The sequence below is a fragment of the Anabrus simplex genome, chromosome 2 (assembly GCF_040414725.1).
Source record: "Anabrus simplex isolate iqAnaSimp1 chromosome 2, ASM4041472v1, whole genome shotgun sequence".
In the NCBI taxonomy this organism is placed as follows: domain Eukaryota; kingdom Metazoa; phylum Arthropoda; class Insecta; order Orthoptera; family Tettigoniidae; genus Anabrus; species Anabrus simplex.
In genome coordinates, this window is record NC_090266.1 from 1,184,452,675 (window position 1) to 1,184,741,032 (window position 288,358).

General features: G+C 39.4%; 1 protein-coding gene across 2 annotated transcripts; it reads left to right on the forward strand.

Annotated features, from left to right (window-relative positions):
* The first annotated feature begins 1,109 nt into the window (after positions 1-1,109).
* On the forward strand, positions 1,110-209,316 carry LOC136864780 (actin-binding protein IPP). 2 transcript variants are annotated; one of them, XM_067142160.2, is made up of 9 exons: positions 1,110-1,537; positions 51,068-51,190; positions 98,093-98,341; positions 101,542-101,686; positions 111,157-111,295; positions 143,884-144,049; positions 178,615-179,305; positions 199,262-199,482; positions 207,853-209,316. In XM_067142160.2, the coding sequence occupies exons 3-9, from the start codon at positions 98,120-98,122 to the stop codon at positions 208,081-208,083; spliced, it is 1,815 nt and encodes a 604-aa protein (XP_066998261.1). In that variant the 5' UTR covers positions 1,110-1,537; positions 51,068-51,190; positions 98,093-98,119; the 3' UTR covers positions 208,084-209,316. The 2 variants fall into 2 exon arrangements, 1 of the variants encoding a protein (XP_066998261.1); XR_010859367.2 differs by lacking the exons at positions 98,093-98,341; positions 101,542-101,686; positions 111,157-111,295; ... (2 more) ...; positions 199,262-199,482; positions 207,853-209,316 and adding an exon at positions 52,822-56,622.
* The last annotated feature ends 79,042 nt before the right edge of the window (positions 209,317-288,358 follow it).

Here is a 288,358-nt window from a genome sequence, read left to right on the forward strand (position 1 = left end):
AGGAATTGTGCCGGCTGGCGAAGTCTGTCGCACCCCTCCGGGGCAATGATTAATGAGTGACAGATGAAGTGAAATGATATTCGAGTGTGTTTCTGGAATTAAATATGACAGGGAAAATCGGAGTATCCGGAGAAAAACCTGTCCCGCCTCCGCTTTGTCCAGCACAAATCTCACATGGAGTGACCGGGATTTGAACCACAGAACCCAGCGGTGAGAGGCCGGCGTCTTCCGCCTGAGCCGCGGAGGCTCCATCAAATTCTGAAATAAGGTGTAAAGGCATAGATGCGAGAGTAATCTGAGGATATCCAATTACTTCTTTCATTAGGTCCTTGCCTAGACAAAGCCGACAGCCGCTTTTCTCTCAATTCTCTTCTAGACGATATTTCATGGAGTCGTATATTTTCAGGCTGCGAACAACCTTGCCGAGATTGACAAAATGGTATACAACAGTTGAATATTTCGGGGAAAGAATCTGAAGTTTCAATTCTACGAAAAATGTACCTTGCACGAACGGAAAGAATCAAGTACCAACACCTTAAAATCACTTTTGAAATATTTATAAACATAACATAATTAATTCATTTCACAGTTCTATTCAAAATACATCTTGTACGAACGAAAGTGACCAGACACGTTTACTCATTATACAAAATAACTCAGGTTTTCACACACATTCATGCACCAATAATACAGTGCTACACCCACACTGACAGCGAAGATTGTGCGTCTACTGCTGCACTCTTACGGCGATGTGGAGAACTATTGGTAGTCGCGCCTTCCTGTGTTAAACTAGTGGCATAGAGCAGGCAGTATAAGAGGATCGAGACGGCGGTGATGATTACCAAATCGTTACCGATTTCTTCCGCTAGAGGCTCTAAGAGCGGCCCTGCACGGTCCCTATAAAAGCGGAAATCAATCCCAAATGTAGACCTGAACGTAATTCTTAAAACCCAACGTTCTATTACATTATTTTGGCTTTGATATGCATGCACTACTACTTGTAAGAAATCTGTGGGTAGTTGTTCAGTACATCCCATTTTGTTTTGTTCATTCTATCTTCTTTGGTACAATTTATGTATTCTTTGTACACCCTCTTTGTCCCGATCGGTGGTCGAATGTTGTGAAAGTTGACATGAATGTTATTGACAGGAAAAATGATTTTCCGACCTCAGAGTTTTAACCTGTGCATTTGTAACAGTGATAAATATTGACCTTTAGATTATTACGCAAGAAATGTCGATGTTCTACGGCTTGACGTATGGAATGAGTTACTTAAAATTGTTTACTTTTCTTTTGGTTTGTGTCTGGCAGTAATAATAATAATAATAATGATGATGAAGCTTGTTTTTTAAAGGGGCCTAACATCTAAGGTCATCGGCCCCAATAATGATGTGGGCCTGAACAATGTCATAGTAAGGATAAACTTTATTAATCATGATTATTGTACGGGAGTTTTTTCGATGGTCGTCACTGTTCATGACAAGATTACCGCGAGTGTTCGTTCACCTGTGGGCAGATTAAAATCCAAAAGCTGAAGGTAAGTTCATTACAAAACTTTCAGGGATTGACAGGAATGCTGTCTTTAATTTAGGAAGCTTCCTTTCCCACATTCTTATTTTTTTGTACTTATAGAAGAAGAATACAGTGCGTTTTTATCACTTAGAATGTTAAGTTTTTATCTTCATTCTGTTAACTACCATGTCCATTCTTTGTATGGTCAAAATCAAATACCTAGCTAAATATGATAATAGTGGACACTTCTGCGAGAAACTGGCGACGGTGCTTCTGCATGCCACCTAGTGGTTCGGGGAGATAACTAAAGTTTCTACTGTAGTCAGCTCTGTAGTTGGAAGTGTCACATTTGTAATTCAATAGTTTTGTGCTTGTTATATATCACTATTTTGGAAATGGCAGGAAGAGGAGTTATTTGTGCTATGTAGCCTACAGGGTGTTTTCCCCTGTGTTTTCATTCCCTGCCTGAAAGGTGGGGCGGGCTCCCTAGATCGTTACGCGATCTCTCGAGCCAAGAGATGGGAGCGGGCCGAGGAGACGTGAGGGAGAAGGAAAGGTGGTGGATGAAGTGAGAAATGACGGGAGATGTGTGTATGTGATAGGAGAAGATTAGAAGGAAACGTCAGGGGAAAATGCATGAAAAGCAGGTGGAGAGTAGTGGTGATATTATTAAGAGGTTTGGTGAGAAGGCAGATTATATCTAATGTTGAAAGGGGTAGGAGGAAGTGACTAAATTGGGGAGGGGTTGGAAGAGGAGAGGGGCCCAGGGGCGAACGATGTGTATTGTTGTGGCGAACTGTTGAGAGTGGGGAGCGAGAAGGCTCCATTCTGTAACGATGTCCAAGGATTCGGGCGCCGGCTAATAAGGCGGTGGATGTCAGCTGGAGTGTGAAGATAGAGTCGCACCATATATGTGGGGCCGTTGACGTGGATCTGGAATGCGCGTTGAGCTGGAACACCTTCTGCTTGGAGTGCCTGTATGATGTCCCGTTTTGAGATGTCCAGGGCTATCCCACGGAGGACACAACTTGACATGGCATGGAAGGATGGTGGCGGCGGTGGCGGTTGAAGTCGAAGTCAGTAAGGTGGTAGGGGGTTGATGGGCTGCAGTAGTCGAGGAAATTGGCAGGGAAGATGACATTACGGGCAAAGGGTGACGGGTCATGACAGTAGTAACTGGAGGTTGGGAACGGGTGTAGGCGGACGTTGTAGTGGTTGTGGTGGTTGTAGTTGTAGAGAAGGAAGGCGATGATTGTGGATGCGATGTCCGGTGTTGAGACACGTTGGTGAAGGGAACAATAGAGGGGTTTGCGGATATCTGGGCTAGGATGTACGAAGGAGTTGGCACCACTGCATAGGTTCCATGGTTAATAGTCGCACCGGAGGCTTGCAGTCATCGCAGGTTGTCCTCGTTGGCTAGATATACTAGAATCTGTGATGAAGGTGTGGAAGTTGCACCATCCTCCAGTCTGTACTGTCCGCACACTTTATCTTGATGCATTTGTGTACGGGGTGAGGAGTAAGGAGCGAGCTGTCCCGGTATCGATAGTGCTGCCTGGTGCTGCTAAATGAATGAAAATGAAATCTGAATTGAATCGAGAATATGATCGATATGAAATGAAATTTCTAAACCGTTATCATCTTAAGCCAACAACTATGTCACATACACATTATATAACATTATAAAACATATCTCTCGATGCGAATCTTGTTCCTAGCATGAATTCTATACTTTGACTTTGATGTGTAAACAACAACAGTACCAGTACCTAAAGTTTACGCCAGATGTCGCACAACGATGCTTAAGCGATTCATAGTTTGTGTTTCAAAGGTTGCCAGTATGAATCTCGAAGATCGCCGAGGTAGACCGATTCAGCACTAGGATGTAAATGCACCAAGATAAAGTGTGCGGATAGTAGATGTTGTTAACTGGAATGCCGGATGTGCAGAGGTCGATGAAAATGTCGTCTTCAGAGACGTCCAGATCAACATCGGGGATGAGACAGGTGGGCATCATTGTCTGGGAGACTGACTTCCTACTCAGTGTCAGGCCGATATGTGTTATTAAGTCGGCTAGGTAGCTAGATAAAGATGATCGCCACCTGGCCAAGCAAAAATATTTGTATCTGCTGTGGAGTTTCATAGTCCTTAATGAAGGATGTGGCAGAACTGGAGGGTGTATCGTAGAGATAGGATAGGAATGGTAGGAGGGGGAGTATTCATTCTTGTGAAAGAATAATTTGTAAGCTACGGAAAAGTTAAAGATGACAAACATGAAATTATAGGGGTAAGGCTCATCTCTAAAGATAATAGACAACTTGATGTCTTTGGAGTGTACAGACCAGGAAAGGGTAGCGCAGATGCTGTTTCAGAATTATTTGATAAGATGATCAGCTATGTGGGAAATGATAAGGAAGGAAACGTGATTGTAGCGGGTGATCTCAATTTACCAAATACCGGGCGAGTTGGCCGTGCGCGTAGAGGCACGCGGCTGTGAGCTTGCATCCGGGAGATAGTAGGTTCGAATCCCACTATCGGCAGCCCTGAAGATGGTTTTCCGTGGTTTCCCATTTTCACACCAGGCAAATGCTGGGGCTGTACCTTAATTAAGGCCACGGCCGCTTCCTTCCAACTCCTAGGCCTTTCCTATCCCATCGTCGCCATAAGACCTATCTGTGTCGGTGCGTCGTAAAGCCCCTAGCAAAAAAAAAAACAAAAAAAAAAAATTACCAAATGTCAGTTGGGAAGGTAATCCGAACGACAGAAAGCATGACCGACAAATGGCAAATAAGTTAATATGGGAAGGGCAGCTGATTCAGAAAGTGATGGAACCAACTAGAGGGAAGAATATTCTGGATATGCTGCTGGTAAAACCAGATGAGCTCTATAGAGAAACCAAAGTAATAGATGGTATTAGTGATCACGAAGCTGTTTTTGTTGTAATTAAAAATAAATGTGAAAGAAAGGAAGAGATTAAAATTAGGACTGTTAGGCAGTACCATATGGCTGATAAAACAGGCATGAGGGAGTTTTTAATAAGTAACTATGATCGGTGGGAAACGGTAAATAAAAATGTAAACAGACTCTGGGATGGTTTTAAAGCAATTGTTGAGGATTGTGAAAATAGGTTTGTACCTTTAAAAGTGGTAAGGAATGGTAAAGATCCACTATATTATAAGAGGGAAGTAAAGAGACTAAGAAGGAGGTGCAGGTTGGAAAGAAAGAGTTAGAAATGGCTGTGGAAGTAAGGAGAAATTGAAGGAACTTACTAGGAAATTGAATCTACCAAAGAAGTCGGCTAAGGATAACATGATGGCAAGCATAATTGGTGGCCATACTAATTTTAGTGAAATATGGAAGAGTATGTACAGGTACTTTAAGGCAGAAACAGGTTCCAAGAAGGACATTCCAGGAATCATTAATGAACAAGGGGAGTGTGTATGCGAGGATCTTCAAAAGGCAGAAGTATTCAGCCAGCATTATGTAAAGATTGTTGGTTACAAGGATAATATCCAGATAGAGGAGGTGACTAATACTAAAGAAGTATTAAAATTTACCTGTGACAGCAATGACATTACTATATCTATTCATTGAATTGAGACGAAGCTCCCTTCCCAAAAATTGACCAGCAGTCAGCTTCAAAGTTCCGCATTAGACTCAATTCAGGGCACTTTAAGCAAGCTCATAATAAATAACAGCTTACCTGGAAGGAGTGAAAAACATTCAACAATAATTTGAACAGTGTCATGAAGTCAATCATTTTTAAAACCTTTTAACCGGAAGACAGACAGACATTTTTAATGTAACAAAGTGAAACTTTTAACAACTATTCCAATGAATAGATATAGTTTTTAAGCTGACCCAGTATGTAATCATCCAGTCTCATTTCATTAACCCATTAACCCCCATATTGTTTTAACATAATTTTAATTTAAGTTGTATTCTAGTAGTCTTTAAGAGAATCAATGTACTTGCAAATAACATGTTAAAAAACTTAGCGATTCACTTAAGCTTAACAACAGCTGAAGATGTTCCCAGGTGAGAACGAAGCATGTACTGTTTACAAATAAAAATTTGCTAAAAGGCAAATAAAAAGTATCAAAAAGGTGGAAGATTTTAAATTATTGTAACTCTCTGTAAGTGGTATGTTCCGAGCTGTCCGTGGAGAGATGGCGTGGGAGGACATCAGGTGATGAATAAGTTTGGATGGTGTCTTTAAAAGTAGGGAAGATAACAATATGAAGATAAAGTTGGAATTCAAGAGGACAAATTGGGGCTAATATTCGTTTATAGGAAGGGGAGTTAGGGATTGGAATAACTTACCAAGGGAGATGTTCAATAAATTTCCATTTTCTTTGCAATCATTTAAGAAAGGGCTAGGCAACAACAGATAGGGAATCTGCTACCTGGGTGACTGCCCTAAATGCAGATCAGTAGTGATTGATTGATTGATTGATTGATTGATTGAAATTATACAGATGTTCAAATTTCACAGTTAATGTGGGGCTGTTATCACTTCAATCAATCAATCATCAATCAATACTGATCTGCATTTAGGGCAGTCGCCCAGGTGGCAGATTCCCTATCTGTTGCTTTCCTAGCCTTTTCCGAAATGATTTCAAAGAAATTGGAAATTTATTGAACATCTCCCTTGGTAAGTTATTCCAATCCCTAACTCCCCTTCCTATAAATGAATATTTGCCCCAGTTTGTCCTCTTGAATTCCAACTTTATCTTCATATTGTGATCTTTTCTACTTTTATAGACGCCATTCAAACCTATTCGTCTACTAATGTCATTCCACGCCATCTCTCCGCTGACAGCTCGGAACATACCACTTAGTCGAGCAGCTCTTCTTCTTTCTCTCAATTCTTCCCAACCCAAACATTGCAACATTTTTGTAACGCTACTCTTTTGTCGGAAATCACCCAGAACAAATCGAGCTGCTTTTCTTTGGATTTTTTCCAGTTCTTGAATCAGGTAATCCTGGTGAGGGTCCCATACACTGGAACCATACTCTAGTTGGGGTCTTACCAGAGACTTATATGCACTCTCCTTTACATCCTTACTACAACCCCTAAACACCCTCATAACCATGTGCAGAGATCGGTACCCTTTATTTACAATCCCATTTATGTGATTACCCCAGTGAAGATCTTTCCTTATATTAACACCTAGATACTTACAATGATCCCCAAAAGGAACTTTCACCCCATCAACGCAGTAATTAAAACTGAGAGGACATTTCCAATTTGTGAAACTCACAACCTGACTTTTAGCCCCGTTTATCAACATACCATTGCCTGCTGTCCATCTCACAATATTTTCGAGGTCACGTTGCAGTTGCTCACAATCTTGTAACTTATTTATCACTCTATAGAGAATAACATCATCCGCAAAAAGCCTTGCCTCCGATTCCACTTCTTTACTCATATCATTTATATATATAAGAAAACATAAAGGTCCGATAACACTGTCCTGAGGAACTCCCCTCTCAGCTATTACAGGGTCAGACAAAGCTTAACCTACTCTAATTCTCTGAGATCTATTTTCTAGAAATATAGCAACCCATTCAGTCACTCTTTTGTCTGGTCCAATTGCACTCACTTTTGCCAGTAGTCTCCCATGATCCACCCTATCAAATGCTTTAGACAGGTCAATTGCGATACAGTCCATTTGACCTCCTGAATCCAAGATATCTGCTATATCTTGCTGGAATCCTACAAGTTGAGCTTCAGTGGAATAACCTTTCCTAAAACCGAATTGCCTTCTATTGAACCAGTTATTAATTTCGCAAACGTGTAATACAATCAGAAAGAATGCCTTCCCAAAGCTTACATACAATGCATGTCAAACTTACTGGCCTGTAATTTTCAGCTTTATGTCTATCACCCTTTCCTTTATACACAGGGGCTACTATAGCAACTCTCCATTCATCTGGTATAGCTCCTTCGGCCAAACAATAATCAAATAAGTACTTCAGATATGGTACTAAATCCCAACCCATTGTCTTTAGTATATCCCCAGAAATCTGATCAATTCTAGCCGCTTTTCTAGTTTTCAACTTTTGTATCTTATTGTAAATGTCATTGTTATCATACGTAAATTTTATTACTTCTTTGGCCTTAGTCTCTTCCTCTATCTCGACATTATCCTTGTAACCAACAATCTTTACATACTGCTGACTGAATACTTCTGCCTTTTGAAGATCCTCACATACACACTCCCCTTGTTCATTAATTATTCCTGGAATGTCCTTCTTGGAACCTGTTTCTGCCTTAAAATACCTATACATACCCTTCCATTTTTCACTAAAATTTGTATGACTGCCAATTATGCTTGCCATCATGTTATCCTTAGCTGCCTTCTTTGCTAGATTCAATTTTCTAGTAAGTTCCTTCAATTTCTCCTTACTTCCACAGCCATTTCTAACTCTATTTCTTTCCAGTCTGCACCTCCTTCTTAGTCTCTTTGTTTGTCTATTATAATAAGGTGGGTCTTTACCATTCCTTACCACCCTTAAAGGTACAAACCTGTTTTCGCATTCCTCAACAATTTCTTTAAACCCATCCCAGAGTCTGTTTACATTTTTATTTACCGTTTTCCACCGATCATAGTTACTTTTTAGAAACTGCCTCATACCTGCTTTATCAGCCATATGGTACTGCCTAACAGTCCTACTTTTAAGACCTTCCTTTCTATCACATTTATTTTTAACTACCACAAAACAGCTTCATGATCACTAATACCATCTATTACTTCAGTTTCCCTATAGAGCTCATCTGGTTTTATCAGCACCACATCCAAAATATTTTTCCCTCTGGTTGGTTCCATCACTTTCTGAATCAGCTGTCCTTCCCATATTAACTTATTTGCCATTTGTTGGTCATGCTTCCTGTTGTTCGCATTTCCTTCCCAATTGACATCTGGCAAATTCAGATCTCCCGCTACAATCACATTTCTTTCCATGTCGTTTCCCACATAGCTGACTATCCTATCAAATAATTCCGAATCCGCATCAGTGCTACCCTTTCCCGATCTGTACACTCCAAATATATCAAGTTGCCTATTATCTTTAGAAATGAGCCTTACACCTAGAATTTCATGTGTCTCATCTTTAACTTTTTCGTAGCTTACAAATTCTTCTTTCACGAGAATGAAAACTCCCCCTCCCACCTTTCCTATCCTATCTCTACGATACACACTCCAGTGCCGTGAGAAAATTTCTGCATCCATTATATCATTTCTCAGCCATGATTCAACTCCTATTACAATATCTGGTAAATATATATCTATTAAATTACTTAATTCTATTCCGTTCTTTACAATACTTCTACAGTTCAACACTAACAATTTTATGTCATCCCTACTTGATTTCCAGTTCCCTGTTCACCGGGCGAGTTGGCCGTGCGCGTAGAGGCGCGCGGCTGTGGGCTTGCATCCGGGAGATAGTAGGTTCGAATCCCATTATCGGCAGCCCTGAAGATGGTTTTCCGTGGTTTCCCATTTTCACACCAGGCAAATGCTGGGGCTGTACCTTAATTAAGGCCACGGCCGCTTCCTTCCAACTCCTAGGCCTTTCCTATCCCATCGTCGCCATAAGACCTATCTGTGTCGGTGCGACGTAAAGCCGCTAGCAAAAAAAAAAAGTTCCCTGTTCCCTTATCACCGCTCCCTAGGCCATCCCGTTTCCCTGAATGTACCTCCCTATTACCCTTCCAAACAAATTTCCTAACTTATACGTACCACTGCGGTTTAAATGAAGGCCATCCGAGCGCAGATCCCTTTCTCCTACCCACCCATTAGGATCTAGAAATTTCACTCCCAGTTTCCCACATACCCACTCCATAGTCTCATTTAAATCCCCAATCACCCTCCAGTCAGTATCCCACCTACACAGTATTCCACTAATAACAATCTCTGCTTTCTTAAACTTCACCCGTGCTGCATTTACCAGATCCCACACATCTCCAACTATGTTGGTACTTATATCAGCTTGCCTTACGTTGTTGGTACCAACGTGAAACACTACCACCTTCTCCTTCCCCTCCTCCCTCTCTTCTACTTTCCTCAACATCTGCCTCAACCTAATTCCTGGATAACATTCTACCCTGGTTCCCTTTCCTCCACACACTTTCCCCACGTGTCTAACGATGGAATCCCCCATGACCAGAGCCTCAACCCTACCCACCTCATTTGATCCCCTCCCCTCCTGGTCAGCCCTATCTTTCCTGATAGCTGCAGAAGCTACTTCCTCCTCCCTTTTCTCCTTCCCATGACCCTGTTCCACCTGTCTTTTCCTATCCTCTACTCTACATTTCCCTTTCCTACCTTTTCCCTTCCTCCTACTTCCACGCATCTCAGCAACAGTTCCCTGTCCCTCATCTTCCCTCTGTTGTTCTACCTGGAGTGACTCGTACCGATTTCGCACAGACACCTGTCCTGAATTCTGATCCTGAATAGAGCCCTTGGCCTGCAATCTCCTTCCCCTTAGAACATTAGTCCACCTGTCTTCTACAACTCCTCCCTTTCCTTCCCCTCCCTCTTGTACACCTACTGTAACCTGTACATTGTTTGAGGGAGTCCTATCTTCCTTCCCGTCTTCTGTGAGAATCCTAATTATCTCCCTCAAACTTTCCAACTCCTCCCTCATACCCCTCAATGCCTCACCACACCCACAATAAGTACACTCGCGCTCCTTAGCCATTCTTTACGGGGGAAAAATTTTAAATTAAAAAATAAAATAACTTATTTGCAAAAAAATAAATGAACGGAGGGATAGGCTATATTGTCTGGGATAGTACACAACAATAAGGTAATTAATATACGACTACACTACAATACTACTTAGTCGTGCTCTATTTTTTTTTTTTTTTTAATCCTACAACCCCTAACAGGATAAAAGCTGCTGTTAATTACTGAATATCGAAAGTAATACACAAGAACTACACAATTCCAAACTGCAATTAAGCCTATCCTAATTTCAACAATATTTTAGTAAGAGTTTCTACGGATACCTCTACCACACCAGTACTACACAAATATTTTACAATAATAAAATAAGAACACTAAATTCTAATAGGATATTACTCGTATACTACTGTACAGTACACTACAGTAATTTTTAAACTACTTTCAGAGGTATCCTAATTACGATACCGGTACCGTACCGTATGTCACTACTAAGCACAACAGAAATGAAATTTGCAAGAACTACTGTACTCAAAGATTACCAACGAAGCTAAATGCTTAGACAAATTATTATTAGTATTACGGTCTAATAGATATATTAATACACGAAAGATAACACACGAATATAGCACGCAAGATATGGCACTATCTAAATGTACTGTATCTATACTACAATGTATCTACACTACACTACACTGCGTTTGGTTAAATGCTTAAGTATCAAAAGGATTGCTGTACACGAAGAAAAACACGAATATAACTGGCAAGATACTATCTAATATCTTCACTACAATTCTACTGAAATGTGGTTATGTGATTATTACAGCTGGTGGATTACTATTATTTTCCCTACTCCACGGGACGGAGAAAAAAAAAGTGTCCATAATTAGGCCTACCGAAAAATACGAGGTTGTCTACAATAATTTCTCAAATATTTCTATCAAAACTACTACTACTACTACTACTACTACTACTACTACTACTACTACTACTACTACTCCAGGGACTTGAACTGCAATTAGTGGGATATATGAACTTTATTATTATTAGCTAACCGCTCATAAATACTGAAAAATCGAGGGAGAGAAATATAAATTACGGATACTACCTACTTGCCTCAGCAGGAAGGATAAGATAATTATGAGCGACAGGCATTTGAAAGGATGACAAGAGCAGGTAAGGACATCCGTGAAGCTGTTTTTTTTTCCGAAGGTCCCAGTTGGCTGCATTAAACACTTTTATTTTAATACTATGCACTATGTGCCAGTCTACATCTTTCATCCATATTAGGGTTAATTACTTTTAAACTAGCCACTAGCCACTTGTATCATTTGTGACCTTTTTCATACTTACAAACTTCCATATCTATTCTAAAAGCTTTCTTCTTTTGAAATGTTTCAGCTAGGTTTTAATTTCTTTTAAACAGTTGAAGAATATAGTTCATGATCAATTATTTTCTCTAGAGACAATATGGCACCAGTTGCAACGTCGCTGGCTTCAAAGTTAAAATCGCGGATTGTATTTGACGAGTCCTTTACAACTGATGGCAAAGTAGTGATTTGTCAAGCATGCAGCAAACGTATCGGATGTTCCATGAAATCCCAGCTTGAACAACATGCGCTAAGATTTCTGCATAGAAGGACCCAATAATTAGGTCTACAGAAGAAACAAATACTTTTAGCACAGATGCAGCCTTCACCTTCAGGTAGCCCTCTGAACATCCCTCTCAGTTTCTCCCCAGATGGCAATATGATAAGCAAAAAAAAAAATGTATTAGGATCTTCTTTACCTATTACTTTGAGTTCCTTTATAATAGTATCCATAAGTGAAATTAAACTTTTGTTTGACTGCTTTCTTATTAGTTTTCCCCCCATTATGGTGGGGGCATAGTATACACCCATGGTATCCCGCCTGTCATATGAGGCAACTAAAAAGGGGTGACCTTGGTGCGGAATTGGATTATGGTCTTGGAATTTTTAATTGAACCCTCTTGTGGGTTGAAGGGTATGGATACATCTACAGGTAATCTCTGCGTATCGTAGAAGGCGACTAAAAGGGTCATGTGGCCATCTGTCTCCTCTCGGGGGTTTGTTGTAGACAGATCGAAAATTTAATGTGTGTGCTGCTTGGGGAATGGCCTCTTACTTGTGCAACTATGCTGTAGTCAAGCAGTATCTATAACCCCTCAGGTGGGAGAGTCATATATCCTGCAGTAGTTTTCCACCTAAAAACACCCCCTGCGGGTGGGGGACGCACATGTAGAATACACTCGTGGTATCCCCTGCCTGTCGTAAGAGGCGACTAAAAGGGGCGACCAAGGGCTGACTGAATTAGAACCATGAAACTAATTTTGAATCGTACCATCACGCGGGGAACACCATGGGTTGCCTGTACTTGCGAGTAGTACCACTATATTAGGTATGAAATAAGTTTGTGATTAGTAGCAGCTGGAGGGGGTTCTCCTGTGGGTTTCCAGTACCCGTGCGTCGTACCCATGTGAGCAACACCGCGGGTCTGGGCGTTGCCTGTGAGTTGTACCACTATATGAGCGACACCGTGGGTCTGCGTTGCCTGTGATTGGTACCCACTCTGTGAGGAACACCACGGGATGTGTGGTTAGTACACCTAGGTGAGGAACCTTATCGGCCTGCGTTGGCTATGAGTGGCGCCATTGTGTGAGAAACACCATAGGTCTGCGTTCCCTGTATGAAGTGCAAACCTTGTGAGTAGTACCTTCTTGTGTTGAACACCGTGAGTCTTCGCTACTTTTGATTAGTACCCCGACATGACATATACCATGGTTCTACTTTACTCTCTACATGTACCATTCTGTGGGGCCTTAGACGTGGATTTTGCACCCCTTTAAACATCAAGCATCCTTGTGCTTTATAAGTGGTCCCTTGGTCAGTAATACTATTATTTTTGATCTTGTTTTAGTCTGATCCACAGTTTTTTGTTTGTTTGGTTGCTTTTTGTTGGGTTCATGTCCGTCAAATCATTCTTCATGACAATTTTTATTTTATTTTGGTCAGTGGATGTATTTGACCTTTTTGTTATTTCATTTCGTACCATTAGGGGCCGATGACCTCGATGTTAGGCCCCTTTAAACAACAAACATCATCATCATCATACCACCTAAAAACATAGGTCCCTGCACAGCTGGATGTCTGAGCTAGAACCCCACTGTTAACGCGCCTAAACGACATTGTTTAACATCAAATCCTGGGCAGTAACTTAAAAGCCAGGCAGGTATTGCCTTGCCTGCATGGTGGCTACAGAGTCTGCCCACTATTGGAGTTGGTGCCATTAAGCAGATGTGCCAACTCCCCTGATTTAAGTGGGAGATTCCCGATTTTTGGTCTTTTCTCCCGCTGTCCTGATCGCAGAGACTTATCTCTGGATTTTGAGAGTAGACTTCTTATTGTTTGAAAATGCCATTTTTTTCCTCATTCTTTAAGTAGCCGAAGAGAATTGATTTTCAGTGGGCACTGTCAGGGCAAATGCAATCCGCTCCTGGTGATCTTGAATATGACAGAATCTGTAACGTAAATGTAATGCTTTATATTCTATCATTTCCACATAGCAGTGCCGACTGTGAGACACTTCTAGCAGGTTTACATGGACAGAAGCACAGTTCAGATCAATATATCCTGAAAAAGAATTCTATATAACAAATTAAAAAAACTCCACTTAAAATCTATTCGTCAAGGCAAGTGCTTTGAGCAAATAACTTAGTTCAGAATTTTTTAAGAGGTCTAAGGCAGTTGCGATGAAGAATCATACATGTTCAATCAATGATCTGCATTTAGGGCAGTCGCCCAGGTGGCAGAGTCCCTATTAATTGTTTACCTCATATTTACATTTATTTATAACTAGCTGACCTGATAGGCCGGCCCCGTGGTGTAGGAGTAGTGTGCCTGCTTCTTACCCGGATGCCCCAGGTTCGATTTCTGGCCAGGTCAGGGATTTTTACCTGCATCTGAGGGCTGGTTCAAGGTCCACTCAGCCTACGTGATTAAAAGTGAGGAGCTGTCTGACGGTGAGATGGCGGCCCCTGTCTTGAAAGCCAAGAATAAAGGCCGAGAGGATCCGTCGTGCTGACCACACAACACCTCGTAATCTGCAGGCCTTTGGGTTGAGCATGGTCGCTTGGTAGGCCATCGCCCTTTGGGGCTGTTGCGCCATGGGGTTTTTTGTTTTAGCTGACCCAATAGACGTCGTTCCATAAAAAATAAATGACAATTGAACGAACTTCAATTGAGTCTGTACTGCACGCAAAAATCAGAAGAATGCAAATCACTACATTATCAACATCAAATGAGTTAAGTTTGTACTGCTACCAAAAGTTAGTAACAAACAGCTGAATGAGAAATGTGTTTTCAGTATCAGCAATATTAAAATCTTCATAGTGATTAAGGAAATGCTGGGAAAGGTCCCAGCACATTACTGCCCAGAAATAACCCTGATAGTTGCATAGATGGGAACTGTTTTTAGCAGGTCTTCAAATCCCTTACTGAGCCATAATTTTCCCCCGGTGCATATCAAGTAATTTGATAAGATGCTGCGAAGACAATGTGGGAAAACGTAATCTTCTTTTTTCGTAGTAAATAATTATCATAGAAAACACTGATTCCAATCAACACTATGAAGATATAATTTCATCAAAAATACTGCTGTTTTCTCTGGCATGAAAGTGTTCCTCACATGATCACAACTGTGAAATGGAACTGAGAAATGACATACGTGCCAAAATAAAAAAATTGTGGGAATTAAAGAAAATTATATTACGTTCAAACTAATATGTTTTACTACATTTTGACAATTTCCAGGTATCATTTAGGTTAAAAGAAAGATGATGATATAGAACAGTGTAGTACAGTCTTGCTCATTGAGACACAGAAGTACAACATATGTACAGTTTTCAGGAAAGATATAAGTGCCATGTGAAATGTCTTTAGAAAGTGATACAAGTGTGAGGAGCAGGGAGCATGATATCGACAATAGCAATACTATTATGTTTGAATGGCATTTATTAAAGAAGAGCATACTATACTATGCAACCGATGACAAAAATATGAGACAGCAAAGTAGGTCTAATATCGTTCATTCATAACATTTTATAACAAAGGTTTCCAGCATTTTTCACTGACGAAGTTCTTTATGCAAGTCATGATACTTTGGATCCATATATTCCAGCATTGCCAGAAGATCTTGGTTTTTTTTTTTTTGCTGTCAGAATTGGAAGACGTGAACTTAAAAGTCAAAATGTCTTGCACTTTCTTCCCTTTTTTAGAACCTGGTGTGTTGTCCACTCTTCCATAGCATTGAATGTGTGCCTAGTTTTGATAGTCATGGGAATAGTGGAGGAAACCTGAATCCATGAAACCTCACTTATTTGTACCTTCACCGGGCGAGTTGGCCGTGCGCGTAGAGGCGCGCGGCTGTGAGCTTGCATCCGGGAGATAGTAGGTTCGAATCCCACTATCGGCAGCCCTGAAGATGGTTTTCCGTGGTTTCCCATTTTCACACCAGGCAAATGCTGGGGCTGTAACTTAATTAAGGCCACAGCCGCTTCCTTCCAACTCCTAGGCCTTTCCTATCCCATCGTCGCCATAAGACCTATCTGTGTCGGTGCGACGTAAAGCCCCTAGCAAAAAAAAAAAATTTGTACCTTCGTAGTATTCCGGAACTCATCGGCCTTAGGAGCAAAATCGAGGAAGTCGCTTCTTTGCATAGCTATTACCTTGAAAGGTTTCTTAATCCTGGCCAACCTAACAATGTTATGGAGGTTCTCTGGTACCTTTACATTCTTATGTTTCTCGATCACACCGAAATCCCGATCACATGGCATGTAACTGTGACTGCTGACAAGAAATTTCATATCTATGTACTCAAACTGCTTTTGTGTTGCTCGGTACACCAGTAAAATTAAAATCGTTCGATTTTTTGTTTTGTCCGGCGCAGTTATCACACTACAGTTTCAGTCTCATCTCAGTAGTGTTATGGGATGTGAGAACACGGAAGAGACATGAAGCAATTTCGTTGCCTCAGCGACCTGCCATACCCTCGTGCCACATGTGCATGTAGCTATCACCAATATCGTCAATATTAACACACAAATTAAAATTTTAGAGCTGCCTTGAATAGAACATAGCACTATGTGTTAAGGTTGGTGTGAAAAGAACTTGCTGCAGGTCCATGGATACACATAACGTGTCACTTAAAGGCATCTGTGATGCATGTCTATCTTGGCTTAGTAAAGAATGTGCTTTCTCAGCCTTACATTGATGCAATTCAAGTTGCTTTTCTGTTGCAGTCTTTGTAGCTAGAGAAGCTTTAAGTTGAATATGCACATGATCACAGGTACGACGTGTCAGTTATAGGCTTACCAAATGACACATTCGGAAAATCGTTCTTTAAAACTCCTTGATAATACTTGTACTGCACATGGGATTCAGGGTATTTGAGCTGGAATGCATGATACTGTACCATTGTATTTAACCGCGAGAATGGATATTTAACGCAGTAAAAATTTTGCAGTAGGACGCCGCTTGTGAGGGCGTGATGCTATAAGGAGAGCGGGAATCGGGAAGGTGATATCCCGAGGCAAGGCGTGGTCATGTGTGACGAAGAAAGAATATGTGAGGAAGAGAGAAAGAGAGATGGGATTCTGTCTGGGGGAGAGACCTGCCATCTTAACAGAGATTTTTAGCAGGAGCAGACAGGCCCACCACATTACGGAAATTGAGTTGTAATGCCCGTAATTGAAGGTTGGCCAGAATTTTATGAAGCTATAGATACCTCTAGGTTTATTAACATAGAATTAGATCAATAAATATGTACCAAGCAGAACCACCGTGGGAAGCTCTGTAGTGGCCACATTCCAGACTCAAGTTGTTTCTCGGGACTTTCCCTGGCGTCCTTTGGTGTGTTGCCTCATATAAAAGCTGAGTGATGTGGGGGGAGATCATCCAGTCGACGATCATATTGCTGCCAGTACGCGTCGCACGTCTGCCTAGATTGCGCCAGAAACCTTTTGTTTAGAACAAAGACAGTGTGTAATTATTGCAGTGCGATAACTTTGATCCAGTGGATCGGTGACTTACAGAGTTACAGGTGGTGGATTTATAGATGGCGCGATGTTCAGATACCTATCAATGAGATCGCGTGTGGTTAATTGTATCAGCAACAAAGAACGCCGTACTTGTAGACTCGCATAAATAGCGGTAGGGGCGAAGCTCCCGAGGTGCCGAGGAAGTGTGGACAATAGGCTAAGGAGGTCTATATTTATCCTCTGATAGACTGTTGGATCCAAATTAAGCGGGCACAAAAACACAATAACCGAGTGGGTAGTCTCTAGAGCAGAAAATAGTTTGTGGCATAGTGCACCAGTTAGCGAGTATGCAATTATACGAGAATGGAGGACGAGGAATGTATATTGCAAAGTGTTAGCGCTGTGTGCTAGCTCAACCTAAATGAAGTCCAGAATGTTGCGTTGTGTTTAAAGTGAATATTTCATTGTAGTAAGAAGTCGAGATATTCCGAGGGAAGTGAGGTGCAAGAACATTAGAACGTGGCTTCGAAGACGCTACCTTTAACGAGGCATCCCTCAAGAAGAAGACAGCACCATGGACCAGCGGGGCGGGAAGACCGGACTCCAAGAATCGACCCTGGCTGAGACCTCTACCACGATGGGCTAAATCATGATAGCCTACCCGGAGGGAGAGGGGAGGAGATCCTCATAATGAGATAAGTGGACCATGAGATACTAGGCATGTGGTAGAGTTAAGGTGTCACGCAGAGATAGTGGAATTAAACTTGTAAATATTAATATAGGATTTGATTGTGGCCCATCAGGCTGCATATTAAGATTGTTTTGATATATCTAAGGGTAAGAGTAGTTAGATTTGTTTTTTCATCTTTATGTAAAGCAGACAATGATGTAATCTTGATAACACGGCAAGATGATGTGTGCCATGCGGTTATAAGTTGCTTAGTGGTAGACGGGATATGTCTTTGTGTCGGTCGTTGGATACGTTTTCTTTTCTCTTGTATGATTAGGGTACTTGTATAATCATCCTTTCATCTTATGGGGAAGGGCAGACATATCTGCGTGATGTTAGGGGTGCATGCTAATCGTATTTTGATCATATGCATGGCTCTATTTATGCAACTTAAATGAACGTGATCTGTAACCCTGGTGGAGACATTAGTATTATTGGACTCTGTGCGACTCTGCCAGACAGGGCTTGAACCACAGACCTTAGGTGACTGTGACCTCGTCTTAAATTTGACGATATTTGATTTATCGGGGTGTAGTACGATCGTAGACTTTTTATGTTATAATTGGGGCCCGTGGTTGTTTGTCAGTGAAATCGGATACATAGTGTAAGATGTATTTCCTCACTTATTTGTGGCTATTTTGCTTTGTCAAGCGTAGATAAATAAAAGCCCCTTTGTGAAGTTAGCTCTGGGAGCACGAGAACCAGGATACTGGGTCACAGCCGGTCGGTGTGTTTACAAATTTTTTGCTTAGGGCGAGTCCCTCATGGCTAGACGAAGCAGGTCAATGCACGGCCCGCACTCTGGGGGTGGCACAGCCATCTTGGTGTAGCCCGCGGGAAGGTCATCTTTCCTTTGAAACAGAGATGTTTTCTGGGGACACTGTTACCTCATTCATTCGAACGTTTATCTCCTTTCCTTTATTTTTTGTTGTTTCTGCATTTCTTATGGTTGCATATTTACCCTTAAGTTATCTTGCACGATATAATTATTGTGAGAGTCCATCTGTTGACACGAAGTTTCTGCCTGGGGGGCGTGGGTTCACGTCCATGTAAATATGAAATTGAGGGCGCTAGAGTAGGTTATCGGAGATTATTTTTATTACTTATTGTGCTGCTATTTTTGTGTATATAAATATCCCAGTATGGGAGGAAACTTTCATAATAGCGGTAATCTCTGCGGGTATCCTTATTTCTACCATCATATCATTTTATGTCGCAGGCATAGGGATGCGTTTTCCATGTGGGGGAACACATCCGGTCTTTCTTGGTTCACAGATCGACAAACTTCAGCATAACGTCATCATCCAGATTGTATTTTCTTTGTTTTCCTTTTAAACTGTAGATGTGAGCCTTTGGGGCATTTATTTGGGCACTCCAGGTGCAGTCATTGTAAATAATTTGAGTTATGAATACAAACTTATGCTCAAAAATTCTGATCGCTGCGCAAGTGTTCCTCATTTCGTAGTTTAATGTAATTGTATGAGTTTCCCATGATCCTCTCGTCATAAGAACCCAACTATCGACCATTTCTGCCGACTGCAGCTGAGCTGGTGCCCGTATGCAAGAACAGATGAGCAGGTAGGTATGATCCTGCAGCGTTGATGTGCCCTGTAGGGTACAAAAGAGTGTCGCCCAATAGCGCGTGGCGAGAGTGTCCATGGGGAAGCATAATAATATCCATCATAATGTAGTAATTTTGCCTTTAATTGTGTATGACGAGAGTATAGATGCAGACGCTATGAATATCCAAGGTAGGATACAAAACGTGTCTGAATGAAGGTGGATTATTAGTTAGGAGTTTTCTTTGATAAATGAGGAACTGAAACAGAGAAGCCAGTAGTTTGGCATTGAATCTGTTCAAATTTTAGTGCGTTGTTTTTAATAGTGAATATTGTACATGTCTTGGTGTCGATATTCTGTCTTATATTTCGTAATCATGGTGAGGATTATTTTCTTTCAGGACTGTGATCTGGTAATAAACCATTGCTAGGCAACACACTGCTATTTAGATTTAAACTATAGTGTGTTATGTCATTTTGGTCAAAATTTCTGATGTTTGTGGTTCATATATGATCAGACAGAGCATAAGTGGATAGGTAGAAATTTAACGAAATCTAGGGTGATGACGGTGTGCGGGTAAGACCTCTAAGTCTCTCTTGACGGGTTGGCGTATTCACAGGATAATAAAATGTCGTTGACATTAGAGGAGATAAGCGAGCTATTGAAGGCAGGATTAGAGACACAGATGTCCGAAATCAGGGCGCAGATAGCTGCTGTAAAGTCACAGGTTATTGATGTGAGTGAAAAACAGATGAGTAAAACTGAGGAACAGTTAGTAGGATTAGAGGCCCGTACGAAAGAACAATTAACGGCTTTAGAAGAACACACTAAGGCTAAATTAGATCGGTTGATGGCGGACAATCAGCAGACGCAGACGCGGCTCGGAAAATTGAATGAGAAATTAGAGAATGTGAGCATTTGCTGTCGGAAAAATACAGAGGAGTTGAAGAGGCAAGTGTCAAACTTGAAAGAGGAAACAGGAGAGCAAGTCGTTACACTAAAGAAGGCAGTTGAAGTGTTAGAAGAAAGGACGATGAATAATGAGATTATAATTGAAGGGACTAAGGCCGAGATGGCCAGTTTGAAAGCTCAGGTCGAACGAAATGAGATGAAGATAACTGCCAGGACGTCAGGATTAGAACTACAAGCAGGTCAGAAAGTTGAAAATACACACCCCAGCGACATGGCTAGTTTGGAGAACGTAGAGAATATAGTTGAGAGGGAAAGGCAAGGCGACCCTAGCTTCTCAGATAAACAACGAGGAGGAGAACAGCTCCGGTATGTCTGAGGCGACTAATGCTGCAACGATGACAGATGAAGGTAACAGCCTCCAAGGAGCGGAATTGGAAGGGAAGTTGAAGGCCAACAGAGTTGATTTAAGGCGTGAAAGAAGTCCAGCTGAACAGCGTACCCAAGAGATGACGGCAGGCTTTAAAGCGAATCCAAAACAACCCACACTACACAAAAATGCTAGACGGCGGAAGAAAAGGAAGGAAGTTCTGCAATTTACGTTGAAATAATGCTACTCTAAATTGTACCGAGGATCAAGTAAGAAGAGGAGACGACAAAGAAGAGAAAAGTGGCTGTATGGAAGAAGGATGAGATGGCTACTGGTACCGCGCGCGAGGCGTAAGAACAAATTACGGTACGAAAAGGACCGGTATTATTATGGGAAGTCCGGTAGAAAGCGGAAGAAGAAAAGGGGAACTTTGAACTCTGAGCTCAAGAAAACGGAGCTAGAGATAGTAAAGTGTATCTCTCATTATGGACCACCATTGCCACAAGTTGAATCGGAGACAGATTAGACTGAGAGTGCGGGCGTCGAAACTAAATTGTATCATATGTAACTAAATTTTTCTTAGATATAATTTCCTGTAAGTACTATATAATTGTATGCAAGAAACTCCAGAGAAAGAAAACCCAATAACGTATCTCTCCTTCATAAGCCGAAAATTACGGTCTCATGAAGTTAAATATACTACGACTGAATTCGAGATGTTGTCGATAGTCGCTGCTCTGAATTATTGGAGGAAATATGTTTATGGTTTTCCTGTCATAATCCGAACAGACCATAAGGCTCTCACTTTTGTATTAAAGACAAATCTGGCGAGTGGGCGTGTTACTAGATGGGCGCTATATGTCCAGCAATTCGACTTAACCTTTGAGCACTGCCCGGGGAAAATGAATGTACTGGCAGATGCGTTGAGCCGTAATCCAAATCCGGAAGAAGTCTCAATAAACTTGACAACACTGGGACAGGAAGATCAGGAAGTCTTAGACCAGCTGCGAAACATAGGGCATGAGCAATTAGAAGACCCTGTCACTAGTCTCATGGTGAAGTATTTTAAGAAAGAATTTTTTTTTTTTTTTTGCTATGGGCTTTACGTCGCACCGACACAGAAAGGTCTTATAGCGACGATGGGATAGGAAAGGCCTAGGAGTTGGAAGGAAGTGGCCGTGGCCTTAATTAAGGTACAGCCCCAGCATTTGCCTGGTGTGAAAATGGGAAACCACGGAAAACCATTTTCAGGGCTGCCGATAGTGGGATTCGAACCTACTATCTCCCGGATGCAAGCTCACAGCCGCGCGCCTCTACGCGCACGGCCAACACGCCCGGTAAGAAAGAATTACAACAAGGAACCCCAGAATACAATGAGGCAGAGAAAAAGGCTGCATCCTACCATTTCTTTAATGGCATGTTACACAAATTTGTGGACGAAGAACACACCCGGTTATGGATAGTGGTACCTTCTAATTTACAGACAGTATTAATTTGGCTTACACATCATGCTACAGGACATGCCGGTATTGATAAGGTTACTGCGACGCTACAAGAAACTTTCGTTTGGCCTAAGTTGAGAACTACAGTTCAGCAGTTACTTATGACCTGCGATATATGCCAGCAGGTGAAACCAAACCCCTACCTATTAAAGCAAAAACCGAAACCGTTACTCCCTACGGAGCCAAGAAAACTTTTCGCAATAGATTGGTATGGGCCAATTCCCGCAGCGAGTAGAGGCTTGAAATACATATTAGTATGCATGGATGTTTTCAGTAAATATGTAACACTGTGTCCAGTACGGAAGGCAAATACCCGGACGGCGCTAAATCAGTTGAAAAACAAGATAATTCCTTCCATGGGGAAACCTGAGAGTTTATTATCGGACCACGGTGCGCAGTTCTCTTCTGAGACTTTTAAAAGGGAATTGGAACGCTTGGGAATCAAACACGTGCTATCCAGCATACGGCATCCTGAAGCAAATCCAAGTGAAAGAATAATGCGAGAGATCGCTAAGTACTGTCGTATCTACTGTCCACGAGAACATTATAAGTGGTTGAGGGTGATACCTATTATCACCGAGTCCATCAATTCAACACGACACGAATCCACGTCACAAATTCCTTCAGTTTTACACAACAACATCTACCCCTGTCGACCGTGGCAAGATGTTATTCCGTGCCCCACCGACACAAGAATGTCACAAGAGATATGCGTGAGGAGGGCGGCCGAACAGCTGAGGGCGCAGGCGGAACGTAGAATGAGGAGAACCAGAAAGAGGCGTTTTCACCGCCCATTACGAGTGAATGAATTAGTGCTCATTCGTCGCCCTGCTCCCAGTCAACCGTCAGCTAGATTTTACCACAAGTTTGCCGAATTATACGTGGGACCTTATCGTATAATTCAGTGTTATGATAATAACGCCTACCGGGTGAGGAGCTTGGACGGTAGGACTGAGAAGGTATTCAATGCAGCCAACCTCAAAATTTATATTCCCAGAGGACAAATGCCAATCGAGGACAATATCGAGAATGAAGAGATGGAGGGAGAAGAGGACGATGAAGTAGAAGAGGAAGAAGAGGAAGAAGACGTAGTAGGCGCAGACGAAGGACCGGAAACGGTGAAAATGAAACCCTTGACCACAATCCGAATGAAGTATCCCTCAATGTAGGAAAGGTAGGAGAAGTTTCGCCGCAGAGCAGCGCAATAATAGGAATGACTGCTGTGGAGTGCAATGAATGTTCGGGGAATCATAGAAAATTCTTGGCTTTGTTGGATGCATACTACGAAATTAGGAGAGAACGTGAGGAACTACTGGAGCAAGTTCCGGAAAAACCACAGGATGGCTCGGAATTAAAGAAAGGGCCACATGAGCGTTAAATATCACACGCAAAGAAAAATAAAAAAAATAATTTTTTTTCATATTTTTCTTTGGTGTGTAGGGAGGCAAATGTACCATTATATTTAACCGCGAGAATGGATATTTAACGCAGTAAAAATTTTGCAGTAGGACGCCGCTTGTGAGGGCGTGATGCTATATAGAGAGCGGGAATCGAGAAGGTGATTTCCCGAGGCAAGGCGTGGTCATGTGTGACGAAGAAAGAGTATGTGAGGAAGAGAGAAAGAGAGATGGGATTCTGTCTGGGGGAGAGACCTGCCATCTTAACAGAGATTTTTAGCAGGAGCAGACAGGCCCACCACATTACGGAAATTGAGTTGTAATGCCCGTAATTGAAGGTTGGCCAGAATTTTACGAAGCTATAGATACCTCTAGGTTTATTAACATAGAATTAGATCAATAAATATGTACCAAGCAGAACCACCGTGGGAAGCTCTGTAGTGGCCACATTCCAGACTCAAGTTGTTTCTCGGGACTTTCCCTGGCGTCCTTTGGTGTGTTGCCTCATATAAAAGCTGAGTGATGTGGGGGGAGATCATCCAGTCGACGATCATATTGCTGCCAGTACGCGTCGCACGTCTGCCTAGATTGCGCCAGAAACCTTTTGTTTAGAACAAAGACAGTGTGTAATTATTGCAGTGCGATAACTTTGATCCAGTGGATCGGTGACTTACAGAGTTACAGGTGGTGGATTTATAGATGGCGCGATGTTCAGATACCTATCAATGAGATCGCGTGTGGTTAATTGTATCAGCAACAAAGAACGCCGTACTTGTAGACTCGCATAAATAGCGGTAGGGGCGAAGCTCCCGAGGTGCCGAGGAAGTGTGGATAATAGGCTAAGGAGGTCTATATTTATCCTCTGATAGACTGTTGGATCCAAATTAAGCGGGCACAAAAACACAATAACCGAGTGGGTAGTCTCTAGAGCAGAAAATAGTTTGTGGCATAGTGCACCAGTTAGCGAGTATGCAATTATACGAGAATGGAGGACGAGGAATGTATATTGCAAAGTGTTAGCGCTGTGTGCTAGCTCAACCTAAATGAAGTCCAGAATGTTGCGTTGTGTTTAAAGTGAATATTTCATTGTAGTAAGAAGTCGAGATATTCCGAGGGAAGTGAGGTGCAAGAACATTAGAACGTGGCTTCGAAGACGCTACCTTGAACGAGGCATCCCTCAAGAAGAAGACAGCACCATTTACCAGCGGGGCGGGAAGACCGGACTCCAAGAATCGACCCTGGCTGAGACCTCTACCACGATGGGCTAAATCATGATAGCCTACCCGGAGGGAGAGGGGAGGAGATCCTCATAATGAGATAAGTGGACCATGAGATACTAGGCATGTGGTAGAGTTAAGGTGTCACGCAGAGATAGTAGAAATAAACTTGTAAATATTAATATATGATTTGATTGTGGCCCATCAGGCTGCATATTAAGATTGTTTTGATATATCTAAGGGTAAGAGTAGTTAGATTTGTTTTTTAATCTTTACGTAAAGCAGACAATGATGTAATCTTGATAACACGGCAAGATGATGTGTGCCATGCGGTTATAAGTTGCTTAGTGGTAGACGGGATATGTCTTTGTGTCGGTCGTTGGATACGTTTTCTTTTCTCTTGTATGATTAGGGTACTTGTATAATCATCCTTTCATCTTATGGGGAAGGGCAGACATATCTGCGTGATGTTAGGGGTGCATGCTAATCGTATTTTGATCATATGCATGGCTCTATTTATGCAACTTAAATGAACGTGATCTGTAACGCTGGTGGAGACATTAGTATTATTGGACTCTGTGCGACTCTGCCAGACAGGGCTTGAACCACAGACCTTAGGTGACTGTGACCTCGTCTTAAATTCGACGATATTTGATTTATCGGGGTGTAGTACGATCGTAGACTTTTTAGGTTATAATTGGGGCCCGTGGTTGTTTGTCAGTGAAATCGGATACATAGTGTAAGATGTATTTCCTCACTTATTTGTGGCTATTTTGCTTTGTCAAGCGTAGATAAATAAAAGCCCCTTTGTGAAGTTAGCTCTGGGAGCACGAGAACCAGGATACTGGGTCACAGCCGGTCGGTGTGTTTACAAATTTTTTGCTTAGGGCGAGTCCCTCATGGCTAGACGAAGCAGGTCAATGCACGGCCCGCACTCTGGGGGTGGCACAGCCATCTTGGTGTAGCCCGCGGGAAGGTCATCTTTCCTTTGAAACAGAGATGTTTTCTGGGGACACTGTTACCTCATTCATTCGAACGTTTATCTCCTTTCCTTTATTTTTTGTTGTTTCTGCATTTCTTATGGTTGCATATTTACCCTTAAGTTATCTTGCACAATATAATTATTGTGAGAGTCCATCGGTTGACACGAAGTTTCTGCCTGGGGGACGTGGGTTCACGTCCATGTAAATATGAAATTGAGGGCGCTAGAGTAGGTTATCTGAGATTATTTTTATTACTTATTGTGCTGCTATTTTTGTGTATATAAATATCCCGGTATGGGAGGAACTTTCATAATGGCGGTAATCTCTGCGGGTATCCTTATTTCTACCATCATATCATTTTATGTCGCAGGCATAGGGATGCGTTTTCCATGTGGGGGAACACATCCGGTCTTTCTTGGTTCACAGATCGACAAACTTCAGCATAACGTCATCATCCAGATTGTATTTTCTTTGTTTTCCTTTTAAACTGTAGATTTGAGCCTTTGGGGCATTTATTTGGGCACTCCAGGTGCAGTCATTGTAAATAATTTGAGTTATGAATACAAACTTATGCTCAAAAATTCTGATCGCTGCGCAAGTGTTCCTCATTTCGTAGTTTAATGTAATTGTATGAGTTTCCCATGATCCTCTCGTCATAAGAACCCAACTATCGACCATTTCTGCCGACTGCAGCTGAGCTGGTGCCCGTATGCAAGAACAGATGAGCAGGTAGGTATGATCCTGCAGCGTTGATGTGCCCTGTAGGGTACAATACATTTGATTGACTTTTAAATCAGCACACAGACACAGCTTGCTACAACCATTCCTTCCATAATGGCTCTCTTCTTTTGGAAATGACTGTATGTGCTCGTGAACGAAGTTATGGTCCTCCTCAGTATACTTCAGCTTATGGATATGTGACAAAGGGTTTCTTCCTCTTTGATCATTGTAGGCACTGTTGCCCAATTTCTTCTTCATATTCAATGTTTGTAGTCTTCTGTTGGACACACCAAACATTTCTTTAAATTTTTTCGCACGTACCTGGACAAGACCGTTTCCACTCGGAACTGAATGACACATCGTAATCTATAATCTTCATTTCCGTATTGACGAACTACACAATTAGAAATAGGAAAGGATTTCCACCTATCAATACTTGTTTATTGCGCTTATTATGCTACAGGACTGGTTTCGACCCTTTACATAAGGTCATCCTCTGCTGAACCATGCATACATATCTATATGTATATCTATGTATATATCTATACATTGATGTTATGCATTTCAAGGAACTCCACAAATGTCTCACGATCAGCGAAGGTTACAGCGGGTGCTCGTCGTGCATCATTGTCAATATTTACAAAGGCTCCAAGTCCTGATTCCGGTGGATCTAAATCTTCATAATATGCTGAATTTTCTCTTAGGAAATTGTGCAGAATGCACATTGTTCTAATGATTAGCTTAGCTGTGTCCACATGAACTTCCATGGGTCTGTAATAAATTCTCCATTTCTTTGCTAATATGCCAAAGGCAATTTCTACTACCCTTCATGCTCTACGCAGTCGATGGTTGTAATTTTATTTGTGCTTGCCTCCTTTTGCTTGCCTGTACAGAAATGTTCTCATTAAATAACTTTTCAGAGGAAGCGCTTTGTCGCCGATTATGGCATAAGGTGCAGCCACGTTCTGTCCAGGATGATTTTTGTCTTTCGGAACACCTAGAGCGCCCACTTCTAACCGTTGTCCCATTGAAGAGTTCTGGAAAATACCACCATCGCCGTTTCTTCCGTACCCTCCGATATCCACACATAGGAACTTGTAATCTGGACCAACAATTGATAGAAGTACAATAGAGAATTTCTTCAGGTAACAAATAATTTGATCCACTGTTCCTTGGACATTTTTTTAGTAACGTGCTGCCAATCGATAATACCAATACAGTTTGGGAATTGCCACATTCTGTAATATCCTTGATCTGATTCCATCCATGTTTCGGTAGATGGTTCTAGCTTGTATATTCTTTGCATTCTGTCACAAATTGCTTGGCAAACATCTCGCACAATAGCACCAACTGTTGTGAATCCAACCCAGAAACTGTGACCAGTTGTAGAATGGGAATCTCCAGTAGCCAGAAATCTGCAAGAAAATTACATAGAGTGGAGTAGATTCTCGCAAATCCAAACGTTATTTGAATTTTTATTTTTGTAACTTTAAAATGAATTTTCTACAGCATTTCATTCTTGCGTATTTCAGCTGTGTCATCGTACTGTGGGTCCCCTCTACTGAGACCAAGTCTGCCTAGTGAAGCAGTTTTATTGCTGGGCAAGACAGGGGCCACATCCAGATGAACATGAACCGTACGTGATGGAATTCGTGCTTTATTTTTTGGCCCCTAACGTAACAAGTTTGATACAACCTATGGATCAGGCTGTTTTGGAATGTCTAAAAAAGTATCGGCACCGCCTGCTACCTTCACTCCTGGAAGCAACAGAACTTGAGGAAACCATCACGAACTTCCTCAAACAGATAGGCATGAGGGACGTAATGTATTGGTTAGTAGAATCATGTCTGCTGACATTAAGTCCTATGACACCAATGATGATAACATACAAAATTTGTCAGATCTAAACTCACAGATACTCGAATGTAAAGATGCTAGTGAAATCGAAGTTACAGAATAGATAAAGAGTGAAGAACAGCATGAACTTATAAATGCATCAATCATTGAAATGTTGAATGAACCAACAGAAGATAGCGAGGCAGAAGTTTTAGTAGAGGCAGCACCAAATATGTCACATAGCGAGGGTCTCACACCGTTGGAGGCGGCACTAGACTATGTAGATCAACCATCCGAGGCAATTCCCAGCGATGGCATGACATTGCTGCACAGAAACGATGCAACATTCAGAAACAGATGTCAGTTTAGGACTTCTTCAACAAATAACCGTAATCCATGTCATAACACTGTGAGAAATGACGGTAAGCTTATGTTCCACAATTTTCCCTGTGTTGCTCAGTCTAGTCCCAAGTTATTCCAGATCCAAGGTACCGTTCCCCCAAACCCCAATGACCTCGGATTATCAATACTCTACTGTATGTAAAATATGCAGTATATAGAATCAGCCATCACATACATATAATACATATACAGCAAATTTTCTCTTTCCTTTCTGGAGATCACTTGAAGAAGTGGAGAAATCTTAGATACTTCAGATTTCATAAAACTATTAAAAATACTTCAGGCCAAAGTGCATAAAACAACTATAAAAACTGATAATGGGCGAAACATGTGGACTAATTTAAACCTTTTCTAGCCTGCGCTAAAACAGACACGGACATTGCACCTCTACAAGTACGAGAGGCAGAATATGACCTGGATTAAAACGAAGAATTGAGTGCAGAGCCTCATTCAGATACTGAAGATGAGGGCAAAGGAAACATGTCTAGAGCATTTGAAAGCATTCCGTCAACTTCAACTCAGCAAACCGCTACTTGATTTGTACGGAGTTCTAGAAAAAAGGGAAAGTGTCTGATCGCACTTCTATCGACAAAATAAACGTAGAACCCCGCACATCGTTGCTATTGAACTTCTTTTCCTGAGTTACGCGAAGGCTCTTAAAACATTTACACCACGGAGGCAGGTGACAACAAAAATGAAAATTACTCAGATTTCATGGAGCAGGAAATTGAACACGTAGAAGAAGCAGCAGCTCAAGAATGCCAGTCAACAGCTTCAGCACCTTCGTCTACGGCTACCAGCTTCCAGAGTCCAGTAAACGCCTTCCATTTCACATAGCGATAGCCCTGTAACTATGTATGTCTCTGAAGTACCTGCGTCACTTTCACAGAATATGGTGCATGACAACATCACGACAAAATCTCTATATTCTGTGTTCACACCCCTATGAAGGAACAATGCTATAGTGAGACATAAACAATACCTAGGAGAGATAAATAATGGTTTTAGTCATACCGTAGGGCAATAGCAAGACGTTCTTCTGGTGAGATGGCCTCTCTGTTGTTTGTATTCATTTTCCTTACCGGGCAAGTTGGCCATGCGGTTAGGGGTGCGCCGCTGTGAGCTTGCATCCGGGAGATAGTGGGTTCGAATCCCACTGTCAGCAGCCCTGAAGATGGTTTTCCATGGTTTCCCATTTTCACACTAGCCAAATGCTGGGGCTGTACCGTAATTAATGCCATGGCTGCTTCCTTCCAACTCCTAGCCCTTTCCTATCCCATCATTGCCATAAGACCTATCTGTGTCGGTGACGTAAAGCCACTAGCAAAATAAAAATAAAATTTTTCTTACGCTGTCTTTGGTCATACTTAATATCTCATCAAACTTACCTGTAGTCATCCAAAAATAAATGTAAAGTATCTTTTTGTCTATTCTAAGCTGTTCCACTAATGTATGGTATTCTCTACTATGATGATGCTGAAGATTTGTGTCATGAACCCATTTCTTCTTTTTGTTCCTGAAATTAAATTTTGTATTAAATTGTTTTTATAAGATTTTCTTTTTCTATTTCTATTCTATTTCTAATAGTAAACATACAGTGCCGTGCATCCGCTCTTACAACCCCGGCCAAACCCAGAATGAGCCTGGATAACTCCAGCAACCGCAGAAATAACTGGAATAAGCTAAAGAAGGTAGTCCTAATTATTAATAATAATAATAATAATAATAATAATAATACGAACCTGCGGTCATCATCTTCAGCAACTACTAGAAGCAGAAGCACTTCCTCATCGGACAAATCCATTTCGGCTACTGTTTGCCGCTCCGATGAGAAGATAAAGACGAACTTCGCAGCGACCGCGGAATTGTAGGTTTCGCTCGCGCTCCTGCTTCCTGTGTTGGTGTGTGCAGAAAGACTAGCTTCGCAACGACCACAGGATTGTAGGTTTTGCTCTCGCTTGTGTGTGTGCAGACACCTATACGATCGCGTTGTTCAGTAATTTTTCACTGCTAGCCGCATGGCGTTACAAAGACGTGGCTGGTTGATATTTCGCAACATTATGACCACCGATCTGACCTTCAGTTGAAGATTGTGGGGTGGCAGTCCTTGCAAATCCAGCAAGTTCAAAAATTCAGGTGGATAGTTGACGACATCATCTTGGTTAGTAGCGGAATCAACTGATTTGTTTGTCCTCAGATCACCGTCAATTTCATTTTGAAATTTAATTCATTTACATCCATATTTTTGGCAGCCAATTTAGCTCATTCGCTCAATCAAATATGATCTCTGTAATTTTGAGCAACGTTTGGGAACACCTTGTATGAGTTCAGTTTTGGATTCAGGAAACTGACAAAAATTGTCAGAAAAAGTAATGCAGCCAGTCAGAATGTCTAATGGGAATTTGCCATTGCCAATGTCAATAAGTTGTTCTGAAAATATTTCTCCAGATTGATCATTTTGGAATTCAACATGCATATTCTTGCTTAAATTTAGTATCTTGATATGATTCCACAAAATTGATGACTTCAAACATGCGGTGACCCTGAAATCACTGACAATGTTGGACGAAAATCTCTTGCTAACAAAATCATCGCTCCACCAAATCAGTTTTGATTGCTCCGCAGATCTTGGGTGGTTCGATCTAATGCCTCCAAAGACTTTTTATGTGCCATCATGCATTCATCCCACACTATCAATTTACATTGCTGTAAAACCTTTGCTATTGTGGAGTTTGGTCAACGTTTCTTTGCTTTGCATATTTAACGGCAATTTTAGCATTGAATGTGCTGTTCGACCGCATTCCAACAATGTAGTTGCAATGCCTGATAATGCAAGTGTAAGTGCAATTTCATTGTATGAGCAAATTGTTGCTAAAATCAATGAAGTTAAAGTTTTTCCTGAAACAACCCCCCCCCCCCCCCCCCCCTTGGAAGCATCCAAGAAGTAAATCTCTCCAGTTCCATCATTTAGAACTTTCATAAGCCTATCAAATACATACTTTTTTGTTGCATGTTCAACAGTTGAAAATTTAACTGATTCTCTTAAAGCATCAAAATTGTGCAGTTTCAACTTAAGTTATAAATCTCATTTTTTTATCCCGTATTGGCATCAACTCAACTAAGGTTAGGTTGAATGGAGAATCCCACCTTCCAATAATTGTTTGTTTTTTTATTGCTAGTCTATGTGATTATGTAACATAATCCAGCTTAAAATCTAATTTCAATATTAAAAAGTACATGTTTCATTCCTAATGTGGAACATCTTCACCTAAAAAAAAAGATTCAGGGATTGGCATAAACAAAATAAAAACACTTATGATGATGATGATGATGATGATGATGATGATGATGATAATAATAATAAGATAAAATGTTCCTTAATGTTGGGTTAAAACTTCAGCAAGTCAGTGTTCGAGTTTGAGGTAAAAAATCTGATGTAAGGGATCTTCTTTCTTGAAAAGCTGGAGAGATCTATACAAATACTTCTTATGTCATTCTAGATAAATCAGCCCTTACTCCAAAGAACATTTCTACTTCTTATGCACCTGTTACTTCATTGTGCAATAGTGATGGGACATTCGATTCGTTTTACTGAATCGATTCATTTGATTCCGTTCACGTTACTGAATCGATACAGTGATGCGATTCACGGCTCATTGGTCACCGCTCCTACTGCACCTCTGTAGTATGTACTGGTAAGACAGCAGCAACAGCATTCAGTGCTCGCAGCTGCCATCTGGTCTTCATACTATGAACTCCTTTCTTAGAAAAAATGCTAGTTACTCTAATACATCGAAGGTTTCCGGTGACGCAGGGTGGGAAAGGTTAGGATTAGGAAGGTTGCAGCCATGACCTGAATTAAGGTACAGTCCCAGCATTTCCTGGTGTGAAAATGGAGAAACTACGGAAAAACCATCTTAACGGCTGCCGACGGTGGGATTCGAACCCACCATCCCCCGAATGCAAGCGCATAGCCATGCGATATTAACCGCACGACAACTCGCTCAGTCATTTTTAAAAAAAAGTATTTTTCTATCAGCTGAGGATTTTTTTAATAGTCATATTTTGTATAGGCCACCCGAGATGTACAGCAGCCCGCTGGTTTTCTGATTCAACATACTGTTATTGCGTCTGTCCACATAATTATGATTGAAGTCTTGTGCAACGATGTGACATATGAACTGAGAGAATACTGAGCCGTTCTTCCCAATATAAAACAGGTACTTTTGAGTGGTCATGAGCATGACTCATAGTCATAGGGCAGGCTAGAGTCGAGTTTAATTGTCAAATGTCAACTAAGTTATAATACTAAGATTCATTAAACTAATGAATAGTATAACCTAATAGCCTACCTACTTACTAGCTACTTCAGAATTATGTTGTGACTACCTTTTTAACACTGCAAATAAATCCATCTATTATTTAAACCTCCATGTAAGAAGAGGACAGTGAATGCAAATGGGTATTATTTTCAAATGAGCTGAGCTCGAGAGTCCATTATAGCATACGATTCTTTCAGTGTAGCATGGCTCACTGTATGTCTCGCTGCAGTGAGCCGATAAGGAGCCGTGCGTATCTTGTGTCTCACTGAGCCGCGCTCGTTCACGATTCTTTCGATGTGCCATGGCTCACTGTATGTCTCGCTGCAGCGGAAGCTCGGCTCTCCGCGTGTCCAGTGAGCCGATAAGGAGCCGTGTGTATCATGTGTCTCACTGAGCCGCACTCGTTCACGATTCTTTCGATGTGCCATGATTCACTGATTCACTGTCTCGCTGCAGTGGAAGCTCGGCTCCCCGTCAACGTCCAGCGAGTGCGCCACTCAGCACTGTCCGCTGGGAGTAAGCTGAATCGTGTGCCGTGAGCTCGCCGTTCCTGTGAATCGATTCACTCGGACACTTGAATGAATCGATACACTGCTTCGAATCATACATTCAGTAGCCAACACTATTGTGCAATGCCACAAAGGATAGGCTTAAAATGTCGAATTTTAAAATACGATGATTGGGGAACTCCTAAAGAATAACCGAAGTTGAGATTGATTTTTGTTTTAAAGTTTTAAGATGTTGAAGGGAGTTGTCCAGCCAGTCCTGCTATGTTTACTTCTTCCCTTGCGCTGTCCGCAAACTAGCATTAAGAAATAAACAGGTATTGGAAGGTGGGATTCTCCATTCAACCTAACCTTAATCGTTTAGTTTTCATGTTGCAACTCTTGATTAAAAGCGTTGCGCATCGAGCAATTGGGCACGGCCATGCCTAATTGACATGTTTGACATCATCAAGCACATGTTCACAATTGCCTCGTACATTTCTTCACTGATTTGTAAATTTGGATTTCCTGTTGTAATGCGCGTTTGATGCAAGATATCGTCACACATATCATCTTTGTATATGATCCATAAATCAATTGGTTTTGATGTTCAGATACATGCAGTATAAATAAATAAATAAATAAAAAGGCCCTAAATAAATAAACAAACAAGCAAATAAATAAGAGAAATTATGAAATAGAGCAGTATAATGTGTTTAATATTCTTCAATTGTTGCAAGTTGCATCATCAATGATGGGTTGTAACAAATAGCGATATGCCTTAGTCTCCTAATTTATGACTTTTGAAAGTTGGCACATCTGCATTAAGGGAGGATTCTTTCAGGCATTGTCTCCAAACTTTGAAACCTGTCCTGGGAGGTCCGCAACCCAATTCTTTAAATTGGTATTCCCTAAGGGGCATACCCCTTGGGAGCAAGAACAAAGGAACAAAACAGCTGCTGATTTCCTCAAGTTTCTGCTTGGCACCAGGACTGAGGGAGATGAGTTCAAGCTTGTGAAGTGCATCATGTTCTCCAATCATATTGAAGGACTTGAGGGAATTCAGAAAATGAGAAATAGTAGCTTGTTGCTTAAGACCCTTGGTGCATCCCAAGTGGAGGTGCTGCTGAAGTGTGACCACTTTGTTCCTGTCAGAGTGGAAAAACACACATTTCTGAACCATATCTGTGCATTATTTTCCACCGGGATGTTGTATTGAACACTGATGGAAAGATTGAGTAAGGTGTGAAGAACCATGGCGTAGTTAAAGTCTGGTGCATTATGCGCAGAGTCATCATTAAAGATTTCCTTCAAGCTTCCTGTGAAGTATAAGGTCACAAGCTGCTGCTGTGATGTGAGGCCATACATCCCATCTCCCACATGGTGTTATAAATCATTGTTTTGGGCAAATCATCATATCCAGGTGCTCAAACAAGTTTATTTGAGCTGATTGCAGATGTGATGCCCACAAAGTGGACAGATGCACACCTCCACATTAATGCACTAATTGTCATGAAATCCATCCTCGTCACAACAGAAACTGTCCTGTACACCTGAGAGAGACGAAGATCCAGGAAATTAAAACCCTGGGCGGCCTTTTGTATCAGAAAGCCTGCAAAAAGTACATGATGAACACACCATTGCAACAAATGCTTCTTATATCATTCTAGATAAATCAGCCCCTACTCCAAAGAACATTTCTACTTCTTATGCACCTGTTGCTTCATTGTGCAATGCCACAAAGTGTAAAAGCCCTTGACTTCTTCTTTGGTCAACAAGAAGACTATGCATGGTTGCCCGGCAGGTGGTTCCCGTGTCGTAGAATGAAGTTACGTAATGCTTCCATGTTGTATTCGGTCTCTAAATTCTCAATTTCTAGCGGGGAGATTGTGGCCGATGTTTCCCCTCCATCCTCAAACAGAGGGGGAAGTAGTGTTTAGGGAACTAAGCAGACTTCTGCTGCAGCCCTAGCACTTCCATGAGGGCTATATTTAGTGAATTGATACCTTTGATAACTGGAAGCAGTTACTGCCATCCATGTAGAATTGCTTGTTATGACTACAGTTTGAAATGTACAACCTGTGACAATAAAGTTCGGTGAATGAAGTCGGAACGATCGATCCGGCAACACTGGCGACGCACAATGCTGCACCTGCGTAGCAGCAGGTTTTGACCACCAGCTCCCAACGTTGTTCAGTTGAGCATCACGTGTTTGACACAGTGCATGTTTAGTACGTTGGTTCTGAACTGTGAACAGGAACATGAATGACCAAAAGATCAATGTACTTTTGTTTTAAGCTTGGCAAGACACCGAAAGAAACGCATGCGATGCTGGTACTTGTTTATGAAGATCAAGCACTGTCCTTGAAGTGTGTGTATGAGTGGTCACCTGTTTTCGAGGAGGCCGGGATAGTCAAGGCATTAGCCATAAGGAATTTCTACCTGAGGGAACGACGTTGAATGCTGCACGGTACATTGAAATTTTGACCCGTTTCATGAAACGTCTACGCAGGGTACAACCCCAGTATGCACAACAAGGTTCATGGTGTTCTTTCCATGACAATGCTCGCCCACACACAGCCAATATCTTCAAAGAGTTCATGGCAAAAAAGGGGGTGGTGCAACTTGAACATCCCCCATACTCGCCAGATCTCAATCCTCCAGACTTCTTCCTATTCCCACAACTCAAACTCGCTTTGAAATTAAAGAGATTTGATGATATTCCTGACATCCGACGAAATGTGATGAGGCTTTTGAACACCATCCCAAAGGAAGCCTTCTTGCAAAGTTTCCAGGACATGTATCGCCAATCTCAGCAGTGCATAGCTATGGGAAGGCACTATTTTGAAGGAGAGTAAGGTCACTGTTGTGTATTGTTCATCTATTTTGATAGTACAGGACTATTTGCCGAACTTTGTCACAGGTTGTGTATCCCCTGCCAAACCAGCCTCTCAACATCAATGATGTGATTTCATTAATAGATCAGTTCCCCCAGTCTTTTCTGATCCTGGATGATTTTATTGCCCATCATCCTTTATGGGGAGTCAAGTGGAGAAGCTGATACAAATACAGGTGAACCGACACATTTCAGTACTGCACATGAGACCTACTCCAGCATAGCAATGCGCTTGTTCCCTTGTTTTGGTGGGATGTACATAATGATCTATGTGACAGTAACCATTTCCCTATCATGCTTGCTTTGTTTAATCAGAGAAACTCCTCATTGGTGGATTTCTGGATGTGCTGTTTGGCCAAAGTTTACATCACTTGCTTTCTTTAATGACTCTGGTGTTCGAAGCATACATCATTCTCACTGCTACCAAGGAGTCCATTCCATCCTTTTCTGGGACTCTGCAATATAAACTCAACCCATGGTGGAACAAAGATATATTGTCAGGTATTAGAGACAGACATTACTCAACTCTGAAAAGTGGTGGCAAAAGGGGCTCTGGTTAAGACGCAGCAGGTCGTTATGCTACTTAGGATCCAGAACGGGTAAAAAAAAAAAAAAAATAGTAAATAAATAAATGCAATGTAAATATTAATGTTATACCAGTTTTATAGTATCATTTGAAGCAATTCCACATACTGTATATCAGTTGACTATATTTGTAAGTAGGACAGGATATATTATAAGTAGAATTTTGTAAACAATATAAATTTATTAAGGATGAGCTGTGTGTTTAATAGAAAACATTGTTAGCGTAAATTGTATAATATTGTATTATAGGAAAAATTTTCTTCTCTTGTTAATTTAATATTTAGTGCTTGACAATAATGTATTTTAGTGTACCATTTGCCACCGAGGTAGACACCTCATTTGCAAATAAAGAGATTTTGATTTGATTTGATTTGAACTGCTACTGAAGGCAGCTTACTATGGCCAGTTAGTCACTTTTAAAAAGCTATGTCCTAAGGTGCGTTATCTTATTCTACAGGCGTGGGTCATCTTCCCTTCATCTAAATTGTGGGCAAAATTATGAGTGATTTCTGGAGTTCAGACACCTAATCATTTACTGCAGATTTTTTTTTGCAGGTGGTATTGGCATGGACCCACCATCAGTTGCTATCCTCTTAATGGTACATTCTGGTTCTGGGAACTATAATCTGGCATTTATTGTGCTCAGACGCGAGGCAGAACAAAACAATTTGTGTTTTGTCACTTGCACCTCAGAGGATTACAACGTGCCCTTTATCAAGTGAAACTCCGTAGCACCTTAGTGCTTTTGTAAGGACACAATCCACAGACCAGATAATGTCTATAACTAAATGTTGAATCACATTAGCAAGGAGAGCTTACACTATCTTGGAGGGGGGGTGATGATATTTTTCTAAGCCTGACAAGCACTCTAGGTGTGGAGGGAGTTACAGACTAATTTGCCTTACAAATTGCCTATGTAAGATGTTTGAGAGTGTGGTAAATCGGAGACTGGTATGGTGTCTGGAGAAGCGTGGTCTTTTATCTGAATACCAGTGTAGTTTCCGGTCATCTGATGCACCTGGGAAGTGTGATCCAAGACGTCTTTCTCCAGAAGCAGCATCATGTCTCTATACTTTTGCTATTCAGAAAGCTTATGACACCACATGGCATCTTGCATCCTCTTAACCCTGTATCAGTGGAAATTCCAAGGAAATATACTGGTATTTGTTGCAAATTTTTTGTGTCTGTGACCAAATAGGTGGTACACATTTGCAATATCATGTACAAGAGAATGGATTTCCACAGGGATCAGTACTGAACTGAGTGTTGCTTTGTTTGCAATAGCTGTCAGCAGTATCTTTGCTTCTTCTTCATCTTCTTCTTCTCCTCCTTTATTATTATTATTATTATTATTATTATTATTATTATTATTATTATTATTATTATTATTATTACAGTTACAACAAGCTATAAGGGGGATAACTTATAAATATAATTGTTTTGATTTTGTATTGGCATAAAATCATACCCAGGTGACTGGAGTGGGACATTGATGATGATGATGATGATGATGATGATGATGATGACTGGCATAACTCAACTAAGGTTAAAAGTGAATCACACCTTCCAATACTTAATGTTTTTAGAGCTAGTTCATGAAAATACATACATAATCCCAGTTTAAAGTCTAACTACGTAAGTAAAAGATTAGTACATGTTTCGTTTCTAAAACTTGGAGCATCTTCAGCTAAAAAATGTAAATGCAAAAATTGACACATATAGTTAAAACACTTACAGTGAGAATGAGATTGGAAATGTTTCTTATGTTATGCTAAAACACACAAAATATGTCGGAAGTTCAAGTTCATTATAAAATCTACGTCCATGAGTGAGATGTGCTTGTACAAAGTGGTCTTCTGTTCTTCAAAAATACTGGAACTGTTACTGCTTTACATAACTAAAAGCTGACATTAGTAGACTAAAAATTTTAAAATGTTTTATATGAGAACCAGGGCATTCTTTGAGAAACGAAAGTTGAAGTTAGGCCTGGAGTAAACTTGTTGGTAAGGTGTTGTAAAGGAGCCTGTAATGGATAGGAAAGAAAATTTAAAAAAAAGAGAAAACCTTGTGAATGCGCAATGGGTATCGAAAAAACATTCAAACTGCTTACCTCCCGGCCGGTCCCACTGTGCTTACTTTCCTTGGGCTGTCAGCTGACTGAGTGTGCGTTTCACTTGGTTGACCTGAGCCATCTCAAACTTTAAATACCATACAAAAAAATCACACCAACCTGAGGCACATAAAAGAAGTTATCTTCTAAGCATGCTGAATAGAGCCTATAATATCTTCTTATCCTAAGAATGACTTTCAGAAAGATATCGTCATATACAGAATATCAATAAGTAATGGGTACAAAAAAAACTACATTGATAGATTAATAAATGAAATAAACAGTAAACCTCAAACAGCGCTTGAAAGAGAACAAAATAATAAGAAAAAATTTGCTACCTTTACCTACAACAACAGAAATATATACCAAATTACAAACATTTTCAAGGGACTCAATTTTAACATAGCTTTTCGCACAAATAATACTAACCAACGACTACTGTTCAATCACCATAGTGTTGCAGATAATAACAGATTTTTAAATTCGGGGATATAAGTTATAGACTCAAATGTGCAGATTGTAATACTTTTTATATTGGGCAAACAGGGAGGAATTTTTCAGTAAGTTACCAAGAACATATCAGTGCGGAGAAGTGCAGTAGATATTCAGGCATGAGCTTGCTTACTTACATATGACTGAGCATAATCATAGTTTCACTACAATAGAAAAAGACTTGACCATCCTGTGCACTCTGAACCAAAGGAAATAAATGAATATCCTGGAAATCACTTATTTTGAGATAAACCAAAAACAGAATCCTAATCCGAATATAAATGAGATTACTGAAAACATAAATGTACTATCGAAGGAGGTTTCTATTCTGGATTTACAAAGAAAAGTTTCAAAAAAAGGGTCTGGATAAACATTATGTACGTCTCCCTCCCATTGGTTTCACTCCCTATTTCCCTCTCTGTCTCCCCTCTTCCACCTCCCACCCCTCCCACTGGTCATCTGCATGCTACACACAGTCAGTCAGCTGATGGCATAATGAAAGTAAGCACAGTGGGATCAGCAAGTAGGTAAGTGGTTTCGATGTTTTTTGACACCCATCACGGATCCACAAGGTTTTCTCTTTTTTTAAATTTTCTTTCCTTTCCATTACAGACTCCTTTACAACACCTTACCAACAAGTTTACTCAAGACCTAACATCAGCTTTGGTTTCTCAAGGAATTTCTCTGGTCCTCGTATAAAAGTTTCTAAATTTTAAGTCTACTAATGTCAGCTTTAAGTTATGTAAAGTTTATGTAAAGCAACAACAGTAAGAGTTCCAGCATTTTTTATGAAAGGAAGAGCACTTTGTACAAACACGTCTCAATCAAGGACATAGATTTATTATGAACTTGAACACCCGACATATTTTGTGTGTTTTAGCATAACATAAAAAGCATCTCCAACCTCATTCTCACCATAAGTGTTTTAATTATGTGTCAATTCTTGCATTTTCATTTTTTTAGCTGAAGATGTTCCATATTTTAGGAATGAAATGTGTACTAATCTTTTATTAGTTAGACTTTCAGCTCGATTATGTTTGTATTTTCATGAACTAGTTGTAAAAACATTTAGTATTTTAAGGTGGAATTCTTCTTTCGACCTTAATTGAGCTTTAAGGGGAGTTGTGCAATGGACGTTAGAACACGGTTTTCCATTTTCAATCACAAAGGCCTCAGTCATTCTCTTTTCCTATAAACGTACTGTCCATCCACATTCTGAACTGTTCGGGATGAATGTTGCTTTATCAGTAGTGGATACCTACAGATTCTTCGGACTCTTATTTCAAAGTAAATTAACATGGAACTGCTTATATGGCAATTGGAGGCCACGTCTGCTAAGAAATTAAGTACTGTACTGTATGTTAAAAGTTCTTAGTGGCATGACGTGGGGGCTGAGCATACAGTGCTCATACATTTCTATAGGGCACATGCTTTATCAAGGTTAGATTACGGCAATGTTCTGCATATGGATCAGGGAGAAAATCAATCCGTGAAAAGATGAACATTGTTCATCACAGTGGAGTGCAGCTGGCAACAAACTTGCTGTATCTGGTGTGTTGCCTTTACATCTAAGGCACCAGCAAATGTTGTTGTCCTATGTGAATTTATGACAGATGGCATTGCAACCAAGCTATCTCTGCGTAATGCATAACAAAAGCCATCGGCTGTATGCTGCTTATCCACGAGCAATGCAGACAGTTGGTGGTATACGCTTGGATAGCAGTATTGTATTGTTTGATCTTCTTTCAGATCCTTGTCTTGTTAGAGGGTCAAGAAAGATACCTTTGTTATTAAAACGTACTAATACATAGACTTGAAATCGTCATGGATCTGCACACCAGCCCAAAAGTAAAAAACACGGACCCCTCCATTTATCGGAGGCTGTTCATATCCAGGGTCAGTAGTTATACATATGGATAGTTCGAGCGCTGGAGCAAAAGTAGGTCATGTGTTCATTGTCGATAATAAGAGGTTTTCTTTTCCTCTGTCTGAAAGCTGTAGCATGTACACAGCAGGGTTCTATGCTATCGTGGAAGCTCTGCAGTAGGCGCTGTCCAGTGAATGTTGTGCACTGACTGTTTGAGCTTGTTATACTCTATTGGTACATGTTTCCTGTGACACCTTCTGGTGCAACAAACCTAGGACCTTTTGGCTGGGTTGTGGAGGGTAAGGACCAGAATTATGTTTCTTGTAGCTCTGAAGCCACATTGGTGTAGTGGGAAACAAATTGGCTGATAAAGCTGCCAGGGAGGCAGTCACATTGCTCCCATTGCCTTACAAGGTTCCAGCCAGTGATATTCATTCTCAGCTAAGACATTTGGTAATGCCCCACTGGGAGAAGGAATGGCAGGCATCCCTCCAATAGGCTGAGAACAATTAAAGCAGTCCTCTGCAAAATTTGTATGTCACCACCCTTCTGGAGCATAAAATTTCTTGTGCCCCCTTTCACTCTTCCTTCCTTCCTTCCTTCCTACTCACTAATCATTATATTGCATAAAAATCCAACTCACAAAAACTTTTGTTGATAGTAATGATGATAATAATTAGTGGGCTTTGAGTATGTCTGGACGGTCCAGTCTACTAGAGTAATAGAGTAGACCGTACAGCCAGCAACTCTGCACTGAGTGCCGGGTGGCAAGAAATAACTCATCCCCTAAGAGGACCAGCGGTTTCAGGTGAACGAGTTCACTTAGGTGCGGGTGACGATCCCCTCAGTGTAGATAATGAGACTGGAACCCATCAAGCAGTGTCTGTCTCCATTTAGGGTTGGCTGCAGAAGGCATCTGTACTGCATGATAGGAGCGGCCTCATCACCTCTAAAATGCCTTTTGGAGTGGCGAACCCATCATAACAACGGCCTAAACTTGAGGACAAATATGGTGCAGCCTTGGAAAATGCTAGGGGTTCCTTGCAGGCAATGCTCGGTTCCTCAGGTACTTGGGGACCTGTGAGAAGCGGGTGACTAGTATCACATTATATCCGAATTGGAACAGTCAACATCCTAACCCTGACTGAAGAGCTGATATAGTTCATGAAAAAAAAAAAAAGGACATATCCATCCTTGGAATTAGTGAAACAAAGTGGAGCAGAAGAGGGGGGGGGGGGGGAGAGGGAGGGCATCTGAAGGAAGAGTACAGGCTGTTTTACAAGGGAGGTGTGAAGAAGATCAAGGACAGAATTATCATAGCGAGGATACAATTTCAGACAGGAACAAGTGATCTGTTCCAGGTATATGCGCACAAACTGGAGATAAAGAAAACAATGAAGAACATTTCCTTGAAGAAGTGGAGAAATACATAGAAGACATGGAAGTAATCATAATGGGAGATCTGAACCCACAACTGGGAAGAGAAAGAATTTTGGGGCTATATGGATATTGCAACAAGAATCAAGAAGGGGATATGTTAATGGACTTTTGCCAGAGGAAACACATGGTTCAGGAAGAAAAAAAAAATAGCCAGAAGATTACCAGGTATAGATTGGGAGATAGAGGAACAAAAGCGTAGACCAAATGCATATTAGTGGAAAAAAGGACATCAGAAAGATCTTATGGATGTTACAGCTATGCCTGAGGAAGCCTTTCGGGGTGACAATAGAGTATTGATAGCAAAGTTGAAACTAGGCAAGGGCACAAAACTACAAGAAAAGTGAGAAAGAAAGATTAGGGTCTGCAGATTGAAGATAAAGGAGGTTCAGGAAAAAATTACAAAAACTGAAACCAAGGACAAATATTAGTCATGCTGAACAGGAATGGAATATTTTTAAGAGTGCATTTGTAAGTTGTGCAGAGAAAACAGGTGGCAGAACATGAGGAAAGGTAAGAGAGAAGGAATGGTATAGAGTGAAAGATAAAGTAAAGGAAAAGAAGAAAACTTGGAAGGAATGGAAAACAAGAGAGACTGAAGAGAGTAGAACGAGGTACATAGAAATGAAAAGGGTTTGAAAAAATGAAGTAAACAAAGAAATTAAGAAAATTTGGGAAACATTCACCCAGGAAGTAATGGAAGATTTGAACTGGGGGGGGGGGGGGGGGGTATTATTAGGAATTATAAGGAACTGCAGGAACGAAATGGTGAACACAGGTTTTGTCAAAAATAAATTAGTAATAGTGACAAAATCAGAAGAGGTAGTGAACAGATGGAAAGAATGTTTTAGTGAACTGCTGAATGTAAGAAACCAGACATGTGGAGAAGGTATCCAGGCAGCAGGAATAGAAGAAGTAACAGAGAAGGAATCAGATATTACAGTGACAAATGTGGAATTTGTAGTTAAAAAGACAAAGATGGGAAAAGCTATGGCAAAACACTGAGTGGCCAAAAGACACAGGAAGGGGTGTCCCAATAGAAAATGTGCCGTGTATGACCTATGAACGTTGCGGCTAGCTGCGATGTAGCTAAGCATTCTGTCACAGACACCAGTGTCATGAAGATGGCAACACGTCGCGAGTAACCGACTTTTGTACGTGGGATGATCATTAGCACACGGCGCATGGGTCATAGCATTGCGGAGATTACACGTGAATTCAGGTTTACGAGGTCAACAGTGTTGAGGGTGGATCTTCAATATCGCAGAGAGAATGCTACCACCCACGTAAAGTGCTGCATGGTAAGACCACAGATGTTTAACGAACGTACATCACGTCACCTCTGCAGAACAATACTGGGCACTTGATGGGCTGCTGCTAGTCAGATCACCGCCGAGTTGAATGTTGGGAGTCAGGAACACATTTCTACCAAGACTGTAAGGAGGTAGCTGCACCACATATGCTTCCCCAGCCGACGACAAATTCGTGTCCCTTTGCTGACTCCTCAACACAGAGCTGCATGGGCCTGCGAACATCGGCAATGGACCATGGAATAGTGGCGATGTGTGGTATGGTCCGATGAATCCCGGTTCCAGTAGTATCGAGCTGATGGGTGCGAGAGTGTGGCGTATGCCCCACGAAGCTATGGATCCTGCGTGTCAACCAGGTTGTGCCCATGTGGGAGGTGGCTCAGTTCTGGTCTGGGCAGCATTCTTGTGGTTGCAATTAGACCTCATTGTCCGACTGCAGGGAGCGCTGACAGGTGCATGTTACGTGAACGTTCTTTCAGATCCCTTTCTGGCCCTAGAGTACCCTGATGGAGTTGCCATGTTTCAGCAGGACAATGATCCGTGTCACCGCTCTGTGGTGGCACGCAGGTGGTTCTAAGAGCACTCCAGTGAAGTTATGATCATGGATTGGCCCTCCAGATCACCATTCTTAATCCAGTCGAGCATTTATGGCATGGTGTCAATGCTGGTGTACGCCCCATGAACCGCGCACCAACTACACAAAACCAGTTGTGGGTAGCAGTGCAAGTTGCTTGGTTTTAGATCCCTTCAGAACGATTCTCCAACACCTTGTAGATTCGATGCCTCGCCATATTGCTGCCATTTTGAAGGATCACGGAGGAGCAACTCCTTATTAACATCACATTCAGAGTCTTCCTATGACTTTTGGACACTCAGTGTACATGAACAAGCCATAGAAATGATCTAGACTGCAGGACCAACACGACTCCAGTTGACATGTTGAATACTCAATACAACTGTAACCAGGATTCATCGGACCACACCACACGTCGCCACTGTTCCATGGTCCATTGCCGATGTTCGCAGGCCCATGCAGCTCTGTGTCGAGGTGTCAGCAAAGGGACACGAATTGGTCGTCGGCTGGGGAAGCATGTGGTGCAGCTGCCTCGTTGCAGTCTTGGTAGAAATGGGTTCCTGACTCCCAACATTCAACTCGGCGGTGATCTGACTCACAGCAGCCCATCGAATGCCCAGTATTCATGAAAGAAGATAAGATGCATGCAGACGTGAGCTTGCATCCAGGAGGTAGTGGGTTTCAACCCCACTGTTGGCAGTCCTGAAGATGGTTTTCCCTGGTTTCCCATTTTTATACCGGGCAAATGCTGTGGTTGTACCTTAATTAAGGCCACGTCCAAATCCTTCTTACTCCTAGCCCTTTCCTAGTCTATATCATCGCCATAAGATCTATCTATGTCGGTGCAACGTAAAACAAATTCTAAAAATAAAAATAAAGTTATGTACAAGGGATGTTACCTGTAATGACATATGCACCAAAATCCTGGACAATGACTCAGAGATGAGAGTAGAGTACAGGCATTTGAAATGAAATTCCTGAGAAGTATGGTGCGAAAGACAAAGAGGGATAGACTTAGAAATGCAGAGGTACAAAAAGAGCTAAATATGCAAAAACTAAAGGACAAACTGGAATAGAACAGATTGGAGTGGATTGGACATGTCAAGCATGTGAAAGAGAAAGACTGCCTAGCCTAGTACTGGAAAGACATGGCAGTGAGGATAGGACGAGGGAGACCAAGATTACGATGGATGGACTCTTTGAAGAACAGCATAGGACAACGGAACCTGGATTGGAACACAGTGTTGTATGAGGAATGATGAAGAGACAGGTTGAAATGGAGAACCACCATACAGTATATGCCCCCACCTGGTGTCAGTTGGAAAAAGAGAAATTATGATGATGATGATGATGATGATGATGATGATGATGATGATGAGGGGACTTTGACAGCCAATTATTCTAATGAAAATTTTTGAAAAAATTAATAAATGGTAATAATAAACTGATAGAGCCTCCGTTTTTCAGGCAGCAGCACGCCGGTCTGTCATCGCTGGATACCATGGTTCAAATCCTGGTTACTCCATGTGAGATTTGTGCTGGACAAAGCAGAGGTGGGACAGGTTTTTCTTCAGGTAGGCTACTCCGGTTTTCCCTGTCATTTTTCGTTCCAGCAACACACTCCACTATCATTTCATTTCATCTGTCAGTCAATAATCATTGCCCCGGAGTGCGACAGGCCTTGGCAGCCGGCACTATTCATATCCTCGCTGCAAGTTGGGGGCTTCATTTATCCCACCTCTGACCAGGACATTGACTGGAAAACAGGTTGTAGGTTTTCATTTACAATAATAAATTGATAACCAATATATTTAATGTAACTTAAAAAGTGCATGTTTATGTGTGATAATAAAATGAAATAATATAACGCACTTCTCAAAGAAAAGTGCAAATTCAGAAACTTCACTTACATTAAAACAAAAAGGACATAGAGGAAAGTGATCCTGTGTTATTATTACTTAAATTTGGCACTGAAGGTTTAATATTACAACTATTTAATCAAAATCTTTCGGGCTATTCTGCTATAGTTCACTCCTCTCATTCCTGCCAGAAAGTTCGACTACTCCTGCTTACTCTGGCCGTGAAAGCCTTCATACTTTGATGACAACTATTGTAATTTGGGATGAAAGACTGGCTCATTTCACTTCAGAAACAGTAACTAATTAGTTCTTCACCAACCCACATCTGTGTTTCCTTTAGTACTTGTTCATCTATATATATAAAATAAGAGTTTTGTCTGTACATTGCTCAGAATTTAAAAAGGATGGTATTTCTGTATTAGTCTCGTGCCCACAGTAACAAGGAAATCCCCTTTTTACTTTACCATAATTTCTGTATGTATGTATGTATGTATGTATGTATGTATGTACTGTATTTATATGCATCACAAGAAAATGGCTGAAGAGAATTTAATGAAAAGTCGGGGAATAAGTCGCTACAATCTAGGCAATAAATAATTTTATTCATGCTGACTGAAATGGTAGAGTTGCTTTACGTCGCACTGACACAGATAGGTCTTATGGCGGCGATGGGACAGGAAAGGGCTAGGAGTGGGAAGGAAGCGGCCGTGGCCTTAATTAAGGTACAGCCCCAGCATTTGCCTGGTGTGAAAGTGGGAAACCACGGAAAACCATTTTCAGGGCTGCCGACAGTGGGGTTCGAACCTACTATCTCCCGAATACTGGATACTGGCCACACTTAAGCGACTGCAGCTATCGAGCTCGGTGCCTAAAATTTAATTCTCAAATATTTATGCTATTAGTGGCCGTACCTTAATGAAAACGGTACGCAAAGTCGGGGAATAAATCTCTATAATCCAGGCCATAAATAATTTTACTGACGCTGAGTGAAATGGTAGATTAGGGGAAGGCCTAAAATTTAGTTCTCAAATATTTGTTACTAGCAATTACTCGCGGCTTCGCTTGCGTGGATTTCGTAATTTGATCAAAGTAATTGTTCCTCGGCATTGTACCAAGACATTATCTGAAAATTCCTAAAGTATAAAAACTCAGCCAAAAATTGAGTTTCATTTACCCCAGAAATTCTTTGTAAACCACGTTTTTGGTATTACCTTTTGGGGCTAAGACGACCATGCGACGTAGAACAGTACATGTGAGAAACAGTCTTCTCTCAAGTCGAAAAAATCAATACATGTTTCTTTATTTTTAAAGGAGATTCCAAATACGTATTTTCACGTCTGTAACATCTTCAGTTTTTGAGATATAAGTACACTCATAAAAGCAATTCAACTCCTTTTTTTTTTTTTACCCCCCTTCCTACCCCTTAAGTTGATTCCCCCATTCCCAAAAGTGCATGTTTCTTTATTTTTAAAGGAGATTCCAAATACCAATTTTCAAGTCTTTAACATCTTTAGTTTTTGAGATATAATTATCCTCACACAAAGAATTCAACTAATTTTTCAATTCATTCATCCCCCTTAAGTGGATTTTCCAAAGACAAAAGAAAATGTGTTTCTTTACTACGAAAGAATATTCCAAACACAAATGTTCATGCCTCTAACATATTCAGTTCTAAGATATAATTATCCTCATAAAAATAATTCAACTATTTTCACTCCTTTTCAGCCCCTGCTAAGTGAGTAAGAGGCAGGCACGCTACCCCTACACCACGGGCCCGGCTTAAAAATTCACCCGCTTTTCCAATTCTTTTCAGCCCCTTAACTGGATTTTCCGAAAAAAAAATAATACGTGTTTCATTATTTTTAAAGGAGATTCCAAATACCAGTTTTCATGCCTGTACGTCTGTAACACCTTCAGTTTTTGAGATAAATGTACTCATAAGAATAATTTAACTTCTTCACTTCATTCCACCTCTCTCCCGCCTTAAATGGACTTTCCAAAAACAAAAAGTATGTTTTTCTTTGTTTTGAAAGGAAATTCAAAATACCAACTATCACGTTTGTAACAGCTTCAGTTTTTAAGATAAAGTATCCGGATAAACATATTTCAACTCCTTGTTTACTTATTATCTACCCCCACACCCCTTAGTCGAATTTCCGAGGGAAAAAAAATGCATGTTTCTTCATTTTTAAAGGAGATTCCAAATACTAATTTACACATCTTTGACATCTACAGTTTTTCGGGTATAAGTATCCTCATAAAAAGAATTCAACTCCTTTTTCACTTCAGCCCGTTAAGTTGATTCCCCCCCCCCCCCCCCCCCTCCAAAAGGTGCGTGTTTCTTTTTTTTAAAGTGATTCCAAATACAAATTTCCACGTGTGTAACCGTAAGTTTTTGAGTTATAAGTTTCTCCATAAGAAGAATTACATTTTTTCACTTCCTTTCACCCTCCCCCCTTAAGTGAATTTTCCGAAAACTGGAAGAACTTGTTTCTTTATTTATAAAGAAGCTTCCAAATGCCAATTATCATGACTGTAACATCTTCAGTTTTGAGATATATGTATCCTCATTAAAAGGAATTAAACTCCTTTCACACCACCCCCTCCTCCAAACTGATCCCCCCCTCTCCCCAAATGCATGTTTCTTTATTTTTAAAGGAGATTCCGAATACTAATTTTCACGTCTGCAACATGTCAAGTTTTAGAGATATAAATATCCTCATACAAAGTATTCAAATAATTTTTCAATTAATTCACCCCCTTAAGTGGATATTGCAAAGACAAATGATTTGGTGTTTTTTTTACTTTGAAAGAAAATTCCAAACACAAATTTTCATGTCTGTAACAACTTCAGTTTTTGAGATATATGTATCCTCGTGAAAATTATTCAACTACTTTTTCACTCCACTTCCGCCCGTTGGTTTCCCCCACCCAAAAAATGTGTGTTTTTTTATTTGTAAAGTAGATTCCAAATACCAATTTCCATGTCTGTAACCTGCAGTTTTGAGACTCACTGTTATGATGCAAATCCATCTCTGCATTGATTTTGGTTGGGGGGAATGAACAAATACGTCCCTCTACGAATTGTCTTCCATTGCCTTTTTGGCCCTGAGTCAATGTCATGTTTGACTAGATACACTTCGAGAAGGATTGTGCTTGCCAGGGACTACCTCCTACCATTACGTGAAACTTGTTATGTCTGTCATGCACAATCTATTCCTATACCAGGACACCTCGATCACCAAATCAATCAATCCTTTCGATGATACATGCAGTGCAGTACCTTGATCCAACCTCTCACCAGATTGACTGACATCCATAATGTTTTCCAAGACTAAATGTGCATCTGTCAATCAAGAATCCCTTTCTCCATTGCTCCTTTGTCCAGTGCTTATATTTTTCAGACCACTCTGAACTATGTCTCTAATGAGCAGGCGGAGCACGTTGTGATGACCATTAGACAGTAAAATGAAATGGCGTATGGCTTTTAGTGCCAGGAGTGTCCGAGGACATGTTCGGCTCGCCAGGTGCAGGTCTTTCGATTTGACACCTGTAGGTGACCTGCGCGTCGTGATGAGGATGAAATGATGATGAAGACAACACATACACCCAGCCCCAGTGCCAGTGAAATTAACCAATGATGTTAAAATTCCCGACCCTGTCGGGAATCGAACCCGAGACCCCTGTGACCAAAGGCCAGCACGCTAGCCATTTAGCTATGGAGCCGGACATTAGACAGTATACCGTTATGTATAGGAAACGATGATATTGTGTGTCTTATGCTTCCATAGACTTGTTGAGCAATGCTTCTCACTGTCTGGTGCCTGTTCCTTTTGGCTTGTTGGAGCTGCCTGGCATTAGCTTATTTTAGCCTGTAGGAGTAGTGGTCCTCATTTTGCATGGATTAAAACATTTACTTTCACAAGTCTTCCTCTTGTATAGTGCTCTCACATTTTACAAATCACATGTTCTTATGTTTATGGTATTGTTCTTGTTTTGCAGGAAATTTTCTAAGTGGGTTTGTGTTTCCTTTTTAATGAGTGTTCACTTTTATATTTCACCATGAAGTTATGTATATTAATGTACTTCACTGTTTGTAAGATAATTACCACTTATTACCTTCACAGTGATGGGTCAGATGTCATGAAGTATCTGTAACATGTTTTCTGAAATTGTAATGGCCTACTCATGGAATGTTCACTTTAGATCCATTTATAATGTATATTGGTGTATTTTGTTTGATTACAGAGTAGATTTGATACCAACTAGCATCTGGCTTCTGAGGTGACCTGAAGCCTTTCCTATGATGCTCCTATCATTACAAACCTTTGTGATTATTGGATGCTCTCAGAGAACAGGTAGAAATCACAGGTATGGAAATATATATATTTTTGGCCATTGTTTTAACATCACACTAACACATGGAAGCTTTTCAGAATGCTGGGATGGGAAAGGGCTAGTATCGGGAAGATCAGGACCTTGGTCTTCAGATTCCTCAGTACCTGTCTGCATCTTATATCCATACCATGGCTAACATCTAAGTATTATAATATCTGACAGATTTTTCAGTATTCTGTTGTGTTGGTTTGGGAATAGTTTGTTATAGGTGAGTAAATACTGTATAATTTAATTCTGCATGTTGGGCCCTTAATTGTTAGATTACACATGTTCTGCATTTTCCAAATATCTTTTGTCTTGAGGCCTTTGTAAAGAGAGCCAAGCAGTACAGCTGACAAAGTTGTTGCTCTGGGTTTCCCGACTGTTTGTGCCGTGTAGCTTGTCGCGTGACAGTTCATCCCAAAGAAAATATTTGTTCCACAACATTTCATACCAGGAGACAGATTCTTTTTGCGAAAAATTGTACTGGTCAATTTGTCATTTTGATAAAGGTATCTCTATAACTGAAGTTTTTCAGTTTGTTGACAGACTGATAACCCTCACAATTAAAGATTAATTAAGCCGAAACTGAAGAGAAATGGCTTCTGTTATAACAAAAAGGAAAACAATCATAATCTAAGTGCTAACAATTCACCTTTTTCTATGGATACGTGCATTCTATGTGGGTTGCCTAAATGAAAATGAGACTTTAGTTGGTTTCTGTAATGGTTTGTTGTTTGGAATACATAAACATCCAGGAAGTAAAGAGTGATGTATGGGTGATATATCTACCTAAATAGAGTCAATTTGTTAGTTCAAACAAGTGTCCCAGCTGTCTACTTGATGATGGATACACCAAGTGAGCAACATCCATTGTTGGCTGCGGAATCATTCTTCATTGGTGTCTCAGACTCGTCATCGCTTGCAAACTGGTATCCTCAATTTTTTTTTTCTCACCAGGCTGCCTTCTGTGCCTGGCCTAGTTTTGCTACATCCTTACTCGTCCATGATGAAATTCCCGGTACTATCAGAACACTGTACAGTGTGAAGCACACTCATTTCGATACACGTCCTCCATATGATGGTAAATGTTGACAACTCTGCTAACACTATCTGCCAACATTAACTGAATAACAAACACTGTATAATTCTGGGCAAATTGTTGGCAGAACCATACCTACAGGGTTCCCAGCGACCTGGAAAGTGAGGGGAAGTCAGGGATTGTCAGGGAATTACAAAATTTACAGGGAAAGTCAGGGAAGTCTTTTAAAAATTGGCATATGTCAGGGAAAGTCAAAGAAGTTGACTCAGATGTGTTATGTGTCAGGTAATTCATACTGATGACAAACTGCAACCTGTGAATCCTTTGAAGTGAGGAGAAGTGATCAGTTGATGAGGTAAGTTGAATTTTAAAAAAAATTAAAATTGTACATGTTTTGGGCTATGGCAGCATTAAAACAAGATGAGTTTGTTGAAATGCTGAACAGTGTGTGGTGGCTCTGGCCCTACCAAGCTGTACAAGTATATTTTTATCCCAACAAGGTATCTTTACATTGCTGAGATAAATGTATTTCCGCTTTGATATAGTGTTTGTGTACAATTAACATGATTTTCTTTTGTTTCAGATTAGGCCTATGCATTTAGATAAGATGGCAAGGAAAACAACTTTCAGCTATGAGTGGGTGGATTCAACCTTTAATCCAGAGTTTGTAGATTGGCTCAGTGATATACCGGACAATAAATTTGAAGCCGACTGTAATGCGTGGACATAGAAGTTTAAACTCTGCCAGGCAATTCGTTCACATAGAATGGGACCAAAAAACACTCAGCTTAGAATATTAAATCAAGACAGCCATCATTGTAATAATTTTTTGTCAAACCTAGCACTAGTTCAATAAAATTAAGAAGTGTAGCTACTAGTTCAACAGAAACAAGAAGTGTAGACATTGGACATGGATCTCTTGATAATGCCGCTGTCACACCGTGTGTTAGTTCAACAAAAACAGTGAAGACTGAGGCAGGGGTAGAAAGTGGAAAGTCGGTACACTGTGCTGCTGCTTATTTTAATAAAGATGAAGTAGCCAAAGCAGAAATTTTATGGGCGTTAAAAGTTGTTGCTAGTAAATACAAGAGGAGTTCATGTGTAGATATCCGTTGTATATTTAAACTTAGGTTCCCAAATAGTGTAAGTGCATCGAAATTCACCTTTTGTGAAAGTAAGTGTTCCTGCATTATTTATCATGCTATTGCACCACATTTCAGTGAGTTATTAACAAACAAATTTGTGAGGACTATATAGTTTCTTTTGATGAGTCACTAAGATAACACAACAAGGACAAATGGATCTCATTGTCAGATTTTTTGATATCAACGCTCATAAAGTGGTTTCTAGATATTGGAACAGTGTTTTTCTGGGTTGTGCTACTGGCCAAGATCCGCAGCAGTAATTTAATCACGGACTGCAACCTCTTTAAAGAAAAAACTTGTGCAGGTTCAAGTGGGAGGGACTAATGTGAACTTGAGCTTCCTCAGGAAGCTTGAATTGGAAATGGAGACAGAAAATCCCGTGGAAAAAAGTTATTGAACCTGGAAGTGTGTGGTTTGCATGTTATGTCATCGATGGCACTGTTAAAACAGGTTTCATGACTCTGGGAGCTTAACTCATTCCAGCGTAACATGTACTATTTATTCAAAGACTCACCAGCTCGCCAGGTCCAATTCACTTCATTGACTGGTAGTACAGTGTTCCACCGGGCGAGTTGGCCCTGCGCGTAGAGTCGCGCGGCTGTGAGCTTGCATCCGGGAGATAGTAGGTTCGAATCCCACTATCGGCAGCCCTGAAGATGGTTTTCCGTGGTTTCCCATTTTCACACCAGGCAAATGCTGGGGCTGTACCTTAATTAAGGCCACGGCCGCTTCCTTCCAACTCCTAGGCCTTTCCTATCCCATCGTTGCCATAAGACCTATCTGTGTCGGTGCGACGTAAAGCCCCTAGCAAAAACAAAAAAAAAGTACAGTGTTCCCACTGAAGTATGGTACAGTACAATGGCTTGAAAATGTTCATTGTCTGGAATGAGCCTTAGAAGTATTTCACCATATCAAGGCATATGTTACAAATGCTAAGTTGCCAGAAAAGTCCTGTAAAAATATTAAAGAATAAATCAAAGACCCTTTAATAACGTATGCAAACGAGCGTTTTTCAAAATCAAATCTTTGGAATGTGAGCCTTTTATCAGGTGATTTCAAAGTAACAAACCGCTTGCTCCATTTTTGTACTCCCATCTGAATGAACTATTCAGAAGTTTGATGAATCAAGCATAGTAAAATGGCAAATGCCATTGATATTAGGAGTTTGATTTTGTTTGATCTACAGGACCCAGCAAACTTAATTGAGGTAGGTAAAGTTGATGTTGGATTTGGTACAATAAAAGTACTTAAAGAACTAAAGCCAGGCGAGTTGGCCGTGTGGTTAAGGCGTGCGGCTGTGAGTTTCCATCCAGGAGATAGTGGGTTCGAACCCCACTGTCGGCAGCCCTGAAGATGGTTTTCCGTTGTTCCCCATTTTAACACCAGGCAAATGCTGGGGTTGTACCTTAATTAAGGCCATGGCTGCTTCCTTCCCACTCCTACCCCTTCCCTATCCCACCGTCGTCATAAGATCTATCTGTGTCGGTGTGTCGTAAAGCCAATTGCAAAAGAAAAAAACTAAAATTGTCAGAGAGAGAAATTCTTGGTTTTAAACACAAATGTCAGAAAATATTAGTGGCAGTTGTGAAAAAACTGTTGGATAAGAATCCTTTAAAGTATAGATTAGTGAAAGGTCTTACGAGTTTGAACCCACATATAATATATCAGCAACCAAGTCTTGGTCAGATCCATATGGAATGTCTCGGAAGTTTTGCATAAAGCAAACAGAATAACTGAAAATTTGGCTAAAGCACAATACATTTCTCTGTGTTGTGAATCAAAGGAAGCTTTGGAAATTAAATTCAAAGAATATATCTGAATATCTGATGATAGTATGGGTTTAGACATTTTCTTTTCTGACATTTTGGCAGAAAACAAATGGTATAGTTTCTGGCCTCATGAGACATGGCTGGTCATGGCATCCCAGGGAAGGGTGGCAGTAGTTCCTCACCACGGGGTGATTCCAGCGTAAAGATTTAATGTAGTTAAGTAGTTAGTTTAGTTAGATGTAGAGGTAGCATCTTGCATGTCGAGCTTGCTATCCGCCCATGTGTGAGATGCTACGTAGTAGATTTAGTATGAAATTAGTTATAGATTTAGTGGTAGTTAAGTAGTTAGTCGTGTCATGAACTAGTTCTTCTTTGTTACGTTATACCGATGGTGTGTACTATGGTGGGGCAATAAAGATGTAATGTAATTTGCCAAATGGTATAGTGAACTTTGGCAAGTAATAAAGCTTTGCATTATACTGTCTCATGGAAATGCTGCAGTGGAGAGTGGCTTTTCTATAAATAAATCAGTGTTGGTAGAAAACATGCATGAGGAGTCAATTATTGCACAAAGACAAGTATATGATTCCATTTTGTACTATAGAGGTGCCAGATGCGTACCAGTTAAGCATAGAATGTTGTTATCATAAAAAATACCAGGATTACTTGTAGAACACACACCTGAAGGTCAAAGAAGAGGACAGAAAAAAGCTGTGAAACGAAGAATAAGTGATGAAATAAGAAAGTTGGAGGATGAAATAAAGTCACAAGACTGTGAAGCCAGAATTGAAGATAAAATAATGCCTATTTGAAACCAGAAAAAATTGTATGTAATTTTGTTGTTGTGCTGCATTTTGTTCTTGTTTTACATTATTACCAACATTGTGTGTTCATTACTAATTTTAATGGTAATCCTTTCATTATACAGCCGGGCTGAGTGGCTCAAGACGGTTAAGACGCTGGCCTTCTAACCCCAACTTGGCAGGTTCGATCCTGGCTCAGTCCGGTGGTATTTGAAGGTGCTCAGATATGACAGCCCTGTGTCGGTAGATTTACTGGCACGTAAAAGAACTCCTGCGGGACTAAATTCCGGCACCTCGGCGTCTCCGAAGACCTTAAAAAGTAGTTAGTGGGACGTAAAACAAATAACATTATTATTAACTTTCATTATACATGTATAAATAAAATGTATTAACATTTATTATTATCTGGAAGATCATTATTGAATTGTATGTACTTTACTGTTCAAAATCTTGTATTTCCTGTTTGAGTAATAAATATTGTGTACAAGTGTGTGTTGGACTGATAATGGGGGTGGAGGAAGCTGTTAAATATTACGCAAATGCCAAATTTTTTTGTCAGGGAAATGTAAGGGAAATTAGTTTCACTTTCTGGCTGGGAACCCTGAGCTAGTAACTTCGCTTCCACATATACAAACAGCACACTTTCCAAGGATACCTGATTTCTTCCTAACATGCATGTGCAGTGTTCTCATTTTTTTCTTAAATAACTATGCTCGTACGAAAGTCTGGGTTTCATTTGGACAACCCTTATGTTTTATAAAAATTATGGACTGTCCAGGCCTTACCACAATGGACAGGGACACTCCAAAATTAATCTGGAAAGGTTTCTTGTACAATAAAAGCAGATTCACTGAAGCTATGACTGAATGGCATTGTGAGAAGAGATGGGAGTGCTGTGCCCCGAATGTATTTAACAGTAGGTATGTTAACAATATTACCTCTTGGCTCCTGTAGGATTTCAAACATGTCAGTATGTTGACATGTTCAGAACTAAGAGCCACCCTTCTCGTAGTAACAATATTTACAGCATCACTGAACACTCTCTCACAGGGAACTGAAGTAGCTGGAATGTAAAGCATTTTTTCATTATGCATGTGAGCTGTGGATGCTGGACTGTATGTATTTTCCACCTTTTCAGAGCGTTTGCAAAGTCATCTTCTAGTTCCACCAATGACTTGTAGATGTACAATCCTCATCACAAGTGGCACCGAACTCGAAACTGAAATGGCATGACCAGAATCCTGTTATTTTTTGTCGATTTTAAAACTCTCTTCCACTTCTTGCTGCATGGTTTTACTAGAACTTGTACTCCCTCCATGTCTTTCTCTGAAATTCTTTTCCACGTGGATTCCTGGTCTATTTTCTTTTTTTTTTCAGTACATCTAGGATCAAGAGCAGTAGCTTCTTGGTATGTATTCATATTACACCAATCATTTATCCTAGCCATTAAATCTTCTACAAAAGTCCCTTTAAATCTAGCTATGGACCCAAGATCACACCAGAGCAATGAAAATTTAATTTCAAGTGTGTTACTGCAGGCAGTACAACAATACCTGGCACATATTGCTACCACCAAGGTGGTCTGGTATTTCTAAACATGGCTGAAGAAATATTTTCTACCATCTCCCATTCAATTGTTGTTAGAGGTTTGATATTAGAAGAGTGGGTCAATAGGACGTCTGCAATATCGTGACACAATCAAATCTGTCAAGAAAGATGTGCTATGCCTTTTCCACACTGTATGAAATGTAGAGTGATCACACTGCACTCATGGCACGGCTGTTGACGTCGGCTGACGTCATTGTGACGTTGTATCTGGTGATAGCGATCTTCACGCGGAGCACAGTTTTCTGCTCTAGCACATATCTGGCGACGTGAAGTGTGAATAGAAGCCGTTTCTTTTAGCGATATGGAAGAAATGTTAATTGAATTGGTGCGGGTGCATGAGAATCTGTATGACATGTGTTCGATTAACTATAGAAATCAGCAAGTGTGGCACGAGGCATGGTACAAAATAGGAAAGCAGTCAAAGATGACACCTACTAGTTTTAATAGGCATTCAGTTGTTGAAAACAGTCCACATTTGTGCTTATGACTATTATCCCAATAATAATAATAATAATAATAATAATAATAATAATAAATGAAATGGCGTATGGCTGTTAGTGCCGGGAGTGTCCGAGGACAAGTTCGCCTCGCCAGGTGCAAGTCTTTTGATTTCACGCCTGTAAGCGACCTGCGCATTGTGATGGGGATGAAATTATGATGCACACACATACACCCAGCCCCCGTGCCAGCAAAATTAACCAGTGATGGTTAAAATTCTCGACCCTGCCGGGAATCGAACCCGGACCCCTGTGACCAAAGGCCAGCACGCTAACCATTTAGCTACGGAGCCGTACATAATAATAATAAATTAAATCCTACACAAATTACAAATACAAATCATCCTGTTGAATTGGAGATCGGTGAATAAATATTTATAGTATGATCCATTCACTACCGCACAGTTCTTGTCTTCTTTGTTCAATTTATTCTTCCATGACGAACTGTTGGTAATTGCCATGGCACAGAGCCTTCAAGCGAGTTGAAGTAATTTTTGAAATTTTCTCATATCTGTAAAGCTTGTGTAGGATTCCTCCGAATCAGTTGCAAATGCAGAGCGTTCTTCGGCCAACAGTTTCGTCCTTGATGAGATTATGTAAGTAGTTGAATTCAGTTTATTTTTTTTCAGCCTGAAGTACATCTGAAATTTTTCTGGATGCCCATTTAGCTCCCTTACTAAATTGTGGTATTCACCGCAAATTACTTTCATGTACCCACAGTCGTTTGCGACAGAGTAGTACTCATGGCAACAGAAACATCACAGGCAATTAAAAGATCATCAGAATCCGATGAACTGGATGTACTATCGTAGCTTGCCGTCGGACGAAGTATACTGTGATCTGTGAACGCGAGGACAGTGTGTTTCCTGTCTTCACGCCGCATGCAGTGACATCATCAACCTCCCGTCCACACTGACTCAGCTCAGAGATAGTTCACGTGAAGTGACAGCAGTGTGTTTCCTCCTTTAGGCTCTCGAACATGAAATATGTGCTATTCCATCAAGTAACTGTGTCCTGTATTTACATGCATCAAGGCCTTGTTCTTTAAATTTTCGATAGCAGTTGTTAACTCTTAAAAATAAAAGCTGAAGTAAACAATCGCTTAATTTTAATGCTAAATACTGTAATTAAGTAAGAATGGGATATACTTCGAGATATGGCAGAGTGCATCATTGATTTCAGAGGTTAGTTTTATATTTTCTCGCATCTGGTTAAATTTTGGAAAGGCTATTATCATGTAAATTTATAGCCAGAAGGTTATTTCTTTCTCTACTCTCACTTGAAATATGTTTTCATGATACATATAGTACAGTTAAGCTACTGTAGGTTAGGTGACGCTGTTTGAATAAGATAACTGCAACATTTGCCACAAAATGCAGTCAGTCATCTGTGGTTCGGTATAATTTTCTCACTATGTGCACTTGCGAGCTCTGTCATCGACATTCAAAGGCGATGTTGGAGTCGATTAGTAATGGCCATCAACTGCTGTTCCGTAAAGAAAATTAGAAATGGAAGAAAAGAACATGTTTTCGTAACAAAACATAAATGACATGGTCAATAGCAGTTGTTAACTCGTTAGGAAAAAAGGCTAGGTAAACGATCATTTAATTTTAATACTCTACACTGAAATTAAGTAAGAATGAGATACACCTCAAGATATGGCAGAACACCGCTGATTTGAAAGGTTAATTTATATTTTCTCGCATCTGGTTAAATTTCGGAGAGACTATATCCATGTCAATTTATAGCAAGAATGTTATTTCTCTGTTGGCGCTTGGAATATGTTTTCATGATAAATATAATACAGTTAAGTTAGGTTAAGTCACGCTGTTTGAATAAAAAAACTGAAACATTTGCCACAAAATGCGATTGGTTATCTTAGGTACCATATCGTTTTCTCGTCAATGTGCACTTACGAGCTTTCTCCTCGGCATTCGAAGGCGATGTCGGAGTTGATTAGTAAAGCCCGTTGACTGCTATTCTCTAAAAGAAAATTAAAAATGAAAGAGGACAACACATTTTTTGTAATAAATGCGTAAATAACGTGGCAGATAGCACTTCTTGATGCGTTAAACATAAAGGCTGAAGTAAATGATTGCTTAATTTTTAATGTTATATACGGAAATTAACCCCTCAGCACGGTGGATTTTGTAAGGCTTTATTCAGAACAACACAACTTTGGTACTATTTCACGGATTTCAATAAAATTTTCACATACATGATTAGAAAACTCAGTTCTTTTGGAAAATTTGATGCTATTTTACCTTAATACTTGAGTTTGGTGTGGAACGTCTTGAAGCATCCTTCAACGCAGAGACCCGCTTCGCAGTCTGGTTACCAAACCCTGTCTCTCTCCAAATTTTCTGTTTGTAGCCCATGACACATTGTTTGGTTGACCTACTCTTTCCCTCAGTTTGTGGGATTCTCTCAGGAAAATGCCTTTCAGTGAGACAGGGCATATTTTTGTCTGATGAATGACATCCAGGCACTTTTCTTTCATATGAAACTGAATGTTCCACAAGCAGTGCCTGGACGACATCTACCCTGAATTTCAAATGATCTATTCTAGTTTCGGGTGAATTTCTGCGGCAAATGATCATTGGGTTTAGAATTGCAACATTCGTTAACCTTTTGAATAACACTGTAATACTTGGTCATCAATTCTCAATCTAAAAGGTAACCATGAAGGAGCTGATTATTCATATCGATTCTACCCATGTAATCGTTATAGTAGGCAACAGAAATGGGCTTTTCTTCTTCCTGACAACACTTTGTTATCTCTGTGATGGTTTCTTCCCCATAGAATGTAGATATCATAGTGATGTCTTTCTTATCATGCCCCTTTAGAACGGAAATCTGATCAGAATGCCGAGCTATAAGCCCGCCCGCCCTATAGTTTCTTGCTGATCACATGCTTGGCAATTAATTCTTTCTGGTTGACGCTTTCTGTTGAGGCGCAAAGTTCTTACACAGTCAGTTTTCAGTGATTTTAATTTATGGGCCAAAATTGGTGAATTATTAAAATTATCCATCCACAATACGTATGTATCCTTTTTTGAGTAGTGGCTCCACAAGAGATAAAAGAGTATAAATTTTTGTTGTGTCTGTTCATGTATATGTTGTTTTAAATATGGTGTCTTCCCCTGTGTATATTATAAACTAGCAAATGTACCCGTGCTTTACTATGGTATTCTACATTGTATAAGGATATCGAAGTAAATTACTGTACACGCAGTGAATAAGATTTTTAAAAATTGCCTGTCTTTTAGCATTAACCGAGAAACAGCATGGGGAGGCCCCCATACTTTGTTTCCGAATGTAAAGTGCGAGTTGTGGTATTGATAACTGCAGGCTCACTTGCCTACTGCCATTCACAATCGATTTGGGGAGTTTTTGTTGGCAGGCCCCCTTTCCTACTTCCAGACACATTCCAGTTGAGGAGTTTTCATTATAATGGCATGCACCTTCCCTATTGCCAGTCAAAATTGAGTTGTGCTGTTATCATTATAATGACAGGCCCCTTTTCCTAATGCCAGTCACATTCGCACTGGTGAGTTTAGGTTGTAATTGCAGGCCATTTTGCCTAATGCCAGTCATATTTTAGATGGGCAGTTTTTTTATAATTGCAGGCACCCTTGCCTTCTGCCAGTCAAATCGAGAAGGGAATTATTTGTTACAATGGTAGACCCTCCTTATTAATGCCAGTTATACAGGAGTTGGAGAAGGCCCCATTCCTGCTGCCAGTAAAAGTCGATGTGGGGAGTGTTGATTACAATTGCAGTCACTCTCAATTTGTAAAGTATTAATTATAATGGCATACACTCTTTTCTAGATCGCTACAAATTGACTTCAATAAATATATATAGATCGATATACAAAAGTATATGCACGTTTACAATATTGCAGACCTTCATTTACAGATTAACTGTTGCTAAACGGCATGTCATATCAAAAAACGGATTGAACCATAAGATGCCTCATTTAGCGATCTACATGGTTGACCCTATGACATTTTTTCATGTCTCCTCTTTTTATGGGTTAGACTGAGTTAGAAATGTTGAATAGGCTGAAATTTGAGTACAATTTTCACACACTGCATTACTTTTCCTAAAGCTACTCATCCACGATGCAACTAAAATGGCATGCAACTTCGATTTGAGCAAGAAAAGTTGAGTGGCTTCGTGTAAACAGTCATGCAATTCGAAAAGTTGCACGCGCCACTCGAATTCTGCGCAACTTCCAAGTGGCGTGCAAAGTCAAAAGTGGCATCGTGTACACAGCGGAAGAGAGGAAGTTGCGCCATCTGAAAGTGGCGTGAAAAGTTTAGATAATTTTTGTGGCGCAACTTTCTCACGTGGCCATCTGCTGTGACATTATACTGTTGTTTGAGAGGGTCACACTCGGGAATAAATTAACGTAAGTACGTGCCTGTATATATTGTAAATGAAATATAACATGCCTCAAAATAGATACCCATCTTAGTAATAATTGCATAATTTACATAAGTTCTTTTTTTTTTTTTTTGCTAGGGGCTTTACGTCGCACCGACACAGATAGGTCTTATGGCGACGATGGGATGGGAAAGGCCTAGGAGTTGGAAGGAAGCGGCCGTGGCCTTAATTAAGGTACAGCCCCAGCATTTGCCTGGTGTGAAAATGGGAAACCACGGAAAACCATCTTCAGGGCTGCCGATAGTGGGATTCGAACCTACTATCTCCCGGATGCAAGCTCACAGCCGCGCGCCTCTACGCGCACGGCCAACTCGCCCGGTTTACGTAAGTTCATTTACAGGTTACAGTGTCTCAGAACACGAAATGAACGAGGGAGATGACGAGAAAGCTGATATATTTAGTTGAAACACAAGAATGTTTATGGAAGGTTGAGGCAACGGACTACAGAAATAAACAAAAACGGCAGAGAGCGTTCATCACGATGTAAATAGCATCACAAACTTCAGATATTACACGTCAAATAGAGCATGTCAGTATCAATGACTGATAACTGTCACCTGTAACAAAACAAAATGTAGGAAATTACAATAAGCTAAAAAAATGATCCTTATGTGTACTGTATAAAATCCATATTTTTAAAAAATCGGCTTACCTGTTGCTAAATATCTCAAGGCGTTCCGTTGGTGATATTCATTTTCTCATTAGCGTGTCTTTCTTTTGTATCAACCGCGCTGCTCTTCTCAGCAGATATTCAAAATCAGTCGCTGACTTTCGCAGGATATTCTTGCAGAAGACTTGGTCTCCCATGTACAATTCCTGTGGCAAGTTATTAACAACACCACAATGTTCACGAACTAAAATCCGTTTCCTCATCCAACATTTCCGTTTCGCTCTTTCTCGTCTTTATTTTCGTCGCCATAATAAAATCAGCGATAAGAAAGCCACCGATAACACCTCGCCAGAAGGCATGCTTGCTACTATCAACACTCACATCCGCTAGAACAGCTGACTAGGAAAGTTGCATGCGAGAAAACTTGCGCCACTTAAATAGCGTGGTGTAAACACTCGGTGCAACATTTCCTTGGGCACGCAAGTTTTCGTGTTGCGCAACAAGAAAAAAAGGCAAACTTGCGTGCTGTGTGTAAACAGTGCCTGCCATTTTTCTTGCGCACCACAAAAGTGGCATGAAAATTTTGTTGCATCGTGGACGAGTACCTTAATACTTATGTGACAGCTAGAAACATAGAACTTGGCTCACATATGGCCAAATGGCCACTGGGTGGGCCATGGTTCATGCAGAATCTGTTCCTACTATAAGTGTATGAAACTATGAAATATACGTGTAAAACGTACAAAATTTACATACATTTGAGAAATTCAGACAAATCTGATTTATAAGGGATAGAGATACGACAAAAAGTAATAGGACCAAAGTTGTACATCACTCCAAATTAAACTAAGATTGTGCCATCCGTTTTGTGATACGACATATCGTTTAGCCACCAAATACCTTGAAACAAAGGTCATACTGTCATTAAAATTGCCTCCATATTTCAATATTTTTCGAGGGTAAATAGTGAAAAATTTAAACATCTTGGAATTTTTCTGTCGGCTATAATTTTGCCAAATTTCAGTTTTCTAGCTCGTCTGGCAGATTGTGCCGCCATCTTGATTGGGGGGGAGGGGGTTAAAAATGAGGACTTCCGGGAAACTTTCAAGCCCAGATTATCGCTTTGGATAAATATATCCGACTGCGCTCTTATATTGAGCTCCAAATTTACCCCCCCCCCCCCCCCTTGCATGGCTCCCTCAGGAAATTTTGAGAATTTTTTATTTTTCTAGGAATCCCGAGGTCATCAGTTTCTCTGGTACCAAGTTTTAAGATTCTAAGATGCCTGGAAGTGCCTCATTAATTCATGTCTATTTTAATTTTTATACCTTTATATATAGATCACTCCGAACTGACTTCCATTTATTTATATAGATAAGAAGACATATGGGCACGTTTATAAGTGCAGACCTTTATTCCAGAATTACTGCTGCTAAACGGCACGTCATATCGATGAACGGATTGTGCCATTAGACGCTGTTTTTAGTGATCTACATGGTTGGTCCCATGTCAATTTCTTGCATCTCCCATATTTATGTGTTGTATGTCCGGCGCTCCCTTTCTCGCTCCTCCAGCCAGCTGCACGCGCGCCTGTGTATCATTCTGCTAGCTTCGACGCGCAGCCCTCAGTGCGCGTGCCTGACCATCGAGTGTACTATAAATAGGAGCTCCCTGCCTGCTCAATTGCCCACTTGCCCCGGTGTCCAGCTCCAGAATACACCCTACGTCGAGCACGGAGGCTACTCCTCTTGAAAATGTGCTTCGACCAGGTGGACTGAATTTCTGGCAGTACGAGGTTTCACCTCTGGTCACCGCTCCCTTACCTATTTCCGCTGCCTATGTTCCGTAATTCTTTTACAAGCCATTTTCATTCCCTAATTTACGCAAGCTCCCTTAGTTTCGCTAGGTGGAATTTCTTCAATCAATTGAACTTGCTTTTTAGGAATTCAGGCACTTCAACAAACAAGGACTCTCAAGACATTTATGTTAGTGTGCCAGATAGTTCTCGACTATCAACGTGTCAATTCACAAAGACTATCTTTTCAAGATAGAAGTGTATATAAAGACTGTAAACCTGTACATATTGTATAAAGACAGACTTTTCTCAAGATTCAATATTCCTTTTTGCTTCAAAATAAATTTCTGTTATTTATGTAAATATCATAAAGTGAAGCAATAAAAGTTGTGTTTTGTAAACTTCAACCTTGGTTACAACATTATGCATTAAATTTCATTAGAAACTTTGAACACGGTGATATAAGTACACAGTTTTCGCATATTTCTCTGTTTTTTGCATACTTACGTAGCAGCTGGAATCATAAAATTTGTCTGGCATATGGGCACCGGTCGTACCAATGTGTGTGCCGAATTTGATGATTCTATCTTTTGCATAAGTGTGTTAGTCAAACTATAAAATATACCTGTAAAAAGTAACAAATGTACCTAAAATTGAGAAAATCAGATCTGTCTAATGTACAAGGGATCGTGATACGAGAAAAAGTCATAGGACTAATGTTGTAAATCTCACCATGCTGAGTTCGATTGTTGCCATCCGTTTTGTGATGCGACTGCCGTTTACCCACCAAATAGCTCGAAACGAAGGTCTTCACAGTCATTAAAATTGTCTCCACATTTTGATATGTTTTGGGGGTAAAAAGTGAATAATTTGAACATCATGGAATTTTTCCATCGGTTACAGGCTAAAAGCTATAATTTTGCCAAATTTCAATTTTCTAGCTTGTCTGGTAGATTGTGCTGCAATCTTGATTTTCTGGGGAGTCTCTAGAAATGAGTACTGTCAGGAAAACTTTAAGCCCATGAAACCCATGGATAAATATATTCAACTGCGTTCTTATGCTGAGCCCCAAATTTGACCCCGCTCCCCCATGTAGCCCCCTCAGGGGATTTTGAGAATTTTTCTACGGATCCTGAGTTTTGAGTTTCTAAGGTTCCTGTAAGTGCCTAAGTAATTAACGTCTGTTTTCAGTTTGATACCTTTATAGATAGATCTCTCCAAATTGACTTCCATTTTTTTTATGTAGATAGATGACCAACGCTGGAACAGGATTTTTGGTCAGCCTTAAAATAATAAACTCAGTTTAAGAATTCAAATCACAGTCTCCACGACTCTCAACGCTCATCTTAAAGGCATCTAATGAAATCTATACTATAATAAATGCCCATGCTCCCACTAATGAAAAAAACAACTCAAAATACCATGAGGAAACAGAAGAATTTTGGGACCTATTGGACCAGACCATAGATAACATCCCCAAAAACGATGTAAAATTATTAATAGACGACTTCAACGCTCAACTAGGCAGAGAAAGAAAATACCGTGACATCATCGGAAAATGGCCAGCACACAAGAAAACAGATAAAAATGGAGAGACTAGTTGACCTGTGTAGAAACCATAATTTAATCTCAAAATCTACATGTTTTAAGAGGAAACCTCAAAACATGGAAAATCCCTGACTACACTAAAGGAGAATGGCAACTGGATCACATCTGCATGGACAAATACCACCACAAAGAGATCTATAATGTCAAAGTCCTCCGAGGAATAGACACAGGTTCAGATCACTACGTAGTTAAAATTAAAATTAAACTCACTCCCCAGAGGAGACAGCAAAAGCAAGCCCTTAAAACTACCCAGCTAATCAACAACAAAAATTACCAGAAAGCAACTGAAAAAATAAAAATCACAGATAAACTTGAAGACTTAGTACACAACCCGGCTCCAATTAAACCACGTAAAAAACACCAATGGTGGAACAGTGAATGTGATGGAACAGTGGAGAAAAGACATCAGGCATGGCTATTACATCAGTCCCAAAAAACAGAAGTATCCTATCAAAATCTAGTAAAACAGAGAAAAGAAACTACCCAAGTCTTAAGAAGAATAAAAAGACAACATCATAAGGACACACTGCATTTAATTGAAGAACAATTCAGTAAAACTCAATCAAGGGACTACTACAAAACCTTCAGAAAGCAGCTCCAAAAATATGAACCCCCGACCCTACTGATGAAGGGTGAAAATTGTAAGCTGGCTCATAACAATAAAGACAATGCAGAAATTCTGGCTAAATATTTCAACAAGCTTTTAAATTGTGAGGAACCTACAGAACTCCTTCATTTGGACACCAACACCCCGATAAAAACACCACCAGAGAACATCAATCCCCCCCACAATAAAGAAAGTCTGCCAAGCTCTGAATAAATAAAAGAACTACAAAGCGCCAGGAGAAGATCAGACCTTTGCGGAAATTTGGAAATATGCAGGAACATCAGCAAAAGTTGCCCTCCATCAACAACTTGTCTCGATCTGGATTAAAGAACTACCAGATCACTGGACAACAGCCCTCATTCACCCACTGCACAAAAAAGGAGACAAAACCGACCCTAATAATGACAGGGGAATCTCGCTGCTAGACATAACATACAAAATATTTTCAATAATCATCCTTAATAGGATAAGTTTACAACTTGAGAAAGAACTAGGAGAATATCAAGGAGGTTTCAGACCCTGGAGGAGCTGTCCTGATCAGATCATGAGTCTTAAGTTGATAATGGACTATAACAGGAGAAGAAATAGATATATGCTGATAACATTTGTAGATTTCAAGAAAGCTTATGATTGCATCCATAGAGAATCTCTGTTCAAAATTTGACACCTTGGACTACACCCCAAATTAATAAACATGATAAAATTGACTCTCACTAACACCAAATCTAAAGTGAAGTTTAGGGATGAAACATCAGAGACATTTGAAATTAAAACTGGACTATGACAGGGAGATGGGCTCTCACCACTATTATTTAATTGTGCTCTAGAAATGGTAATGAGGGAATGGTTTAGGAAATGTCCTCCCAAAATAAAGATTGGCCGAAAAATCAAAACAAATTGCCTGGGTTTCACTGACGATTTAGCATTACTAGCAGTGGACATAAAAGAAGCAAAATCCCAGATATCGGAACTTCAAAACATTGCAAATAAAATTGGCCTCAAAATATCATTTGAAAAAGCAGAAATTATGCCCCAAAAACCATCACAACTAAAAGAAGTTACCATAAATGGTAATAAAATCAAAATAGTAACTTAATTTAAATATCTTGGAGAAATAATAACACATAACCTAAATGAAAAAGTCTCAATCCAAACAAGAACAAATAGATTAGCTAAAGCACAAAAATTAACGTGGGATATCTACAAAAAGAAATGTCTATCAATAAATGCAAAAATAAAACACTGCAACACAGTTATAAAACCGGAAGCTACATATGCAGCAGAAACACTTTTTCACCTGAATAAACAATCAGACTGACAGACTTCAGAAAATTGAAAGGAGGATTGGAAGAACCTGCATCAACAAAAAATACCAGAAAGATGGACAGTGGTGGTTAATACCTAACAAAGTCGTGTACAAAGAGCTAGAACCCATTACAGATAATATGCGTAAGAGGAGACTGGGATTCTTTGGACATATCACGAGGATGCAGGATTCGAGACTTCTGAAACAACTGTACAACACAATCTCGTCTCAAAAAAAATACCACAACAGGATGTAAATGGATCAGAGAAATAAGAGAGGATCTGAAGGAAATAGGCCTTACAACAGAAGACACCACAAATAAGATAAAATTGAATACAAAACTCAAGAATACAAACCTCCGCTTTACCCTTACACAAAACAAACCAACAACATGCATATTTTCAACTGAGGAAAGGGCACGAAGATTGGAGCATCTGAAGAAGTACTGGGAAGACCGCAAAGCCCGAACAATCCCTTCAAGGAGACCTGAACGACGGACTGACTAAAGTGATCCTATGTGGTCATAAAGGATGACCAATGCTAGCCTGAACTTTCGGCTTACCAAATTCGTATATTTTATGCCAAATTTTGTGGATTTGGGAGGAGTATGTTGCCTAGAAGACAGCCTACCCCACCACAGGATTAGTTGTTCATCAACTGCAATCTTTTGTGCTGGTAAATACAAAGTCTGGAACTTGTTTTTCAGGTATGACATAACTGGATAAATTTTGAAAAGTGTGGAAGGTCCGTGATGTGTATAAACTGCCTCGTTGTTGAAATACATATACTTACTATTAGAAAATCTATCCATTGAAATAATGGACCCAAAAGAAATGGCATAGACAAAAGAGAGTTTTTAGAAAAAAAGCTTTGTGGCATAGGCTTTTGTATAATACCCACAAGCATAAATAGAGCAGTTACAAGATATTTCCCATCCCACTTCCTGGTGGATGCAGCACTTCTGCATCTGTCTGTTAGCACAGCCCGTAATAAAATGTAGCTTCCACCGAAGTCCCAGTCTCATCCATGGCTGTGACAATATGGAAGCTGCTGGGGTATGGGTAGTGCTGAGTAATGATGTTCGGAGCACAATCAGTGTGTCTGATTTTTATGGAAGGTGTTGCTCGTAGGGTGAGTCGTGCTGCAATAGCACTTTTTGGCCCAGTGAGGAAAGCAATGGCAAAGTTCCTCACTCCTCATCTTGCTTAATACACCTCATTTCGATGCTGCCATCTGTCTTTTTTTTTTTGGTCCAACCTTCCCCCTCCCCGCATAAACTTTGGTGGTGCTATTGAGGATCCAACCAGTCTCTGGGCTGATGACCTGACAAACATCCCATCCTTGGTGACTGGTTTCCAGTCTCGCAATTTGGAAATGAAGTGGTTAAAATAAGCCCCTAGCTCGGATTCTTTGTTCAGCATATACCTAGATTATGTTTGCTTCATGAATTATTAGTTCCACATAATTCATCTGCAAAGAACACCTTGTAAACCTTCACACAATCACACTCCCCAGCTTCTTGGTTCTGTGGTCCTTGGTTCCCTATAAATAGTTCTACTTTATCCCTGTATATAGACGTGTTCTCCCATAGCCATGTTATAGCCGTGACATGCACATGGCCATTCTGCGCACCGTCACTCATATCCAATTCCGAACCAAGGACTTTGCGTACAGCTATGTCGTACACATCGCTCAAGTCTCCATCCGAATCTAACAAACTTTCGTTAGATTCACTCAACGGTTCTCCACGTTTGATAACACGCACTTGCTTGTAGAAGCCATCTCCACTCACTACAGAGGGAATGCAAGACAGCGTGTGACAAAGAAAAAAGTCAGGGTTCTCGAGATAGCCCTAAATAGATAGAATTTATGATTATGTTTACAGTCTGGTTCTTCCCCGAGAGGAATGAAAGGTGTAATGTAAGAAGTGTGCATAGTAGTCACTAGATAGTAGACAAATATAGTGATTGCTCCTAGTGGCAATGATAATCATTCCTTGTAACATCACTCGGATTGTAATGAACAAAAGAGTATCACAACAGATATCTAGGTATATCATTCAACAGCTCAAACCTTCAGCTTCAAGAAGAAATGAGTTAAAACACAAACAGCTTCAATCGTAACCGCTAGATCGCAGTTCAACACACATGTACCGTGTGCTCGTCACTCCACCACGCATGATGCTCACTACATGACGAGCACTGCTCGGCTCTCCATGCTGACAGGTAAAGGATATTATGATAATTATCAAAACTTCTTTACAAATTATGACAACCTCATAAATAACACTCCATGTGGGATTTGTGCTGGACAAAGTGGAGTGGGAAGGTTTTTATCTGGATACTCCGGTTTTCCCTGCCTTCTTGCATTCCAGTGACACACTGCAATTTCATATGTCAGTCATTAATCATTGCCTCAGACGAATGAGACAGGTTTTGGCATCAGGCATAATTCCTATCCTCGACGCTAGATGCGGCTTCATTCATTCCATTCCTGACCTGGTTGAATGACTAGAAACAGGCTGAGGATTTTTTCTTCCATAAATAACATTTGTGAGAAGGAATTAATATATAATAACCTCTTGAAACATTACACTTTGACTCTTTTTTTTTTTTTTTTTTTTTTTTTTCTAGGTGCTTTACGTCGCACCGACACAGATAGGTCTTATGGCGACGATGGGACAGGAAAGGGCTAGGAGTGGGAAGGAAGCGGCCGTGGCCTTAATTAAGGTACAGCCCCAGCATTTGCCTGGTGTGAAAATGGGAAACCACGGAAAACCATTTTCAGGGCTGCCGACAGTGGGATTCGAACCTACTATCTCCCGAATACTGGATACTGGCCGCACTTAAGCGACTGCAGCTATCGAGCTCGGTCTTTGACTCATTAATGTAGTGACAGTTTTGAACTGTAATTCGTACTATTTGATTCAACACCTGCTTGAAACTAGAGCCTCCGTGGCTCAGGCGGCAGCGCGCTGGCCTCTCACCGCTGGGTTCCGTGGTTCAAATCCTGGTCACACCATGTGAGATGTGTGTTGGACAATGCGGAGGCGGGACAGGTTTTTCTCCGGGTACTCCGGTTTTCCCTGTCATTTTTCATTCCAGCATCACTCTCCAATATTTCATTTCATTAATCATTCATAAATCATTGCCCCAGAGGAGTGCAACAGGCTTCCGCAGCCGGCACAATTCCCATCCTCGCCGCTAGAAGGGGGCTTCATTCATTCCATTCCTGACCCGGTCAGATGACTGGAAACAGCCTATGGAATTTGATTTGACCTGCTTGAAACTATAATCACACTGTCCCTTAGAGACACTTCCCAGTGATGGGATTTAATACACTGTGTACCCATCCTTTGCTTTTATGACAGCTCTGGCTCTGAATCTAATGAGGTTCCATGAATTTTGTTATGAATATATGTGCCCAGACCACAGATATAGACCCACTTCTGGATCGCAGAAACTGAGGACAGAGTATTTAGTTTATTGCTAATAAGGTATATACCGTCAAAACAAACAAATAACATGCATACATTGAAAGAAATACACTACGAAGTACATATCAATGGAGAGAAATAGTACCAGCTAGAAAATATACAATATACTATGATCAAAACTGACCAAATATTTAAACAGAACAAGATACTAAGATTATAGTTATTATCAACCAGAATCATTATTGCATTAGTCTCTATACATTTCCATATTATTGAATCATAATATTGCGCTGTGTACATGCATGGTTTATGAAACTTAGTTTTTAGTTTCCTACTTTACCCCTTAAGAAATTGATAATTTTCTGTAGATTTATTTTCAATTTAAATATGGCCATTGTTTTACTTTTTTATTTACTGTATAGGTAAATGATCAGTTTTGGAGTCTCTCTCTTCTAACTTCGGTTGACTGAGGCTGGAGAGACGAATCTTGGTTCTTCCAGAAATGTTAGTATACATATCTATATGTACAGTATAGCAATCCTCTATTATATTTAATCATGTTACTCTTGCTTATTCTATTATTTTCTGATGTTACTTGCCAAGGTTAAGTCTCTAATTATTCACATATTTGACTGCATGCACCATTTCCTCATTCATCCCTTTCATTTCCTTCTTCCATAAATTTTTACGATTATCAATAATTTTGAAAATTTTCCTGGTCTTCTCCATTCAGTGTTCATGATTTTAATAATAGTATAATTCCAAACCCCATGGCACTACAGCCCTTGAAGGGCCTTAGCTTACCAAGCGACCGCTGCTAGCCTGAAGGCCTGCAGATTACGAGGTGTAGTGTGGTCAGCACAACGAATCCTCTCGGCCGTTATTCTTGGCTTTCTAGACCGGGGCCGCTATCTCACCGTCAGATAGCTCCTCAATTCTAATCACGTAGGCTGAGTGGACCGCGAACCAGCCCTCAGGTCCAGGTAAAAATCCCTGACCTGGCCGGGAATCGAACCCGGGCACTCCGTGTAAGAAGCAGGCATGCTATCCCTACACTACGGGGCCGGCAATAGTATAATACAATTATTAATTATTATCTTCCTATTTTCTTTTTCTCTTGTGTTTCTAAATATTTAATCTGTAATTCCCTTATACTTTCATACTGTCTCAAGAAATAAGCATTTCCTGTCTCCTCACCAAAAAGCATACATTTTCCTTTCCAACTTTTTAAATGCCTTATATTAATAAACTCCCATTAGCCATATATTACCTTTTTGTTAATTTATCATCTGTTATTCTCATGCATGGATATACCAGGTATCTGAAAAAAGTTTGTGCCACTGGGACGAAAGTTGAAATTCAAACGGCAGGTTTCGGCAACCCTGTCTGGATGACGTGAGATGTTGACATTCCCATCAACCGTCAGTCAGTGCAGAGTTGTGAGGCATATCGGTCGTGTCAAAAGCAGTTCTATAGAAACTACAATCTTGAAGTGAACATGTCAGTGCCAAAGGATGTATTACGGCCATGTTTAATTTACAAGTTCAAATTGGGCAGCAATGCTGCAGAAGCTGCTCGAAAGATATGCTCTGTGTTTGGGTAGGCATCAGTGAGTGCTTGCACAGCGCAGAAGTGGTTCAGTTGATTTACATCGGGAGATGGCCTGGCGCTGGTATTGTGCACCTTGAATTCTTAGTGTGTGGTAAAACCATTACAGCTGAGGTGTATTTGTCCCAGTTGCAATTGGTTGCAGCTGTACTGCGTCAAGAGCAGCCAGAACTAGTCAACAGGAAATGAGTGATCCTTCATCAAGACAACGCTGTACTTCATACGCCATAAGCGACCAAGGAAGTTTGACCTCATCCTCCTTACTTTCTAGACATCGCTCCATCCGACTAACACTTATTTTTGGCTTGATCAACAGTTCCGAAACTGAGATGACGTCATGCAGGTCATCAGACGATTTTTTACTTCTAGGGGCAAGAACTTTTACAAACATGAGATTTATCATATTGTAACTTGTTGGAAACGTGTAATTGAAGCTGAAGGAGATTATTTTACCGAATAAAATGCATTTGCAAGAAATTACCAATTCTTTATATCTCGCTGAAAAATATGGCAAAAACTTTTTTGGGTATCTGGTATATTCATGAATTCCTCTAAAGTTTATCCTAGTTTTATCCTCAGCTCTTACAATTTGTATTTTAATATCTGCTACTCTCTGTGCCAGTTTCTTACAGACTTACCTTTCTTCTAGGTTTCTGTCCCAACAGTTCCCCATTCCAATTCTTTACAGTAATTGTTTTAAGTTACCCGCCCAGTCCCCTTCCTGGTACTTCATTTGGTGTTGTAGGCTATATCAAGAATTTCTCCTTCTCCTCCTCTTTTTAGCCTAAACAAATATTTTATTATCTGATAGTTATATCTACCTTCATACTATTACAAATAAAACTCCATCTGATTCATTACTCTAATTTATTTCAGTATGACCTAATAAATGCCGGCCCTGTGGTGTAGGGGTAGTGTGCCTGCCTCCTACTATCCGGAGGCCCTGGGTTCGATTCCCGGCCAGGTGAGGGATTTTTACCTGGACCTGAGGGCTGATTCGAGGTCCACTCAGCCTACGTGATTAGAATTGAGGATCTATCTGGCGGTGAGATAGCGGCCCCGGTCTAGAAAGCCAAGAATAACGACCAAGAGGATTTGTCTTGCTGACCACATGACACCTCACAATCTGCAGGCCTTCGGGCTGAGCACTGGTCGCTTGGTAGGCCAAGGCCCTTCAAGGGCTGTAGGGCCATGGGGTTAGGTTGGTTATGACCTAATAAATGCACACACACATATATATACACACATATAAACCAGCTGAGAATGGCCACACTTACTAATTACTGTCTATTTACAAATCTCTCTTCTGTACACACACCAAGGAGTCCCAGCCGGTTGGAATTACCTGGGGACGGCTATAATCCTTACTTTCACTTTCCCAAGTCCAGTCAACTCGTACAGCAGCTGTGTGTAGACCGCTTGATTTCAACACAGTGCCACTGGCTACACAACACACGACGACTGTTCGTTGGTTCAGCTCCACAGATAGTCCAGTACTTCACACAGTCACATGCAGTGAACAAGTAAACAGCTCAACAGTATTCAACAGCAGGACGATACTACAGCGAACATTATCACGGGTCCATTTATCCTCGCACTCACGATAGCGGGTTTCTACGCTGGCTCACGGCGATCCTCAGTCCACAGAATTACAAGAACACACGGTACAATCTTCCATTCTGTTGTCTCCAGTTCATGCACTCACTGGTCTCTCCGACACCACAACAACAACCCGCTCGCAGGGGCCTTGTATTTATACCTCGATGTTGGGCCACTAGAATATTCAGGGTTCGGCTGGACAAGGCTGACGGTCGCTTGAGCACGTAACATCGCCCCTCTTCAAGAGCTGATTATTATTTATCCAAATGACAACATGGTAAAGGCCTTCCCACGCCAACTGGAGTTGGGAGACAAACCTCTCTTCCTTATGGGGTTATAAAGCCATACCAGGTCTTCTTCCTGATATGCGGTAGCATCCACTCGTTCACATCGTGCCTTCATTCGGTTGCTCTCTGTTCTCAATCTCTTCCGGATAGCGGCGTGTACACCCTCTAGTTTCCTTGCTAGAGAGAGGCAGTACTGGTCAGTAGGGGTAGGATGATCGTCAGGTCAACCAAACACTAAATCCACCGGGAGGTGCAGTTCTCTGCCAAACAACATTCTTGCTGGTGTGCATCCAGTGGCCTCATGCACTGCAGACCGGTACGCTAAGAGGAACAGGGGAAGATGACGATCCCAGTCTCTCTGATGTTCGCTTATGACTATTTGCTGGTGATTCTCAATGGTCCTATTGAATTGTTCCACCATTCCGTCCGATTGGGGATGTAGAGGTGTGGTCCTGGTCTTTCGGATACCCAAAAAAGGGCACAGATTTTGGAAGACCGCTGACTCAAAGATCCGTCCCTGATCGGAATGCAGCTCCAATGGTACGTCGTATCTACTGACGAACTCGTTCACAAGGGTTTCCGCCACCGTAGTCGCCTCCTGGTTCGGAAGTGCTTTATACCCCCGGCCACTTCGTGAAACAATCAGTGACGACGAGTGTATAACGATTTCATGTGTCACTGGTAGGGAATAGTCCGGCCACATCAATTGCCACTCTCTCTCGAGGGGTGCGCCTACATTGTAAGTCTTCATTCGGCCTTCACGTCTCCGGCTTGGTCCCTTGCTGGCAGCCCATCTGTTGCATCTAGTGCAGAAGTCTTCCCCATCCGATGAGCAACCTTCCCAGTAGAACCTCTCTCGGATCTTTTCCAAGGTCATCTTGACTCCTGGGTGCCCTCCCGAAGCTCCACCGTGAACTCCTTTCAGGGCTTCTGCTACCATACTGCATGGGACAACCACATGCTCCGGGAGAGTCTTCCCATTGCTGCTTTCCCAGTCGTGCTTTAGCAATCCAGCCCTGGTCACCAGTTAGTCCCATTGCGAGCAGTTCGACACAGTTTTGAGGTTGAGGTCACTGACGTTTGTCCATCCAGGCCACAGTATGAGGGCAATTTTCCACTCAGCTGGCAGTCCGATGTCCTAGTCATCCCTTGGCGCATTGATCCAGGCTTCAGGACTGCAGCTTCACTCGAACTCTACTGATGTCCTTCAGCAGGAAATGTCGTGTTCACCTTCCCTCTTGGAGCAGAACTTGCAGTCTTCGGGACAAGGCCTTCGAGACAGAGCGTCGGCGTTGGAATGTAGATGACCCTTGCGGTATTTGATCGTATAATTGTACTGCTGCAGTCTCTCCAGCCATCGTGCAAGCTGCCCTTCTGGGTTCTTGAAATTTAGAAGCCACTTGAGTGATGCATGGTCAGTACTGATTAGGAATTCTTGGCCATACAGGTACTTATGGAAATGCTCGATGGCCTTCACAATGGCCAGCAACTCTTTCTGGGTGATGCAGTAATTTCTTTCTGATTTTGAGAGGGCCTTACAGAAGTATGCAACTACCCGCTCTTCGTTGTCCATGACCTGATACAGGACGCCCCCAATACCAAATTTGCTCATGTCCGCGTCGAGCACAAATTTCACCCCAGGTCTGGGATATACCAATACCGGTGCTGTACATAGTGCGTGCTTCAGGTGGTCAAACGTTTTTTGGCATTCCTCTGTCGTGGTGAACCGTTGGTCATTCTCCGTAAGACGATGCAACGGCTTGGCAGTGCTCGCAAATACCCTGACGAATCGATTGTAGTAGGTGCAGAAGCCCAGGAAGCTTCGAAGCTGAGACTTGCCCTCAGGTACTGGCCACTCCCTCACCGCCATGGATTTCTCAGGATCCTTTCGGACTCCTTCCTCCGAGACGATATGTCCAAGGTACTGCACTTCTTCGGGCTCAACTTCAGCTGGGCTGCTCTCAATTTTCCTAGAATCTCCCTCAAATTCTTCAGATGCTCATCGAAGGTGCTTCCAAGTACGATGACGTCATTCAGGTAAATCAGGCACGTCTTCTAGTGCAGCCCTCTCAACAGAGACTCCATTAGCCTCTTAAACGTTACCGGGGCATTGCATAGCCCGAATGGCACTACCTTGAACTGCCAGAGACCATGTCCAACTGAAAATGTAGTCTTCTCTCGGTCTTCAGGATGAATCGCTACTTGCCAGTACCCACTCTTCAGATCCAGCGTAGAGAACCACTTCGACACTGATATCGTATCCAGAGTGTCATCAATCTGGGGTAGCGGGTAGCTGTCTTTCTTCGTGATGTCATTTACTCTTCTGAAGTCGACACAGAATCCAGTTGAGCCGTCCTTCTTCTTCACCAATACCACCGGGGAGCTCCAAGGGCTTTCTCAGGGTTCTATTACTTTCTGTTCTTTCATTTCTTCGATCATCTGGTCTACTTCATGTTGCTTTGCGAGCAGGACTTGTCGAAACGGAGCCTTGATCGGCGCGCTGCCACCCACATCACTCCGATGTTGTACGAGTTTCGTCTGGCCGAAATTGTTGCTGTCCCGGGAGAAGACGTTTTGATACTCCAGCAGTAGGTCTTCCATCTTCTCTCGTTGCCCGCGTTCTAGATTGTCGGTGGATTTTTCATACACCTTCCGCAGGGCCTTTGGCAAGTTCCGCCCTGCTCTCGCTCCGGTGTCTGGCCAATCTGACTCAATGGCTTCGCAGAGAGCTAACCATACCACGAGCTCACAAACTCCAAGCGTTGTGCCTTGGTGCATGGCGATGTCATAGTAATTCAAGTTGGATTGTCGAATGTAAGGCTGATGAGGGGTTCTGATCAAGGTTTTGGCGATCAGTAATCCCTTTGTATGACTGTTCTGATATTCCGGCTCCACAATGGCCGTCAAACCTCCAGCAGCTCCATCCACGTCCACCTGGGTCCTTGCTGGGATGGACAGGCCCTCTCACAGCTTAACCTGGCATAAAGCAGTGCCTTCCCACGCTGGTCACATGGCAGTTTCTTCATCCCCGTACCGAAGCATGTTGGCGCTCATATCCAGGATGATTTTATGTTTTGGGCCGATGACCTTAGATGTTAGGCCCCTTTAAACGACACGCATCAACGGTTTTATGTTCGTTCAGGAAGTAGAGTCCAATAATTATCTCGTCCACAATGTCTGCAACGAGAACCTGGTGATTCACTGTCCGCCGCCCTATGGAGAATTTCATCACTGTCTTACCATAGACAGGCGTCGTCTCTCCTGTGGCAGTAGCCAGGCTGAGGTTCACTGGAAGGGGATCAAATTCTCCACCGCTGTGCAACTGTTGGCTTCACAATGATCCTCGTTGCACCAGTGTCAATCAGCATGCTCCGCGCTATCCCTTCGCTGACTCCGTCTACCATTAGGCTGCTACTATCTGATTGCAGTCTCGCTGCTGGGGCTTGACAACCTTCCTGAGCCAAACTTCACCCCCCCCAAGGCTGGCTAAGAGTCATTTCCCTGACTGGTATATTTCTTGGCCGTCGGAGCGTCCGATGGAGGCTCCCGTCTGCAGCGGTGTTCGCAGTTCCGGCTTATATGACCCTTGGTACCACAATTCCAACAGGTGACAGGTCTTTGAGGTACCTGATGGCTCGAGCTGTGTTCCGTTGCCACATTCGCTGGTTTCCGCTTGGCTTCATAGAACCTTCCCAGAGCTTCGAGGAAGTCGGTCAGGGACTTATCGTCCTGCAACAGCGGAGTTTCGTCCACTTCCAGGCGGTGCATCCTAGTTTGTAGTCTCTATGCCTGTTTCGTGGCCACGAACACCAACGCGTGGCTGAGAGAGTCTCCTAGGGTCGTATGGTGGGCGAGGTGAAGGGCCTGTTGAGTATCTGGGTCACGTAATCCACCTATGAAGGTCTGTCTACCCAGCTGTTCGATGAATTCTTCTGGTGTTGAAGGATAGGCCAGGCGAACGAGACGAGCGGCATCTGTCTCAGATTCCTGGAGTGTCTCCGTACTCTTCTTAGTTCTGGTTCAAAGCTGGGTCTAGTATGCCTGTTGTAGGTGGCGATCTCCGTAACGGGTGTCCATGTGGGCTACTAGCTTGTTCTGAGCTCCTTCTGGTAATGCCTGTAGTCCATTGAGGGCTTCCCCTCTCAGAGCCACGACGAGGCCTGTAGCTTTGTACCCTTCACTCCAGTGGTTAGCAGAACAGGCCGCCTTGAACTGCCGCAGGTATATACTCCGTGGTCCCTTCCCGTCGAACGTTGGTGGCGTGACCTTGGTCAGACTTGGTACTGCAGACGATGGCCCCTCCACATTGGTCCCGTCTCGTATGTTACCACGTAGCTGGGCGACTTCTTGCTTCAGGTCCTGGCAAATAGTGTTTGGATATTTGATCGACCGTAGATATTTTCTCGTCAAACGTCCCTATCTTTTCTTTGGGTTAGTCTTTCACTTCAGTTATTTCTGCCTGTAGAATATCCTTTATCTCGTGGTGACCCTGCTCGATCTGCCTCTGTACATTTTCTACCTTCTTGTGCCCTTCTTCCATTTTCTCCATCGTCATTTTCTGGCCTTCTTCTGTCATTCTCTCCATCTTTTTTTAAAAATTTTCTTCCATCTTCTCCAACTTCTTGTGATTTTCTTAGATCTTCTTTTGATTTTCTTCGAGCGCATTTAACTGTGGCTCAATTTTCTTGTTCTTGTGGCCTCTGGTCTCAATTGGCATGCAGTAATTAACAAAAGATAAAAGAGATTTATATGAGTGTGCATTCACTGTACACCAACATTCTGGAATGTTCCCAATGGCAGTTGAAACCCAAAATATCTTGTCTGCTATTTCACGCTGATTAAAACGATGTATTACACATGGGGTCTATTCTGACTTCTGACACCATTTTGTTGCGGAACTCCATATGTTCTGTTACTCTAATTTATATCAGTATAACCTAATAAACACACACACACACACACACACACACACACACACACACACACTCTCTCTCTCTCTCTCTCTCTCTCTCTCTCTCTCTCTCTCTCTCTCTCTCTCTCTCTCTCTCTCTCTCGTCCTGGCCGGTTGGAATTGCCTGGGGACTGCTATAATCCTTACTTTCACTTTCCCAATTCCAGTCAACTCATACAGCAGCTGTGTGTAGACCGCTGGATTTACACACAGTGAAAAAGTAAACAGCTCAACAGTATTCAGCACCAGAACGGTACTCACAACAGCGAATATTAACACGGGTCCATTTATCCTCGCACTCACGATACGTCGCCATAAGACCTATCTGTGTCGCGATAGCAGGTTTCCTCGCTGGCTCACGGCAATCCTCGGTCCGCGGAATTACACGAACACACAGTACAGTCTTCTGTTCTGTTGTCTCCAGTTCACGCACTCATCTCCGACACCACAATAACAAGTCGCTCACAGGGGCCTTGTATTATACCTCGATGTTGGGCCACTAGAACATTCAGGGTTCGTTTGGAGATCGAACCTTCCCATCATATCTTCCAGAAATCGCATGGAGAAACTAGATGAAGGAAACAATATAGGAAGGGTGTGGCATGTCCTCAGGCAGGCTGGGAAGTTCCCCGAGCTGGCGTAGTCATCCCCTTTCAGGTAATGTCGAAGGGGCTGCGACAAGGCTGACAGTCGCTTGAGCACGTAACAATACTAATATCAGTACACAGTAATCTTATACCACTATTTGCTGCACATCTTGGTAAACCTCTAATTATTTTAATAATTTTTCTTGTGATTAAATCAAGCATTGCAGTTTCCTTTTCTGTTCCCCATATTTCTGAGCCTTATAATATTTTAGATTTGACCACAGCATTGAATACATTTCTTTGCACTCAAAAATGAATTTTAGGCATTCTCTTGTCTAATACTTGTATACTAGCTAGAGCTGGTGCACCAGTCATTTTTGCCCTCTTAACGTGTTCAACCCATTTTCCGTTTCCTGATGTTATAATTCCTGAATATTCTAGCTTATTAACTATATCCAGATTTACTCCTTTGAGATACCAGTTTTCCTTTTTTGCTAACAATTTTCCCCCTTTTCACATACCATTACTCCGTTTTTCTGTACGTTAATTTTCATATTCCACATCTTACAGTACTTCATGATACCATCAATACTTTTTTTTTCCTCCTGCCTGCATTAATGTGAACAGGAATATGTCATCAGCAAAGACAAGGCCAGGAATATCCAGATTTTCTGAACATGATGGTGCAAACCTCTCCTCTCTTTCAAATTCTAATATATCATTAATAAACAACAGAAATAAAATAGGTGACAATTTACAGCACTCTTTCAGTCCCATTTTAGAAATATCTCCTACAACTACTCCTTCTTTCACTCTCACTGTACATTTTACCTAAGTATATATCTCTTCTATTGCTCTTATCACCCTGCACGATACTCCAACTTGTCTCAACCTAGTAATGACTTCCCCCTTGTACACAGAATCACATGCTTCCTCTAAGTCTATTGATGTTATATAGGATGTTCCTTCTTTTTTTCTTTACATATTTGTCAATGACAGTTCTCACAATAAACACATTATATGGAGATCCCCTCTTCTGAAACCTCTTTGAAATTTTGACAGGACTGAATGTCTCTCTGCCCAGTTCATTAGTCTTTTCGCCATTATACCAAGTGTATACTTTCCCCAATGTACGTAATAAGGTTATTCCACTGTAGTTACCTGGATTCAGTCTGTCCCCTTTATTTTTATGTAGAGGGCATATTATTCCCTCTTTCCAAGCTTTTGGGAATACCCCGTTCTCAAAGATTTTATTCACCGAGCGTGTTGGCCGTGCGGGTAGGGGCAACGCGGCTGTGAGCTTGTATCCGGGAGATAGTGGGTTCGAACCCCACTGTCAGCAGCCCTGAAGATGGTTTTCCATGGTTTCCCATTTTCACACTAGGCAAATGCTGGGGCTGTAGCTTACTTAAGGCCACAGCCGCTTCCTTCCAATTCTTAGGCCTTTCCTATCCCATCTTCGCCACTAGACCTATCTGTGTCGGTGCGATGTAAAGCCACTAGCAAAAAAAAAAAAAAATTTATTGAATATCTTTGTCAGAATTTCTTTCATGACATTTTGCTTTCCCACCTCTTTCCAAAATTCATTTGTGATACCCTTGTAACAGGTCCCTTATTTCTTGAGCCAAAATAGTTTCATCTAATTCTGACAGAGTGACACTCAAAGCACCCAAAACCACAGTCCCCTTGTGATGAGCTCTCCATTTGTATTCTTTGTTCAATAATTTCTTGAAATACCCATGTACTATGACTAACACTGGTCCCCCCAGCACCCATTTTCTTCTGGGTTATCTGATTGTTTTCATCCTGGGGCCGATGACCTTTGATGCTAGGGCCTGAAAACAACAAGCAGCAGCAAGCATGTGTTCATCCTATACATTCTTGCTATTGTTGTCCTTACAAATTTTATTTCTTTCTTTCTGCCATTGCTATTACTGTCCTGGTTAGGACTTCAACTCTATTCTCTTCTATCAGTTTTTTAATACCAATTTTCCAAATCTGAAGTTCTCTCCACTGAAGTACTCTCTGAATTTATTCCATAATTCTTCTTGCCAACGATACCTAGGTATCTTCCTCTACTTTAAGCTATTGTAAACTATCTCCTGCACCCTTATATTTTGGCTCATTATTTTTATAGTTACTGGCAAATGGTTTGCCTGTGCCCAATCCCTAATTTTTTCTCTTTGATACCGGGCGAGTTGGCCATGCGGTTAGGAGCGCGCAGCTGCGAGCTTGCATCCAGGAGATAGTGAGTTGGAACCCCACTTTCGGCAGCCCTGAAGATGGTTTTCTGTGGGGCTCCTCCTTAATTAAGGCCACGGCCGCTTCCTTCCTACTCCTAGCCCTTTCCTATCTCATCGTCGCCATAAGACCTATCTGTGTCGGTGCGATGTAAAGCAAATTGCAATTGTGTCTCTTTGATAACTTGCAGACTATCCCTACAACATACAACTAGGTCAGTTGTACTACCCCCATTTTCTACTACAGTGGACTCTTTTTAATTCAAACTCCAAGGGCAATCAGAAAAATTTGAATTATCCAAAAATCAAATTAACCAAGAATGACTATTTTGGGTATAGTACAGTATTGTATAAATACATAAAATTTAACAATTCATTGTTATAAATAATTATTACAGTATTATGCATTCTACCGTACCTTAACGGCTGCCATGTTTTTTCTTATACTGCAGGTGAAAGTTTTCACACGACTGTATAAACACTCGTAAAACAGCAGCATTTACAGTATTTACGCACAATTTAGTACATGTGACAATACACTGATTCCAATACTCACTTAAAAAGTTAGTGGTTTTTGTTTGTTTGGATTTGTTTAGTTTTACATGATAGACAAAATTGAAGGGCTTAGTGTAAAAAGGGGGTATCCCTCCAAAGTGTACTTTTGAGATATTTAGCATTTTATTAGATTGCCTGTTAATTTTATCAAAACAATAAGAATCAGAAAATGTTTTAAGGATTGAGTGATGTAGGTACTGTATTAACTCCCTGCAAATGTGGGGCAGAATATGTTGATTTTTATTGTAAAAAACGTTCACATGACTACTGACAAGTAGATATTATTGTAGACAAAACACAGATTTTCAAATACAACAGAGAAAAAATAACTCTAAATAACCTCATGAACATTAAACACCCTAAATAACATCAAGCTCATTGGTTTCTTCTATTTCATTTCCATTGTCTGATTTCAAATTCTGATAATAGCCATGGTGTATGGGAGGCACAAACTTCAACATGGACATTATATCACGCAGTTTAGCCGCTTTGATGGGTCTACCATTAGGATACTTTGGTTCTAGAACAGTGTAATTTATTTTCTGTGCCCTTCCCTTACTCTTCTGCAGACTTATGGAAGTATATTGGCCTATATCACTGTATGTGAACTGTACATGCACGTTATGCCCTTCCTGGAACCTCAGAACAGATGCCTCTCGGCAGTCCACGCTTATGCCAGAAGGGGTTTTGTTTCTTTTTGTTAGCTTCTTTGTTAATGGAGTTAAACTAACAAAATCCTCTTTCTCCCCACTGTTGGCAGCCCTGAAGATGATTTTCCATGGTTTCCCATTTTCACACCAGACAAATGCTGTACTCTACCTTAATTAAGACCACAGACATTTCCTTCCCATTCCTAACCCTTTCCTATCCCAATGTCGCCATATGCCCTATCTGTGTCGGTGCGACTTAAAGCAAGTTGCATAATGTAACTTGCGATAAAATCTTGACTTTGAATTATCTTTATTTAAGCTTCGAAAATTTGGTTTAAATATAATTTTTTTGCATTGTTTAGGATAGGAATTTAAAGGGTAATAATCTTTTATTCAAAATATCCAATTTTTGAATTATGCAGTGTCGAATTAACCAGAGTCTACTGTATATAGGTTAACTGTCCACTCTCATCGCCAAACCACCATCCATTCAAAATATAATTCTGACCACACATAATTCTAGTAGATTTTCCTCATCTCTGACACATTCTTTGTCCCAGCTATTTCTGTTTACTACAAATACCTTGTCCTTGTCTTGGTTGTAAACTGTCTTCCTGTCTCGTATTCTTGCGTTAAGATCTCCCACGAGGGTAATGCCCACCTGTTTGTACATACTTCTCATTTGTCTAATTTTTGCTACTAAATTCTCAAAGAAATCATTCTGCGCAAATCGTGAGCGCATAGATGGATTATACATAAAGGCCATACATATTTAATTCCTCCAATTGACCCCGTCTAATATTCTTATCAAAATTTAATTCCTTTAACTCAGATTCTAAGAGCTATATCCTATCTTTTAGCTTATCTTTAATAATCACCAAAATGCCACCCAATGTTCTTCCTCTATTGACTCTCCGTGATACTATTTGAGTTCATACTATAAGTCATGCAGGTCATGTAATCAGACCAAGTTTCTACTAGTCCAAGAATGTCCATTTCTTAAAGTAATTATTTAAAACCTTCATTACCTACTTTATTCCAAAACAAACCAAAACAAAAGCCCATGGCGCATTAGCCTTGAAGGTCCTTGGGCTACCAGGCAACTACTGCTCAGCCCAAAGGCCTGCAGATTATGAGGTGTTGTATAGCACAACAAATCCTCACAGCCCTTATTCTTGGCCTTCTAGACTGGGGCCACTATCTCACCATCAGATAGCTCCTCAGTTGTAATCACGTAGGCTGAGTGGCCCACGAACCAGCCCTAAGATCCAGATAAAAATCCCTGACTTGGCCGGGGCATCCGGGTAAGGTGTGAGCACGCTACCCCTATACCATGGGGCCATTCCTTCAATATTTATATATGCTACTTTTAACTTTAGTTATTTTTTGCCTCTGTGTTTCCCTGAATACCAGCCTTACTCCTAGTCACCCTAGATCTTTCCACTTCCATTATACTCCACTCAGAAAAGCAAATAACTTCCTTCTGAGATAGTTCTTCTGGGAATTTTACTCTACTGCCTGAACTCATACCCTTCTTCTGAACAAAATCCCTTGAACTCACTGTCTTACGCCTTAAAGTATCTTCACTTGCACCATTTGGACCCGCTGACATCTAGCGCACGATGTCACTCCACACCAGGCGCGGCTCCATAATACGATCTGCAGAGCTGCAGAACCACCACTATGAAAGATATACAGTAATATAAATGAGTAATATATAGCGATTAGTGATCCCATCCCTCATACTGAGTGTTTATATCGAGCCAAAGATCGATACCATACAGCTGCTGGTGATCTGGCAACCCTGTTTAGAGCTGTGAACGACAGAACATTAGGAGAGCCTAGAGAGCACACTTAACTACAGCTTTCTTCCGATAGGTGGCTAAGGGTCGCCCATAAGTTTCTGTATGAACTGCAGTATGTCTGACCTATTCCCGTGACCATAGAGTTAGTAAATAATACACTAGATAGCGCCACCGTCCGTGAGAGAATCGCTGCAGCGATATAATCGCAGCTGTTTGGGAAAAGTTCCCTCCATTGTACTCATCAGTGTAAATAGAGAACTTGTAAAGCTGTGTGCATGTTGATATGGTTTAAAATTCTTACATGTCAACATTCTCAGATACTACAGTATAGTTGTGATGCTTCTGTTCAGTAGAAAGAAAGCCCAAATAGCTTAAATACAGGATAAATGCGTGATAAAAGAGGATGGTTGTGATCAAGTAACACAAAATCAATCTACTATCCATGTTAAGTCTTCAAACAACGTGCCTTATGGTTGGGGTATGTATATTTTTCTGTCATTGGTGTAAATGACCAGGACTTCAGCAAAATTCTATCCAACGACCGAAAACATTCTCTCGTACGAAGCGAATGAGCGAGTTCTTAGGACTACAAGTATGTACAGTAATCACGACTGTTTCTCCGTAATGGTAGTGAATTCTTCCGAGTTAGGTAGTCATGAAAATGAAAACGGAAACGCTAGTACCATCAGATGATGTTCCCCCTCCATTAAGAAAGCCGGCTGCCAAAGATGTACGCAGGTCTCGGAATGTTTGTAAATATGAATGTGTCGATAGGTCAGCATTTTTTTACGATAAGCGGAAGAGGGGCTTTATTTTTTCTAACTTTTTAATTGTTGTTTTTTGTACAAGTCAGTTATTTATATTGTCGATGTCCCTCGAAATTGGGGTCTTACAAATTGAGATGAACGTCTACCGGTATTATTTCGGTACATTTTCGAGAACTTCACACTGATAAGACATGGAGTAAACCGTTTCCGCGGGGTTGGAGGACGGATTCACACGAGCTCAGCTGACACTTTACGTATGCAGTACAAATTTATATTTGTCTATAACACTTACTGCAATGGACTGGGCGTCACAGAGCAGAACCACCAACATTATTCAGCATGAGCCACCACTGCTCCACACTAGTTCTTGTCAAAGCTGGAAGATCTTGAGACGTAGACTGTTTCATCTGTCCAGGGTTAGTACTGAGATAAAATTCTGAGAGGTCTTCACCCCTACTCCTTCCAGTCCTGTACAAATCATCTACTGTATTTTTATTTTTACAATTGGTTTTACGTCGCACCAACACAGATAGGTCGTATGGTGACAGTTAATAGGAAAGGGCTAGGAGTTGTAAGGAAGCGGCCGTAAGGTACAGCCCAGCATTTTCCTGATATGAAAATGGGAAACCATGGAAAACCGTCATCAAAGCTGCAGAGTGTGGGATTCAAACCCACTATCTCCCGAATGCAAGTTCACAGCTGTGCACCCCTAACCGCGCGGCCAGCTCGCTCGGTCATCTATATCTCTTTGTATGCAGTCAGTGCCTACGTTTTCTCTCATTAACATTAAAACTGAGTTCATCAATTCCACCGTTGATTCTCTTTCAGTTTCCTCCAGGCCATAAATAATTATGTTCCTTCTCTTCTCCTCCTCCATTCTCCTGCTTTCATGCCATTGAAGTACCTGAACTTGTTCTTCTAGCACCTTAGTCATCTGATTCAGTATAGTTCCTTCTTTGTCTTGTCTCATTTTCTCCTTTATTGCTGTCAGTTCTTCAGCTAAGCAGTCCCTCATTTCCTTAATTTGTTGGGACTGTACTTCCAGCATTTCTTTTGCCTGATCAGTCTGAGAAGCTTCGCGCATGATTTCCTTAACTTTCTCCATGTCCTCCCAGGCTTGAGTCCATCTCATCTCCTCCAATGATTAACAGAGTAGCCACTATAGCTGCCACCATCAACAATTCTGCCAATCCTATCCTTTTGCCATCTTCTGTTTTGCACTCAGTCTTGATCATCTTGACCCGGTTGTGCCATCGTCCTTTCATATTCCTGTACTATTGCACCATTACACCAGCAATGCTTTCCCTGTACTTACGGATCGTTGCCACATACGTCTACTCACTAGCTCAGCTAAGACTGCAGGCTGCAACTATTGTGATAGGTTTTGCCAAGAGCGGTATATTCCAGTGGTATTTGACGTTCTTCTCTTCATTCTAACACAAAAAGCAGATAACAGTAATGTACCCTCAACCACACAGCATAGAAACACTTAATTGTATACATTGTATACATTCTTGAAATGTGAGGATGTTCATAAACTGGTGGCCGAAGAGATGATACTTGGAATCCTACCACCTGCAAAATATGTTCATCCCATTTCATACAAAAGGATTTTAAAACAGTCGTCTTCTGAAATGGCCTTTTTTGTGTGATTCAGTGTACCTATGAATACTGTATCACCATGAATTACTCAACGTCGGGTGTTGAAACCTCTCTGGAGCACTGGCAGAGCTGTAGCCAGAGCAATTCATGATATGGGTTGTTGATGTCTGGAGCAAAGTCGATGTTTTATGGGATTCAAGTCTTCTCCAATTCTGGATCTTACTATCTTCAAACTATATCCTGACAGACCTTGCTTCAGGGCTGGGAGCATTGTCATCCTGATACAGACAATAGTCATCACTAGAGCCCTGATTTCCATGCTCTATCAAATCGCAAAATCTTAACTCTTGATACACTTCAAAAGCTATGCAGTGCTACCTGGGTTTCTCAGCTTCCACCTTAACAATTATCTGCCTGTAGTCTAGCATATTATACTGCAGAATACTGCTGTCCTGTCTGGATGAACGGTCACTACATGATGGTGGTCGATGTCCAACTAAATCAAATCATGCAAATTATAACTGGGATTATAAAATCCACTCCAACATTTTGGCTGTCAGCCTTCAGCCTCATTCCCCCTCTCCACCTAAGAAGGAAAAAGGACCTTGTGAGGGAATATAAGAAAATTTCAAGGAATTAAACAGCTACCAATCTACGAGGACATCAGCGGCATAGAAATCAGATGTCCACCACTGAGAACAGTAAGCAGCCTCATAGAACATAATTTTAATGTTAAACAGGCCTGGATACAAGAATGGTGCAACAATGTACCTCCACAGTTTTCTATGTGCAAGAAACAAGCCTCGGGAATTAGAGCTTCCTCACAAGACATGGTCAACACTGAATAGGTTGTTCGATCATGGCAGGTGTGGTGATCTACTCTTCAAATAGAGAAAAGTCTCTTCAGCAGAATGTAAGTGCGGCTTTCCAAGGCAGACAGTCAAACTCATTGTTGAAAAGTGTCCTCTGAGCTCCTACCCTGGTGACCTCGCAGACTTTCTGAATGCTATACCAGAGACAATAGAGTATATTAATAACATGGCCATAAACTTGTAAATATTTAATTGTGTTCGTTGTTTATGTTTATTGATTTGTAAAGTAATGTCATGCCATACGATTAATAATAATACACTTGTCAAAAAACCCAATTAATCTCCTGAGAATCCAGTTAAACTCATAATTCACTAACTCAGTTTAACCATTTGTCCGACTCCATAGCCGAATAGGCAGCATATTGACCTTCGTTTCAGAGGGCCCTGGGTTCGATTCCCGGCCAGGATGGGGATTTTGATCTTAAATGATTAATTACCTTGCATCAGAGACTGAGTGCTTGTGCTGTCCCCAACATCCCTGCTACTCATACACCACACACAATACTATTCTCCACCACAATAACATACAATACAGCAGATGCCGCCCACCCTCATCAGAGGGTCTGCCGTATAAAGGCTGCACAAGGCTAGCGATAGCCACGCAAAATTATTATTATTATTATTATTATTATTATTATTATTATTATTATTATTATTATTATTATTATTATTATTATTATATATAATTAATTCGCTGGGGCCATCAAGGACCACGTTAAGTCTTGTTGCATTTGACACTGAACTTGGCCTTCTTTAGAGCCCAAATTTCCCTCATTCTTTGTGAGTGGGCTTGCTTACGCTCCTCTGTCCAAGGGGCACCATGTCTTCTCTTCGGTTGCTCGTCTCGGTTTAGCCCGTTCGTCAATATTTTCTTGCGGAAGAGATCTCTGTTAAGGGCGTCTTCAGCTGAGATATGTAGCATTTGCAGGTCTTCTTTGGTATTTCTAAAGCAGGGAATTGTGGTTTTGGGGTTTGAATAAAAAAAGTGAAAGATTTCTTTAGGTAACTTTCTTCCGTCCATTCTTTTCAGATGACCGTAAAATCGTGCCCGTCTTTTTCTGATTGTATAGATAAGAAAAGTGTTTTTCCACCAATCAATACACAATTACGTTTAATCTATTTAAAATAAATTGTGTATTGATTGGTGGAAAAACACTTTTCTTATCTATACTTTGAATCTGTCAATACGGAAAATGAAATTTATAAATAATAATTTTTCTGATTGTGTCGGTAATTTTCTCTATTTTGCTGTAGACTTCCTTGTTGGATCTCTTTTGATGGATTCCATTTCTGTACTTTGATCCCAAGATTCCTCTCACAATTTTGCGTTCTCTTTTCTCCAGTTCTTCAAGGAGTCCTTTGTTGGCTTTTAGAGACAGGGTTTCGGCTGCATATAGAACTACTGGCTTCAGAACTGTTTCATAGTGACGTATCTTGGTGTTTTGGGAAAGGCATTTTTTGTTGTAGATTGTGCAGGATGTTTGGTAGGCTATTTCCAGTTTGCGTACTCGCTCCTGAAGTGCTTCTTTGTTCAGTCCATTTTTCAAGATGATCTCACCCAGGTATTTGAATTTGTCTACTTGGGTGATGTCCCCGTATTTTGTATGGAGGTTTGGTGGAGCCTCTTTGATGTTAGTCATTACTTCTGTTTTCTCAAACGATATCTGCAAACCAGTTTGTTCGGCAATTTCCTTTAAAATTTCAACTTGAGCTCTAGCGGTTTCTATATCGTTTGAGAGAACAGCAATATCATCGGCAAATGCTAAGCAGTCTGTTGCGATCCCCTTGGATTTGGTTCCTATTCTCAATGGACTGTAGTTGGTTTCCTGTAATCTCACCTGCCAGGTTCTGATGATCTTTTCAAGAACACAGTTGAAGAGTATCGGGGATAGCCCATCACCTTGTCGGACTCCTGTTTTGATGTCAAAGGAATGCGAGAGACATCTGTGGAACTTCACCTTGGATTTTGTATCGGTCAGGGTGGCTCTAAGTAATGCCAGCAGTTTCAAATCTACTCCAAATTCATTTAAGATGTTTAGCAGGACTTCCCGTTCAATGGAGTCGTATGCTTTCTTAAAGTCCACAAAGACAGACACATACTGTTTGGACCTTAGTGTACAATATCTGATGATCGTTTTGAGATTTTGAATCTGTTCAGCTGTTGAGCGACCTTTTCTGAACCCTCCTTGGTATTCACCTATTTGATGTTCGATTTGTGCTTCCAAACGCTCCAGGATGGCAAGTGATAGAATTTTGTAAGTCACGGGTAGCAAAGATATTCCTCTGTAGTTGTTGATGTTCTTCATGCTGCCTTTTTTGTGTAATGGATGGATCAAAGCTATTTTCCAATCTTCGGGTAGGGTCTCCTTGTTCCAAATTTCTTCTATTTGCTTTTGCAAGATATCAAGTGATTCCTCTGGGGTATATTTCCATAGTTCTGCTACTACTGAGTCTTCCCCCGGCACTTTGTTATTTTTGAGACGGGCAATGTGGCGCTTGATTTCATCTCTGTCGGGTGGTCTGGAATCTGGGTACCTGAGTAAGGGTTCCTTGGTCTCAATGGCGCTTTGCGGTTTAGAGCAATTAAGTAAATTCTTGAAGTAATCTGCCAGAATGCTGCAATTTTCTTCATATGACGTCGCCAGTGTGCCGTCTTTTCGCTCAAAGCATAGAGATGGTGGTTTATAGCCAGCGAGTTTGCGTTTGAAGGCTGTGTAGTACTCTCTGCTTTCATTCTTCCTAAAGTTTTGTTCTATCTTTCCAATGAGAGATTTTTCATATTTACGTTTCTCAGTTCTGAACACCCTAGCTGCTTGGGCACGTTGGGTTTTGTAGGTTTCCCAATCATTTTCTGATTTCGTAGAGTAGTACTGTTTCCACGCATTGAGTCTTTCTTGGAGGACTGATTCGCAGGTACTATTCCACCAGGCATGCTTTTTGCTTCTCTTGATTTCTGCAACTTCTTTGGCGGCCTCAACAAAGAGACTTTTGGCGTTGTTAAAGTCACAGTCATTTGGTCTAGCCTTCTCCTGGAACTCCTCGACCCTTTGCCGATGTTTATCATTGTCGAAGCGTGTGATCTGTTTGGTTGTCTTCCTTATGTTTGCGGGAATTGGTTTGAATTTGATAAGAGACATATAATGATCTGAGGCCACATTGATGCCTTTCTTTACCTTGACATTCATAATCTCAGGGCTGTTTCTCCTGGAGATTGCAACATGATCAATTTGGAACTCTCCGAGAGCTTGGACGGGAGAACGCCAAGTCATTTGCTTTCTGGGTAGACCTGCAGGACATCTGCAGGTTGTGATTTTCGCAAATGGACACCAGTCTTTTGCCGTTGGGATTGGTTCTTTTGTGAGCAGGGTAATTTCTTATAACTTTCTTGTACTTCTGTTCACGACCTAGTTGGGCATTGAAGTCACCCAAAAGAAGCTTGACATGGTGTTTGGGGATTTTGTTTAATTTTTCATCCAGTAGGTCCCAGAAATTATCAACTTTGTTTGGATCAGACTTGTTCTTATCGTTTGTAGGAGCATGTGCGTTAACTAGGGCGTAGGTTTTGTTCGCGCATTTAATTGTGAGTATAGACAATCTGTCATTCACAGGTTCGAAATTTGCAACCGATTTAAGGATCTTGGTTCTAACAGCAAACGCGGTTCCAAGCATCACAGCTCCATTGAGGATTCCTCTTTGCGCTTTGCTCTTGAAAAATCGGTAGCCTTCGGATTAAAAAATCTCTTCATCTGGGTACCTTGTTTCCTGTAGGGCCATTATGGATATCTGATTTTCGTGAAGAGCTTTGGTGAGGGTTTTCAGCTTGCCAGTTTGTGTAAGTGAATTTATGTTGAAAGTTGCTAGAAAGGTTTTAGATTTTGGCCTGAGTTTTTGGCTCTTCGGGGTACACTGAGACGCTCCGACTCGTCTCTTGCATGATGTCGAGTCTCCCTCAGAATCCGAACGAGACTCGTGCGCCGTGGCGTTCACGACAAGGAATTTATCCGAAGATTTACCCCCTGGGGTATGTTTCTTGAAATGTTGTGCCATCATGCTTTTTGACTTGACTTTGCTTTGGACGGGTACCCATCCTTTTACAACTAGGGTTGTTAGCCCTAGAGGTTGTCTCAAGATGTTTTCTGGCTTCTGGTCATTTACCAGTCTTCGCCGTAACCCTGGCAAGGGACCAGTTTTTTTTTCACGGTGGTATTTTATTTCCCTACTACCCTCTGACTCTGCTGGCGGCAGAGCCAGCGAGCTTCCCCAATTCCAATGGGACGTGCCCGATGGAGGTAACCGGTAAATCCCCGCATGGGTATTATTATTATTATTATTATTATTATTATTATTATTATTATTATTATTATCATCATCATCATCATTAGATAATGAGAATCATGTTAATCTGTCATTTCTTACCCATTCTGTTGGTGCTTTTTATTAATTATTATGACATATGACTTGACTTATTTCCTGTTGCTCCCTCTGGAGCATAGGGCCTTGGTGAAATTTCTCCACACAGTACGGTTCCTCGCCATTCTCTTCACTTCGCTCCAGGTCTTGTCAACATCTGTGATTTCCTTTTCGATCATCCTCTTCCAGGTCTTCTTGGGCTGACCTCGCTTTCTGGAGCCTTGAGGTTTCCAGTCCAGCGCCGCCCTCTCAACAGCTCCATCCGGCTTCCTTAATGTGTGTCTAATCCAGCGCCATTTCCTCTCCTTGATCTGGATGTCAATCGGCTGCTGATTGATCATGGTCCAAAGATCTTCATTCGAGATTATGTCCGGCCACCTCACATTTGTTATGCGACGCAGACATCAATTAATGAACCCTTGTAGCTGGTTATTGATCTGTTTTGTAACTTTCCATGTTTCACAGCGGTATAGAAGAATTGACTTTACATTGCTGTTGAAGAGGCGAAGCTTAGTCTTCCTGGAGATGTTTCTATTCTTCCACACGGGGTAGAGCTGGACAAACGCACAATGTGCCTTCTGGGTACAGCTTCGAACATCTTCCTCTGCTCCCCCATCCATTGTAACTATACTTCTGACGTAGAGGAAGGACTCAACTCGCTCAATTTCCTTTCTGTTTACTGTCAAGCTGGTCATAACATCCAAATTAATCCTCATCTCTTTAGTCTTGCTTGTGTTGATCATGAGACCTACACGTTCTGCTTCCTTCTGCAACCTACTCAGTTTCTCTTCTATGTCCCAGTACCGCTGTGTCATAAGACAAATGTCGTCTGCGAAGTCAAGATCTTCATGTCTGTCTCTCATCCCCCATTGAACACCCTCTTCCGTCCTCCTATTACCTTCTTCATCACACTGTCTAGGACCAGCAGGAACAAAGTGGGAGAAAGAACACACCCCTGTCTCACTCCAGACTTGATGTTTATCTTTTCTGTTAGTTTCCCTTCATGAAGAACCTGACACTCATACCCCTCGTACATCTCTTTCATGATCTTGATAATCTTTGATGGAATTCTGTATTCCTTGAGGGTCTTCCACATGATTCTTTGGTTTACAGCATCGAAGGCTTTCTCGAAGTCCACGAATGCGAGGTAGAGGATATTCCAGCATTCCATACTCTGTTCTATGTTGATTCGGAGTGTATTGACGAGATCCACACGGCTGCGATGTTGCCAAAATCCCACCTGTTCCTTTTGAAGCCTTCTTTCTACTGAATCCTTTATGCGATTCAGGATGACTCGCGACAGCACTTTGCTTGGAATGGAGGGCAAGGTGATACCCCTCCAGTTGTTGCAGTTTGTTGTATCCCCTTTTTTTGGTAACTTGACTATCGGCCCCTTCTTCCAGTCAATCGGTATTTCCTCCTCTTTCCATATCTTCTCCAGCAGTGGGTGCAGCAATTTGATTGTAGTATCAAGGTCTGCTTTCAGTATTTCCGCTTTAATGTCCAGACCAGGTGCCTTCCCATTTTTCATTTGTTTCAACGCTGTCCGTATCTCGTCCTGGGTTAGAGGGTCTAGGCCGATGCCTGGATCCCCTTCTGCTTCTTCTTCATCTTCTCCTTGCTGCTCATTTTCCAGTCCAACATCTCCATCTACTCAGCTGTTGTTCGCACGTGGTGAGGATCTCGCCTGTCTTCCTCTTCACTGGCCTACTTTTATTAAAACTTTTCTTCGAAAGCATCTTTGTGATGCCATAAAGCTCCTTTATATCCCCCCTTTTTGCCGCCTGTTCTGCTTTCTCTGCCTGCTCATCAATCCACTTCCTGTGATCTTTTTGCATACTCCTCTTTACTTCCCTATCTGCTATTGAATACTCAGCTTGTGTTTAAGCATTCTGCTGTCTGGTTTTGCATATATTTAGCTTGGCCTTTATCTCCTTCCTATAATTTATCTTGTCCCAGGTCTGATCAGATATCCATTCCTTCCACAAGTAGTTTTTGTACCCAGGCTGCTTCTCACTTGTTTTCACATAGATGTTTTTTACCTCGTTCCATACAGTCTCCACATCCTTCTCTATCTCAGATTCCAACACCTCGAATCTGTTGCTAAGTTCCAGTTGAAATTGTTCCAATGTCTGCTGATTCTTTAGCTTACTAACATCAAACTTCTTGTGCCGAGTGATGAACTTTTGGTGGACTGCCACGATCTTTATACGGAAGTTGACGACAACAAGATGATGATCACTGCCAATGTCCGTTCCTCTCTTGTTCCTAACATCTTCCAAACTCCTTCTGAACCTCCTGCTCACCGCAATGTGATTCAATTTGGTTTTCCGTGACTTGATCAGGAGACACCCATGTGACCTTATGACACCCCCTGTGCGGGAACACCGTGCCACCTATCACCAAGTCTTGGCTGGCGCAATATTCCGTAAACTTTCCCCCATTTTCATTCATCTTTCCAAGACCATGTATACCCATGATGTGTTACAATCCTTCATTTTTTGAGCCAACCTTCACGTTGAAGTCTCCCATAACTATGAGAATATTCTTCTTACTGTTTTTCATTGTGGCATCTTGCAACATTTGGTAGAATTCTTCCTTTCTTTCCAACTCCGATTGTTCTGTAGGTACATAGCATTGGATAATGGTCACATTCGTGATCTTGGTCTTGAACCTCGCAGTCAGAAGCCTACTGGAAATCGGCTTCCACTCCATGAGACTTCTCATTGCATTTCTACTGAGCAGCAACCCCACTCCATCCCTGTGCTCTTCATCCTCACTACCTTAATATAGAAATGTAATTCCATCTGTTGTTTGTATCTCACCAAATCCTGGCCACCTCACCTTACTCAATCCCAGAATATCCAGCCCAGTTCTTCATTTCCCGTGTCAGTTGTTTCAGTCTGCCTTTCACCCTCAAGGTCCTCACATTCCAGAAACCAATTTTTGTTATCCTCTTCATGCCAAAGGTCGTCATCAGATTATCCGTCCGGTTTTGTAATTTCGCTTCAGTTTCTATAATCAGATTATTTAAGAAGAGCGAGTGATTAACCCACTGCTTCCCAGTGCCTTGACGGGGCTGCCATCTTAAGCCTGAGGCACCAGGCTGATTTTCTCTCGGGGTTTCTTCCCTTGGCCTTTGAAGCTCCCACTTCTACTGCAAGGCAGCAGTTCCTATTCTATTTACCCAGAATAGGAGGGTTGCCCCTTCCTCTAGTTCCGCCGTTCCGAAGTCCCTCTTCTCTGCCTTCACTACCGTTTAGGTCTTCACCACAAACCTGGCAAGGGACCCTTACATGGGACTACCAGCCGGATCAGCTGGACCAAGGTTTTTTAAAGAGGTGTTACTCCTCTATCACTCGCCTTTTGTCCTGACTTGTGACAGGCAGAGCCTGGATTCCCAAACATTGGGTCCAGGTTGGTGGGGTTATTATGACATATAGGGTTCAGTTATCTATTTCAAAGCAATATTATCTTTTTTTTTTTTTTTTTTTTTACATCACACTGATACACATTGGTCTTATGGCGGCGATGGGATAGGGAAGTGCTGGGAGTGGGAAGGAAGCGGCCGTGGCCTTAATTAAGGTACAGCCTTTGCCTGGTGTGAAAATGGGAAACTACGAAAAACCGTCTTCAGGGCTGTCGACAGTGGGGTCAGAGCAATATCTGGGTGCTTTGAATCGGATAGTGCATATCCATCCATATTATCCATTCTGCTCAAAATTTTTGGAAAATGTCCTTGATTAGTGTTTTGCATCCAGTTGTTTGTGTTCCAGTAGTATATGCTTAAATACTCTTACAAAGTTAGTTTTCCATAAATGTTTTATGTTTAATTCTGTGAAATATGTAATAATTTACTCCTGATTCAGGGTGTGTTTGTATTTCTTGCCCTGCAATCATGCTGTATGCAGCTTATTTATTACACGCTGTTTGTTTTGTAAACATGGTTTCCCTTAAAAGTGGAGTTAAGTTGCTTCTGTTTGTTAAGCATAATCATCCACAGCAAGTGTTAAAATGAAGCATATCTACTGGTTTTTGATAATAACTATACCTTAAGAACAACAGTCTGATGTTTATGATTAATCAAGAACCAAACTATTTCTTTCTGATTAATACTGCCTGTAGGCCTGTGATATGATGGGGAAGATGACTGTAAGAAATAGAAAACAGCTAGAGAAAGTGTTCTTACATGTTCTGACATTAGATACAAACAAAATTATGTTACTAACGATGCCATTGTGTGTTACAAATGATGAATGCCATTATATGTTGTTATTTTGTTTCAGACTGGCATTGCCATTCTCCATGATTCGATGGCTAATGTGGACATGCCTCCCTTCAAAAGCAGTGAGTCTGCCCAAAGTGTCTTGACTGAGTTACCACTCGAAAGCAACGAAATACGAAGTGCCTCCTCCACTGAGAGAGAATATTCATGTGATCAGTTTGCTTCGAAGATTCTCCAAAACCTTAACTGCCTCCGTCTGAATTCAAAATTCTGTGATGTTGAAATTGTGGCTGGTGATAAAATTCTTAAGGTATTTATAGACATTTTCTATTCTCTTCACTTCTAAGTTTTCAAGCAAAAAGAAAAAAATGCAGGCATTACAATTAGTATTTACTGTTGTCCATTTCTTTCCTTTGTTTCTTTATTTATTTCTTCCCAAATTTCTACTTCATTTAATGCCTTTATCGAAAAGAGAACTTATTTCTGCGCTTTTCAGTCAGCTTTGGTGCATCTCTTTTTTGTATGTACTTTCATCCAGGCACTTAATGCCTTTATTTTTACTCTTGCTATCCATTTGGCCCATCTGCTTCAGGTAAAAACCTGGGTTGTTTGATATCCTCTGGCTTTCATTCCATTTTTTGAGAGCCCTTTTCCCCCGCTAAATTTTGTACCTCTGTAAATGTATATTTCAACTATTTTTTTAAATCTTTATGATACTGGTTTATATGCTGACTAGCTGATGTACCCGTGCTTCACTATGGAATTCTACATTGTATACAGAATTGTGAGCAAGACTGTATTAAATTGCATAGCTCATAACGTTACCCTACAGAACGCGACTGAGAAATCACCAAACGTCTTTTCTCATATGAAGACTGCATTAGAGAATTTTCAATGTAATGGTAGGCCCGCTTGCCTACCGTCAGTCACAATCAGGTTGGGAAATTGCATTATAATGGCAGACACCCACTCTCCACCTGCCTTCTTACATCCTCAGAAAGACTGTCTTAGTGGTTTTCCCAACTGAAATGAACATAGGTCATTACAATGACGTCAGTAGGAAAAGCGCAAGTAAAAGCAATGATTTCACATGAAATACTTGATCAAATGAAAAACCACACATTTTCTCACTTTTAACGAACAGTACTACGCTGCCGATCTAACAGTCCAAAGTTCCAGAGCTGGAATGACCAGGCCGCAGACAGCCATAATCCGTGAACACTCTTAGTCTTTTTTTCAGGGGGGGGGTCGAATAGTAGAGAGTCCCAGGCAAAAAACTATACCCTTTAACTAATCTGTTTCCTAGGAGTACCCGATGAGTCGGAATATCTCAATTCACTACACTGGCTGCGAAAAAATCTATCTGAGAGGCAATTTTTTCCTTCAAGCCAGAGGAGAAACCCCCTCTTCACTGCTAATTTTGAATAAAATGAATGTAGAATTTAATAAAAGTGAAGAGGAAGAAGCTCTTTTTAAGAAACGGTTCTTTTCAGGGTTGAATTTCGATTTATTTAGTGAACTGTAGTGCTATAATTTGGAAGATGCCTAAATTGTAATTCTAGACCAGGTCATACTACTACTACTACTACTACTACTACTACTACTACTACTACTACTACTACTACTACGTGAGCCTCCGCCTTAAGAGTGCATACTGCTCATTCAAAACAGAGCGTCAGAGTTGGGATAGAATAGCTGGAATACTATGATGAACCAGTGAGTTGTGTACCAGCAGTACGGTAGTATGAACCAGAGGAATGACATGCTAAAGAAGAAAGTTTTCTAACTTCCCAACTATTTCCCGCCAATATGCCAATATTCCAATATTCAGGGGGGTGTTATACTCGGTACGCTTCAGTAATCCCATCTATCGGAGTCGAGCGGCAGCATAAGAGACAAAGAACATCACCACAAACAATGGTCAATGTAATGTTATTGTTGATCAATGTTATGCGCTTTCAATATTGTAGGCCTTCACATTCAGTTTTCTTCAGACTCAGAAACACCACTCTTATCATAGTCGGTACGGTAAAGTTGAATAAAACGTAAATGGTCATTAATTGTATTATCTATAACTTTTGTTATGTAGTACTTTTCGATAGGACCAATAACATAGGTACAGTATTTAAAAATTAAATTTTAGGCACCTTCCCCTAAACTACAATTTCATACAGGGCAAATACAATTGTTTATAACTTAGACTGTAGTTTCTTATTCCCCGACTCTATATACCGACTTTCATTAAATTCTATTCACTCATTTTCTCGTGGCTCGGCGTTGATATGGACTTGGCATCAAAAATACAAATTCATGAATATTTGTGTTATCAAAGCCGGTACGGTAACAATGTATGGCATAAATGATCGGAAATTTAATTCTATATAACTTTAGTTATGTAGTATTTATCTATAGGACCACTAATAATATAAATATTTGAGAATTAAATTTTAGGCCTTCCCCTAAACTACTATTTCAATCAGCGTGAGTAAAATGATTTATAGCCTAGATTGTAGTGGCTCATCCCCCGACTTCACATACCGATTTTCATTAAATTCTCTTCAGCCATTTTCTCGTGATGCGTGTACGTACGTACATACATACATACATACATACATACATACATACATACATACGACAGATAGAAGTTGCGGAAAAGTAAAAAGTGCATTTCCTTGTTACTATGGACATGTCCAATGCAGAAATGCCATTCTTTTCAAATTCTAAGCAATGTACAGACAAAACTCTTATTTTATATATATAGATGGTGGACATACAGTAGTAAGAAGTAGATATCATATGTGATAATCAGGCTTCCTGAAACATCTGAGTTATAAAAACATGTTAGCCTCCATGAGTACCAGTTGACTGTTAACAATCATTTGAGTACTAAATGTGAAAACATCTTCCCCATATTTACAATTTATTTTTAACTCAGTGCATGTTTTTTAAATTACTCTTAAAGTTTTCTAGTGGTCTTCAGTTGACCTATTTGCAAAATGTGTTAACAGTATTGTTACATTTCTGGAGAAAGCGTTTCAGAAAATTTAGAAGGGCAGAACAGTAGGGGACTGACAAAGAAGCTATATTCTACTAATTCATCTGATAAAAACATTTCGAACAACGGAAAATTGCACAGGAGCATGTTACAAGCAAATTATTTATATTTAAATAGAATAGTTCATATAATCCAGGAGGGTCTTTGTATGTCCACATACAGAGAATTTCAAGGAATAAAATTAATATAAAAGTCTTAAAATTTGGAAGTTTTCAGTGCATTTCTTATGAGAGGTCACTATGATCTTTACCACAGTTGTAGGAATGTCAAGTTCTTTGCCATTCTGATGTCAATGTTTTGTGAGAATAATACGTTAAGAAAAAGAATTATGAAGAATGTTTTCTTTAACTTCTGTTGAGTTTTGATTGATTGTGTTTAATGTGGATTTCTTGTTGCATCCAATATTAATGGGAAAGGAACATATTTTAAAATTAAATTTAGTTCTTCTTTTATAGGCACATCGAGCAGTCCTCTCAGCAAGCAGTCCATACTTCCAGGCTATGTTCACAACAGGCCTTGCAGAAGAACAGTTAGAAACAGTAGAAATTCATTCAGTTGATCCACACATCCTGCAAAAGCTCATTGATTTCATTTACACAGGTAATGAATGCTTCCTCCAGATATGAATCTTATATTTGTTAAAGAAAGGAAGAATACTGACATTGAAGTGAGCTGGATCAGGATAAAAGTTGATGGTAGAACAACTTATCAATGCAAAGATACATTTGGCATTATGGGAGGTGAAAGCTGTTTAAGTAGAAGGTCCATTGGTTTCTTCTTTTGCTCTTCATCCATCAGTCTGTACTAACCCGTCAAGCTGGTATTTGAATGTCGTGCCTCTCAGTGTACAAGCAGAAATTAAATTCACTATAACTCAGAATTCTGCAGGTATTATACAAAATATATTGCAACTTAAGAACTTAAAGACACAGTTTAATAAAAAAAATTAGGACAGCTTAATAAGACTTCAGGCCATGCTGTAATGCAATATACTAGAACTGTTAATAACTCATTTTTTTGCGGCAGTGGTGTGAATATAAATGTTGGGGTACACTTCACACTTGCACAAAAAATATATTAACAGTTACTTCATAATTTACTAATTGACATGACATACACTAGAGGTTCCTCTTAGTCTGCACGTTATATGTCCACTTTTGAGTGGAAATCCTTAAATAAGATTCTATGTAATATTACAGTAACTTCCCAGTAGGATACCTTGCATATGCTCCAACTCCACGAGTTCTCTTCTCCCATGCTTTCTCTTATTGTGTAGTCTCTTCTCTTTGCTTCTGGCCACTCTGTATTCTTCAACAGCTTTCTTGGTATGATTTTGCTGCATCCTCTTGTATTCCTCACTTTTTAAAGCACGTCTACTTTGCCCATCTGCACTTCCTAATGCATTATCTGTAGCTGTAACAAGGGCCTCTTTGGGGTTCGTGCAGATTTCACCAATACTCTAACGCAGAGCGATTTGGCAGTTCACTAGGGGGCGCATAGCTGTGAGCTTACATTCAGGATATAGTGGGTTCAAACATCACAGTCGGGAGTCCTGAAGATGGTTTTCTGTGGTTTCCTATTTTCACACCAGGCAAACGTTGGGGCTGTACCTTAATTGAGGCCATGGCTGCTTCCTTCCCACTCCTAGCCCTTTCCAACACCATTGTTGCCATAAGACCCATCTGTGTCAGAGCGATGTAAAGCAACTTGTTGAAAATAAAATTGCTCTCACTATTAGGGAGGACTGTGAGTGCCTCGTTGATTGAATCAATGTACCTGAAAGCAGCTTCTGGTTCTTTCACTCTAGCAGTGTTAAACGTCCTTGCCTGGAATCCATGCGCTTTCCTTGCATGAGATATTCTGACAAGTCATGTATAGAAATTTGAATGGGGTCCCAGAAGAGGACAGACACAATGCCAGATCAGTATGAGAAGAGGGAAGAACAGAAATCAATCTCACATTCCAGTCCAGTTGAAGCTGGGATGTCCACCTATAGCCTACTACATACTAGGTTGCTGTAGTAGTATAATAATAATAATGTTATTTGCTTTACGTCCCACTAACTAATTTTACGGTCTTCGGAGACGCCGAGGTGCCGGAATTTAGTCCCGCAGGAGTTCTTTTACGTGCCAGCAAATCTACCGACACGAGGCTGTCGTATTTGAGCACCTTCAAATACCACCGGACTGAGCCAGGATCGAACCTGCCAAGTTGGGGTTAGAAGGCCAGCGCCTTAACAGTCTGAGCCACTCAGCCACTCAGCCTGGCTGCTGTAGTAGTGGTAGTAGTAGTTTTTTCTTGAATTTCTGGACCTTGCATGTAAAAACTGGTAGTAGATTTTTAACATGCAGCTCTTATAGAGCCAATGTTTCAAAGTAGGTTTTGCTATGTACTTTTTGAATATTTTGTGTAGTAGCATAAATGGATCACATTGTATAGCTCAGTTGTACCTAGCTAATTATGTTCATCTTTAATTACATACATCTTCATTATAGACTGTTGTGCCTTTCAGCATTCAGTCTGCAATTCTCTGTGAATTTACTAAACTCTTCCACAATCCTCTATTTGTAACTAGCTGTGTGGCCTCATTTAGTTCCATAGCTCTTGTCTTTAAATCATTCAAGCTGCATCTAATCATCGTCGTCTTGGTGTCTCTATACTTCTCTTATCCTCCTAGGTAACCTATCCTCCTCCATTTGCCTCACATGACCCTACTTTGTAACAGCAATCATTCTCGCTACTTTCATGTCTCGTATTTCTTTGTACCAGTGCTCATTCTTGCTACTTTCATGTCTCTTTATTTCTAACTTATAAATAAGATATCCTGACTCCACTCACTGTTCATTCCCTTAAAGCAACATGGGTCTGAAGACAGACCGGTATAAAGATAGACTCGTGTGGGAGCCAACTTCTTTCGTACAGAATACTGTTGATCACAACTCAGAGCTCACTGCATTAACTTTGCTGCAGCTTGATTCAATCTCGCTATACTATCATCCTGGGGGGAATGCACATGCTGTATACCTGAAATGGTTATCTGTTCCAGCTTTGTGTTCCCAACCTGACATTCAATTCTCGTAGGTTTCTTCCCTTCTGACAACACTTTAGTGTTGGAGAGGCTAATTTCCCTATCATACTCATTGCACCTATTTTCAATTTCCAAGTTAATAGTCTGCAGGCTTTCAGCACAATCTGCCATTAAGACCAAGTCATCAGCATAGGCCAAACTGCTTACTACATTTCCACCTAACTGAATACCTCCTTGGCACTTTATACCTTTCAGTAGGTGATCCATGTAAACTATGCACAACAAAGGTGAAATATTACAGCCTTATCTAACTCTTGTAAGTACCTTGAACCAAGAACTCATTCTACCGTTGATTCTCACTGCAGCCCAATTGTCAGCATAAATGCCGCCGATTGCTTTTAATAAAAAAACCAAACCAAACCCCATGGCACAAGAGCCCCGAAGGGCCAGAGCTTACCGATCGACCACTGCTCAGCCCAAAGGCCTGCAGATTATGAGGTGTCGCGTGGTCAGCACGACTAATCCTCTCGGCCGTTGTTATTGGCTTCCTAGACCGGGGCCGCCACCTCATCATCAATTATTTCCTTAATTTTAATCACGTAGACTGAGTGGACCTTGAACCAGCCCTCAGATCCAGGTAAAAATCCCTGACCTGGCCAGGAATCGAACCCGGGGCCTCGAGGTAAGAGGCAGGCCCGCTACTTCTATACCATGGGGCCGGTGATTGCTTTTAATAATCTACACTTAATTCCATAATCCCCAAGTATGGCTAACATCTTTTCCATCGGTACTCTGTCATATGTCTTCTCTAGATCTACGATACATACACGTAACTCTGCATTCCTCTTGTAGCATTTTTAATGTATCTGTCGCATACTGAAAATCTGAACCTGACAACTCCTCTGTGGTCTGAAACCACACTGGTTTTCATCCAACTTATTCTCAACCATTGATCATTCTCTCTCTTCCAAAATGCCAGTGAACACCTTGCCTGGTGATCAATGAAATACCTCTATAGTTGTTGCAATCCTTCCTCCTACCTTGTTTATAGATAGGTGCAGTTACTACTTTTGTCTGATCAGAAGGTACCTTACTAACATTCCATGCTAATCTTATTACTCTGTGAAGCCATTTCATCCCTGCCTTCCCACTATACTTCACCATTTCAGGTCTTATTTCATCTATTCCTGCTGCGTTATGAAAATGGTGTTTATTTGCCATTCTTTCCACTTCGTCAAGCATAGTTTCCATGTAATTAATCTCATAATGGAACCGTATTGAAGTTGATATATTAAAATTATAAAATTTTATTTACAACCACCTATTCAATACATTACAATATACTCATTGGATTATAGTATAATCATGAAGTATCTTAAATAATGGGACATGTTTCGTTCGGCATAGCGAACATCATCAGCCATTAATGCACAATATGGTATCGTCATATCAAAAGAGAAACCGTATCGTACTTCTGACCTGCCCAAGCCCCCCCTCCTCATATGACTCACTCCCCGCCTTTACGTATACATACGTACAATACTAGAAGCAGTAATAAGGCTACTCACCAGTTTGCTTCACGCAGCCAACGCTAGCGGACACCACATACCTGCTCCAGGGAAAAGCTTCCTTTTCAATTTTCCCTTTTCATCTTCCGTCATCAACTCAATTTTCATTCCCCCTTTTTTTTCTCAGATCCTAAACTCCAACACGCACCATAATCTGGTTTCTTTCACCTAAGGATTGCTAGAACTCCCCCTATGTTCAAGATTGTTGTTAATTTATAAGGAGTCCACTATTTGGTGTTCCACGTCACATAGTTTCCTAGTCTTATTGCTAGCATGTGCATATTGACTAGTTCAGCTTGAATTCTTGTGGTATCAAGATTGTGTGTCTCCTATGGAATTCACAAATATTGTGTTCATCTCTTACGTAAACCTTAGTCTGTATTGCTGTTATGTGCCCTTTGACTGGTTCAACTTGGACACGTGACAATTCAACGAACCCTATTTTAACTTTTGTCATTAATTAATTTGAAGGAACTCCAACCTCACAATTTTTAATTTAATCCACGGTTCACACATTGATGTATATTTTAATGTCCACAACATCTACTATCATACTGTAACAACCTCATGATGGTTTTAATTTACAGATTGTTGTTGTTAATGCATTTCACAATAAATACTTGTTTTTAATTTGCATATATTTTGTTACAATCTTAAGTCTATTGTCTATATTGTGTTGATCATTGATGACCACTCCTTTATTACGACACGGTTCCTCCTTTGATATGATGATACCATTTTGATCATTTTTAAACTCAGGGCCCTGACCTAGTCTTTGTGCATGAATGGCTGATGATGTTCGCTATGCCGATCGAAACATGTCCCAATATTGAAGATACTTCATGATTATACTATAATCCAATGAGTATATTTAATGTATTGAATGGGTGGTTGTAAATAATTTTTTTTTTTATAATTTTAAAGCTTAATTTCACCAACATCATTTTCTTCCTCCCCATGAGCTCCGTTCTTCATGACATTACCAGAAAGATTTCCTTTGACATTGTGAATATTTTCAAAACATTACTTTTTCTTGTCCAGATTTTCCCTGGGATCTGTTATGAGTTCACCTGATTTACCCAAAATGCTATTAATTTCCATTTTCCCTCCCTTTGTAAGATTCATTATTACTGTCCAGAGAGGTTTACCTGCCAGTTGACCTAGCCTTTCCAGGTTATTACCAAAATCGTCTAACGACTTCTTCTTGGATTCAACAATTATTTGTTTCATTCTGTTTCCTTCAGTTCCCTCTCTGCATCAATCCTTGTCTGAAGCCATTTTTTATACACCTTCCTTTTACGTTTAGGAACTGCCCTCACGTCATCATTACAGCAAGATGTTTGCTTTTTTTCCCCATCTTTACACACAGTTGTTCTCAGGCATTTCTTTGGTGGTGTCTACTACAGTATGTCACCCATTCTCTTTCTATGTCCTGAACCTGCTTACTGTCTATTGTTTGGAACTTTTCACTAATCATATCCATGTACTTCTCTCTTATTTCTTTGTCCTAGATATTTTATACCCTTATTCATCTGTAGACAGATTTTACTTCTGTTTCATAAAATAAAATATCCCTGGAAAACCCGCACATTCATAACAAGAGATTTCCTGAATTCATTGTCGCTTATGATATGGTCTGTTATGGATATGGTGCCCCTACCCTCCCTGTGTAGCATTGAATAGCCTTAACAATATGTCCACCAGTACATACTCTTCAATAAAGCACAACATTTTACTAGGCAATGAGTGTATGATAGAACATCAGTGAAAGCAAGACTGAAGGAGATGCTGTGATGGAAGGGTTGAGTAAATGAAGAATGTTTGGAGGGAATAGACAGGGTTGGCAAGTTTAAAACAAAATGTTTTAAACAGAGTGTGAAAATTTGTTTAGTTTTAAACTCATTGTTTCAAACAACTGTTTAAAACATGTTTTATTTAGAAGATATGTCTTGGAGATTTTTTCGGTGTTCATACTTTAATTCATCATTTTTAAATACGGTAGACTACAGTGGTACAGTTTAGAGTACAGTTTACACAGTGATATTTTGTAATGGTTTGATGTCCTTGTTTAAATTTTTGTAAAAGAACATCCATAGGAAATTATAGGGATGTTTTAAAAATATTATAAATCCAAATGTCACTGCCACTTTGTCTGTATTTAGTGGGCTTCTTGTTGAGTTCACGGAAAACACAAACTACTTTGGCAGCCTTCTCAGTCCCTAACCTCTTCCTGACTTTGCTATGCACATACCCAAAAGTGGAAAAATGATGTTCTATCCCAGCTGATGAAGCAACTGCACTATATAGCTGATGTGCCAGGCCCGAAGTTGTGTGATAAGACACAGACAAGAAAGAGAAAGAAGGGCAGAAAAATTCCATTTCGCTCTCCATGCCCATATCTGCTAATAGGTGGGAGACTTCCAATTTTTTACATTGCCTCCCAATCTTCCGATCATTTAACCGTTTCTTCCAGTTTTAAGCCAGTGATTGCATAACTTAAAATATGTTTTGACCACCACTTCAGTATGTTGCTTCAATGATTGCAGATCATTCTCTTATCGGTCACTGTGAATGTCAAAGTGGTTTTCTTTTTTAAATGATTGTTTATGTTAAAGAGCCAGAAACAGCACCACTTTTCATGCGAGAGTTAGTTTAATTTACTGTTATAATGTTCATTCAGTGTTGTAGTTGCATGTAAACACAAGTTGGCAGGACAAGTTGGTTCAAAATCACTAGTGGGCTGAGACAGGGAAGTGTTCTATCACCAATTCTGTTTACAATAATAATGAATGACATAATAAAAACAGCAAAAGCAGCATATGGAGGAAGAAAAATTAACATGTTGTTATTTGCAGATGATATTGTGATTTGGGGAGAAGACGGCATGAATGTTCAAGAACAGTTGGATGTGGTGAATGGGAAGATCAAAGAATGTGGATTGAAAATAAGTGTAGAACAGAGTAAAACTCTTGTTATGACTAGAGGGGAGAAAGAAGGGACAGGTCAGATTAGACTTTCAAACAAGCTCTTGGAAGTAGTGGAGATGTTCAAATACCTGGGGAGTAAATTAATGGAGAATGCTCGACTGGATGCTGAAATTAGTAAGAGGATTCAAGCTGGAAGCTGTTTCTATCATAGTGTAAGAAACATGTTATGGGACAAAGATGTGCCGTTGGAAGCAAAGGAAACTATGTACAAGATGTATTACGTATCCATAACAACTTACGGAGCAGAAACTTGGACAGTGACAAGGAAGGATGAGAGTCGAATGCAGGCAGCCAAAATGAAGTTCTTGAGGAGTATGATACAGAAGAGTAGAAGAGACAGGGTAAGGAATGAGGAAATCCGGGAAGAAATTGGAGTGGGAAAAATGAATGAGAGAATAGAGAAGTGCCGATTAAGATGGTTTGGGCACCTAAAGCGAATGAGTGATGGAGGAATGCCAGAAAAAGGTGATGGAAATGCACATGCAAGGAAGGAGAGGCCGCGGACGACCACGATTGAGATGGAAGGACACAATCCAACACAGTATTAGAGAAAGAAACCTGGACTGGGACACAGTGTTGGAGGAGGAGTGGTGGAAAGACCGGAAGAAAGTGGAGAGGAACCATATTTGCCCCTACCCGGCTACAGCTGGGTAATGGGAAATGATGATGATGATGATGATGATGATGATGATGATGATGATGATGACGATGATGATGATAATGAATGTTTATTCAAGGTTTATTGTTTTATTATGATTGAAAAATATGTTTTGTTTTTATGTTTTTTATGAACAGTTTTCATGTATTAGTAAATCGAGGAGAGGTATTTGTATAAATTTTATATTACTGTGTTTTACATGTAAATGAGCTTATGTACTAGAAGTTATTTTGGATTTTTTGAATCTCTTGATATTCTTTCTTGAATGTACATTTTTCATTTTCTTTACATTTCAGTTTATTTTCATTGATTTTGCTGTACTGTGATTACAGTGAGGAAGTTTTCCTTCCTACTTTCCGAAAGATTAAAATTTTCAACAAAAGTGTTACTCCTGATTTTCCAGGAACTTTCTTCTCAATCTCCTGATTTTGTGGTTTTATTTTTGAAGGTTGGCAGTTATGATGTCAGCATGTAAGAGATCTCTGGTGACACATTTGGTGATTACCTGATGAAATTAAATAAAACTGAGCTATAAATCACCAAAGAGAGCTCTGTTTCTCTTCTGTCTGGTGGATAATAGAGTACAACAGAATGTTGAAATAGACATGCAGGCAGTGTAAAAGATGTCAAATCAAAATGCCTGCACAGAGAAGCTGAGGCTGTATAGAATAATGTGTTGAGTGGAATACTAGGCTGTATATACAATACATTGATGAGCAATTGAATTAGAGATACCCAGATAGTAGCCTACAGCTCCCGCTTTCTCTCTGATGATGGTGGCATTGCAGTGTGGCATGGACTCCACAAGACACCAGAGGTGTTGAGATGATGTATTGATCCATGACCGCAGCGCAGCCACCATAATGCACAAAGGTTATTCGAAGAAGGGTCCAGAGTGCACATTTCCCTTCAACAGAATCCTAGGTGTGCTCAATAAGATTGAAGTCTGTTGAACTTGGGGCCAGGCAAACATCCTAATGTCCAAGTGGTGACAGATCGGGAGCCATGGACCAGTGCCTTGTCTTGCTGCAGGTACAGGACTTTTGCAGGGTGTTGGAGGCGAACAAACAGATGGACATGATCTCGTAGCAGGTTCCATTCTTCTCTGGTGAGAGACGACAGATTTACTAGGGGTCCCCTTTTATCCTATGTAAACGCTCCCCATATAAGAATAGCACAACCACTGGCGTGTACTGTATGTGCTGACAAGAGAGATCCATTGCCTTATATGCTTGGCGATGCATTCATACCCTGCCATGTTGAGGTGCTGGAACTTCGTCTCACAAGAGTTCTTTTGTGTCTCATTAAATCTCTCCATCATGATGGTGGCATATTTGAGCACTTTCTCATACCACTGGACTGAGTCTGAATCGAACCCATCAACTTGGGCTCAGAAGGTCAGCGCTTCTACCATCTGAGCCACTCAGTCCAGCATCTGGTGCTCTTCATTCTCCATGTCTCTCCCTCCCCTTGTGACTTATTTGAACCTTGAGATGTAATGGAAGAGAAACTGTACAGAACTAATCCACACACATCAGATCTAAGCAGAACTGTTTGGATATTGGCCTGTATTTTGATGGGATAGAAAGGGAAGCGGACAGATTCGGCTTCTTCTTACTTAAATTGGCTGAGTATGTAACATTTTACTAACATCAACCACGTGAATCTCATGACCAAGGGGTGTACTGGTGTTATGTGTACAAACATTGTCACGTGAGTAGACTATGTAAGTTAAAAGTTCCATGCATTACTAAATAACAATTCAGTTACATTTGTTGATTTTGTGCCTCTGATCGCATAATTATTAATAGTTTTTTTGTTTTCTGTAGGTGTTATCAATGTGACTCAGGAAAATGTCCAAGGGTTAATGATTGCTGCTGATATGTTGGAATTAACAGAAGTGGTAAACAGCTGCACTGATTTTCTGAAGCAAGAGTTACATCTCACAAATGCCATTGGCATATACAGGTAATATAACTTTCTGTAAAAAGTAACATTAACATTTTTATTAACACAGTATCTGCTGTAGGACTTAAATAATATAAATTATCAGTTTTTAGCATTGTCTAAGTCATGTTCATTGCAGGTTTGCCATCAGTTCACTAATGCCTTGAAGAAATTAACTGTCTGATTATATATGGAACCATCTGTGGACTGTACCTTTTATCTCATCGTCCATACTAAACATATGGTAGCTGCATAGCGAGTTAAAGAGAAAGTGTGATCTCTCCCCTAGTCCATTGGTTTCTCCTCTAAGCAGCTCTTCCTCCACTAAATGAACTTGAGCTTACAAGTCAGCCTACGAATAAAGAAAATTATTGCGTCTGAAATATTACACTTTTGCTTACCATTTCAGATGTCACTTGTCAGATAGTTTACTGTCGACCAAAATATTATGTGCACTCGAGTTTGGAGGTAGTTTATGAAATAACCAATAGGCCCACTGAAAATCCAATAACACCATCAGTTTCCTCGTTTCATTTCACGTTAGGTCATGTATGTTTCGAATTTTTAATTTGTATTTTAATTTTTTTTATCACAAGTGGAACACAAAAAGTGCCCATTTTTAAGTGTGTTTCAACCAAGCATCAAATTTAAGACATCATTTCTCCAAAACCCATCATCTGATCGAATCCAAATTTTAACACAATGTTCATTGAGATATTTTAAATATAGTTTATAAATTTCAGAATTTTGTGTTTCCAAAAAAAAAAAGTTATCAATTTTCTAAGGTAACTTTTTCTCAGCTCGGGCTGGTTGAAAAATTGCGTTCTTGGTCGCGTTGTAATCTTTACGTATCCAATAGTTATGCTGTATGACTGTGAAATATGTAAATGATTTCACTTTTTTTAAATATCAGTTTGTATTTGTAGTGGCTGGGACGACATGGATGCGTAGCTGGCTTGTGCTGGGGAGACCCTGCGACGTTGCCGCGATAGTGTCAGACACCGCGCCACGCTCGAAGTTGAATGTACTGATTGTAGTTGCATGTACAGTGGCATTTGCTTCGCCGTATGCTCAAAACGTTCCTCCGGTATTTAATAATTACCTGGAATCAGCATTGAAGCAAATGGCTTTATGAGGTATTGAAAAAACATTTCTCGTCAAGTTCTCTCGTAAGGAATAGTAAGCTTGCGTCCTCGTCCCGAGGTGGTGCAGCTCTTTTCAGGCACACCCTCAATGGAGGTGAGCTGCATGTACCATTCTATAACAGCCTTCCTGTCATTCTTAAATCTCTGGCATTATCGATAATCGAGCCCAGGTCCCCCAAGGATGGCAGCAGGTAACTCTAACAGTTACGCTATGGAGGAGAAAAGTTTTTTTTTTACAATTTTCTTTACATCGGGCACTTTTTGCGTTCCACTTGCGATAAAAAATATTACAATACAAATTAAAAATTCACCTACATGACCTAGCATGAAATGAAACGAGGAAAGTGATGGATTTTCAGTGGGCCTATTGGTTATTTCATAAACAACCTCCAAATTGGAGTGCATATAATATTTTGGTGGACAGTAGATTGTTTCTGGGTAGACTTAGTGGTCTTTGAGAAGATTTCAATTCCTTCTAATTTGCCTTCTTACAAAGTAACATAAACACTTCATATGTGTAATGTAAAAACAAATATATCATCCGATAGACTATGTTCATATGGGAGTTGGTTTTCCACTACATTTTCAACTTGCACAAACACATTAAAAATGGCTCTTGAAGGATGGTTGAGGATATTGTTGTCAATGTCATATTTATTGCTATCATTTCATTTCCCCTTGTCCAGCTCCTGCCAGGTCGGAGTGTTGATGGCACTTCTCCACCATTGCCTCTTCTTCCACCATTCCTCTTCAGTAATTGTATTCCATTCCAGTCTTTTTTTTCTTGTATTGTTCTTGACAGAGTCCATTTATCATGCTCTGCACCTCCCTCTTGCCCTCTTTCCTTCTATCTTTGCCTCCAACACTTGTTTTGGTATCCTTCCCCCATCCATCTTCATGACATGTCCAAACCATCTCGATTTATTCTTCTCCATCCTATCACTCAGTTTTCCTACCCCTATCTCTTTTCTGACCTCAACATTTCTTACTCTGTCTCTCCTCATCTTCTCTACCATACTCCTCAGGAACATTATCTCACTGGCCTGAATTTTACTCTCATTCCTTGCTGTCGAAGTCCAAGTCTCTGATGCATACGTTAATATAGGGGTGTAGTACATCTCGTACATTATCTCTTTATATTTCAGAGGAACTTCTCTGTTCCACGCCAGGTTCCGAACATTCTGGTAGAACGTATTTTCCGCTTGTACAAGTTTGCTGATCTCCTTATCCAACCTTGCATCTTGTATTACTGTATGTCACTTCCCGAATATCTGAAGTATTCAACAACCTCAAGGTTTTGTCCCCTGATACTAACAATTCTTTTTCCTTCTTTTTCTCCTATTAGCAAATCAGTGGTGATGACAGGAGGAGAAAAAGAAGTAAAAGGAATCATTAGTATCAGGGGACAAAACCTTGAGGATATATGCTGTAGTATCCTATGCATCGAAGGTCACAAAAGGTCATAAATTTGTCAGCCTGCGGAAAGCCTGCAAAGAGAGATACTTGCCCTCACATCTATTAGGGACTATAACAATAAGTACAGACTAAGAGCAGGCAGCAGGAAGGGACTCCCTTCAGAGGTAGCCTTGCCCAGGGAGTGGCGCCCTTGCCTATGCGAGTCCCAGAGCACACTGACCGGTGTGTAGCATCTGGTAAGGGACCCAGCTCAGGGTTACGAGTGCAAACCTCAACAGAATCTACAGCGGAGGAAATTACGGAAGAGGCAGCCCAGTACTCGGGGAATAGTGTGAGTACACTATCATCAGCAGCGTTTGTTTCCCATATTAGGGGCAGCTGCAAGGGCATCTGTTCCACATCTAAGGGGCGGCCTGCATAACTGCTGGCAGTAGCTCTAAAATGCCTTTGGGTGTGGCGACCCCATTGTAACAATAGCCTAAAATGAGTGGTGTAATTATCAGCCTCGGAAAAGGTTAGGGCGTACCCTGCTAAAAGCAATGCACAGTTCCTGTGCTGAGGGAGCTGTGATAAGTGGCTAACCAGCGGTTAATATTATGAAGGTGGAAATAATAAATGTTGTGACCCTGGCGGGAAAATCAGAGGATTTAATTAATTTTATGGAGAAAGAGAATGTTGCAATAATGGAACTGAGTGAGGTCAAGTGGAGGGGAATTGAGTGAAGAGGATGAGTAGAGGGTACACCCTATACTGGAGTGGAGGAGGTGAGGCGAAGAATGGAGTAAGGGTGATTGTTAGCAAAATCCTGAAAATGTGGATAGGGTAGACTACGCTAGTGATAAAATCATCAGAGTACAACTAAGGACAGAAGAAGGAGTGAAAGATTTCATCCAAGTTCATGCACCCCAAACTGGACACAATGAGGAAAATGTAGGGGAATTCTTGGAGACACTCGAGGAAGTAATCACCGATGTGGAAGTGTAGTCATGGGAGACTTCAATGCGCAGGTTGGAAATGACAGAACTGGTAAAGAAGAAGTGATAGGTCCATTTGGACATGGAGAAAGAAACTAAGAGAAAGAAAAGTCGATTGATTTTTGTGAAAGAAATGGAGTGATTGTGGGTAACACTTGGTTTAGAAAGAAGAATAGCAGAAAGATCACTAGATATGGCTGGGGTGAAGAAGGACAAAAACAATTATTATTTTTTGGTTGGGAAAATAAATCGTAAACTGTTAATGGATGTAACAGCACTACCAGGTGAGGCATTTGATGGAGAACACAGAGTGGTGGTAGCAAAATTGAAAATAGGTAAAACTGTGAGAGTAAAAGTAATAAGACAGAAGAAAAGAGTATGGAAATTAAAAGATAAAAGAACTCAGGAGAAATTTCAGGCGGAATTAAAACTGCACATCCCTATGTCTGAAATAGAAAGTGTAGAAGAAGAATGGACCAAATTTAAAAATACATTTGTAAGCTGTGCAGAGAAGATTTGTGGCAGAACTTTGGTGAGAGTGAAGGAAAAGGAGACACCTTGGTGGAATGAAAAGGTGAAGGAGGTTGTGAAACAAAAGAAGAAAGCATGGCAAGAATGGAATAGAGATAGGAAAGAAGGAAGTAAGATTAAGTATCAGGAAAGTAAGTGCAAAAAAGTGGTAAATGAGGAAAAGAAAAATGTTGTGAGAGATTCACACAAGAGTTGGAAAAGGATGTAAATGGTGAAAAACAGATATAGTATGGAAAAAAAAGAGACAAGAAAAAACTACACAAAACAAGTGAAGGAAGGGAAATGTAATAACAGACCCAGAGGAGGTAAAGAATAGGCAGAAAGACGTTTTCAATGAACTTCTGAATGTGAAAAATGATCCAGAAGAGAGTGTAGTGGTAAATGAGGATGACCCAGAAATGGAGAGATATTGCAATGGCAGAGGTGGAACTGGCTGTCAAACAAACAAAAACAGGAAAAGCAGCAGGGATAGATGAAATACGTGTGTGGAAACCATAAACGCAGCAGGACCTATTGGTCTACATTGGTTATACAGGCTGCTAAGTTTTATATGGAGAAAATAGCAAGTACCTGATGATTGGTGTAAAGGTGTAAAAATACCAGTATTTAAGAAATGTGGCAGGAAGGTACAGGACAATTATTGAGGAATTACCCTGTTGTCACATGCAACCAAAATATTGGAAAGAATACTAGAAAGGATGATGAAAGGAATGGTGGAAAGAAATTTAGAAGAAGAGCAGTACAGATTTTGACACAGCAGGTCAAGGACAGACCCAATATGTACCATGAGATTACTGATGAAAAAACAGTGGGAATATGGAAAAGATCTGGTGATGGTATTCCATATCTAGAGAAGGCTTACGATAGTGTTCATAGAGAAAAGGTTTGAGAAACCCTGGAAAGAAAAGGATGTGGAAGGCAATCATGAGAACTAGTGAAAGCAATGTATAAGAATTGTTTCAGCTGTTTCCAGACTCCAATGGGAAGAACAGATTAATTTAGAAACCAAACTGGACTAAGACAGGGAAGTGTATTGTCTCCACGTTTATAATGGTTATGGATGAAATTCTAAAGGAAACAAAGGCAAGATATGGAGGGCATATGAAAATACTGTTGTTTGCAGATGGCATAGTGATCTGTGGAATCAACATTACAGAAGTGCAAACTCAACTAGAGGCTTTAAATGACAATATTGTATGAAAATCAGGGCATTTACGACCATTTACTCATTTTTGCAGACGAGCCTCCAAAAGAAGGGAAAGTATATCATGCCCTAAGCAGTACCTATAGCCCGTAGGTGATTTAATTTGAAAAAAAAAAACAAATACTAAAAGGAATTCATTGTTATATCTCATCCCTTTCTTATTCTTTAGTTGACCTTTTTTTTTTTAAAGCATGGTGTCAATAATTACCTTTTGCTTTCTGCTGAATGTCAGCTTGCTTTGTATTGACTAGGAATCTCTTAGTCTTTCTAGCAACAAAATGTTAGCTTTTTTCAGAGCTCTCTCATGTGCTCTTTAGTCTTTTTGCAAGCAAATTTATTATTTTTTTAGTTGTGCCTGAACCTATTTCATTTCTTTTAGCATTGAGAACAAGCATCGAAATTTAATTTGTGGTGAGGTCATGAACATTTCTTGAACTTTCCTCCATCTTTGGAGGCTGTATTTTACGGAGGGACTTTAGTTTCTTTAATTGTTTCGTGAGCTATCGGGGTAAATTGGGGAATAAATGAGGGACAGCACCAGTTTTCAGTTTCCATCTATCTCTAGAAATTTCTACCTGTTCCCCTTGTGCTGCAAATGAGTCAGATTTAACTATGAATTCATCAGAAAAATGTGAATCACACTCGTAATACTTATCAGAAAGATTTTTGTCTTTTCTGGGAATTGCCTTTTTCCATTTTGAAAATTCTACTTCATTGTTAGGTGGCCTGAAGAAGTGTTTACCTTTATAAATTTTGTAGCCAGACTTACTGCCTGGAATGAAGCAAGTAGGCATTTTTTTCCTCCTAGGTATGTTTTTAATTTCTATAAGCTCATCTCTATGTTACACTAACTAAATGAATACCATCATCAAATAACACACTCTTCACCTTCACTTAACAAAAGTGAACGACATTTAGGTTCTTTTCTTCACACAACAACACTACTGAACATAAACATATTACAACTAATAGTACCAACCCTCACATAGCAACAGTGCTGCCTCTAACAGATGATTCACCACAGTTCTTATACCAGTCAGTTGTGAACAACTTAAGAGCTTACAGTTTCTCTTCTACTCACTATGATAGCTGTTAAGTGTGTTACGGAGATATCCGTGGTAGTTAGAGGTGAAAGAAGGTGCGGGCTGGAATAGGTCTCAACTACAAAATTGAAGTTAATTTAAAACTTTAACAAAGGTTATGTTTTCAAAACTTAATAGTGGTGACATAGAATTTGAAAACTTAACAAGTCAACAACAAGCCAAAATCAGGTACCAAGAAATTATAAGTGTTAGGGGATAATACAAGATCTGGGCTTCTAGCCCCACAATTACAATCTTTGAGCTATGAGCCCAACTTTACCAATGTACCCAGTTCACACCAAGGGGCAGAAAACCCCAATCATGCCAAAGGAGCACTTGCTCCCAATTACCATGTTAAGCCTCCTAGAGGCACGTTTCACACCCAAGAAAGAGCAGATGCACTCTCAAAGTCTTCAAGCCTATTTAAGAGGCCATACACTGACTTTACATTAACTGCTCTCAAGGCACACATACAGTGAAACAGCGGTATCTAATACCCAATCTACTGGGCCTTCGCAGGAAGGAAAACAAAACGGGTTAAGTAAATGGCCCAAAATACAAAATTGAATGGAGGCGACAACTTGCACTCCTACACCAAATTTTTGTCTAAAACCTATGTGGCGCTAGGCTGATCATACAGGGGCTAATCCCAAGCTAGGGAGGTGACACGTATGAGAAAACTTTACTACATTAAAGAAGAGAAGAACGGTTATGGAAACGTAGTCACCTCCTTTTTCAAAAATGAAGGGGAGTTTGAGAGGGTGAAGCACTCTCTATCCCCGCTTTACAGATTTATAATTTATAGATTTTACATAGACAGAAAAGAATTTACATTTTAAAAAGGTAGGTTACATACTAAAGGTTTCGAACCCTCCCTGAGAGTTAAACTGCTGAGCTAGCAAGAAATGAAGGTGTTAACAGGCCATTACTTTGTAGAAGAACTGCTGCTTGAAGAAAGAGGCGCTTCCTGCCCCCTGCTACATACTCACACGGTAAGAGAGATGTTACTGAAGTGGCACCGAGACAAGAAAATCAGCAGTTTATATACCCTCGGGGAATATTCGAGACCTTTCAGGAATGAGTAGACACACCCTTTCTTTTTTATTGGATAACAGCAAAAACTAATACACAAGACGAGGAAGAAACACCTTATTGGTGGAAAATTAATTACATAAATTCCCGATTGGTTACATTCAAAATGGGTGGAAAGAAAGGATTTATATTGCCAACCCACAAACCACAGAACAAAATTTAGTAAAAATAAAACTTAGGAATACAATATTTCTTCAAGAAAGTTCATTCCATTGCACCAGAGTGTGTTACCATAGTTTTGGGTAACGACATCTGTTAGAGATTGTCCACACCTCTTAATCGTTGAAAAACAAAAGGCAAATAAAAAACACTCAGTGACATCTTCTGAATAACCGTGGAATTAGTTCAGTAATTAAAGTTCCAAGTTTCTCCAGTAGAGAAGTTTCAATTGGCGCAATATTTGAATTAGCGGCGTGGGGGTGTACCGCCCGGTACAAAGTGCATTATGCTGGACGTAGACAATACTCTAGTACAGATCTCAGATATTTTAAGCTATTCCACGAGCTGCATGTGCTCTCTCATTAATGTGATGTAACAACATATCAGAACTGATAGTTTGCAGGTTTCAGATGGTTCTCAAACAATCCACCATAGGCTTCACTCTCGAGAGTGACTTTTTCGAACATACAGTGTTCAAGAATTTAGTTTTTATGGTCCCAGAAGAACATGAGCTTCAAGTTTATGGCTGACCGAGTTATCAGAACTACTTTGAATTTAGGGAGGATGAATGTTGCCACTCCCTGCTGGCTCTCTCCGACTTGGGATGAAAGTCGTGTCCGACATTCATCTCCTGCGATCATATAGACTGCCTGGTGGCCATGATTGTTATGGTGTCAAGTCTGTTGGTTTGACACTGAGGTTAGCCAGCTCGAGTCCCATTGGTGAAAAAAATGTTACCATCAGAATGTTGGCTGGGAGGGTAGGACAGGTGGTGGTATACTATTTCTAATTACAAGATTGCTTGCCAAATACCTGGATTAAATTCCAAATCTCTGCAGTGTTCATATGTTGAAATATTGTGTCCTTGTCCTGAGGTTGTGCATTTTTGTACAAGCACACCCCAACGAAGGTGAGCTGCATGTATCACTTTAACCACATACCAGCCCTCCTGCCATTCTTAAATCTCTGGCAATACCTGGAATTGAATTCTGGCCTCCGTGAATGGCAGCTAATAGTGCTAATCATTATGCTACATAGGTGAACTTCATATGTTGTGAGGGCATATGACACTGTTAATGGTGATTCATCTGTCGGATGGAGTTGTTAAGCCTTGACCAGACCCCATGGTGTTAATTGACAGGAGTAACTATGTACCGACACTGGATTTCATCCTCTCCCTACCTCATTATCACCACCTCACACCCAGATGTACAGCTCGTGCACCAAATAGGAAGACCTGTACTAAGCGAGCCAAAAATATCCTCAGACGTTCCCAGAACAAATGCGATAAAAGGGGAAGTAATCATTAGTTGAAATCATTTCCTTTGGCTTTGTAATATCATAAAACAGTTTTTGAATCACCTACATGATGTTCTTGCAAAATGAGGGTGAGTTCTTTTAGCACACACTTAACTGCAAAAAAACATTGGAGCAAAGATGAGAAACAGGGAAGTGTTGCAGAGGAGGGGAAAGGTAGGAAGGAAGGAAAAGGAAGGTGGAACAGGGTCATGGGAGGGAGAAAAGGGACAAAGTAGGTTCTGCACCCATCAGGAAAGAAAGGGGAGAATTGGAGGGAGTGGGGGGGATCAAATGAAGTGGGTGGGATTGAGGCTCTGGTCATGGAGGACTCCATTTTTAGGCATGTAGGGAAAGTGTGTGGAGGAAAGGGAACCAGGGTAGAGTGTTGTCGAGTAGTTAGGTAAAGGCAGATTTTGAGGAAACTAGAAGGGGTGGAAGAGTGTAATGAGTAGGTGGTCGTTTTTCATGTTGGTACCAACAATGTAAAGCAAGCGGGTATAGGTACGAACGTAGTTGGTGAGTGTGGGATCTGGCTAATGCAGCACGGAGGGTTTAAGGGAGCGGAGATTGTTATCAGTGGGATACTGATTGGAAGGTGACTGGGGATTTAAATGAGACTATGGAGTGGGAATATCAGAAAATGAGGGTGCGATTTGTAGATGCTAATGGGTGGGTAGGAAGTCTCCACTCAGATGCCCTTCACTTGAACCATAGTCGTATGTATAAGTTAGGAGGTTTGTTTAGAAGGGTTATAGGAAGGTACATTCAGAGAAACGGGAGGGCTAAGGAGCGGTGATAAAGAGTACAGGGAGCTGGAAGTCAAGTAAGAATGACATAAAAATATTAGTGTTAAACTGTAGAAGTATTGTAAAGAAGAAATAGAATTAGATATATGTTCAACAGATATTGTAATAGAGGTAGTTAGTGGGACGTTAAATCAATAACATTATTATTGCTTCCTGGCATTTGCATTACCTTCCCAACCGACATGCGGCAAACTGAGATTACCCACTACAGTAATACTCCTTTCTGTATTGTATCCCACATAGCTGATTATCTGAGAAGGCTGAGAAGTGATATTACAACTGTGGAAATTTTCTTGCAAACTGGAGTGTTTACAAGTGACTATTTTCATTTTGACTGTATTGAAATTCAATATATTATAAAATTTTACAATTAATTTATCGCAGAGCCAGGATAGGAACGGTAGGAAGGGTAGTATTAATACTGATAAAAGAAGAATTTTTAAGCTGTGAAAAGGTTAACGATGAAAAACATGAAATCGTAAGTATAAGGATACAATAATAGGCAATGTGATGTTTTGCAGTTTACAGACCTGCAAAGTGTGGTGCTGATGCTGATGTGGAATTCGTGGTAAAATCATCTGCTATGTGGAAAATGACACAGAAAGGAACATGATTGTTGTGGTTGATCTCAATTGACCAAATATCAGTTGGGAAGATAATGCAAATGACAGGAAACAATAATAATAATATTATTGGATTTACGTCCCACAAACTACTTGTCCGGTTTTCGGAGATATCAAGGTGCTGGTATTTTGTCACATAGAGCTAATGTATTTGAGTACCTTCAAATACCACCAGACTGAGAAAGTCAGTATGACAGGGAAGCACAACCAATAAATGGTAAATAAGTTGATCTGGAATGGACAGCTGAATCAGAAAATGATGGAATCAACAAGAGGGAAGAATATTCTGGATGTGGTAAAACCAGATGAGCTCTGTAGGGAAACTGAAGTCAGTATAAGTGATCACTAGCACTTGAATGATTATGAAAAGACATATTTTTTTCCCTACCTTTATTTGAATGTTGAACTTATTTTTTATGCAAATTCAGTGATTCCCACCACAATTGGGAACATGCATCATCTTCAAAAATATCTTTTTTGAAAAGTACACCAATGAAATAGTACGTAAACGTATTACATTGTGGTATGTTGCCTTGTTTTCTACCATTAAAAAAATATTTAATAGTGCCTTTCCGCAAGGCGAGTGAAACGGCCTCTGACGTAAGCGGCGCGCTGTGACGTCACGATCCAGTACCGCATGGAGCTCTACCAGCCGCTGTGCATCAGCCGTTGCTAGAAGGCGATTGTTTATTATTCATGATCGCGAATAACTTCGAAATGACAGAAGAAAGGTTCAAAACAGCACAGTCAGACAATCTACCATGTGTAGATGTCATCATTCTTGAAATGTGTGACTTTTGTGGCCGCAGAAATTCGCGGATAACAAGCAAGTTTGTAAGTGGCGTCTTTTATATACGTGCAATGTACTGTAACGAACCTGGATAGATATCACATCACTTTCAACATTTCCTTCTAGACTGATTCCATAATTAAAGAATAACATTACATTTTCGGGCTTTCAGCATTAGTAAAGTAAGAAATCGGATTTCAGCACTAACATAACATAACATAACATAGTCCGCTTCTGTGGTGTAGTGGTTAATGTGTGCCACTCCCGGAGGCCCGGTTTCGATTCCCGGTTCTGCCATGAAAGTTGAAAACAAATAGTACGAGGGCTGGAACGGGGTCTACTCAGCCTCGGGAGGTCAACTGAGTAGCCATCCTCGAAGTGGTTTTTCGTATTTTCCTACTTCTCCTCCAGGCACCTACGGCCACGGCCGTTTCCTTCCCTCTTCCTTGTCTATCCCTTCCGATCCTCCCATCCTCCAACAAGGCCCCTGTTGAGCATAACAGGTGAGGCAGCCTGGGCGAGGTATGGCCCTCCTCACCAGTTTCATCACCATACTCAAAGTCTCACGTTCCAGGATACTGCCCTTGAAGTGGTAGAGGTGAAATCCCTCGCTGAGTCCGAGAGAAAACCAACCCTGAAGGATAAACTGATTAAGAAAGAAAGAAAGAAGGAAAGAAAGAAAGATCATAGTACTATAGGGCTATAATCTATTATTCCCAAAATATATATATATATATATATATATATTTATGGTTGGGACAACTGGCCTACCCACTTCCGGGGCCCATGAAAGAGAATTAAATATCTTTGTGGAGGGAAAAAGTTAAACATGATAAAGATAAATATGACTTCATCTAGTTTTCACAAGTCGGGCTGAGTGGTTCAGACTGTTGAGGTGCTGGCCTTCTGACCCCGACTTGGCAGGTTCGATCCTGGTTCAGTCCGGTGGTAGTTGAAGGTGCTCAAATACGTCAGCCTCGTGTCGGTAGATTTACTGGCACGTAAAAGAACTCCTGCAGGACTAAATTCCTGCACATCGGCGTCTCCGAAAATCGTAGAAGTAGTTAGCGGGGCGTGAAGCGAATAACATTAATTACATTTGGCTTTTAACAAGCTGAGCATATCAGGAAAGAAAAGTGTCCTGGTGACATTTTAGTCGCTCAATACAGGAATGTCTTTGGGTGCTGTGACTTTTACTTTTTTTTTTGCTTTACTTCACACCGTCACATATAGGTCTTATGGTGACGATGGGACAGGAAAGGCCTAGGAATGGGAACAAAGCGGCCGTGGCCTTAGGTACAGCCTCCGCATTTGCCTTGTGTGAAAATGGGAAACCACGGAAAACCATCTTCAGGACTGCCGGCAGTGGGGGTCAAAACCCACTATCTCCCGGGTGCGAGCTCACAGCTGCGCGCTCCTAACCGCACGGCCAACTCGCGCGGTATTTTTACCCTTCGGTTTATTGACTTGGCTTGTATAACCTAAAACTTAGGCTAAGTTGGATATTTTAAACACCTACATCACTATTTTCACCTGTGTGCAATTATGTTATTTATTTCATTAATATTATGATAATTATTATAATTGAGCATTGTTAACTTATAAGACCCCAACAGGCAAGCATTGGTTTTGTGTAGAGTTATACATTTGTTAAATTCACGTTGTTTCCTTTCATGATGTACACGCCTATTCTTCGTTACATTATAGAGTATTTAGATATAGCCTACATTTCTTAACCAATTAAGCTCTTCAATAAAGACATACATAACTGTCCCATGCCAAGATATATTGGTAGAATTAGAGCTGTCAAAATGGTTCATAACCCCTTTGATTTATTATCTGACATGGATCACCCGAAACATAGGTTAGGTTTGGAGAATACTTTAATAACCAGCATTATTTAATGCACTGTTTATTAGTTTCATATTCCAAGATGTAATTGAAGCATTTAAATAAAGCATCATACATTAAAATTTTAAGTTTTACCACTAGAACAGCTCACATGGAAAAGTGATTTGAAAATTCAAACAAATTCATCTTACGTTAAAATCTTCAAAAGCGGCTGTGAGCTTGCATCCGGGAGATAGTAGGTTCGAATCCCACTATCGGCAGCCCTGAAGATGGTTTTCCGTGGTTTCCCATTTTCACACCAGGCAAATGCTGGGGCTGTACCTTAATTAAGGCCACGGCCGCTTCATTTCAACTCCTAGGCCTTCCTATCCCATCGTCGCCATAAGACCTATCTGTGTCGGTGCGACGTAAAGCCCCTAGCAAAAAAAAATCTTCAAAAAAATAAACTGTAGACTTTTCCGATATACCACCAGCATTTCTCCGGCTCGCCAAAATTCATTTCTCCCTAGTTTTAGCGTCTTTGGAACGTTTATAAACAATTTGTTTGGTATGGTATGCGATGTGCTATTGCACATCGGAACTATACACCATTTATAAGTTTTCTGCCTCACTGTCTGCGCAGGATTCATTTTCAGTCTAAAATATACCACTCAGATTATTATCCAATGTATAGACCTTGAATTTAACCATACCAGACACTAACGTGAAGTAGAAATACGCGAAGTGTATCCTGCTTCTCACAGCACACTAGTGTTATTTCGTCTGCTAATTCAGTCAACCTGTACGATGACGTCAGACCAATGAGATCGCGTACTTGCGTGACGTGACATTTTCGTAGATTTTTATCATGTTTGGAGTTATTATTTGTACATTCTGATCACATTTTTGAATTCTGCGTGAAATTTTGGATCAGATTAGCATATTTTTAATTAAAACCCCGGATCATGCATGTTCCCTATTAAGTGGTTTTTATTTGTCATACAAATGCATGTTTTGTTCTCTTTTGACATTAGGTCATATTTTGAGCACAACTGAGTTAATTGGTCTTGCAGTTGGGTTGCTTAGCTGTGAGCTTGCACTCGGAAGATGGTGGGTTCGAATCCCACCGTTGGCAGTTCTGAAGATGGTTTTCCATGGTTTCTCATTTTCACACCAGGCAAATTCTGGGGCCATACCTTAATTAAGGCCACAGCCGCTTCCTTCCTGATTCTGGCCCTTTATCATCTTTGCATCACTGAAAACCTTTGATGTGTTTGTGCAATGTTAAACCACTATATATTTTGAGCATATTTAGTAAAAGCATAATATTTTAGTCATTTTTGGGTTATTTGGTGGCAATTCTGGCAGTGCATATTCAGTAATATATGATTTTGTGTTTGCTTTAACATACATAGGCGTCCTTTAACATTATTTTATACATCCTCGCCTGAAAAAATAATTCACGACTCAATGATCAATGTAATATACGTCCAATAAGGGATTTAGGAATATATAAGAAGACATTGATTAGAAATGTGTTTACTATTTACAGTGAAACCGTATTTCGTAGCTTAGTGAATTACACTTGTGCCTAGCATTTGGAAGGTTCAGCTTGGCTGAACGAACCAACTTATTCACAGAAACTGCACCTTGATGTAACGTTTTACATAACTCGCATTAAAGGTAGGCCTAACATATGCAGTCTCAGACAATCTATTTTATAGCCATATCAACAAATCAATGAAAATGGACCGTATTTAAAAGTGTATGTTCAGAATACGAAACCTGATAATAAAACAACAATAGAGAATTAGGCAAGAATTTGTCGTATCAAATTCTCCAGTTGTGATGTTTAACTTAAAAAGCAAATAGTCGATTTTTTGATCATATTTAGGTAGTTATTCTCGAGTCATGTTTTGTTGTTTTAATGGTGACATTTGATTGGATAGTTGGACAATTTTTAGGTCTTAAACATCCGAGCCCTCTTTTCGTTGTAATTAAACATAAATGCGCTAAAAAGGAAGGTTGTTAAAGTAGGATTATCAGGCAGTGCCATATGGTTAATAAGACAGGCATGAAGGGTTTTTAAAAAGTAATTATGATTATAATTATGATTTGTGGAAAATGGTAAATAAAAATATAACAGGATATGGGTTTAAAGCAATTGCTGAGGAATATGGAATCGTTTATAGGAGGGGGAGTTAGGGATTGGAATAACTTACCACGGACGATGTTCAATAAATTTCCAATTTCTTTGAAATCATTTAAGAAAAGGCTAGAAAAACAACAACAGATAGGGAATCTGCCACCTGGTCGACTGCCCTAAATGCAGATCACTTGTGATTGATTGATTGATTGATTGATTGATTGATTGATTGATTGATTGATTGATTGATTGATTGATTGATTGATTGATTGATTGATTGATTGGGATGTACCTTTAACCTATTCAATGCCATACCTGTATATATACGTTATTGAATGCCGTGCCTCGTCCGTCAAACCCGTATATATACGTTTTTGTGCAGTATGTACTTCACCGATCTCATATATGAATGGAATATAGTGTCATGGTTTGAAATTCCATGGAAATGCTCAAAGTAGTTCTTTACTGCAGATATACCTCTCCATTTCGCTTGTTTTGAAAGTGATCTGATGTTATTTCAGCTTCGTTAGAGTGGAACATCTTTCCTGCTAATGTGTAGCCATTATGTTTTCTTGAAGTATACATTCAACTCTTGTTGACAAAGAAATTGAGGGTTCCCCATAAATACTGATTCTGGTCAGGTATATTTTGATAATGAAGATGGAGAATATATAGGGGGTGATATTGAACTACAAAAAAGTGTGAGACAAAGTAGTAATGATGAATCTCCTACGGAATTGTCACCTCCTCCTCAGATAAATTCTTTTTTCCCCAAATATTAATGATATTGATAATACCAGTTCTTGGATCAACAATTTTGTATTATATTTCAGTAATAGTAACAATCACTGAGTGGAGTAGCCGTGCGAGCAAATGCCGGGAAAGTTCCTATTCATAAGCCACAGCCAATTCCTTCCACTTCCTTATGCAGTTTCATTCACCATCATTCATTTCATATTCATTACCTTCTCAACTGAGGTTGCCATCCGGGCGTAAAAACAAGCTGTAAAATATCTCACTTCATCCCTGCCCGCACATTGGGCTGAGGAGCTAAGGGGGTGATATGCATTCCATTAATAGTATCAGTAAAAATTATCTGTTAAAGTGCTTCTTCCTTTAAAAAAAAATAAAAAATAAAAATCTGGCTTAGAGGGTTCGCATGGTCATCAAAACTCAGCAGTGAAAATGTTAAAGGTGGAAAGGAAAGGCAAAGACACACTATATTATATTAGAGAAATAAAGAGACTAAAACCGAGGCAAAGGTGCCCATTCCGGGAGCAAGAGGGGGACACCCCCCTCCCCCTAACTCTCAGGGAAGGGACAAAATCTAATATAGTCGGGTGTTTTTCTTTCAAGAAAATGATTTAAAAGTTGGTATTACATAGAAGTGGTAGGGAATACTGTGGGTGGTATTCTACTGTGGAATACAAGTTGCCATTCATCTTCCAAAATATTAAAAATACTAATACTCCCAGGTCTAGCCCCCTCCCTACAAACTATCCTATGGTTGCCCTTGAACCCAGGTGCAAATTGGCAAGAAATCAAGTTAAGAATGGTTGTTGAAGTGAAGAGAAATTGCAGGAACTTACAAGGAAATTGAATCTAGCAAAGAAGTCAGTTAAGGATAATATGATGGCAAGCATTATTGGCAGTGATAAGAATTATGGTAAAAAAAATGGAAAGGAATATATAGTTGCTTTAGTGCAGAAACAGCTTCCAAGGAGGGCATTCTAGGAAACATTATCGTATTCACGCGTGTATAGGCCCCCACTTTTCATATTAGAATTTTGAGACAAAAAACTAGGGTGGGGCTTGTATACGGAACAAAGAAAATCATCATGAAAAATGTATGAAAATTTAATTACCTGAATTGTTACATTTGCTGAATTACTGATCACTCACCAGTACTTAGGTCATCACTAGATTCACTTTCAGTATCTGATGTAGACCTACACCCACCGTGTCATTTTCCGTACCGTCCATTGCAATAAAAATTAATGTCGCCTTGAAACTGTTGAGAACGATTTCTGGAGATATTTCCTTCCATGCTGCAGCAATCCATTCACACATGGGAAGCGCTCTTAAGGCGTCCAGTTGGAGTCGTTTCTGCTGCGCTGCTTATCCAGTTACAGTGCAGTCGTCTCAAATTTGCCTTGAAAGGGCAGTTGATAGAAACATTGAGAGGTTGCAACAATCCAGTCATTCTACCAGAAATCGCCACCATATTGTACTTTTCTTGCCGACACTTCTCCTTAACGCCATCTGTCAAATGACCTCGAAAACTGTAAAGTACAAGCATCGAACGTGGGTATAGGAGTGCACCCAGTCATCGAAACCACATTGTTTTTAACCAGTCCATGAAAAGGTCTTCAGTCATCCAGCTGTTTCGTTGCACTCAAACAAAAATACCTGTTGGTAACTTTTCTTTGGAGAGAGTCTTACTATCAGCAGTGATTGCAAACATCACAGTGCACCTTTGTTTTTCTGCATCGGCTGTATGCACCTGAACTCTACTAGCACCGAGCTGGTTTACTGTTGTATCTGCTGGCATGTCAAAAAACAAAGCGTGTTTCAAAGCGTGATGACATATTTTTGAAACTCAAGTAGGTTCTCCTGGTATGTTTCCGGAAGACGTTGATGCCCGCCCTCTTATTGTCAGATCATGTCGCTTCATAAAATGCCTTACCCATCCATAGCTGGCTTGAAGTTGAAGCATTTCAACAGATACAACAAAACCTTGAGCTTGTGTTTCACACACATATTCTAGCAGCTCTTTTCACCTGAGGGTATTTTGCTTCTTTACCCTGAAATCCCTGTCTGCTTCTATTGGTTTTTCCAAGAGACATCTTCTGGTTCATCCAACGATGAACATTCTTAGTATCAATATTGTATCCTTCCTGCCTCTTGTTTACCATTTTCTTCTGCATATTTCACCACCTTTAATTTGATCTCTGTTGTATGACTTGTTCGTACGCCACCCATGTTCAACCTTCACGCTTCGAAAACCCTCAGTGAACTATGGTTAGGTACATACAGTACCTGTAAAACCTGCCGGGCAGGTTTGTTAGTTGGAACTACCTGCAGCATAATCACCCCCTTCAAGGTCTTGCAGTATGGAATTCAAGACAGCAAAACAATTTACAGTGTTGACACATTTTGTAGCACCTTCACCAGGAAAAGGTTTTATTATGTTTTCTTTAAAAAATATTTTGTCTTATAACAACGGTGGGGCCAATACATGGGCGGGCCTATCCAAAAAAAAAAAAAACCAAACCCCATGGCACTACAGCCCTTGAAGGGCCTTGGCCTACCAAGCGACTGCTGCTCAGCCTGAAGGCCTGCAGATTACAAGGTGTCATGTGGTCAGCACGACGAATCCTCTCGGCCGTTATTCTTGACTTTTATACACGTGTAAATATGGTAATAAACAAGGGGAGTGTATTTGCAAGCATTTACAGAAGGAGATAGGGATCCCCTCTTTCAAGGCGTGACCAACTTCCAAACCACAGGTGCTGGAGCTTCTGGCAGTTATGTACCCTCTTTCTTACCATTCCAGAAATATAGGAGTGAATGAAGCGGGAGTTCCAGCCTTGCTTTCCGAGTACTGCAATTAGTGGCCAAGAGTCCACCTCTGATGTCAGTTCATCTGCCTTGCCAATCCCTCAAGACATAAGCTCCTTAACTAGGAATGCATTTATCATCGAGAATTATCAATAATCTATTGTTAAAGAGTGGAAACAATTGTCTGCTTCTGTAACTATTTGAGGGTAGTGAATATTTTGTTGTAATGAACAACTGTGGGTCATGAACTTACATGCCAGCTGAAAGTTATAATATTCCTTTAATGTCTTGAATTATGACAAGAAGCCTAGGGCATCTGGGCACAATATTATGTGAGAAGCATTGTGTGGAGGAGGAAGGAAGTGTAAAGGGGTGATGTACACCAAATGTACTACTGCCCAGTACTGACATATGGAGCAGAGACATATGGAGAGCAGAGACCTGGACACTGACAAAAAGAAAAGGAGAGAAAATCCAGGCCAGTGAAATTAAAGTTTCAAAATGTGTGATAGGAAATGGAGAGGGATAAACTTAGATGGTTTGGACATGTTAAGAGGATGTAAAAGGGATGCATGCCGAAACGGATGTTGGAGACCCAGATAGGAGGAGGGAGACCCAGATTAACCCATTAGTGCATAGCGTCCAAAAAAATCAGATGTCATAAAAAATAAAACTGAGTGATATTTATGCATGGTTTTAAGCCCACGATACTTTCTTGTGCTTCAGAAAGGCTGTAGCTAAGAAGAACCAAGAATACATCATTCTATATCCTTACCATTCATTGTTGAATCATTGTTGAAGCATGGTGGCAAGATAGTACAGAGTTTTGTGCAACAGTCAACATTTTTATTTATGAATTAACAAATATTTCCAATTATTGTAAACTTTGGTATAGACCATATTGTTGACACTCCTATGAATCTACTGATACGCAAGGATGTCAGTTATGTCTTATTATTGACATGACTTGTAAATATAGGTGTCCTGAAAATCGAACGCTATGCACAGTGAATCCTACTGTCTCAGACATTTGCATTCCCTTACTAGTTTGATGGTGAGTGAAATATTGGAAGTTTTGGAGGAATACCGACATTTGGAGAGGAGCAGCACATCAAACCTTATGACAGGTGTGAAATGGTTGATAATGACAGATGAATACGAGGGTAGTCTAAATTATGTTGGTAGAAGCCTCGTTCTGCATAAATGTGAAGGGCAAATTGCTTCAAAATACATGAAAAAGGGAAGGCTAGGTCCAGTGGTAGTCAAAATATTACTGGAAGTTTTCAGATGGAACTGAAAAACCAGAAAACCGTGAAAAAGGAATCTGTCATACGAAAATAAAGTCATGCATAAGATCGGGCAAGTACCCCTGTTTCCGATATCCCTGATAGAAAATTCAAAAGCATTAGTAGGTCAAATTGTAACACAAAAGAAGCAACTCCAAAGTGGACAAGATCACAATCTACATTTCATTTGGTGACCGAGTGTTTTCCTGTCCCCCCCTCAGATTACGCGCAAAAATTGTGAAATTCCGCTAGACTTCTTTCTTTGCCAGCGGCTATAGGATACCTTTCCACCTTTCCTAGTGTAAACAGCAATGTAAAATGAAAGGCTGAAATAATTTGGACTTGGATGCAGGTGGAACTGAATCAAACATGGGACATACAGTAATCTTTGACAACTACTTTACATTCCTGAAATTAGTAAGACATCTGGCTTCAAAGGGAATAAGTGCAACAGGGACATTTCAAGAAAACCAGGCAGAGAATTGCCCCCTTCAAAGAAAGGCGGACAGGAAGAAGAAGAAGGGGATCATATGACTGCAGGAGTTTTGATGGTGCGTTGCTGGTGCACTGGAATGACAACAGTGTCGTCACTGCTGGTACAAACTACAAACAGATAGAGATAAGTGATGCATCAAGGTGCTCCAGCATAAAAAAGAATATGCAAAGTGTCCGTACCGCAGTGAAAGTTGTTCAAGTCCTATAGTGGCATCCGAAGAGTGGATCAGCTTGACCTGTTTTGACTTCACCTGAAAAGCTTCTGTGGATATGGTAATCAGTAAATACATAACCATAAATAGCATATACAGTATTGTTGTAAGTCCTTAGTGGAAATTGTAGATCTACTTTACAGTGTAAATTGGATAATATAATCCAACTCTCTAACATACTTATCTTGCAACATTACTGTACAATATAATGGTGAGTAACTAGTGTTGATGTACTGACCTGAGTGCATAGCGTCTGATATATTGGACGGCCTGTGTAAATAAAACTATCACTTGTATGAACTTTCTGATTGTTGCAACATGTTTCTGCAATTATTAAGAGTGGAAATGTGTAGATAAATTGATATAAAACAAAAAAATTAACTTTATGCACTAATGGGTTAAAGTGGTTGAAAATAATCAAGAATAGTATAATTAGAAGAAACCATTATTGGAACACAGTTGAGGAAACTGCCTTGGTTGGTTAGAGGAAGATGGGAAGGTGTCATAAACATTCCAGTCTGGTGGGAGCTGAACATGGGAAGTAGATGGTGATGAATATACCGTAATCGTAACATTCATTAAGGCCCGGTTTCTTCAACGAATGTTAAGTGTTAACTCTGCTGTTAAGGAGACTTAACACGTAATTTAACAAAATAGTCGTCTCATCAAGGATTGTTAATGCTTGCGTTCAATTAACCTGGCTGCAGCCCTGTGTTAAACCTCTTAACAACTGCTAAAATTTCAAAATGGAGGCATGTAGAAGACGTAAGTTTGAAACTTTACTGCTGTATGAAGACTATTTATAAACTGAAGAAGGCAAAAGACGACCCATACTGCACCCGCCCCCTCCCTAAATGGCACCGGCATGGAATCTACAGGGTCGCGCATGGGTCAAGTAGAATTAAAATAAATAGGCGCTGAACTAAAGTAATCTTAAAGGCATACAGGGGAGGAGAAGCGGGGCATACATAACTAAAATGAGAACACATTCGAATTAAAATATTGAACTCACAAACCGGTTTATTTAACCTTAATGATGATGGGAAATGACGCATTAAAATACACTTATGAATTACATTAAAAATTTATAAATGTTTTGTGAATTGTTATGTGGACATCTGTCAGTTACGCTTGCTAGAAATGAGTACGTTTATCGCGAAGCGGTGTATCATAACATGTAGCGAATGGTAGTTTTATCATAACACTGAGGCTATATTATCACTAACACATAAAACTAACATGCACCCGACAACACGTCTGAGCAATCCCTATGCTAATGATGACCTAGATTCCCCCATGAAATGACGTAAAAGAAAATACACACATATGATACAACACCTGGGTTCGAACCGACCCTCGCTATTATAGACCTCACCAGGCTGATGGACAGAACCACCACTGACCTTACATACAACCACACATGACATAAAGAACACATAAATCATACATGATATGCAACAAAATACGTAAAGGCACTTTGATCTTTCTTCTGACACTGTAGGCCTCCTATGTCTACGTTGAGCATCGAACTGACAACCTCTTGCGATGAAGGCAGGGTCCTGTAATCCCTATCTATATTATACTCGAACAATTAACAATGATTCATTGGCAAACATTATCATTATCGGCCGGGTCGCTTTGTTAATAAATACACTGCTCTGGCGTGTTAGGTAAATCACATATTTTGCCGTTCAAAGAAGCCAACTTCTCTTTAACAGCAATGTCCCTCCTTCCTCAGCTTACGGGACACCCGAACAAAAAAAGAAACACAACTGGGGCAAGGTCAGACGGCCGCGTCCGCCACCCCAAGGGTCAACAGCCCACATAACACGCGTGACGTTCCCTTTCCAAAAGGAAACAGTAACACTTCACTCGGAAGTACGTCTACAATAAACTGCGGTCTCAAAGACTCGCGCAAATCACCTTGAATTCAACACATATTTACCCAACAGTATCACGTCATCTTCACAACGCGACTCCGGTATTACAATGCTAATCTTTGCCCGATCATTATTATTGTTATTATTATTATTATTATTATTATTATTATTATTATTATTATTATTATTCCTGCCGTTCTACATGGCTTACCCGCTACATTAATCATACCTGGTCATCGTGCGGAATCTATTCAGTGATTACAGCACAATTAAGTGCTCGCGCGGCAATTAACATCTGATTACTGACTACTAATTAATCGGTGGTCAGCACATGGTTACTTTATCGTCACATGGCAGTACATTCATTAATTAATTAATATTCACACGGATTGATATTTGACACACGCATTATGATCACTTCCTGGTAAATTTAATCACATAATCAATTTAAATCATATCACTTCCTATCTAAGTATTTCAAAAGGGTGGGGTTCTTGGCTGTCAGTTCGGCCGCTGAGCCTCGTAGTTACGTGCCATACACACTGTAGTACTTACCGTTTTACTTGTCATGCACTTATCAAATTAATGATTACTCTAATTAATAACTACTCTCACTGCACTCCCCTAAACAAACAGAATCTCCCAAGAAAGAAATAAATGAATGAATCTCTACCCCATGCAAAGCTAAAGTATTATATTCCCTAAATTATTTACAATCAATTACTCAGACCTGTCGTCGGTTTCCTAAACTAGGAATTAACAACTACGCGCCCATTTCGGCGCTCTATTTCAACTGGACTACATCTTTAATCTCTTATAGCGTCAGTTTACAATAAACATTCCCATCCCCTCTATGCATGCCAGATATTAAAACTTTGTACTCATCTCTATCACCTGATGACACCTTCGTCAGCTCAGGAGGTCCATCCTGAGCTTACTCCTGGTCCATGGGCACCGCGGTGATTACTTCCATTTCCATTCCACCTTGAAGTTGAAGATCCATTGTTTGATGCTGGTGGAGCCGCTGGCAGTTAATCCTGTACACACACAGCGTCACTGTTTAATTCACACTCCGGTTAACAGCGTTCGAAGTGAACGTCTGGTCACGATCTCGGATACGACTGCGTAGTCCGCGGTTCAGTACCGAATCCCGTCTATCTCTCAGCCACTACTCATTCTGCTGCTACGTACGATTTTTATGCCGTAGTAATGATAATAATATTACTTGACACCTCACGCTTTTACAAAAAGTTAACACTGATGTCACGAAGACCAAAACTATACATTGTTTATGCTAACTCTATTATTTCACTTGAAATGGGAATTAACTTCACTTGAACAAAGAACTAACGAGGGCTTAACCGAGCATAGCTTCGCCGTCGATGAGCTGCGAGTCCCGAGTGAAGCTCGTCCCTTACTGCAGTAGTTTTTACAAGGGAGCGCTACCCCTTCCACTAATTTGCGTATTGCCTATTCATGGCATGTAGGGGCCGATGACCTTCGATGTTAGGCCCCTTAAAACAACAAGCATCATCATCATCATCATCATCATCATTCATGGCATGCTCGAGGTATAATAGTACAGCTAATCGGTGACCAGTATTTAGTTGATGCGATTGAGACATAACCATTCCATTATCCTTCGGTGGATCTCCTTCAATTAATTAAAATCTGTCCGGCTTCCCCCACTCTGCGTGGTGAACTCCCTTGTTCGAGGACGTGTCACGAGAATAACCAGATGGCCCAGTACTTTACCGCGCAGAAACAACACAGTATTCTTTCTTCTTCTGAAAGTTATCAAGAAAAGAGACATTAAACACTCCAAATAAATGTCCGAGTGACATTTATCCCTTTTAAATCGGGAGATGACCCCATAATTCGAGTTTCATTAATTTTCTAGATCGTAGATAATTAAGTTGGCTAGTGCGGATCCAAGATGGCTCCTATATTTCGTTTCGAAAAAGTTGGTTTCCCCTCATTCTCTGAGTCTTAAGGAGGGATGACTTCTCTCGAGTGATATCACGGGGAATCCCCGTTCATGACCCCTCCCGGGTCTAAGGTGGCTTGGCTTCTTCTGCGGGCCCCCGCTACACAAAGGACAATACTGCGCAATAAGTCGCAGACAAAGAAATCTCGTAGAATAATTTTTAAAAGACACAATTTATCTATCTTATTGGTAGGAATATTAATTAGTTTCAGTATTACCTCTATTAATGATATGAATATTAATCAGTTTCAGCATTGTCTTCCTTAAATAGCATTGCGTGCGTAATTACGTAGATCAATATCAACCAAAGGTCCTTGGGTCATGCCCCTGTCGGGTTCAATACTAAGAAATACCTACTTTCTGGAGTTGTCAGAAAATATATTTCTAATTACCAAAGCCATAATGGACAAGATACTAGACGATATTGAAAATAGGTTACAGTTTCCAACAGTGAGGACAAATATCATGAGGTAGGATCCGCTTCGGACCACATGGAGGTGATAAACACTAAAATGCGAACACATTCTATTCAAACTTGTCAGGTCTGCAACCTAATAATTTCCAAAAAATGTATGAAACCGCCGATTCTAATGCAACACTTGTATACTTGAAGAGTTGCCCTCTCGACAAGTGAATCAGTGGCTGAGTGGTCATCATACTCGTCTCTGAATCGCGACGACTTGAGTTCGAGTCCCGCCATAGACATACTTTTTTTTATACATATTAAGTCATTGTTTTAGGGAATGTGGAGGTAAAATGCAAATAAAATGAAAAATCAAATTGCAGTGGAACTTTGTTTTCTACCTCAAATTAATATATATATATATATATATATATAGAAAGAGATCCAGCAGTAACTGTGAGAACGTTTAGGCCTATATTAATTTCAGGTAGAAAATAAACTGTACTGCAATTTGCGTAATATTTTTGTTCCAGTTTTTATCTTGACCTTCCCTCAAATATTCATTTAATCATCTTCATTTTCTTCCTTATCTGTTTACCCTCCAGGGTCGGTTTTCCCTCGGACTCAGCGAGGGATACCACCTCTATCGCCTTAAGGGCAGTGTCCTGGAGCTTCAGACTCTGGGTCGGGGATACAACTGGGGAGGATGACCAGTACGTCGTCCAGGCGGCCCCACCTGCTATGCTGAACAGGGGCCTTGCTGGCGGATGGGAAGATTGGACAAGGGTAGACAAGGATGAGGGAAGGAAGCTTCCGTGGCCCTAAGTTAGGAGGAGAAGTGGGAACCCACGGAAAACCACTTCTAGGATGGCTGAGGTGGAAATTGAACCCACCTCTAATCAGTTGACCTCCCGAGGCTGAGTGGACCCCGTTCCAGCCCTCGTACCTCTTTTCAAATTTCATGGCAGAGCCGGGAATCGACCCCGGGCCTCCAGGGGTAGCAGCTAATCACACTAACCACTACACCACAGAGGCGGACATATTAATTTATTTTGTTCAAAAATCATAGCTGCGACAGGACTCGAATTCACGTCTATCAGGTTCGCAGAGAAATACGTTGACCACTTGGCCATCACTCTATTCCACTGTGATGTAACTCCCAAGTATATAGGCCTATGCCTTGCATTGGAATCGGAGATTCATCAATTTTTCAGAAGTTATTAGGTTGCGGACCTGACATGTTGAAGTAAAATTTGTTCGCCTTTTAGTGTTCTACCACCTCCACTTTGTCCGAAGCAGATTCTGTGTAATGACATCTGTCCTCTTTTTTTCGAAAACGAAAGCGTGTTGACTTAAACCCTTATACGCGAGTTACCGTTGAGTGTCTCCCCACAGGTACATTGAAGCTCGGTGAAATCGATTGACCGCAGGGTCTGGCCTCTACTAGTTAGATATTATGCTTGAGACACTTTTCATGTAATTGTAGGCGACTATGTTCACGAGTGCAAGAAAAAGTGTGTAGAATTCTGCAAAGAATTCCTGCTGCCACTGCTGCATTAACAAGGCATTACATTATTTTCCCCACAATAAAATAATGCCAGAAAACCATTCAAAACACATCAATTATCACATTTTCCCGGTGATAAGAATATAAGAATAGGCTATATCAAATGTTTTGATATAACAGTCCGTTCTTTAATTTTTAAGCACATTCGCATAATTTTAAATTAAAATTAAATGAAATAAAAACTCGCATTCATCATAACGCTTTTGTTCCTCTTACTTAACATGTTTACGTCTTACCGGTCTCCGCTAACCATAACCTATAATAATGTCAACCATGTCTCTATGTGAAAAAATACTATTTCAACACACCACTAGGAGCTCTTTATGTAAAGAAACAAAAGATGTTCACTACCAAATGCATTCAGAAATCTCAGTGAAATGTGTTAATTTGTCTTTAACAATTGTTTCGTAACAAATGTTTGAAATGTGTTCGTGAAACAGGGCACTTTTAAACAAAGTCTTAAATTAATAACAATTGTTAGTTAACATTTGTGAAGTAAAATTTAACATACTGTTGAAGAAACCGGGCCCAACAGTCTTTTTTATCTAATGCTCTTGGAAAATAGACTTCAGTATTGTGAGTATTGGAAGGGAACAAGCAAGTGTCAAATACAACTAGATTTCAAAATTAGCTGCACACAAACTATTGCCAGTTTTAGCCAGGGAATGTGGTTTCTGCTGTTGCTCTATCTTTTGTGCTGATATTGCTTGGGGATCCCTCAAGGACCATTTAAATAATGGATCGGTCCTCCCATCTGCAAATATGTGTGCCTTCATTTGTCCTATGCTATCATACACGTTGTATTGTAGATGCACGTAACCCAAACGTGTGCATCAATAATCCGTATTTCTCATATAGACTAATTATGCAAGCCCCCTCAAACTGTTCACATATGATGTTCTTTGTGTCAGGAACATGTTTGACAAGGTATAATTACATTTCTTAACCCATTCCAGTCTGGGCCTGAATATCCCTAACAAACGTACTGGACTGGGCATTTCTAAGGATTTGAAAAAGATTATATCTCTGTACCTTTAGGAGATATTTGCACGATTCTTTTTTCTTCGTGCTTGTTTGAGCATCTGTTTTTTTTTTTAATGTTTGTTTCACATTAGCTATCACTTGAGATTTTAAAATTGTTTATATATTATACCATATTTTGCAAATGAAAAAAAAGTCTGACGGATTATTAAGTAAGTACAGTTTTCTGAAATACTGTTATATTTTCCCTAGATTGATCATGTAAAATGTGCATTTCAATTACAAAACAACAATAATAATGAAAATGATATATAATAATTACTGTTCATAATAATAACAGTAATAAGAACAACGAAAATGGGAGCTCTTCTGAAATTTTATTTATATATTTTTATGCGACGATACTGGCTCGGAAGGTGATGTTAGCGAAGATGATATTGAAGGCATGTAATTGTAATTTTATTCACAAATGGAAATATTGACATTGAAATAGGAATTCGAAACATCATCTTGCATTTCATTATGATTGGAATTCATTTTACAGTTTACTATATGTTCCCGCGTGTTTCATAACGGCACAAATACATAACAATATCTACATATCAGTAAAGTTTTCTGATTTTTAGATGTGTGGGATTACGATTACATAAAATATCAAGAATATAACTTCTGTCAAGCACTTGCTTGCCGCAAAACGCCATGTTTTAGAGCACATTGAGTGGCAACACCTACTAATGGACACTCGTCAATTATATCGTAAATTTTCTGCCTTAGACAATACTGCCATCTGTTGAAATACTCTTGTAAGTAACACATGAAGAAACACGATGCAGTCAGCAGAATGTGTGCATAGCTTGTTCTTGATTTTTAGCGAATTGTCAAACCTTACTACGGGCTATGCTCGCAGAACGGTGTGAACATAATTTTGGCCGCTGCTCGCAGTTAGACGGGAAGAGTTAAACTACAAGTCATATAAGTTGCACTGTGATCCATTTACTGCAGTTCAATCAGTCAATACTGATCTGCATTTAGGGCAGTCGCCCAAGTGGCAGATTCCCTATCTGTTGCTTTCCTAGCCTTTTCCTAAATGATTTCAAAGAAATTGGAAATTTATTGAACATCTCCCTTGGTAAGTTACTCCAGTCCCTAACTCCCCTTCCTATAAATGAACATTTGCCCCAGTTTGTCCTCTTGAATTCCAACTTTATCTTCATATTGTGATCTTTCCTACTTTTATAAATGCCATTTAAACATATTCGTCTACTAATGTCATTCCATGCCATCTCTCCGCTGACAGCTCGGAACATACCACTTAGTCCAGCAGCTCTTCTTCTTTCTCTCAGTTCTTCCCAACCCAAATATTACAACATTTTTGTAACGCTACTCTTTTGTCGGAAATCACTCAGAACAAATCGAGCTGCTTTTCTTTGGATTTTTTCCAGTTCTTGAATCAGGTAATCCTGGTGAGGGTCCCATACACTGGAACCATACTCTAGTTGGGGTCTTACCAGAGACTTATATGCACTCTCCTTTACATCCTTACTACAACCCCTAAACACCCTCATAACCATGTGCAGAGATCTGTACCCTTTATTTACAATCCCATTTATGTGATTACCCCAATGAAGATCTTTCCTTATATTAACACCTAGATACTTACAATGATCCCCAAAAGGAACTTTCACCCCATCAACGCAGTAATTAAAACTGAGAGGACTTTCCCTATTTGTGAAACTCACAACCTGACTTTTAACTCCGTTTATCAACATACCATTGCCCGCTGTCCATCTCACAACATTATCGAGGTCATTTTGCAGTTGCTCACAATCTTGTAACTTATTTATTACTCTATAGAGAATAACATCATCCGCAAAAAGCCTTACCTCTGATTCCACTCCTTTACTCATATCATTTATATATATAAGAAAACATAAAGGTCCGATAATACTGCCTTGAGGAATTCCCCTCTTAATTATTACAAGGTCAGATAAAGCTTCACCTACTCTAATTCTCTGAGATCTCTTTTCTAGAAATATAGCAACCCATTCAGTCACTCTTTTGTCTAGTCCAATTGCACTCATTTTTGCCAGTAGTCTCCCATGATCTACCCTATCAAATGCTTTAGACAGGTCAATCACGATACAGTCCATTTGACCTCCAGACTCCAAGATATCTGCTATATCTTGCTGGAATCCTACAAGTTGAGCTTCAGTGGAATAACCTTTCCTAAAACCGAACTGCCTTCTATCGAACCAGTTATTAGTTTCACAAACATGTCTAATATAATCAGAAAGAATGCCTTCCCAAAGCTTACAGACAATGCATGTCAAACTTACTGGCCTGTAATTTTCAGCTTTATGTCTATCACCCTTTCCTTTATACACAGGGGCTACTATAGCAACTCTCCATTCATCTGGTATAGCTCCTCCGACCAAACAATAATCAAATAAGTACTTCAGATATGGTACTATATATCAACCCATTGTCTTTAGTATATCCCCAGAAATCTTATCAATTCCAGCCGCTTTTCTAGTTTTCAACTTTTGTATCTTATTGTAAATGTCATTGTTATCATATGTAAATTTTATTACTTCTTTGGCCTTAGTCTCCTCCTCTACCTGGACATTATCCTTAACCAACAATCTTTACATACTGCTGACTGAATACTTCTGCCTTTTGAAGATCCTCACATACACACTCCCCTTGTTCATTAATTATTCCTGGAATGTCCTTCTTGGAACCTGTTTCTGCCTTAAAATATCTATACATACCCTTCCATTTTTCACTAAAATTTGTATGACTGCCAATTATGCTTGCCATCATGTTATCCTTAGCTGCCTTCTTTGCTAGATTCAATTTTCTAGTAAGTTCCTTCAATTTCTCCTTACTTCCACAGCCATTTCTAACTCTATTTTTTTCCAGTCTGCACCTCCTTCTTAGTCTCTTTATTTCTCTATTATAAAAAGATGGGTCTTTACCATTCCTTATCACCCTTAAAGGTACAAACCTGTTTTCGCATTCCTCAATGATTACTTTAAACCCATCCCAGAGTCTGTTTACATTTTTATTTACCGTTTTCCACCGATCACAGTTACTTTTTAGAAACTGCCTCATGCCTGCTTTATCAGCCATATGGTACTGCCTAACAGTCCTACTTTCAAGACCTTCCTTTCTATCACATTTATTTTTAACTACCACAAAAACAGCTTCATGATCACTAATATCATCTATTACTTCAGTTTCTCTATAGAGCTAATCTGGTTTTATAAGCACGACATCCAGGATATTTTTCCCTCTGGTTGGTTCCATCACTTTCTGAATCAGCTGTCCTTCCCATATTAACTTATTTGCCATTTGTTGGTCATGCTTCCTGTCGTTTGCATTTCCTTCCCAATTGACATCTGGCAAATTCAGATCTCCCGCTACAGTCACATTTCTTTCCACGTCGTTTCCCACATAGCTGACTATCCTATCGAATAATTCCGAATCTGCGTCAGTGCTACCCTTTCCCGATCTGTACACTCCAAATATATCAAGTTGCCTATTATCTTTAGAAATGAGCCTTACACCTAGAATTTCATGTGTCTCATCTTTGACTTTTTCGTAGCTTACAAATTCTTCTTTCACCAGAATGAACACTCCCCCTCCCACCATTCCTATCCTATCTGTACGATACACACTCCAGTGCTGTGAGAAAATTTCTGCATCCATTATATCATTTCTCAGCCATGATTCAACTCCTATTACAATATCTGGTAAATATATATTTATTAAATTACTTAATTCTATTCCTTTCTTTACAATACTTCTACAGTTCAACACTAACAATTTTATGTCATCCCTACTTGATTTCCAGTTCCCTGTTCCCGTATCACCGCTCCCTAGGCCATCCCGTTTCCCTGAATGTACCTCCCTATTACCCTTCCAAACAAATTTCCTAACTTATACGTACCACTGCGGTTTAAATGAAGGCCATCCGTGCACAGATCCCTATCTCCTACCCACCCATTAGGATCTAGAAATTTCACTCCCAGTTTCCCACATACCCACTCCAGAGTCTCATTTAAATCCCCAATCACCCTCCAGTCAGTATCCTTCCTACACAGTATTCCACTAATAACAATCTCCGCTTTCTTAAATTCCACCCGTGCTGCATTTACCAGATCCCACACATCTCCAACTATGTTGGTACTTATATCAGCTTGCCTTACGTTGTTGGTACCAACGTGAAACACTACCACCTTCTCCTTGCCCTCCTCCCTCTCTTCTACTTTCCTCAACATCTGCCTCAACCTAATTCCTGGATAACATTCTGCCCTGGTTCCCTTTCCTCCACACACTTTCCCCACGTGTCTAACGATGGAATCCCCCATGACCAGAGCCTCAACCCTACCCACCTCATTTGATCCCCTCCCCTGCTGGTCAGCCCTATCTTTCCTGATAGCTGCAGAAGCTACTTCCTCCTCCCTTTTCTCTTTCCCATGACCCTGTTCCACCTGTCTTTTCCTATCCTCTACTCTACATTTCCCTTTCCTACCTTTTCCCTTCCTCCTACTTCCACGCATCTCAGCAACAGTTCCGTGTCCCTCATCTTCCCTCTGTTGTTCTACCTGGAGTGACTCGTACCGATTTCGCACAGACACCTGTCTTGAATTCTGATCCTGAATAGAGCCCTTAGCCTGCAATCTCCTTCCCCTTAGAACATTAGACCACCTGTCTTCTACAACTCCTCCCTTTCCTTCCCCTCCCTCTTGTACACCTACTGTAACCTGTACATTGTTTGAGGGAGTCCTATCTTCCTTCCTGTCTTCTGTCTTCTGTGAGTTGGTTTGTCAGTGAGCATCATGTCAGAAGTGCCTACTGAACAATCCTTTTGGACTAAAATCAGTATTGTTTACTTCTTTGCGTGTCACTATTCCAAATTCTAAACAACCAGATTTCTCGGGTTTGTGCAATTTCTGTTTTAAACCATGTGTTTTTCCCGTGAGTCAGGTGAACTTGGGGAAATATCTGGATTAGGGAAAAACACCTTTCTTACAGATACAAGCATAAGACCAAGAAATGTTTTTTTGAGTGAGATATCAATACTTTATTTTGGTGAACAGTTTTTAATATGTGATGTGATTTGATTTGATTATAGGTTTGCTGAAGGGCACAACTGTGAATCATTGGCAACGTTCGCCCTGGATTTCATTCATGGACACTTTCCTGATGTCTGCAAAGAGGAAGAATTTTTTGAATTACCAAAGGACCAATTAATACAATTTCTTTCGAGTGAACAACTACGAGTTGATACTGAATTTCAGGTAATTGAATACCTCTGTTCTCATTGACCACTCACATGCTTATGATTATTTATTCGTAGTACTTTTGTAGGCTTTTATGGATATTTCTACCCTTTAACAACAGAATCTTATAATTTTATACTCAGTTTTGGATCTCATAGCACCGGGCGAGTTGGCCGTGCGCGTAGAGGCGCGCGGCTGTGAGCTTGCATCCGGGAGATAGTAGGTTCGAATCCCACTATCGGCAGCCCTGAAGATGGTTTTCCGTGGTTTCCCATTTTCACACCAGGCAAATGCTGGGGCTGTACCTTAATTAAGGCCACGGCCGCTTCCTTCCAACTCCTAGGCCATTCCTATCCCATCGTCGCCATAAGACCTATCTGTGTCGGTGCGACGTAAAACCCCTAGCAAAAAAAAAAGGATCTCATAGCAGTATTTCTGCCTTAGTCTAAACCAGTGATTTAGGATTTGAGCTCTCCTATGTTCATATGTTAAATTGGAAACCATTTTTTTTTTTCAGTTTCAACATAGTTCATATATAACCATTAACACTAGAACAGTGGAAGATATCAATAATGTGTGCACTCTTCTCTCATTCCTCTTAGAATATCTTGACTTTTCATAGTTTTTTGTCCTGTTTATTGTGATATATCGCACCCAGCAAAATATTTACATTTGCATAGATTTTTGATGACAGCAGAAGGGGTTATTTTGACACCTGAACAATTCCTTATGAAAAAGCAGTAGTACTGGTGCGACGTAAAGCCCCTTGCAAAAAAAAAAAAAAAAGAAAAAAGAAAAAAAGCAGTAGTTTGCATTGTCAGATAACAGTGTATACCCAACCTGGATTATTAGTATCATTTTAGCTCTTACTATCAGATTAGCATTCCAATTAGTGGGATTATTGCATTCACCCCATCATTTAGAAAGTATTCTTGTTACAGACATGTCTTTTTACTGATGAGGGGTACCATTTGCTAGAAAATTCAGATGTTGAATCTGAAAGTGAACTATCCGATTCAGATGATGATTTTTTGCTCGAGACTAGTTAGGATGAACATCATAATGAGACAGAGGATGATTTACCACCAGGAGGAAATCAAAAGTGCAAATTTTCCTCTGAACTCACCTGAAATCTCAATCTCAGTTAGGTGTTTTATCAGTGAAGATGGTCGGTCGAGACAGAACTGAGTAGGAGGTCTTGGATTCGAACTCATTAGGAGAGCTGTAGTAAACGTCCCGAAAGAGCAAGGAGCTCCCGCTACATATGCTTATGAAAGTTTGACTCTGTCATTAGTGCCTTTTGTCTCCTCCTTGATAAATCAATACTTAATCTAATGAAATGACACACAGAATGAAATGCTCAAAAATAACTCAAGAACACAGACTGGACTGTGTGGCTGGAGGAGTTGGAGGCTATGATTGCCATCATGTATATGTGTTCTGTGTTTGAAAGGTGCATCTGTGGATGATCTATGGCAGGGGTGGCCACTAACGTTACTTCTGGGAGCCGCAAATTTAAGAGACAAAAAATTGGGAGCATGTTTAGAAAATGGTTTATAAAATGAAGACACGTTTTTCATTTTATAACAAATGAAGGGACATTTATTTTCTACACTACACAGAACATTATTTTTCAGGTACACATCAAGGAATGAGATTTTACTTTTGAGAATTGCTTTTTCTGAGTGTTCATTTTTGCTGTTAGTTTTTTGAAATCTGGCTGATAATTGGTAAGCGCAGTTCGCACAATTTCACTTAAATGTTTGATCAGTTCGTTCAGATCGATATGTAGATTTAATGAATTTAATCGTTGAGTACAGTGATTCACACACACACATAAGTAGTCCCAAAGATTGAGATTATTCTTTTGGTACACTGTTTTGTTAGTGTGTTTTTTTCTTCTGGAACATTCTTCCAAAATTCTATGGTAGAAATGCCACTTCGCTTGAGTCCTTTTAATCCTTCGTCCTATTGCAGTTCTTGTAGCTCCAACTCTACAGCTGCTGTATCCTTTGTTATTGGTGATGAAACAAGACTGCCATCGCTCACAACATCAACAGAAAAAGGATTTTCTAGGAATGATCTCAAATCATTAAATCTGCCATTGATTTCTTCAGCACAGCACACGACTGCCTATACGTGAACGCGACTGGCTTCACCTCACGACACTGGCTCACTGACACACTCTCCCGCTCAAAGCACTATCAAATGGAAGGCACCGGAACTATCTTCACCTCCCATGTCTATCCACTGACCTACAACACTAATAACGTTAAGCCGCACATCACTGCTACTGACTGACGCCAGCCGCGAGATGTCGTTAGATTCCATTAATTGTATCATTTAATTTAACTCTAAGGTTGTTGTCAAGAGCCGCACAAGACTGACTCAAGAGCCGCATGCGGCTCGCGAGCCTCGTTGTGGCCAGCTCTGATCTATGGTCACGTATTTTGTGGACAGTAATTCATAAAGGACACAATGTCAAGAGATAGATTTCGAGAGTTTCCCAGATTCTTCCGTTTCGATGAGAAATCATCCCCTGCTGAGTGCCTAATAGCTAACAGGTTGAAATCTGGGACATTTTGTGGAAAATTGCATTCACTGGTACCACCCAATTAAATATATAAAAGTTGATGAACAATTACTTCCCAGCAAAACCACCCAATTTATGACAAACAAGCCTGACAAGTATAGACTCAAATTCTGGATTGGTGCAGATGTGGCCACAAAATACATCTGCAATACCTTTCCATTCCTTGGTAAGGTCAACGTGCATCCGGATAAGCAGCCACTTGGTAAGTACATTATGCTTCACCTCGTGGAGGCATTTCTAAACCAGTGGGGAAACTTGATGACAGACAGCTTTCTCTTCACATCTCTCCAACTTGCTAAGAAGTTCCTAGACAAAAAAACTTTGTTGATGGGAACTATCAACTTCATTCCTTGTGAAATTCCTACTTGAGGTAAAGAAGTCCAAGTCTGAATAATTATACTCTACAACCATCTTGCGACAGACTGGGAACACCCAGTGCACGATGACAGTGTACCGAGAAGAACAAGAACGTCCTTCTTAGCACATGGCATGCTCAAATAACAGTGAACGTAGAACCAAAGAAGAAGCCAGAAACTAACACTTTCTACAACAGCACGAAACACGGAGTAGATGTAGTTGATTGAATCTCTTGTAAATATACCACCAAGGCTGTATGCAGAAGGTGGCCAATGCATGTCTTTTACAATATCCTAGACTCAATGGCTATCAATGCTTGAGTTACTTACAAGCAAGTAATGCTTAGGAAGATAAAGTGGAAGAAGTTCATCCTCCAGTTGGCAAGTAAACTAACAAGACTGAACGAGCAAGGGCAGCAACAAGAACAATGAGAGGAGGAGGCTGTAAGACCATGTCCATCTAACAAGCGGAAGAAGTGCCATATTGGTCTGCGAAAAGGCAACAAGTCTAGTGATGCCAGCAGCATGTGCCTCAAAGCAGTGTGCAGAAAATGGGCACAAAAATTAGAAGTTGTGTGTGCAAAATGTGTTTAGGTTGTTTTTAATTTTCTTAAAGTATTTCTGAAAATGTATCAGTTGCAATGTGGACTAACAAAAGGTGTTCTGTTGGTTAAATTTTGTAAAAATTCCTTAGCTAAACAGAAACATGATGCACTAGTTTGTGATTATTCAGGTGTCCGTCGGTAATATAAAAGGTCTATACGTTAATGTCAGGTCTTTGTGTCTAAAATAAATTTGCAGAAACACAGTAAAAGAAAATTCATCTCTTATTGAGCTCCAATTTGTACATTTCCAAGCGTTTCTTATGATTGGTCAAAATGACCCCTCACCGCTGTTCTAGGAATGTAAGCTTCTCAGCCGTTCTAGTGTTGTGCTTGAAGTGCTGCAGATTATGAGGTGATGTGTGGTCAGTGCAACAAATACTCTAAGTTGATATTCTTGGCTTTCTACAATGCAGCTGCTATCTTATCCTAAGGGAGCTCCTCAATTTTTATCATGTAGGCTGAGTGAACCTCGAACCTGCCCTCACATACAGGTAGAAATCCTTTATCTAGCCGGGAATACAACCTGGAGTGTCTAGGTAAGAGGCAGGCTCACTACCCGTACACTGCTGGGGCAGCATTATACTAAAACAATATAATTCATTCTTGTGAACAACAACAAAATCATTAAAATCTTGAAGTAATGCGATGTACATGAAGGAAAGCAATTCTCAGTTTCTTAGTTTGAGCACTTTTCCTCCATGCCATACTGGCTTGTGTAGTGATGAACAAAGCTTTTCATTTCACATAGTGTGTAAATGTTGCTAAAAGCTTTCTACATACCTACGATAATTTACAGGGTGCTACAATGTTGATTAAGGATAAAGGGCTTCCACCTGTTCAATACATTGACATAGTGACTTAATTAAAATATCACATTTTAATCAACATTGTAAATTTCGATTCAATACGGACCATAATGAAATTCTTAACATTAAATAAGTTGGTCCACCAGGCAAAAAATAAAACTCATTATTATATGGGCTTACGTATAAAAATAGGAAAATTGGACAGGACATTAATTTCATCACAAAATGCATCATAAATAAATTGACTCCAAAATTCTTAAAAAACAAAAGGTACATTTTAACACACCAGAGAAAAGTGCAGGAAAAAAACTAATAAACTTTGGCTCCAAAATGAACTTAAATTTTTACATAAGAAGAAAATCTTTTCTGAACAACCGTTTGTATGAAACTCATCTCGAGGTTACCAAGTTGTTGTCAGCTGCACAATGGAACATTTTTCAAGATAAAGTACAAAAAACAGAGTACATTAGATGGAAAATTCCAGGCTCTTCTTAATGAATCCAACTTGGATAACAGGCCATCCAGAAACGCAACCTCATACAACACACAAACTCAGAACTTACCCCAACTTCACCAGCCCTTAGTGAATCTGTCTAAAACTGACTTTGACCAGAGGAAATAGAAATTCTTTCCAAAGGTCCTAAACATAACTGGCCCAATTATAACATAGCAAATATGGCTAAAAAGTTAATAATTGAGACAGAAGCAGCTATTAGTAAAATACCAACAGATACTCAAGAAGTCAGGTACGAGGCTAAAAAACAAATAAATAACATTTTCACTACAGCGACTAATATTATAAATATATTGCAGCTTGCAGACAGGAAAAAGATTTGTCAACACAAAAATAAAATCAGAAATTCAAATAATATTATTACTAAAGCAGATAAAGGTAATGCTACTGTTATACTAGACCAAGCAAATTATATTGCTAAAACAAAATTTTTTCACAGATAAAACCTTCACAATTATAGATAAAGATCCAACTCAGTCCATCCAAAAACAACTTACACAGATACTTGTTTACCGACAGTGAAAAGAGCAAACTCATTAATATGAACCCTGGCCTGCCGACTGTAAAAGCGCAACCAAAAATACATAAAAACGGAGTTCCTATTCGCCCTATAGTAAATTTCATACCAACCCCTCTATATAAAACGGCGCAATTTATTCAACAGTCATTGAAGAAGCATTACACTTTTCAAGTCAGCAAATCTATTAAAAATACCTTAGAATTAATTAAAAAAATGGACAACTTTAAATTACAACCATATCATACAATGCACTCATTCGATATCACTAATATATATGCTAATATTAGACCAGAAAAAGTAATACCAATTGTTTTAAAAAATCTGAGTACTCATAGCCGGCTTAGCCAACTAGAAATAGACGATTTTATGCCCATTTTGAAGCTTCTAACCAATAGTAATCATTTTACGTTCAATAAAGTACATATAAACACGATGGATTGGCCATGGGTTCACCGGCATCAGGCATTTTAGCTGATATGTCCTTAGACTTCTTAGAATATACAAAAATTGAAAAAAGCAAGATATTTGACAATATAGTCCTATGGTTTAGATTTGTAGATGATACTTTTATAATCATGGACCAGCGTATTACTGCTGCACCTTCCACCCTAACGCATCTTAATAACATCGATACAGATATCAAGTTCAAAATTGAATCCGAAACTAACAAGACCCTAAATTTTTTAGATTTAACCATTACTAGACTTCCATTTTCTTTTAAATATAAAATTTACAGGAAACCAACACACACAGCTACGACGATCAAGCAAGATTCCGTACACCCTCCTAGCCACAAAAGAGCTACCTATAATAGTCTAATACATCGAGCTTTTAATGTACCTATGTCTAAAACAGAGCTAAAGAAACAACTTAACACTATACGCAGTATTGCATCCCATAATGGTTATAACCAAAGTTTTATAGAACGTATAATTTACAAGTTCAAACACGGACCCAAGACTAAGTTACAAAAAGAAACAACTAAGGCAAAAACTTATGCAACATTCACGTTCAACCCTGACATCTTCCGACTAACAAATATTTTCCAAAAAAGAAATACTAAAAATTTTTTCAGGACTAACAACAGAAATCTTGATATTTTTCACAATTCTAAATTGGTCAATGCGTCCAACTCTTGTGATAGATCAGGTGTTTACAGGTTTCACTGTAATGACTGCTCCAGTGTCTACATCGGACAAACAGGGAGATCATTTAATATTAGATACAACGAGCATGTCAATGCTATTAGGTACAGGAGATTTTCGGCAATAGGACAGCATATACAAGAATATAATCATAATTTTCATGGCATCAATAATGCTTTTGAGATCATTGAAACAATGAACAAAGGTCTGCTATTAGACTTGACGGAGCAATATTTTATCACATTAGATCAGTATTACAATCCTAACTACAATCTCGATGATCTGTCCGAGAAACCCACAATTTTATTTGATACAATTATTTCGGTGTTAAATCAATTAAAAATACCTAAAAATCAATTAGTCAATAAAACAATGCGTAATACGCTGGCCTACTACCCCCAGCAGAATCCACGCCCTCCTGACCTACATTCCCCTGTTACTGCAACTTCCACTCCCCTACCCAACACACTGCGCCTAACAGCTGATGCAGGCAGGCTGTCGCTAATGTCTAATGTTCTAAGGGGAAGGAGATTGCAGGCTAAGGACTCTATTCAGAATCAGAATTCAGGACAGGTGTCTGTGCGAAATCGGTACGAGTCACTCCAGATAGAACAACAGAGGGAAGATGAGGGACACGGAACTGTTGCTGAGATGCGTGGAAGTAGGAGGAAGGGAAAAGGTAGGAAAGGGAAATGTAGAGTAGAGGATAGGAAAAGACAGGTGGAACAGGGTCATGGGAAGGAGAAAAGAGAGGAGGAAGTAGCTTCTGCAGCTATCAGGAAAGATAGGGCTGACCAGCAGGGGAGGGGATCAAATGAGGTGGGTAGGGTTGAGGCTCTGGTCATGGGGGATTCCATCGTTAGACACGTGGGGAAAGTGTGTTGAGGAAAGGGAACCAGGGTAGAATGTTATCCAGGAATTAGGTTGAGGCAGTTGAGGAAAGTAGAAGAGAGGGAGGAGGGGAAGGAGAAGGTGGTAGTGTTTCACGTTGGTACCAACAACGTAAGGCAAGCTGATATAAGTACCAACATAGTTGGAGATGTGTGGGATCTGGTAAATGCAGCACGGGTGAAGTTTAAGAAAGCGGAGATTGTTATTAGTGGAATACTGTGTAGGAGGGATACTGACTGGAGGGTGATTGGGGATTTAAATGAGACTATGGAGTGGATGTGTGGGAAACTGGGAGTGAAATTTCTAGATCCTAATGGGTGGGTAGGAGATAGGGATCTGCGCTCAGATGGCTTTCACTTAAACCGCAGTGGTACGTATAAGTTAGGAAATTTATTTGGAAGGGTAAGAGGGAGGTACATTCAGGGAAACGGGGTGGCCTAGGGAGCGGTGATAATGGAACAGGGAACTGGAAATCAAGTAGGGATGACATAAAATAGTTAGTGTTGAATTGTAGAAGTATTGTAAAGAAAGGAATAGAATTAAGTAATTTAATAGATATATATTTACCAGATATTGTAATAGGAGTTGAATCATGGCTGAGAAATGATATAATGGATGCAGAAATTTTCTCACAGCACTGGAGTGTGTATCGTAGAAATAGGATAGGAATGGTGGGAGGGGGAGTGTTCATTCTGGTGAAAGAAGAATTTGTAAGCTACGAAAAAGTTAAAGATGAGACACATGAAATTCTAGGTGTAAGGCTCATTTCTAAAGATAATAGGCAGCTTGATATATTTGGAGTGTACAGACTGGGAAAGGGTTGCACTGACACGGATTCAGAATTATTTGATAAGATAATCAGCTATGTAGGAAACGACAAGGAAAGAAATGTGATTGTAGCGGGAGATCTGAATTTACCAGATGTCAATAGGGAAGGCATACCTGCCAACCCTTCCGATTTACCCGGAAACTTTCCGTTTTTTAACTCGTCTTCCGAATCTGTTTTGTATGGGGTAGTTTCGCGTATTTCAGTGCATTTTTGTTTATTCTGACTTCATATTTTTAATGAGTTGAATATATTTCAGGGAGTTGTGCCGGTGACAGTTTCTGGTATTTTCTTTTCACGTTGTGGCCAAAAACATAACAAACGTTATCTCCAAGTGTTCAGAGGTACCTATAAAATTACATTTCCTTCATTTTACAGTCTAATAAAGGAAACTATTATGCGAATCACCTCGGGAGAAAAATTTTATTTCGAGTTATCGGAATTTCGAGATATAGAGAATACAATTTTTGAGCATGTATAGCACATAATTGAACCATATGTATCTAAGGGCTTTTACTGAATACATTATTTTTAACGGTACTTAAAAATATACAAAAAACTCTAATTTACGGCATCACTTTAATTATAACACTTATTATAGTAACGTTTCAGAAGACAGGATACAGTGCATACAGTAGTGAAACAAGAAACATATTTCCGTGAACACATTTGGAAGAAATCTCCTAGTCTGTTCTGTTTGTTGCGGTTAACCTTTCCTCCCTTCACGATGAAATTTCTCGTCAATACCACGCAGCCGAATTTCGTAAATGGAGCTTGTCAACCGTGACTTCCGGGCTTGCTTTTGTACGTGACTGGTAATTGACACCCGAAAAACTGCGAAGATTTGCCGATCACCAGAAGTTCGAGTTTTTCGGTTGCCGTCATATTAGTTTCCAGCTTCACTGTAACCCTTTCTATACTCGTTAACTGTTACTCACAAACCGCATATGCCATATTGCACAGTTAATGTTGCACAAAATTTGAGTTACAGAGTATTTTTTACTTAAAGGGAGGAAATGTTTGCTTCGAGAAATCGAGAAATTCGTATAACCGAATTTCGAGAATAGAGAAATAAATGCACTTGAGGAATAGAGCAAACGGCCGGAAAATCTAAGTTAGTTTGAGATACTAAAGATTCGAGTAATGGAGGTTCGAGATATCGAGGTTCAACTGTATTATTATTCTATGTGTCATAAATGAGAGTGATTAGGTACATTTTCTTGTAACCATTTTAACGTTTTTTAGTTTAAGATTTAATGCTTAATGGTCAATTCACATTGTAACTGTAGATATGTATGCCTTTTTCCTGTTCTCTTTTCACTTAGATTGTGGTGCAATATATGTGATGAATTCCAAGGGGAAAAAATCTTCCTATTTTTATTTCTAAAAGTTGGCAGCTATGGGAAGGTAATGCGAATGACAGGAAGCATGACCAACAAATGGCAAATAAGTTAATATGGGAAGGACAGCTGATTCAGAAAGTGATGGAACCAACCAGAGGGAAAAATATCCTGGATGTGGTGCTGATAAAACCAGATGAGCTCTATAGAGAAACTGAAGTAATTGATGGTATTAGTGATCATGAAGCTGTTTTTGTAGTCGTTAAAAATAAATGTGTTAGAAAGGAAGGTCTTAAAAGTAGGACTATTAGGCAGTACCACATGGCTGATAAAGCAGGCATGAGGCAGTTTCTAAAAAGTAACTATGATTGGTGGAAAACGGTAAATAAAAATGTAAACAGACTCTGGGATGGGTTTAAAGAAATTGTTGAGGAATGCGAAAACAGGTTTGTACCTTTAAGGGAGGTAAGGAATGGTAAAGACCCACCTTATTATAATAGAGAAATAGAGAGACCAAGAAGGAGGTGCAGACTGGAAAGAAATAGAGTTAGAAATGGCTGTGGAAGTAAGGAGAAATTGAAGGAACTTACTAGAAAATTGAATCTAGCAAAGAAGGCAGCTAAGGATAACATGATGGCAAGCATAATTGGCAGTCATACAAATTTTAGTGAAAAATGGAAGGGTACGTATAGGTATTTTAAGGCAGAAACAGGTTCCAAGAAGGACATTCCAGGAATAATTAATGAACAAGGGGAGTGTGTATGCGAGGATTTTCAAAAGGCAGAAGTATTCTGTTAGCAGTATGTAAAGATTGTTGGTTACAAGAATAATGTCCAGATAGAGGAGGAGACTAAGGCTAAAGAAGTATTAAAATTTACATATGATAACAATGACATTTACAATAAGATACAAACGTTAAAAACTAGAAAAGCGGCTGGAATTGATAAGATTTCTGGGGATATACTAAAGACAATGGGTTGATATAGAGTACCATATCTGAAGTACTTATTTGATTATTGTTTGGTCGGAGGAGCTATACCAGATGAATGGAGAGTTGCTATAGTAGCCCCTGTGTATAAAGGAAAGGGTGATAGACATAAAGCTGAAAATTACAGGCCAGTAAGTTTGACATGCATTGTCTGTAAGCTTTGGGAAGGCATTCTTTCTGATTATATTAGACATGTTTGTGAAACTAATAACTGGTTCGATAGAAGGCAGTTCGGTTTTAGGAAAGGTTATTCCACTGAAACTCAACTTGTAGGATTCCAGCAAGATATAGCAGATATCTTGGAGTCTGGAGGTCAAATGGACTGTATCGTGATTGACCTGTCTAAAGCATTTGATAGGGTAGATCATGGGAGACTACTGGCAAAAATGAGTGCAATTGGACTAGACAAAAGAGTGACTGAATGGGTTGCTATATTTCTAGAAAAGAGATCTCAGAGAATTAGAGTAGGTGAAGCTTTATCTGACCTTGTAATAATTAAGAGGGGAATTCCTCAAGGCAGTATTATCGGACCTTTATGTTTTCTTATATATATAAATGATATGAGTAAAGGAGTGGAATCAGAGGTAAGGCTTTTTGCGGATGATGTTATTCTCTATAGAGTAATAAATAAGTTACAAGATTGTGAGCAACTGCAAAATGACCTCGATAATGTTGTGAGATGGACAGCAGGCAATGGTATGTTGATAAATGGGGTTAAAAGTCAGGTTGTGAGTTTCACAAATAGGAAAAGACCTCTCAGTTTTAATTACTGCGTTGCTGGGGTGAAAGTTCCTTTTGGGGATCATTGTAAATATCTAGGTGTTAATATAAGGAAAGATCTTCATTGGGGTAATCACATAAATGGGATTGTAAATAAAGGGTACAGATCTCTGCACATGGTTATGAGGGTGTTTAGGGGTTGTAGTAAGGATGTAAAGGAGAGGGCATATAAGTCTCTGGTAAGACCCCAACTAGAGTATGGTTCCAGTGTATGGGACCCTCACCAGGATTACCTGATTCAAGAACTGGAAAAAATCCGAAGAAAAGCAGCTCAATTTGTTCTGGGTGATTTCCGACAAAAGAGTAGCGTTACAATAATGTTGCAAAGTTTGGGCTGGGAAGAATTGGGAGAAAGAAGGAGAGCTGCTCGACTAAGTGGTATGTTTACATACAATTTACAAAATATTTGTTTAATGTTAACCTAGTCAATACTTACAATACCACATTTTGTGGTTAAATAATTATAAAAAATAGAAAGATCGTGAACATGTTTCGCCCTTTTAATGGGCATCATCAGCACAATGGATAACCTTAAAACAAATAATTACAATTAAGACTGTTTACAATTATTGGTCATATCAAATTGGAATGAGACGCTATGATGTTAAAAGTTATTTTCAATATCATGATTAAAAAGTTTGGCGTGAATGTTACAAACACAAGTTAAAACTATTGTAGTACAATTTTACAATAATGTCAACAAAAAAAAAAATATTTATATTGGCGTGAAGTTTTTTAATCGGCATTCGTCTGGAATTGAAATGGATCCTCTTCTTTTAACTTTTTGGTGAAAGTCAATATTATTGTCGTGTTAACCACCAAGTAGATTTGAAGAATAAAATATGTATAAAATATATGTTCCTATTGCAGAAAATTAGATCAGGAATGAACATTTGGTGTTTCTTCTTGAGTTAAATTGGTTAAAACACATTCAGGTGAGAATACGTTAAAATGGAATATACGTTGAAAATTTTTCCGATGTAGTTGAAATATTTATCACTATATCAGTAGTCTTCCCATTTGTTGTGTAAATCTCAATGGTTAGAATGTTGATAAACTGCAAGGAAATATAAAAACGTATTTAATGTGTATGTATAAATAATGGATGTGATTGTATAGTGTTATGGGTTACGTAAAAATGGATACTTACTCGAATGCCGTAGAGTGTCTATCTTGTTCTGTTATTAGCGTTAGTCTGACTGGCGTTCCTGCTACGCATATTGTAAGAGTGTGGCGGAGGCGTATATTCCATTTTAACATATTCTCACCTGAATGTTTTTTAACCAATTTAACTCGAGAAGAAACACGAAATGTTCATTCCTGATCTAATTTTCTACAATAGGAACACATATTTTATGCATATTTTATTCTTCAAATCTACTTGGTGGTTAACATGACAATAATATTGACTTTCACCAAAAAGTTAAAAGAAGAGGATCGATTTCAATTCCAGACAAATGCCGATTAAAAAGCTTCTCGCCAATATAAATATGTTTTTTAGACAATATTGTAAAATTGTACTACAATAGTTTTAACTTGTGTTTGTAACATTCACGTCAAACATTTTAATCATGATATTGAAAATAACTTTTAACATCACAACGTCTCATTCCAATTTTATATGACCAATAATTGTAAACAGTCTTAATTGTAATTATTTGTTTTAAGGTTATCCATTGTGCTGATGATGCCCATTAAAAGGGTGAAACTTTTTCATGATCTTTCTATTTTTTATAATTATTTAACCACAAAATGTGGTATTGTTAGTATTGACTAGGTTAACATTAAACAAATATTTTGTAAATTGTATGTAATCACTGTCGTCAATACGGACCAAAAATGAGGTTAATGACTTGTAATAAGTGGTATGTTCCGAGCTGTCAGCGGAGAGATGGCGTGGAATGACTTTAGTAGACGATTAAGTTTGAGTGGCGTTTATAAAAGTAGGAAAGATCACAGTATGAAGATAAAGTTGGAATTGAAGAGGTCAAACTGGGGCAAATATTCATTTATAGGAAGGGGAGTTAGGGATTGGAATAACTTACCAAGGGAGATGTTCAATAAATTTCCAATTTCTTTGAAATCATTTAGGAAAAGGCTAGGAAAACAGCAGATAGGGAATCTGCCACCTGGGCGACTGCCCTAAATGCAGATCAGTATTGATTGATAACAGCTCCTCACAGACACCACGTTTGGCCACTTCGAGTTAGAGGTGAGTTTAATACCTCAATATTCTTTTCTTTTCAAAAGCGCCTTCTCTGAATTCGGAATTCCAATGTAAAGTTCACAATTCGTTCTCTATTTTTAGGTCCATATTGGATCGAAATCGATATTAACTTGTCAAAATCCACCTGATATTGAAAATTTCAAGATCTCATCTATCAACGCACGGCCTCAGCCTTACAATAATTCTTGAACAACACAAAAATGCAAAGTTCAAGCTTAAATCATATGAGATGTTTTAGAATAGCTACACAAAGACTGTGACATTCTAACAGAAAAAATCTGTATATCATAGAAATTTCAGGAATACATACTAGGTGGAACTGTTTCGTATAAATATGAACAATGAATAAATACACTAATCACATAAGCAAAAGGAACAATGTTCTAGAAATTAATATTCAATACAGTACATCAGATAGTGTATAAAGACTGAAGAAGTTTTAAAAAGAACACCTTGTACTCTTCAAGGCCATTCACATATATTTTAGCTGTAAAAATTTTTTGACATACAAGAAAGTGTTGTGTTTTATGACGTGTCTAACATCTTAAAAGATTAAGCGGTCTTTGTATTTTAATCACACATATTTTAGTGTGTGTGTGTGTGTGTGTGTGTGTGTGTGTGTGTGTGTGTGTGTGTGTGTGTGTGTGTGTGTGTGTGTGTGTGTGTGTGTGTGTGTGTGTGTGTGTGTGTGTGTGTGTGTGTGTGTGTGTGTGTGTGTGTGTGTGTGTGTGTGTGTGTGTGTGTGTGTGTGTGTGTGTGTGTGTGTGTGTGTGTGTGTGTGTGTGTGTGTGTGTGTGTGTGTGTGTGTGTGTGTGTGTGTGTGTGTGTGTGTGTGTGTGTGTGTGTGTGTGTGTGATGTTTTAATTAAGTCACTGTGTCATTGAATTGAACAGGTGGAAACCCTTTATCCTTAATCAACATTGTAAATTTCGATTCAATACAGACCATAATGAAATTCTTAACATTAAATAGGGTGCTACATGACTATCGTTCCCATTCAAACAAACATCATTATAGATAATATCTTAATGGACAGTTGACCTACTTCGCAGATTTTTGTAGTTCACAAGGTGCGTCTGTGAGATATGGTGCCAAATTCAAGCTGAGGAACATCAGTATCTGACCTTCTCATGAGTTGTGAGACGTTATCTACTGTAACGTCTCCCATCTACAGGCGTGATCGCACTTCTCTCCAAGTAGACCTGTACAAGTTGTTGGAAATCCATTCATTCTATGTACTTAACATATTTCCAGAGAATGGCAAGAGATATCACACACTCATTTTCTGTTTGGGAGTGCAGTGAATTTTCGGATATCATAATTGCGCCTGCGAAAACTGCTGTGTGAAATGTTTTAGCATAGAACTTTGACCAATACGGTTATATCGTCTAACATGGGAACTATCAATAGGTCATATCGAAATCAACAATGAAATTTCTCTGAGAGGATGAGGGGACCATAAGAAAGCAAGAATTTAGCTGTCATTTAAAGCTGTAAGATCCTGAAATCAACATGGAAATGTCTAATAAGATTGCATGTACAGTAGCTGGATGTGGACAGCCCCGGTGACCAGCTGAAGCTAGCGCATTACCTTGAGCTTTCTGTGCCAGGCAGTTAACACATGTTCCTTTGAGAGAGCAGCCATGAATGCGGATAATTTTCTGGAGTATGCATTACGTTATTTGCGTGAAAAAGGTTTCTCTTCTTCCCGTGAAATAATTTCAGAAGAAAGGGAAATGGGTTGACATGTGGTCGAACTAGTTGAAAATCATCCCATGGGTGCCCACATTGTCTCGGAGTCGTATCTGGAGAGAAATAGTGATAGCGAAAGTGACAGTCAAAGCAGCAACATCTCATCTCCATCATCTGAAGGAGAAGACAGCACACCATACCCATTTACAAGAGATGTTACGGATCCGAGTTTGAGCCCCCAGTCTGATTCCCGTCAATCCAGTGATGCGACACCACAGTCACCTGACATTTCTACCAGTTCAAGCTATGCTTCCATTCCACACAAGAAAATGAAACACACTGTACATCTTGCATACAAGAGGAAAGCTATACATTTATGGTTAAATAAGGGCGATAAGGAATGGCTTTCATTTAACTACTGTTTGCAAAAATTGTATGGTGATGTTTCTATGACAACTGTGCATGTGCAAGAACCCATTTGAGTCTGTCAGTAAGTCCTGTTGAATACAGGAAATTGATATACTGTATAAAAAATTATTTTCTCGCTCTGCAGAAACAAGAAGATTGAAGCAGAATGTTTGCAAAGAAGACCTCCGACTGTGGGCCTTGGACATTTCAAGAGAGATTTCAGTGGAACAAAGTAATTTCAGCACATCTACTGGTTGGTTGAATAGAAGTAGAAAAACCACGAAATTTGTATCCCGTGCATATCTGCATGAAGAAGAGGAAAAAAAAAAAAAAGATAACGTTGCAAAACTTTGTGTAGGCAGCTACAGAGCAATTTTCAGATTACACCACTTCTTCAATGTGGTCAGTTCAGACACTACTGATCTGCATTTAGGGCTGTCGCCCAGGTGGCAAATTCCCTATCTGTTGTTTTCCTAGCCTTTTCTTGAATGATTTCAAAGAAATTGGAAATTTATTGGACATCTCCCTTGGTTAGTTATTACAATCCCTAACTCCCCTTCCTATAAATGAATTTTTGCCCCAATTTGTCCTCTTGAATTCCAACTTTATCTTCATACTAGCTGATGTACCCGTGCTTCGCTACGGGATTCTCAGAAAGACCGTCTTTGTGGTTTTCCTAACTGTAGTCAAATTAGGCCGTTACACTTTTTTGCAAGTTGTTTTACACTGCACCGACACAGATAGGTCTTATGTCGACGATTGGTCAGGAAAAGGCTTGGAGTGGAATGCTATGATGAACCGGTGTGTTACGTACCAGTAGTATCAGAAAATTTGTGAACCAAGGAAAGTTATCTAACTCCCCAGCTACTTCCCACCAATATTCAGACAGGCTGTTATACTTGGTCGACTGATCGAGTTGGCCATGCGATTAGGGAAGGGCAGCTGTGAGCTTACATCCGCGAGATAGTGGGTTCGAACCCCACTGTTGATAGCCCTAAAGATGGATTCCCATGGTCTCCCATTTTCTCAGAAGGAAAATGCTAAGGCTGTACCATAATTAAGGCCAGAGCCGCTTCCTTCCCACTCCTAGCCCTTTCCTATCCCATCGTTGCCGTAAGATATATCTGTGACGGTGTGACGTAAAGCAAATTAAGAAAAAAATACTCTGTATACAGCAGTAATCGTATCTATCGGAGATGACTGGCAAGAGAGAGACAAAGCACATCACAACAAACAATGGTCAATGTAACGTTATTGTTGATCAATGTTATGAGCTTTCTGTATTGTAGGCCTTCACATTTAGTTTCCTTTCGACTCTGTGACATTAGGATATCTTAAATTATTTATAGCGTAGACTGTAGTTCCTCATTCCCCGACTTTACATACCGAGTTTCTTCTTCTTTCTTCGATTTTGGCCATCTAAGGACCATGGAAAGTAACCCTGTTCATTCATCTTAATCCTTCTTTTCTTGACTTCCAATAGTTCTTCATTGTTTCACTTCGCTGTTTCTTCCTCTCTTGTGTCCAGATGTTATTACCTTTCCTCTTTTCCTTCTCCTTGAAACCATTGAAATTTCATATCAATCTTCTGAAAGTTGTTCTGTCTTGTATTATATACCGATTTTCATTAAATTCTGTTTACACATTTCTTGGCGCTGGTATGGACTTGGCAACAAAAATCCAAATTCATGAATATCTCTGTTATCATAGCTGGTACAGTGTATAAGATTTAATGATCGGAAATTTAATGCTATATAACTTTAGTTGTGAAATATTTGTTGATAGGACCACTAATAACACAAATATTTGAGAGTTCAATTTTAGGCCTTCCTCTAAACTACCATTTCACTCAGCGGTAATAAAATTATGTATATTCTACATTGTAGCGACTTATACCCCGACTTTTCATACCGATTTTCATTAAGATAGGACCACTAATAACATAAATATCTGAGAATTAAATTTTAGGCCTTCCCCTAAACTACCATTTCTCCCAGCGTGAGTAAGATTATTCATGGCCTAGATTGTAGCGGCCTATTCCTGGACTTAAAATACCGATTTCCATTAAGGTCTTTTCAGCCGTTTTCTCGTGATGCGTGTACATACAGACAGACAGACAGATAGACAGACAGACAGAAATTACAGAAAATTAAAAAGTGCATTTCCTTGATATAATGGACACGACCGATGCAGAAATACCATACTTTTTAATTTCTGAGCAATGTACAGACAAAACTCTTATTTTATATATATAGATTGTGATCTTTCTTATTTTCAAAGACACCACTCAAACTTTTTCGTCTAGTAATGTCATTCCATGCCATCTCTCCACTGACAGCTCGGAACATACCACTTAGTCGAGCAGCTCGTCTTCTTTCTCCCAAGTCTTCCCAGCCCAAACTTTGCAACATTTTTGTAATGCTATTCTTTTGTCGGAAATCAGCCAGAACAAATCGAGCTGCTTTTCTTTGGATTTTTTCCAGTTCTTGAATCAAGTAATCCTGGTGAAGGTCCCATACACCAGAACCATACTCTATTTGGGGTCTTACCAGAAACTTGTATGCCCTCTCCTTTACATCCTTATTACAACCCCTAAACACCTTCATAACCATGTGCAGAGATCTGTACCCTTCATTTACAATCCCATTTATGTGATTACCCCAATGAAGATCTTTCCTTATAGTAACACCTAGGTACTTTCAATGATCCCCATAAGGAACTTTCACTCCATCAACACAGTAATTAAAACTGAGAGGACTTTTCCTGTCTGTGAAACTCACAAATTGACCTTTAACCCCATTTATCAACCATCTCTGTTGTCCATCTCGCAACATTATCGAGGTCATTTTGCAGTTGCTCACAATCTTGTAACTTATTTGTTGCTCTATACAGAATAACATCATCCGCAAAAAACCTTATCTCTGATTCCACTTCTTTACCCATATCATTTATATATGGTAAGGTAAGGGTTGTTCTGCCTGAAGGCAGGTCCGAACCTCCGCAGAGGTATTCCTGAGGCGGAGTTTACGTGCGGTAGGGTGGCCAGTTCCTTTCCGCTCCTCCATTCCCTTACCCCCCACCAACAGCGCGTGGCAACCCATCCAACTCCTGACCACGCCCAATGTTGCTTAACTTCGGAGATCTCACGGGATCCGGTGTTTCAACACGGCTATGGCCGTTGGCTCATTTATATATATATATATATAAGAAAACATAAAGGTCCAATAATACTGCCTTAAGGAATTCCCCTCTTAATTATTACAGGGTCAGATAAAGCATCACCTACTCTAATTCTCCGAGATCTGTTTTCTAGAAATACAGCAGCCCATTCAGTCACTCTTTTGTCTTGTCCAATTGCAGTCATTTTGGCCAGTAGTCTCCCATGATCCACCCTATCATATGCCTTAGACAGGTCAGTCGCGATTCAGTCCATTTGACCTCCTGATTCCAAGATATCTGCTATATCTTGCTGGAATCCTGCAAGTTGAGCGTCAGTGGAATAACCTTTCCTAAACCCGAACTGCCTTCTATCGAACCAGTTATTTATTTCGCAGACATGTCTAATATAATCAAAAAGAATGCTTTCCTAAATCTTGCATGCAAATCAAATCAAATAAGTACTTCAGATATGGTACTATATCCCAACTCATTGTGTTATCAATTCCATCCTCTTTTCTAGTTTTCAACTTTTGTATCTTACTGTAAATGTCGTTATCAGGGGTAAATATAATACAGATCAGAGTGGTTTCATGCATCAACTGAAAGCAAAAAGGACTCTCTCATTTGTTGGTGAGAAACATACAGAAGCAGTTCCTCAATCAGTTCGTGCATTCACCATTCATACACAATTGTGCCTGCTGTTAGTATGGCCGTTACTCTTTTCCCGAAGTTATTCATTGTACCACAGGAAGCAACTGGACCTTTTGGTCCGCAAGTTTTCAAAGAAATGTTTCATGCCGAAAATATAATTGTGACAGCCACAAAATAAGTGAAAATGGGAAAAAAGAAGAAAAAGTAAAGTATTGGTTTAAAGAAGCCTTCTTCCCATTTGTGGAAGACAAATGTTTGCTATTGTTAGATTCTTTGACTACTTATAGTGATAAATGCTGCCTTGAAGACATTCCTCCTGGCAAATGTATAGAAATTCTCCAGATTCCTCCCATTTAACAGACATTATGCTGGCTTGTGAAGGCTTCTGGGTTGATGTTAATCAGAGAAGCAGCATATTGAAAATGCAATCCTTCATTCATTTTCAATTTTCTTCCCCACGCTTCAAGGACATGATTAAAAATTCATGGTTCGCAGCCAGTTACACAGCGTAGGGACTAACGGGTTCGAAGTGCCTGCAAAATATTGCCTTCAAACATTGTGGCCTTAAAGTGCATATTGGTTGTGTGTGGTGCCAAAAATATTTGTGTTTTATCATGCCTCATTTAGGTTTCACATTCATTCCCTAACATTAAAGGGACCTTGAAGAGCGGTAACCTCCAGCACAGCTGCAACTCAACTCTGCTGTGCGCCCCGCCAGCAAGATGCAAGGGTTGTCCAGCAGCTGCGTTGTCACACGGATTGTGAATCAACATTTCAACACCTCCCAGTTCCAAATGGCAGCTAATTTTTTGTATATAGCCATTTTATAGATCCTCTTCCTCTCAGCGAAATTGTTTCGTCGGTTTCAATATGACCTTATTGATAGTTCTCTTGTAAGTTTCAATATTATGTGAATATTGTCAAAAATTTCTTGCTCTTCATAATATGGTTAATATAGTATTTATCCAACAATATTATCACATACCCTAGTGGTTTTCGCAGGTGCAGTGACAATATAAACATTTTGTTTCATAACATATGTCACACATGTTCCTTGGGCACAATTATAGATGTATCAGAATTCAACTTGCCTACGATAATCAAGTCGTATTTAAACCAGCACACTACTAATGTGCCAATTTTCAGTTTTGATTTGGTATATATGGTCCCAGTAGCAAACCAGGGAAGGTTATTTTTAGTTATCAGTGAAATTATTGATATGCTTCTCTAAAACAACATAAATGAAATTAGTACATTTTGTATTAATAATCGTGGAGTGACTGTAGGAACCGTTAATATATCAATGGTTAATATAACAGATCGTCAGTTTAGGGCTTTGTGTTATATCAGTATCTATGGAGGAATTATGCCTGTTTTATTGTCCTAATGGTCAAACATGCACTGAACATTCAGAATTACTCTAAATTTAATTGAGAATATTGTGTCCAGATTAATATTGAATTCTGAAGCTGCTCTGTGAGATATGGCACCGAATTCCAACTGAAGAATGTTTGTAGCTGACCTTCTCATGAGTCACGATGGTCAGTGCGGGATAAAACCAGAATGGCAAATAGTCATCAAATTAAATCAAAATCTTTATTTGCAAATGAGGTGTCTACCTCGGTGGCAAATGGTACACTAAAATACATTATTGTCAAGCACTAAATTTGAAATTTACAAGAGAAGAATTTTTTTTTTCTAGAATACAATAATATACAATTTATGCTAACAATTTTTTTTCTATTAAACAAACAGATCATCCTTAATAAATTTATATTGTTTACAAAATTCTACTTATAATATCTCCTATACTTACAAACATAGTCAATTCATATACAGTATGTGGAATTACTTCAAATAATACTATGCAACTAGTATAAGATTAAAATTTACATTGCATTTATTTACTTTTTTTTTTTTACCCATTTTGGAACCTAAGTAGCATAACGACCTGCTGCGTCTTAACCAGAGCCCCCATTTGCCACCACTTTTCAGAGTTCCTGAAGGGCCTTCACAGCTACCGTAGCGGTCCCAGGGCCCTCGGAGTCCCCACTGTACTTCACCCCTACAGGCAGTCCCCAACTTTGGCTGTCCAAACTCCATGGACCAGGGGATGGAATTAATTTTTTTTAACACACATTTTTTATTTACAATAGCCTGCACTGGTCGAATGCCCTCTAACATTTCATTTATTTTCCCTTTTGCTGTTTATTCTCTTCTTGAATATCTGTACAGATTTTGGAAAAGGATCAAACACTACCCCTGGTAAACTGTTCCACTCCTTCACGCCCTTCCCAATGAATGAAAATTTACCCCAGTCACTTCTGCTAAAATTCGTTTTAATTTTATACTTGTGGTCAGTTCTGCCAATATAATTATTTTGCAACTGAAGCCTCTCACGGATTTCTCCCCATGCTTCTTCACCTGTATAGGCTCTATATAATCCTATACCGTAAGTCTAGTTTTCTCTTACTTAAAGTTTCCCACCCAAGTTCCTCTAACATTTCTGATACACTACTGTTTCTCCTGAAATCCCCTGTTACAAATCTTGCTGCTTTCCTCTGCACACTATCTATTTCTTTTATTAGGTATTCTTGGTGAGGATCCCAAACACCGTTTGCATATTCCAATAATGGACGAACCATACTTAAGTAACTTTTTTCTTTTAATTCTTTGTTGCATCCTTCAAGTAGCCTCATTATGACATGTAACGATCTGTATGCTTTCCCAAATATGTCATCAACATGACCCTTCCAGTGCAAATTACTTTCAAATCTCACACCTAAGTATTTGCACTTGCCATCTTTTGGGATAACTACCTCATCCAAAGTATATTCAAATTCAGTTTTAAAGCTCCTGTTTGTAAATGTTGTAACAGTTGATTTGCCTCCATTAACCTTCATATTATTTTCTTCAACCCACTGTTGGATACTTTCAAGGTCCCTTTGTAATTCTGAACAATCCTCAATGTTATTTATTTCCCTATAAACAATTATATCATCTGCATACAATCTTATTTTTGATGTTATATTGTTCCCTAAATCATTTGTGTATACTGTATTAAGAAAAGTAACAGACCGATTAAACTACCCTGTGCGATTCCCTTCCAAACTTCCTCTTCCTGTGATATATTATTTCCTACTTTGACTTTCTGAATCCTTGAATTTAGAAATGTTCTTATCCAACGTATAACCCTTACGTCCAATCCTATTCCCTCCAATTTCTGTAATAATATTCCATGTTCCACTGTATCAAAGGCTTTGGAAAGATCTATGGCTATGCAATCTAACTGGCCTCCTGAATCCAACTGATCTGATATGTCCTGCTGAAATCCCACCAGTTGTGCCTCACAAGAAAATTTCTTTCTAAATCCATACTGGCTTCTCATGAACCAATTTTTATCATTCATTAAAGTATGTGATAAGTCTTCATAAAGATATTAAGGGAAACTACATTCCTTTTGGTGAGAAAAATTATTGTCCTTGGAGAAGTTTCCAGACAGGTTTTGCCTGTTTCACCTCATGCTGCTGGCCAAATAATCATTTAGCTATTAAATACTTCCCTCTTTTGTCCTTCAAAATTAGCCACTTAAATAAATTTAAAAATGCAAGCAAAACTACAATAAAGGATGTTTCTGCAAGTGACTACCTATCTGTGAATGGTTACGATCAAATGTTATCCAGTTACCAGTCTGAATTTTGGCACAATGATTTTGAAACAGAAATTAATCATGAAACCTTCACTTACTAGAAAATTTGTCTTCATTTTCTCTAAAGTGACTGCTGTTCTACCAGGAACTCGCACTATAATTATATGAATTTTTAAGCCATTGGGATTATACCCAATAGTTCATAAAAACTTACTGGCATCCAGAGTAATCTCCAGAGATGAAAATCAGCTACTTCAATTTTCTACATAATTTTTGAATGCCGTGCATTTAAGTTATTTGCCTCCACATATTCTTACTCTGAAAGTTGGAGTCGTAGTTATCCTCCTCAGAAATTTGTGTATTACTGAGTTCGATAGCTGCAGTTGCTTAAGGTCGGCCAGTATTCAGTATTCAGGAGAAAGTTAGTTCGAACCCCACTGTCAGCAGCCCTGAAAATTGTTTTCCATGGTTTCTCATTTTCACACCAGGCAAATGCTGGGGCTGTACCTTAATTAAGGCCACGGACACTTCCTTCCGACTTCTAGCCCTTTCCTGTCCCATCGTTGCCATAAGACCTATCTGTGTCAGTGGGACGTAAAACAACTTGTAAAAAAAAAAATGTGTATTTACCTTGGACTCTTAAATGGAACCCGATTAGTTCTAAGAAATATGTTCAAAACTACTTAAATTTGGAAACAACTGGAGAGACCGAGCGAGTTAGCTGCATAGTGTGGGCCGCAAAGCTGTAAGAGTACATTTGAGACATGATAGCTTCGAACTCTACTGTGAGCAGCCCTGAATGTGATTTTTTTTTTTGGTTCCCCATTTTTTGCACTGTACCTTAATGGGTCAATCACCATTGATCTGCATTTAGGGTTGTTGCACAGGGGGCAGATCCCTTATTAGTTGTTTACCTAGTCTTTCTTTAAATTATTTCAAACAAGTCAGAAATGTATCGAACATCTCACTTGGTAAATTAGTCCAATCTATAATTCCCCTTCCTATATATGAATATATGCCCCAATTTGTCCTCCTCATTTCCACCTTAATATTCATATTTTTATCTCTCCTACTTTTAAAAACTCCATTCAAACTTACTCATCATTAATGTCACTAATGTCATTCAACACCATTTCTCTGCTGTAATTTTGACCATAATGGCGACTATCGGTCCGTATTGACTTTAATCAAGGTTATGTATTAAGGATCCGCCTTGTCGATACGATACAATTCCCATTGCCATACAATTTGTATTGTATTGACAAGGCAGATCCTTAATACATAACGTTGACCTCTCTGTTGATCTCAAAACATACCACTTAGTTGAGCAGCTTGTCTCCTCACTCCTGAGTCTCCCCAACCCAAAGTTTTTAACATTTTTGTAACACTACTCTTTTGTCAGAAATCACCCAGAACAAGTGGTACTGCTTTTCTTTGGACTTTCAATCAAGTAATCCTGATGAGGGTCCCATGGAACCATACTCTAATTGTGGTTTTACCAGTGACTTACTCATTTATGTAATAACAGCAGTGAACGCCTAAATGCTTACAGTGATCCCCATGAGGATGGTGACAGATATGTTTGGCTGAACGGACCTTGTAGAACAGGAGGTCTTAGATCCAAAAATATTGATGGACTAGTTATTTGTCAATATGGATCGTGTTGGGCATGGTACATCCCTTTAAGTTGTATTGCCCATGGGCATTAACGCACACTTTGGGTGAATTTTCAGGGAATTTTGTACTTAAGTTTAGGATAAAAATCACCCTGGGAGACTCAAGCATAAAACTAGGTGTATCTGTCTTAAGATTGCTTTTACAGGAAAATTGCTTATGACAAAATTTATTTAAAATTCTTTGTTATCTACTTGTTTTTTTCAATAATGAAAAATGAGCTAAATGTCAGTGGCAGTCATGTGGAGAGTAACTAAGGAGATCATCCCTGCCATGTTTTAAATGCCATGTTTTTTAATATGAACCTGATACTTTGTTTTCATACCGTAATTTTGTGATTCATATGGAAGGAGGACAGTGAGGAAGGCCTGAACACAAAGAAAACCTAATATGCCATTGTATCTATTTAGAACTTCACTGTATTACATTTAATGCCAAATCTCTGATAACTGAGCGAGATGGCCGTGCGGTTAGTGTTGCGCAGCTGTGAGTTTGCATTCGGGAGACAGTGGGTTCGAATCCCACTGTCGGCAGCCCCGAAGATGGTTTTCCATGATTTCCCCCTTTTCACACCAGGTACCTTAACCCTTAAGAGTGTCAGGCTCTCTTGTAGATTCCCATACATAAATTGCCAAGCTATTTTGCCTGAAAATGCAGTGTTTTTTTTAATAACTTGAGATGTATTTGCCTGTTCTTTTTTTGTGTTTGTATCTGTCTGTCTGTCTGTCTGTCTGTCTGTCTGTCTGTCTGTCTGTCTGTCTGTCTGTCTGTCTGTCTGTCTGTCTGTCTGTCTGTCTGTCTGTCTGTCAGAAAGTTTGTTTTACCAAAAGTATGGTAAATGCCTCCTCTGCGAACCACGTGACCTTGCCGCGGTGGGGAGGCTTGCGTGTCCCAATGATGCAGATAGCTGAGCCGCAGGTGCAACCATATCGGATGGGTATCTGTTGAGAGACCAGACTAACGAATGGTTCATCGAAAGGGGGGTAGCAGCCTTTCGGTAGTTGCAAGGGCAGCAGTCTAGATGATTGACTGATACGGCCTTGTAATAATACTCACCATGGCTTAGCTGTGTTGATACTGCTACACGGCTGAAAGCAACGGGAAACTACAGCCGTAACTAACTCCCGAGGACATGCAGCTCTCTCTGTATGAATGATGTACTGATGATGGCTTCCTCCCGGGTAAAATATTCCGGAGGTAAACTAGTCCCCCATTCGGATCTCCGGGTGGGGACTACACGAGAGGGGGCGATCATCAGGAAGATGGATACTGACATTCTGCGAGTCGGAGCGTGGAATGTTAGAAGTTTGAATCGTTGTGGTAGGTTACAGAACCTGAAAAGGGAGATGGATAGGCTAAAGTTAGATGTAGTTGGTATAAGTGAAGTACGTTGGTAGGAAGAACAAGATTTTTGGTCAGACGACTACCGAATTATCAACACAAAATCAAACAGGGGAAATGCAGGAGTTGGTTTAATAATGAATAAGAAAATAGGGCAGCGGGTAAGCTACTGCGACCAGCATAGTGAAAGAATTATTGTTGTCAAGATAGACACCAAACCAATGCCCACCACAATAGTGCAGGTCTATATGCCTACTAGTTCAGCGGATGATGAAGAAATCGAAAGAATATATGAGGAGATAGAAGATTTAATACAATATGTAAAAGGTGACGAGAATCTAATTGTGATGGGAGACTGGAATGCAGTGGTAGGCCAAGGAAGAGAAGGTAATACAGTAGGAGAATTTGGATTGGGACAAAGGAACGAAAGAGGAAGTCGGCTGGTTGAATTCTGCACTGATCATAATTTAGTCCTTGCCAATACTTGGTTCAAACACCACAAACGACGGCTGCATACGTGGACGAGACCTGGAGACACTGGAAGGTATCAAATAGACTTCATTATGATTAGGCAGAGATTCAGAAACCAGGTGTTGGATTGCAAAACTTTCCCAGGAGCAGACGTGGACTCTGACCATAACTTGTTGGTCATGAAATGCCATCTGAAGTTGAAGAAATTGAAGAAAGGAAAGAATGCAAAAAGATGGGATCTAGACAAGTTGAAAGAAAAGAGTGTGAGGGATTGTTTCAAGGAACATGTTGCACAAGGACTAAATGAAAAGGCTGAAGGAAACACTATAGAGGAAGAGTGGAGAGTCATGAAGAATGAAGTCAGTAGGGCTGCTGAAGAAATGTTAGGAAGGAAGAAAAGATCAACTAAGAATCAGTGGATAACTCAGGAGATACTAGACCTGATTGATGAACGACGAAAATACAAGAATGCTAGAAATGAAGAGGGCAGAAAAGAATACAGGCGATTAAAGAATCAAGTGGATAGAAAGTGCAAGGTAGCTAAAGAAGAATGGCTGAAGGAGAAGTGCAAGGATGTCGAAGGCTGTATGGTCCTGGGTAAGGTAGATGCTGCATACAGGAAAATCAAGGAAACCTTTGGAGAAAGGAAATCTAGGTGTATGAATATTAAGAGCTCAGATGGAAAGCCACTTCTAGGGAAAGAAGACAAAGCAGAAAGATGGCAGGAGCATATCCAACAGTTGTATCAAGGTAAAGATGTAAATAATTTTGTTCTGGAACATGAAGAGGCTGTTGGTGCTGATGAAATGGGAGACCCAATTTTGAGGTCAGAGTATGACAGAGCTGTGAGTGACCTCAATAGGAACAAGGCACCTGGAATTGATGATATTCCCTCTGAATTACTGACTGCCTTAGGAGAAACCAGCATGGCAAGGTTATTTCATTTAGTGTACAAGATGTATGAGACAGGAGAAGTCCCATCCGATTTTCGGCAGAATGTTGTTATACCTATTCCCAAGAAAGCCGGTGCTGACAGGTGTGAAAACTACCGCACAGTTAGTTTAGTATCTCATGCCTGCAAAATTTTAACACGTATTATTTACAGAAGAATGGAAAAACAAGTAGAAGCTGAGTTGGGAGAAGATCAATTTGGCTTCAGAAGAAATGTAGGCACACGTGAAGCAATACTGACTTTACGTCTGATCTTAGAGGATCGAATCAAGAAAGACAAGCCCACGTACATGGCATTCGTAGATCTAGAAAAGGCATTCAATAATGTTGATTGGACCAAGCTATTTATGATTCTGAAGATGATAGGGATCAGATACCGAGAACGAAGAATTATCTACAATCTGTATAAAAATCAGTCTGCAGTGATAAGAATCGAGGGCTTTGAAAAAGAAGCAGCAATCCAGAAAGGAGTGAGGCAAGGCTGCAGTTTGTCCCCTCTCCTTTTCAGTGTTTACATAGAACAGGCAGTAAAGGATATCAAAGAGAAATTTGGAAATGGAATCACAGTCCAAGGAGAGGAAATCAAAACCTTGAGATTTGCCGATGATATTGTTATTTTATCTGAGACTGCAGAAGATCTCGAGAAGTTGCTGAATGGTATGGATGAAGTCTTGGGTAAGGAGTACAAGATGAAAATAAATAAGTCCAAAACAAAAGTAATGGAGTGCAGTCGAACGAAGGCAGGTGATGTAGGAAATATTAGATTAGGAAATGAAGTCTTAAAGGAAGTAGATGAATATTGTTACTTGGGTAGTAAAATAACTAACGATGGCAGAAGTAAGGAGGACATAAAATGCAGACTAGCACAAGCAAGGAAGAGCTTTCTTAAGAAAAGAAATTTGCTCACTTCAAACATTGATATCGGAATTAGAAAGATGTTTTTGAAGACTTTCGTGTGGAGCGTGGCATTGTATGGAAGTGAAACATGGACGATAACTAGCTCAGAAAGAAAGAGAATAGAAGCTTTTGAAATGTGGTGTTACAGAAGAATGCTGAAGGTGAGATGGATAGATCGAATCACAAATGAAGAGATACTGAATCGAATTGGTGAGAGGCGATCGATTTGGCTAAATTTGACGAGAAGAAGAGATAGAATGATAGGACAAATCTTAAGACACCCAGGACTTGTTCAGTTGGTTTTTGAAGGAAGTGTAGGTGGTAAGAACGGTAGGGGTAGACCAAGGTATGAATATGACAAGCAGATTAGAGCAGATGTAGGATGCAATAGTTACGTAGAAATGAATAGGTTAGCGCAGGATAGAGTGGCATGGAGAGCTGCATCAAACCAGTCTATGGACTGATGACTCAAACAACAACATGGTAAATGAATGAGTCACAGCTTTTATTTCATCAAATATACAGCCAGGTATTTCTTTCAAGTTATTATGTTGTGCAGCACTGGCAAAATTCACTGAATGATTTTCATTATCATTATTGTTGTCAGTATCACTATCTTCACTTGGATTCACATCGGACTCGCTACCATTCAATTCTGAGAGCTCACTATCATTTTCTTCATCAAATTCCAGCAAATAACTCAGAATTTCTTCGTCACGTTCAGTACTTGTGGAAGCCATTGTTTACATTTGATGTGCGCAGAGAATCAGTGAGTATTCATATATTATATCCATGGACTTCGAAACAACAGATACGGTCAAAGAAAAGTTAGCTTGAACTATCTTGTTGGTCGTGACACAGATACAATCTCATCTGCCTTCTAAGTAGAATGCTAAGTTAAGAAATCTGACGATGCGGTTAGATTGTATTTGGCAATTTTCTCTGAAATATGACCAGAAATATGAAATATGATCAGATCGTATTTGGCATTCTAAATGTTAATTAAGGCCACAGCTGTTTCCTTCCCTTCCCTATGCCATTGTCACCATGAGACCTATCTATGTATGTGTGATGTAAAGTAAATAAATAAAAATCTCTGACAAACTGAATAAATATTAAACTCATACAGTGAAAGTGTTTTGTGGTGATCTGTGGAAATATTGCTGGGTACTTGAAAGACATCATGAGCTAACTACTGCAGTCATTATAAATATTAGAATAAGTACTCTAAGGAAGATTCTTACATATCATATAGACTATTTTTGTTGGAATGTGATTAATTGGGTGTGAAGTCTGCTGAGGTAATATAACCAAGGCTATCAATAGTCAGGCATCACATTTATACTTTAAAACTTTGCTGTAATGCGCGCCATTATAACAGAATGTTCAGATTTGGAAAATTATTTTTAGAACCCTTCACTTTTCCCTACTTAATGTGTTTTATAGTATTTCATTTTAACCATTTTTGAACTTTCAGTATAACAAATGAATATTTAGCAATTTTGACATTTATCCTGTTTTAATCACCAGGCATTTTGCACAGCACATTCATTTGCAGCTAATACCAGAAAGCACATTCATTACAACATCCCCCTGTGGGTGGGGGCAGTAGAATAACACCAACGGTAAACCCTGCCTGTCATAAGAGGCAACTAAAAAAGGCCTCAGGGTCTCTTAACTTGGGAGTGAAGGTTGGCGACGACGGGGCCCTTAACTTAGTCCTGGCATTGCTTCCACTTACACTTGCCTGGCTCCTCACTTTCATCTATCCTATCCGACCTCCCTTGGTCAACTTTTGGTATTTTCTGACCTCAGCGGTATTAGAGCATTCGAGGCCCAGGTAGTCTTTCATTTTCACACCATTCATGGCCCTTGTTTTTCTTTTGCCACTACCTTCATTTTTCAATGTGTCGGATCCCTTCCAATTTTTCCCCTCTGATTAGTGTTAATAGAGGATCGTTGCCGAGTTGTACTTCCTCTTAATGCAATAATCACCACCACCTCATTACAACACACAGGCGAAACTAGCGGGGAAGGTAAGCAAACTGTATGACAAGTCTGCTCAGTGGGTTGCTTACCCAACAGCATGTGAAGATTATTACGAGGGTAATCCCAAAAATAAGGTCTCCTATTTTTTTTATAAATACAGAACTCTGTTCGTGTGGCTGTTGGTCACAATATTGTGAAGAGTGTTTCCCGCGCTCGCATATAAACATGCGCACTCCAGGCTGAGGCACTCAGTCTTAGCTTGGCAGCCGTTGAGAATGGTGCTCCCGTTGGATGTTACCGCCAAGTGCGAAGTGCACGCAGTTATTCGGTTTTTGAACAAAAAAGGTACTGAACCGATTGAAATCCATCGCCATTTGACAGAAGTGTATGGTGAGTCGTGCATGGATGTCAAAAATGTTCGTAAGTGGTGTAGAGAGTTTGCAGCCCGTTGGACTGAAATTCATGACGAACGAACAAAGGAGCGGGAGACCGTCAATTTCCGTCAAGACAGTCGTGAAGGTTGAGCAAACCATGCGTGAAGATCGGTGGGTCACCCTGGATGATCTCTGCACTTTGGTTCCTGAGGTTTCCCGAAGCGCCACTCACAGCTTCCTGAACAGCATGGCGGCAAGCTGGTATGACATGGTCATACAAACACTGTCACAGCATCTAAAAAAATGCATTGACCAAAATGGTGATTATGTAGAAAAATAGCTAAATGTTCAAGCTGTAAAATGATGTAAACCATTGTAGAAATAAGCAGGTCTATGTATTTATAAAAAAAATAGGAGATTATATTTTTGGGATTACCTCTGTATGATGAGTTTCTTAAAACAAATTTATATTTTATTCAGTTATGGAATACATCATTTTATAGGTTTAATTTCTTATAAATAAAGCACAAACTAAAGCCAGATTCCTGTGTTCTATTGCCTCGAGAGTCATTAATGTCATCTCTTAAAATGTGTAGCTCATACCTTACTGACCGTCGGCAATGAGTATCAGTGGGAACAATGTAATCAGGTTAGCATAACAAGTCAATAGGTGTCCTGCAGAGGTTGGTTTTGGGCCCACTTTTATGTGTTGTCAGTGTGAATGACATAGGGGGCGCATTGAAATATAGCAAGTACCATATCTATGCAGATGATCTTCAGATTTATTATCACTCATATTCACAAGACATAGATGTAGCCATTGACAGAGCAAATTTTGACTTACGACGACTGAATGACTATGCCAAAAATAACAGCTTGTTAATAAATCTTAACAAAACTCAGACTATTATATTCGGTACCAAAAGAAACCTTAACTTCTTAAAAAGTAGACATGTACACCCAGTTATTTTAAACAATACTGTCATGCCCTGTTATACATCAGTAAGAAACTTAGGTGTTATAATGACTGAGACACTAAATTGGACTGAACAAGTGACAAATACATGCCGAAAAGTGCAAAAATCCCTTTTTCCTCTCAAACGCTACTCTACCATATTTCCAAAACATCTTAAAATACAACTGGTAAAATCCCTAATCTTACCAATTCTAGACTACTGCGACACTGTACTTACAGACATATCTCAAGACAGTAACAGGATGCTCGAATGGAGTTTAAACACCTTTATTCAATTTATATTTAAGCTGCAATATGATTCACATATTTCACCTTATTATAGGGAGTTGTCATGGCTTCGTGTTCATGAGTGTCGCAGTCTCCACATATTGTCCCTTCTGCATGGAGTTCTAAACTCAGGTGTACCTCTCATCAAACTTTAATTACCTCTCCTCCTATCATAACCACGATACACGATCTGGCTCCCGTATAACAATATCTCTCTGCACTCCAGGACTTGCAACTGCTCCTTTGTAGTCACTGCTGCTAGGCTGTGGAATACCCTCTCTGCTACCGTTAGGGATTTATGTTCTCGTAGGAGATTTAAGATGGATTGCCGAAATCAGTTGCTGAATATCTCTAGCTGATTTGTTCGATGTGCATAGTGTGAATGAGTGCATGAATGAGCTTATTTTCATAAACATTAGAAATGTATTTGCTAGTTGTAGGTTTTTACTGTTTTTCCTTCTTTTATTATTACTAGTGTTTTAAAATTATTGTCATTTACATTCTATAATTATTTCTTTTATTACTATCTCCATATTTGCCATTAGTACTATATTATTTTAAAAAAAGATTTGTTGTATTTAAAAAATTATATGTTAATTATTTTAAATGTTGTGGTTAAGTGTAAGAGAGGGCCCTGAGCCCTAACTTCGCCACAAATAAAGACGACCGACCGACCGTGCAGATGGTTCAGTGCTGCATAGAGATCACTGAAAGAATGATGCAAATTGCTTTAGAAAAGCTGGAATGTTTTATGCAGTAGATGACATCACAGAAAAAGGAAGTGCTAGATGATGCAAAAATAGGGGAAAACTCAAAGTGTTTGTGTGAAAAGTTGGATGTGCCATTAAGTGTTAATCTTGCCGACTAAGTCAATGTGGATTGTGATGTGTTAGTACAAAAATAAATCACTGATGATGAAATTGTAGCAGACATTATGAGTTGTTATTATTATTATTATTATTATTATTATTATTATTATTATTATTATTATTATTATTATTATTATTATTATTATTATTATTATTATTATTAAGCGTATGGAATTTACAAAATGGACAAGTGTATACAATATTATACAAAAGAAAAACCTGCAAAGAATACATGGTAAGTAGGGAACAGTTACACATGGATATTTAAATTGTTTATCCACTGCACTAGGGATACTGAGACATCAGCAAAGTCTTTTCGGTCTCCACCATAAGCACGCAGGGGGCATTTGTCCATTATATGATGCGTGGTCTGGACTAAAGCACCACAATCACACGCTGGGGAGTCCCTGAAGCCCCACTGGTGAAGGGAGAATGCAGATCTTCCACAATTAGTGCAAAACCTGTTTAGTGATGCCCATGTTCTTGGCAAACTGAAACCAGCTGGGGCGTGGTTTGGATTAAAGAGGCTTGGCCACTCCAGAACTGTACGAAACCATTGCTCTTTCCATTCCTCTTTTAAATTGAAACCAGCATCCATTAGATTCTTAGCTGTTTTCATTGGTGGACATTATGAGTGATAGGAATCCATGTGATGGTGAGGTAGAAGAGGAAGATGTGCCTCAGGGTATTCAACAGAGTTTGATTCTTGTGTAAGCAGCAAACCTGGCACGTAGTCTTCAAGATTTTCTTCTGTCACGAAGTGATGTGCCATAATCTGTCTTAAATTCATGTACAGTGGCTGGTGACTATCTTGAATGTTCTATTGTGTTTGGGAGTGTTCAGAAGAAAATCGCAGACTTTTTCTAAAAATAAAGTCCAGAACGTAGTGTACCAGAACAGTGTAAAATATGATATGCCGAAATTTACAGAAAACCTCTTGCAGTTACTGTATGTCATTACTTCATGTACATATATCCTTGTTCGCCTATCATCTAAAAATATTCAGCTTTTTTGATCCGTAAATTCATTCCGAAGTAATGTAAATCCTGCATTAGGTATAACAACAGGTTAATTCTTAAGAATTGACTTTCTGTAGAACAAAATTTCACTATAAAAAAATAATTTCTAAGGTCCAAAATGTTGTTATACTGGCATTTTACTGTACTTCCTTACTTTCCAATGTTGATATATCAACACTTTGTCAATCACTACTCTGTAAAATGGAAACGCATTACAGCACCCTTTCTTTCAGCTATACAAAATGTTACAGAAACTATTTCACCAGATAATTGACAACACTGTAAGCACAGTCTACAGGATACTTTCTAAATTAGCATTTTATTAAGAACTACAAATGTTATGCATATAATTTGCATGTATCTATATTAGTTTAGGCAGCGTATTCACAACAGCGTAACTCGAAACATGAATACATTAAATCAGTATCCTGATATTTAAAAGTCCCAGTTGTTTGTAAAAGGCTCAGTAAATGGTCGACGAAAATGTAATCATGTACATACTAAATTATTGTCACATCAACAAAAGGTACAGTTAGCTAGTTTATCACATATATACAGTACTTACTGTAATTCACAATAATTGGGATTTTTTGCCTTCTTTACAGGTTTTCCAGGCTGCTATGAGGTGGATCATGCACGATGTAACCCAACGTCGTCAGTTCGTGTTTGAGATCTTGGCTTATGTTCGTCTTCCATTGTTGGCTACGTGTTTGCTGGACCGTGCCATCAGGGACTGTAGAGATGCAAGCTTGAAAGTTGCACTCAGATCAGTGCGCAAGGACCTAGTGACAAAAAAGGGCAGTTTAGTTCCTCTTTATGTGTATCCCAGAATCTGTGCAAAGAAAGACATTTTTGTGATAGGTGGCTCTAGTCGTGAATTAGTGAGCTCATGGACTCGATCTTTGGAACATACTCTTGAATCGGTAGAAAGATTTGATACTTACCACAGGAAGTGGTGCAGAGCTTCGCCTATGGGTATTGGACGTATATTGCCGGGTGTTGCCACGTTAAATGGCTTGATATTTGTTGTTGGAGGTGAACAAGAATCCCAGATACTGGCAAATGGTGAATGTTATAATCCCCGTGATGATACGTGGAGCAAAGTAGCAAGCATGATCGTACCACGTTGTGAGTTTGGATTATGTGCTTTGGATGGACATCTCTATGCTGTTGGCGGTTGGGTAGGAGAAGACATTGGAGGGTCTATAGAAAAATACGATCCTCTTCAGGATGAATGGACATTGGAAGGTAGCCTTCCAGAACCACGGTTCAGTATGGGTGTAATATCTTATGATGGTAAGAATATATCGTCATTTGTGATTTTATTTCTGTAATGTACCAAGAGCGCATTTTGAAATTTGATGAGTAAGGAATGTCATTTTCGTTGATTTCTCTCTTCAATCTGTTATATAGTAATGATAAGAATAACTGTGAATGATAACCACTTTGCTCATGTTTTTAATGGTAAACAAATAACCTTTTCGGAGAATTTTCAAACAATTTTGATCACCTGTCCTCAGCAACTGACTTCTGGCACAGGAGCACTTTGTGTCAGATAGCAAGAGATATATTTTTTGTGATGTATTTCTTATTGTTCTAGAGCAGAGGTGCTTAGCTAGGCACCCGTTGAGGCTTGCCCAGTGCGGCCGGGCTGATATGACGTAAATGCTGGCAGCTTACGAAAGAAGCATACGTCACAGTGAAGCGAGAGAGCGAACGCACTTTGCAGGGAAGCGAGGGAGCACTGACGTTCGACTGTGATCACGAAGCTCTCCTCGACTATTCAAGATATTCCCGTTTGATTTATACTGTGCTCGATATAAACAGTCTGTTTTATTTTGTTATATTTATTCATTCAAAAGAAAACTGAAACGTTATAATTTTTGTTTTACAATCTGCAAACGTGCAAGTTTTAAACGTACAAGCTACGATTTACAATTCCTTCGATGGGAATGACGGTATTTCCATTTTTTTTAAATGTAAAATTCCTGTTATTCATTAAGCAAAAAGTACACTAATGAGTACATAATGCAACAATGATTTTGCACAGTGTTGTAGTGTTATGTGACTTTCCCTTTTCACTGAATTTCTGAAAATAATATTTACAATTTAACAGGCGTCCGGTGATAATAGCTAGCCTATAAATGGCGAGAGGGAGTTTCTTCACAAGTGAGGACACAGATATTTGCTATCCAAGATTAAAGTATAACAATGTAAATATAGTATGCCTTCAAATAAATAACCTCACTAATTTTGTTCCCGGTAAGCATGATTGGATTGTTGGTGAGTTAATCAGATAATATAAACCCAAACGAGCACAAGCCACATCTTATCCACCTTAACTCCATATTATATTAGACCTGTTTCTAAAGCACCTCTTAAAGTGTAATAGTGAAAATTGTAATTCATTACGTGCATTATAAAAATATTTGAGGATGTGGGCCTAACTCTTTATTGTATCCAGTCAAAAATACATAAACTGCAATGAACATAAATAACTTATTTCTTACAATGTAAATTTAAAATGACGTGGATTTCTGCCGTCTTTCTTTTATTTTCTGCCTCCATTTCAAACTCGGGTATCGCCGCAGTGTTCGAGAGTGACTGGGAGAACTTTGCCTGGCCTTCATGGCCTGTGACGCAGCCACAGCATCACAACAGTGGTTGAATAGCATGCGGTCATCGCGTGCCTGCCCGTCCACTTACAGTGCTGGGCGCCCGCGGGACAGAATGCCCAGCATGAGCACCTCTGTTCTAGTGTGTTAAGACTGTGTTCCTTTAGACAGATATAGAGAATTTCCTTGCTTGTGTTCATGTCGGTTTATTTGTTTTATGTGATTAGTAAATAGTTAGCAAATGCAGATCCCACTTCAAGTTTGAGTGCTCTGATGTCTTCAGTGAACCTTGTTTTGTAATTGTGAATTTGTTTTACATGTCTTTGTGCTGGAGGTTGTTCCTAGTTTGAATTTTTCTAAGCATTCCGTTCTTTCATCTGAGTTATTTTTTGTACTTTCAATTTGAATCTTTAGGATATTTTTTGTATATTGAAATAGGTTAGAAGAAGATATATCTACCCTGCTTTGTTGTTTTCTAGTGCATCTGTTCTTTAAATGTACATTTAATATAGCACAGGAATGTACAAGAAAGAGACAACATACCAAGGGAACATATTATAAATCAACTACATAATTTTATATAATACTGTAAAGAACTCAAAATTTGCTGGGTTGAGTGGCTCGAGACGGTTGAGGCGCTGGCCTTTTGACCCCAGCTTGGCAGGTTCGATCCTGGTTCAGTCCGGTGGTATTTGAAGGTGCCCAAATACATCGGCCTTGTGTCGGTAGATTTACTGGCACGTAAAAGAATTCCCACGGGACTAAATTCTGGCACCTCAGTGTCTCCGAAAACCATAAAAGTAGTTAGTGGGACATAAAGCAAATAACAATAAAATTGAACTCAAAATTGAGGGAGTTTTGTGCATCATATGGCCGTTGGAGGTGGCTCATTCTTCAGATTATAATTCCAAGACTGCTAAAAATAGAAGTATTCCTCTAAAAATCAGATTTCATTAAATAAATAAATATAAATTGTACAATAAGCACTGAACAGAATTGTATGTTGATGGCCTTAAGTGAAAAGTTTCAAGTGCTCTGTTGTACATACTGAGTTAAAACTTTAAATTTTCAATTCAGTGCCATGGGCTGAGGCCTTGAGACAGTCGAGAGAAAGGGAGAATCATGCGATCGCCTGTTGGAGGGTAGGTTCAAATGAGCGTGACAGTGGCCTCTCAGTTCGCTTGAAGCATCCAGCATGTTCAGATGGAGTTGGCTCATGCCTACGTTACCTGTGATGAGTATCATTACCCGAAGAAGGGCAGCATAACATGGTTGTATTTTTGTAATGATCTGAGTTCAGGAAGTTCATGCACACAGGTTGAAAGTTGCCACAGGACAGGTATGAGGGCCATCCGGAAAGTAGTACCCGTTAGCGCCGCATGAAGCGCTGACAACTCGGGTAGCCGCTGGGCAACGTCAGACCGCGTCAGTGGCTTCTCTGCCTGCTCTATGTGAGGTTGTGTCATGCTAGCATTGCCTTGTGTTTTGTCTGTAATCGTTTAAAATGTTTAAACAAATTGAGAACCCCGCCAGTTGTGAAGTAAAGGCCGTGATTAAATTTCTTAATGCACGAAACGTTCGACCTTGTGATATTCATCACCAATTAACGGAGGTGTATGGAGACAATGTGATGGACGAGTCGTCTGTTCGGTGCTGGTGTCGCAACTTTAACCTGGGGAGGGGGAATACACATGACGAGGAGCGTTCAAGGAGACCATCTGTTATTACAGACCAACTGCTGAGCGCAGTAGACGAACGCGTGAGGAACGATCGGCGCGTCACAATTGATGAATTCTGTGAACATTTTCCTAATGTGTCTCGAACAATTGTTCATGAAATTGTCAAAGACCATCTGCATTATTCAAAAATCTGTGCAAGGTGGGTCCCTCGCATGCTTACAGAGGAGCACAAAACCAAACGTATGGCTGCAGCACTGACATTTCTGGGACGTTATTCCGATTAAGGAGACTCTTTCCTGACTCGCATCATTACTGGGGATGAAACATGGGTTTGTTATGCATCACCTGAGAGTAAACGACAGTCATTGGAGTGGCATCATGCTCATTCACCAACCAAACCAAAAGAAATTGAAGACAGTTCTGTCCACCAGGAAACTCATGGCAACCGTTTTCTGGGATCGCCGAGGTGTACTGCTCATTGATTTTATGGCCCGAGGAGACACAGTTAATGCTAATGCGTATTGTGAAACATTAAAGAAATTACAGTGGGCAATACAAAATCGACGGCGAGGTCTATTGTCTACAGCTGTCATTCTCCTTCATGACAATGCCAGGCCTCATGCAGCTGCGATAACACAATAACTTTTGCAGCAATTCAAGTGGGAAACCTTCGACCATCCCCCGTATAGCACGGACTTGGCCCTTTCAGATTATCATCTCTTTACGAAGCTTAAAGACTTTCTGGTGGGAAAAAGATTTGACAGCGATGAAGAACTTAAACGAGCCGTGACTACGTATCTCAGTACGCTGGCGGCGGAGGACTATGACGCTGGAATACAAAAACTCGTCCCACGTTATGACAAATGCCTAAATTTGCTTGGAGATTATGTGGAGAAGTAGTGTAAAGTATGCTCTTTCCAATAAAAATGTGTATATTTGTTAATCTTTACTCCTGTGTCTTTATTGCGCAAACGGGTACCACTTTCCGGATGGCCTTCGTACATCATTCGGTGATCTGTCTTTCAGAAATCCTTTATAGGAAGAATCTACCATACCTGAGCATGGTGTGAACACTTTTAATATCCACGTGTCCACTGCCATGCCTTGCATTTCACCAAAAAGGTAGCAAATGGTCATTTCAAATCTTGTTGCCATAATGGTCTACCAGTAATTGGTAATTTCTTAGTAATTACAGTTTAATTACAAATCAGATACCTAATTTATGCCTTGAGATAGTACTGTGACTGATGATGCCTTCAATAAAAGGCGAAACATGTCTCATATGGAAATAAAGATAAATAACTAATTGTTTAAAATTTTAATGTACTGAATAGGTGATATTATAAACTAATTAGCATCCTACATATAGTATCTTCAATATGGATCCATAATGATATTTACCACTTGCAACGTCAAAGCCAACCAGGCTACAGTGAAAACCAACAAGTACCTAAGCCTCAAGGTAAAAATCGGCAAAATTTCCAAAAGATATTAATTTACTTAAAGAATGTGTTAAACTAAATTTAGTACCTAAATTTTTGAAACCACTACAAAGGAAAAACATTCCATCTCATAATTAACAAACACTCAAAATAAAGTTAATAACATCTGGTTCAAAAACGAAATTAAACAACTGTACAGGAAAAAATCATTTTTGAATTTACAGTTATATCAAACGCACTTAACCATTGCACAACATTTATCCCCACTCGAATGTCAATCATTCCTAAGACATACCAATAATAAGTTAACAAATGTACTGGAAAAGAAACAAAAAACATTAAACCTTAAACTAGCTCACCTGAAGGCAACTAAACCAAGCACATCAGACCACAATAAGAACATCAAGACTACATCCACTATTTCAAACAATACCCCTACTACCATTAATTTGTCAGATACCACCTTCTCCGACAATGAAATGAGCCTCCTAAACCGAGGCTTAAAACATAATTGGCCTAACCCCCATATGATCGATGACGTAGCCACCACTATCGCGGAGCTAGAATCCAACATTAATAAACAAATCACTTAAGAAAAACAAAATGACGTCAGATATGAAATAAAAAAGAAACTATCCACTCTAGTTAAAGAAATTTATCACTTGCAATCTGCAAGATCTACCTCTATCCGTAATAATATTTTTGACAACTCGGCTAGATATGTCACCAAGCAAGTGGCTACGTTGTTTGGGACGTGTAGCTGTCAGTTTGCATTCGAGAGATAGTGGGTTTGAACCCCACTGTCGGCAGCCCTGATGATTGTTTTCCATGGTTTCCCATTTTCACACCAGGCATATGCTTGGGCTGTACATTAAGGCCATGGCCACTTCCTATCCACTCCTAGCCCTTTGCTATCCCATTGTTGCCATAAGACCTATGTGTGTCAGTGCGACATGAAGCAAATTTAAAAAACAATAGACTAGGTACTTAAAAGATTGTGAAATTGTTGAGAATTTTGTAAAAATTCCCCAAATTTCTAAGTTATCATCATCATCATCATCATCATCATCATCATCATCATCATCATTTCCCTTTATCCAGCTGTAGCCGGGTAGGGGCAAATATGGTTCCTCTCCACTTTCTTCAGTCTTTCCACCACTCCTCTTCCAACACTGTGTCCCAGTCCAGGTTTCTTTCTATAATGCTGTGTTGGATGGTATCCTTCCATCTCAATCGTGGTCGTCCACGGCCTCTCCTTCCTTGAATTTGCATTTCCATCACCTTTTTTGGCATTCTTTCGTCGCTCGTTCGCTTTATGTGCCCAAACCATCTTAGTCGGCTCTTCTCTATTCTATCATTCATTTTTTCCACTCCAATTTTTTCCCGGATTTTCTCATTCCTTATTTTGTCTCTTCTACTCTTCTGTATCATACTCCTCAAGAATTTCATTTCGGCTGCCTGTATTCGACTCTCATCCTTCTTTGTCATTGTCCAAGTTTCTGCTCCGTAAGTTGTTATGGGTACGTAATACATCTTGTACATAGTATCCTTTGCTTCCCTTGGCACATCTTTGTCCCATAACATATTTCTTACACTATGATAGAAACAACTTCCAGCTTGAATCCTTTTACTAATCTCAGCATCCAGTCGAGCATTCTCCATTAATTCACTCCCCAGGTATTTAAACGTTTCCACTGCTTCCAGGGACTTGTCTGCAAGTCTAATCTGACCTTTCCCTTCTTTCTCCCCTCTAGTCATAACAAGAGTTTTACTCTTTTCTACACTTATTTTCAATCCACATTCTTCAATCTTCCCATTCACCACATTCAACTGTTCTTGAACCTTCCTGTCGTCTTCTCCCCAAATCACAATATCATCTGCAAATAACATCATGTTCATTTCTCTTCCTCCATATGCTGCTTTTGCCATTCTCATGATGTCATCCATTACTATTGTAAACAGGATTGGTGATAGAACACTTCCCTGTCTCAGCCCACTAGTTATTTTGAACCAACTTGTCCTGCCAACTTGTGTTTGCACGCAACTACGACATTCCTTATACAATGCCATGATCATTTTTATTAATCCCTGTCCAGCAGGTAGGGACCCTCTTCGGAGGCAGCCCTACCCAGGGAGTGGCACCCCTGCCTATGTGAGTCCAGAGCACACTGACCCGGTGTGTAACATCTGGTATGGGTCCCAGCTCAGGGTTACGAGTGAAGACCTCAACGGCATCTACGGCGGAGAAGGTGGACTTCGGTACGGCGGGGATGGCGGAAGGGGCATACCCGTAGCGTCTGTACTCCAGAGGAGCGGCTACGAAAGGCGTCTGTCTCCATGTTAGGGGCGGCCTAATTTTGAACCTGGCAGTAGGTATAAAATGCCTTTGGGTGTGGCGAGTCCATCGTAACAATAGCCTATATGGACAAAGCAAATATGGTGCCAAATATCTAAGTATCTTAATTTAAAGGAGGTCAAAGCCCACTGCAAATAAAAACAAGTTGAAACAATGAGTCCAACATAATGAAACAAGCCCAAGATGTCAAAGGCTAGGTGCAAGAGATCCTATGCACAACATAAGAAAGTGAAGTACCACGAGCCGCAACCGAGTAAGTCTTGACTTACTGCTTCAGAATAGCCCATAGTGGTAGATAATCCCAGAAACGCACAACAAGATGTTATTGAGTCGCTGGAGATTGGAAAAACAGTACTCTCTCAATTATCTGTGGTAATTGGGGGTTGAAAAACCATGGATAATCAAAAACTGCGGATAAGCCGCAAATGAGCAGAAAAGAATGTATTAGAAGTAATTTGCTGCATTAGAAAGCTACAAAATTAAACAAGTTGATTGATTTCAAAAGACATATGATCAATTTTGATTCATATTTACAGTAGGTTTACACTACTTATGGTCACCTAATTTATGCACAGTACTTGCAGTTTCTCTTCACACAACCAGTTAATGTCATTACTAGGGACACGAATTGTATGAAAATGTTCATTTTTACTCCACTGTCGGAAAGTATACTCACTTGGTATATGCATTAATTACTTAAATGTCCAACAATTTAAACGAGATTTTTTTAAACTATCTGAAGCTATCTCTTTTCAGTTTTGACTCAGTTAATTTATAACTTAGGTTCTTCAGCCTGTTGAAACTAACTTTGAGTTTGAATTTATAAACTGTCTGAAAAAGAAAACATACAGTAACTGTATTATACCTAAATAAATACATGCATACATACATCTTCATTATAGACTGTTATGCCTTTCAGCATTCAGTCTGCAAGCCTTTGTGAATTTACTAACTGCCACCACAATCCTCTATTTGTAACTAGTTCTGTGGCCTCATTTACTTCTATATCTCCTTTCTTTAAATCATTAGAAACTGAGTCGAACCATCGTCGTCTTGGTTTCCCTCTACTCCTCTTACCTTTCATAACACAGTCCATTATTCTTCTAGGTAATGTATACTCCTCCATTTGCCTCACATGACCCGACACTAAAGCTGGTTTATGCGTACAGCTTCATCCATCAAGTTCATTCCTAACTTTGCCTTTATTTCCTCATTCAGAGCATCATCCTGCCATTGCTCCCACCTGTTTGTACCAGCAATCATTCTCACTACTTTCATGTCTGTTACTTCTAGCTAATGAATAGGATACCCTGAGTCAACCTGGCTTTCACTCCCATAAAGCAACATTGGGCTGGAAAAAGACCAATTTAGAAATAGTATAGTCTGGGAACTGACTTCCTTCTTACAGAATACTGTTGATCACAACTTCAAGCTTACTGCATTAGCTTTACTGCACTGTGATTCACTCTCACTCTCTCAATCCGGGGAGAACACATATCCTAAATACAGTACTTGAAATTATCTACCTGTTCCAGCATATTGTCCCCAATCTGACATTCAGTTCTGTTGGATTTCTTACCTACTGGCATCAGTTTAGTCTTAGAAAGGCTAATTTTCATACCATACTTATTTCAACTATTTTCAACATACATACGTACATTATCATTATAGACTGTTATGCCTTTCAGCGTTCAGTCTGCAAGCCTCTGAGAATTTACTAAACGTCGCCACAATCCTCGATTTGCAACTAGTGTTGAGGCCTGATTTAGTTCTATACCTCTTATCTTTAAATTGTTAGAAACCGAGTCTAACCATCGTCGTCTTGGTCTCCCTCTACTTCTCTTACCCTCCATAACAGAGTCCATTATTCTCCTAGGTGACCTATCCTCCTCCATTCGCCTCACATGACCCCACCACCGAAGCCGGTTTATGCGTACAGCTTCATCCATCGAGTTCATTCCTAAATTAGCCTTTATCTCCTCATTCCGAGTACCCTCCTGCCATTGTTCCCACCTGTTTGTACCAGCAATCATTCTCGCTACTTTCATGTCTGTTACTTCTAACTTATGAATAAGATATCCTGAGTCCACCCAGCTTTCGCTCCCGTAAAGCAAAGTTGGTCTGAAAACAGACCGATGTAAAGATAGTTTCGTCTGGGAGCTGACTTCCTTCTTATAGAATACTGTTGATCGCAACTGCGAGCTCACTGCATTAGCTTTACTACACCTTGATTCAATCTCACTTACTATATTACTATCCTGGGAGAACACACAACCTAAATACTTGAAATTATCGACCTGTTCTAGCTTTGTATCACCAATCTGACATTCGATTCTGTTGAATTTCTTACCTACTGACATCAATTTAGTCTTCGAGAGGCTAATTTTCATACCATACTCATTGCACCTAGTTTCAAGTTCCAAGATATTAGACTGCAGGCTTTCGGCACAATCTGCCATTAAGACCAAGTCGTCAGCATAGGCCAAACTGCTTACTACATTTCCACCTATCTGAATCCCTCCCTGCCATTTTATACCTTTCAGCAGATGATCCATGTAAACTACAAATAGCAAAGGTGAAAGATTACAGCCTTGTCTAACTCCTGTAAGTACCCTGAACCAAGAACTCATTCTACCATCAATTCTCACTGAAGCCCAATTGTCAACATAAATGCCTTTGATTGATTTTAATAATCTACCTTTAATTCCATAGTCCCCCAGTATGGCGAACATCTTTTCCCTCGGTACCCTGTCATATGCTTTCTCTAGATCTACAAAACATAAACACAACTGTCTATTCCTCTCGTAGCATTTTTCAATTACCTGGTGCATACTGAAAATATGATCCTGACAGCCTCTCTGTGGTCTGAAACCACATTGGTTTTCATCCAACTTCCTCTCAACGACTGATCGCACTCTCCGTTCCAGGATGCCAGTGAATACTTTGCCTGGTATACTAATCAATGAGATACCTCGATAGTTGTTGCAATCCTTCCTGTTCCCTTGCTTATAGATAGGTGCAATTACTGCTTTTGTCCAATCTGAAGGTACCTTACCAACACTCCACGCTAATTTTACTACTCTATGAAGCCATTTCATCCCTGCCTTCCCACTGTACTTCACCATTTCAGGTCTAATTTCATCTATTCCTGCAGCCTTATGACAATGGAGTTTATTTACTATCCTTTCCACCTCCTCAAGCATAATTTCACCAACATCATTTTCCTCCTCCCCATGAGCTTGGCTGTTTGCAACACCACCATGATGATTTCCTTTTACATTGAGAAGATGTTCAAAATATTCCCTCCACCTCTCCAATGATTCCCTGGGATCTATTATGAGTTCACCTGAATTACTCAAAACACTGTTCATTTCCTTTTTCCCTCCCTTCCTAAGATTCTTTATTACTGTCCAGAAAGGTTTCCCTGCTGCTTGACCTAGCCTTTCCAGGTTATTACCAAAATCTTCCCATGACTTCTTTTTGGATTCAACAACTATTTGTTTCGCTCTGTTTCTTTCATCTACGTACCAATCCCTGTCTGCCTTGGCCCTTGTTTGGAGCCATTTCTGATAAGCCTTCTTTTTACGTTTACAGGCTGCTCTCATTTCATCATTCCACCAAGATGTTCGCCTTTTCCCATCTTTACACACAGTTGTTCCTAGGCATTCCCTTGCTGTTTCTACTACAGCATCCCTGTATGCCACCCATTCACTTTCTATATCCTGAACCTGCTTACTGTCTACTGTTTGAAACTTCTCACTAATCATATCCATGTACTTCTGTCTAAATTCCTCGTCCTGGAGATTTTCTACCCTTATTCGTTTGCAGACAGATTTCATTTTCTCTACCCTAGGCCTAGAGATACTTAGTTCACTACAGATCAGATAGTGGTCTGTATCTTCTAAAAATCCGCGAAAAACTCGTACATTCCTAACAGATTTCCTGAATTCAAAGTCTATTAAGATATAGTCTATTAATGATCTGGTACCCCTAGCCTCCCATGTGTAGCGATGAATAGCCTTATGCTTGAAGAATGTATTCGTAACAGCTAAACCCATACTAGCACAGAAGTCCAGCAAACGCTTCCCATTCCCATTAGCTTCCATATCTTCCCCACATTTACCAATCACCCTTTCGTATCCTTCAGTTCTATTCCCAACTCTCGCATTGAAATCGCCCATTAGCACTATTCTATCCTTGCTGTTGACCCTGACCACGATGTCACTCAATGCTTCATAAAACTTGTCAACTTCATCCTCATCTGCACCCTCACATGGTGAATACACGGACACAATTCTTGTCCTAATTCCTCCCACTGACAAATCTACCCACATCATTCGCTCATTTACGTGCCTAACAGAAACTATGTTGCGTGCAATGGTATTCCTGATAAAGATCCCTACCCCAGACTCTGCCCTTCCCTTTTTAACACCCGTCAAGTACACTTTATAATCTCCTATCTCTTCCTCATTATCTCCCCTTACCCGAATATCACTTACTCCTAGTACATCCAGATGCATCCTCTTTGTTGACTCAGCCAGTTCTACTTTCTTTCTTCCATAAGCCCCTTTAATATTGATAGCTCCCCATCGAATTCCATTTCGTTCGCCAAGTTGTTTCCAAGGAGACCCTCGCCTGTCAAATGGGAGTGGGACTCCATTACTCCCATAGGTCCGAGGCTTGCTTAAAGTGTTCTGAGCTCGGTAAATTCATGAAGCAGGATTTTCAAGTTCCAAGATATTAGATTGCAGGTTGTTGGCACAACCTGCCATTAAGACCGTTGTCAGCATAGGCCAGACTGCTTACTGCATTTTCACGTAACTGAATACCTCTCTGCCACTCAGTACCTTTCAGCAAATGATCCATGTAAACTGTGAACAACAAAGGTGATAGATTACAGCCTTGTCTAACCCGTGTAGGTACCTTGAAGGAGAACTCATTCTACCATCAAATGTCACTTCGGCCCAGTTGTCAACATAAATGCCCCCAGTTCAGCGAACATCTTTTCCCTCGGTACTCTGTCATATATCTTATCTCGATGTATGAAACATAAACATACCTATCTATTCCTCTCGTAGCATTTTTCAATTACCTGATGCATATTGAAAAATCTGATCCTTACAGTACCTCTGTGGGTGTCGTAAAACTTTCGCCGAGTTAAAATCAGTAAAACTTGCGCCGTGGTCATTAATCATTTCATTAGTGAGAGGTCTTGTTTGTCTTGGAATTCCACAGGGAAGTTTCGTGTTTCAGAATATGACAGTGTCCACTGCCTACTTACCCCTTATCAGTGTTTTCAGCCACTTGCTAGACTTGGTTTGTTAAATAATGTCAAATCATTCAAGTAATACTTAAGCAGCTGTTTTAAATTCAACGGAGATCGTCTCCATAAGACATAATGAAACAACACTGATCGAATGAACATTTGTGATGGTAAACTTTAAATTTAAATTTAATACATGTTAAATTTAATATTCTGAAAAATTTATGGCGATGTTACTAATGTTTACAATACTTTTGTAAATTTCAGTTATTGTTAAGATTAAAAAAAGCTTCTTCATGACGCTGATGGTGGAACGTAGGCCTCCCATCACTGCTTTGGGGGTTCAATGTCCGATCACTTTAGGTAGAGTTTATGCTGGACAAGGCTGGCATTCAAAATATTATTTCTGGTTTCTTCATCTTTATATCAGCATCACTGTTTGAAACAATTTCATTTTTTGTCATTTATTAATCTTTTATACCCCGGGGAATGCGACAGGCCTTGCCAGGGCACACAATTTCCTTTCCTTGGCAGTAGCTGTGGTTCATTCTTGACCCCTATTCACTTCATGAGGGGTGCATGTCGGGGGAAATGTAGGGTGAGACAGTTTTTTTTCTGTTTTGACTGATCATTCTTTATTCAACAAATTCTCTATCATTTCATTTCATTTGCCATCCATTAATCTTTGTCCAGGAAAGCACGCCAGACCTCGCATTCGGCAGCATTTTCTTCCTTTAGCGGTATTTCGTTCTTCATTCATTCTATTCCTGACCCTGTTAGTTAGCTACAAACAGGCTGTGGATATTCTTCATAAGACTGAAAGGCTGATTCCATGTTTCCACACTTGGTTTGTGAATAAAGTCAAACTACGTAGTTATACACATTTCACACACTGATATAAATACAATGCAGGTCTTCTGAATGTGCAAGAAACCAACATTGATAGAGTGAATAACATTTTATATATATTAATTTCAAAATCTCAGTACTACAGATATTCATACCATTCGCTGGACCTGGAAATAAGCCCCTGCGATGCAGCGCAGATGGCATTTGGTTAAGACAGCTGTCAAACCACTTCTACTCCCGGCGGGGAATCTCTACGGCACAAATTTTACTAGGCGCAACTTTTACAGAACCCCTCCCTCTGTGGTCTGAAACCACACTGGTTTTCATCCAACTTCACCTCAACCACTGATCGCATCCTCACTTCCAAGATGCAGTAAACACCTTGCTTGGTATACTGATCAATGAGATACCTCGATAGCTGTTGCAATCCTTCCTGTTCCCTTCCGTATACATGGGTGCAATTACCGATTTTGTTCAATCTGAAGGTACCTTACTCACACTCCATACTAATCTTATTACTCTGTGAAGCCATTTCATCCCTGCCTTCCCACTATACTTCACCATTTCAGGACTAATTTCATCTATAGGGTTATTCTAAATGATTGTCGGGGTTACAAAAATTCATAACTCACAGTGCAATTGACGTAGGAATATGAATCTTGTTTTATTGTGTACTGTAACTCATAAAGTTATTTTGACATACATAGTACATTACAAATGCTCGATATGTGCGCCTTGTGTCACTCTACACACATCTACTCGATAGTCAGTCTCTTCCCACACACAAGTCAACATGGCAGCGGTGATGCTTTCGAAGGCGGCTTGGATGCGCTGCTTCACTTCCTGAATATCCACCGGTAGATGAGGAACAAATACCTGATCTTTAACATATCCCCACAGGAAGAAATCGCATGGTGTAAGATCTGATGAACGTGGTGGAAAGGGTAAGAGCATCAGATTACCTTCCGTTCCACATCCCATCCATCATTGTGGAAGTTCTTGCTTTAAAAATGCTCTAACCTCCCTGTGGAAATGAGGTGGTGCACCATCCTGTTTCAGCACGTAATCATCCCTGTCGTCACTCAAATGGGGTAACAGCCATTCTGTGAGCATGTCCAGGTAAGTCAGCCCTGTTATTGTCTGTTCATTGAAGAAGAACGGGCCATAGACCTTCGTGTTTGGAACGGCACAGAACACATTCGCCTTAGGAGAGTCTCGCACATGTTCCACATAACAGTGGGGGTTCGTTGCACCCCAAATGCGAATGTTTTGTTTGTTTACTTTTCCACTTGTATGAAAAGTAGCTTTGTCACTGAAAACTACTCTGTCAAGAAAACAATCATCTTCTTCAATCCGTTCCTGCAGTGCCATGTAAAAGTTGAAATGTAGGGCTTTGTCATTAGCTATTAGAGCTTGACACAATTGTAGGCGATATGGCTTTACCTTTAGGCGCCTTTGTGACACATGCCATACTGTGTTTTGAGGAACTTGCAGTTCCCTGCTACATCTCGTAGTTGTTTTCTTAGGACTAAGGAGATAAACGCCCCTAATACGATTCACATCTGCTTCTGACACAGTGGGACGCCCACTGCTTTTCCCTTTGCACAAACAACGTGTATCCACAAATTGTGCGTACCATCTGCGAATAGAGTTGTCGGAAGGAGGCTCCTTCCCGGATTTTGTCCGAAAATGGCGCTGGACCGCCATTTTGTTAAACACTGCTATTACTGCCATCTGGTGGTAACTTATGTACTACAGTTGATGCAAAACAAAACTTTGAGAGTTTGTCTAACCGTTACTGCAACAATAAAAATGGTTAAAAATGGTACGTTTTCCACGTTGTGAAAAGAAAATTCACGAAACCCTGACAATCATTTAGAATAACCCTGTATTACTGCTGTGTTGGTATGGGATTAGCTGGTATGAATACGTTCTTCAAGCATAAGGCTATTCACTGCTACAATAGGAGGGTAGAGGCACCAGATCCACAATAGACTATATCATAACCGACTTTGAATTCAGGATATCTGTTAGGAATGTGTGGGTATTCTGGGAATTTTTTTATGATTATGATTCTGTCTGCAGACGAATAAGGTTAGAAAATCTCAAGGACATGGAAATTAGACAGAGAAACATGCATATGATTGGTGAAAAGTTCCAAACAGTGGACAGCAAGCAGATTCAGGAAATAGAAAGAGAATGCGTGACATAAAGGGATGCTGTAGTCGAAACAGCAACGGAATGCGTAGGAACAGCTGTGTGTAGAGACGGGGGAAAAGCTAACATCTTTGTGGAATGATAAAGTGAGCTTGAAAACATAAAAAGAAGGCATTTTTCAGAAATGGCTGCAAACAAGGAATGATGCAGATAGGGAATTTTATGTAGAGGAAAGAAACAGAGAGAAAAGAAAATAGTTGTTGAATCCAAGAAGAAGTTGTGGAAAGGTTTTGGTAATAATCTGGAAAAGGCTAGGTCAAGCAGCAGTGAAACCTTTCTGAACAGTAATAAAAAATCATAGGAAGAGAGGGGAAAAGGAAATGAATGTAGTGTTTTGGCTAAATCAGGTGAACACATAATAGATCCCAGGGAATCACTGAAGAGGTGGAAGGAATATTTTGAAAATCTTCTCAGTGTAAAAGGAAATCATCTTGCTGGTGTCGCGAACAACCAAGCTCATGGGGAGGAGGACAATGATGTTGGTGAAATTACGCTCAAGGAAGTGGAAAGGATTATAAATAAACACATCCAGATGCATCCTCCTTTCTTAATCAGCCAGTTTTAATTTCTTTCTTCCATAAGGCCCATTAATATTGAAAGCTCCCCATCGAATTCCATTTTGTTTGCCAAGTTGTTTCCAAGGAATCCCTTGCATGTAAAATGGAAGTGGGACCCAGTTACTCCCATAGTTCCGAGGCTTGCTTAAAACATTCTGAGCGTGCTCAGTGTAAATTCTGTGAAACAGGATGCTACCCTTACTTAGACATAGTCCAAGCGAGGATCTCTCCTGTAACAGGTTAGGGACCACGGCGGATTTTATAGTTCTTGCCGCCTGAGCACTAGGGGGGCCAGACTCAGATTATGTCCGAGATGCCCACTCCCATTCCATAGCAATTGGTATCCCGAATCTCAGGACCACTTCTAGGCTGCCCAGCCATTGGCCCATGTTTCACGAACTAGGACTTGAAAAAGAAACAACATAATTTAAATAGAATGACATTATTCCTGAAGGAACATCATCAGAGTCTATCAAATCATACTCAAATATTTAGGAATTAATTTTTATTTCTGTTTAAATTCTTAAGAACTTGAAATCTGGAACCTATCCTAATAATGCCCTCCTTTATTGTCCTCCAAATTTCAAGTTCCTAAGTATTTAAACAGAAATAATTATTTTTAAATATTTGAGTGTGATTTGATAGAATCTGATTGTGTTCTTTCTAGAACAAAACATGCCATTCTATTTTAATTTGTTTCTTTTTCAGGTATAATCCTGTTTTCTTTTTTTGGGTAGTTTATACATTTGTTACTCATTGTTAGTTTCAGCAGACTGAAGAACCTAACAGTTACAAAAATATAAGAAAAAAAAAGATTTTATATTGCCCATATATTTTGCCTGTCATTTTATTAAACATAATATTTTAGCGCTTTGCAAATATGTGCATATTTGCTTTTTTACGTGTATATTTTATAAATGTGACACTCTCCAGGAAACCATACCTTAAGTCTGAAAATGGCATTTTTGGTTTATTTTACATTTTGATAGTACATAAATTTGCGATTATTTTCATGAAAAACCAAAGTCTCTAGCTAAAAAACTGATCACTTTATGTAACTTTGAAGTTGTAAGACAGAATTTATTGAATTTCGAGAAAATGCGACTGCAAAATGGGGGCATAGTACTCTGATAATATATTAAGGATTTAGGAAAATTTGACTTTTTCACTGAATAGTGGAATACCAGCTTTGCGTATTGAAATGATTTTTGTAAATATTTAGGAGTTTCATTCTCTGGAAATGAAATATGTGAACATGTTCAAAATTTAAAGTGTAACAGGAAGTTTTAGTCTTGCGACACTCATATACACAGACGTTCTGTCTTAAAATGTACACACAAGATTAGGACACAATAATAATAATAGTAATAATGCTAATGTTAACAATAATGTTGTATATTTTAAAAGATCGTTCAGAAATTACACATGGTCAGTATCCAATTAAGGATTTACATTATTAATCTATCTTGAATCCTGTAGTAACAAAACTGAATGTTGCTCATTTTTCTGGAATGTTCTAATTATGTAGTCTTCTCCTTTTGTGCACACAATCCGTCTTGCTACTTCCCCAGGTTCAGCAGCCTTACTGTCGCCTGGCTTTGGACACATCAAATCCCTCATTTCTGCTATGCAGAACTTTTGAATGTTGTTGAACAGATGTCGTCCTTTTTGCAGTCGTGCCTCTTACTTCCAACTTCTTAAGTAAGTTCTGAGGGAGATCATACAGTATGCCTCACAAATCCTCACAATTACAGTTGGACCATCCAATTATTGTTGACACATAATGACCCCAGGCATATTCTTCTTCACAGTAAAGTGTCTGAAAGATGTGATCTGAGGAACTCTTTTTCCAATCATGAACATTGAACATGTTGCCAGTCATGTATATTTGGGTGCTATCTTCAGTGACCGAGACAGTACTTGTCAGAGAAGTACGTGTCATGCGGTACTTCCTTTTCATGTGACCAAAAGCCCTGTCACAAGAAAGTTTCATATGACCCAGTGACAGAAAATAAATCATTATTTCTTCATGTGAACCTGACATAACTCTGCACACCAAATAGCACATGAAAATGTTATTTTTATTTTGTGCGACACACTTGTCAGCAAGAAGAAACAAATTGGTCTCACCATAGCCATAGTTCTTGAAGTAATGGTTCAGCCTAGTGGTGACTGCATTTACCCCCTTTCACAATGACTAAAGATTATGGCTACAGGTAATTATGTTGTTGATTTCTGAAATTTCACATAATGCCAAAAATGACGACTTTGAAAAGTGAAAGATAGGACCTGGCAAGAAGAGGGGTTTGATGGTATCTGTACTTGCTGCACCATATCAAATGAATAGTGACATTTTCCTTGATAGAAACATGGAGAATGAAGTGAAGGAGGAATATCATGATCTTCCATTTCATATCTGCTACTCTTGACAATTTCCTGGAAAAAAAGTTATGTCCATCATCACAGTCTCCAGATGCTGTTGCATTTCTTCGTTTACTCTCATTTTTCCTTCCTCTGAGGAAAGTATCGTGTTTCTAACAGTAGTATAGTGGCTCTGGCATTTATTATATAGATCAGTCATTGGCTTTTGTATTATTATATCAGGACAAAGTGTTTTCCATAAGGAATAAAAGCTTTTCAGCAAGACAGGACACAGTTCTTTTTGTTTGCAACACTGTTTGTGGTAGTGGTATACTTTCATTTTGTGGTGAGTTGCCTGCCTGGAAGAAATAATGCATTTTGGATTGCATAATTTCTTATGAAACTCACCACACTTTTTTGTTTCTTCAAATGAGCATGTCTTGGCTGACAGGGTATGATGTACATTTCCATGCAGCTTAGTCCGTACATTTTCCTCTGATAATATTTTTCTAGGTCTCTTATAGCTTTTTTTTTTATACCATTTTGTGTGTGTTTTTTTTTTTTTTTTAATCGATAGTGCCAATTTCTATGACAACATTTTCACTCACTTTCTTGAGTAATTGTTAGAACAGGCTGAAGAAAATTTTCATCCTACAAGAAATTGTTACATGAAATAAAATTCATATTTAGAGCCTGTATTGACAAAGAATTCTTGAGAGGAAAAAAAATATTGAGGGGAGTCCACCTCTTCAGTGACTGGTATTGGAAAGGTGGACTCCCCTTAATATTTTATTTATTCAAGAGTACAAGACATTATACGAGAAGAAATTTTTGGCTGTTTACACGAGAAAATAATACACTAATACTGGCCTTTGGAATTGAACCTCAGATGGTTGAAGCGCTGACCCCAATGTGGCAGGTTCGATCCAGGCTCAGTCCAGTGGTATATAAAGGTGCTGAAATACGTCAGCCTCATGTCGGTAGATTTACTGGCATGTAAAAGATCTCCTGCAGGACCGAATTCCGGCACCTCGGCGTCTCCAAATACTGTAAAAAATAAGTAGTTAGCGGGTCGTAAAGCCAATAACATTATTATTATTAATTGAACCTCAGACTATCCATATACATGAATGGTCGTAAAAATAAGCATAAGTAGGTATTAAATGTGTGTACTTACTACTAACGTGTCAAGTAATAGAATATCAGAAAGCACATCAGATATTACTTTCACAGCGTTTCCTTTATCTCATTCACTATCACTTTCACTCCTGGAAAGTAAACTTCCTGAATATCGTCAAGAATATTAGCGCCACTAGGGAAAGAGTTACAGAGATCTACAACAATCTTTACTCGCTCCATATCTCCGCCAGCTGTAGCGGATAACATCAGTCACGTTTGAAATAAACCGGAGATTCCCTTTCCTCACAGCGCTTTGACTGGGCTCCCTGCAGGCAGTCCTCTTTAGATAAAATTACCAGTTATAAAATATGCAGTCCAGTTAATGAAGACAATAATAATAATAATTGTATCCATACATTATCTTGACGCACAAGCTGGTTATTTCATATTTTGGTAGAAGAAGACAACGCAGGAACATAATTGAAGAAACCATACCGTATGTCGCCAATGTTAAATTCCCGTTACGACTTAAAGTATGGTTTTGTTAGACTGTGTAACCTGTTTCCAAGGTTCATATGAAGACATCTCTGTACAGTGATATCACTGTCACTGCTGTCATCACCTAGTTCAAGGTCTGGCTAACAGATGGCATTCAAATCTAAAAATCTTGCCTTTTTCCTTCATAGTGTAAAATTTTGTCATGCGACTTAAGGTATGGTTTCCTGGAGAGCGTCCCACATTGTTTGAAATCATTCTAGATATAAATGTTTAAATATTTGATTACCTTATTTTAGGATTAATCTACATTGTTGGAGGCTGCATTCATAGTAGTCGACATTTACAAGACTTACTAAGCTATAATCCAGTCACGAGAGAATGGACACCTCTTCCCTCCATGCTGGTGCCTCGTAGTCAGATGGGTGTTGCTGTACTTGATGGTTATTTGTATGTTGTGGGAGGAACAAATCGTAATCATGAGGTTTTGGCATCCGTGGAGAGATATTCTTTTGAAGAGGTAACATAGTATTCTAGTGTATATTTTTCACTCTTGACTGCCTTTTTGTCAGCTGAATGAGTTTAAACAACTGAAACCTCCTGAGTTATACCACAAAAACATTGATGATACTTGACTGAAGGACTGTTTGGAGCAACAATGCCAACTTCAACAAGTTTCAAAATGTAGGAAATTTGATACGTCTATTAGAGACAAGTTTTTAAGAAAAAGTGCCTAGCAATTTTTTTTTTTTTTTTTTTAAGAGATTTTGCAAAACATCTGACAACAAATTTAGTAAGTGCTGTTTGGTTATGTCTGTTCCTTTTATAATTTCTAGATTACATTACTGTTTAAAATGTTCACTAAAAGTAATTGTTATTAGTATAAAGAACCCTAATGGTTGCATTTCCTAGAAGTGATAGTTCGTGTACCCCTGTGTTGCCAGTCTTTCGAGAAACTCTTTGCTAGCAAGTATGAGTTTTACAAATTGTTTGCTCACCAATTTTTTATATATATTATATGTACTAGAACAAACAGAAGCAACAATTAAATGTATGAATACTTTAAGACAATGTGGAGGAAAATATTAAGTAAGAATAGGAGTGTATGGCCTACTAATTGGTATTAAAATGCTAAAAGTAAGTCATTATGTAGGAATTAATTATACTCGTGTTTTAAATAACTTTTCAACCACTTTACAGTGGGTGAGTTCAAATAGGCCTAGTTCACAAAATTTCTCTTTAAACACTATAATTGTACAATATTTTTTGTCCTGTGATATTAAGGATAGCTTTTCAAATGCTAGCAATTTCATATAGGCTACAGTTATTCTCTTTTCTTTCTTCAAGAAATGCTAATGCCATACTTTGGAACATTAATCAGAAACCCTTTTTTATACTCGGTATTTGTTCCTAATTTTTCTTGAATCAGTGTACATCTACTGTTACATACAACTGGCCTAAACACACGCTATTTTAAACCCAACTTTTGTTAAACTTATGAATTAATTTTAGGAATGATCCATTTCTATGGCATTATTTTACAAAATGCAGTAATAAAATTATATTGAAACTACTATGAATCCACATCATAGACCTATGTAACACACAACTTTTGATACATTCAATTTTATTTTTTATATGAGCCTAACAAAAGCCTAGCGATATACAACCCCGCAAATAAACTTAAAATAATTCTAACAATGGTAGGCCTAATATTTGATGATATAGTGTAACTTCATTACAGTTTAGACACACCAGATTAATTGAAATGCATTAAAAGTAATATTAGGCTAACCTATCTGTCACTCACATGCTCCAACCAATCAGTCATATCCAAAAGATGCAAAACAGTCTCTCTCGTCAACCGAAATCTGACAAGAAACTCATCATCAAATTTCTGAAACAGATCTGGACAAGGTCTCATGTTCTGTATCTTCCTTGTTCCTAAAAACAAATCACAAAGGATTTCATCATCACGATCCGACTGTATTATTATTCCCACCATGTTCAATCTGGGAATAATGCGCTATCCCTCAGTTTTATGTCCATATAACTCAGAATACAATTTTCCTGCCATCGTAAACCAGTTTCTAACAGTAACCTTGGAATAAGAGTTACCCCAGTTTTATTCCTTGTTCACACAACTGGCCCTAATCACCAGAGGAACACTTAATAGTTGACTACATCTCTGCACACACTCCTGAGGCCCAGAACATTTCTCTTTTTCTCATATCTCATAAAATTGTGTAATTCCCTAACAGTCTCTTCGTGGGAGACAGTGAATTGAGAAGCATAGCACATCAAGGTACACAAATTTCAAAAAAAATTGAAACACAATGCCCAATTTTTATTTATTTTATTTTTCAAATACCTTTCCTCGGGATATTCCATTCTTAAACAGTGTACTTTTACAAGGACATCAGGCCTCTGGAGGCTATGAAGTCCATGTGCCACACGTGACATGTGTCATCTTGGGATGTAATATCCCAAGACCTCCCATGGACTTCCACATGTAAGGTGCAGCATCAGTGTAGGCCACAAGAACATGATTGTAAAGAATGTGTGATGGCCACATTTTAAAATTCAGCAACTGTTGAGTGATTCACCTTATTGTTAGGTAAAACATCCATAGGTAGTAGATATGACTTGTCTATCTCTTTCCATGCATTCTTCATCATCTTCGTTTTGAATTCTGGTCATGGGATGATTTTGTACTTTTAAATTGTCATTACATTTCATCTCATTTTGTACCATTAGTAGCCGATGACCTAGATGTTAGGCCCTTTTAAACAACAAGCATCATCATCATCATCATCATCATCATCATCATCATCATCATCATGTCTCTCTTCTTCCTCTCCTAACAAGGGACCATCAATCAGTGTTAAGAAAACTTGAAACTGATTTATACACTGTCCGAAAGAGCACACTGAAATATGTAAAACCCTCAAATATTATATCCTATATACGAGTTACAGGGTGGTAAAGATGTGCGGGTGGGGGTTGTCAGTGTCCAGTCGGAGTGAAGTTATTTTGAACTACTGGCGCGATGTAAGGAGAAGCGGGCAAGAGAGAGAACCGTGTGAAAGTTGTACGCCTCTTAAAGTACAAACTCATTTCTTTTAAACCGTGATGCAGTAATCACAAAACTTGGAATTAATTTATGCATGTTTTAAAGACACAATTAAATACATGGTAACTAGAAAAGAGATGGTAGGTGTCACGAGACGGATGCGCAGTAGGCTGGCGTGGTCGTGACATCATTGGACTCTCCCATTACACTACGCATTGTTTTGTGCGTATATGTCAGTCTGTATACTCTTTGGTGTGTTTTCATTCTAAGCAGTGTACTTCGGTGCATTGATGTTCGTCTGGGATCTATCCGTTGTTCCTTTAATTATTTAATTACTTTCGAAGTTTGCGAATGTTTTAAAAGTCATGAACTTGTGCGTATCGTTCATGGGTGAAGTGAATTTCAGTGTGTATGTCATGTTTGTGCTGTTAAAATGCCGTGCTGTACAGTTGCAGGCTGTATAAACCATCTTAACAACGCAAAGAAACAGTAAGTTGTCCTTTGATAGTTACCGAAAGACCCAACTCTGTGCAAACAGCAGGTAGGTTTTTTTTTTTTTTTTTTTTAAATAAAAATGATTCAAACTCTACAATCGCACATATCTGCTCCGGATATTTTCTGCCCCCTGATTTTGCAAACATTTTACAATATGAACTGTTAGGCACTTGCTAAAAAAAAGGAACAGTTTCTTCCAAAAACAGTCCCACACTTTCTACATCAACAGAAAAGTTACAGAAAAATACACGTGCATAGGCACTTATTTTAAATTCTTTCAAGTTACTGGGAGCTGTAAATACTAAAATTTCTGGTATATTGGAGCACTTAAAACGATATTTAAACATATTAGCAAAAGGTTTCACTATTCTGGCTTTCGAAGTAGGTCTGCAATATTTATGAAAGCACACAAACAAAATAATAAAACAAATAGTTTTATGCAATATCTTAGTGGTTTTCATGTTAAAATATTATATTAGGACGTAAATGTATTTGTGATAAGGGAGATAAATGGGGTGCTCGGCACGCTGATTTGCACTAAGTTACAGCGCCTGGCACACTAAATCCGCTGATGTCACGTGCTCCTGGTTGGCTGTGCGTGACACATACCATCTCTCTCTTCCAGTTACTTTGATTAAATACTAACCTGTGGTTGTGTTGTAATCACATGAGGGATAAAAATATTCAAGGTAAACATTTAAAAACTCTGTGTATAAGTATGTACTGATTACAATTACATACTCACCAATAATCTGGCAGTCGCGTTTAATCCCCTTCAAGATATTCAGTCTCCTGTGAATGATAATGGAAATTAAGAAAAAAAATGTTCAAAACATGATAGCTTCTTGCAGCAGCTACACGTGAGTAAAGACACCTGATCATAATTATTATTGTCCTCCATAAGGAATTTGCAAGTACCAGTTCCTTTTCTAATGCATTAGTCTGTGCTATTTTCAAAAGTTTCATTCGTGCTAATTAGGCCTGCTAATTTCCACCCATGCCTATGTAACAAACGATGCGCGGTGAGTATTCTTGATTGTAGATCAATGACATGTGTTTGATAATATTGTTACGCTGTTGCAAGTTCACATCGATATTGTTTAACACAACGAAATCACAGATATGTCGTTCCATTGTTTTGAACATTCAGAAAAAATCCCTGTCTAACGGTTGTAATTCAGAAGTCGTTTATGCTGGAATGATATGCACTTTTAACTTTTCAGGTTCATAGTTATTTAGTGAAAGTACTTCATGTATTAAATTATTATCTTTGTGAGGCCCCCAGGAATCCAACAGTAAATAGTTCGATGGGCCAGTGTGAGGTAAAAATGTCAACTCCAGAAATATATGGAAAAGGTCTATTGTAATTTTTCCTGATTTCGACCACTGCACAATTAAATTAGGGGTTTTAAACATACCCTGCTGGATAGCTTGACTTGGTGGCTTTGATTCCTGCAGTACAATAAACAGATAGGGAAGGAGACGTCCCATGCATGATACAATTGGCATAATTGTAAATGAATGTGTCTGTGTGCTTTGTGATTGTGTAACACCACACACTACCTTCTTACCACGGCGGTCAAGTCTTCTCCCGGAATGCGATTCTTTATTGATGTCAGACTGATCTGCATTATACACATTGTCAGCACCATACTGCTCTATAAGCAACATTGTCTCTTCCCTCTAGGAATTCAGTATGTTGTTAGTAGTGTCATCATTTTTTATTTAATTTTTTTATTTTTGTGTGTGTGACAAACTGCATAATTTTTTATGATCCTATGTGAAAATTCTGCTTGAAATTCCATACCCATGTTGCACTTTCTGACAGGGGTAAATCAAGTGGTTTGGCTTCTTCATGGGCCCATTTGTGTAAGGTCATATCGTGCACTATCATGTTGTTTGCACGAGCTTCCATAAATTTCGTAAACACCAACTCGTACAACTGCTCATATTCATCTCTGACTGTTAAACTAGAAGATGACTTGCCAATAGAATCCGCTTTACTGGGCAAGTTGGCCATGCAGTTAGGAGCGCGCAGCTGTGAGCTTGCATCTGGGAGATAGTGGGTTCGAATCCCACTAGTGGCAGCCCTAAGATGGTTTTCCGTGGTTTCCCATTTTCACACCAGGCAATTGCTGGGGCTGTACCTTAATTAAGGCCATGGCCGCTTCCTTCCAACTCCTAGCCCTTTCCTATCCTATTGTCACCATAAGACCTATCTGTGTCGGTGCGACATAAAGCCACTAGCAAAAAAAAAAAAATCTGCTTTTGCAATATCTCCCTTAAAACGGTACAACTGTGTCTTGTTCTTCAATCAAGGATATCTGTTTTTCATAGAGTTCCATGATAAGCGAGGAAAAGTTTGCTTTGGCTTCCGCGTCATTGCACACAACCATGTGTTTATAATCTTTCTTTTTTCTTCCAATGACCATTTTACTGTGTGTTTTTCCGGGCTCTGTGGATCTTCTGATATTCATTCCTGTTTTGATGATGAAGGTGAAGTAGATTCTTCTGATGGAGATTCATATTCGAGGGCACAAACATTGTTTCAGATACTGGTTCGTATTCATTAATATCTAAAGTCTGTGTATATATTATTTCTGCATCAGACTCTAATATGTCTACTAAATACTGAAACATTGTCTCATCTTCTTTGGTTAAAACCATTGAAATTGATCTTGGTACTTACAGGCTGTTTAAAACCAACACCCACACAGAAGTTGTATTCACTTGCAAGTATAGCCCCACCTGATATTAGACGTGAGGTGGCCGCTAATATCGAGAGACAAAAGGTTTGCAGCATCTCAGCCCACCCCCTTCATGAACATCAGCCACCTTCAGCTCGACTGAAATCCAGGAAGAGTTTTCTACAGTCTTCTGCTCCACTTGATTCTGACCCAAAAAAGGCCAGGGTTAAGCTATGGAAACAAAGGTACCCAGATCATCCGGAACGTGTTGAAATTGAAGAGAAGCTGCCACCTGGTCACGAAGAGGGATGGTGTATATGGAAGTCATTAAACAGACTGCGGACCGGCGTTGCAAGATCTAAGGACAATCTTGTGAAATGGGGCATCGTGCATGGTGGGGACTCATTATGCGAATGTGGAGAGGAACAGACTTCTACGCACCTCTTGCGCTGTCGTCTATGCCCAGATTCATGTACAGGGTTGGAATTGGCACTGGCCGGAAACAATGCCATCAATGTAGCCAAATACTGGTCACAACTTGTGTAAATAATGTATATATAGTGTAGATATTTTCATGTAATACTTCCTTTCTCCTTTTTTTATTTTTTTACAATTAATTTGTTCATATGTCTTTCATTTTGTGTAATTAACATACTTCATATTTTTATTATTTAATTTTTTTGAATTGTATTTGAATTGATTTCTTATATATTGGTACCTCTGACACGAATAAATAATAAAATGGTTAAAACACAGAGCTGGAAATTCTTTTCTTTAACGTGATTATGTAATGCATTCACCACGCTAAGAGGGTTCATTTTTGTAGGTAGAAGCTTACTTCGGAAAGACCTATACACAACTCACGATGCCTCACTGCACTCACAGTGCTCTCTCCCTCCGTCTCCTCCCCCATCCCCCCCCCCCCCCCTCCCTTACATCGCGCCTGCAGTTCAAAATAATTTCACTCCAACTGAACACTGACAACCCCCACCCGCACATCTTTACCGCCCTGTAACTCGTATATACATGCACGACAGGATATAATATTCGAGGGTTTCACATATTTCAGTATGTTCTTTCGAATAGTGTATAAATCGGTTTCAAGTTTTCTTAACATTGACTGATGGCCCCTTGTAAGATTCCAGACACGAAGTTAACTACAGATCTTTGATCAACGTCCGTTGTTTCGTCTAGGGAGACTCAAATATATTTTTCCATTGGCCTTTTCCCTTAGTTTACCTAATGCCTCCTTATAAAGCTCAGATATGTAATTCTTTCTAATTGTTTATTCATCTGGGACTGGTTGTTTTGCATACTCCTCCAGAAACTGAACCAAATTCTTAATGTTCAGCTTAGCCAATGGTATGTTTCCCAAGACAAACACTTTACTCATGTGTTCATTGAATTTACTTTGTGTTGGTCCAGGTTTAACTAAAGCTGTGATTACAAGAGTCTGGGCTTTTGTTTCAAGTTTACCATGTTTAATTAATTGTATTTTGTTGTTTCAACATGTTGTTGACCTCCATACTTTTTAGCGCTGTTACTGCTGTGCTACAATATGTATAAAACAAGATACAGTATTTCTGTCCGTTGAAAAGTCTTCAAACTCTCAAACATATGTTCTTAATATATCACTAACAGTTCTCTTCTCCTTAGGCAATTTAAATTAAGTAGCAACAACACAGTCCTTTAGTGTATGAACCACAACCTGTTTTAAAGCAACCAAAGCAGGACAGATAAGAACTAATTGTGCACGAAAGGACATTGTATTTAACTATATACAAAGTGGAAAAAAGACAGCCCTGTCGTAAGTGAAATTCCAGGAATCAGTATCATAATTGGATTGCAGGTAGACAAAGCCATGGCTAGATGTAGAGCTGTTGCTGCTAATTTTAAATAATAATAATCAGCACAGCCCAACTTCTTGAATATGGCATGAGTTATGCACAGGTTTCCAGCACTTAAGTTGTCATAAATGCATACCATATTTTCCAGTATTGTACTACAGAAACTGATGTCCACACTCAAGATGCAGAATACCTCCAAAATATGCCCTAATGGGAGGAAATTACAACATATGCACTATTAAGATAAAACTACTCCAAATGTGCAATTGCCCTGAAGATGGTTTTCCGTGGTTTCCCATTTTCACACCAGGCAAATGCTGGGGCTGTACTTTAATTAAGGCCATGGCCGCTTCCTTCCCACTCCCAGCCCTTCCCTGTCCCATCGTCTCCATAAGACCTATCTGTGTCGGTGCAACGTAAAGCAACTAGCAAGTGTGCAATTGCATATGCAAGATGCATAATTATCCAAACTCTGTTAATTACTATCCTTATATACAGACTCTATACATTGGCTCCAGTAGATGGTGATTTCTCTGTGTGTGATACATTTCTCTTTACTTACCTTCATTTCTCTTTAACCATTTTGCAGAGACCATAACTGACAGCATACATCAAACAAGTGTTTATTGAAATATGCCATTGGTGTTGAACATTATTTACAACTATGTATTGTGACTTAAATTCTTGGTGTTTTCTAAGTATGTCCTTAACTTTTTCTTCTTATTGTACATATGGTATATTCTTGTTTCCAGTTTGAATACAACATTCTCCTCATCAATATGTTTCAGAATAAGTGGAGTAAAGTTCCACCTATGTCTATTGGCCGAGCAAGCCCTGCTGTAGCTGCTGCTGATGGTCTGTTGTATGTGATTGGTGGTGATCAGACTCATGAGGTGAATTTCTATCGAGCACAGATAACTATCAGTATTGTAGAATGTTACAATCCCTTGACTGAAGAATGGACTGACTGCCCATCACTTCCAGAGAGTCGAAGTGAAGCTGGAGCAGTTGTTGTATGATGCCAGGTTGAAAGAAAGAACATGGTCCTCTGTAGACTCCTATTTATTTATTTATTTATTTATTTATTTATTTATATATTTATTTATTTATTTATTTGCAATATTGATTACAGTTTTGTGGTGTTGTATGATGCCAGTAACTATAGTCCAGAAATAATAGTGGGGCAGTTTTCTGCTTGTAGCAATATTGCAAACCAGTAGCGGCGATTGGGAATTAAAACTGCGGGGGCAAAAAAATATACTGCCCCCATTATTGCGTAGCTAAGCCCAGCCAGTGAGCCAGAGATCCCAAGGTGGACCGTTCATTCATTGGCTATTGTTTTCTAGAGGCATTTAAGGGAAAAGAAGGGTTGATGACCAAACAAGGATAAAAATTTTTTAAAACAACACACTGACATTTATTAACACAAGCAGATCACAAATGAAAATATTCTTACTGATATTATTTTCTTTTACATTGAACTTCCATAATATCCATTTCTTCCTCAGTCTGAGACACACGTATTTCTTAACTGTTCTGTAACGAAAATCAAAGAAAAATTAGGCCTACCGCCTTTTAAAATCAAAATATTCGGCTGAAAGAATTCAAAAACTTAACAAAGGGGTTCACAAAATAACTAGATAACTGTCTTGCTAATGTTTTTACAATAAAGTAGTTAAAGGCTTCATGACTTTAAAGTAGCCTCAACATGTGTTTTAAGCTGAATTCTACTAAGTTTTATCATTTAAAGTATTTAACATTGATCAATTACACCAGTATAAGCTTTAATAGAAAATAATTAATTTCAAAAACTTCAAAATTAATTTATTATTATTATCAATCTCTCTCCTTATTTAATTAACACGTTCTTCACCATCACACGATTGTGTTTCTAATTAATTTCGCACTGCATCATTCACATAGTGATTGTCATTTACATTCCAAAATAATTATTCTCCAATTAATTATTGTGACTCATTATCACCAGAATTCAAAGTAATTTTGCAGCTAGTGAACATCTACTTCTGATCTTTGCATGGCATTTACGTTGCAAATTAATTTTAAAATATTTCAAAATTCAAATATAAATGTGTTAGAAAAACTTTGTTATCCACGTGTGGGCTAGTTAAATAATAGTTTACTTTACAAATTGATTTCCTTTGTGAAAATAACGAGATGATCTTTCCTTTTAAATCACGTTCATCAACAAAATAAATCCTTTCCTAGTCTACCTCGACTGAAACTTATCAAATTTTCCCTTACGGGCACGAAAATTACTTCTTAAGGTAGCACACAACGATGAATGTAATCTGCGTCGCCACAAGTACACGACCAGATCAAGTTAAATAGAACAAACATGATACAAGAAAAATACACATATTTACACACACACACACACACACACACACTCATTCATACTGGGAAACACGTATTTTATATACATTATTTACATCGAATCCTGTTCCCGCAAGTTTACTCTTGATTTTTAAGAATGGTCAGGTCACGTCATATCCAGTAGGAGATAATTTGTGTACAGAAATTATTTTTATCATTAATGGTGACTAGTGATCGAAGTTAGGGATATCACTTGGGTAGGAATATGCTTCTCACAACGATGGAAATTCATCTAACCTTTGAAACTATATTTGAAGATTCCAATAAAATCCGTAATCACTACCATCACATGGGTCACAAGTTGAAACTATCGCGTCCGTGAGGCTCAATCGCATTATTATTATTCCCTATCCGTGAAATACACATGCAACACGTGCTCCATTAATCATAATTTATCTTGCGCTCCCGATAATACAAGAACAAGTCAATCATCATAAATAAATCATCCAATCGCTCAATTACATAATAAATATCCCGCAGGATTGGTCATATTCCAGACACTTCATGAACAGAGCACATTCCATCTCACATATAAGGAATCTACTGTAAAGTTATGGCTCACGAGCGTTTAATTCTCTTCTTACCCTATCTTTAGTCATTTTTATTATCACTCAAGTGATTATTACATCTACCAATCCTCGTGAAATATCATAAAATTAGATGACTCGATCCTAAGAAATACAAGTGATCTTGAAAAGACACTAGGTTCGACCCTATCTCACACGTACACGTAAATTCAAGTCCGTTAAATTTCAACATTACAAAAAGTAATTTATCGCGTGGTCAGTGATTTTTAGATATTTAGCTCATAAGCACGGGAAATCATTCAAAGACATGTCTACTCTTAACAGGTTCAAAATTTCATTCACACACGTGACTCGTCTACCACGACACCTTAAGAAATGGAAAAATGAAATGTTTCTAACCACAACAAAACTAATAGATCTACGATTTAAAGAAGAAAGACCTCTAGTTTTACAAAAGATGAGACAGAAATTAAATTAAATGGTACTCAAGTTTTAGATGAGGTTCTATCCCAGGTAGCGGTCAATCATTCCAGCATTTCCCCGGTCAGTATCCTTCCAATGACCAGAGACGCCTCACATTTTAGAGATCCATGGAGACTTGGTAGTCGAGGTCCCTCGATGAAGTTCAGTTGCAGACGATTGCAGAATTACCCATGTTGATGTGCTGTGGCTTTCAAGAGGACTTCTGTTGAGTTCCGGACGTAAGCTGTAACTGAGATGGCAAGAGTAAATATTGGCACAAACACACGCAGAATTTTGATTAATCTTCTAGGTAGTCACACTTAACTTGGATTTTGAGATGATTTTTACTCCGTAGGAGTTAGCTAATTATTTCACTAAATTGTGGCAGAATGGGCGTCTACTTGCACTGAAAAGTTATTTCTCCACGTGGTCGTAGCGTCGCACAGCAGCGTAGAATAGCAAATACAGAGTTCAGAGAATGCAGAGAGTAGAGAGTGATTTACTCGGAACAAGGCTTTTTATATTCTCGGCTTGGGAGGCGTGTACTCCAACGATAACGATAATTGGTCGTTAGGTCTCCTTTAATTGGCTCAGACTATTGTGGAATCAGGCTGTCTGTCGTTCACGCGTGGCAGGGTAGTGCATGGACTCGTCACGTGATTTGCCTTGGCCTTGTCGAAGCTCGATCAATACATCACCCCTCTGAATGACAAAAATAACTGGTTCTGAGCTCGCCAACTACTTCCCAAATGACAAATTACAGCTCCAGGCAGACAATAAAACTTTTAATATCCACTTGTTCGAAATATACTAGATATCGCCAAATTTGACGGGGACAATACAAACAATAAACAGTACCCGGGTTTGTGAGATGTAGCGGACGGGGGTAAGGCCTTAAATAAATCAAAACTGAAAAAATAAAGCCATAAAATGGTAAGTTTTTTTAATGCTCTCTGAGCGAATTTCAACAGAGAGGTAAAGATTAACAGTTTACCAACTTAAATGCAGTAATAACAGCTTTTGAGATTTTGTTTCAATGCTTTACAATAAAACTTTCACCAAAGGAACAACATTGCACATGTAGTACAATTAAATAGAAGTACTGTGTGATTATGCAATTAAAATCATTTAGTATTTGACTATGCACTAAAAAACTAACAGGCACTAACGAGACTGCCAGACTGTCGAATGCACATGGCAAGGTAGTGAATCATACCTCAGTGTCAATGACCTTAGTAAAAAATATAGCCCTGGTACCCTTCCTCATAGCACAGGCAAAGTCTTCACTATTTGCTGTGGCGCTATACAAATCAGTTAGCCAGGACGAAGGACATTTTTGTGCTTATTTCCGCTAATAATTCTGGTAATGATTAAAGAAAATAAAGAAAAGAATTATCCGATAAGACAACAGGGCTTGTACAAATGGCTTTTTTAATAATTCCTAGTTTCAGCCGACTAAAATGGAAAAAAATGTAATATTTTCTCCAAAAAGTTAATGATGCTGATGATGATGCTTGTTGTTTAAAGGGGCGTAACATCTAATGTCATCAGCCCTCTCCAAAAAGTGGAAGGTGTGACTGCCCCCCTCCCCCCCCCCTCGCCACCCCTAATCGCCGGTACTGTTGCAAACACACTATTTATTTGTGTATTATCCTCATAGCATTATTGTAAAAAATCTGAAAGTGAAAATTCTCAGAAAAATATTGTCATTATTGTAAAAAATCTATAAGTGAGAATTGTTAAACTTTGAAAAATATTATTGCTATACCCTGTAATTAGAAAAACCTCATAGACACTTGTCTACCTGAGAACCATGTGACTAGTGTAGAGAAAGAGCATTTTTTTACTTATACAAAAAAAAAAAATGTGTTACAAACTGTGTACTCCTTAACTTAAGATTTTTAATGAGGTTAAAACTTATTATAGATTTCCCAGCATATTATTGATGGAAACAATACATCCATTGTAATCATGAGACATTTTAATATTAACTAACTTTCTACAGTTCTTTCCTCTAATTACCTTTGCAGATCATTACAAATTGCTGGTCTTTTTGTTTGTTCACAATATTATTTTCTGTAGCCTCATAAAGGATGTTAAAGAATGCTTGTCATGTTTCATTATTTTATCTTGTATTGAAAAATAATATATTTTCTTCATGTGTCTCAACATGTTCATGGCAGATTAAACATAAAAGCATAGAAATCATAATGGCATGGTAATTAATCAAATTTAATAGCAGAAAATGAATTTGTTCACCTGTTGGAGATAGAACTGAAGGATACGAAAGGTGATTGGTAAATGTGGGGAAGATTTGGAAGCTAATAGGAATGGGAAGCGCTTGCTGGACTTCTGTGCTAGTATGGGTTTAGCAGTTACTAATACATTCTTCAAGCATATGACTATTTATTGCTGCATATGGAAGGATAGGTGCACCAGATCCACAATAGACTACATCTTAACCGACATTGAATTCAGGAAATCTGTTAGGAATGTGTACGTTTTCCATGGAATTTTCGATGATACAGACCATTATCTGATCTGTAGTGAACTAAGTATCTCTAGATCTAGAATAGAGAAAGTGAAATCTGTCTGCACATGAATAAGGTAGAAAATCTCCAGGACAGGAAAATTAGATGGAAGTACATGGATGTGATATGTGATAAGTTCCAAACAATGGACAGTAAGCAGGCTCAGGATATCAGAAGAGAATGGGTGGCATACAGGGATGCTGTAGTAGAAACAGCAAGGGAATGCCTAGGAACAACTGTGTGTGAAGATGGGGAAAAGCAAACATCATGGTGGAATGATGAAGTGAGAGCAGCTTGTAAACATAAAAAGAAGGCGTATCAGAAATGGCTCCGAACAAGGACTGATGCAGACAGGGAATTTGTACGTAGATGAAAGAAACAGAGCAAAATAAACAGTTGTTGAATCCAAATAGACGTCGTGTTAAGATTTTGGTAATAACTTGGAAAGGCTGGGTCAAGTAGCAGGGAAACATTTCTAGACACTAATAAAGAATCTTAGGAAGGGAGGGAAAAAGGAAATGAATGCTGTTTTGGGTAATTTAGGTGAACTCATAATAGATCCGAGGGAATCACTGGGAAGGTGGGAGGAATATTTTGAACATCTTCTCAACATGGAAGGAAATCTTCCTGGTGCCGTCGCGAATAACCAAGCTTGTGGGGAGGAGGACAGTGATGTTGGTGAAATTACGCTCGATGAAGTGGAAAATATGGTAAGTAAACTCCATTGTCATAAAGCAGCAGGAATAGATTAAATTAAACCTGAAATGGTGAAATGTAGTGGGAAGGCAGGGATAAAATGGCTTCATAGAGTAAAAAGATTAGCATGGAGTGTTAGTAAGATATCTTCTGATTGGACAAAATCGGTAATTGCACCTTTATATAAGCAAGAGAACTGGAAGGATTGCAGCATCTATCGAGGTATCACATTGATCAGTCTACCTACCGGGCAAGGTATTCACCGGCATCTTGGAAGGGAAGGTGCAATCAGTGGTTCAGATAAAATTAGACTGAAACCTTTGTGGTTTCAGACTACAGAGATGATGTCAGGATCAGATTTTCAGTATGCGCCACATAATTGAAAAATGCTGTGAGAGGAATAGAGAGTTATGTTTCATAGATCTAGAGAAAGCATAGGACAGAGTACTGAGGGAAAAGATGGTCACTGAACTAGGGGTCTATGGGATTAACGGTAAAGTATTAAAATCAATCAAAGGCATGTATGTTGACAATTGGGCTGCAGTGAGAACTTGATGGTAGAATGAGTTCTTGGTTCAAAATACTTACACGGTTTAGACAAGGCTGGAATCTTTGACCTTTAAGTTTACATGGATCATCTGCTCAAATGTATAAAGTGGCAGGGAGGGATTCAGTTAGGTGGAAATATAGTAAGCAGTGTGGCCTATGCTGACGACTTGGTCTGAATGGCAGATTGTGCCGGAAGCCTGCATTCTAATATCTTGGGACTTGAAAATAGGTGCAATGAGTATGGTATGAAAATTAGCCTTTCCAAGACTAAATTGAAGTCGGTAGGTAAGAATTCCAAGACAATTGAATGTCAGAATGGGGATACAACGTTGGAACAAGTAGATAATTTCAAGTATTTAAGATGTGTGTTCTCCCAGGATGGTAGTATAGAAAGTGAGATTGAATCAAGTTGTTGTAAAGTTAATGCATTGAGCTCACAGTTGCAATCAACAGTATTCTGTAAGAAGGAAGTCAGCTCCCGGACAAAACTATTTTTACATCGGTCTGTTTTCAGACCAGCTTTGCTTTACGGGAGTGAAAGCTGGGTGGACTTGGGATATCTTATTCATAAGTTAGAAGTAATAGACACAAAAGTAGTGAGTATGATTGCTGGTATAAACATGTGAGCGCAATGGCGGGAGGGTACTCGGAATGAAGAGATAAAGGCTGTTAGGAATGAACTATGAACGAAGCTGTACACATAAACTGGCTTCGGTTGGTGGGGTCATATGATGTGAATAGACGACGATAGGTTATCTAGGAGAATAATGGAGGGTAAGAGGAGTAGAGGGAGACGAAGGAGATGATGATGGCTAGACTCAAGTTTCTAACGATTTAAAGATAAAGAGGTATAGAACTAAAAGAGGCCACAGAACTAGTTGAGGAAATTTGCGACGGTTAGTAAATTCACAGGGACTTGGAAACTGAACGCTGAAAGGCATAACAGTGTATAATAAAAGATGTATGTATGTTTTCAGTTTTGTGATTTTAAGCATTGGCAGCGTTCTGATTACATACTTACAAACTAACTGCAGCTGAGCACTAACTGTTTCAGAAATGCATAGCACAAGGCTAGCTATTTGAGATGAATAATGGTACAGAACATGCCACTTACTGGAAACCACTAAGACTTCGCATTTGCTCAGTATTTTCAAAGTTTGGTTCTATTTTGAACAGATCTTGTATAAAGGATAACACATATGTCTTATGATTGATAATAGTTGAAATGATATTAAACATATAGAATTAATAATGGAACACATATGTGTGGATACACTCAGAGACTACACAGGGTTCAATTTCAGCATGAAATATTTGTTAAAATGCTAGTCAGGACAATGTTAATTGTTTACCAAGTAATATGTTATAGTGGAAGCCATTTATTTCTTCAGTTTTGACTCATTTAATTTATAACTGTTGGGTTCATAATAATAATAATAATAATAATAATAATAATAATGTTATTTTCTATGTTCCACTAACTACTTTTACAGTTTTTGGAGACACCGAGGTGCCAGAATTTAGTCTTGCAGGAGTTCTTTTACGTGCCAGTAAATCTACTGACATGAGGCTGACATATTTCAGCACCTTCAAATACCACCAGGCTGAGCCATGATCAAACCTGCTGCGTTGGGGTCAGAAGGCTAGCGCCTCAACCGTCTGAGCCACTCAGCCTGGCCACTGTTGGGTTCTTCAGTCTGTCAAAACTTGTTTATGAATAAACAAATTTTAGAAAATACCTGATAAAGAAAACAGCTAATGTACGTGGGACTTGCCCCTTTTCACTAGACCATCCAAAAAATTGTATGATTTGTGGTAAATAAATAATAATAACAACAGATTATGTCTAAAAAGAATATGTTTTTTCTTTTATCTCATTTTTTTCTGTTGTCTTTTTGTTTATTCATAAATTAGTTTTGACAGACTGAAGATAATAGTCATGCCACTTTGATCAGCCTAAATGATATCCTGATGTATAATATTGCACTATGCTTCTTGATGTATACATAATTGGGATACACAACTAGTATAACAAGCTTGGCAAAACTAGTTTGTTCAATGCTTGTCATGATAGACTTGAACAGATTCTATCATAACTTCATGTATGAGAACTATGAAAATGTATTTTATTTAACCTTTAACCTGTATTAAAGTTTGAAAATTACTGTTTTGGTGATTTTTTTTTTTTTTTTAATATTACTGATACCTGCTTGAATTGCTTTAAAGAAATAGAAACATGAAAGGGATGTGTTTAGAAAGATAGTTGCATCCAGGGATAGTGGGTTCGAACCCCACTGTCTGCAGCCCTGAAGATGGTTTTCCGTGGTTTCCCATTTTCATACCAGGCAAATGCTGGGCCTGTACCTTAATTAAGGCCATGGCCGCTTCCTTCCCACTCTTAGGCCTTTCCTGTCCCATCACCGCCATAAGACCTATCTGTGTCGGTGTGACGTAAAGCAAATTGTAAAAGAAATAAAGATAGCAATGCAGATAAACATGCAGCGGTATAGAGATTGTTTTATTATTGTTATATAAAGAATTTTCAGATAGAAATATGAAATATTTTAATGGAAATGAATTGAAGAATAGGTTTGGGGACAAACTCTGAAAATCTCTTCCACATTAATTAAGGTCAAGTGAATGAATATTAGCTTTCAGGTATGCCTTTGTTTTATTGTAAATTGAGAATTCATTATGAAAGCACTATTAAACACATGCTAAACAGGGTGGTTCAGAAATGTTGATCAGTAATTTAAAATTGGAAAGTACAAATTAAATTAAGCTAAAATGTTCTGGTGAATGAATGAATCAATTTCTTTAACATAGCATAAACTTTCTGTTAAAATTTACTATTGGGTATGGGAGCTCTGGTTTAGCAGACAGTTATGAATGCTTTCATGTCAGTGGTATTGTGAATCATGAAGTAGGCCTAGTACAATTTTAATATTTGGTGTTAGCAGAACAGTATTCCAAATGTTACATTTTTCTGGAAATTATATATGGTGTTTGAAATGCTGCCCTTTTGTTTGTACATAGCTGTGTCAGTCTGTCACTGCCCAAGTTAGCTACATGGTGTGACTCATATAATTTAAACTTGCATTCAGAAGATGGGGGATTCAAACCCCATTGCCAGCAACTTTCAGTATGATTTTTCATTGTTTCCCTTTTCACACTAGGCAGATGCTGGGGCTGTACCTGAGTTAAGCCCATAGCTGCTACCTTCCCAGTCCAAGACCTTTCCTATCCTGGTATCATCAAAATCCTGACTATGTTAGTGCAGTGTTAAACACCATGCAACAACAACCCAAATTAAGTCAACACTAGTACTTAAAGAGAAAAATGTGCATTGTCTCAAAAGAATACAGTAAGACTAGAAAACTGTACAGTGGCTCTCCTTTAGTGTAGTTTCCCTTTGCATATTCCAAATCACTTCAAGCAAGGCCATATGTGTGAAAATGCAAGGCATAATTACGCCAGGTATCTTCTAGGTATAACCATTTCATTGATGGCTGAACCAAGTCATCAGCTCGGTGCTCTCTTCCAACATCACCTATCTGAGGTCAATAGCAGTGTGCATTGTGACCATTGTTTTGTTGTTTTCTCGTTTGATCCCAGTCCCAGTGCACTGAATACATTAATGATTCAGATATACAGTCACTTTTGAGATTGAGGCACCTGCCCTTCGTGCTTCCCTATTTTATCCAAGTCTGATAAATCTTCCCGCTTTTCCCATGATTTACAGATAGCTCTTTTATTTAATTATCCTTCAAACACCAAGTTTGCCAGCCATGTGGTTTAGTGGTAGCTTGCCTGCCTCGTGGCTGGAGGCCCTTGGTTTTGATTCCCTGCCAGTCTAGGGATTTTAATTCTGCACTGAGGGCTGGAGCAGCGATCACTCAGCCTCGTGAAACTAACTGAGGAACTTCCTGAAACAATGGACCTGGTCAAGACTGACAAGCAGTAGCGTGGTTGGGGGGTTGCAGTCGTGTTGACCACATGACACTCCAGTATCTGCCGACCATCATGCTGGGCAGCAATTTTCAGGACAGGCCAAGGCACTAGTTTTTTAAAACTCCAAATTATTTAACTTTCCCAGCTTACGTTTTTGAACTTGTGCTGTGAGGAGCGGCAGATTGTGTACTCTCTGCAGTCATGGTTTGAACAAGTTATATTTACTCTTCCAGTGAGCAGTTATAATCCAAAGATAATTCCGTGTAAGATTCTGTAATAATAATAATGATAATAATAATAATAATAATAATAATAACAACAACAACATACATCATCATTATAGACCATTATGCCTTTCAGCATTCACTCTGCAAGCCTCTGTGAATTTACTAAATATCGCCACAATCCTCTATTTGCAACTAGTGCTGTGGCCTCATTTAGGTCTATACCTTTTATCTTTAAATCATTAGAAACCGAGTCTAACCATCGTCGTCTTAGTCTCCCTCTTCTTCTCTTACCCTCTATAACTAATAATAATAATAATTTTTGTTATTGTCCATCATTTTAACTTCAGTAATTATTGATGCCTTTATCTTTTGTGGTTATTGTCTGTGAAATGTACCAATTTCATAACACTTCACCGTCACATACAGTTATAATTTTTTTAGCACATAAAGAGTGGTGTACTTGGTACATGATATTTGGAGTATATCCCAGTCATCCATTTAGATATACTTGTAACACTGAACACTTTACCGTCTCCCTCATCTTCAGAGTCTAAAAATCTTGTGTGTTTCAAATCAACTGTCATCTGTTAATTACATCAAACCATTTATGTTGATTACATTGCTTTGATTAGAATCCGACTCATTGGCTGAATGATCAACGTTGAGGCCTTCAATTCAGAGAGTCCCGTATTCGATTCCCATGTGGTTAAGGGATTTTAATTGCATCTGATTAATTATTCTGACTCTGGGACTGGGTGTTTTTGTTTGTCCCAACACTTTCCTCTTTACATTCAGACAACACACTACACTACCAACCACCAGAGGAACACAGAATAATGATTACATCCCTCCATATAGGGTTGGTGTTAGGAAAGGCATCTGGCTATAAAACAGGGTCAAATCCATGTGTGCGATATGGTTTGCACCTGTGACCCTGAACAAATGTGGGAAAAGAAGAAGGCATCCCTTTGACTAGACTGTATTTCAAATATGTTCAATAATGAGGCTATGCTGGTTAACTATTATCATGCATTATTTCTCAATTTGGAATTTCACTATTGTCACATACTGGTCATATTCATTTTGGCATATTTCTTGCTCAACTTCATTATTTTTGGATCCTCTACTTCAATTTAGATTTATTCTCTTACTTTCTCTTCTCCTTTACCCTTTAGTTGATCTGTTCAAGGCAGGCTTTTAATAATATTTTTGCTCTCCTACATCCTGGCCATAAACAGCTGGAAATGAAATGGTCATTCTCATTGTGTCAGAACCTTGTCCCATTATTTTTAATTTATTTTTCAATACACTAAACTCACAATTTTTGTGTGTGTGGATTATCCTGTTTGTGGGTTACTCGTGCATCCTAAAAATATACTGTCGTAAACATTTTTTTTCCTGCCTTTGAAATACACTTTCTCTAAGTTATGACTGATAAATCATTTGACAAAAGTACTATATGCATTGTTATGGGTCTAGTGTGTCTGTGAAAACTGAACATTTCAGTTGTTAATCAGCCTGTATAGTCTTGAGTTTTATCTCACCATGTAGGAAAACGTAAAAATATAAACTTTTAACAGTAATGCAAAAATTGGACAAAATGTAGAAAAATGTGAGGAGGGAGAATCAGGTGCAAAGTTAGCAGCAGATTGTGGAATGAGAGAACAAACTGTCCACAGTGTTAAGAAAAGTAAAGCTGGGGAATTTTGTGCAGAGCTACGAAAGTGGTGAACCTTCATAACTTAGAAGTTTTGAAAAGGTCTACATATAAAGAGTTACATGTTGCATTTCTACAGTGGTTCAACAACAACAACAACAACAAATGGAGAGGAAGATGTTATCAATACCTGTACAGTGTATACAGAGAAAGCCAATTTACTTCACAAATTTTCATTGAAATAAATTATCGTTTTATTTTTCATGAATATTCTCTGCTTTATTAGCCCAAGTAACTAGGAGTTTACTGTATTCAATAACATAAGCTTGCATGTAAACTTTTATCAGCTAATATGTATGAGAAGTTGCTGGAGTAAAAGAAATAAACAATGATCATAGCAGCAGAGGGAAAGGGTGAGCTAAGTTTTGGTGGCAGAGAAGTGCATGTGAGAGGGTAACATACACGTTAATTAAGTCATTGTTTTCAGCTCTGGTCTGCTAGTATTTTGTTTGTCCTTGCTTTAATTAAATTCCTCATACTTCATAATCCTTTCCTCCTAACTTTATTTGAAAGAACCTAAAGAATACTATTTCAAATTTTGAATCAAGTTCCATAACTGATGCTCCAACTTGTCAGTTGAAAAATTAGTCTGAAAATAGTCTTTGATTGCTGGCAACTTGATTCCTCAATTTTTACAAAGATAAATTACCACAAGCTAGTGTTACGTTTTGTTTATATGTTCGAGTGATTTCCTCCATGGCATACCGTATTTACGCAAATAATCCCCCCCGCCGAATAATTCCTGCACCCTAATTTTAGGGAGGACCTTTTCGAAGAAAATGAAATGAACTAAAATTCCTTCCATCGAAAGAGTAACGTAGGCATGAACAAACATTTCATACACTGAAGAAAATGGAAATTGCAACACCCAGAAGAAGTGCTGCTACATTGCTGCAATTGAACATGCAGGACGAGTGTTCGGTTGTGATTCGATGATTACACTTTCAGGTCCCTCTGACCGCAAGTTTGGACAACAATCAATACAGGATGTGCCCACCACGAGCTGCAATACATTGATGAATTCGTCGAGGCATGGAGTCAATAAGGCCCTGGATCGCTTCCTGAGGAATTGTGGCCCATGCTTGCTGCACTGCACGGGTCAGTTGTTCCAGAGTTGTGGGTGGCTGAGGACGGTTGGCCAGTTGTCGACCCATCATGTCCCACACATGCTCAATAGGACTGAGGTCCGGGGATCTGGCGGGCCATTCTAAGGTTGTGATGTCGTGGAGAGCTTCTCTGGAGATGCGTGCAGTGTGAACCCGGGCATTGTCCTGCTGAAACATCCCATTAGCGATGTTCGCCGTCATAGGGACAACCACTGGATTGAGTACCCTATCAACGTACCGTCGAGCAGTCATAGTGCCCTCAACAAGCACTAATTGTGATTTCACATTAAACCCCATAGCTCCCCAGACCATAATGCTTGGTGTTGGCCCTGTGTGTCTCTCGACAATAAGATCTGGACGGCCCCTCTCCCCGATATGTCGGCGCACACGATTCTGGCGATCACTGCGGGCAAGACAGAAGCGCGATTCATCACAAAAGACGACCCTATGCCATTCTTCGATCCACATTGATCTTTCTCGACACCAGGCCAGCCTTACACGTCGCTGTTGTGGGGTCAATGGAACAGCTTCTGCAGGGACACGGGCTCGTAAGCCAGCTGCACGCAGACGATTACCAACAGTTTGTTGTGTAACGTGGGTGCCACAGCTGCTCGAATTTGCGCTGCTGTTGCATGGAGTTCCATCCAGGCCATCCGAATGATGCGGCGATCCTCTCTCACAGTTGTCTGTCGCGCTGGGCCTGTGCCAGGTCTACGAGTGTGGGTACCTTCATTTGACCACTACTGCCATACACGTTGTACCGTATATGCCTGTCGGCCAACGCGTGCAGCGACAGTCCTTAGCGATAATCCAGCCTCACACAGCCCAATTATCCGAGCCCTCTCAAACGGTGACAGTTGTTGATAGCGTGCTCTTCTCTGTCGTCGAGGCATGTTTGACGGGGAACACTTCACTGCACAGACTGCAAGTCAACTACGCTGCACCAGAGTCCGTATACTGGAGTTGATTCCTCCGCGACCAATCACGTGGGGAGACCTGTAGCGACAATCCAATGGGTCTGAAACTTTGATCGTTTACCTACCTACATGGCATCGTTCCATATCTTGAAAATCAACACAAACGACCAATGCCTTCATGGTGTTGAAAATTCCATTTTCTTAAGTGTATCACTCGTAGAGTTCCATGTGGTATTTATGCAAATAAGAACATGACGGATATAGCTACTTTGAACATATTTGAGATTATTAAAATGCATTATCACTGCTATAAAATATATTTGCCATGAAAATGAGCAATTAGGCCTTCTTACGTGACAGGTATTTCATTGATGTGAACTTGCAATAGGCTCGATTTGCTGTAGAGCGGAAGATTCTTTGTCTCTTGCATTACTAGAATCCTCTCCTAATTTACATACAAATTCGTCACACTCCACGTCTAAAACACTTCTCACACGGGGTCTCTTTTTACTCGGATAGTAACACGACCCGTGGTGGATAATTCTTTTCGTGCAATGTAAACACTTGAAACAGAAACACCCTCGAACTCGTTTGTTAGTTTTGCAATACAGTAAAACCTCGTTAATTTAAAGTCGTAGGGATGCAAAAATGTGACTTCGAATTACATTATTTCGAATTAACCGCCAACTTGTAATTCAGAAATGCCAACCCTTGCCGCGACACAAAATATTCTAAGACCCATTACTGCAAGCAATTAACATTGATTCACAGTTTAAAAGTTTCAGATGCCATGGATAAGGCTATTTCTGGAATGTATCCAACAAGGTGCATTTACAATATTCAAATAATGCAATTGGATAACTCTCTAGCAAACATAACGCCATGCAACGGAAGAAAAAAATGATTCAAAGACGAGAAATCAATGCTGTCTCCCCTGTGCAAGTGCTTTATTCATTGGATTACTGTACTGTATGCATTTTAGATACCTTGTACTTGCACGGAAAGTACTCAGTGCCCTTAAAACATCGTGGTATATCCAACATTCCTATGACGAGGGAAGGAGGTAGGAAGTCTCTCACTTTGCAACACGGGACTGTGACTATCCATATACAATTTCCCGCCATGGCATTTCTATCGTAATTCAGAAATGCCAAACCTTGCCACATTACAAAGTATTCTTAGACCCATTAATGCATGCATTCACCTTGATAAACAGTTTAAACCTTTCAAATGCCATGTATCCAACAAGGTGAAGTTACATCATTCAAATAAAACACTTGGATAAATCACCGGCAAACGTAATCTCATGCAACGAAAGAGAAAAAACAATATTCAAAGACAATAGCAAATTATGCTGACTCCCCTGTGCAAGTGCCTTATTTTTTGGATTACTGTAATAATTGCATTTTTAGATGCCTAATACTTGCACGAAAACATTGTGGCTTATTGAACTTTCCTATGACGAGGGGAGGAAGTCTTTCGCTTCTGTCTGCATTGAAACACGGTACAGTTCCCCAACTCCTTTAAAACCATAAGTCCGTTGTTCTCGGCATTTAAAAAATGCAGTTTCATCGGCATTGGCAATATTGTTCAGTGCGTCCAAATTGATTAAAATTATGAGCCACACTGTTTCGCCAACTGTCGGCATCATCAGTGTTCACGGATTCTGCATCTCTGCATACTGCCTGTTATGTGGTGATGTGGCGTTCCTTAAAATGCTGAATACAAACAAATTACGATTTCACTCAAACTTAGCAGCTATGAAGCATACTGTAGACACACCGAAGCGAGTGAACAGTGAATGTGCGGAAAGCTACTCCTGCATATTCCGGAAGACACTTTCTATCGTGACGCCATGAACATGGGAATTTAAATTACTCTGTAAAATACTACCTTTTAAAAATGTTAAGGCAGTTTCGAATTAAAAGTCTGAATTTGTTTCCGTTTAAATATGACATATGGGGACAGTTTTCTTCCTCTGTGGTTACACCCAACATAAAAAATTATCTGAACCAGGAGCGTGTTGCCAACCTTGACACAAATAAAACCCGCACCCCAATTTCGTGCCTGAATTTTTTTTTTAATATGCAGTGATTATTCATGTAAATACGGTGTTTAACCTGTTCTTTCACCTGTTTTAATATTTGGACCATAAATTAACATCGTCCTACTTTCTATATCCTTCAACGTATTTAATTGTTATCATTTTCATTCTTATTTTCTGTAGTTTTGATTGTGGTAGAAAATAGAAAGGTGGACTTCATTTAACAAGTAGGTTCATTAAAATAGAGGTTTTATCATTATCCCTCAAGTTGTCTATTCTGTCAAATCTTTCGTTCTAATGTATCGTTTTTGGTAACTAAGATAAGACCGTTCTTACTGCAACAACTATAATAATACCGAGCTCGATAGCTGCAGTCGCATAAGTGCGGCTAGCATCCAGTATTCGGGAGGTAGTAGGTTCGAACCCCAATGTCGGCAGCCCTGAAAATGGTTTTCCATGGTTTCCCATTTTCACACCAGGCAAATGCTGGGGCTGTACCATATTTAAGGCCACGGCCGCTTCCTTCCCACTCCTAGCCCTTTCCTGTCCCATCGTCGCCATAGACCTATCTGTGTCGGTGCGACGTAAAGCAACTAGCAAAAAAAAAAATACAACAGCTATAATAAAGTTAGTATAACATTTACAGATACTTAAAATTTGATAAAAATTGTTTTCCACCATAAGTTAGGGAAAAGTTCACTTGATAACCACAAAAATGTATAAACCAAACCTCATGGCACTACAGCCCAAATGGGCCTTGGCCTACTAAGCAAACGTTGTTCAGCCCAAAGGCCTGCAAATTACAAGGTGATGCGGGGTGAGTGCAACAAATCCTCCTGGTTATTTTTGTTGACTTTCTAGTCCAGGGCTGCTATATTTCCATCAAATAGCTCCTCAATTGTTCTCACGTAGACTGAGTGGACCTCGAACCATCCCTCATTTCCAGGGCTGGCCATAAAATATATAGTACTGTATTTAAAAAATGTCTGTCAGAGGCAGTTCTATTCAATAATTAAAAACAGTACCAGTCTTCATTGTTTTATTAACCTGGCTTCTAATAAGTCAGTCTCGTGGTGTAGGAGTAGTGACCATGCATCTTTCTCGGAGGTTCTGGGTTCAATTTTTCATGAACTGTCTGTCATTCTAGAAAAGACAAGTCCTATTTCCTGAATAGAATAAATACTATTTCCAATTAGAGAAATCTGAACTTTTCTTCTGATTAAAAGTGACACATCCCAAATAGAGGAATGTTATCTGTTTAATGTAGAATGTACCATTTGTACTGTTCTTTGACTTATTGTTTCATTACTTAAGTCTCCCCTTAAATTATATTTTGAATGCTCCTCCATTTTTATTTTTAAACTATGCATGATTGGGATGTTTGTAGGCTGTAATACAGCATGTTTTATTGTGAGTTCCACAAATTATATTCTTTTTATTAGAGATTCCATTGATTGCTTCAGTAAGAGAAATATGGGAACAGAACAATGTTAGTATAATGAAACAAACTCATTAATACAGGTTTGTACCATCAAATATAAAGGTTAGAACCGGCATCAGAGGCTGCATTGTTCAGGTTTTAAAATGTCATTTCTTCAGAATGTTGACTGACATTTTGGTCTTACTGAAATACATCTTAAGTATTTCACATACAAAACCAAAAGCAAAGTCATCTCCTTACAGACCACAAAGGCCCTGGAAGGGGTGGAGGTTAAAGACTTCCACTATCCGTAATCTCGGCACTTGATGGGATGGAGTGAGTAGCTTTACTCCCAGCCGCCTTTGCCCCCAGGAATTAACCTGAGTGAACTTCAGGGCCATATACACCTCCGAAAGTGGCAGTCTCATTTCCTAAATTTTTCAACTTTCTGACAGGAAATCAAACCCACGCCCTTCCCGGGTAAACTGAGCACGCCTTTACTGCCTCGGCCAGGCAGCCCCTCATTTCCAGTACAGTTATAAGGAAATGTGAAATATTTTCAGGAAATATGTTAATAAAAAATAACCCCCTCCAAATCTACCCTGTGGTATTGCACTTCTTACAACTGTAAAAACTGAATTTATTCAAAAGCTGATCCTCCACCATCATTTGGAGCAGTTTTATTTATCACAAATTATCATAGATTACTGAATTTCCAATTCTGTAACGAATGTAGGGAATTTTATGCTATATAGTTTATAAACAGTTTATTTTAGAAAATACGTTCATTATGAAGTAGTTGTCAACTATTGTTTTTCATCCCTTTTTTAAACATTGAAGAAGCAAGTCCATCACCTAATGCCAACTTTAGTGGCACTGTTGGTTAATTGTAGCCCTACTCATGGGCGCCCGCAGGATCTTTTCCGGGGGGGGGGTGCACATTAACAATTTTCTTGAATATAAAACCAATATAACGTCAGCAACATTAAATTGTTTATAGAAATTTCCAGTTATAACAGATGCTAGATGACTGTCAGTAAGTTCAGTTTATGAAATAATCTGGTATGATATTAAACAATTGAACATCAACATTTTTAGAATTCCATGGGGGGGGGCAAGTGCCCCCCCCCCCCCCCCTTGTGGGCGCCCATGGGCCCCTACTGTTCCCAGGATATCAAGTTCGATTCCAGCTGCTGTCAGCAACATTTGAGTGTGATTAAATGCAACAACTTTTTATTAGCTTCCAGTATGTTAAAGAACTTCAGTAGGACAGATTTCTAACTTCCTGGCATCTCTTAAAAATCTATAGCAATTGAAGGGATGTTAAACAGTTAGCTTTATTAACCAGTGCTATACTTTCCTCGAATGCCATTTTTCTTATTTTTGTATGTCAAACATTATAATAAATTCCATGAAGGATGTACTCTACGCATTTTGGTCACATTTAAATCTAGATACCAGTCTGCATGCAATCTGCATTATATTTTCCTGGGAGAAATTTATCGTGGGTTGTCAGGGTTTTAGAAACTAAAATGACTACCTAGAGAGGCAGTGTGTTCACTGTCGACTAGGGGGATCATACAGTGGAAAATGCAAAAAATCCCAATTTTCTTTGTTTCTTATGAAAATTGATGCCTTTCTCTATGAACACCACAAAATTTTAAGGAAATATTCAGCATAGTTTCACATATATGTATATTCTAGTAACAGCTTGCACATTGCAAATGGGTGTGGTAGTCTATAACAGTTACATAAAACACCTTACATTCTGTCAAATCGGCGGAGGAAAAGGCAAGACAACCGACTTTGAAGGTTAGAAGATTTAGAAGACAACTTAGATTGGAAGAACATACTATGAACATTCAAAATGAGAGGTTAATCTATGCCAGTGGGGCTTTCTAGGATAAAATGTGAGCAAAAATGTGTTATAACTTTACAGCCTTTATTCTCAAGAGTAAATTTTCTTACACAAGAAACATGATATCTTGAAAACTATTTGATTTCAATGAAACTTTGCAGAATTGTTTATCTATAATATATATGAATTGCTTGATGTTGAAAGGGGACTTATGAAAATTTCAAAATTTTACAGGAAAAGGAATCTCTATGTATGTCTTACGCTTCTCTCAGTGTCAATCTGAATGAGTGCCCGACTACACCATTGACAACGGTTTTGCCAGCAGTATTCCTGGATTGGAGCGATTGCATGTCAGTTGATGGTACTGAGATCGTTTAAATGACATTTTCGCTGCGTTCGGCATGTTTCTGGCATATGAATCCTCACTTAGGTCTTCTTGTAACACTGACTGTACCAGTTACTGAAATCAAACACACCATCATGGTGTGGTGTTATTACTACACATTTATTAGGATTTGTAGATCCTCCTTTACTAATAGCAATATACTGTACTCATCCAATGTATAAAGTCTCTCAACTTGCCTCAGAGGTCTCTTAATGACAGGGTAGATAATCTCCACCGATTCAAACCTTTTGAGTTCAGTCAGTACCATAATGAATTGACTTATTGCATGCTTCTTGTTTTGCCCAGTATAGTTATCTGCAAAAACTGGAAGTCATTTGATGTTGGAATGAATGATTGAATGAGCAATCAATCTATAGTTTTGGAGATGCGAGCAAATATCATTAGCTCCCTTCATGGTAGATATAACACGTAATTTTGGCTGATTTCATGTCGTGTACTCCAAGGAAATTACTGTTAAGTTGCATGAAATAGTACAAATCCTGCTCTGGTATGACAGGTAGACACACATTCAATATAAAATTGATGCATATTGCATGCCCTCCTGGCAGCATAACCCAACTCATTACTCTGATTTCACTCCTACTTCCTCACATTTTGAACAGGCATATTTCTGGTGCTGTCTAAACTTGAAATCAAAATTTTCCTCAAAGTAAACATAATACCTAGTATAAGATACTTTGCCTTTGTGGTAAAGAAAATTTGTTGAGTTCAAACATGATTTTGACATTCAATGAACAACTTAACTTATGGTAATCTTTTGAAGTATAGTGCCCAAATTCATATGGAAAGGAAGCAATATGCTCATTCATATCAGCTACCAAATTAACTGGAAGGAAATTATTGGTAGTATTACCCCTCTTCAATCATCAGTCAATCGATCAGTCAGTTATTACTGATCTGCATTGAGGGCAGTCGCCCAGGTGGCAGATTCCCTATCTGTTGTTTTCCTAGCCTTTTCTTAAAAGATTGCAAAGAAATTGGAAATTTATTGAAAATCTCCCTTGGTAAGTTATTCAAATCCCTAACTACCCTTCCTACAAATGAATGTTTGCCCCAATTTGCCCTCTTGAATTCCAACCTTATCTTCATATTGTGATCTTTCCTACTTTTAAAGACACCACTCAAACTTACTCGTCTACCAATGTCATTCCATGCCATCTGTCCACTGACAGCTCGGAACATACCACTTAAGTAAAATTCTTTCAAGAATTAAAAAAAAGTATCATCCAACCTCGCTTCTTTCCACATGGGATATTCAAGCTTTGCATGTTTGACAACATCGCACAGTTCTGGTTTTGTTGCTGCCAAACATATGATATAGGTGATTAAAAAGCACCTTTGGATGAACATACTTTTTACAAACTTTATTAACCTAATGATTCATCCAATAATTGATGAAGATTTTAGTTAAATGTAGATAATTTTTATTGTATTCATGTCACAAATTTTGGTTTTATTCAGTGTACACATTTTAAACCCATGCACACAGCATGTAAAGAAAAACTACTTTACAAAAAAAAAAAATATATATATATAGAATAAGATCATTTTGTATAGTATTAAGTTCAAATGTTTAACTCAAACAAGGCCTTGGTCTGACTTAAGATTGTCAATAGTTTGAAGATGCCCAAAAAGGGCAAAACATGTACCAAAAAAGTGTATGTAATTCATGTAGAATTTAATCACTATAAACTGTGAATTGTATTGAATAGGTCGATACAGTAAATTTTATTCTTGAAAGAATTTGACTTATTGTTATCTTCACCATGGAACAGACATGAGATTTGTTACTTGTAACATACCACTTAGTTGAGCACCTCATCTCTTTTCTCTGAAGTCTTCCCAGCTCAAACTTTGCAACATTTTTGTAACGCTACTCTTTTTTTGGAAATCACCCAGAACAAATCGAAATGCTCTCCTTAGGATTTTTTCCAGTTTTTGAAACAAGTAATCCTGGTGAGGACCCCATACACTGGAAGCATATACTAGCTGGGGATTTACCAGAGACTGTCCGGCTTCATCGCTAAATGGTTAGCGTGCTGGCCTTTGGTCGCAGGGGCCCAGGGGTTCGATTTCTGGCAGGGTCGGGAATTTTAACCATAATTGGTTAATTTTGCTGCCACGAGGGCTGGGTGTATGTGTCGTCTTCATCATCATTTCATCCTCATCACGACGGCAGGTCGCCTATGGGTGTCAAATCAAAAGACCTGCATCTGGCGAGCCAAACTTGTCCTCGGACACTCCCGACACTAAAAGCCATACACCATTTCAGTTCATTTCACCAGAAACTTATATGCCCTCTCCTTTACATCCTTACTACAACCCCTAAATACCCTCATAATCATGTGCAGAGATCTGTACCCTTTATTTCCTTATATTAACACCTAGGTACTTACAATGATTCCCAAAAGGATCTTTCACTCCATCAACCCAGTAATTGAAACTGAGAGGACTTTTTCTATTTGTGAAACTCACAACCTGACTTTTAACCACGTTTATCATCATACCATTGCCTACTGCCCATCTCACAACATTATCGACTTCATTTTTGCAGTTTCTTATAATCTTGTAACTTATTTATTAACTCTCTGCAGAACAACATCATCCACAAAAAGCCTTATCTCTGATTTCACTTCTTTGCTCATATCATTTATATATATAAGAAAACATAAAGGTCCAAAAATACTGCTTTGAGGGTCAAATAAAGCTTCGCCCACTCTAATTCTCTGAGATCTATTTTCTAGAAATATAGCCATCCATTCAGTTCCTTTTTTGTCTATTCCAATTGCACTCATTTTTGCCACTAGTCTCCAATGATCTACCCTAACAAATGCCTTAGATAGGTCAATCATGATACAGTCCATTTGACCTCCTGAATCCAAGATATCTGTTATATCTTGCAGGAAACCTACAAGTTGATCTTCAGTGGAATAACCTTTCCCAAACCCGAACTGTCTTCTGTTGAACTATGTAGTTATTAATTTTGTAAACATGTCTAATATAACCAGAAATAATGCTTTCCCAAAGCTTACATGCAATGCATGTCAAACTGACTGGCCTATAATGTTCAGCTTTATGTCTTATCACCCTTTCCTTTATACACAGGGGCTACTATAGCAACTCTCCATTCATTTGGTGTAGCTCCTTCATGCAAACAATAATCAAATATGTACTGCAGATATGGTACTATATCCCAACCCATTGTCTTTAGTATATCCCCAGAAGTCTTACAAATTCCAGCTGATTTTCTAATCTTCAACTTTTGTATCTTATTGTAAATGATGATGTTATCATAGGTAAATTTTAATACTTCTTTAGTATTAGTCACCTTCCCTCTCTGGACATTATCCTTGTAACCTACACTCTTTACATACTGCTGACTGAATACTTCTGTCTTTTGAAGATCCTCACATACACACTCAACTTGTTCATTAATGAGTCCTGGAATGTCTTACTTTCTGCCTTAAAGTACCTATACATACACTTATTTTTCACTAAAATTTGTATGACTTCCAATTTTGCTTGCCATCATGTTTCCATAGCTGACTTCCTTGCTAGATTCAATTTCCTGGTAAGTTCCTTCAATTTCTCCTTACTTCCACAGCCATTCCTAACTATTTCTTTTCAACCTGCAGCTCCTTCTTAGTCTCTTTACTTTTCTGTTATAATATAGTGGATTTTTACCATTCGTTACCACTTTGAAAGGTACAAACCTGTTTTCACATTCCTCAACAATTGCTTTAAACCCATCCAAGAGTCTGTTTACATTTTTACCATTTTCCGTCGATTATAGTTACGATTTAAAAACTCCCTCATGTCTGTTTTATCAGCCTTATGGTACTGCCTATTAGTCGTACTTTTAAGACCTTCCTTTCTATCACATTTATTTTTAACTACAACAAGAAAAAAACAGCTTCGTGATCGCTAATACCATCTGTTATTTTGGTTTCTCTATAGAGCTCATCTGGTTTTACCAGCACCACATCCAGAATATTCTTCCCTCTAATTGGTTCCATCACTTTCTGAATCAGCTGTCCTTCCCATATTAACTTATTTGCCATTTGTTGGTCATGCTTCTTGTCGTTCACATGACCTTCCCAATTGACATTTGGTAAATTGAGATCACCCGCTACCATCACGTTCCTTTCCATGTCGTTTCCCACATAGCTGATTATCTTACCAAATAATTCCGAATCAGAGTTAGCGCTACCCTTTCCCGGTCTGTACACTCCAAGGACATCAAGTTGCCTATTATCTTTAGAGATGAGCCTTAGACCTAGAATTTCATGTTTGTTATTTTTTAACATTTTTGTAGCTTACAAATTCTTCTTTCATCAGAATGAATACTCCCCCCTTGTACCATTCCTATCCTATCTCTATGATACACATTCCAGTTCCTAGAGAAAATTTCTGCATTCATTATATCATTTCTCAGCCATGACTCGACTCCTATTGCAATATCTGGTAAGTATATATCTCTTAAATTACTTAATTCTATTTCTTTCTTAACAGTACTTCAACAGTTCAACACTAACATTTTTATGTCATCCGTACTTGACTTTCAGATCCCTGTACCATTATCACCGCTTCCTAGACTGCCCTGTTTCCCTCGTACCTCCCTCTTATCGTGGGACATCATTATCCAGTAGCAGTTTTGAAATCCTTTCCATTCTTTTCTTTGTAATTTCATACACAGCTAGAAACCCCGTTTTACACACAGTTGCTTTCTTCACACCATATCAAAGATAATACTTGACAGAAAATGCTTTTTGATGCTTGTTAATGTCTGAAGGCAACCCTCTTTTAGGAGTTTCCTCTTCACAACATTTTTGAAGGGACATATCTTGGTCATATTTTGATTTACATTCTTGTTACCCTGGTAGGAATAAAACCAACAAATTGTCTCGTACTGCCCACAAGATGCAGCAACAAACTTAGCAGGTACAGGTTCCCCTGTTTTGAAATTCTTTCCCAGACCGTGTAGCCTCCTTTCGGATATTGCAAGGGTAAAGACAAGAAATAACCACACCCGTTTTCTTCTTCTTGCTTAAAACATTTCCACGGCTATCAATTTCACTCAAAAACATTATGATAGTTCACTTTTTAGTCGCAAAACTACGTGAGTTAACAACATTTTTCACATAACACAATTCTCCACATAGTAACAAACAGAATCACTCTGCCTTCTGCTGTGCAGCACTGGTACCCCGTAGTGTGATCTTGTAATTTATGTTGAATGGAAACATCTACAGCAGATGTCTCCATTTAACATCACATGGAGATTTCACAAACTCAGCACAACCTTGGTGTGGTCTTCAGAGGTCTCCTTTCATTACCAAATGGTGGGCCTACTTGTCGTCAGTACAGTAGTATTGCATCAAAACCAATTATTTCGTGAAAGCTGCAGAAGTCCCCTTTCAACATCAACTGGTTCATATAGAGATTGACCTACATTCGTGGAATTGAGGCAAAATTTAGACTTTTAAAAATAGAAATTTGCTTAAAAATTTATATAATTTTGGACACGAAATTTCTAAAATAAATCCAAATATTTTGAATTTCCTAACAGAGGTCATCATAGGACTTCTTGTATAATATTTTGATATTTTTGATACAAAATAGGTATATCAGCAATTGGACTCGTATTTAAAGGGTTATAATTTTTTTTATTATAATGTGTAATTATTTTCTAAGAAATCATTAATTAATGTAATAATTTTCTATTCAAATTTGAAGAATGGCATATCAAATAATAGGACAGGATGTTATCTAGTATTATGCAAATTTTTGAAGCAATGTATGAAGTAGTATAGGAGATATATAATATTTTCTACACTGGTAACAAAAGGGTAGCATTCCTACCGTATGATCCCATTAAAACTATATACAGTTTTTTACAAGTGTACTAAAGTTTTGAGTTTTCCAGTTCATGCAGTTTGTACCCACTAGCTTTGTCTACCAGTCCTCCGGTATGCGGTGTGTCATACTCCTACTCTCCAACAGGGCCTTTCTCAGTGCATTGTCATCCCCAGAGCAGAGCAGCTCACTCCACAACAAACTGAGGCCAAGAACTCAACTTACACGCCGCATTGAAGTCTTCATTGTTAAGACCACCTGACTGACTACTCCTCAAATTAGCTCTTTAAATAAGTCAGTGGAAGATTCTAGACAGAGCATTTCACAATTTCTGTCTCCAGATCATTTTGTGTGCCTTGTTAGCTCCTTTCAGCATCTTTGAAGGGGCTCAGCCAACTCCCTCATCACATGCCTCAACAATTCACCGGGGCTGTTGTTCTGCTTGCTGCTGGTTCTTTCCACATTGTTGCAACCCTGCCTCCAACTGGCCCACACACCCTCAGCCTTCATTGCCATAGTATCTTCCTTTTGCCCAGTGATGGTAAGTTGGCTGTGCAATACAAGCCATTTGGCCATAAGCTTGCATTCAGTTGAGGGTGGGTTTAAACCTCACCATTGGTAGCACTGAAAGTTCTTTTCCAGTTCACCGATTTCCAGATTTGGATTAAAGCACTTGATTGAATCAGATTCTTTAAATATAGGCCATGGAATTCGTCATTAGTGAAGTTGATAATTTTAGAAGCCATGAACTGGAACACTGAGTTAACCTGTACTTTGCTTCTATAGAATAACAGCTCAAGCCATGTGATATAAGATATCAAAATGATGTTGCACTCTGTTCGATTGTGTGTGTGCACATGCTATTGTCATTTAATAGTAATGGGCTTGCATCCAGGAGATAGTGGGTTTGAACCCCGCTGTTGGCAGCCCTGAAGATGGTTTTCCATGGTTTCCCATTTACACACAAGGCAAATTAATTAAGGCCAAGGCCGCTTTCTTCCCACTCCTAGGCCTTTCCTGCCCCATTGTCACCATAAGACCTATCTGTGACATTGCGACATTTAGCAAATTGTAAAAAAAGAATAATAATAATAATTATACAGTAATGCATTTCAGAGTTTTTCATTTGAGGTTGAGAACCAATATAAACAAGGAAGCAAGTAAGTAGACTACTAATCAATTGGTCTTTGATCTGAATATCCATTTATTCAGAAAATTAATGTGTATTCTGCTGTGTACAGTAATTAATAAGCTTACTCATATAACTTGTGCATGATTTGAGGAATGATAAACATAATGAATTGAATGCACTTGTAATTGACAAGCAGTTCACCTATGTTCTAGTATCCATAGATCAATCTAGAGAAGGATATATTGTTGAAATGATATAATCAAGTATTCACAGCATATCTTCCCACAGAGATTCTTCTTAATTTATGCATACAGTATTACACTTTGTTACCGTGCATTTTGTATTGTATATACTATTGTTTTTTTACTATGAATTTGCTCTCTATGTGAGGTATTGGAGTATATAATACTCTGTGTTAAGAAAGTTAATAAAAACATGTGTTTATATGATAATATGGCTACTGGTTATTTTTTATTGTTTCCCTTTCTATTATGCAGTATGGTTCAGTACGTGAGAACACTTCAGTGCATGGATATGGGCTGCAATACAGGTTGGTTTGATTCCCCAGCATCCATCCTTGAAACAGCTTTGTGTAGTTTCCCAGTCCTAGCATCATTTAATGCAAGCACACTGCCATAATAGTAATAATAGCTTCCCAAGGGGCTTATCTGGATTCAGTCTCAGTTCTATCTTGAATTTAAGAATATGAAAATTTAGAAGGTGATGCAGCCAGCTTCAGTAAAACAACTAGGAAGAGATGTGTGTTGAAATCCCACTCTTAGCCATTCTAAGAATGATTTCTCACTTCAGTTCTAAGCAAATGCCTGGATAGCATATACTGTTAGATTGATGCATAAATTTGTAGTGGCTTTGCTGTGTGGTAAAAGTCTTTATTTTTATACATTTGAGATACAAGCGAAATACAAACTTAATGGTAACATATCCTTTTACATGCCATGGACCTGTAAAACTAACAAGCCTTTAAAAAGGGATCTTTTGCACCACCCAAAGACTTGGTGTTCCAAATGCAGTCAAACTGGTCATGCCATGAGAAATTATCCAAGTAAAACATCAAAAGATATTGAACTGGAAAGAGATGTCCGGCATATTGAGTGTGATAGTGTCGTGCAGTAATGAACTATACTGTAATATATATGTATAAAATCATCTATCAGTAGTAACTTGATACTTGGTTCTTATATCGAACAGGAAAAATAATGACATGTCAGGCTCATTTTAATTTTTACCTGTTTTTTACAGCATCACAGGAAGAAAGACAGGTGTATTTTCATGAAACTTGGTATTTAATTTTAGAATAAGCACAAGTAGGATCTTAGTTAGCTGTCAGTATGTTGTTCAAAAAATTTAAAAAGTAGAGCAGGGCTTCAGAGAGAGCCTGAAATATAAAACTAGATATTTCTTTCTTACAGTTGGTTTCACAGGAAAATTGCTCATTATAGAATTTATTTAGAATATTATTTACAAACTTCTTTATTGTATAGTTTATTTTTTTTGTTCTCCTTTCATGTAGTGTTATTTGCTTTACCAAACCAAACCAAAACCAAACCCCATGGCACTACAGCCCTTGAAGGGCCTTGGCCTACCAAGCGACCGCTGCTCAGCCCGAAGGCCTGCAGATTACGAGGTGTCGTGTGGTCAGCACGATGAATCCTCTCGGCCGTTATTCTTGGCTTTCTAGACCGATATTTGCTTTATGTCCCACAAACTACTGTTATGGTTTCTGGAGTCTTTTCTTGTACTTCCGCCATTCGCCAGTTAGGTATTTTTACTCGTGCGTTACCCACTAATTCCCAATTGATCTTGCCTTTCCTCCTAACTTTTCCTCAGCAGCCCTACTGATCTCATTCTTCAGGACTGTCGAGTCTTTCTCTGTTGTGTTTTTTTCTCCCTTTTCATTTAGTTGTCATGTATTTGTTCCAATTTATCGACGTGTCATCTCCTTGTATTCCTTTGTTCAATTTCTTCACCTTCAGACGACATTTCATAACCACCAAATTGTGTTTGCAATCCACATCTGCTCTTTGGAAGATCTTGCAGTCCAATGTGAGGCTTCTGAACCTCTGCCTAACTATAATGCAATCTATTTGATATATTTCAGAGTCTCCATGGTCTGTCCACATTTACAGCCATCATTTGTGTTTTTGGACCAAGTGTTAGCAAGGACTAAATTATGATCAGTCCAGAATTCTACGAGCTGACGTCATCTATCACTCCTTTTCCCCAGTCCCTATTCTCCTACTATTATTACCTTCTCTTCCTTGGCCTACCCCAGCATTCCAGTATCCCATCACAATTGGATTCTCATTTCCTTGTACACATTGCACTAAATCTTCCATCTCTTCTTATATTCTTTCAATTTATTGATCATGTGCTGATCTAGTCAGCTTGTAGACCAGCAATTTGGTGAGCTTGGTGCCTTGATCACAGCAATCTGTTCTCTATGCTGATCATAGTAGTTTACCTGTTACCCTATTTTCTTATTCATTATTAAACCAACTCCTGTATTTTGTCTACTTCATTTTGTAGTCTGTAGTTGCCTGGCCAAAAATCCTGTTCTTCCTGTCACCGTACTTCACATATACCAACTACATGCAACATTAGTCTGTTCAATTCCCCTATCAGATTAACCTAACACAACTATTCAAACTTCTACAAGGGCAGATCAAATATAAACTGAATTATTTTTTAAAAATTGAATTCATCAAATGAGAAGAATATATATATATAGAGAGATCACTTTTCTATATAGTGTCCTGCCTTCAATACACATTTTCTCCATTGGACTGGTAAGTTTTTCATGCCGTCCTGATAAAAAGAAGAGGGACGTGTGCAGAGTCAGTTGCGCACGAACTGTTCTACCCTTGCATTATCATCAAACCACTGTCCTCCTAGGTCTTGTTTGAGTGGTCCAAACAAACGGTAGTTGCAGGGTGATAAATATGGACTGTACAGCGGGTGTTCCAGAGGTGTCCAGTGAATTTCCTCCTGTTTTTCCTGTGTTAAAGCAGCAGTATGCGGCATTGTTGTGGAGAAGAACGGCATTTCGGATCGGTTGCTGGCGTAGCTTGTTGCGATACACAGCTTTTGCTTCATCCAAAAGGCGACAATAATAGGTTGCATTATATTGTCCTTTGTGAAAAAAATCCTCCAGCAAAATGCCTGCAGAGTCCCAGAAAACGGTTGCAAGCACCTTTCCAGCAGATGGGAGTGTTTTGACCTTGACCGGACCTGCTTTTCTCTTCGTCGCCACTACATGCTTGCTTGCTTGCTTGCTTGCTTGCTTGCTTGCTTGCTTGCTTGCTTTGACTCTGGGGTGTAATTATGCACCAAAGTTTCATCATAAGTCACAGTATGACACAAGAAATCGTCTCCTTCCTCGTAGTGATGCAAGAGTCTCTGACAAACTTCCTGCTGTAAAGTTTTTTGTTCCTGGTTGAGGAGACAAGGAACCTACCTGGCAGACAATTTTCTGAAATGAAGTTCATCTCAGATGATGGTTTGAACACTTCCATAACTTATTCCTACAGCTAAAGCAATTTGCAAAACTTTAATTCACCAATCTTCACCAATAATGTCACGAATAGCAACAATGTTGTCTGCGGTCTCCTTTCATGAGGTTCATTTTCCACAGATTCTCTTCCTACCATAAAATGTTTAGCCCACTCATACACTCGAGTCTACAAAAGTTTTTCTTCCCCAAACTGTGCCTGGAGCCATCTCAAAATTTTGCAAGGTTTGTTGCCCTCTTTTGCAACAAATTTGATAATGATGCATTGTGCAACAGATGTGTGCACCTCTTGCTCACTCATTGCGTACTGAAGCAGCCCAGCTCTCCACCATCATTCAGGCGCAAACCCGTTCTCCAGACACCCCCACCAACATCCTGGCAAAGCCCCTTGAGAGCTGCTTGTCCTCAGGAGTTACAATTGTAGTTTACCATTGGATTCAGCCATGTAACTGTATCAACATAGTTAAACCATTGCATAAAGGAAATTTCATGTTTAGGGCCTGTATTGACAATGAATTCTTACATTAAGTAAAACGCTGAAAGGAGTCCATCTTTTCTATACAAATCAATATATTACACACAATAATCCTCATGATGATTCCGTATTGACTTACAGATCAATAAAATTTTACTCCTAAGAGAAAATTATATTTTTCCATGTCGTTAAGAAAGACTTGGCACTATTAATAAATAATGAAAAGGCATTTTCTTTATAACACCAGAACATGTTTTGGTTCCCATTGAATCATCATCAGCTGGCCAACATTTAAATTAAGAAAAGACAGTCTAAAACATTACTATAAAATTATGATACATGAAAGAGATGGTGTGTTGTGAAAAATAAAATTTCATTAAAATATAGCACAATGAAAAAGAAATGAATATCATTCGTAGGCCATCTAATACAGTCGCCAGAAAATAGAATCAGTAGAAGAAGAATAGAAAAATTATGGAAGAGTAAGAATAATATTAGATGCTAACCGAACTTAAAGAAGACATGAGAGAGTTGCATATTACAATAGAAGATTTAAAATACAAAACCAATACACTCAAAATATTGAAAGATAAAAACACTAGACTACAGACAAAAATCAACAAGCAGAGAATAGGAAGAGTGATTCCAGAAGCAGAAAGGAAATTACGTTCAGAAAGGATGAAACAGTATTGGGCTGAGAAAAAGAAAAAACCTCCATTAACCTGACTAAGTAGTACTATGTTGGCTAAAAAAATTAAAATAAATAAATAGCATGACAATTTTAAAAAGTCAGCTTGTTATGAGTCTTACTGCTAAATACACACTTCACCGAGCTTGATAGCTGCAGTCGCTTAAGTGCGGCCAGTATCCAGTAATCAGGAGATAGTTGGTTCAAACCCCAATGTCGGCAGCCCTGAAGATGGTTTTCCGTGGTTTCCCATTTTCACACCAGGCAAATGCTGGGGCTGTACCTTAATTAAGGCCACGGCCACTTCCTTCCCACTCCTAGCCCTTCCCTGTCCCATTGTTGCCATAAGACCTATCTGTATCAGTGCGACGTAAAGCAACTAGCAAAAAAAAAAAAATACACAATTTATTATTACAAAATATTGTTGTTACAAATTGTATTGCGAGAATTTCAAATCCACTCGTGATTCTTAATGCTAAATACACACTGAGTTGTTTCATAAGTAAAAATGAAGTCATATTGTTACATTCTTATTATTATGTTAAAAGCAGTTGTTATTGTTCTGTTGGTGAAATAGACTGATATGCAAAATAATTATAGATGTGGGTGAGTAGAGCTGGATTTTCCATGCCTCCTCCTGCCTAACAGTAAGTGGCCGGGTGGCCTTGTATGATCCTAGCTCGGGCTAAGCTCCTTACGAAGATAAGGCCCCTCGTACTAGAATTCCCACATAAATCTTTTCTTACCACAAATGATGTGCCACTGATTTGCTGCTACCTCTGCAACCATTGTGCACCAGGTAGGGCACTTGGATGGATGTGGAGTGCTACTGTGAGTACAATTTTGAGTTTATAAAATCACTTCTCAAAAAGCTAAAGAAAGATGTTGCTGTGTGCATAGGTCTTTAGAAGCTATGTGTGCAAAGGAAATTCAAGGAGGCTTGGTATACATTAAATATACTGTAACTTTGCTTTCTTAAGTTCCACAATCATAAAACTTGAAGATAACTTGTATTATAACTGTTACGGGGTTACCCGTGGACCAGCAGAGGTGAAAGAAGGTGCCGGGATGAATGGGTCTAAATACAAAGTCAAAGTTAATTTAAAACTTTAACAAAGGTTATATTTTTTTTTAATTTCAACAATCAACAACAAAACTTTTAACAACTTTTCACTTAGTGAGATAACAATGACATATCAGGTACCGTGACAAGGTTTAGACAAAGCAAAAACCCAAACTTTAGTGACTGTTTAGTAACCTCGCTTTACATTACCTGAGCTCTCAGCTCAACTTTATAAAAGAATACAATTTTACACAAAGGGCAGAAATCCCCTAATACATGGAGCACTTGCTCCCAATTTACAATATCAAGCCTCCCAGAGGCAATTTTACAACACTTGAAAAAGAGCTCACACGCTCTCAGTTCTCAAGCCTATTCCAGGCAACACAATATGAAAATCTAATCATCACTGGCCTTACAAGGCACTATTTACAAATAGCCATCTTATTACACAGAGGTATCTAATACCCAACCTACCGGGCCTTAGTGAAAAAGAACAGGTTCAATAAACAGCCCGAGTACAACTGGAATGGAGTCAAAGATTGAGCTCCCCCAAAAAAATTTAAAAACCTATAGGGTACATGGCCAACGAAATAGGGGCTAATCCCAAACTACTGAGGTAGCGCAAATGGAGATAACTTCAATACATTGGAGAAACAAAGTGTGGTACCTCAAACCAAGATGAAGGGGAGTTCGAGGGGGTATATCACACTCTATCCCCGGTTTACAGTTAAAGATTTATGAAATTTTACATGGCCCGACAGGAGAATTACATTTTAAGGAAGTTGGTTACATAGTTAAAGTTTCGAACCTTTCCCTCGGGATAAACTGCGGAGCAAGCAAAAGTGAAAGTGTTAAGTGGCCATACCTTGTCGGAGAACCTGCAACCTGATGAAAGAGGCGCCTCCTGCCCCCTGCTCGACACACACACTTAGTTAGATGACGATCAAATGGCAAAGAGACAGGAAAATCTGCAGTTTATAAACCCTTGGGGAAAGTTTGAGACCTTTCACGAATAAAACAGCCACACCCTCACAATTTTATTGGTGGATGAAAGTTTACACTTAATATCGAAGAAGAAATACGGGATTGGTTGAAAATAAATTGCAGAAATTCTTGATTGGCTAAATTCAAAACTAGCGGAAAGAAAGGATAAATATTGCCAACCCAAATATGAATGAACAAAATTTAGTAAAAAAAAACTTATGAATACACAATTTCTTCAAAAAGGTTCTTTCACTTCGCACCAGGGTGCATGATCATAGTTTTCTAGCAGTGACATCTATGAGAGAATGTCCCAACTTCTTGATGAATGGAAAACAAAAATGAGTTGAAATTCACACAGCACTGGAAACTTCACAAAAACAAAATTTTAGTGGTGCCATCTTCAGAGAAAATTTATAAGTTGGTCCAGTTTCAAGTTCACTGTTCCTCCTGTAGAGGAGTTCTTTAAGGCGCAAGATTTAAATGTGCGGCGTAGAGGTGTACCTCCCAGTACAATAACACCGAAAAGATGTTTTGGAGTATACAAGTGATTTATCTGAATTCATACTATATACGTGACATGGCATCTCGTGTGCTTTCCTTTCACAAACCAAGAGGCACCACATTTGTCAGGTCTGAAGTGCATTCTTGAAGCATGTGAGAAGATTGAGAATTCTCCCAGAGAGCCCAGGAAATAATTTTTGGCAAAATTAAGGAATATCTTATCAAAGAATCTAGGGTACAATAAACTTGTGCAAATAAGTATTGTCCTCATCTGACCTCATTCAATGTGGAGAGAAACTTTTCGCTACACAAATCTGTTTTAGCTGAAAATAGGCAGGGCTTCCTTTTGATAACTTGAAAATGCTGCTTGTTGTCCATTGTAATGCTAAGACGTAAAAAGAAGCTTCGACTTATCTTTGCATTTGGAATGTCAAGGAGGGTGCAATTCTTTTAACGTTTAGTATGGCTTCATTCGTGAAATAAAAGCAGTTTGTTCTGTGTGTGTGTGTGTGTGCATGTGTGCGTGCGTGTGTTTTAGACACAAGCAAACTGTTAGAGTATAGGCAGTTTAATGTATGGCACCAAATGGCATAAGTAGTGTTTTTCTTTTGCATTATTTTATTCTAAAAATTGACAGCTGGTGGAATTACTGGAACGTTACATGTACACATGTTACCACTTGGAAATTGTGAAATCCTTTGCATTTTTCTGTGTATATGTTCTACGTGTCTTGCACTGAAAATACTGTGGTATTTTTTCTTTATAAATGTAAGCTGCTGATGAAAACCAAATAGCAAATTTTAGTGCATCTGAGAGCTATTCACAGATAAAGGTGTTGTTGTGTTTAACTTTCTAACTGTGTTTGCTTGTGTAGGTGTACTGGGGGCGGAATTGAATTTATTTTTACATCAGTTGAACATATTTAGGTACTCGAATATTAGTATTAGACAAAACATTCAGTGCTATGAAAGGCCCTGAAGTGACTTTTTCTCCTACACTTCAGAATAATATTTGAAAACAGCACATATATGCTTTCGTATTACACATCCACAGAAAGTATTGTAGGTTTTGGAAGCTGCGGCAAGTGCCAGCCTGTAAACTGGGCAGTATGTCCGACAGAACATTTGTACTGTGGTCTAATTTAATCAAGAAGTTGGATGTTTCAACTATATTTTCAAGTAACTAGGAGGTATAACCGAATCAGCTGAAGCTGAAAAGCATTAAGTCAAAATGCACGTTTTTTTAGACATTCAGTATTCTGAAGTATTGAACCAAGGGCCTTTGAATGGCATAAGGTAGACTGAAGTCAGCCTTCTCTTTATACCAGAAACTACAGCTAGATGTAGCACTATTGGAGGAGGAAAGCATTATGTCAATAACTTGTGTCTTTCAGCACCGTATTTCTTACTTAATGTTGTCCGCACTGCAAGCTTCCCGCAGTTTACATATTTTTTGTGGCATTTCTGGTTGCTTATTGTTTTCTTTAGATAACGTGATTATACGAAGTGTGTGTTACTCTCAGGTTTCCAGAATGTGGACATTCATATTTATTTTGCAACAGAAATGTTGGTGTATCCAAGAAGAAAATTAAAATTGTTGATAGACTTAATGCCCCTCAAGACTATGTAGAGATTATAGTCAGTAGTGCGAAAAATGTAGAAGTCATGAAACTTGATGAGGTAATAAATTTTTAGGAATGGTAGCCATCCCTATTCAGGAAGACTGTCATATTCAAGGAAAGTGAAAAACTCCCTAAAAGCCAGAAACAACCATTTGCACCTATGAAATTCAAACAATTCAAATATGACTTCTGCCAAACTGGAGTGGTTCAAGCATCTACCTGCATAGACTCCCCAGCCATGCACACATTCTTTCTGGGAAAACCAACATTTTTAATCAACCCTACAACACCTTGTGAGGGGGCATTTAAGGACAAGGTGCCCATAAACTTAAGAAGCTAAAGTACATTAAAAAAGAAAAAGAAAAAATGTTCAACATGAAGGACTAGATTTCTACAACAGTTTTGATGTGGTCAAATATGGCACGTGAAAGGGAATCCTTGCAATATTTCATGTCGAGAGTGATGGATGGACTCTGCTATGGAGGGTAAGAGAAGTAGAGGGAGACCAAGACGACGATGGTTAGACTTAGTTTCTAACGATTTAAAGATAAGAGGTATAGAACTAAATGAGGCCACAACATTAGTTGCAAATCGAGGATTGTGGCGACGTTTAGTAAATTCTCAGAGGCTTGAAGACTGAACGCTGAAAGGCATAACAGTCTATAATGATAATGTATGTATGTATGTATGTATGTATGTATGTATGTATATGAGTGATGTAAATTATATTTGTACAGGATTTAGGTGGTTTTATCTTACAAATTCATTTTTGTACTAAATATCATATGAAATATGCATTATGGATGTTTTTAAGTCATATTAAACTGACCACCGAGCTGAAAGGCATTAAGTTATCTTTTCAAAATGTATTTTGAAAGGTGTTTATTAAATTAAAATTGATCTTCCACTATTAAAGAAATAAGCTGAATAGCTACTTCAAAATATAGAACATTAATATATTGTGTTTGTTAAGATCTGTTCGAGTAATAACACTTGATCCCTCTCCTGAAAAGTAGTGAAAACTGAGTTAATGCTTTTCAGCTCTGGCTGATTCAATTAAATTTAAGAACATATTTTGAAAATTTAATCATATACTTTCCACTTTTTAAGCACATAGATAAATACATTTTTCGGAAAAGTTAAGCACACAGTTATCCGAGCCGTACTAATAATATACTCCAGCATATATTTCAATTCCCCATTTGCAAGCACATCCCCGTTCTTTCCATACAGGCTCACAATTACTCTTAAGTCACTACTAGACTGATGTCCAGCTTTTTGGGTAGAAAGAAACAGAACTATCCGTCTCTGCATCTTCTTTCCCTCTCACTTTATACTTGGACTCATGTAACAGCCCATATGAAGGGATATCAGGTCTCCTCCAGTATCACTTGCTTATATTTACCTTTAACAGTTCATTGCTGTGGCAACCATGATGTCATTATATCCTCGAGCATGTTGTCTTTGAAAGAACACAGAACTGAAGTGAAGAGACATTAATCACAAGCCACCCACCACTCCCTTCCCAGAAGGCCTGGTAAAATCTAGCTGAAGGCAACCTCAGCCTCCCACAATATTTCTTCTTTATTCTTGGATCAATTGCTGTCCAGTTCCATTGAACTCTTTGTGTTGATGGGTGTTCTAAGAGACAACTTGTAGTCTGTTATTAATCCATCAATCCAATCAATCAATCAATCAATCAATCAATCAATCAATGAGTCAGTCAGTTATTAATGATCTACATTTAGAGTTGTTGTCCAGCAAGCAGATTCCCTATCAATTGTTTCTTAAATCTATTCAAAGTACTTGAAAATTTATCACACATTCCTTTTGATAAATTAGTCCAATCCCTTATTCCTCATACTATAAATAAAAGTAGCCCCAATTTGTCCTCTTGAATTCCAACTTTATCTTCATATTATGATCTTTCCTACTTTTAAAAGCTCCACTCAAGCTTATTCATCTACCAATATCATTCCATGTCTGGCCCCGCGGTGTAGGGGGCAGCGCGTCCGCCTGTCACCCGGCGGCCCTGGGTTCAATTCCCGGCCGGGTCAGGGGTTTTTAATAGTAAATGAATAATATCCGCGGCCTGGGGACTGGGTGTTTGTGTCGTCCTTAATGTTCCTTTCCTCACATTCAACACTCGACACTTCCGCCATTCCAATTACACGCAGGTTCATTTCACGTGGTGCAAGTAGGGGCAAAAGATCTCTATAGGTCGACGCCCCAAACAAACAGCTTAAAAAAAATAAAAAGAATAATTTAAAAAAAGATATCATTCAATGCCATCTCCCCACCGACAGCTCGGAACACACTGGTTATTTTGATTTTATTATCTTAACCATATTGGTTAAATATTTATAATTGGTCCATATTGACTACAATCTTATTATCATTAAAATCACATGTACATATACCAGCAGGTTAGTCAATACTTAAAATGATATGTTAAATGTTTATTACCACATTTCATCCCATACATGTTTCAAGAACATCAATTCCCTCTTCTTCAGCAGTTATACAAATTGCCCAAAAATCTTAGACCTATTGTCTATAACATTATAACATTTTTTTTTTTTTTTTTGCTAGGGGCTTTACGTCGCACCGACACAGATAGGTCTTATGGCGATGATGGGATAGGAAAGGCCTAGGAGTTGGAAGGAAGCAGCCGTGGCCTTAATTAAGGTACAGCCCCAGCATTTGCCTGGTGTGAAAATGGGAAACCACGGAAAACCATCTTCAGGGCTGCCGATAGTGGGATTCGAACCTACTATCTCCCGGATGCAAGCTCACAGCCGCGCGCCTCTACACGCACGGCCAACTCGCCCGGTTATAACATTTGTAACCATATGACAGTGTATATTGTAATCTTAGATCTATTATCTATAAAATTAATGTTATAGATATTAGGTCTAAGATTTTTGTGCAGTTTGTATAACCACTGAAGAAGAGAGAATTGATACTCTCGAAATATGTATGGGATGTAATGTAGTAATAAACATTTAACATATAATTTTAAGTATTGACTAGGTTGATGATATACAGTATGTATGTGTGATTTTAATGATAATATGAAGGTGGATCAAATATAAATGGGAATTTGAATGTACCACTGCTGTTAGTAATAATTCTGAGGTGGAGCTTTGCCAGATGTTGGTGGGGGTGTCTGGAGAAGGGATTTTGTGCGCGCAGATGACGGTGGAGAGCTGGGCTGCTTCAGTACACCATGAGTGAGCAAGAGGTGCATATGTCTGTTGCACAACACATTATTATCAAATTTCTCGCAAAAGAGGGCACCAAATCTTCGGAACGTTTGAGGCAGCACCGCACACAGTTTGGGGAAGAAACATTTTCACAGACTTGAGTGTATGAGTGGGCTAAACAATTTGTGGCAGGAAGAGAAAATATGGAAAATGAACCTCATTAAAAGAGACTGTGGACAAGCATCACTGCAGACAACATTGTTGCCATTCATGACATTATTTGTGAAGATCGGCAAATAAAAATTTTGCAAATTGGTTTAGCCTTTTGGAATAAGTTATGGAAGTGTCCAAACCATCATCCGAGATGAACTCCATTTCAGAAAATTGTCTGCCAGGTAGGTTCCTTGTCTCCTCAACCAGGAACAAAAAACTTTATGCCACGAAGTTTTTCAGAGACTCCTGCGTCATAACAAGGAGAAAGGAGAGGATTGCTTGTGTCGTATTGTGACTTGTGATGAAACTTGGGTGTATCATTACACCCCAGAATCAAAGCAAGCAAGCATGGAGTGGTGGCAAAGAGACGAAGTAAATCCGGTCAAGGCCAAAACATGCCCATCAGCTGGAAAGGTGTTTGCAACCGCTTTCTGGGACTCCGTGGGCATTTTACTGGTGGATTTTCTTCACAAACAAAGGACAATTAATGCAGCCTATTACTGTCACCTTCTGGATGAAGCAAAAGCAACAAGTGACGCCGGCAACCGATCCAAAATGACGTTCTTCTCCATGACATTGCAAGGCCGCATACCGCCGCATTAACGCGGGAAAAATGGAGGAAATTCACTGGACACCTCTGAAATACCCTCCATACAGTACAGATTTATCGCTCTGCGACTATCATTTGTTTGGACCACACAAACAAGACCTAGGAGGACAGTGGTTCAATGATGATGCCATTGTAGAAAAGTCCGTGTGCAACTGGCTCAGCACACGTCGCTCTTCTTCCTATCAGGATGGCATCAGAAACATACCAATCCAATGGAGAAAATGTGTATCAAAGTCAGGGCACTATGTAGAAAAGTGATCTCTATATGTGTATTTTCTTTTGTTGATGCAACAAATTTTTTTAAAAGTTCACATTTGTATTTGATCCATTCTTGTAACATACTGGTTATAGGTATAGATATTAATTCCCACAGGGAACCTGAAATATTTGTCCTGAATGTGCAAATTTATAATACCAATATAGTTGGTCTGTTATTGGACATTATAAATTTTCCAGCTAACTCATTCTTGGTTGCCAGCATTTTGCCTCAGTTAGTTGTAAAATGTATAATATCCAATAACGGACCAACTATATTGGTATTAACCAAGTCTTCCCAGCCCAAAGTCTGCAAATTTTTTATAACACTAGGCCTACTATGTTGTTGGAAATCACCAAGAACAAATCCTGCTGCCTTCTTCTGGATCTTTTCCAGTTCTCTTATCAAGTAATCCTGGTGAGTCCCATACACTGGATCAATACTCTACTAAGCAAGTTGGCCATGTGGTTAGGATCACACAGCTGTTAGCTTTCATTCAGGACATAGTGGATTCGAACCCCACTGCCGGCAGCCCTGGAGATGGTTTTCCGTAGTTTCCCATTATCATACCAGAAAAATGCTGAGGCTGTGCTTTAATTAAGCCATGGCCGCTTCCTTCCCACTTATAGCGATTTACTACCCCACTATTGCCATAAGACCTATCTGTGTCAGTGTGACGTAAAACAAATGTAAAAATAATGTAATAAATAGAGACGAGAATTATAGTCACTAAAAACAGTTAAAATAGGCAGGCATATAGGCTCTTAAATTAGCCAAAATAGGCATTTAAATAGGCATTAATATGTAACATAGGCAACAAAGTAGGCATGAAAAATTACGCATAATTTAATAACACACTCAGTTACTATAAAAGGAATTTACAAACAACGTTTCAATGTTTTCTGGTAACAATCTTGTTCTCCTCTCATGCATAATATTTTTGTACTGAGAGAAAGATCTTTCAACATCACATGAAGTGACTGGACAAAACTTCAGTGAAGTCACTTCATCTGGTTTTATTTCGCTGACAGCGGCTGCCTTCCCAGTGGTCGGTCAAAACTTCCCCTGACTTCTTCCACAATCCTAAATGACTCCACCAGGGGCATGCCACTCTTCTCGAACTTGGTGATTGATCCCGGCAGCTTGTTGAAATTTGAAGATGCTCCGGTTTATGCAGGGGTATATTAGCTCCCAACATTGCAGTGCATAGGTCTGAAGAAAATGGTTATTGGTCGTTGCACAAAGTGGACTGGTAGAAAGGCTGCATTGATACAGATTTCTGTACTCGTATCAGATGCATTGCAGTATTTCTAAGTTGATCTATGTGGTATTTTTCTCACATTTGATCTGAAAAATAATAAAATTGATGTAAATTACATTGTCCCTATATCTTAAAATTCTACAGTTGGGCTAATTGGCAATAATGCTTAGTACATATCATGCATTTGTTTAATAAAAAAAGACTATTAGATATGATGTTTCTAGAAGTACAAAACTTTAAAGTAGGAACAAGGGAAATTAGAAATTTACATGGAAATTTGTCCTCAAAGATTTTCAGTTATAATTTGGCAGTATCGTGTCAAGTTCACCGGGTGAAAAATATAATAAAAAGGATGTGAAACGATACCGGAGTAGCATAGAGGAGATATCCGCCCTTTATGCTTGCCAAGGACCCACCCAGCTGGTCCTAGCGGTATTCTTACTTAAATAGAAGAATGAAAACGGAGGCACTATAAATCTCAAATTTGTGAACATTTTATTTGTTTCTATTTGCCGGTTTTGGTCATCTGGGTCAGCTACCAGAAGACTTTTCTGTTGCCTGAAATAGATCCTGCATCATGTGTGTCCACAAGGCCTTCACCCTTGTTGAAAATTTAAAACCGCATAATTTGAAATTGTCATGACATGCGCCCATAACCTTAATTTTGTCACAATTTAACAAGACTCTAGATGGGATGCTAGAGGCTTGTTAACATGGGAGCTTATGCCCCTCAGACACTCTTTGCTTTCCCCTCCCCCTCAAGCACAATGGTTACTGACCAGACCTCACCAATCCAGACCAATGGTCTTTTCGCTGGCCTGGTCTTGTAAAGATAGTCGTGGCAACCTTGTAAAACATGTTGTGGCATTGTCCTAGCTGGGCTACATTGGATCTTCAACCTATGTTTTGCGAAGTTTTAGGGGAAGTGTAATAGAATTCACAATTTTTAAAGGGAGTTTTAAAAATTGCATTTCAGTTGTAAATCACTATTTTCACAGGAAATGAATCACAGTTCAAAATACCGATTTAATTTTCATCCATTCTGTGACAAGAGACCACCGGTGTTATAACTCCTCATTCAGTAATTGGCTTTTTTAAAATACAGTCAAAAGGCATCAAATAGACAATTATACTCCAAACCCCTGAAATAGGCATTTATAGGCACAATAAAACCAACAGAATATAGCTAAAAAGACCCTAAAATGGATTTATACCACAAAAGCCTATGTTTCTGAACACAGGAATAAAATAGGTAAATAGGCAAATTACTGTCTCTAGTAATAACAAAAACTTTAATTGGGGTCTTACCAGAGACTTACATGCCCTTTTCTTTACATCCTTACTACAACCCCTAAATACCCTCATAACCATGTGAAGAGAATAATAATTATTAAATTAATGTCATAATGGTCCACCTTTTCAATACTATAATATGCAACATTATTGAATTACATTACTAAACTAGGGACTAGTTTCAGCCTTGGCTGGCCATCTTCAGCCTTAATGTAATACATCTAATAACTAAACAAATGTACAAACACAAAATTGATATAAAAACAAATGTACAAACACACAATTGACATTATAATCTGGGATGAACTATGTGTAAAATTTTAAATATAAATTTCTTGCATTAATATTCATAGAATTGTTAGTTTCATCACAGCTAATCATTACAATTTCAATAGCAAAACGGGAACTGGTAAATGTTGATTCTGTAGTCAGATCGTCAATCACCAAATCTACGTGAATGGTGTTAGCAGTATGCAAGCCACTGGATGCCACTGTAAATAACCACCAACTGATGCAGAACTGCTAGATGGTGTTTCTACATCAACCAACGTAAATAAAATGAAATGTTCCCGTAGTGCTTGTTAAAATCATGCTGAAAAGCTGATGGACATTGTCAGGACGGCACATGAAGATATGGTTAAAACTGACACATTCTTAATTTGTGGCGGGTATAAATTTGCAATTCATTGCGGTGTCCATGAGGCTAACCTGAATAAATGATAGATAAAATTAATGAATTGAAGGAGAGAGCGTGTTAGTCAAATGGCATATGTTATATGAGACTTACCTCTCGTTGCGGCATGTGGTGTGTAGCCTATTGTTGTGTGCTTCATACAAACAGTTGTGAGATTTGAAGGAAAATGAAGGAGCGAGGCAAGGGGTGTGGGGGTGGGGCAAGGGGAGAGGTCGGGGAAAGAAAAGGAGGATGGCGGGGAAGGGCGGGGGAATTAAGGCGGGGCCAAAGGATGTGAGAAAAGATATAGCTGCTGAGGAAAGGTGCTGTGAATATTATGAAAAACTGAATTATGACTTGTTGGTTTGATGTTTCTAAAAATGGGAATTAGAAGGTCAAATAGTATATTTGGCTTTTCTGAAAAGTCATTAAGGTTATGATTTGGGTTAAACTATTGATCTGTATGTATGAAGCTTTTTTTTTTTTTGCTTTATGTCGCACTGACACAGATAGGTTTTATGGCAACGATGGGACAGGAAAGGCCTAGGGATGGGAAGGAAGTGGCCATGGCCTTAATTAAGGTACAGCCCCAGCATTTACCTGGTGTGAAAATGGGAAACCATGGAAAACCATCTTGAGGGCTGCCGACAGTGGGATTCGAACCCACTATCTCCCAGATGTGAGCTCACAGCTGTGCACCCTAACCACACAGCCAACTTGCCTGGTATGTATGAAGCAGCTTTCAGTAATGTTAAGGAGGGGTCCTTTGTTGATGATTTTGAGAATTTCCATATCTTGTTTCATGTTTGTGAATTTGTGATTATAGTCATGCATATGCTGTCCTACAGCTGAAAATTTAATGTACTTCAGGGCTTTGATGTGTTCCAAGTACCTAATAGTAAAGTTCCTCCCAGTCTGTCCGATGTAAGAATAATAACTGTTGCAAATAATCCTGTCTACTCATGATTTTGATAAACTATTGAACTTGTTTATGGATTTGGCATTATGTAAGACTTGTGCATTCCTATTATTGGTTTTGAAAACTACTTTTACAATATAAATGGTCTGTTATTGGACATTATAAATTTTCCAGCTAACTCATTCTTGGTTGCCAGCATTTCGCCCCAGTGTGCTAAGTTGGGCTTATCAGTTGGTAAATAGCACACCCACCAAAATGCATGGCTAGTGCATACCATGAAGGCCACTGCGTAGGTTACTAGGAGCCACCGGCAGAGCCAATGGCACTGTGAGAGACTTTGTCTCATTACCAAAAATTGATGTCTGCCTGGCCATCAGATGATATAGATGTTGATTCCCATAGGGAAAGATGTTAGTGACTTTGTAAATTTGTTCGTTGAATGTAAAGACAGAAAGGGAGGAGTTTTTTGTTTATTATTTTTTCAAAGTGGTAGAGGGGCGATATTTATATTTATTGATTATTCTTTCAATAAAGAAACTGTTGTATCCATTAGATTTAGCTATATTACGAATGGTGTTGAGGTCTCCTTTAGACATTGGAACATTGAAGGCTCGATACACCATGCTGTTATACGCTGCTCATTTGTGAATTTGGGGGTGTAAGGAACCTTGATGGATTGTAGTGACTGTTTAGGTGGGTTTTCTGAAAATCTTATATCTTAGGTAGCTTGAGTGCCTGATAATAGTTAAGTCTAAAAAATTAATTTTCCATTCAGTTTCGGATTCAAGTGTGAATTTTATACGTGGTCAGTGTTATTTAGATTAACGAGGTTGGTAGCAGCGTCTGTGATTCTCTCATCCATAATTACTATGGTGTCATCTACTTATCTTGCCCAGAAAAGGATGTTGTCAAAATTATTATTATTATCAATTTTGGTGTGTTCCAAAAAATCCAAGTAAATCTTGGCTAAGATATCCGAGGCCAGCGATCCCATAGCCAATCCTTCTTGTTGATAAATAACATTATCGAAAGCGAAATAATTGTTGCTTATAACTAATTTAAGCATAGACATGAAATCCTGTATTTCTAATATACTTAGGCTGCTGTATTTGCTTAAATTGTTTTGAATGATGAGGTATACCTTGGAGATATGTATGCTAGGATACATGTTTAGAATATTGAATGAGTGGAGAGAATGATTGGATTGAATGTTTAACTTTTTAAATTTATCGATCAATTCTTTAGTATTTTTGATGGATTTGTTTGACAAAAAATAATAGTTCGTTCTTAAAAATCTTTGAATGAATTGTGATGCTTTACATAATGGACTCAGTCTATAGTTAATGATTGGGCGAATGGGGATGCTGGTTTTGTTTATTCTGGGGGATGGCTTTGGCAGTGGGTAAACTTGGGTTCATATTAATTAATTTAGTTTTTTCTTGATCTGTCAATAGATATGAAGTATTCTTGAGGGTGTACTTAATTTGATGTTGGATTCTCGGGGTAGGGTCCTTCTTTACTGTAGAGAATGAGCTATCTTAAAAAAATTGATTTGTTTTGCTTACATATTAGTTTTTGTCCATTATGACAGTAGTGTTACCTTTATCTGCTTTTGTAATTATAAGATTATTATCATTGATTTTCTTTTTGAGAGCATGTCTTTGCTTTTGTATGAGAATTGAATCCTTGTAGCTATTGTTGTCATGAGTAGTAAGGGGTGAATTACGGGAGTTAATATTGTTTTTTGGGCTATGAATGGAGTTTAATTTTCTTTTTACTTCAATTCTTACTTCGTCTTGTTTATCTGCTGGCAATTTGCTAATCGTTAATTCTGCTTCTGCCGTTGTAGTGATGGCTGTGTTCAGAGTGTTAAAATTAGGCCAATTGTGTTTAGGGCCCTTGGCTAAAATGGAACTTTCGCCTTCATTCAATGGTACCTTGGACAAATTTATGATCGGAGGGTGAAGTTTGTTGGGCATGTTAGGCCTAGTGTTTTTGTTGGTTTCTTTAGCATAGTTATTGTTGAGTTTAGAGTTCATTAATGTATGCAGCTTTTTCTCTAGGGTTTGTTGTTTCTTTGATAATACAATAAATAATCTATTGTCAACTTGGGCTTGAAATAGGTTCCAGTGAGCATCTGAAAGTAAACTTGTAGTTTCAAAGTGAGTCTCATATAATCTATGGTTAAAAAAGGACTTTATCTTGTACAAAGATTTGATCTCCTCTCTCAGTCAAATCTTATTTGTTCTAGTTTAGGTTTTAGTAATTTGAAAACAAGAACAATGATTCTTAAACTTGCCTTTAAGAAAGTTGGGTGTCAAATTGTGAGCGATACACTGTTTGGGAAATTTGATGTCTTTGCCCAATATGGCTAATTTGACTTTAAGACCTAAATATAAATAGGCTTTCTGTTTTGCCTGTTTGGCTACGTAATCATAGGATATAAACTTCATGGTTTTGATCCATATAGAATTGTGATCACAATAGTAATTATTAAATTAATGTTGAAATGATCCAGCTTTAAAATACTATAATATGCAATATTATTGAATTACATTACTAAACTAGGGACTAGTTTCAGCCTTGGCTGGTCGTTACTTGCAACAGTTGTAATTCTTCTTACGTCAGACAGACTGGGAGAAACTTTAATATTAGGTACTCAGAACACATCAATGCCCTGAAGTATAATAAATTTTCAGCTGTAGGACAGCGTATGCATGACTAAAATCACAAATTCACAGACACAAAATGAGATATGGAAATTCTCAAAATCATCACAAAGGACCCCTCCTTATCATTATTGAAAGCTGCTTCATACATATAGATCAATATTTTAACCAGAATCATAATTTAATGACATTTTAGAAAAGCCAAATATCCTATTTGACCTTATAATTCCCATTTTTAGAAACATCAAACCAACAAGTCATAATTCAGTTTTTCATAATATTCACAGCACCTTTCCTCAGCAGCCATCTCTTTTCCCACATCTTCAGCACTGCTTTAATTTCCCACCTTCCCGTCCACCCCCCTTCTTCTTTCCCCAACCTCTCCCCTTGCCACACCCCCACACCCCTTGCCCTGCTTCTTCCTTTTCCTTCAAATCTCACAACCGTTTGTATGAGGCACACAAGAATAGGCCACACACCACATGCCACAACAAGAGGTAAGTCCCATATAACCTATGCCATTTGACTAACACGCTCTCTCCTTCAATTCATTAATTTTATCTATCATTTATTCAGGTTAGCCTCATGGACACCGCAATGAATTGCAAATTTATACCCGCCACAAATTAAGAATGTGTCAGTTTTAACCATATTTTCATGTGCCGTCCTGATAATGTCCAACAGCTTTTCAGCATGATTTTAACAAGCACTACGGGAACATTTCATTTTATTTACGTTGGTTGATGTAGAAACACCATCTAGCAGTTCTGCATCAGCTGGTGGTTATTTACAGTGGCGTCCAGTGGCTTGCATACTGCTAACACCATTCAAGTAGATTTGGTGATTGACGATCTGACTACAGAATCAACATTTACCAGTTCCCGTTTTGCAATTGAAATTGTAATGATTAGCTGTGATGAAACTAACAATTCCATGAATATTAATGCAAGAAAGAATCTGGATGATGAGCATACTCCAGATGCTAAGGATTTAGAGCCTAATTTATTTTTTCAAATTTTACATATAGTTCATCCCAGATTTTAATTCATTTGTGTGTTTGTACATTTGTTTAGTTATTAAATGTATTACATTAAGGCCGAAGATGGCCAGCCAAGGCCGCAACTAGTCCCTAGTTTAGTAATGTAATTCAGTAATATTGCATATTATAGTATTGAAAAGGTGGACCATTATGACATTAATTTAATAATTATTATTATTGTGATCACATTTCAATACGGTTCAAAACCATGAAGTTTATATCCTATGATGTGAAGAGATCTGTATACTTTCTGTACAGTCTTGTTAACATGATTACCCCAGTGAAGATCATTCCTATATTAACACCTAGGTACTTACAGTAATTCCCATAGGGGTACTATCACCCCATCAACATAGTAATTAAATCTAAGAGGTCTTTTTCTCTTGGTGAAATTTAAAACCTGACTTTCCATCCCATTTACCATTATACCATTGTCTGCTGTCCATCTCATAACACTGTTGAGGTCTTTTTGTAGTCGCTCTCAATCCTGTAAATTATTTACTACTCTGTATAGTATAACAACATCCACAAACAGCCTTATCCGTGATTCCAGTTCTTTACTCATATAATTTATGTTCCGTGAAATTCTGTGGTCCAGAGAGGGAATGAAGCAGGAAGCATGACTGGACAAAGCATGACTACTTACCTACTTAATTCCTGTTGTTCCTCGTGAAACATAGGGCATCAACAAAGCATCTCCATCTGGTCCTGTTGACGGCCAACCTCTTTACGTCACTCCAGGTCTTGCCTTCCAGAGTCCTGCAGAGAGGCCCACCATGCAGCACTTCAAACCCACGGGCTCCGGCAGCCCAACCCGTGCAGTGTCGTTCTCTTCTGGCGCGGCCGCTTGCTGGCCTACGGCACTGGTCTCATGCAGTCCACCGCAGTCCATCACACTGGACAGCTCAGTAGACTAACTTCAACTACTTTCCCGCAATAACGTGTGCGCCGTGAACAACGAAATGTTCACTTCACACTACTATTAGGATAACTCACTACACAAATTCCCGTACACTAATAACATAAACCAAAGTAGGCTAATTGTATTTTGAAATAAAATGATAAGAGATCTCTCCTGCACTGTAATAATAATAATTGTACCGGGAGGTACACCGCAACTCCGCACTTTCAAAATAAGCGCCTTAATGAACTCCTCTATCAACCAAAATGTGAAATTGTTACTACATAAACTTGAGACTTTAATCAGAAGATGTCACTACTGAAACATTAAGTAATTGTGTTATTGTGAAGTTTCCTAAACTGATTGGATTTCTATTGGTTTTGTTTTTGCTGTACATCAAGAAGTTTGGACGTTTTTCCACAGATGTCACTACCAAAAAACTATAGTAATGCACTCTGGTGCAAGGTAAAGGAAGTTGTTATTGAAAGAAACTTTGTGTTTATAGGTTTTCTCAACATTCATTTGTTTTCTTTATGTAATTCTCGGTTTGCAACACTTCTGTCTCATTCTGCCAGTTTTGAATCTGGCCAATGAAAATTTTATGTGATTAATTTTCAGCCTATCACAGGCTTCTTGTACGGTTTTGAGTGTAACTTTTGGGTTAAGCCAATAAAAATGAGAAGGTGTGTCCAGATTAACCCAGAATCCTCTTGAACCTTCCCTGAGGGTATATAAGTTGCGGCTTTTCAAGTTTCCTTGTCTCTTGATCGTCGTCTTTCTGAGTGTGTGTGTTAAGGCAGGAGGCGGGACGCCTCATTCTTCGGCAAGCAGTACATCAGCCAGGTAATGGCCACCTAAATTCTCTTTTCCGTAGCTACCTCCGCAGACTTATCCAAGGGGAAGGTCTGAATTTTTAACTATGTAAAAAGACTTTTCTAAAATGTAAATTTTCTTTCGGCTAATGTAAAACTTCATAGTCTTTAACTGTAAATCGGGGATAGAGAGAGTGTTACCCTCTCGAGCTCCCCTTCATCTTGGTTTGAGGTGACTACGATTTTGTAACTGTTTTCTTACTGTAAGGTATTAAATTTATTTCCAGCGAGTCACCTCAGTAGCTTGGGACTAGCCCCTGTTTCATTGGGCCCAGAGCCCTGTTAGGGTTTTAATATTTCATTAACTAGGAGCGCAAGTGTACACCTCCATTTGTTTTTTGTTTTGGGCCAGTCATTTAACCTGTTCTTTTTCCGCAAAGGCCCAGTAGGTTGGGTACTAGATACCCCTGTGTGAGGCCAGAGAGTGTAAGATTTTGATGTAATGTTGCCTTGAGTGGGCTGTAAGAAAATGAGAGCATGTAAGCTCTTTTCGAAATTTTATAATAGTGAGGGGTGCCTCTGGAAGGCTAAATATTGTAACTTCATATTTCCATTCCTGTCTAACCATTGAGATTTCGTGAATTTTGTAAACTGGATCCGGTATCAAAGAATTTGTAAAGTAAGGGCTTGAAGCCCTAAAGCTGTAAAAATCATTAATCTGGGATTTTCCAAGTCTTGTTTCAAGATTGATAATTGTACCTGTCATGTTGCTATGTTCACTCAGTGAAGAAATTTGTTAAATTTGATACAGTATTCTAAAAGAAATATAACCTTTTAAAGTTTTAATTCAATTTTTGATATTGTAGTTAGACCCATTCAAGCCCACATCTTCTTTCATCTCTCTCCATTCCACAGATACCTCTGCATTAATAAATAATAATAATAATAATAATAATAATAATAATAATAATAATAATAATAATACCGGGAGGTACACCTCAACACCACGCATTCAAAATAAGTGCCTTAATGAACTCCTCTATCGAACAAAAGTGGAAACTACTACAACAGGAACTTAGAATTTTAATCAGAAGATGTCACCACTGAAAAATTAAGTAATTGTTTAGTTGTAAAGTTTCCTAAACTGAGTGAATTTCTCCTTGTTTTGTTTGCCATTCATCAAGAAGTTTGGACATTCTTCCAGAGATGACACTACCAAAAAACTATGTACCCTGGTGCAAGGTGTAAGAAGTTATCATTTAAAGGAGTTTTGTATTTCTAGGTTTTCCATAACTGATTTATGTTCATTTATTTTTGGATTGGCAACACTTCCTTTTCTTTCCACCAGTTTTGAATCTAGCCAATCACTATTTTCTGTAATTAATTTTCAACCTATCACAGGCTTCTTGTTCGATTCTGAGTGTACCTTTGAGATTAACCAATTAAATTGAGAGGATGTGGCTGGTTTAATCTTGAATGATCTTGAACCTTCCCTGAGGGTTTATAACCTGCGGCTTTTCACATTTCTTGGCCAATTGATCATCATCTTCTGAGTGTGTGTGTTTAAGCAGGAGGCGGGCGGCCTCGTTCGTCGGCAGCTAGAACATCTACAAGGTAACGGCCACATAATTCCATCTTTCTCACTGTAGCCGCAAATTAATCCAAGGGGAAGGTCCGAATCTTTAACCATGTAACCTACTTTTCTAAAATGTAACTTTTCATTTGGCTGCATAAAATCTTTAACTGTAAACCGGGGATAGAGAGTGAAGTACCCTCTCGAGCTCCCCTTCATCTTGGTTTGAGGTGACTTCATTTTGTAACGGTTTTTTCCTGTAATGTGTTAAAGTGATTTCCATGTGCGCCACCTCAAGTAGCTTGGGATTAGCCCCTGTTTTCATTGGCCGAGAGCCCTGTAGGGTTTAATTTTCATTATCTGGTATTGCAGTGTACGCCTCCTTTCAGTTTGCGTTACGGGCCATTTACTTAACCTGTTCTTTTTCGCAAAGGCCCCGTAGGTTGGGTACGAGAAACCCCTGTTTCAATTTGTAAGTTGGGCCATGGAAGGCCAGAGAGTGTTAGAATTGTGTGTAATGTTGCCTTAAGCGTGCAGTTAAAATTGGATGAATGTTGGAGAGCCTGTTAGTTCTTTTTCCAAGTTTTGATTATTGTAAAGAGTGCTTCTGGAAGGCCAGATATTGTATTTAGGGAGCAAGTGCTCTTGATTTAGGAGATTTCTGCCCCTGACTTAATGGTTCTTAATTTTTAACTTAAATGGTGTAAACTGGATCCGGTATCTCTGGAATTGTAAAACTACGGGCTTGAAGCCCATAATTTGTAAAGTTCACTAATCTTGAATTTTCCTAGACTTGTTTCAAGATTGCTTTTGTACCTGATAATGTTTTGTATGTTTACCAAGTGAAAATTGTTAAGTTGTTGTTTTCTGGAAAAATATAACCTTCAGTTCAAGTTTTAAATTAATTTTGATATTGTAGATAAACCCATTCACCCCAGCACCTTTTTCAACCTCTTTCTGCTCCACGGGTAAACCCATAACAAGTGGTAGCAGAGCATGGTTGAATGGGTCTCAATTAAGCCCTTTTGATGGCTAAAACATAGAATCTGCACCGAACTCTAAGAATTTTCTCGGTCGCTGGAAATTTTCTAAATTTGTAAATTGTCTATCATCATGTCTGGTCCTCATGAAGTTCTCCATCCTGGGTACTTGTGCAAGGAGGAATTAATTTATGAATTACTTATTAGAAATGTTCAATCTGGAGGCACAGTTGCGGCAGATACCACCAAACTTAAAGAATCATTAGAATTACCTATTTGTATCCCAAATTTGGGGGGAAAAGAAATTGATGAGGCTCTGTCCACTATCACTGACAATACCGCTGAGTTAGCATCCATAGTTAGTTTTTTGAAGTAAGTGATCCATCTCCTAATCAACTTAAAAGAGTGCAGGCTAGACTGTTCCATTTTTATCACAGGGTTAGGGACCTATTGTCTCTCAAACTAAAAGAAGATCATGCATGCTAAGGAGGCTAGTAACCTTGTTGAACACCTTTCTGAAATGTCAAATAAAGTTAGTCAATTGTTGACTGGGGCAGCTGCTCCCAAATCCGACCAAGCCTCCTTAATCAACGTGCCTGCTGAGGAGGATTCTTCCAAGATGGTAGAAAGTAGGAAATCTGTGGCAACGCAACAAACATCAGCCCCATTAGAAAACGAGTCTGATCATCGTACACGAATTCCACCTTTCTTTTTAAATAATGCTGTGTCTGAAGCTTCTCAACTCCCTAGCCCATTACCTATTATGTCACCTGGGTTTAGTAGTTTGCCTCATCCATTGGCTATGTTGCTTAGGGGAATTTCAAAGTTTTCTGTTTTAAGGTTTTTAGTTGAATTTCAAGATCACGTGTTAGTGTTTTCTCTCTCTCATTCCCAAATTCTTCAAATTTTTTACCCTTACTCCATAGGTGTCCTCTCGGACAAAATAGTCAAAGCAATAGCTTAACAATCTTCCATAGAAGACTTCCATGCCTATCTGTTGGCTAACTTCATTCCGTCTCAAGCCATGTCTTCCTTAATCCAAAAGTACTACTTCAGAGTACAGCGACTGGATGAAAATCTGGCAGACTTCATCCAAGATATTAAGTTTTACACCAGGGTATTCACTCTTCATTTCCTGGAAGATCAATTTGTGCAGACGATTATTGAAGGGATTTCCCCGCCCTACAGGTCGTATTTGTGTTTCGCGTCGTGCCCTCAAAGCTTTTCAGAATTAGAGGCTATGGCGGTCTCAACCAAAGGAGTTAGGTATGCCGACACCTTAAGAGTTGCAAAGGAGCCCCCTCCATCTTCTAATAGTTTTCGGCCTTCACCTCGCCGAACATTCACCACCCGTAAGTGTTATGCTTGTGGGTCTATGGAACATCTGCGCAACAAGTGCCCAGTGATAAAATCGAGTGGGACAAAGAATGGAGCAGGATCACCACAAGGATGTTTCAAATGTGGCTCTTTTACTCATCCAACCAAGAATTGCCCTAATGCCAATAGCACCTCCTGCTGCTCAACTTCTGGTGCAACCTCCACGAACTCAAATAATATAAAGTGACTAGTATCATCAGCTGAGTCAGCAGGTCCATCTTCCCCAGGCTCAGCCCCTATCAAATCCACCGAAAGCTCTGGTACGGGTAAAAGTTCTTCTAACCTATCATTTGAAGGTCCTAAAGAATGGCTCAGAATTGCAGCGGATACCACCGCACCTGTACCATTTCTTAAAATTGAATTGAATAGTGAACCCGTTACCGCTCTATTAGACTCTGGGAGTGTGTGTTCTATAATTTCAGCTGAGTGGTATTCCAAATTAAAGACTGTTTGTAAATTTTCTGATTATTGTTCGTCTTCGGTCCAATGATTTTTGGCTAATTCCTCTCCATTAGAAATTTTAGGGTTCATCCTTGCCAAAATTCATTTCTAAATTCACCTGGAAAGTAAAATTGTTTGTGGCCAAACACGTGTCTTGTCCCATAATATTAGGAGTGGATTTCATGTCTTCCACTGGTCTGGTGCTCGACATTCAGAGCAAGTCGTGCACTTTCAAATTTGCTAATGATTGTAAAATTCCTCTGCTAAAATGTAATTCTGTGTCATGTTCATCTGTTTCGCCTACTCAGAATGAGATGTTGTTAGACCTTAGACAGCTACCTGAGGAGCAGGCTGAGAGTATTCATAAATTGTGTCAGTCATTTCCCGATGTATTTTCCGATACTCTTGGTGTTACTGACCTTATTGAATACAAGATTGAGATTACAGATTCGATCCCAGTTAGATTTCCGCCTTATAGGCTGTCTCCACCTAAAATGAAGGCTATTAAAGAAATCATCGATCAGATGTTAAAGGACGGAATTATTCGACCCTCTAAGTCGGCATATTCATCGCCTATTTTTCTGGTGCTGAAACCCCAAGGTGGCTTCAGGCCTGTGATTGACTATAGGGCTTTAAATCGGAAGGTGGTGTTACAATCTGTGCCCCTTCCCGACCTTCACTCTTGTTTTTCATGGTTTCGGAAAGCTAAGTTCTTTACCATCCTTGATCTCAATCAGGCGTACAACCAGATCCCTCTAGCTGAAGAATCGAAACATCTAACAGCTTTTGCCACGGATTGGAACTTGTATGAGTACTTCACGAGGATCAGGCACGATGAGAGAAAATTTACAAATTTAGAAAATTTCCAGCGACTGAGAGCGAACGATCATTCAAACTGACGCCTCGTCATTGGTGGTATGTGCCTTTCGGGCTCCCCACGGGGGCAGCTGTTCTCACTAGACTGCTAGATAGGGTATTTTCTGACATCAAGTTTGAATACTTGTATCACTATCTTGATGATGTCGTCGTATTTTCGGAGACCTTTGAAGAACATCTAGATCATCTAAAGGAAGTACTCAATCGCCTTCGTAAGGCTGGGTTGACTGTGAAGTTATCTAAGGTAGCTTTTGCTAAACCTTCCATGTCATTCCTAGGGCATATTGTGTCGCCCGATGGGGTTTTTATTGGTCATTCTAGAACACAGGCCATCCGTGATTTCAAACCCCCTAAGGATATCAAACGTATTGCCAGGGTCATAGGCATGGTGAATTTCTTCAGAAAATTTATTTCTAACTTCGCTAACAGAGCGGCGCCCTTAAACTTACTCCGTAGGAAAGGCGTCAAATTTGAATGGGGTCTTCTCAACAAGCAGCTTTTGAAGATCTGAAATTAGCTCTTTGCAATGCCCCTGTTCTTGCTATGCCTGATTTTTGAAGAAATTCATTGTTAAAGTCTCAAGTTTATGTAGTAACAATTTCACATTTTGGTCGATAGAGGAGTTCATCAATTTCTTTTTCCCCCAAATTTGGGAAACAAATAGGTAATTCTAATGATTCTTTAAGTTTGGTGGTATCTGCCGCAACCGTACCTTCAGATTGAACATTTTTAATAAGTAATTCATAAATTAATTCCTCCTTGCGCAAGTACCTGGGATGGAGGACTTCATGAGGGTCAGACATGATGACAGAAAATTTACAAATTTAGAACATTTCCAGCGACCGAGAGCGAACGATCGTTCAAACTGACGCCTCGTCATTGGCGGTGGCTGCTGTGCTTCTTCAGGAAACTGAACTCAGAAGGCAACCCATCGCTTATGCGTCTAGGACATTATTGGCTCAAGAGGCCGAATATTCCATCTATGAACTTGAGGGTTTGGCAGTTTTATTTGCATTAGAGAAGTTCCGCCTCTATCAGAAACATGTCAAGTTCGACCCGGAAACAGATAATCAAGCCTTAAGTAGGGTCTTAGCTAGGCCGCGTCGTACTAGTCTTATAGCCCGTTGGGCCATCAGGATTTCTGCCTTCCAGTTTGACGTTAGGCATATCAGAGGATCTGAAAATGTTGTGGCGGATGTACTAAGCTGCGTGTTCTCTCAGGAGGTGGAGTCCACTGAATAGGAAGATAGTTCTTCTCGTCTATCTATCTTCTGAAAAAAAATATTTGTGGCATAGGTACAGCCAAGGTAGGGTTGCCATACGTCCTGAAAAAGTGGGATTGTCCTGAATTTGAGCATGTCCCCCGAAGTCCTGACTGAATTTTTTAAAATCCCTAAATGTTCTGAATTTTAAAAATCAGAGCTAATTATTTAAAATTTTGCTCAAAAGCTTTTGAAAGGGAATGTCTCATCTGTTACTTAAAAATGTATGCAACTAACATTGAATATTATATAATTTTGGTGTGGTCTGTAAAGTAGGTATTTTACTTAAAGTATGATTTCTTATTCTTCCTTTATTTGATTTTTAACATTAACATCATATAACAAGTGTGTCTTTTGGTAATGGATGGGACAGTTCACATGGAATTACCCAAATACACTCCTTGGAACCATAGGTGCCAACTTTTGATCTTGAGCACGGGGGCAAAGATGAATATATCACATGTTCTTACGGGAGCAAAAAACACGATTGCGTCCCCGTGCCACTATATGCATGGGGGCAAGTGCACCCATGGAGTCAGTGCCTATGTTTGTAACTTGTCAATGTTGGTGTCCTGAATTTCATCCTGAACCCTACGGCAACCCTAAGCCAAGGAATATTATGTATTCTCAACGTGTGTGTCATGTTAAGTGGTATTCCTACAAATAAACTATATGCAGCATAATGTACATCGTGTGTACAGATGTCAGATGATTGGTCTCTAAAAATTGAGGTGATGGAAGCCTTTCTTCCTGTACTCTATATTCGCGGTGCCATAGGAGAAGGGGCTTAGAACTGGACTCAATGTGTCAGTGAAGTGGGACAAGCCTATTGTCCATATGTTCCTTACTTGTATGGTTAATATTCTACATCAAAATACACTATGTGTATTAAATTTCAAATACGAGTAAAATATCCAGCACAGGTACTGACTGGTATATTCATTGACTGTACACTTGCTACAAATAGTTATTTTGCAGAAGATAGAGAAGAAAAAACTAACAGCTGGGTCACAAATGACCCAGCCGCAGTTCTATTGTTAAATATATATCAAGATCACCTGTTGGAGTAGGACCATCATCAACGTCAGCCCACGAGGCAAACTTCATACTTTGGCATGTTGTATCATAGTCGTTGAGTCTGATGACTCAGGAAGATTAGAATCCTCATCATTCATGCACTTCTCATTCATCATAAGGTTTTTACCTAATCAGAAAAAGAAAAAACAAATAGAAAAAATCAAATACGTCGCTATGTAAGTCAGCATCAAAGTGCGCTGCGTAAGGTAAAAGTATTACGCAAACCGTGGCTGCTAATAGTGGAGAGAGGTGTAGGAACTGGTACATACTGCATCGACTCAACGTTATTTTCACACAAGAAATTTGGAATTAGTCAGAAGCAATGAAAGTACTTAGGTATCTTATTCCTGAACAAGCTACTATCCTGAAGAACACATACGTTAATATTCAAATTAGTGCATTCCTTGCCTTACCTCTGCTGTTACATCACATTTGTCATTGTCAGATATAAATTTTAGATGGCAAAATGGTGCCCACAGGAACGTCACCACATTATGGTACTTATGAATGGTGAACTTTTCTTCCATATACGATTTGATGTGACTCAACAAAAGTTCTATTTCAGAGGCCTCCCCAGTGTGACGCTCCTAAGTCAGATGCTGTAGGAGCGTCATTTTGTATGGTAGGACAAGGTGAATGTGGGTGACTTCTCGCATTCTAATTCTTTTGATACATCCTTGGAGGGCTGTAAAATAGGCTTACTTAAAATGTGTATCAAGATCACCACATGGAACGAATTTAAATTGCCCGGTATTTCAAATGGCAAAGCAAAAGAATTTACTGTATAAGGCCACGTGACATAACAAAATACATATCTTAAGGAGTGTGATCACTTAGTTCATTAGCTAATATCGAATTCATCCATAAGACTCGCTTGTCCTTTTTCAGCTAGTTTTTCCCACAACGCCAACTACTGAAAATGTACAGATTCTAGCATTGTTAAACAAGTATTCCAGTGAGTGTCGTTGGATTGGTGCAATGATTTTTTAAGAGTGTTTATTAGGCCACTTTGTTTTACGTAAGTAACAAGTCCTTTCGTCACGGACATAAGGGCATCAATGTGAGGGCAACGAAATGACATAAACTGAGTATTGAACACATTTCTTTGCACTATGTTGAGCATATGACAGGCGCAATTCAGTCTCGTACAATCACGCAGTGCGGCAATTATGTTGGCACCTTGATCAGATGTAAAAGGCACATCCTTAGTACAGTCATAAGTTATAATTTTCATTTCCATGTTGACGTATAAGTTATATGTGTGTATGTTCAGTCTTCAGCCCAAAGGCTGGTTGGATCCTCAACAGCTCTGCCATCAGCTGTCATAGATGGCCTAGGCATCACTGAAGGGGCGTACTAGGGAAATGAGGAGTGAAGGTAGTTCCCCGTTGCTTTCCTCACCGAGCCAGAGTTGCTATTACATATCAGTCTGCCAAGCCCACTGAAATGCATACACCAGTGACCCTATGAGCAACATTTTCACACCATTCATAGCAGGGACTGGCTGCATAAGCATTGGTATTACTAGCATCACTCATACCTCAGTCACTTTCATATTGTCAAAGCCAAGGATAAGACAGAGACAGATCTATGAAAGTAACAAAATTGCTCTAGCCTATACCAGAAGACATAGTGCACTGTAAACACTAAGTCCTGCCAGCAAAAGCATTAGGAATTAATTGAGGGATGCTCCACCATTCAACACAATATATAATACATAACATTTATTAAGTGAAAACCGGTTTCGATTCCCTTGGAATCAGCAGTTCACTAAGGCTCTTAACCACAATCAACATGAAATCTGCCTTTAAATACATTTAAAATGGTTGACATAGGTTATATGGCATAAAAACACATCAAAATTTAAAGAACTTCCTAGGATCCAGGTCACAGATAACTGCAGTGCATTTGTACAATGTCGAACAGAGTTTCTTTTCTTTTTTTTTTTTTGCTAGTTGCTTTACGTCGCACCGACACAGATAAGTCTTATGGCGACGATGGGATAGGAAAGGCCTAGGAGTTGAAAGGAAGTGGCCGTGGCCTATATTAAGGTACAGCCCCAGCATTTGCCTGGTGTGAAAATGGGAAAACACGGAAAACCATCTTCAGGGCTTCCAACAGCGGGATTTGAACCCACAATCTCCCAGATGCAAGCTCACAGTTGCGTGCCCCTGACCCCAACTCGCCCAGTAAGAACAGAGATTTAAGATAATATATAAAAACTTGAAGTTGAGGAATACTGTGAGGTTCTTATTTGCTACTGTGGATATAAAAACACATGTTAAAAATGTTCAAATATTCGTAGTCGAATCGTCGATGCAGGATAAAAACACGTACAAAATTGGTGGTCTTGTATTGTGCCGATGTTAAGAAAATTTGCAGTTATAACAGTTTGCTGAGGAGTTGGGGGAACATCCTTAGTTGTTTTAAAACATCTGCTTTGTTGTTGAAAATGTCGCTGTTATTGTTGTTGTTGAAGCAAAAGTTGAATGTTGGTGCACGTTCTACTTTTCTAGCAGCAGGTTAACAAGAGCGAGGAATAAGGGACATCCACCTTTTACGAACTGTGCCATACAACCAAGGGCATACCAAATTTCCAAGTGCAAAACTTGTAATAAAACCTTTAGGGCATAAGGCCCAGTGACACAGACAACAAGCCATGCTACTTGGTGACTAATACAGGAAAAGTTTAAAGTCCAAAAAGCAGTGTAGAAAAATTTAGAATTGGAAACTTAGTCACCAGAAAACAAAGTGAATAAGGGAAAGGAGGGTACACATTTGTGCGTCCTTATACACTGCTGGGAAAAAAACATGCAACATCCTCAAGGACAAGGTCATTTTATTCACAAGCGATGTGACAGGCAGTTCATCACTGCAGGAGATTATTAATCTAAATTCAGAGCAAATGAAACACACACACGTCACAGTAAAGGGTGCCCAAACAGTTTCATCGAAATACAGTGTACCCCCTTTTGGCAGCAATGCAGGCATGAATTCACACATGCAAACGATCATAAAGGTGCCGAAAGGTATCCTGCGATAGACTGTCTCAATTATCTTGCACCTTATGATGCCATTTGGCAATAGTTCTTGCAGGCTCTGGAGAATGTGCAATGTAGCAGGCACTAGTTACCTTACCCTGCAGAAACACCAATTGCGACCGCAAGTTGTCAGTGGTAGCCTGGCCAGAGGCACACCTGATCGTAATCCTGCTGCAAGCAGACGGTTCCAAATGGTCCTTGGTGACAAACCTGGTGCAACATGTGACCAGATTTTGTTTATTGATGATGTTCAGATGGCCACCACTGCTCACGCAATGCGTCGTTCTTGATGTGAATCTGTACTACGCGGATGTCCTAGCCTGGTCTACGGGTGTAGGAATGTTCCACAGACCACTCCTAAAAGCAGCGACACACCACCACATACATTGTGTCCAACATGTGCAGCAATCCATCGATACGTCCATCCAGCTTCACGCACACAGGCCCGCAATGCAACCCCATTCAAATGGCTGCAGTTGTTCAACAGGGGCACGTACTCGTCGGCAGGGCATGGTTGTACCCTGAATGAATGTTGCAAACACCGTTCACCTCTAACCTCAGCACAGTTGCTACCTGCAGAGTCAAACTAGAGTGCGCAGGGACAGGCTTGCTGAGCACCATATGATTGCTGATGTCCATGAGAAATGAATCACTAACACAACAACCCACAACCCCTCAGTATGCAACCCTCAATGGTTCCATGAACACAGTCCTTGACGATGTTGCATGTTTTTCTTCCAGCAGTGTATCTCACATAGTCCCCTTTTTGGGGGTATTGCATTAAGTCTATAGACTGCCTGGAAAACCTACATTTTAAGTCTTCATAGAAATAAGAAAATCCTATATTAAAATTAGAGGAAACGCAGATCAATCTAACAGTTACATGCTAAGTGGAATGCTGGAATCTTGCCTTTGCCACACGTAGATAAAGTTCACATAGTTAGACGATAGTTCTGCTTTACCTTATGCTGCCATTTTTATACCAGCCCCTAGCCTCTGTGTTAGGCTCCCGAAGGACACCTCCTCAATTAGAGTAGAACTCTCGAAGTCTGAAGAAGATTGACACCTTAAGGTTCAAACTCACAGCTATGTACAGGGGGCTGGCTGACTGTTCTAGAAAAGGACATACCGTAATTAAACTTCTGATTGGTGGAACATGACCTCATTAGGCAGAAAACTCAAAAATAGTTAAGGTGATCAGGTTATAAAACCCCAAAACATGAACATTCCTGAACAAGTTAATTACACTTCCATACACTAGGGAACACTTAGAATCAACAGTGGTACATCTTGTGAAGATACATTAAACTTTGTTGACATGGTATAGTTCAAAGAGTTCTTGTTAGATTACACTACTGACAGTTGATAAGCGGAAATTTAAACTCAAGGAGAGGCTGCACTATTGTCATAATTTATATATAAGAAAACATAAAGGTCCAAAAATACTGCCCTGTGGGAATCCCCTCTTAATCATTACAGGATCAGATAATGCTTTACGTACTCTAATTCTCTGAGTTCAATTTTGTAGACATTTAGCCACCCATTCAAGGACACTTTTGTCTAGTCCAATAGTCCTCATTTTTGTCAATAGTCTCCCATGATCTACCCTATCAAAATCCTTGGATAGGTCAATAGTGATACATTCCTTCCTTATTCCTGGCTTATTTGTGCTACATGTTGCTGGAATCTTACAAGGTGAACCTCACTGGAATAACCTCTCCTAAACCCAAACTGCCTTCTATCAAACTAGTTAGTAATTTCACAAATATGTAATATAATCAGAAAAATGTTTTCTGAAAGCTTACAAACAACACATCAATCTGACTGGCCTGTAACTATCCACTTTATGTCTATCTTCATTTTTCTTTACACTATAGCCACTCTCCATCCATTCTCCTTCATATAAACAATAATCAAGTATGTAGTTCAGATATGGCTTTCCTGGAACCTCTATCTGCCTTAAAGTACCTGTACATATCCTTTCACTGTTCCTTAAAATTCATATGACTGCCAATTATTTTTTCCATCATGTTATTCTTAGCTGACTTTTTTGTTAAATTCAATACCCTAGCAAGTTCCTTCAACCTCTCCTAACTCCCACAACCATTCCTACCTTTACTTCCTTCTAACCGGCACCACCTTCCCTGTTATAATATAATGGGTCCTTACCAACTATAAAGGTGCATACCTGTTTTCACAATCCTCAACAATTGCTTTAAACTCATCCCATATGCTGTTTACATTCTTATTTACCATCTTCCATTGATCATAATTGCTTTTAAAAAATTCCCCCATGCCTGTCTTATCAACCACATGGTTTTGCCTAATAGTTCTACAATTTTACAACCCTCTTCTCTATCACATCTATTTTTAACTGTGAAAAAAACAGCTTCTTGGCCTCTTATACCACCTATCACTTCAGTTTCTCTGTAGAGCTCATCTGGTTTTATCAGTACCATATCTAGAATATTTTTCCATCAATTTTCCATCACTTACTAATTCAGCTGTCCTTCCCAAATTAATGTGTTCACCACTTATTGGTCATGCTTTTTATCATTCGCATTCCCTTCCCAGGTAATATTCGGCAAAGTGAGATCACCTGATACAATAATGTTCTTGTTTTTTTTTTACATTGCACCACACAGATATGTCTTATGGCGATGATGGGATAAGAGAGGAGTAGCAGTGGGAAGGAAGCGCACATGGCCTTAATTAATGTACAGCACCAGTATTTGCCTGGTGTGAAAATGGGAAAACATGGAGAACCATCTTTAGGGCTGCTGACAGAGGGAATCGAACCCACTAATTCCTGGATGCAAGCTGATAGCTATGTAACCCAAACTGCACAGCCACTTGCTCAGTAATAACGTTCCTCACTGTCATAAGATATGAATTTCATGATGATCCGTAATGACAAGCAATCACAATTTTGGGAATTGATAAAGGGTCCACCTCTTCAATGCACATTAATATTTGATGTCACTTATATTCACATTAAATACATCATGGGATTAGTTTTGACCTGCTAACGATCATCTTCAACCATTGCAACTAAAATTGACAATTCATATGGTAGGAATACAAAACACATATATGTTTGAAATAAACACTTTAAGTGAAATGTTATGCAGATGTTCAGAATAAGCTGGGATGAGTGGCTCAGATGGTAGAGGTGCTGGCATTCTGACCCCAACTTGGCAAATTCAATCCTGGCTCAGTCCAGTGGTATTTGAAGGTGCTCAAATACATCAGCCCCATGTCAGTAGATTTACTGGCACACAAACAAACTCCTGTGGGACAAAATTCTGGGACCTCGGCATCTCTGAAAACCATAAAAGTAGTTAGTGAGACGTAAAACCAATAACATTGTTATTGTTCAGAATAAAATGTGTTTTTCTCAGTCATGGCTACTAAAATTCTGATGTTATTAATTCTGAAGTCCTCTTGTTAAGATCACCTCAAAAATGACACAATTTTTCTCATTAACAGATAATCTAAGATTGACTAGTCCTATGATAGACACACAAATACACTTAAAATAAAGTCTGTGAACTATTATGTAGACATCCGGAGATAAAAATATGATCTGCTCAGTCCTGGCTAATACAATTCTAGTGCAGTTGATAATGGTAGTTATCTTGTAGAGCTTACATCTGGTATGGCATAGGATTTTACCTTAAACAGATGGTTTACTTGACTGTTGTATGAGTAAAATGAACAGTAATAAAAAGGTGTTTAGCTGAAGGGACTTTGTAAAACTGGAAATCTAAGATCCAAACGTCTATCATAAAACTGATCAATCCTGCATTATCTGTTAATGCTTAAAATTATGTCATTTTTTACATAATCTTAATGAAAGAACTTCAGATCAATAACATCAGAATTTTAGTAGCTATGACTGAGAAAACACATTTTATTCTGAACATCTGCATAATAGTTCATAGATTTAAAACTTAAAGTGTTTATTTCAAACATATGTGCTTTGTACTCCTACCACATGAATGTCAATTTTAGTTGTAATGGCTGAAGATGACCCTTAGCGGGTCGAAACTAGTCCCATGATGTATTTAATGTGAATACATACATCAAATATTCATGTGTATTGAATAGGCGATACCCTCTTTCAATATTCATAATTGTGATTCCTTTCTGTGTCATTACCCACATAGCTGATAATCTTATCAGGTACCTAATTCCAGGTCAGCATCAGCGCCACCCTTGCCAGGTCTGTACACCCCAAAAACATCAAGTTGCCTATTATCTTTAGAGATAAGTCTTACACTATAAATTTCATATTTCTCATCCTTAAATTTTTCCTATTTATGAATTCTTCTTTCACCAGTATGAATACTACCCCCCCCCCCCCCTCCTATCATTCCTAACCTGACTCTACGATAAACATTCCAGATCCATGGAAAAATTTCCACAAACATAATATCATTTTTCAGCCATGTTATAACTCCTATTACAATATCTGTTATATATACTGTATATCTATTAAATTACTTAATTCTATTCCTTTCTGTACAGCAGTAGCAACATCTGGGAATTAGACATGGGAGGGCACAAAAATTTGTATGCAACAAAAAGTACCAGGGGATATTTTTGGGGGTAGACATTGTATACCATAAGAATCTGATGTGGAAACTAGGTAAACACAACAAAGCAAAACTTATCCCAGGGAGCTTGCGTTCATTTTTACAATCATTATCACTATCCTTGCAAACTCAAAACTTGAGAAATCCTTGTTTGTATGAATACAACATGTCACCATCAGAGTACAGTAATAACTGCAACACAAATAATTTTCCATCATTGAGTGCACGCTTTCTTCCTACCTAAAAGTTTCTTGGCAGCTAGGGCCAGCAAATACCGTATGAATTATGTCGCAAGCCAGCAGTTGTTGGCAGACAGGATTTGACCTTAAGGCCTGCGGAAGGGAGATGCGGAGAGAGGAAATTCGAAGAATTTCTCCTGCATGCGCTCATACCTACTGGAAGCGGGCCTCACCATGTGCAGCTGTTCGTCAAAACATGTCAGTCAGTTGTGCGTGAAGCATTGGCCCAGCCAAACACAACATGCATCGCTTGTTAGCTATTGCTCTGTTGGCTGAAAATGCTGAAAGTGGTGATGGTGGTGGTGGTGATTGTTGTTAGAAGAAGAAGTACTACTAGGCAACCATCCTCTATATAACACTAACTGGGGAGAAAAAATTGGAAGGGATCTGACACTTCAAAAAATGAAGACATTGGCCAAAGAAGGATAAGGGTCATAAATGGCATGAAAATGAAAGACTCCCTAGCCCTCAAATGCTCTAATAGCATTGGAATCAGAAAGGAACAAGAGTTGATCAAGGGAGGTCAGATAGGATAGATGAAGGTGAGGAGCCTGGCACAAGTGGAATAATAATGGCGTATGGCCTCCGGAGAGGCCTGGTGCAGGTCTTTTTCTAGTAGACAGCCTATTAGGCGACCTGCATGTCTATGAGGATGATTTCTAATGTTAAATACGCCACACACACCCAGCCCCCGAGCCATTGGAATTAACCAAATAAGGTTAAAATCCCCGACCCGGCCGGAAATCGAACCCGGGACCCTCTGAACCGAAGGCCCGTATGCTGACCATTCAGCCAACGAGTCGGACAAGTAAGTGGAAGCAATGCCAGGACTCAGTTAAAGGTCCCGTGGTCGCCAACCCACGTTTCCAAGTTGAAGGGAGTTAGTTAGTTGCCTCTTACGACAGGCAGGGAATACCGTGGGTGTTATTATACTGCCCCCACCCATAGGGCGATAAAGACGCTGAAAGGGAAGAACAAAGGCAAAATTGGAGATTTTGGGTTCAGGACATTAATTTATATAGAAATTTAAATGGTGAATTTTCTACATTGTTTCAATCGTTGTTGTGCCATGAAGAGAAATTCAAAGTTTATTTTCAAATGAGCATTGTGAAATATCAAATTGTTGAAGAACATTTAAATAAGCATTTTATGAGATTTTGTGAACCCATATCAGCGACCCTATGACCAGTTGTATGTTTAAAGTGAGTAAATTATTTGGAATACTGTAATAGTTCATAATGTATTATTAAGTTCCATTTATTACGAAATACTAGTGGCATATGCATATTAAACATAACTGAAAATCCACAGCTTGTTTCCAGTCATTCAACCGGGTCATGAATGGAATGAATGAAGCCCCCATTTAGCGGTGAGGATAGGAATTGTGCCGGCTGCCGAAGCCTGTCGCACTCCTCTGCGGCAATGATTAATGAATGATAGATGAAATCAAATGGTGTTGGAGAGTTTTGTTGGAATGAAATATGACAGGGAAAACCGAAGTTCCCGGAGAAAAACCTGCCCCGCCTTCGCTTTGTCCAGCACAAATCTCACATGGAATGACCGGGATATTAAGCATAACTAGAACTACAATTTGCTTTACATCGCACAGACACAGATAGATCTTATGGCGACAATGATATAGGAAAGGCTAAGGAGTGGGAAGGAAGCGGCCGTGGCCTTAATTAAGGTACACTCCTAGCATTTGCCTGGTGTGAAAATGAGAAACCACGCAAAACCATTTTCAGGGCTGCCAACAGTGGGAGTATAAGTAGAACTATATGAAAATATATGTTAAATAATGATTCAAATTAACAATGTCTAGTCTTCTTATCATCCTCACTGGCACGATAGCCATCTGTGGGCCTTGGCCTTCTGGAGATGTTTTCCCCATTCTTTCCTGTTAGGTGCAGAGCTCCTCCAATTCCTGATTCCAATTATCTTTACATTCCATCTCATCCCTTCTTCCTACCTTAGCTTTGGTCTTCCAACTTACCTGGTTCCTTCTGGCATTGCATTAAATATCTTCTTTATCATTCTGTCATTAGCACACAGCACATGTTCTGCCAACTCCAACCTTCTGATCTTTATGCAATTCACAATGTTTGATTCGTTATATAAATGATACAGTTCATGGTTATATCTTCTCCAGAGACTGTTTTCTTCCAATGGCCCAAAAATTTATCTCAAAATCCTTCTTTCAAATATACCAAGCATTTCTTTCATCAGAAATTGAGAGTGTCCAAGTCTCTGCACCATATGTTAATACAGGCTTTTCCAAAACTTTATACATTAAGACTTTAGCTTTCCTGAATGACAGCTTAGGCTTCAGATGTTTTCTGGGGCCATGATAGCACTTGTTAGAAGACAGTATACGTTTTTGGATTTCAGAACTAACATTGGTCTTGGAATTAACTTCTGATCCAAGGTAGGTAAAGCTACGAACAACATCAAACTTACACGAGCCAATTTCTATGAATGTAAATCCACTAGGGTAGTTTTTCTTGGTTATGGGCATGTACTTAGTTTTTCTTTCATTAATCTGCAAATTCATCTTTCTTGCTACTTATTTGAAGCTTGTGAAAGCTTCTCTCATTGCTCTTGGTGTGCTTGCAATTATATCAATATCATCTGCATATGCCAAAATTTGAACTTGTGTTGATACCTGCATATCTGATCTTTTCCAAAGCTATATTGAACAAAGGGTTATTCTGCCCGAAGGCAGGTCCGAACCTCCGCAGAGGTGTTCCTGAGCCGGAGTTTACGTGCGGTAGGGTGGCCAGTTCCTTTCCGCTCCTCCATTCCCTTACCCACCACCAACAGCGTGCAGCAACCCATCCAACTCCTGACCATGCCCAATGTTGCTTAACTACAGAGATCTCACGGGATCCGGTGTTTCAACACGGCTACAGCCGTTGGCATATTGAACAAAAGGCATGATAATGAATCTCCTTGCCTATCTCCATTCTTGGTTGTTACAGCACTTGATAACATTTTATGTATCTTAATTTGATTCCAAGTATTTTCCATAGTAGCTTTCACAAGGGCGATCAATTTCTTAGGGAACTCTTCCATTGCTACATAGAGATAGTTAGTTAGTTTTCTTGTCCGGGAGACAGATTAAATTCTTCCTCTTCAGAACTCTACAGCTCTTATCCCTTGGTCTGGAGCAAGCATAAGATCTTCCTGGGTACAGGAGTCATTCATCTCTTGACATATGAGTAGGTGTTGTGGAGTCTGGATATCTCCACAGTCACATCTTAGATCTTCCGCATAACCCCATTTCACAAGATTACTACGGCACTTGGACACACATGTTCTCATCCGGTTTAATGACCTCCAGGTGATACAGGACAAATGGTTTCCACTACTCAGTTCTTCTTTAGGAGTAAACCCCTCTGGTAGTACTTGTTTCCAGAGTGATATACTCTAACTTCTGGTTTGGTATAGAGGGGTACTGTTCTCTTCATAAACCTCTACCTGGATATTAGGTGAGATGTGGTCACCTTGTGGTTATACACTGGATGTCTTGGAACTGACTCAGTCTTGTGTCTCTCTTTCTCAGCTGCCACCTCGCGTCGAATAGCTGGAGAAGTAATACCAGCGAGAGGGTAGATCTTCTGCACTGGAGTAGGTCTTAAACACCCCGTGACAATACAAGTGGACTCGTTGAGAGCTGTATCCACTAGCTTGATATAGGCAAATGCTCCCCATACTCATCCATAATCTCCTGCAGCAAAGCACAGTCCCAAAGCAGTTGAACACAGAACATGAGGGTTCGCTCCCCATGTTGAACCAGTCAACTTCCTAAGTATAGTGTTCCTTGAGCTGATCTTGCATTTCAGCTCTCTACAATGTTTCTTGAAGTTCAGGGAGTGATCGAGCTTGATCCCCAAATACTGAGACATATCAAAATTCTCAAGTGTCGCTCCTTTCCAGACAACATTCAGCTTCCAACGGGCCTCTCTGTTGTGAAGATGAAATGTGGAGACTTGTGTCTTTCTTGGATTAGGTTTCAGGTGATTCTGTATGCAATAATTATCTAATCTCTCAAGAGCACTGGTCAGTATTCTTTCAACCTCTTCAAAGCTTCTACCCTGTGCAGCAATAGCAGTGTCATCAGCATAGATGAAGCGCCTTGCCCCTAGATATTCTGGCTGATCATTTGTACAGATAATAAATGGCGGATGGCTTTTAGTGCCAGGAGTGTCTATTTTAATTGTGCTAATTTAAGTCATTACTTTCTCCAGTGTTATTTTAAGATCATAGTGAAAAAAATGAAATGGCGTATGGTTTTCGTGTCGGGAGTGTCCGAGGACAAGTTCGGCTCGCCAGATGCAGGTCTTTTGATTTAACGCCCATAGGTGACCTGTGCGTCATGATGAGGATGAAATGATGATGAAGACGACACATACACCCAGCCCCCGTGCCAGCGAAATTAACCAATTATGGTTAAAATTCCCAACCCTGCCAGGAATCGAACCTGGGACCCCTGTGGCCACAGGCCAGCATGCTAACCATTTAGCCATGGAGCTGGACATTTGTACAGATGTTAAATAATAATGGTGATAACAAACTGCCTTGAGGTAACCTGTTTTTCTGATTCCTCCATCGACTCTTTTTTCCTTGAAGTGTGACAGAATCTTCTGTTCTGGAGCATTACTCACATGACATTTGTTAGTTTCATATCCTTGGTGGTGTTGTATAGCTTGGCAATGAGCTTCCTATGGTTCACTGTATCATATGCTGAATTGAGATCTATGAAGGCAACACCAGTGATTAGTTTATTCTCATATCCATACTCGATATGCTGCGTTATGTTGAGAACTTGGTTGCAACAAGATTTCCCTGGTCTAAATCCCGCTTGATCTTGAATTAGGTGGTCATCTATGAATGATGCACATCTCTCAAGGATCAATCTTTCAAAAGCCTTATGTAGGTGGCACAGGAGAGAGACAGGCTGGAAATTCTTTGCATCTGTTGGTCCTTTGCCTGGCTTTAGCAACGTGACCATGTGAGCTTTCCTCCACAGCTTTGATAATTGGAGATTCTCAACGCATCTATTCATCATATTTACCAGCCATTGAATTGTCCCTGGACCAAAGTTCTTAATATGTTTTGTCCTGATGTCCTCTGGGCCTGCAGCTTTGTTGACCTTCAGAAGTCCAAAGAAAAGCAGCTCGATTTGTTCTGGGTGATTTCCGACAAAAGTGTAGCATTACAAAAATGTTGCAAAGTCTGGGTTGGGAAGAATTGAGAGAAAGAAGAAGAGCTGCTCGACTAAGTGGTATGTTCCGAGCTGTCAACGGAGAGATGGCGTGGAATGGTATTAGTAGACGAATAAGTTTGAATGGCGTTTATCAAAGTAGGAAAGATCACAATATGAAGATAAAGTTGGAATTCAAGAGGACAAACTGGGGCAAATATTCATTTATAGGAAGGGGAGTTAGGGATTGGAATAACTTACCAAGGGAAACGTTCAATAAATTTCCAATTTCTTTGAAATCATTTAGGAAAAGGCTAGGAAAGCAACAGATAGTGAATCTGCCACATGGGCGACTGCCCTAAATGCAGATCAGTATTGATTGATTGATTGATTGATTGATTGATTGATTGGTTGATTGATTGATTGATTGATTGATTGATTGATTGGTTGATTGATTGATTGATTGATTGATTGATTGATTGATTGATTGATTTGATGGTATGTTCTAATTCTGCTGATGTGGATGGATGACAGAGGAAATTATTTTCAACTGCAGTAGATTTTAGTTTCACACACTCAATTTTCTTGGTGGTTTTCTCATTACAGAGCAACTGGTGAGCTGTTTGGTTTGGTATAACTTTGGTGAGATCCTCTGGTGGACTCTTAGAATCATTGCTCAAAGTTCTTGATCAGCTTCCATGCTCTTCTAATGTTCTGGGCCATGTCAAGGTCGAAAGTAAGTTCATCCCTCTTTCCTTACTTCCGTCGGCGGTGCTCTTCAAGAGTTCTTCACCTGTCTGAATGGTGTCATCCACCAAAGGATTCTTCTTGTACTTCTCCTGGTAGTCTTTTAACAGATCCTTGGAATCAGCATTTGAGACCAGCAATGACTGGGTATGACAACCTCGGGTAATATGTTTACAGGAGATCTTCTTGACAAGTTCCACAAAGTCTTCATAATGACTAAGCTCTGCTTGTAAATTGGTCAATGCCTCATCCAGCTCAGTGGAGAAGGTCTCCCAGCTTGCCTTTTTAAAACTGAAATGACGCTTGAAAGGAACTTCCTCATTACATTCAAATCATCCGTATCATTTAGTTAATCTAAGACCTTGACCTTTAACCGGTGCTATTAGAGCTATAGCAACTGCCACAGGGATAATTAAGTGATTTCACCAATATGATAATTCCCTTTTGTTTTTAGGATTAACTCTAATTACTTTAAGCATAATTCAATGATGCTGACCACTCCTACAACTGAATAAGTGACTGGGCTATGTTGAGTCCTAGGGATTACTTCTATCAATACTGTCATAAGCTGATCTGAAGTCAATGAAGAGATGGTGTGTATCAATTCCAAATTATTTACATTTTTCAAGTATCTGGCAGATTTTGAAGATCTGATCAATAGTAGATCATCCTTAGCGAAATCTGCATTGATAGTCACCAACTGCATTTTCCACGTAAAGCACTAGTCTGCTAAAGAGAATATTGGAAAATATTTTATAAGCAATCGGTAATAAGCAGATACCTCTATAGTTAGAACACATCATATCACCTTTCTTATGTATTGGGCAGATGATACCTACATTCCATTCATCAGGGATTGTTTCAACTACCCCTATCTTGGCCACTACTTTGTGAAAGTGTTTAACAAATTCTTTTCCAGCATTTTTCACAAGCTCTGATTGTGTTAGATCCATTCTAGGGCTTTGTTGTTCTTCATCTCCTTAATGGCAACTGAACTTCCTCTGTAATAGGTACCTGTGCTTCTATTTCTGATTTTCTTGTATTTACAGGAGGTAAGGTTTCTTAGTCATCAGCTGGACTTTCATTCAACAGTTCATCAAAATATTGGGCCCATCTTTCCTCACTGCCCAATATTATGCCATTTTTATCTCTAAGCAAATTTGTTCTAGGCTGGAAATCCTTAGGACTTTTATTAAACTTTTGATAGAAAGCTCTCACATCATTCATCCCTTTCAACTGTTCCATTCTTCCAGATTTCATCAATACTCTCATTATTAGGCAAATTGGTCAGTCTTCTTATACAGTACCGTATACTAAAACTTAAATGGTTCTGTTATTACATATAATTTTAAATAACTACAAATAACAATGCAATTTATAACTAAAAGTAATAACTTATCAAACCTTAACTTAACTTAAGCTATTACCACTGAACTGAGGAGTACAAACGTCTCTGAGGAATGTGAACATCCGTAGAGGAAGCAAACTTCAAGTACCGCATGGACGCACCGCGGTTGAGAAAACACTTGAATAATTTACGAATGTTACCGAAGTTAAATTCCAGCAGGAGGAGAGGAAGAAATATTCTCGCCAAGCAACTTCTTCTTCTTTGGCGTGACACATTTCTCCTCCAGTAGGAGCAAGTGTGAGCCACTATATCTACTGTATAGTACACAGTAAAACAATATCTTTTGGCCTGCGTGCTGCATCTCCCTTCCGCTAGGAGTGAGTGGGCCTTAACCCTCACAAGGCCACTCATGCCTACTCATTTAAGGCCTATTTCATACTTACCCGGCTGTCAGATAACCGACATCTAGCCAGCTCCAACAAGAATGTGAATCCTTTTCACATATACTTGACAAGTACACGACAGCAGTTGTGTAAATGTTGTGGGATGGAACAGATCACAATAAATCACTAGCATTTATGGTCTTGCATAGGCATTTGAAGACAAGGGGAAGACATACACTGCAATGGGTTCATCCAATCAGTATTAAAACAGATGAGGTTGGGGCATTCTTAGTACTTTTTGAAGATATAAGAAATGACTGGAACAAGTTTTTCAAATAATTTTAGGATAAGCATGTAAACTTTTGATGAACTACATGTAAGAATAGGGGCTGCCTGGCCGAGGCGGTACAGACGTGCTCAGTTTGCCTGGAAAGACCTGGGTTCGAATCCTCGTCAAGAAGTCGTAAAATTTATGAAACGAGATTTCCACTTCCGGAGGTGCACATGGTCCTGAGGTTCACTCAGCCTACACCAAAAATTAGTACCAGGTTAATTCCTGGGGGCAAAGGCGGCCAGGTGTGAAGCTAACCACTCTACCCGATCAAGTGCCGAGGTTACGGATAGTGGAAGCCTTTACCTTCCACCCCTCCAAGGGCCTCCATGGCGTGTACAGAGATGACTTTGCTTTTTGCTTTTGCTTTTACATGTAAGAATAAAAAATTCCATTCAGTGCCGCAACGCATCCTTCAGAGAATGTATCTAGCCTATTCAAAACAAGGAAACACAACACTCGAAAACTGCAGACAGCTGCCATGCTGGCTAGATGTGTAATCCTCCACTGATTCACAGCTCCCACCACCCTCACAATCTGGTTTTGTTGGCACTGACAGCCAGTTCGCACAGTGGAAACTACCGGCTTCCTACCACAATAGCATGGCAGCCGGGTACCATTTATACGACGACTTCTATCAGGCAAGTATGAAACGTCTTGTACACTTCTCTTTCTGACAATTGTGTACCCGTCATCGGTTACCCAACAGCTGGATAAGGGTAAGTGTGAAATAGACCTAAGCCTTCCGCTTGGAAATAAACTACCTCACTATTGCCAACCCTCATGAAACATGGGATGCAAGCCAGAGACCCTTGTTACTTCACCTTTGCAACTTGAATAAAAATTCCTGGTCTCAAATGTTACATTTCAATATTATTTTTCTCCTTCAAATATAAATAATAGGGCAAACAAGGCCATTAATTATTATTTCATTTTATTATGTGCAACTATGGTCAAACTCCTTGGTTGAATGGTCAGCGTTGAGGCCTTCAGTTCAAAGGGTCCCGGGTTCGATTCCTGGCCTGGTCGGGGATTTTTATTGCATTTGATTAATTATTCTGGCTCAGGGACTGGGTGTTTGTCCCAACATTCTCCTCTTCATATTCACACAACACACCACACTACCAACCACCACAGAAACACGCTATAGTGATTACATCCCTCCCTGTAGAGTTGGCGTCAAGGCACCCAGCCATAAAACAAAGCCAAATCCACATGTGCGACACAGTTCGCACCCACAACCCGACAGGTATGGGAAAAGTGGTAGAAGAAGATATGCAACTATGGAGATTTGGCTGGTGCATGCTCGTAGATGGAAACCTTTACTGCTACGAACTCTGCCGAGATTAAAGCCTCTCCCTGTACCCTTCGTACTTTTGAAACTGTCCATCAGTGCACTTCCCCCTTACATCTCAACCCCCTCACCATCGCTCCATCCTCGGACGGAAGCTCGAGAGTCTGTAACACAGGATCTTCAACCTGAAAACATTTACCAGTGAAATGAGTGCTGAAAGTCAGTCACCTAAGTTTGGTATTACCGAACAGTCTTCTTTACTGATGAGAATTTACAGTTTTACCATAGCATGTAGAAGAAAAAGTGTGCACTCTTCTCCTTTCACCCGTAAGCAGACTGGAGAGAGTGGTGACCCTTTCACCAGTGGCAGCACAGTCGCTGTTTATCAGTAGCAGATTAAACTTGTCATTAGTGCGCATTACATTTGTGTCAAGTCATTGGAACTTATATTGCTCTCCATTATCATTGTTAAGAGGTTTAGGCAGTTTGCATTACTGGTGTATTCATTAGTAAATTTTGCAAGTTGTGTTATGTATTATAAACAGCAGTTTACATGGCTTGTGCTTGAAGACAGCGTGTTTCAATGTGGGAAGATTGGTGCAGCATGCCCACATGTTTTGTGCCCAGCTGTAGATCTGGATATGATTGATCATCTTCAGGTAGGCATTTCTTTAGACCACCTAAGGAGAGTAGTATTTTCCTGAAATGGGAAAAGGCTGTCCGAAGAAAAGATGGAAAACTGACTCATGAGTGTTAGGTGTGTGATTTTCATTTTTGTGATAACTTCTTAATAAAAGACTCATTTATGGTGAATGGTGAAAGAGTAGAGATACCAAGACAGCAGTGGAAATTAAAACTAGAAGCACTCCCCCATATATTTCCTAATCTGCCCAAGTATCTCTCTATGACAGTTAAGAAACGCAGCTCTCCCATGAAGAGGCAATCGGTGCGAACAGATGTCACTATTAAAATCCCTAATCAGAACATAAATGTCAGTTATCAGCCTGTATACTTAGCAGTAGAAGATAGTCCTGATGCTGCAAATGCTAGGAAAACAATTGCTTTGCTCACGAGGAGATTGAGGAATCAGAAATGTAATTTAATTAGAACACAGAATAAACTAAATGTCGCTAAAGCTAAACTTCATTTGCTTGAAATAGGTAATCATTTCAGGTATAAACTCAAAGAGCAGTTTCACACAATCAAAACAATTCGTATCTCTCAGCAAAGAGCAGAAAATTATATTCGATACAATGTTAAAGAAATGTCAAGTGAAAAATAAGAAAGGAATGAGATATAAGTGAAGAATTTCTCTTGGATTCTCTTCTTTTAAAAATAAAGTCTCCCAAGGGTTGTCGGCACTGCTTAAATCATGACTTACTGCCTTTACGTCTGAAGGTCATTTGAGAAATTTAGTGAAGGGCCTTAAATGATCATGCTACTGCTGCCATAGCTCACATTTTTCATGTAAAGAAGGAGCATGGTCAAATAGGGACACTGATATTTGAATAGGTAAAGCTGAGAGAAGAAATTTGCTTTAACTCACATTCATTACGAGTGAAAGGTTTTGTTGATTTAGGAACATTTACTTCAGAGGAAAGCAAGAATCAGCTGGCTAATCATGCTCTAGTTTTCATGTTTGTTCTCTACTGGATCCAACCCATAGCAATATATGCTAGCTGGAATGTCACCCCCTCATGATATAATTGCAAAAATTCTCATTCAGGTCATCATACATTCAGAGCAAGCGGGTGTAGGAATCACTGTGTTCATGTCAGATGGTAGTCAGTCAAATAAAAAATGATGGAAATGCTTAGGAATATTTGGCATCATAAAGAATCTAAAGTGTTCAGTTTCCAGTCCAGCTGACTCTAGCAGAAAAATTTGGGCATTTTCAGACACACCACATACATTTCAGGTTAAATACAATGGTGATATTGTTGATTATTTATTTTACAGGAAAGTTTATGAATATGATACATCTCCAGAATGTCCGGCTCAATGGCTAATGGTTAGTGTGCTGGCCTTTGGTCACAGGGGTCTCGGGTTCAATTCCTGGCAGGGTTGGGAATTTTAACCTAATTGGTTAATTCGCTGGTATGGAGACTGGGTGTATGTGTTGTCTTCATCATCATTTCATCCTCATCACGACACGCAGGTCGCCTACGGGAGTCAAATTAAAAGACCTGCATCTGGTGAGCCGAACTTGTTCTCAGACACTCCCGGCACTAAAAGGCATACGCCATTTCAATTTTCATCTCCAGAATTTTCTGGTTTGAAAATTTGCTATAAACTCACCTCTACCCATTTGGATCCTAATTCGTTTCAACAAATGAATGTAAGGCTGGTATTTCAGTTGTTCAGTAGATCTGTCGCTAACGGTATAGAATTCTATTGGAGTATTAATTCAGAGGGTTTAGAAGACAGTGAAGCAACGGGAAACTTCACAAGTGATTTAAACTGTCTGACTGATGCATTAAATTCATCCATCCCTAGTCAAGCACTGTATAAAGGATCACAGACATATGACACTTTAGTGAAGTGGCAGAATGTCCTCAGAGATACTCAAACTACATTTGCTTCACAAAAAACGCTGGAGTCCTTGAGAGTTACATTAGATAGCACTTTAGAAGTTTCTGAATATTTGTGAAAAAACAATTACAGCTACGTTTTGATGGGAAAATTTAATCAAGATCTCCTAGAACGCCATTTTGGTAGATTAATTTGTTGATTTTGGTACCCTGCGATCACTAAGTTGCGACGATCATCCATCCACTATTGACTTTCTACATTTACATATGTTGCAGTCCATTTACATACCAACCAAACTTGCTGTATCCTCTGGCAGAAATTGTGAGTACCGAGTTGAATCCACGATAATGTCTCTTGTAAATCATATGTGTATTCTTGCAAGAGCAAATGAGTACAAAAGCTGTACAGTGAAAATATAAGCTGAAGAGAAAATCAGGGAAAAAATTGTGAATCTTGAAGATGAAATTCAAATACCAGACTGGAAAAACAGTTTACCTTTCTTAAGTGAGCAGAGTTTTGGCAAAGAATGCTTACTGTATCATTTAACCAGATACAAATATTTCAAAAGTGACACAGTGTAAATCATGCCTACCTTTCTTCCACGGCAAACCGACTGGTAATGTACCGGTAACTGCTTTGCTAACACTAATTAAAGTTCACGGGTCTACACAGAGCAGCACTTATTCTTACACATGCATCGGAAAGTGTTCATAATGTGCTGCTGCAAGTGGAAAAGGTTGTTGCGGAAAAGCTATTGTGTGCTAAGAGTTTGTGCGGTGATGTATTTTTTAAATGTTTGGATAGTTTAAAAGTAATTAAAGTGAATTCATCGCAGTTGGAATGCTGTGAAGGTCATATTCTTGCTACCTAAACTTGTTTTCCACTACTTGAACTGTCGATTTTTCTTCCTCACAAAGGAGACAGAAAGCGAGCTGGCTACTTCCAAGACAGCTAAATTACCTAGAAAATACTCCAAGGTGACCAGCTGCTGAAATCATCTTTAAACATGAGTCGCATGCATCAGTTGATTACGTAGATAGAAGCATTAGTACTAGAGTACTACTGTAAATGCCTCTGTTTGCTGCATGATGCAGCGGTAGTATTGCCAGTGCCATCTGTGCGGCGATCCACGACAACTCGTGGAGAGTGCACACTTTCTCTTCTGCACGTTCTGATTTTAAAATGAAATGTAATTTTCTTACCTGCCGGGCAGAGTGGCTCAGACAGTTGATGCACTGGGCTTCTGACCCCAACTTGGTAGATTCAACCCTGGCTCAGCCCAATGGTATTTGAAGGTGCTCAAATACGTCAGCCTCGTATCGGTCGATTTAGTGGCATGTAAAAGTACTCCTGTGGAACTAAATTCTGGCACCTTAGCGTCTCTGCAAACCATAAAAGTAGTTAGTGGGACGTAAAGCAAGTAACATTATTGTTATATAATCTTCTTACCATTATTCGAGTCCAATTTTTGTCTTAAAATGTCGAGAGAAAATAAAAATCTCTCTTCGTTCTTTAGAGAGGACACTGTCCGAGATTCCAAAGGGCCAGCCGCTACTGATGTTCTCTGAGCGAATTTTGTCAGAGAGGTAAAGTTTGACAGTTTATCAACTTAACTGCGATTTTTGAGATTTTGATTCAGTACTGTACAATAAAACTTTCACCAAAATAACAATCAATCATCTGCCTCCGCAGTGTAACTGTTATTGTTATTAATTGCTGTCCTCGGGGGCCTGGGTTTGATTCCTGGTACTGCCAGAAATTTAAGAATGGTAGGAAGGCTGGTATGTGGTTAAAATGGTGCATGCAGCTGACTTCCATTTGGGTGTGCATGATAAGAGCTGCACCAACTCAGGATGAGGACACAAGTTTACTTAATGATCTTCTGCTTTTAGGCTGTCATCCAAGTGGCTGATTCTCTATCAGTAGTTTACCTGGGCCAATGATCCTGGATGTTAGACCCCTTTAAACAACAATCATCATCATCATCATCATAAATGGTTTACCTAGCTGTTTCTTAAATGTTTAGACATGTTTACAATTAAATATAAATATGACATGATTATACAATTAAAAAAAACAATATTTTATTTGACTAAACACTAAGAAACTAACAGACCCTTGATAGAAATACACAGACACATTGACTGTGTGACACTGCCAGACTAATAAATGCACGTGGCAGGCGGATGAATCATAACTCATTGTCCATGATCTTGGCAGAAATATACCCTTGCTTCCCTTCCTCACAGCACATGCTAGAAGTGCAATTACTATCTGATGGTACAAACCTGTGGGAAAGCCCCAAGCTTGGAGGAGAAATTAGGAAAAGGGAGGTAGTGGGAGTACACCTGAGCTATTGGGAGCGAAATGAAGCCTTGTCACCTTAATGTAGTTGCCAGGAGCTGATGTGAGCACTGCGGTAGCAACTAGTGAAGTGAAGGTTTCTCCCCCCTCAGGCATGATGCAGTGCTTGGACTTATTCGCATGCAAAACTCGTTTAGTGTGCATTTAAGGTTTTGTGCCATAAGATACTAATCACGCTTCTATACGCTACTGTAAGTCTCTACTACTTGCTGTGACACTGTACGAATCGGTTAGCGTTAGCTGTGATGAATGACAGTTTGTGCGTATTTGCGCTAATTAATTTTTTAATATTTAAAGAAATTAAAGAAAGGATAAAACAACAGGGTGTGTATAAATTGTTTTTCTTTTTCATTCTTAATTTTAGGTGCCTAAAACGGAATTAAAATATAATTGTTTCTCCACAAATTGGGGGGCACTTGCCTCTCCTAATTGGCCACTGATGCTGTAAATAATCTAACTACCATATTCATAAAGCACACACACAAGTTCATCATATGTGGGATTCACACTGTTTCTTTTACTACCTCTGTATGTGTATGTATGATATTGACTTTGAATAAAAATGTTTAAAATGTAAAATGAAAAAAAGAAAAACAAATCCATGTTTCAACTTTAAGATTACCTAAACAAAAATAACATTTGAAAGAGTTTTGCAGGGTATCCAGGTGGCTGCAGAATACCTTGAGAGATATTGGTGGGATTTTGTCACTCTCCATGCCATCCTGCAGAAGCCCGTCTTCTAATTTTGATATTTTGGTTTGGCCAGAAGAGGTAGCAGTCCTTCAGCGGCAATGGCATAATGTTAGGGCCTACAGGGCCTGTAATGCAGGCAGGCCAAGGCCTTTAATGGGCCCCACATACTCCTCACAAATAATACATATATTTTTCCTAATATCACTCTGGACAGAATTGATCAGGACGGTTTTGTAGAATCAGTTGATTAAAAAAAAGATTTTATGTTGAGGAATTGCGACTTGGTTACACCTAATAGCAGTTTATTGTACCAAATGTAACACAGCACAGCTGTAAATAATGCTTGCCCTTATTATATCCCGCAATACCACGGCACATTCCTTACAAAAGACATGCACCAAATTATTGAAAATTGATTGCAGCAATGAA

Bases quoted from the DNA above. Each gene is read 5' to 3' on its own strand.
- LOC136864780 (XM_067142160.2), top strand. From the start codon at position 98,120: ATGGCTAATGTGGACATGCCTCCCTTCAAAAGCAGTGAGTCTGCCCAA. The intron at 144,050-178,614 runs GTAATTGAATAC...CCTTCTTTACAG, and splicing joins GAGTTGATACTGAATTTCAG to GTTTTCCAGGCTGCTATGAG. The intron at 199,483-207,852 runs GTAACATAGTAT...AATATGTTTCAG, and splicing joins AGAGATATTCTTTTGAAGAG to AATAAGTGGAGTAAAGTTCC.